The sequence below is a fragment of the Vanellus vanellus genome (genome assembly GCF_965231255.1).
Source record: "Vanellus vanellus genome assembly, chromosome: 14".
In the NCBI taxonomy this organism is placed as follows: Eukaryota; Metazoa; Chordata; class Aves; order Charadriiformes; family Charadriidae; genus Vanellus; species Vanellus vanellus.
Genome location: NC_138919.1, coordinates 9,674,208 through 9,962,565, shown reverse-complemented (window position 1 = coordinate 9,962,565; position 288,358 = coordinate 9,674,208). Strand labels below are relative to the sequence as shown.

General features: G+C 42.7%; 1 protein-coding gene across 1 annotated transcript; it reads right to left on the bottom strand.

The window, feature by feature from the left end:
- Positions 1-51,123: 51,123 nt before the first annotated feature.
- On the bottom strand, positions 51,124-258,149 carry XYLT1 (xylosyltransferase 1; the record flags this gene model as incomplete). The annotated part of the gene is made up of 12 exons (XM_082490446.1): positions 51,124-51,446; positions 59,827-60,160; positions 66,171-66,366; positions 69,843-70,105; positions 72,473-72,649; positions 74,753-74,969; positions 87,365-87,445; positions 113,969-114,171; positions 114,817-114,989; positions 149,122-149,653; positions 201,222-201,260; positions 257,922-258,149. The coding sequence occupies 12 exons, from the start codon at positions 258,147-258,149 to the stop codon at positions 51,124-51,126; spliced, it is 2,766 nt and encodes a 921-aa protein (XP_082346572.1).
- Between the last annotated feature and the right edge of the window lie 30,209 nt (positions 258,150-288,358).

Sequence of the window (288,358 nt, the reverse complement as noted above, 5' to 3'; positions counted from 1 at the left end):
AAAATGATATTCCCTGACCTGCTGTGGGTGCATGGCCATTGGAAGCGTGTGCCACAACAGACGTGCCAGGCCATGGCAGAATATCTAGTCTGCCTTTGTCTGCAGCGTCACCCGTTGGTGACCTTGAGTATGTGCTCCGTGCTTTGTGTCCTGAACTTGCTGGTAAGCGCGTTGATGGCTTTCTGAGCCCACATTGGTTGAAACCTGCTCTTGATTCATCACATGCTGATTAAATATAATGCAAAATTCTTCCAAGTTCATGACATCTTTTTTCCTGGAATCCTGCTTTTAGAAGTTTACTAGGAGCAGATTTCCTGGAAGTCGAACTGGTGCATGGAGGAGCAACTTCCAGTAGAGTTCTGCTATTGAATCTCTATGGCTGTGCTAAAGCTGACCCACTTACTGCTCACGGTAAGCGGGTATTGTGGGGTGCTACCGAGCCAACAGTGTATGTTGTCTTCTCTGTAGGTGAGGAGGTGTGTCTCCTCCTCACCAAATCACCCTTTTTTTTTTCCCCACTTCGACATGGTGTTTCCCTTGCTCCTACAGTTCCTCCCAGATTTTTTTTCCTACCACTCCCTATTTGGATTTTGTCCTTTATCTTTTGCTGCATCTTTCCAGATTTAGGCTGATTTGGGAGAAAGGAGAAGGGAAGGCATGTGTTTGGGGATTTTTCCATTATCTCAGACCATATCTCCTCAGTCTCTTCCTCCTTTTCCTATCACGTTATTTGTCACATGTATGTTTCTGATCTGTGCCCTGCCCTCCCATCACCAGTTTCCTCCCTTTCCATTTGTCCACTTCCCTCCATCCTTTTGCTGGAGGGTGGCATGGGAAAAATGCCACTGAGCTCAGAGCAGTCATCTTCTCCTCACCTTCCACTGATGTTGCAAAACAGGTGGCAAAAGCAGTCCAAGCAGGCACCCTTGAGAGAGACCTGGAGGCTGGAGAATAGAGAGGGTCAGAAACTGAGCTAATAATCCATCTCTAATTCCAGACTGGGTAATTCAGATACCCATCACACACACTAACTGATCATAAATGCAAGCTTCAAACAAGCCTAGATCTCGCCTCCTCAGTGTCCTAGTCTTCTATGAATGGTCATCTAAACAGTCACAGGCTTCATCAGCTTTGCTTCATTAGAAACTAATTAGAACTGTCACCCCAAGCTGAAAAAGATACCTTTGAAGTACGTTATTTCCTCAACTTTTCTTAATCAAGGCTTTCTTTCTATGACCCTCTTTATAAGCTGATTCCAGCCAGCACATGAACTAGAAATCCTGGAAGGCTGGGAGGAAAAAGTCCTCTTGCAGTAGTTCCAACTGGATAATAACCAAAAATCCATTGGAAATCTCACGATTTCCAGCACAATGTACTGGCCAAGAAGATCTGGAGAAGCTGCAAATAAGCATCCAGATGTCTGGATAAATCTCTGAACCGAAAAAAAATTTTGGAGGTTTGTTTATTCTTACACAGAGAATAAAACCTTATTATTTATCGATATTAATAAACTCCTTAAAGTGCATGGTGCCTACAGGGCAAAGCATTAGCTGTGTTGCTTTCATTGATAAGCTTATAGGCCTGTGGGCTTGTCTGGCCTGGACAACATTCAGGTAATTCGATTCAGGGATTTAGTGCAAAACTTATTGTTGGCGAGATAAACAACGACTATAAATGGAAAACGTGATTTTTAAAGTGGAGACATGAACCTGAGGCAGGGCTGTGTTGTGAGAGGTACGTGTGGCTTTCAGGGTGCGTAAGAGAAAGAGAGGTTGAGGCAGAGAGTAGAATTTAATGGGAAGAGAGAGGTGTAGGAAATGTAGAGGCGGGCTCTGGTTATTTATGGGGTCAGAGCCACATCCAGACTGAGCAGAAGACCACGAGACTGCGGTCAGCCCTGGTGTTGCCTGGTCCCTGCTGTTGCCTGGGCCAGCTCTGCAGCGCTCCATCGATTCATGTCGGCGTGCAGCTCAGCCCAGACCTGCCTGGTTTGTGTTCTGCATGCACGACTTTACTGTCCCAAATCAAATGTTTTAGTGAGTGCTATTTGAACAGGTTTTCAGAAAACCAAGCTGAAATTCTGAGCCCAAATCCCATTGCTGGTTTTAAGGGTCAAAACTTGCCGCCACTTTGGACGTTCAGCATGTATGTATTTATGTATGCATAAACTTCCACTCAGTTCCTTGCTGTATAATTTTTGCTTCTAATATTTGACAAATACTGTAATAGGAAGGCAAATTGTGAATGGCATCTTATTCTAGAGGGCAAACTGTGCAAAAGATAGAGATATGTGACGTGAGGTCATTCCCGCCAGTTCCCACGCTGGTAGGTAATGTCCTCCATGTGCAGCCAAGCACTGCCAGTGCCAGAAGCGGAGTGCAGGGACACCGGGGTCCTGTACCGCTGCTCCCCTTTCCCTCATGCAGTGCAGGGACACCAGGGTCCCATACTGCTGCTCCCCTTTCCCTCGTGCACCAGCGGTCAGGACGAATGGGTGGCCGCGTGGTTCCTGCTCTCCATGCTACCCTGAGACATGTTTGGATGGGGAGATGAACATTACGCGAGAAAGAGATCTAGGATTGGGTCCTTATTTATACATTTTAAAAATACTTGCTGTAAATTCACTGCAAAATATCTCAGATTCCTGAAGAGCAAGCTGTGTGATGTGGCCTTGCTATTTCAGATGTTTTTGTTGTTTGCTTTCTGCATCTTTATTAACAGCACTCTGTCAGGGCCGCTGCATTAAACATTGATCTACCTTGACAGCAGGAGCAGGGCATGCATATTGAAGGGCAGGTGTCAGCCCCTCGCCTACGGCATCCCTCTCTCCCAGATATTTAACTATTTCTTAGGCTCCCAAGAAAGATGTGGAAAGAGCCCACTGCCGCTGAGATGGCACAGAATTATGCTGCTAACCAAAGCGTGGCAGGGAGGAAAACTGCACTCCTGAATTTCACACGTGGAAACCTGCCAAACTAGGAGGCATCTGGAACCACCTCGTTACTCTCCTGTCGGGGTACTGTCTGCTTGTTCACATTTACTGGGTGGAAGCTACTTACCATTTCATAGCAATTCTCAGGGCTGCAGCCTACTGACCTGCGGGAAAATTACCCAAAAGGCATTTTATAGCACTTGAAGCTTCAGCTATGCCTAGTCATGGGCTCCCTGCCTCTCGTTTTGAAGGTGCTTCCTGCACCTGAAGGGGCTTCTCTCATGCAATTGCCATTTCATGATACAGTCTCAGTTTCTAAACTTTCTGGGATTCCCTTGAAATAGCCTCAAGGGGAGTGGTACATTCTGCAATTCCTGATGATTTCTTGGAAGCAATTTAGACACCAAATGTTCGTCTCGGTATGAAATGAGCAGTCAGAGGGGTGTGTCTGGCTTTAAGCTTGGTGGTGACTGATGGAGGGGTCTGAAATGTTTGGTAGCCCTTTGTGGATGTTTCAGAGGGAAAATACTAATGCCTATGTTTCTGTGAAGGGTGTGATGTGAGATACAGATAGGCAGGGTGTTTGTTTCTTTGGCTTTTTGTTTTTAATGTGAAAGGCGCTGAGAAACTTCACTGGCAGAACAAAAAAAATCTACAGCAACCTAAGAGAGCCATGTAACCCTTGCAACTACCTTTCTGAATGTTTTACTTCAAACTACTTGATGCAAAATTTGACCCTGCCTTCCTAAGTGGGGCAACCCATTCACAGCCCAGTTTTACTTGGATGCTCCCAAGTTTTTCAGCTCTTTAAGTTAAAAGCTACAAGCAACTAATCTCTCAGTAATTCTCTGTTCCTCCTGAGCAGAGGCATTGCTCCCTGGGCTATGTCTGTGGCTTACCTGCCAGGTTTCTCCTGAAGTTTGCCCTTGCCCGGGGTGTCTCACTGCTGTGAAAATTGCTGCCAAGCTGCTACATACGGAGGACGTGTTGTCTCCATGTTAGCAGTGATGGGAGCAGCCAGCCTGCTGGGCAGGCATCCCCCCCAACATACACCCTGCTCTGGTCCAGCTCTGCAGCCGAGGGGCCGTATCCCTGCCACATCACCCGTTCCCTCCCCGCTCCCTGGCTCCGCAGCCCCCATGGAGGCTCTGCCTCGCTGCCTGTAGCTTTTGGCTGGGTGAGCGAGGCCGGGGCTGTCTGCCTGGCAGCAGCGCTGGTTTTTGGGAGGAGCGGCTGCGGGGCTGCTGCAATTCGGCTGCCAGCTGGCACAGCGCAGGCAGGCGCCGAGCGGGGATGAAACGCGCTCAAGATGAAATGCCCCAGATAAAACATTCCCACAGCCCCGCTAGACCTTCGCGTTTCCCTGGCTTCGTAAGGCACCGAGACTCAAGCTATCTACTCACTGCCTGCTTGAGTTTGACTTGAATGTCCGATAACTTTTGTTTTCAGGTTTTAATTTTGGCAGAGATTTACTTGTTGATGTGTGTTTGGTTTTGGTTTTAATGTCGAATTCTCTGGCTAAGGATAAGTTTGGGGCTTAAATTACATAGACACACTAACATCAGCCTGTGCGGTAACTACAGCAGTTTGTGGGCTTTGTAAGGTTTGTTATAAAGCACCTCACCTCGTGGCACTGTCACGGCAGTGGACAGCCTGACACCCTGTGTGCAGCACGCTGCAGTGGGGGTGCATGTGTGCACTGCAGGGGGAGTGCGACTTGGCCCGTTTCAGTTCGGTCACAAACACCGTGTATTTTTCCCCCCTTTTCACCAAGGGCTTTTAATATAAGAGCTAAGACAGGCATTTGCAACTTTTTTTCCCGGGTCTGAACTCTTTCGTATTTCAACATGAAACTTTTAATCGCACAGTAACGCCTGGGTGTTTCCTGGTCCTCCAGGGACTGATGGTGTGTGTTTCTCCAAAAAGGATGTGCCTGTTGCAAGCAGTTGTTCTCTAAAGTCTGTTCAAGCTCTCCTTGGCTTGTTCTCCACAAAAAAAACCCTGACAGTTCTTAGGCTGCTTCTGTGATGAAAATGCTTGCTGTCGTGTTAATTAATGCATTGCCTTGTCAGTTCTTTGGAGTCTTCCATCCACCTGTCTCTACCCTTGTCTTTTCTCTCTCTTCTCTTTGGGTGGTGACCCTCTCCGGACAGACTGTCTCCATGGATCTGTGCGCGCACAGCCTCAGCCCCCATGGGTGCTCCTACAGAAACAAAACTTGTCAAAATATGAAAGCACCTCTGTCCCAGCGTGCCATCGCCTCGCTTTCAGTAGGTGCTGGGGCAGTGCAGACACATGCAGCTACCTCTACCCTCTTCCTCCTGTCCCTCATCCCAGTGAGCAAGTTAGCAGTTACCTGGCTGCTCAGTCTGATGCTGTGCCTATGCCAAGCCCAGAAGTCCCTGAATGTGTTGCGTGTGTGGATAATTTTATCCCTAATAGACTCTCCTGTCTAGTTGGGACCTATTTGTCCCTCCAAGAACAACTCGGGAAGGATCCCATGGAAGTTCTCACTACTGTGGGTATTCTTAGGGCTCCATCAGGAAAGGCATGGGAACCTTTCCAGGCTATTACATCAGCCTCATAAATGACTCACACTGGATGTCTGCAGTTTCTGTTACTGGTGAGGAGACAGCTCGGTTGGAGAGCTTCGGTCAGCCTCCTCTTTCCAGGTGGCGAAATGAAGGCTAAGCCAGCTCATGGTATAACTCCAGTGGGTTCAGTAGGTGTATCGGTGTCCCAGGAAATGTCTGTATGATGTAACTTGTCAACGTGGTGTTCAAAAAAAATAAGAAGCGGTCAGATATTTTTCTTCATCTTCTGTGACACACCACCCCCCACTGTCTATTTTTTTGTTCATCTGCTGAAATTTTAGTGTTTGTGCCAGTGAGACCACAGGGAAGTCTTTTTCAGCCTGTCCCATTGGTCATTCTGGAAAGTTGTGCCAATTTAATTCACTCATAACTTTATGATATCAGAAAATGAGGACTAGGGTTTATTTTCTTCTCTGTAGTCCTATGGTCTCTTCTTTTTCCAACATTTGTTGGTTTGTCCCTCCTGCAATTTTATTTTAGTGAGTTGTGCTCCTTCTGGGTGCGTTTCTTTCATGTTTTAGTTATACCTTTCTGGTATTTGTTTTCAGTTTTTGAGCAGCTGAGTTCCTGATTGGCAGGATATGAAATAACTCAGTAATACATAGTGAGTGATGTCAGTTGTTCTTAAAGGTGGCTACCTTCAGAAGGAAGATAACCTTTATGTGGAAATACAGGTGTCTACACATCCAGTCCAAATGGACAGAAATGACTGGATTAAGTGGAGCCAGTCCCTAGATGCATTACTGACACCAGTTCATGGGGAAAAAAAAGACAGAAAAAGGGAAAACGGGCTGTAGGCTGCCGTCCGGCTGCCTTCTGGGTGCTGCAGGCCCGCAAGCGGGGAGCTGGAGCCCCCAGGCCGATCTGTCGAGGATTATTCTCACATGTGGATGAGTCTCAGACTGGACACTATTGCACAACAGAGCTCAGCTGTGTCTCTGATGTTTGTATGTTTGTCATACTAATAGCACTGTGAAGTACTTAACAGCGGGGGGGGGGGGGGGGGAGGGAGGGGAACATAAAAATGGGAAAAATTGATTAGTTAAAATCATAGCAAAAACTTGGGTTTTGATGGAGCTTTGAAAATACCCGTGGAGTGATAACATGAAAAGGTGAGGAAGGGCAGTTTTGAAATGATCTGTGCCACGTGGGGAAAAGGCAAATTTAACCAGATTGAAAGGGGAAAGAGGGAGGAGGGAGTGCTGGGCTCGGTCCGTCTGTGGAAAGGGCTCAAGAGAGCCAGGAGGGGAAGTGTCTCTGTGAGAAAATGGAACAAAAGGTGGCTTTGAAATGAGGGAAGTTACAGGACTCATTTGAAAGAAAGGAGAGAAAGTGTCATGCATATTATTTTTTATTCTTTTCCAAATTATTTTACCTCATTTACTTTTCAAACACGAGGGTGAAACTCTAAAGTAGGCAGAAACTCTCACTAGATCTTCATTGCTTTCTGCTTCCAGCCTCCCTGGAAACCCCTCAAGTTCAGGCTCCCACAGTAATTCAGCACATCTGCTCCTGGCCCCAGAGCCCATCCCTGAACCTGGGGGAGGATTGGCCCCGGTCCGGGTGGCTGCAGGGACAATGTGCAAACATGAAACCAGCCAAATAAATGCCTTGGAGCATGCAGAAAGGCTGGGCTCTGGCTTGCATAGTAACAGGCTGAAGAAAGGTTTATGCCAATTACTATTATATTCAGATGGATAAATCTATCAGTTTGTGGCATTTCTGCTGACAGTGTTTCTGAAGGGTGCAGGCACCCTTTAACGGGTGATGGGCAGCTTTCAGTCCTCAGACTCCCAGTGGAAGAAGTGATTTAGGATTGTGGAAATTGGTAGAAATTCCTGTGCAGTGTTGTTAAAAAGGCATTGGTGTTAGGGCTATGGGTGTGTTTATAGAGTGTTTAGTCAAACTCTAAATACTGAGCTTTTGGGCTTGTAATCTCTCTTGCAGAATAGGAAGGCTTTTCATGAGAAATTCCCTGTGTCAGTCACTTTCAGCATGAAGACCAGATGCTTTCTTACAAACCTTTTAAGTGTTTGTTCAGCTCTGCAGAGAATACGGTACAATTTTTTACCTCCTCTACTTTTGTAACTGTGCCGTTTTTCCTTCACTGGGTAAGAGCAGCCGAGACATCTTAGTGAGCTCTGAGCAAGTCCTTGAAAGAGCTGCTGTGGGTTTGCACATCTTGAAGTTAGTGGGAATCCAAGGTGCCCATTGCACAGCAGGACTTACCAGTACTGTTATTGCATTAAACAAATGATATAGTTTGAGACACTCCCTACATCAGAGAGCTTAAAAATAACAAAGAGAGGGTGAAAAGACAAGAGAGTTACCTCAATTTTATGCATGAAAACGGAAAGAGAGGTTAAAGGACTTACTAGAGAGCGTACAGAGAGCCTGGACGAAGCGCTGAATTGAACTGGGGTTTTCTGATTCCCAAGGTGGTGCTTTTATTCTGCAACAAAGATATTTTGCTTCTATGGATTCGGGGGAAGCACTCATATTCTTAAAAAAAAAAAAGCCTCAGATTTCCAGTCAGCTCTGCACTCAAATGCTTCCTTGAACCTGGTAGTGTCAGTAACAGTTGGCTCCTGAGCAAATTTAAATAGTGATTCCTATTTCATAGCACCGTCAACAACTGCTGTGCATGTTTCAGTCACAGGCAACGATTGGTCAAAGGAGATAGCAACTCTAACTTGAATATTGAACTATGCTAACTTAAAACCAAAAACCACTAAAAAATGACTCATATACTGACCAGGAAACCTTCATGAGACCATTGTGACGTTCTCCAGTGGAGCACATTCCCAAAGCATGCACTACATGAGCTGCTTTACTGTGGGTACTTTTTTCCTCAGTGAGCGTTAAGTGCAGAAAGTGGCAATGGGAAGAAATTGTGGTTTGTAAGGTATCTTCTCAGGATGATCTGAAGACTCAAAAATATATATGATGTAATTAAAAATTATTTTGAAAACGATCATTTCCTTCCCTGGTTCCTGGATGATTTGGCACTGTTCTCTGCACCGTGCACCATCTGAGCCCACTATGGTTGCATGAGGTGACTCATCAGGGCACTGTACCCTCTTGGGGATAAAATAAGGATAGGGAAAGCATTTTGTTTTGCCTTTAGATCTTTGCTGTCTAATGTACCACATGACTCTGCACTTCCCATTCAATGCCAGTAGCCACATTTGTCTTGCTGGGCTCTGGGTGCTGGTGAAGCACCACCCTGGCTGGAACGGGCTCTCAGAGCATCTCTGGCCAGCCGTACGGGGTGTCTGGGAGCCGCGGGCGTCTTTCTGCAGACCCTTCCTCTGAATAACATGGTGTCAGAAAAAGGGAATAAGTTTGTATCACTTCATTGGACTTTTCAGTCTGTTGTGTCAGTGGCCATTTGCATTTTATGTTCCCGATTAAGTAAATCCCCAGCTGGTGCCACCCGATAGCCTCCCCCTGCTCTGATTTCGGGTGCTTGCAACACACAAGTTGATCCCAGCGCAAGATGGATTTGTTCGAAGAGGCATATTACCCTCCTTACACTGTAGCAAATGCCTGAGCGATGCTGTTTGCAGCGTGCAGGGAGATCATCTCGTTAAGCTCTTTAGCTGCTCAGCCTTCCACCTTCTGGCTCATAGAGCAGGATCTTTGGCTTCCCCTCCGTGGTACCCACCGAAGCAGCAGCTACGCCTCAGACATGAAGCTGACTTCTGTCAGGCAAGACGGCGACTGCTGTCCTGTGGCCCACGTCCCTGCATAATCCTCCCATGAAGCCGCTGGTGGTTACCTGCCCTGGTTACAAAAGCACTGCCCCTGGGTGGGAAACGTAACTCCTTTGTGTTGCCGTTATTTTAGACCACCAACGCAAGGCATCAGCCGCCTTGTGCTGCACTCTAAACAGATGTTAGAAAAATTAATCGAGGCATTAGCTTCTGCAGATGACTTCATCAAGCACAGTGGCGTTTTGCAGCTAGAATAATCTCCCTTTAGCACTTTTAGTTTTATCACTTTTGCAATTAGCAACACATTTATAGCACTAAAAGAGACTGATAAGAGCATTCAGGCTCGTTCCTGGTTACTGAGCAGCAGGGTTTCTCACTTTCACTTGAACAGGTTTGTGATCATTTGGGCTAAAGAAAAAATGATATTGACCTTTAAGAAATGGCCAGGGAATTGTTAGAGTGTATGGGATTTAGGAATCAAAATGCCTTCTAAGTTCTTTGGGATTTAGCATCTAACTCTCACATCCTTTCAAACCCCCCCATGTTAGATTTCAGTGAGAGCAAATTGATTTTTCCTAGAATGATAAAACAATGGAGGCTGAAAGGGACCTCTGGAGGCTGCTGTCTTCAACCCCCTGCTCAAGGCAGGTAATTTTAAGTGGCAAACTCTGCTCTTGGCATGGTGCTGCAGTTGGGGAGAGCTCAGGAGCCCTGAAAATGCTATAGGGAGATTTCAGTGAGGCCACTGGTCAGAAATAATTAACTGATACTAACTTTTGAATGGTCCTTCCCGGTCTGAGCTACTGAGCCCTTCTCCAGGGTCTTCTGCTATATAAAGGGGGGCTTGATATTTTCTGTTCTCACCAGAATGGTGTTGCAGTTTGCACTGGTGAAGCGTTCAGCTAATGCTGCAGGTTACCCTGTGAAGCTGCACTTGTACAACAGCACTTTGGAAAGCTTCTTCGGGGACAGAGTATTTTTCCCTTGACTCCCAGGATGGTTTAGAAAGGTGGTGTAAACACACTTTAAAACTGCTACTTCGAGCACTAATTCCAAATGAGAGATTGAGGTTTTTTTATGGTGTAATCTCTTTTATTATATTCCGTTGTTATTCCCTACTTTATTATTAGCTTGACTTTTCTTTCCAATTTCTATTTCTTTCCCAACCTTCCGTTGCAAAAGAAAAAAATTCCTCTTTAAAGCAGCTCCTTTCCCAGTTCCCGTGATTAACTATGATCTTTCTGTCCTTTCCTTGCTAGCCCCACAACCCCTCTCCCTCCCTTAAGGCTGCCATGCCACGTGCCTTGCGACACCCTGGCTGTGTCTGGGCTGGAGGTCGCCGCGGCTGTGCCGAGAGGTGTGCTCGCTCGTGGCATCCCCATCCCGCACTGGGTGAAGTATTCAGGTATGCCTCAAAGAGCATCTGCTACTTCAACACATGAAGGTACTTGTCGAGGACGGAGGCTGCGGTGCTTTGTGTTTGCAGGGAGCCTGGCTCTCAGTCCCCGGGTAATATGTCTGCGCATGGCCCACGGCTGATGGAGGAGCTCTGTGCACACAGTCATTCCCAGTGGAGACCTGTTTAGGTGATATTTATTCATTGCTCCTGGGATGTAGGGGGTGGAAGTAGGTGCTCTTTGACAGCCCAAGCATTAACTAGAAGGCAACCAAGGAATACTATTTTTTTCTTTTTTCAATTTAAAAGTGTGTGTTACTTACTAATGTAAGTGAAGAACAAAATGGAGCAAAGTCTGTGATGAAATATTTAAGTTCTTCACATCTTAGTTTTTCATCTCTGTACCTCCGAGGGCCAACACTCTGCGTCTGGCTTTGTAGTGCCAGATAGCAGCAGTATTTTGTCTCTGCTTGTAGTACCTCCTCAGCCTCCAGCTATGTGCTGCTGCCAGCTGAGGCTCCCGCGCAGGGGGAGCGAGTGCCCAGTGTTGAATCCCAGCACGCTCATAGCACAACCGCTTGTTACCAGAAGCCTGAATTAATCACCTTGGAAGATTTATTCGATTAGCAAGGAATGACAGTGACCCAGAGAATGAGCTCTGGCCGAGGGGCTGAAACAGAAGTTGGGCTTCTGCTTGTCCCTATGAGAATTTGAAAATGTTTTACACAGGAAAAAAAAAAAAACCTGCAACAAATGGCGTCACAGAAAGGTGGGAACTGCTTGGGGGCCGTGAAACATCAAGGTTAGATTTCCAAAGGCATCTATTTCTTCATTCTGGAAGGTCAACGGAGAGCATTTTACTGTTCCAGCTCTTTCAGTTGGTGAAAGAGAGGGTGAACAGGTACGTGTCCCTCTGGAAAGATGAGCTACAATGGATGCAGAGAACCTCTGCTACCTATAGCTCTGCTTCCCTGACCCTATTCTTTGGCAAAGCTGCCCAAAGACTGCAGAAGCCAGGTTTAATGAACATATTTGGACTCTTTTGCATAGAAGTATGGTAAGATGGGAGAAAGCAAATCATACCTTCCAGACTCTCTTTCTAGAAAATCACAGAAGCACTTCAGAATATGCCTTGAATAGTCCTGAACCTGAGATTTTTCTTCTGGCGTCTAAGAGACCTTTTCATTGATGAAGGTGTCTTGTCTCTACATGTGTGCATAACTGCAAGCAACGGAGGAAGGTTTTGCATTCGCAGCCAGCAGAGATGACGTGCCACACAGTACAAATGGGATGCTGACACAATTCTCTGATATGGTTGTGAAAATTCAAAGCAAAAAAGCTTTCCTTTCCTGCCTTCTCTCATGTCGGTGGCTGCAGTGCAGGCACGTACTGTTTCTGAACTGGGGAGAGCCCCTTCCAGCCCACTGGGCGCTGCCCACTGGAAGGTCATCCTGCAGCTGCTCTTCGGGCCATCTTTTGCGTCTGGCCCTGAGGATGCCAGCAGAGCTCCCGGGCATCTGTCAGGCACAGAGTTTTCTGCACTTCATCTGGAGAAACAAACTGCACAACCTGAACGGAGAAAATCCATTTGCTGGGATTCATATAGTATCAGAAAATATGAGAATCTGAGAATTACAGACAGGAGCAAAGAACAGAGATGTTAAGTTCCCAGTCCGGGTCTTTTTCTGTGCTACTACACTAGGAAGAAAACCTACTGTGACAAATGGACAGCTGAAATAAGAAATGTCATTACAGCAGGCCTTTCTTACAAAAACATGTCTGGGCAGGTAAAACAAAGACAGGTGGCTCCCTTATCTTACATTAAAAATGGTCCAACTTTCACCTTCAAGGTACAGTATTTCATGGCTTGTAATTTGTAGTAGATCTATGATTTCTCAAATCATCTAGCTTTTTTCCTTCTCTATAAACATGAATTTAAAAGTAGAGAGTAATACTACCTAGGGCTAATTCATTCCTGGAGATTCTTTATCAGGAGCTGCAGTCTTCATTATCTGGATTTTCTATTATTTGCTGGAAGGTGTGCATTTCTCATAGAAACTATCACATGAAAATGTGAATAACACATAATAGAAAACTGGGGAGGAAAAAAAAAGTCTCTGACCTTCCCTTCAAATAGAGTTTTGTAGCTGAAAAAAAACAAGCCCTGGTCACAGCTTCAGGTCTGCTCAACTGCTTCTGTAATACTGTCATAGATTTTGAGCTTGGTTTTTTTTTCTTGCTCCAATGCTTTATTTTCTGTCACCACAAGCAGATCCTTGAGTGACATTTTGGGGGTGTCCAGAGTGGCTGTGTTACTTAGTGGTCCGAGCTTTGAGGTGCTCATCCCCAGTTCCACTCTCGCACAGCGGCGGCCTCACCTGCCTGGAGTCTGACAACATGTGATGAACTAAGCTCTGCTGAGGCACTAGGAAATATGAGCAATGATGCTTCCGTGCTGCAACTCACCCGATCACCAACAGCAAACACAGGATCGTAAGCGGTGCCATGGCTCTTCTGGTGGACTGCCAGGGACGCTTAGTGTCCGGGCTGTCTGGCAGCCACAGCCAGTTGTGAAATGCCTTCCGACTGCGCGTAAGAGTTTCACCGCCCCTCGGCTCCACCAGCGGGGGTGAGATTTGAGAGAATCACACCTTGCATGGATAATGTGGGCAGCATCCTGCCTACAATGCCAAAGTCGGGCAGAGAGCAAGGCATTGGCAGTCTATGTGGCTGATGTTGGTCAAGGGACAGGGTGTCAGGAGGCAAGGCATCAATGTGTCTGTTGAAATAATATAAAAGTGTGCTGTAAATAACACCTTTCATGCTCAAGCACTTTACATCGTACACTGTTAAATACTGGCAGGAAAGGGGCCCTGTACACCAATGGCAGAGCAGAGCGTGCTGAGCGATGCTTGACAAGAAAACATCTTTCATCATCAGTGTGTGATCATGAAAGCATAGCCCAGCATAAGGGAGTGGGATTTTTGGACAACTCTGTGAATTTGTGCAGGTGAAATTACAGTATATCAGCTCACACAGGCACCTCAGGTACTTTGATGATGTGTCAGATCGTGCCCGTGGTCACATTGTGGTGGATGGATGGGAAAGAAGGAGATAGGCATAGGGTTATGTGAGTTCTGAGGGTTTCTAATTGCAAATATTGTTAGTATTCTTATTGCATTAATACAGATATGAATATAATATTGATATAACATAAAATATATGAAGTTGTTATATTAATATTGAGCTGGCAACAGAGAACTGTAAGTACAGATTAGCACCTCCTCATCCTGCTATGTTATGCAAGCCCATCGGTAAATTATTATCTCATTCATGTAATAATATAATGAATAATATCTCATACACTTAGCTAATTATACCCAGCTCAGGTATGTCTAAATTAGCTACTGTTATGCAGAGCAACCAGGTCTGAAGAGAACCAAATATCTGACTTAAATCTGATTTAGTCCTGTCTTTGTGTCTGCAGTGTGGCACAGCTGCAGCTTCGGTGTTGCGCCTGGAAGGGAGCGGTGTTTCCGCTATTCCCATAGGGAGCTGTGGGACTTAATGGATGTTTGTAGGGTATTTGGGAGCCACAAAGGCTTGGTGCTGAGGTGAGCATGGTAAGCTATGCAGAGCTCATAGACAGTTAAAGAAAATGGAAGAAAATGAATCGAAAACTCCAACCTGACCCAAAAAGCCAATATCTTCCAAACTTTACATGCCTCTTGGGCAGTTCCACTGAAAACATTGACTGCAAATGCTGCTGTGCTTTGTTTTAATCCTCAAGGCAAAAGTAAGGTCACTGCTGCAAAAAAGTGGGAGCATTTTCATTTTAAAACAAGCCTACGGCTTATTGAATTTTGCTCTAATTAGGAGGTCGGGCTTTTGTCTCTGTTCTCCTCTCCCCTGCATGCTGCGAGGCCAGTTTGTTTTCCTTGGCCTTGAAGTGGGGGAAAAGCTTTTGTGGGAGATTTTTAAACTTCACGGGTCTTTTACTTCTGGCTTATGTTCGATAGTTGTGCATAGTTCACTGAGGGCAGACTGTGAAATGTTGCTGTGCGGTTTAGGAGCCCCTGAGAAGATGTGTCCTGCTTCCCTTTGTGCTCCACTCCGGACCATGGCCCCTCGTACCGCCAGCGTTACTGAATAGCACGAGAATACTGATGACTCCCGGAGAAGGGTCTCCGGGTCCCTCTGATAATGCTGTCATGTTTCGAAAGCGGTTGCTGAAGCTTTGCGATTCAGGACGTTGTTTGGGTGAATTTTTGCTTTGAATGCTCAAGGTATAAAAACGATATGTTGTTAAACATGGATTGAAGGCCAAAGGAAAGTGACTTTACAGATTTCTGCAGGTTGTGGAATAACTAGCTGCCGCAGGGAAGCACTCCTCTGTTGTGGTAAGAGAGTCACCGCTCTGGCGTGGGCACTGGGTTGCACCGGTGCATCAGAAGCACACTTATGAAGAATTGTGCTTGCACCACCCCAGGTCTCAGGCTGGAGTGAATCAAATAGTTACGGGACACAGTGCTGCATTTGTGGGTGTTTTGGGGCATTTATTCTTGGGATTTGAGTTTGCGTGTGGGCAGGTGCCATCGGACAAGCAGGGCAGGATCAGGGCTCACTGCAGCCGGGGTGGAGGGCTCACGGGTGATGAGTGCACGTGTTTGCTGGTACCTGTGTGTGATGACTTCTTGCATACATGGAGATTGATTGTACACTCTATGAATCACACCAATTGATAAGCCATGTGACTATAACATCCAACCAAGCATCTAGGGAGGTGTCCAGGCTATTCACTTCTCTCTCAACCAAGAAGGAACTTTAAAAAGTAGGAAGAGGCTCCTTTTTGGCTATCACAGTGTCATCATGTTCTCTAGGTTTTTAATTTCCTCTACCCCCTGCCTCATTAACACTAGATAAGGCTGCTAGGAAGATAAAAATCAGCTTACAACTTTGTGGACGATTGATTGGAAGAAAAAACTAGAGTGCTGATCATAGCTGGCTCAAGCCTGCATAAGACCTCTTAAAAAATATTTACTAGATACTCAATAAAGTGTGCCAGAATAGCCTGTTAAAACGGCGGAGGCAAGAGCCTCGGGGGAGATTTCCCGGCTCCGCGCTGTGCCAGCCCAGCTGCGGCTGTCGGTAGCATTAGGAGTAAACACAGCTCCGATCGACATCCAGTTCCTTTCTCTCTGCAGCACATTTAAGTATGATATTTATAGGCATCAGTCATCTCTGATCTCCTTTGATCCATTCTTTCCAATTGAAGAAGCTGTGCTTTGAAAGAAAACACCATCTTCATCTTTTCAGTGGCAGAATTAGAGAGAAACGCCAAGACACCAACTTTCAAAATGCTTCTGATGCCTTTAATGTTTAATTTAACTTCTAAAAAATATGAGGGCCTGATTCAGAAGCAGACATGGGCAAGGAAAGCAGATCTGCAAGAAATGCAGATCTTGTTCCACCTCAGTTTATGGACAACACATCTCTGTATTACCGGGCTCTGAGGTTATCACAGATACTCCCATCTAGAACATTAAGTCATTGTTGGAGCCCATCTAATGTAAATACGTTTGTACCAAGCATGCTCACCCTCCCACATGCATATTCATGACATGCCAGCTCCTGACAAAGATAATGCTCTGTGTAGCGAGCACCGTTATTAGCTCTGACTGACAAATGGATTTCTAATCTAATGTATGTATGTCACACATGGATCACAAGAGCTTTGAAGTCAAATGCGTTCTTGGGAGCTGAGCTACTTTTGTTATAGTGTAGCATTAAAGTGGAGAGGTACAAAGTCCCCTGCTGTTGGGTGGCACTCAGCGGTTGATAAATAGGAGGCGAGGGCGCCTTGTTGTCACTGGAAATGCTGCTGGCGTCTGGAGTAGAAAGCTGCGCTACAAGCAGCCACGGCTCGGGCAGGGAGGTGGGTGCCTCTGCTCGGCTCCCCTAGGCAAGGTGTCGCGGGCAGCAAGGGAGCATGGTGCCAGGTCCGAGAGCCACCGTCAGAGAAGAAAATAGCATGCCCTCCTCTGAAATACTTTGTCTAAAGCATGTGAGACAAATGATGAACAAATGATGCTTATCATGCCAAGGCACAGTAATAGAGATTATTTGTCCAAACAGTGAATTCACACCTATTCTGTACACCTATAAGCCCGCACCACATGTAACTCCTTTCCCTGTTTTCAAAGGGGAACGTGGACTAGAAGGCTAAGGCGTTCATAAAGGATGTATGCTGGGAGCAAGCCAGGACATGCTCGCGGTGTGGCTCGGAGGCAGCCGGACCATTCAGCTGACACTGGATGAACAAAATCTCCTCATCTTATGAAACCTTTTCCCTGTTGCAGATCTGGCATGACATTTTGGGATCAATACTGAGACTGAACAAGGCATAACACAACTGATGTTGCTTGCATTGTGTTCACAATAAACCATCAACAGATGGTTGGTGCTTCTATCCTTACCTCTGTGTAATTCCTTAATCCTGCTCAAGTAGTCACTAATAAGCATCACAGGTAGCATGGAGACTGAAGTACATACATCATCTCTTCATATCAATAGTGCAGCATGAAAAGCCTTAATGAAATCATTGTTCTATTGATACAATCAAACCACGGTATGTAGTCACTGCCTGCAACGTTTTACCAGTTCAGAGCAATCAGTTTAGTGGTAATCTCGTGCAGCATAAGAGCATGCTCATGTTCTGAGTTGAAGCAGAAGTGATGATAAAACCAACATCTCTCTCTCTCTCTCTCTCAATAGCACCCACAAACCTGGCAATAATAACCTGGTGCATTTTTTTTTTCAAGGTTGCAGTATCCTCTGCAGCCCAGTTTCTTCATCCAAATGAAACTCTACTGTGTGAAATCCATTGGAAAGCTCATGTTGGCCAGCCCTGAATTCACATAATTGTTATGCCTTGTTAATTCGGTGTGTTTATTCAAATTGACCGGTGTGTTCCTAAAATAGGTAATTTAGCATTTAAAAAAAAAAAATCTGATTGCTTCGTGGTGCTTTGAATGGCTCTGAGTGAAAACTGCTCTGTTGCTCTTTTGTCTTTCTCATTTGAATGCAATGGATATCTTACAAATGAACAGAGCTGGAAAGGTGTTTAATTTATGAACCAAGACGTACTTCTAAATAATGTCTAATTAAGTTCATTCATGACCTGGCACATGATGCCTAGCTTAGTCTGAGCATTGCAAACAATTAGTAAACATTTTAATTGTAATAATTGCCACTGGCAGCAATTATTTTCAGGAAGGCGGCTAATTTCAGTCAGCAGAGGCAATCTGAAACGTGAGGAACACCCATCCTGTCTTCTTAAAATGCCAAGAAAAGCAGCTGCAAGCCAGGGTGACAAATATTTGGCTTCCCTTTGTAGGAGCGATGGTGAGGTTTGGAGAAGCTGATGACAGGCACTTGAAACCACCTCATTCACCAGCAACCTCAAAGGCAGATCTAGAGGGAGCGATGAGACGTGCTGCTAGGCTGGAGGCTGCAGGACAGGCTGCTTTCGGAAGACGTGGAGGTAAGACACTGATAGGGTGGTGTATGCCCAAAATCGTCCACATTATTGCTGTGGCTGAGATGCAATAGCTGCTCACGTTGGCTCTGGAGGCTCCCGGCTTCATGACGTGGTTCGTTAGCCGGGCTGAGAGCCAGCACCCTGCCATGCTGCTGGCGATGCTCTGCCAAACTCGGAGGGAGCTGCAGTTGTTTACGCTGGTGCAAACCGCCTCCATGTCTAATTTCTGAAAGATGGAATAAAATGGACCCCTGCCCAAAAATTCAGAATTGAGTATAGGATTGTTGTCAAATGCTGTAATTAGACACAGAGCTGTAGACGAGGAGTAAAATACCCCATAATTTCTTTGTTAAATTAGCTTTTTCACCCACGGCCTGCGATGCTCACCGGGAAGACGTCACTTGTCATTTTTTTCCTCGTGCACTCAGTGTGGTTCCATCTTACAGGCACTTTAGCACTGAATTAATTACTACGTTAATGGATGTCTATAGTCCATTAGTAAATTAAGACCTGATGCTAATTCTCTTGGGGGGAAGGAGAGGGGAGTCTATTTAGTACCAAATCATTCAGTTTGTTGCCAATGGACTCTAAATGTTCAAAGGCAGGAAGAGGAGTACATCAAAGATGCTTTAATTTGAAAAGCATAAGGGAAGCTGATCCCAAGGCCTGTCCATGTTACAGACCGTACAGCAGCAGATAAATTAGCTTTGAATTTATTATCAGCCACCTCACCAGGGAGTGGGTAGGATGAACCTGTACCACCAGGCATTTTCCTCCAATAGTGCCTGACAATGCAAGTGTTTAACTTATTCTTCCTGGTGCTTGGGAGGATACAGGTAGCCTGAAATTTTGTGGGGATAAATGGGTGAGACTGCTCCTGCCCACTTGCCAAATCTGACAGGCTTGGTCACCCTTGAACTCCAAAACAAATTCTGGAGAACGCAGCGACACAAGGGCAAGGAAAATAAGGGCACGGGTAACCCCATGTTTATAATTGGCACAGGTCTGCTTTGGACCTTGCCTAGAGGTCCTTTTCTGGTGCCTGAATCCTGAATTTGTCTGTATGTGTCACAAGTGTCGCTGGTGTAGGTAGTGCTGTCGCTTCAGCGCAGTCTGAGATCACCACATCGCAGCTGGCTGCGGTGAATGAGGGTCGTGGCGTGCCCAGCTTTGCTGCTGCTGCCGGCCGTGCCGGAAGCCCCCGCACACTGCCTGCCGCCGTGGTCCCACCACCCGCATCGGCGCCTTGCCCTGCCTGGGTAACGTGTAATGTGTAGTCTCAACCAGAGTTGCATTGCTCCGTGTTATGGAGATATAAATAACAGCTGTGTGTTCAAACCCGATAAGGCTTGACTCCTGCCTGAGCATTACTGCATTTTCTGCGCTATAAATACAAGCCACATGTATGCAATTTGCCTTTAAGAGTACACAAAAATGAGATTCGCTCCGAAAGGGATGCAGTCACTGACCAAAAACCATTCATGTGGGTTTTTCCTCTCTGCCGGCAAAAATATAACAGTTAATTAGGCTGGAAAACCCAAAGGAAAGTAAATTCAGACGGCCAATCGTGGAGTGGCATGGAAAATATCTCCATGACAACAGAAATTTACAGCACTTCAGTTTTAATATATCAAAGGATAAGGGTAATTTTACAGCCACTATGCAAGAGATACCCCTTTCACTTTCTCTTGATAGTCCTTAGATTAAATGGAAGCCATGTTAATGTGGTCCCAGATGTGAAAGTGAAAACGGGATTATGAAACCTAAAAGTTCTGAATGCAAATACACCAGCAAGGTGAAAACTTGCTCTGCTGTGTAGGGCAAACATTTGGGGCTTTTTTGGTGAGATACTGCTGTATATCATAGTGATTTCTTCACACATTTTAGTATTATGTACATATTTACTAAGGTAGGGCTCAGCACAGTGCAAGTAGCATAGGAACGTACCAGTTCCCATCCTGAGCAGCACAGGCCACATCTTGGGGAGATTATCCCCAATTATCATCTTCTAATGTTACTGTTTCATACCTTGTAATTAATTCCACGGTGAAAAAGAAAAAATGGGAAAAAAAGAGCTTAGAGATCATGGATATATATCCTAAAGTCTGACCTACATTCCATGCTCACAATGAACAGGAGTATTATGCTTCTGTTTTAAATCTTGCATTCCATGGAAGTTGTAAATGTATCCACAAGCATGAATGTCTCTCGTAGAAAAAGTCTTATAGTATTTAGTAGGGGATGAAACAATCAGGCATTCATAGATATTTCATTCGTGATTTCACTAAAATTAATCTATTTGTATTTTAAGTTAAAAATCGAACTTAAGTATGATAGTATTGGCTGTTGGCAATATTTACTTTTTTTAAAATCCTAACAGGATCACTTTTGATTAGATTCAGTAGGATGCTCCTGTACATAAAAGAGCGTCTCGCTACTCTGCCCACAAAGAGCTCATCTCCTCTCATTTTCTCATTTTCACACATTCAAACATGTTTTGTGTGGCTACTTCCAACCAGCCATGCCTTGAACTTGTCCTCTTGGGCAGCGCTGGCTGTGAGTTTGCAGGGAGAAATATGTTGTCTATAAATATATATGAAAATGGCAGGGTGAGGAGTCACCGCAGCTTTCTTGTTTGTTTTCGGTAATACAATACGGAAAGTACTAATAGGATTAGCCTTTTGTGATGAGTGATAACAATATATTAAAAACAAATGTTAATAGGCAGCATGAAATCGTTAACAAAGTAGAAAATTGCTAATAAAATTCAATGGGCCTAAATTTAACTTTGATAATGCATCTAGCTTTGAGAGCCCTTTTCAACAAAGCGAGCAGTGGGATGGTGAAAGAGAAGGATTTTTGGCACAGAGCCCAAGGCTGCCACTCTTTTGAATTCTTACACTGTTTTTCCTGCTGGAAAGTGACCTCCAGCACCTGGAAAGTGAAAACTGCCATGCTTTCAAATAATCCAAACAGGGCTGGACGCTGCCTGAATGTATTACCTGCGTGGAAACCAATGCGTGCAGGTACCTACCCAACCCTCCCCAAGACACGGCGCTCTCCAGTGACGCAGTGCGAACGAGAATGGGTGGAAAACTTGGCTTTTGGGCACATTTTGTTCCCTTCTGCATATCGCTCTGGACAGCCCTAAAATTATCCAGGCTCCCAATGAGTCTGCAGAGCTGGGAGGGGAGCACAGCAACCTGGGTGAGCTGGGGGTGCGGGGACCGGAGTCAGAGCAAGATGGGAGTTGGGGAGTGCAGAGAGAGCTGATACTTGCCTCACAACGCCCTGGGTTCTAGCTCTGTAAGCGCATCTTGGCTGACTTTGTCCTCCTGCCATGATATAACTGTTTCAATCTTAAGAAAAACCTTGGAAATTCCTTTACTAAAAAAATAAATAAGTTCAAAACAAGCCCACAACCAAAATGTGTTGTGTGGGAAGGAAGCTGAGAGCATGGGCAGAAAGACCAGACCGTGTATGGAGGGAAAACTGGTAAAAGCAGACAAAGGAATTTAAAATGCCCAACAAATAAATTAATTGGATAAACAGTAGGGCCAAAAGGTAAACCAGAATAGAGGCCTGTGTCCTGTAATAACTCTTTCAAAACTACTCAGATTAAAGGAGAAAGTAGAGATCAAACGAGCTAATTTAAGCAGATGCCAGGCTCAAAGGATAACGTGAACCTTAATTACTTACTTTTACTCGTCCTTCTCTTCCTAACTAAGTGAATTTCCCAGCCAGTATTTTTGAGTTTTGCCAGACAGGAACCCGACTGCACATTTCAACCAAGGGATTTGGCAAGGTCCTCCTCCTCATCACATTCTTCTATCCATTTTTCCTTAGATTTAATTATTTTCCAGCCTGGCCTTCTAGCTGCTCCCATACTGAAAATCACTTTTAAAAATATTTATGAACAACTCAGGGAGGGGCTCGGATGCCATAAGCCCCTTCGTCGCTGTCAGTCAAGGTGATTTCCTTTTCCATCCAACCAGCTCAATGCTCCTTGACCCTTTACATCCCCTTGGCCGTAGACAAAGGTCCTGCCACTGGTCCTGTCCTACGCAATTTCAGCAAGCCTTTAGGAGCACTTAACATTTTCCCACTCACATTTGAGCTTTGATGTACTTCCTCGACATGGGTCGCTTTTTGAACTTCGGAGTCATTGCGGAGGGGTTTGGTCCCCCTGGCCCAAAGGCTCTGGGTTAGATTTTCTGCCTTCCAGCATGTGTTTTAAGGAAGCCAAGGAAAAGCTTGTTAACCTGTCAGAAAAGCTCAGATGGCTTGAAAAGCTTTCTCCCAAATGTAAGAAATGTAGAAGTTTTATTTTTCTTAAGCTCCCATAAGTGATAAAAACCAAATGTCAGGTTTACGTTTGGTGGCCAAAATTCCTGCAACTGCAAATACAATTTGTAGTTTCTGGGGGGATGGGGAGGTGAGGAACAAGAAAGTGGAGGGCCTGAGATGTTGCAAAACGTGGGAGCTGATCTACGCTTTCAGGTGTCTCCATAGGTGTCTGCTGGGCTGGTGGAGCAATGCTTGCTCTGGAGAAGGCGGCTGCGGGGCTGCTGGGGGGAGTTCCTCCAGGTCTGCTCTGCGGGGAGACGCCAGTGGGGATGCAGAGGAGTCTGAAATACCAGGAAAAGGTTTTGCCAAACTGCTCAAGCACTCTGTTGTGCTGCTGTAATTCATGTCCTTTACAGTGCTATTTATGGGAAAAAATACCCCCTAGTGTGAGGCATGAGGAGCTGTGCCCCAGATGAGGCTTTAATTGGATTTCTATTGCCATCCAGGTGATTTTGCATGTCAGAGCAGACACTCTGGGGTGCCTCTTGTCAGCTGTCCCTCCAATCTAGGCTGAAATGCCCTAATAACCATGACGGGAGAGCCATAACCACGAAGGGATGGATTTACGGGACAAGATTTTCAGCAACACAGATCTCGGGCACACGTCTCATGCTCTTTGTGCCTTTGAGTAGCACCATCAAAAAAAAAAAGAAAGAGCAGATAAAAATCTTGCAGCCATTTTGAAGCTTTTAAGCTTTTCATATCCTATGTCATTAAAACTGCATGACTGAAGAAAAGTTGCAGTGGCAGCCTGCTCTGATGCCACTTTGTCCACCAGCACGAGCCCGCTCCAACAGCAGCTGGGGTTTGGGGTAGGCACCGCACAATCAGTGTGACCAGCGTGGAGGGCTGGCACTGGCCATCCCCTGCCAGCAACCGCCTTTCCCCACGGATGAGTGGATCCCTTGCGAGGACTTGTCTTCTGCAGAGTGAAAGACTGCAGCTCTTGGAGGGCTTCCTCTGGGCAAAGACCCAACCTGTTAAATCACCCCCCTTTTTCTCTTCTCAGTTTAGGGGAATGAATAGAAACCACCATGTTGTTGAGTCACTCCTTCCCCATCACTGTGGGAATCAAGAAATGTGTCTGGTCCTACTTCCAACCTTCCTGGGAAATAAGCAGAGGACAAAATGCAAGGATTCTACCCCAGGAATAACCAGCTGCCTCTGCCGGAGACCTACAGCAATTTTTACTGCATTAGTGCATCCTGTTGTCAGAGAATTATAAACTACTTTTCCTGCACTGTGAGTTTGATATTGGCAACTGTGGGGCCGCCCACCAAGAGCATGTGCCGTGGTGGTTCGGTTCTTCTGAGGAATGTCCATTGCCCACATCACACTCTCGTTTGAGTTTATTTCTATTTCATAAGAATTTTCAAGATGTTAGAGTCACTGCGTCTCCATGGGAATAAATGGGAAACACATGTCAAATGTGGTACAACAGAAAATTATCTTTTTTTAATAGGTTTGTATTATAAATGAGAAATCAGTCCATTGATAAGATATAATGACTTGGGACCACAGAAAAGATTCAAGGAAAGGCAATGTTTTCCTTTTCTGTCACAAGTGACTCTCAGCTAAGAGAAATAACACTCTTTCTAGAATAGCAACTATAGCAACAGTAGGATTTGACTGGGTAGAGGTCAGAGAGTACAGGCTGTTTTTCACTGCAGATTTTAACATGCCATCCTCACAATTGGCTATTATTTGTGGTGTTAGGAGCCCTTTCCTGTGATTATATTTCATCTGGTGCTACAGCAGTGCTGAATAATTAAAGCTGTCAGCAAAAAAACCGAAGTATCTATATACCTTTGAGGACAACTTCAAAATAATTTGATGTCCCAGTTATCTCAAGAAAATTAGTAACAAAAGAAGCTATCCACAGGGCAGAGAAAAACATGCTTTGAGGGCATCTGTGCATCTTTTCCACTGCACATTGCACAGAAAATTGTTACCACGGGCAGTTGCATGAAATTCCCTGGTAACTGCAGGTGTGTGATTTCTACAGGTGTGTTGAGGGTAAAAATCAAACACCCACCGTCAGGGTAGGAGAGTGCAAAGCCAGGGCTTGAAGATCAGGCAAAGGGGCGTTCCTGTACTCAGCCTTATTTGCTCATTACCCCGTGTCTGCTTTTAGGAGTAAAAAGCTGCGTGACAAGTTTTCATCTTCGTGTCCCAAGTCACGTCCTGACCTGCTGTGCTGTTTTCTGGGCATTGTCAAATGTTCAGAGTCGCCTGTGTCCCACCAGGACGCAGGCGGCCAGAGGAAAGGCTGAATTTTGTCCCTCTGTTCTTGCTCACTGAGCATAGCTTCACGTCTGCACTCCAACCTGCTTTTCTGTTATGCTCTGACTCCAACCACCATACTATTTTGGGGGGGGTGGGGGACGGGGCAGTACTGAGAATATACAGCTTGCTTTGCAGCCACAATAAAGATTAAAGTGCATTGGAGCAGGCTGCTCCAGACATGAAATTCAGGAGCAATAAACTAAAAGCAGCCGCCCTCTCCCTGGGGGTGGATGGTCTTTCTGGGTGTGTTTAACGGCAGGGGTCTTCATATGTCCTGGCCTGCGTGTTTGCTCTGAACGTGTTTCCCGTCGGCGTCGGGCTGTGTTGCGAATCAGACGGATCCCACTGCCATTCATGGCTTTCTTTTGCAGGGAGGGATTCACATGCAGCTATCGAGGACCTATTGTAACAGAACCAAGCTAGAAAACATGTCTCCTGTGAAATTCCTTGCTGACATTAACACGACTCTGTTACTCCAAGGACACGAAGTCTCAGCGCACAGGTCAGTACAACAGGCACCAGTTGCTCATATTGTAGGAATTCAGCAGAACTGTGTGAAAAATGTGCAGTGAACTTGCTAAATACAGGAAAATGCAGTGGCAGTGCTCTTTGTGTAACGTTCTGGGGCCAGCAGGGTTTCACAGGGCCATCAGGACTAGCTCAGCTTTGCGATATCCTCCGATAGAAATGTTACGTTGCTCCCTTTTTTTGTTACATCTTTCTTTTTAGGTCCTCTACATTGTAAAGGAAACACATGTCTTGTGTGGTTCTGTACAATAACACCACTATAGCTCATGCTATAAAGATAAACCCTTATCTTCCCTGGGTTGTTTGCATTAAGCTCCACAAATCCTGAAGCCATTAAACACACACGGACCTGGGCCTTGGTGGAACTATTCACATATTCAGTTAAGCAAGTTTGTACGAAGGCGTTTAGCTGGTCAAAGACATCAGAAACCTAGATAATATCTGTTTGCAATTATGTGTACTAATTGGGCACGTAGCTCAGCAGGAAAGCTGCCATTTGCATACACAAGTGCTGGATGGATGTTAGTCACCTGTGTGTGCCTGCAAAGCCCAGTGCTTCAGGCACGGGTTTGCTAAAAGCCATCCCTCGCACGGCCGTCGGTGCAGCCCGGCACTCGGGAAGGGCAAAACGATTCCGTCTGTAAAGCCAATGGAAAGAGTCAACTTATTTCCCCAGAGTGAGGGCTGCTTTAGGTTGCCCTTCTGCTGGTTGTATCTGTGTTGAGTTTGGGAAGTTATCGCGTGCCCAGAGGTTGGGGGTGGCTTTATTTACAAGCCTGTTGATGCTTGTGCACCACGTGGAACAGTTTAATATTTGGGTTTTTTGTGAAGCTTGAGTGTCTGCTTTTAATAAGATCGCCTGCAAACATTCAGATTTGCTCTTGCATAGGGTAATAAACCTCTCGCATGCCTTTTAGGGGTCCCATTCCTTCAAGGCAGATGTATTACAAGCTGCTTTGCTCTCTGTTTTGGCCTAGGGTTTTATTCCACTCTCTCTCTATACATGTATATATATTCCATACTATATACATAGTGTAGAATAAAGTATGTATGTATACAGGTATGTATTTGGAGTCTGGAGATAAAGAAATACATCTATATATAAATATATGGAGTGAACTTCTTAGTGGGGGGATTCAGCTGTAGAAGAGAAACTGTTGTTCTTAGGGTCAGTATGTCGTGCAGAGGCGGCAGCGGAGCAGTGCACCGGGACTTGCCTGAGTCTCCGGGCTCCCGATGGCACACAGCACTGGGATGAAACCCAGTGCGATTTGCTGCTTTTGCTGGGAGAAGTTCACGGGGCTGCAGAAGCTGCGCCATGGGGTTGCAACTTGAATCCCAGGTCCTGTTCCCAGCTCTGCCTTGCATTTGTGAATGTTTAGCTAGCGACTTCTGCCATTTTCTTCTCTCCTGCCATCCTTTAAGGTTATTGTGCTTATTTAGCTTATCAAGCCCTTACAGCAAAGTCCACCTCCTTCTGTACAGATGTAAAGTACATTGTACTTTAATGTTTGGTGCATTTATATTACGCCTGCCTGGTACATTGCAGCTGCTGTGAATTCAGTATTGGTTGACTTTGTATCGATCGCGATCATTAAGAGTTCCCTCCCATGCTGGTACTTGCAGATCATTTGGGTCAGCACTGGCATCTGACTTGGACATGTCCTCAGTGCAGCTGCAAAGCACGTGACAAGATCAATCGCTGCCTCCAGAAGGGAAATGGAAATGCTGCTCCTCCCTTCTGCCCTTCCTTTCTTTGGGGACTTTCCCCCATCTTGGAGATCGATACAACCTGCTAATCCATACACTGCTAAGAACTAACTAATTGAACTAACTTCAATTCTTGAAAAAGGACATAATTTACTTCTTTTCCTTTGCTTTGATCCCTTGTTCGGTGCAACTTATCTTACCCTGTCTTGGCATTTAGCTGTTTGTGGGGTTGCTGTATGATTGTGGTTATTAAAGTTGTATCCACATTGCATTGCTGCTTTGTGCTGCATAGAATCATAGAATGGTTTAGGTTGGAAAGGACCTTGAAGATCATCGAGTTCCAACCCCCCTGCCATAGGCCGGGACACCTCCCACTAAACACACTGTGGGAAATTGTGTTACGTTATGTGCATCGAGGGATATATTTCCATCTACATTTACATCTAGATCCTGATAGGATCCTGGTAGGATCTAGATCAGACTGATCTTTCAGTTTAACGGTTAAATGGAGAAGCATAAGATATTTCTGTGAGTTAACCTGGGGTTGAAAGAAAAAAATGGGAAAATAAACAGCTAACAGTTCCCATTTGGGATCAAACAAGACTGTTTTTTTGTCAGATTGAAATTAAAATGGTGTTTGGGTTGGGTAGGGTTTGGTATTATTTTTTGGTCTTTCATCCTTCCTTAAAACAGACATTAAACTAGATTCCAAAGGACTTTACCTCAAAACCCAGTAGCAAGGTTAAAAGCCACGGTATTGCCCATTTTATCTGAAGAAAGAAAACGTTCCCGAAGTGTTCTCAAGGCTGAAAAGCAGAGATGTGCTGGAGCTGAAAAACACTAATCACAAATACCACGTAAACACATGAACATTAACCCAGATTCCTGGTCAGCGGGGCCGGCGAGCCCTTCGTCCGTCCCTCAGCCCTACACACGGCTCACGCTCGGCATTTGGCAAAGGCAAGTCTCGGAGCAACTGCGAGTGATCCTGGAGAGAAGTCAGTCCTTGCCATGGGGAAAGCAGATGCATTTGCTTCATGATAATAGTTTACAGGAAGAAAGTCTTATTTTCCCCCAAAAGTACAGCTTGGAAAAGCCACAGCTCTTTGTGGCTTCCCACGATGTATGAGAAAGGCAGGTCTGGTCGCTGAAGAGCGTGTAGTTAAGTAGTACTTGAGCAAACCAAGACACGGAAGTTGTTGGGTTTTTTGGACTGTTTTCAAACAACGAGCCTTTAAATGTTGGTTAACTCCTTATAAAGTGGTGCTGAGCCAAGTCCTGTTCCTCTGGACGGGAAAGCCTCATGATTCACTGAGGAATGTAAATTGTCAGTATTTCTTTATATATTTCTTCCATCACTTTTATTCAAAAATGAAAGAATTAGTATAAACTGGGCTCATTTTTTGCTCCACCCTCCAAACAAAAATACTTTATTTCTCAGCCCCTGAGACCGTACAGGTGTTAAATAGTGGAAAAGACAGATTTATGCTATCTAAAGGAGTCCTGGGGTGTACATGGAGCAGGGCTGAGCCCTTGGACAGAGCAGGGCTCCAAGGGGAGCATCTATTCTCCATCTCCTGTATTCCCCCACCCCAGCAGGCACCCAACCCTGAGGCTACTGGGGGAAGAAATGTAGAAAATGTCATTCTTCTTTGGGGAATTTCATTTTGACTATGCCCTTAAATGGAAAGGTTTTGAATCAAAGCTATTTCCACAGAGAACCAAAGCGTTCAGGGTGTTTGTTTATCGCCTTGTCACTAATAAAAACAAATTGCCTTTTAAAAATAGTCCTTGTGCCTTATGCAAACAGGCAGGGAATGATGCAGCAGGCGGGGAATGAGACTGGAAAATGAGTGATCTTGAAATTATTTCTCCATCTGCCACGAGGTTTGGTGAAGCTCTCAGGTCTCTGCTTTGCTGCGTGAAGCCCTGGAGATACAGTACCTTCCTACCAGGAGATATTTGCTGCTGCTCATGATGTACCACCCCTGTGGCCATCACACTTCAGGGCTTGAAGCCCTCTGTGTCCCCAACCTTGCTCATCGAGTGCTCGCTGACATGAGTTGCAGACAGTGTGTGATCAGGAATGAGTTACCCCTTTCTTCTCTTGAGGCACTGCAGTACTAATACCTCTCTTCTCAACCTCATGCCGGGCACAAACATCTCTCTCTCACCCATCTTGCTGCCCAGTAGGAACCTACCACAGAGGAATGGATTTTCCTCCCTTGTCATTTAGTGGCTGCAGCCAGCAATCAGGCTGGGAACTGACGGTGCTTTTATGCAAACATTTTTAGAGCCAAAACCTCAAATAGGACCTGGGATAGCATGATGGCGATCTCCTGAGGAGCTGATCAATTGAATATAAGAATTCCTTGGAAAACCAGTCATTTATTTCTCATAAGATGTTATTTTCATGCCAGTGTCTCCTGTTGGACTCAACACAATGTACATATCTTGGGGGGTGAGGGGGATGCGGGTGGAGATTCCTCCTGGTCCAAAGGAAGGAGCTGCAGGAGTGTGGCTGCTCTTTCCCGTGCTAGCTGCACCCTGCTGACAACAGTCGTCGTGTCTCCAGTGGGAGAGAAACCCAAAACCGCTCCATGTGCTGGGGCAACCTAATTGGATATTCAATATTTGTGTAACAAGCTGCAACCAGGAGAAGTAGAAAGGCTGTTATAACACTCTGAGCAAATGAGAATGGATGGACTCCCGGCACATTGCAAGCTGCAGGTCAACCAGCGACTGGCAGCGAGGAGGGCTGGTGTGGGCATCTGTTGGGTTTACACCTGTGAGTCCTCATATTAAAAGTCTTGATAAAGCCCCTGGTGTGTTAGCAGAGGAATGAGGCTCAAAGTGCAAGAACAGGAGAAAGGATGGGGCAAACCTGGAGAAACAGAATTGCCTAAACCCGCACATCATCTTTCAGCTTCTTCATACGTAACGTTAGTTTTCTAATGTTTCATTTATGCACAGCTAAATGAATGCAGGTGCCTTTGGGGACAGTGGTGAAGATGCAATACTGTAGTACATGGAGTACCTGAGGGAAGCACTACACGGGCTTGCATTTGAAAATGTTTTTAAGCTGTACATTTAGCGGCATGTAAATGCAACACGAAAATCATTAGGAATCAAACAGCAGTGGGAAGCTTTGGACATGACCTACAGTTGGCCTGGGATGGCAGAACCCTTCATCTTTATCCATTGATCTGTATCTTGAAATTTAGATCAAAATTAAAGAGAGCTGACTCTAAAAAAAGCACACACCTCTCTAAGTGGTTAACCATGCATTTCAGTGTGCAGTGCTGAACGCCTGTTTCTTAAACCTGTAGCCCCAGTGGGAATACTTCTTACCACAGGAGATAATGCCACTGACTGACATCAGTAAAGCTCTGCACATGCACAAGTGTCTGCAAGTTCGGTGCCCATAATCCAGCCAAGATTATAATTCTCCAGGGTGGGCCATTAATAATAGATGAAAGCTCAGATAATGAAAACAGCTTTTACAGTAGAGAGCATTTTGTTACCTCCCAAGAAACAGTAAGATGCGACATGTTACACTTCATTTTTTCTGGCCACTGGTCTTCCTTCAGCTGGGTACTTTATAAGAGGCAAGGTATGAATCCAAGAGCCTGACTGTACTCAGCAGAGTATGCTCTCATAAGAGAGCAGAGATTTCCCCCCTCTGATTAGGGGAAAAAAGTCAGGGAATGACTGCACCACTTTCCACCTAACTCACCGCAATTGTTTATGATGCTCTAGAGAAGGGGAGGTGGAGGACTGTGTGAGAAGGGGAGATGAGGATGCCGGGGTGTATGAGACAGGGAGATGGTAGCCTTCATGGTGCTGTTTGGCCACTCCATGGGTCAAACAGTGGATGTTTGAGCCCTTCTGCAAAAGGAACTGTCGGGAGGCTGCCCCACAATGGAGAGCCCATGTGAAACAGCTCCCCCACCAAATAGCCACCTTCAGAAGGCAGAGAGAGATTTGCTGATGGTTTTTCTAACATGACACAAGTATCACCCAAAGGACTGTCACTGCTTCAGAGACACCAGTGCAGAGGTGTGCACCGTATCTTCTCACCATCTTCAGGACCGCGCTTTCTGGGCCAGCAGCAGCTCTGAGCCCAAGCACCCTTGCCTACAGCTGTGTGCTGCCTTCTACCTCAGTGCTGAGCCACTAATGAGGGCTTTGACATTCCTTTTTCTATTTAGATGTTGCCTAATTTATTATTCAAATTGGAAGAGGGCGAGATAAGACAAAAACCACTTTCCAAAAGGTCTGCATCACCTTATGCTGGGCATTAAACCCACCTTACTTTGGAACAGGATACCTGGACGGTAGCACATTGAAATACTGTCACCAAATGCCGATGCAGTCACCAAGTCCCATTTTTTTCCAGAGTGCAGTAATTAAACACAGCAGAACATGTACTCTGGCATGGTAAACTGGTGCAAGGTTGTAATGTCTAGCAATTAAGCCTTTTTTTTTTTTTTTCTTCAAAAGCAGGTCTCGGTGCACCCCCTTCCCCTTCCCCTTCCCCTTCCCCTTCCCCTTCCCCTTCCCCTTCCCCTTCCCCTTCCCCTTCCCCTTCCCCTTCCCCTTCCCCTTCCCCTTCCCCTTCCCGTATGTGTACACGCATGTGTGTCCCCAGCACCCTCCAGCTCTGTCCCTCACTCCTGGTGCCCCACTGCGGCAGGCTGCAGGCAGGCAAGCCCCAAGGCAACGCGTGGGGCACATATTTAACACTTTGCAGTTATTGATTGGCCACTCAGGGCCTTACAAATAATGCAGTCTGAATAATAATAGACAGTGAGTGCAGATGCAGTTACTGCATCAAAGGCAAAAGAGCCTTCCCCGGAAACTTGTGTGCGTGGACAGGCGCGCTGCTGTGTGGGCAGACATATTTCACCACCCTTGCCATGCAGTGATGGATGGGTGACAAAACACCTCCAAAAAGATGGAACAGGAAAGTTAGAGCGCAAAAGAGCTTTACGTGAGATTTCCTTTAACATGAAGCAAAACCAAAACAAAGCTGTAATTTTTTGCGCCACCTCGCTACGGGCTCAGGGGTGGGGTGAGTCCGCATAAAAGTGAGCTGGGAGTATCTGATTTGGTTAAGCACATCGAAGCGTGAGTGAGGTCTGTGCCAGGCATTGCTTGCCACGAGGAAGCCACGTGAAGGGCTCACAGGGGTTTGCACAGGTGGTGAGACGGCCCCGAGCCTTGGCCATGCCGGCTGCAGCAGCCCGAGGCTCGGCGGGGCTGCACTCGCTGCCCGGTGCCCAACGCGGAAGGATGCTTTAAGGCACAAAGGCCTCAGCGGACCAAGGGGGATTTCTGTGGGGCTCAGCCCTGCGGTCAGCAGACCAGCCCCGGGCTCCGGCTTTAGGAGCGCAGCTTGGGGTCCCCACCTAGCAAAGGGACACGGGCACCCTTCAGAAATATTTCTCAGCATTGCTCTCCTGGCGCTGCAGCTGATTTCCCTCTTATGTTTGGAGATGACAGCGCTGTCATTCAGCTGTGCTTTTTTATGCTACTTAAAAAATCATATAGTAAGCAAAACTCCCAAGCTCTGATGAAACCTGTCTCAGGAGGGAGTTTTCTCGTCAGAGTATTGACTGGTGTTTTGCTAAAAGGCATGTGTTAAAACCCAGGACTTCAGGTAATTCCAGCCCCAGCTTTGCTGAAATGCAGAAGAAAATGGGATTTCTTAGTATTACACATTGCTGAAATATTCTATGGGGCTGAGGCAAGAGAAAGGGATTGTCCCAATACCTTCAGAAATGTCACACAGGGAATTTTATGCCATTCAAAGTCATTCAGCTAACAGCACCTGCATGAGAGGGGGTCTAAACCCTCACTCACCACAGGCAGAGCCCATCCACCCTACATCACCTTCTCCCACTGAGGCCCCAGAGAAAAAAAATCACGAATTAGAGAAAACCAAACCAAAACAAAAATCCCCCAGACATAGAGACTGCTCTGCTTTTAGCATGCACTTGAGCTGGTTTTATTTGTAATTGTGTCTCATATTTCCCCCACCCCTCCTTATTTTTAAACATTCTAGAAAAGACCTTCAAGGCTTGCTCTGGAGCCCTGTGTTTGCCCCATGCTGACGGTTGTCCCTTGCATGGGAGGGATCTTCTCCATGGCACTGCGATTCTTCCAGCATGTCAAAAAATGCCTTTAAACATACCCGCAATGTAGCTCATCTGAATTAGTCCTGCTGCTAATTGTGGGAGGAAAACCACTTGCAAAGCAGGGGATGAATCACTTGCAAATTAATATTAAGCTCGTTTGGAAATGGAACCAAAAGAAGAACTGAGTCAAGACAGAGTCTCCTCTGCTTGGGAGACAGAGCTGCTTTTGAGTGGCAGCAGAAATCCCCCTGTCGCTCCCAGTGCGGGCTGCAGGTGTGTTTAGCACACACAGTATCTGCATGTCTACACACAGCCCTGGGGCTGGATAATCACATGTGGATTATCATGTCTTGCAATGGCCATCACTGTACGGACTGTCTTAGCAACAAATTGCAGGGGTGAGCTGAGACAAAGTGCTCCAAATCTTCCTCTCCACTTCCCAGAGGCCATGCTCCCCACCTCCCCTCGCAGGAGGAATAAATCTTGCCCCTCTTTCCCTTGGCTGAGACAGCACCAGGCTGATCCAGACTGTTCGTGTATCCCCATCCAGACCCAGCGAGACCAAGGTGGGATCCCGTATGCTCCAAGGTGCGTGGGACGGCCACGCTGCCGTCACCCTGCCAGGCTTTCTGCAGAGCACAGGGGCTGCCCGGTGGGTTTTTGCCATAATTGGTGGGTTTCTGTGGGGAAGTGGTTGAGTCACCATCCCTGGAGGTATTTAAAAGACATGTAGACATGGCGCTTAGGGACGTGGTTTAGTGATGGACTTGGCAGTGTTGGGTTAATGGCTGGACTCGATCTTAAAGGTCTTCTCCAACCTAAACGATTCTATGATTCTATAATGCTCAGGTTTCTGTGGAGCCACACTAGAAAATGTGGATGAACTTGTCAGAAGACAAAAACTATACTGCAGTGTAACATGGACACGGAAAAGGGCCAGCTTTTCTTTTCACATCAATTTAGGGGTTATTTCGCTATATTTTAAATAGATTGTATTTTTTTGTTGTTGATTCAGCACAGTCCATCAAAAATCCTAAATCATTTGAGTGAGAAAAGGAAGCAATTGAGCCAAAATGTTAGGCAAATACAGAAAGAAAACCATCCTGCTTGTGTGAGAACAACAGTATTTGGGGTTAATGACACTTTTTATCCAGATTGGAGTGGAGAAAAGGAACTTCTTAAGAATTCTTAAAAATATTGCTGTAACATGAACTGTAGTACTTAGCCAGCTCTTGTTTTGAAGTTTTTATTCACCGTGACTAATTCAGACTTTCAGGTGTGGTCATTGCCGCATACGTGGCATTGCCAGGGCTCTCTGGGCACCAGTGCTTGGAGCCTGGGAAGGAAACACTCCCGATTCCCACCAGCAGTGCCAGCCTTGCTTCAGAGCCTGAAAATGAAAATCATTAATGCCGAGCTTCTAAAATGCATTTCGCATATGTGCACAAGGATGCTCGCGTACTGAAATTAAATCACAGACACAGAATCAAATCGCTGCCTCGCTATTTCTCATCTTGCCCTATTTTTTTATAATTAATCAGCCCGAAGATACGAAGCAGCCAAGTGTTGTGACAGTGCAGAGGTGATTTGTGAAGGGCTGGTGGGCTGCAAAGCTCCCGGCAGCGGGACCAGCTCCCGGCTCAGCTCTGCAGCCGCCCCTGTTTTAAGGGTAAATATGTTGTTAAGTGTGTCCAACCAACCATCACTTCTCATTTTCCATGCCCAGGGAGCAAGGTGAGGCAGGCAGCACTTCAAACGCAGGTGGTTTACTGGTTCCCCCCTTCTCCCCCCCCAAAAAACGTGTCTAGGTTGAAGTGAGCACGTCCTGTTGCCCCTTTTCCGGCACAGGCAGCCTCTCGATCTGCTGTTAATAAGGATGAAAAAGGGGGTGTGTGGGGGATTCTGGGTTCAATTATGGCAGTGCCACTTTCGAATTCCTTCAGTTCTGTGTGACGCACATCAGGCACAAGCTGAGCCGCACCAGGCGGAGAGCTGGGCTAAAAATAAACGCGGAGTGTCGCTGCTGTGTTAGTCTCCTGTTGATATTTCTTGGTTTGTTTTATAACATCTTCAAGGCCAGTGAAATGGGGGGGGGGGGGGAGCATTTTTGCTTTTGAGGCTGGGTCAAGAGCCAGCTGGTACAAATCAGTGTCATTTCACTGAATGGCTACACAGCATTGTGTTCGCTTTGGTACTGGCTCATGCACACACTAAGGCATGCTAAATAAATAGTATACGGCTTGTGCTAGTTCTTAATGTATTCTTATATTGATACCGGTTTAATTTATGTTAATTGAACGAATGAACACATTAACATTAACTCAGCACTTACCGACCCATGTAAAAGAAAGGGACCACGGTGCAAGTCAGACTCAGCAGGTAGCTGAGCACTGGCACACTGAAAAAGAGACCGGGGGAACGGGGAGGCTGTAGTCTGGTGGACCTCAGGTTAAGGACTTGTTGGCTCTATGGAGAGAAGGACTAAATCAGAGAAACGAGCTTCTGAACAGAGAATTTTGGAAAGAAAGTGAATGCTTTTAAATACATTCAGACGTTGCATTAATCGTCTGGGAAGTGTAAGGCCTCCGCAGTACTGCTCCCCGTACTGCAGGTCCCAGTTAGGCTTTCCCCAGCCCATTACCTTGGTTCAGTATATAAGTCACAACCACTGTGATGGCTGTGCTGGATAACACAGCCTGGGAGCAGGGCTTGCAAAGCCCCTTACCCGTTCTGCGCTCTGCACGACCCGAGCACGCCAGCCCCGAGCGCCACCGAGCCAGTGCTGCGCCTGTCCCCTCCGCCTGCCGGGGACCATCGGCCTTTTTCCTTACGTTACTCTTCATCTGTGCACGACGGCAGCGCCAGCGCTGCGCCCAGCTCACCTCCCTGCATGGGCAAGGGCACGGCCGCATCTCTCCTCCATGACAGGCACAGTGCTGTCCTCTGCGCTGTCCCTCCCTGGGGACACCCACCTGCCCCGGAGCCCCCTGGCTTGGCAGGCCCTGCTGTGGCCGGGCTGCTGGAAATTAGCTCACAGAACTTTTTCTTTTTTTCTGGAGGCAAAAAGTCGTGTCATCCTCTGAGGGCCAGGGCTGGTGCCGTTGTTTGCTAATGAATGCAAACCATCAGTGAGCAGTAATGGAAAGTCAGGGATGACGTGGCAGGCAGTGGCTTCCTTTCAATGCACAAAAAAAAGCGCTTTTAAATTTAAATTTAGTGAGGAATTAAAAGCACATATAGGCAGACTCTATTAGAAAGTGAAATATTTGATCTTGGCTATTAATCTCTTATAAGAATACTTTCATTTCCTTGCCATATGTATCCAGTGATAGACTTTCATAAATGAGATCTCATTAAAATGTACTTTATGTTTCTAGTCAAATCTCTTTTATTATTATGCAAGTCCTAGTTAGGAAAAAAAAACAATTACAGAAGCAGACTAAGAGGAGTAAATTATTTTAACTCATTTATACAAGTGAAATACTGCTCCTACTTGAAGGCTGTGCATTGTGCAATACTAAAATCCCTTGGGAAGAGGTTGCCCCATCGCAGCCACGCTCCCAGCTCTAGGATAGCCGATAGGCAGTGGGAATACAAATAGAGCCTAAAAGTGGCTCATGTACATGGGGCTGCAATGTCTCAAGTCTTGACACCACACAGACACACAGGGACCGAACACAACCTATCTATGCCACTTCTGTTAATGTTTATTGACCTTTTCAGAGCTGTCTGGGAGGCTCTAAACTGTCTCTTACAGTGGCTGGGTGAGGTGTGTAAACCCAAGGGACTACTTGGCCCCCAACAGACTGACTCAGTGTCTGGGCTATGAAGTTAAAAAAAAAGCCCAGACCACAAAAAAACTCCAACAACCCTTATCTGCAAAAAGAACCCAAACCAAATCAAAACAACAGCAAAAAGACAGATTTATTTGAAACAAGTTTCTTCCACAGCCGTCAGCTGTGCAAGTTCAGCCTACGGACTGCCCCGAGACCAGCAGTGCATTGCTCTTCTTCTCCCACCTGCTGTGGCCATCAAAGATAAAAAGAACAGACTGGTAGACTTAGGGCAGCCCCAAACCAGCCCAGAGCCCTGTGAAGGGCTGCGGTGGCTGCGCAGGTGGTTTTGAGGCAATAAGCTCAATCAGAGGCCCTTGAAAACATGCTTCCACCTTTACAGAGCATTGTCCGGTGCTGGCGAGTGGTGCAAGGATGTCAGCCCCGTCCTCATCCCCAAGAGGACCAGGATGCCAGTGGTGGGATGTGGGCATCCAGTGGTGGTACATAGTCTTGGATGGAAGAGAGCATATGGCCCTTGTTTTAGTCTAAGCTGGCCTGGCTTCGAGCAGGGCATTGGCTCAGATGACATCCCCAGAGTCCTGCTGATCAGAATTATTCTGCAATTCTGATTTTACGTATAGAATCATAGAATTGTCTAGGTTAGAAGGGACACTGAAGGTCATCAAGTCCAACCATCAACCTAACACTGCCAAAACCACCACTAAATCATGCCCCTAAGCACCACGTCTACCTGTCTTTTAAATACCTCCAGGGATGGTGACTCCACCACTTCCCTGGGCAGCCTGTTCCAATGCTTAACAACCCTTTCTGTGGAGAACTTTTTCCTAATATCCAACCTAAACCTCCCCTGGTGTAACTTGAGACCATTTCCTCTTGTCCTATGGCTTGTTACTAGCAAAAAGAGGTTGATCCCCACCTCCCTACAACCTCCTTTCAGGTAGTAGTAGGGAGCAATAAGGTCTCCCCTGAGCCTCCTTTTCTCCACTCTAAACAACCCCAGTTCCCTCAGCCGCTCCTCATAAGACACCAGCTTCCACCTGGGCACACTGCTGGCTCATGTTCAGCTTGTCTGTCAGCCAACACCCCCAGGTCTTTCTCCTCCAGGCAGCTTTCCAGCCACTCTTCCCCAAGCCTGTAGCGCTGCGTGGGGTTGTTATGACCCCATGCAGGACCCGGCATGTGGCCTTGTTGAACCTCATACCATTGGCCTCAGCCCATCGATCCAACCTGTTCAGATCTCTCTGTAGAGCCATCCTACCCTCAAGCAGATCAATGTTCCTGCATAACTTGGTGTCATCTGCAAACTTACTGAGGGAGAATGCAATCCCCTCATCCAGGTCATTGATAAAGATATTAAAGAGAACCAGCCCCAGTACGGAGCCTTGGGGAACACCACTTGTGACCGGCCGCCAACTGCATTTAGCTCCATTCACACCCCTGGGCACGGCCATCCAGCCAGTTTTTTTTACCTAGCGAAGAGTACACCCATCCAAGCCATGAGCAGACAGTTTCTCCAGGAGAATGCTGTGGGAAACTGTGTTGAAGGCTTTGCTGGAGGTCCAAGTAAACAACATTCACAGATTTTCCCTCATCCACTAAGCCGGTCGCCTTGTCATAGAAGGAGATCAGGTTTGTGAAGCAGGACCTGCCTTTCATGAACCCATGCTGACTGGGCCTGATCACCTGGTTGTCCTGCATGCACCACGTAATGACACTCAGGATGATCTATTCCATAACCTTCCCAGACACCAAGGTCAGACTGACAGGCCTGTAGTTCCCTGGATCCGCCTTCTGTCCCCTCTTGTGGACAGGCATCACATTTGCTAACTTCCAGTCCATTGGGATCTCCCTGGTTAGCCAGGACTGCTGATAAATGCTGGAAAGTGGCTTGGTGAGCACTTCTGCCAGCTCCCTCAGCCCCCTCAGGTGGATCCCATCTGGCCCCCGTAGACTTCCGTATGTCTAGGTGCTGGAGCAGGTCACTCACTATTTCCCTGTGGATCATGGAGGCTTCATTCTGTTACCCATCCCGGTCTGCTAGCACAGGGGGCTGGATCCTCAGGGAGCAACTGGTCTTCCTGTTAAAGACTGAGGCAAAGAAGGCATTAAGTACCTCAACCTTTTCCTCATCGTTTGTCACTATGTTTCTGCCCTATCTACTAGAGGACAGAGATTATCCTTAGTTCTCCTTTTATTGTTAATGTATTTATAGAAACTTTTTTGTTGCCTTTAACAGCAGTAGGCAGGTTAAGTTCTCATTAGGCTTTGGCCCTTGTAATTTTCGCCCTGCATAGCCTCACTACATCTTTGCAGTTCTCATGCGTGTCCTGCCCTTTCTTCCAAAGGCCATACGTTTTCCTTTTTTCCCTGAGTTGCGACCCTAGCTCTCTGTTCAGCCAGGGCGGTCTTTTTCCCCAGTGGCTCATTTTTCAGCACATGGGGACGGCCTGCTCCTGTGCCTTTAAGACTTCCTTCTTGAAAAACGTTCAGCCTTCTTGGACTCCTTTGCTCTTCAGGACTGCCTCCCAAGGGACTTTATCAACCAGGCTGCTGAAAAGACCAAAGTCCACCCTCCAGAAGTCCAAGGTAGCAGTTTTGCTGACCCCCTCCCCCTTGCTTCATCAAGAATTGAAAACTCTGCCATTTCATGCTCACTATGCCCAAGACCGCCTCCAACCATCACATCCCCCACAAGTCCTTCTCTGTTTACAAAGAACAGATCCAGGAGGGCACCTTCCCTAGTTGGCTCCCTCAGCAGCTGTGTCAGGAAGTTATCCTCAACAGACTCTAGGAACATCCTAGACTTTATCCTCTCTGCTGTATTGTATTCCCAGCAGATGATAGCTGGTAAGTTGAGGTCCCCCATGAGGACAAGGGCTTATGATCTTGAGACTTCCAGCTGTTTATAGAATGGTTTGTCTGCAACTTCATCCTGGTTGGGTGGTCTATAACAGATGGACGCCCACCATGATATGTGCCTTGTTGGCCCTCCCCCTAATTCTTACCCATAGACACTCAACCCTATTTTCACCATCATTTAGTTCTAGACATTCATAGCACTCCCTGACATACAGGGCCACCCCACCGCCTCGCCTTGCTTGCCTGTCCTTCCTGAAGAGCTTATAGCCATTCAGTGTAGCACTCCAGTTGTGCGAGTCATCCCACCACATATTTCTGTGATGGCGACTACATGGTAGTTTTCCTGCTGCACAATGGCTTCCCACAGGTGTGCTCACTGCTGACACCTGATACTGGGATACATGCACACACATACGCAGACAAACATATGGTTTTAACATATATGTGTATTTTTATATATATTACATTTGGCCTGTGTCTTCCTGAAGTGAAATGTGTCTTTTATAAGTGGTCTATAAGTAATATGTGAGCTGTTGCTACTGGAATGCTGTACTGCAGGGGCATGGGGGTTTTATGAGGTTTCCGTTTTGCTCGCGAGGCTGCGAGGCTCCGCTCCTCCGCTGCTGCCCCGTGCCCTGCCAGCCGCTGCCGTGCCCGAGATGATGGACATCTGCAGGGGCTGCATCGGGCTGCGGCTGCCGCGACGCAGCTCACTGGGCGGCTGATGGCTTTGGAGAGCTTCATGGTGCGTTCTGGTGGAGGTATTAATTCAGCTGCCCTTTGAGGTGAGGGGAACACTGGCAGGCTGAAAGCAGCACAAAGGAACGTGACAGATGTTTCATGGCAAGAAGGAAAATCTGGTTTACATCTTATAACTTACATTGGCAGATTAGGCACAAATGTCTGTTTTACACCTTAAATTTCTGGGCACCCAAACCTACCACCATTCCCTCCTCAGGAGAGGAAATTTTTTCTTTTAAATTTCATTTTATTTTTTAAAAAAATTCAGGTCCATGTCACATTCCTGCCGCCTTTCAGACATCTTTTCATTTCCCTTCAAGCAGACTGACAGAAGACCCAGCAGGGGCCACAGCGTCTGCTCTTTCACACTGCTGCAGCAGACAGCTTCGCTGCCAGATTAACAAAAGCTGTGGATCCAAACGCTTCCCCAGGACGGGGTAGTTACTGATGCACAGCAAACATGTACATTTACATCATGCTTTCTCTGAAGCTGGAGAGAAGAGTCCAATTTGGCCTTTTCTAGAAGAAGGTCACAACTGGAGGCTGGATCAGGCTTAAATCTGCAAAGTGCAGCATAATTCTGAATCCCGTCAATACTATTAATGAATTAACCTGAAACTCCGTGCCCATGAAGTTAGGACCCTAGTGTGCAACTACTTCGATAGTGCGATGTCCAGAACAACCCTGTGTTTGGCGATTGACGCCAGGCCCCTCGGTGTCTGAACCTGGTCCCCACAGTGTGCCCAACTCCAGGTTCAGCCCTTCCTCAGCTGAGTGGGATTAGCAGTCGGTGTCTCAGCTGTGCCCACTTTTGCAACCCTGCAAGCCAGGGCTTCCAGCCAAAGGCAGTCAGGTGAACGAATAAACCACGCTGAAGTGCTGATTTGGCACCAGAATAGCCAAGATCGTCTTTCATAGAAGAATGAAAAATTGCCATCCGTGTCTGGTTTTTAACAATAGTAGAACCTCATGAATCTCCCACTTTTTAAGCGTTAATAGACAGCAAGGATTTACAGCTGTTTGCATTTGTGAAGCCTCAGATTACTAACATCTTCTGATTTTTAGAAAATAGGCTTCAGATTCTTTTGTAATGGATGAAGAAACGTCAAATATCCGGGCACTGAAACGAAATCCCTATTGTCAAGGCAATTAAATACCTCGTTCCTGTTGCACTCGGTTCATTGTGCCTTCCTATTGGCAAACTGCTCTGCAGTAAGTTTTGTGTCATTACTATGAATTAACCATCTTCTACACTCTATAAATATTAATTATGATGAAGACAGATTAGGCATGGCAGATGCAAAAATGTGATGACGCTGTCTCAAGTAGACAGAGATACATGGTCTTTCAAGCCAGTGTGATGCTGTAGACAGCTCAGACAGACCTTTGCGTGATGCAGTGGGATTTTTGTGCGTAGCATCAAAGAGCGTGCAGATTCTAGCTGAAGTCCACAAAAAAAATTACAAAACACTTGAGCACCTGGTAGCTCAATGCTTTCTTTTTTTTCTCCTGGTCTTTAAAGTAGCAGCCAATGACACATTTGGAGATAATTAAAACAAAGGTTGAGCCTTTTTTTAATATGCTATGAGTATTAGCAGCTGGATGAGGAATAAGCCAGCAAAAAAGCAGCATACTTCTTATACCATCTATAAATAAAACCAGGCTTCAAAACTGAGAGCAGTCTTTTTTTTTTTTTTTTTTTTTTTTTTTTTTTCCCCCTCCACAGAAAATCTTTTCTTTGTGCCAGGACTAGAATATTAGCACTGTGTTCCCTCCTCTGTTTAAACAGACCTCATTGCATCTAAGTGCCAAAAAAGTGGAATTCCTGAACAGCAGGTGAAAAGAAAACACAAGATCAAAAGCAGTTCTGGCTGCCAAGAGAACCTGCAGCACTACTTGGGGGTGCATGAAAAAGTCACGCAGACTCCTGGTGGTGTCAAAGACTTTTGGAAGGTCATCAAGGAGCTTTTTTTCAAGCGTCCCGCATCAAAAAGCAGCACTAGGAGACAAACCTGCAATACATCATGAGGATGGTGCTAAAGATACCAATCACCCACTTATAGGAGAATTTAACTGTTTTTCCCCATCACGTCTATGGAAGCAGCTCTAAGAAATCAGCACAAAGTGGAGCCTGTGGGTAAGAAAATAAATTTAAGCGCTCATACTGGGTGAACATTAGGCAATGGCTGGTTTGGGTCCATAAACGACCGGGGGAACTATGGAAGAAATGTGTCTTTCTGAGCTCATCCTTTCAGTAAAGGCAAAGGACCCATACTTTGCTGTCCTTGTAACCAGCCAGACCTAACATTAATCCTATTTCTGCACCCAGATGCTTATTCGTAAGCCCGTGACTAAGTCCTGTCTCTTTGGGATGATGTATACTTTGGGGATGCGTGGAAGAAACTGCTCCAACACTCCTCATAGTTAATGGCCTTCAGAAAAGAGACCTAAGTCAAGCTCCTTGTTAATCCCTTCTGCCTCCCCTGCCTACCATTCCTTGGCATCTTTAGAAAAGGCAGGGAGAATCTGGCCCAAAAGCAGTCATCTGAGTTTGAAAACTAGGAGAACTTGGCCCAGAAAGCTTGGATGTGTCTCTGGATCCTATGGAGCAGGCAGTGCTGGGAGCCCTGAGGAGTTCAACCCATCTCCCAACACTGCCGCTGGCGGCGGCACCCCCCGTCAGGCTGCAATTAGCACTGCGTGCCTGCAAGTGATTGTCTTGACCAACAAAAATTGATTTCCGATGGGCGTCCCTGAACGTTTCCCCCGTAATTGCTATGGCTGGGAAACAGAGCCTGAGAAAGGACTGGCCGGGCTGTGTATTGGCATCAGCACCGTGGGGACAGATCGGTAGTGTGTGGTCCCATTTGTCCTCCTAAATATCACCAAGCAGCAAAGTTTTTTAAATAAAGACTTATATCAGCGGGGTTGAAAAAAATACAAGTTGCACATCTATTCCTAAAGACAGCCTTTTTTTTTTTTATTTTAAAATTCTGCATCTGAAAACAATATATGACAGAAAGCATTTATGTACATCTGCAGTGTTTTTGGTATAATACAGTATTTAATACATCCATTTTGTTTTCTGCAAAAAAATTTGCTTTGTCGGACAAAAGAAACCAAACTCCCATTGACAAAGAATACAGCTAAGGCACATTGTTTTCTGCTAAATGAAAGACAAAAGGGTGCAAAACCGGGTAGTGCAATAATTGCTGAAAATCACATTCTACTACAAGAAAAGCATTCTGACTTTGAACTTTGATTACCAGTCAATTTAAGACATTTCAATATCTCATAAAATACTCCTTTAAATAAATAGCAAAATATCTACATCTTTCAGTGTGTTCCATTTGAATTTCCAATTTTTTTTTAACTTTGCTGTATATACATGTTTTTTTTTCTTATTCAATAGCTTACAAAATATTTCTGTACAGTTTTATGCATATTATGATCTATAACAAAATAGTTATTTCTTAAAACTATATTACCACCAGTCTTTGAAAATGACAAGAATAGGAATAACTTATTAATGGACTATGTTAGGCAATACAAAAATCCAATCAACTCATAACAAAACCAAAATGACAAAGTCAGAAAAACCATTTCATGAACTCGAATTCTTTTTGTTTAACAATTCTTGTTTTGTATGTAAACCCTTTTCTGTTGCCTTTGGGTTGTATCTGCATCTGAATACCAAACCAGGCGAGGATTTGGGATTCCTAAAAGCACTGCAGCCTGCCGGGAATATCGGTGCTCCTGAAACACAAGAGTTCTCCATGGAGAAAGGTATTAAAGAAACCCAACAGATAGAAGCCTTAGCAGAAGTCCTCCATTTCTACTGACTTTGACAACCTTTGGATGAAGCTCCAAAATCCAGATTTTTGGAAATGCATTTATGACTTGATGATACTGCCAGACTCCTCTGTCTTCTAAGTGTACTGTTAGATTCCCAACCATCACTCAAAATCTGGCCCCAAGTGGTGAAGTTCTTCAGATTTTACGACCATACCATTAAGAGGATTTATCTTCTCCCAGCTGCCAGTACAAATCTGAAAGGAACGCTACTGTGTCGTGTCAAAATGAGTGAAATTACTCCAGAATTTGTCTTGTGCATCTGAGAGCAGTCTGTCCTGTTACAGTCTGAAGATAAACTAAAAGTTGTTAAGTTTTTACTTTGAAGGTAATTAAATCAACCTTCCTTATCTACAGTGAGTTGCAAAAGACAGAGCTCATAATTTCCTAAGGTTTATATGAACATCTGAGCCTTCCTTTTACCCAAAGGGAAGGTCATTTTCTTCCCTTAAAGACTGCATTTGTAAGCAATTTCTATTGTATTTGTGAAGTGTAAGCTGACAGCAACACAACTGAGCTGTAATAGAAATCTCAAGGTGCCTTTTATTCCTTCCACAACAAACAGAAAAAGTGAGCAAGACACAGACAACACCTAACTTCCTAACACAGTTTAAGGCCACATTTAGAAAGGATGAAAGTAAGGCTTTCTTTAAGGGGCAACACACTGGATGCCACAATGGGAACAGACACCGGGCGGTCCAAAGCTGATAGGACTCACCCAAGGAAAAATCTGAAGCAACATCCTAATTCTGGCCAGGAGGTCTGTGCCTTCTTTTGGATGCAAGCAGGAAAATAAAATGAAATGCCATAGACATCCTCCTCCAGAATATTCCCAGCAAACTGAAGGTGCTCCCCTAGCAAAGGATTGCTGGCGTCTTAGTCGAGGGTGTTAATTACAACAGAACCAAAGACAAGTCAAGTCATTACAATATACAAATGCAGCGCAATGAACCGCGCCTAGAATTGTCACTCTGTTATCAGAGGCACCTGTACAGTATCTTGCTGTTTATTTGGCAAGGTTACAAGTAATACTTCTAGGTTTTAACGAAGAAGAAAGAGAATTTGCATAGATTGTACATTCAGTTCAAGGAGATTTCTGGTACCTTTTTTGTTGTTATCAGGTAAACGTGTTTGCAGACACAGTGAGGTAGCAGCTGTGATAGCACCCATGAGCAAAAGAAGGTAACCAAGGCAGAAGCAAAGAGCAGAGAGTGATCTACACACGACTGTTAGTATAAAGGAACAAAATCAACATGGTACCTGCAGTATCATGAGGGTTAATCGCTGCCAACACCACACTTAACTGGAGTGTAATGCTACCGTGGTCCTGGGTAACATGGGCTGTAAGATTTTGTTGCCTCAATTTTAAATGCTCTCAGCCTGATTCTTCTTTCCCTTACTGTGATGGTGGTGGTGAAGGTTTTCAAAGGCTGGGCTCTTCTATTCTACACCTTTGAAGAGTGTTACAAATCAGAGCGTTTGCTCGCTTTTGGAAAAGTCTGCAGGAAAAAAGGTATTTCCCTACAAATTCTTCCTTGCTACCCTTAACCCTAATTCACATTTCTTTGGCTCCTCTGTGCCTGGTTGCAGCAGTGCCTACCCTCAGCAAGGGCTCTGCAGCAGGTGTTCCTGCTCTCTGCAACTCCTGCTGGGCCCCTCAAAGCGGAGTGTCCTGTCCCCTCCAACACCACATCGCTCCTACCCTCTCTGTAGGCATCAGCCCTGGAGCTGTCTTGGCAGAAGCCTGAGGGTTTGGTCTGGAAAGACTATTTACATGATGCTTTCAATTGTCCATTAATTTGAGTTTGATGTAATGTCCTATGAATCCTTAAGACTCCGTTGGAGGCCTTGAATGGTTGAAATAAAAGCACATGTGGATCATTATCTTTTCACAACCAGCCTGAAGCAAGGGACAGTGGGAAATGCCACTAGCAACTTTCGACCACATCAGTCTTACCCTGTTGCTGAAATAACCAAACCTACCTATATTAAATACCCATGCCTAAAAATCAGGAAAAGAAAATTGCTATCATTTTTACCGACTCCTTCACATGTGTTAGCACTGAGCTGACTCAAGGCTGCTCTGCAAAGCAAACTTTCCTGATCTGCAGCGAGAGTTTTTGAAGAAGCCTAAGGGATTTGGCTCACGCAAGTACAAAACTTCCTGCTCAACGGAAAGCGGTGGAGTCGGCCAAGGTTTCATGTGGCCAACTCCTGAAGCTTTGGGATCTGGGAAGACAACAAGGAGGGTGTGATAGCCAGCGGCAAGCTGGCAGCTCTCTGACAGCTGTGATGAAAGAGAACTAGAGCAATCAACAGAAAGTTGGTCCTCATTGCCTGACCACAATAAAAAATCTGGATCTTGTTTGTTTTTTTTCTTATCTGGGAAATCAAAACTGAGATCTCATGGTATCAGTGTTTCTCAGCCTTGCCGTGCAGAAGGCACCCAGTTTGTTCGAAGTTTTGTTGCAGCACAATTGTGTCAAACTTTTGCAAAGTTTCAGAATCTTCTTTACCCTTCATCTCTCCCTTTGGCCAGGTTTAGAATATCCCAGTTCTGATCCACTGGCTTCACTACTCTGTTCCCTATAATCGTGGCTAAGAGTGATGGAGACTTCATTAGTATGGCAATTAGTGCTGTAGGAGACGGACAGAACGTGAATACACATTAGTTGGTCCTTTTGAAGGTGCTGCAGGATCACTGTTAATATGCCGTTAAACAACTGTACATACATTGCGCACTGAAGGCAATACCTAGGAAAGTCAGTTGGTAACAGACGAATGCACATTCCTGTATCTCTAGGCTTAGCAATAACGACAGCTTAACAACAGAGATACAGACGGACCTCCCTGTGTAACACTTGCTATCATGAAGGAATTGTTAAAATTCTCTGCTTGCTGAGAGCACAAAAAATGAAGGCATAATTTCAATTCTAAAACCCCTTGAATATCAGAAAATGAAAATACAAATATTACTACTCAATGTCCAAATGCCATCAAAGAAAGAATCGGACAAATCTGAAAATAAACTGCCATTTGAGCTATTTCTATTAGCCTCATATAAACAGGTTTGCATAATGCTAAGACTGACTTTGGACATCATTCATTAAATCACGTATGTAGATGTTCTGCATTTTGCCACATTCCCTTTCTGTGTAATACTGATCCATCACAGAAGTGTTACATGGCTATTGCACAGAACGGGCAGGGAATTTAAACGAGCAAAGCACTACACGCAGGGCAAATGTATGCACATGGAAATACACCCCTCTCTCACAGAAACGGGTTTTGATCAAAACTGGCTTTCAGTTGGAGTCCCATTCAACAAGGACTAGCCAGTGTGATTGGAAAATAACACTTGCACATTCAAATGAAGATCCATAACTTGCTTGTCCCTGCTCTGAATTCTCCTTTTCACCAAATGTAAGATCTGTGAAGTTATTCTCTTTTAACAATATAGAAGATTCATCACAGGCTCCATGTGCCTGCCATTTCAGAACCAGAAAAGCCAGTAAGCGGGACGTTGGTCTTAGCAGCGCTAGCACAGCGTCAGCTTGGAGCAAGCTCTGACCCCGGATGCAGAGCCTTGCTTTCCATGGTTTTTCTTCACAACTACAGCACTTTGTAACTCAGACACAGCGTCCCACATGTAACCTATATATCTGTGTCTGCATATTAATAGCTATAGCAGAGGTTGTCATTTAGGTCCAAAACTTGACACTGCCCCCAGAAGGTTTTCCAAACATGGCAGCTCATCTTTTGATGACTTGAGACACAGACAGTATTTACTCGTACCATACTGTCACACCTTTTATTTATGCTGGACTTGACTCTGAAGTCCTTACTCAGCGCGAGAACTCTGGAAGTTTTGCCTGAGAGAGGACTGCAGGATCAGTTTTGCATCCTATGTTTTAACAGCAGCACTGGGATCGCCAGCTTGCTACAAAACTTCGTGTAGACGCTTTCTGTCTTTCAGAAAATAAACTAGCATAAATTTTGTTTTGAGATATTACAAACCTAGCATATAATGTAAATAGATATATCAGCAAATATTTGTTTTCTTTCCCTTTTTTGTACTAAAACAAAATAATTTGCACCTTATATTTTAAATGATAAAAATGGCAGATTTTCTTTTAACCACAAAAGATGGGACTGTCGCCACCTTCTGCTTGGTCTAGTTAATAATGAAAACTTACCAACAAAGCACTTAAAAACATTCCCGCTTAAGAATTAAAAAAGTATTAAATTTAAAAACCAAGTTATCTGCATGTGTGTGTGTGGGTGCACCCTTACACATATGCTTCTGTGCAAGACAGACTGAAGATTTTGTGAGTACCCCAGCAGTGTTATTGAGAACAATACTGACTAGGATTGCTAATGAATTTTATTGTGTGCCCTAAATATGACACTCTTCATTTAATCTGCAGGGCTTGAACCGCGCAGTTGCCATTGCATCAGTGTGACTAAAGCCCCGGGTTTCACAGTGAGGGTTGGAGGTCCCCAGAAAATTTGAACTTCATGAAGGAATGTTAGATTAAAAACAAGCACTATTAAAAAAACCCTACTGAATAAGTAATAACACTGTGTTTCTATTATATAAACCTGTTGGCAACCCTGGTTTTAAACACGCTTGCCTCTAGAGGCGGTTGAAAAGCTGGAACGTTATCGTGACTGAAATACTTCAACCAGCTCGCATTGCTACAAGCTTTCCTACAACTACGGCTCTCGTGGCTGTCAAAATCAAGACAGAAAAAGAAAGGGAGGCATGAGGGGAGGAAGGCCTTTTCTTAATAAAGGCAGCTTCAGTTAGTAAGATAACATAATCTTCAAGCTGCAAAAGCAGCACCTACTAATTAGTCATTGACTAAAACATAAATAATAAATACCTTCTATGCATCCATTTTTGTGCCAGATAAACATTTCAACGCTCTGCCTTAATGCCAGCACAGCTGACACCGCAATTTCAAGTCCAAAGCAAACTGCAAGTAGCTTTAAACCAATACTACAGAGAGAGATACTACCAGCCACTGGGATCTGTGTGTTACGATCATCTTGCAACTGTTGTTTAAAAGGGAATTCAACCTTTCTGTGAGATGTGATTACGGAATGATTTAAGGGTCTATTTCCCTCCTGACGTGGATGCTTAACTCTCATCAGCAGAAAGTCAGCCATACACACAGAAGAGTAAACAGATACCTTACGCTATTACATCAACAGGATTTTTTTCCTAATTAACCCAATAGCTTTTAATAGCCATTTTGGGTTGTGTTGTTAACATGAGATTACCACAGCAACAACAACAAAGTGCATGTTTTATGCTAATGTAAAATGCATTAGTTGGAGATGACTTTGCATATAAAATCTATATTTTAAAAAGTTCTTGGAATGTAAATTAATTTTTTCTCACTGTAGAAAACGCAGCTTAAAATGATGCAAAAGATGCCTATGTAAAACAGAATGCAGCCTGCGAGAAATTCTGAAGATGGGGAAGGGTAGAGTTTGTGACAGAATAAAGTAAAAGCACTGAGAAACATGGCACTGCTCTCCTTCACGTTCAGCTCGTCGCTTTGGTCAGGAACCCACGTCCTGCACAGCCTTCCAGATGCCCTGCACAAGCCTAGAAGGACCCTTCTTCATGAGACTCGGCATAGCTGAGATCAAGGGAGGGAATTAGTGTTCAGGCTTACTAGCCGCTACTCACATTAGGTGAGAAATGTGTTGTTGCAGATTTAGGTCCCAGTTCTACCACTTTACTGGTTCTGTGCAACTCCACTGCCTGAGAAAACACTCAGCTCGGCTCATGAGCAAAATCAGCCAAGGGTGTCAGCAGACAAATTACAACCCACCCCCAGCATACACACTGGCTGTACTGGAAGTCTGCGAAAATGTTTAGGTGCTGCTGGGTTAGAAAAAAGCCCTACAGGGTTGAAAGGGCTGAAATCCAAAATGCTTTTTTGTTCTTTAATACTCTTAGTACCCAGACCCTGAACCTGACTGCATGAGACACAAAAGACTAATATAGCAAAACACTGGTTCCATTTAGAGTTTATAATGAAATTAGTCCAAGAAATCTCTGAAAAGTTTCTGCTTTTGCTCATTTTCTCTAACTAGGATAACAACAGACATTAGCTGAGTCCAGAATTAGTTTGTGTTATTAAAAAAAATAAAAAGAGTGAGGGTGTACCATAATTATTTCCCGTTCTGTGAGGTAATGTGGCCATACAGGCTCCAGCCTGCAGTAACCAACCTCCCCAGGAAGCGTAAGTAAAGGGAATTTTGCTGTGATTTATTCATGGTAGCAAAATAATGAAAGCCTATGAAACAGCAGAGGTACAGACAAATTTATTTTTAAAAATCACTTGTAGCAGCTGCTTCTTCACTGCCCTCTCCATGGCCTGCCACTACTGTTTCAAAACCTACCGAGGGTGTGCGGTACGGCCGGGACAAGCGGGTCAGCAGAGGCTGTGGGACGACCACAGCTGCTCCCGACAGAGCTGATGGAGAGGGCAGTGCCAAAGGCCTTGTCAGAGCTTTTTTTTTTTTTTTTAATAAATGAATTATACTGCAATATGTAACAAAAAAGTATAATGTTCTCTTAGGTTTCCGAAACCTGGTGCGAGATTCACATATGAGCAAGGTTAAATTCCCTTTTAAAAACCTATGCCAGAAGAGAGCGTACCAGATGCTACCTCAAGCGACCGTCGGGTTTGACGGGGCCCAGCTCGGATTTGGGGTCCGGACTCAGGGAGCTCCAGGCCGTCTGAGCACAGCCCTGCATGACCGGGCAGGCAGTGGGGCCAGCGCTGCAGATGTCCACAGCTGACCAGACACTGCCGACCAGAGAGTCCACCCAGGCTTCCAGTTGGGCGCCCACGAGCCCCGCGTTCCTCTTGGCCTGGTCCACGCGGGCAGCACTGATGGGGATATTCAGGACGGGGTTCAAGCCCTGGAAGCTCTGCTCCATGTACGCGTTCTTTGGCGGCCCGCTGTGATACTTCATGGCTTCCTCTGGAAATGCAGAAATAAACCCAAACGTTAGTACATTTAAAAAACAACCTCAACCTTCAGGATCTAAGGGTACAGCAGACAAAAAGGCAAAAGTCCACTTCCCCAGCACTGAGGACACACTGCATCCTGAGGACGACTGGCTCTGCTCAGCTCTTCAGCCCCTCGTGCTCTCCACTATGAGCTCCACTCACCATGATGCCAACCCTGCAAGCGCTGTGAGCAGAGCGAAGCACCGAGGCTGAAAGCAGTGTCGTCCTTATTATCATCACATACAACTGGTGTCCCCAGAGCTGTAGGACACCCAGGCACAACAGAGCTGTTTGGCACAGCACAGCAAAAAGGCAGGCCCAGACTCACGGGCATCCCAGCTACGAGCTCCTGTCTGTACCTGCAGCCTGATCAACGTGCAGCTCCTTCTCAGGAATAGCCCATTTTGCATTGAGGAGAAGCTAATTTTGCCTCTTTCACCACAGAAGCAGCCTGGGAGATGAGCCCGTGCAGCTGAAGTTCCCCTGTGGGCACCCAGGGAAGGCTGTGCTTTGAGATTGGGAAATGGTTCAAGGGCACTGGGTGTGAGAAGGCTGCAACCCTCGTCAGACCATTAAGCGCTATCATTGATTTGTCTAGGAGGAAAAGCCAAGATCTCAGCCGGTGGTTTTTTTTTTCTAAACTGATGAACCTTGCCCTGCTGTGGAAAAGTCACAACATTTGTTAGCTCAATCTGCCTCCAAAAACCGTGTGGTGCCATTCCTGGCACTGGAAGGAAAACACCACGGCCTTGGACAGACCGGATCCGTAATGAAACGTGTGTAGCCCCAGCATCATTCCTGGAAGTGCTCCAGTCTTGCTGGGAAAGTATTCTCTAATGACAATTATATTTCAAGCTCTTGTGCGAAATAATGGATCACAACCATTTCCTAATGACACTTTTCTATGCATTGTGGTTGGTTTTCTTACAGTAACTCTTCTACCTCAGCAAAATGCAGTACATCGCCCCAAATGTGTAATATTGCAGTGAAAATCATTGTCAGGCTGTGATAATGCCTTCAAAGCCCTTGAATGGGACACTGAGGGTCAGACCACCCTCGTCTAAGGCTTCTTAAGGTCTGAGAGCAGACCAAGGTGCTGCTCATACAACCAGAATGGGACCTTCCAAAATGTTCACTGCGTGCCTCTTGGGAGTAAATTTTCAACCATTTCTTTCTGCTCTCAGCTGACTTCCCTCGCATCCTCGCTCCGGCAGCACAGAGGAGCTGTTCAGCTCTGCCAACATACACACTGTCTAGAACACAAAATGGACCCATTCAGGGCGCTCCAGGCTAGGAAAGCCACCACGCTCAGATAGCGTTTAGAGGCCAGGAATTACATATTCACGGCTACAATTCCTTCCACATGTCCTTGCTGCTTGCACTGCGGCCTGACACTGAGCCCTTTCTTCCATGCAGAGGACAGTATCTCGGGTGCTGGCAATAAATCAGTACATTTATTTAGAGGGAAAAGGGACATTTAGTTTGCAGAGTCTTTAATGCCAAATACCGTGCAAGTCCATTACTTCAAATACCCAATTAAATTGGTTCGGCACATCCCCATCACCTTTATACATCACTTAACTGTTCCTGCGTTCATCTGAACTCCTCTTTTTATTTTAAATGGTAGATATCCACAATAACCTCTAGTCAAAATGAGTTTATTCCACGCACATGTGTCAGAAGTGTGCTCTGCCAGAGCACTGCAGTTTAAGAAACAGAACAAGTACACATGATTAAATTTCCTCCTTTGGAAGCAATTAAATATGGAAGACTGTTTGTCAACATATTAATTAAATAGGAACATTCTAAGTAAAAATCCCCAAACAAATAAGAGTTGGCATTACTAGCAGGATCATCTGATTGAAACAGGCAATTCAGAGAGCTTCTTAAATTAAAGCCTGTTGTGCGTGTGTTTAGTGCATGGAACAAGAGAGACCTTTTTTCAGACAAATAACAGGATGAAACGGAACTTGCTCTTCTCTCTGGCTCAGCCCCACACTTGTCCCAGGCTGCAGGACTTGGTGGATTATCAGGACTGGAAGACATAAAACCCACAGAAACTGTAGGACCCAGTGCTGGCGACGCAGCAGGAGATCATCTTTTTCTCTCAGTCTGTGTTTAAGATCAGAGGGCTGCTTTTGCTAAAATAAGGGTGATAACCTCAGCACATTCAACAAATTTAAATTTCTCTACTCTGCTATTGCTGTGACGGTGTCGGATACACTGTGTTTCTCACACCAACACACCGCCGTTTCCGTCTGCACCACCAAGTGACCGCTGTGCTCTGCTCCAGAGCTGGCTGCGCTGCGAGGGGGTGCTGGCAAGCTACAAGTGTTCAATGGGACTGAAGATACACTTTTTTGAAAAGCAGCATACAAATTTTATCAGCAGATAGGAAAAGACAAGATTGCTGAGGACAGTAGTGACAACAAAACAGTATGCTTTTCAGTGCGTTAAGGGCTACAGCTGCACACAGCCAACGTGCTTCTCTGATGTGGGACACCTGATGAAACCCTGACACAGTACCGGTAGGGGATTGATGGCCCCACAGCAGAACGACACCCCAAGTTAGGTGTCTGCATGACAAGAAAGAGCCGGGTAACAGCCGTCTGAGTGCAGAGAGCTATGTGTACTGATCGATAGGAAATGCTAACGGCTCAACCCAGAACCCTCTCCCGGAGCCTCCACGTCTTTGTTGAAACCTTCACGGCAGAAAGTAAGGAGGATGCTGCTCATCCAAGGTATGGGAGATGTGGGCTATTCCTCTTTGCATTAAAGTGGAAAAAAAAAAAAGGAGACATAATCATGACTCTGTAACTTACTGGGGTTGGACAGGAGAGGGACAGTGTGGATCCCAAGCCCTGAAATACTATATAAAAGGAGGCTGGAGCTACTGGGCACGCTTTTAAAGCACTGACACTTCAGTCCTTGCTCATGAAAAAAATAACGAAGAAAGTAAGGGTTGCCGCTATGAGAGGTGTGTTTAGATATTTACATCTGTACAGTTAGAGCAACCAATTCAAAATTAGCTGAATTGCAGACATTAAGCTAGATTTTTTTTGCCAGCAAACACATCCAAATAGCCCTTTGACTTCAGGAGGACACGTATGAATGCAAAATATTGACTCTAAATTATAGTTTTTTTAAAAAAATGAGTTATTTTTGTCCCCCATTTTTGTTTGCTCTTCGCTCTGGGAGAGCACTTCATTTCTCAACAGACTTCTCTCAGCAGAATTTCTTTGAACTAAATACACAGCCTATAGTCAGCCGCACAGGTTGGGATTTCAGCATTTTTGTGTGGGTTTGTTCTTCATTTTGCAGAAAAAGCAAATGAGTTTAGACAGAGAGTGGGCTAAGGAATGAAAAACGTGGTTACCTCGGTACCCATTAAGGCGCTAGACCTGTGTTTTTTTTAAAGCAACAGAATGTACAGCTTTATTTCTTTACTTGAATTGTGTTGAAACCCTCTGGCAAAGAGGTAATTTTTTATTGACATTTTGTTTGTTTTCTCTTGCAGCAAACAAGACAGTGTTGCATTTGCTCATTGTGAAGCTAATCGACTCCTTGTCAACTGGATCTGAACTAAATTTCAAAGCAAATCCCTGTCTTCAGGGTTTTTCTTGGAATGACGATTCCAGGGCACGTCTACTTTTCTGCAGCCATGCGCTTGCCTGCTGCTATTACTGCATTTATCAAGAACATGTCATGCTACCTCTGGTTAATTTAAAAAAAAACCAAAACACAGCAGTTCTGACACAAGTTGCCACCTACTTTATAATCCCTATAGATGCAATTAGAATTGATTGAGCCACTGCAAACAACCAGTGGCAAAACAAAGGTTTCCCAGTATATACTTAATTAAGATGATCTATAAATATGGATTAGGTTAAAAGGCCTTTGAGATGCATGCGTGCATCGCAGTATGTCTGCTAATGCCGCCAAGCCTTTGAAAGAGGCGGCTGCGGTTAGAGGGTGCAGGGACCAGGAGCTGGCGTTTAAGGCTCCCTGTCCCGTTGCGGAGCAGCAAAGATCAGAAGCCCCTGTCTGGAGCATGCGATCAACCCAGGTACCGAACACGAAAGGTCTCTCTAAAGGCAAAGGAAGAGGATGATCTTCTTCACTGCCCTCCTTGTTTGAAGGAAGATGGGTTTTATTTATTCATTTACTTATTTTCAATCCCGTGTTTGATATCAGCTTGAGGTTTGGGGCTTTTTCTGCCCCAGAAGTGAATCTGCCCACTGGCTCACAGTAACCTATATAACTGTAACCTTTTTAATGAAACAGGTACTATACGTTAAATGCATGATAACTCATTATTGTCACTCCAGCTGGGAGACTGCTGGGGAAAATTTGCCATGAATATAAACTCAAATTTAAAAATGAAATTGCTTTGGCTTATTCTGTGCCCCTCTCAGCGCCCCTGGGAGACACGTGTGATCACACTTGGCATGACTGCTTCACGCGGACTTCGCAGAGCACAGAAGTGTGGGAAAGTGGGATGATGGGGATGCAGAGCCAACCTCGACCGACTTCGCTGTTTTCCTAGGAATTGAAATCTACTTGGTAACTTGGATTATAGTCTGCCAATTGCTGGCTAAATGCTCTGAATTATACCTGTTGTTCGGCTCTGTGCCTCTCCAGTCCCTGTGCAGGGGACCTGGACATTTGGTCTCAAGTCTCCGAACTGCACTTACATGCAGGCTGCATGTCTGCCTAAAGCAGACAGCAAGAAACCCTCACTCCTGTCTATGATCACTGCTAGTGATCTTCTACTGATCTTTCTGTTTTGTCTCCTCCACATGTTACATTGCTTCTCTGTCTTGGCATAATTTAATCCTGGGGTGTCCTGCTGGTCCTTGGCAGCCCTCCCGCATCCATACACTAAGCACGGAGTACTTGGCTTTAACACGCTCAGCCATATGGTGAGAAACTCAAAATCACCATTTAGAAGAAGTATAAAAGAGAATCTGGCTGTGCGGGACGTAGGGGGAAGGAGACACTGGTAGAGCAATTGAATGTGGTTTCTCCAAATGATTTATCTCAAAAATTCACTTAATTTTCATTTTCTTTTCTTTTTTTCCTTCTCCAACCAGGCAAACACTTGAAAGCACCCCCGAGTCAGAGGATTTGCTGAAGGCAGAGCTGATCAGTGACACAACTCACACTAGAGAAAATAGACACAGATTTGGATGAGTGGAGGGGGAAGAGAAGCAAGAAAGGATAAATAACATCAGATCCTAGACTTTCTACTGAAATAGCTTTGGGAGCCTCGTTTACAGTGGAAACACCCCAAACCTTCCAGCATACTCAGTAACTCCATGTAAGAATTGATCTCTTCAACTCTTATAGATCCAGGTTTTGAAAAGGTCAATGAACCAGTGTTTTTAAAACAATATACATTCTGTAAGTTATGCACATCTGGACACAGTATCAAAGAAAACACCTGCTCTTGATTTCCCTTTATTGTTTTACTTGCATGCACAGACTCTAGGCCAAAATTAATAAACAAATGGGAATAGAAAATGAATAAACTAGCTGCGTATGCTGTTTTTATAAACTGCTAAATAAAAATCTTTGCTGGTAGCTGTCCCATTAATAATTTTTTTATTTTGAATTCTAATCATGATTTTTCAGAGTCATGATACAGGAACAAACACATTTCGCTTTGATTATTCAAAAGTGGAGCACGTGGCTCCCTTCATGATGCTGGGAAAACGAAAGCAACTTTGCCTTGTGCTCTGTGCTGAAGTGATGTGTAGATAAGTAATGATTTAGGAAATACAGTGATTGTTGTCATGTTCATGCTCTCAAGATACAAGATTTTAGCAGCTGCTGTGCCAGATTTGTGCAAACGCTTTTTAGAATGACACAGACAAATTACACACAAGACCACAGACAGATTTTTATGTATCTAACTACGTGGACTCCAGTTTCTACATCTGGAGTATATGAGACAGAGGGGGCCAAATCATTATCAAGCAAATGACATGCAAAGTAGTATGAAATATATCAGTCACTCAAAAAGCTTCTGCAGTTGCAAATGACTTTCCAGAGCAATCTTTCTGACAAAAGCTATAGCTTCCCCCCTGCCTTCTTTTTTTTTTTTTTTGGGGTGGGGGGTGGGGGGAGAGAGCTGGGGGTGACGGAGGATGGTTGGAAGAACTAAATTTTAAGAAATCCCTAATAAAACATATTCCCCTCTTCTGCCGACAACTCCTGGCTAAGTCTGATGTACGTTTTATTTTCAGTGTTAAGACAAGACAATAATACTATTCCTTCATTTTAGAAGATTTTTTGGCAGCTTTTGCATTGTTTACAACAGTAACAGAAATGGTTCTTTTAGAAGTACTAATTCTTCTGTCGTACTCTCACAATGCCTTTATTTGGCAGAGAAAAATATATTTAAATAATAAAGTGGTGACAAACTGACAGAAGCTGGAAATCAAAGCTAAACGACAATTGCCTGCACAGAGCACAATAGTGTCACTGAGACAGAAAGCCTTAAAAAACCCAAACAACAGGAATTTGCATTGTAAATACGATTCTAACTACAGCGGAGTGTCACTATCTGCCCCTGTAATTAATTTTTTTCTTTACCTTCATGCCTCAGACATCTGGAGATCATACATCACATCATCAGTAGCAAATCACTCCTGAGGCTTTTTTTCCTAGATAATATTGTTCCCAAGCTTTATATTTCATTCCTATAGTAGATTCTAGTTACCATACGAATGAACGGGGCTCTTTAACAAAAAATACAAGCCAGATCTTCTCCCAGTGTATCAATGGGCAACACGGAGTAACTCTGTAATTTCAGTGGAATTACTCCAGATTCAGAGTTTGGACCATTTGCACCAGAGATTTGCCTTTATACCATAAAGTGTGGGCTCATGGCTGAAGTCTTTGAGACGCGCTTAACTGTCCACAGGGCTCTCACTTTACAGGGAAAAGCAGCAAGGTTGCTAGCTACATGCCACATTTTCCATCCAATTTATGCCTTAACTGTTAAATTAGCAAAGAACATGGAATTCATTAATTTCCAGGAGATGAGTCAGTAACAGCTGCGTTTAGAAGTAGGTTGCCTCAAACTTTAAAAATGTATTCCTTCTACACATGACGTTTCTTCACAATCTATCATTGCCTATTAGCTAATAACACCAGCAGCTGGTTGGTGGCTTAGTTTCTGCTTAAGAAACGATGCCACCAAATGTTAGAAGAAGAAATCAGTAAGTTAGCTCTTCTGCTGAGAAATGTGTAGAATCAAGCTCCTGTTGAGCAAGATAAGGGCTGCATTAGCTCTCAGCAGTCGTCTGGTGGTGTTTGCATTACAGAAGCAGCATGTTATGCTGGAAGGTAAATGCCCGACTTAGTTTATTTGCTGCCTTGTCAGGAAGAAGAACTTCTGAAAACTTAATAGGATCATTCATGTATCTAGCAACTTTAAGATGTCTAAAGTTATGAATATTAATATTGGGCAGATGGAAGCACTTGAGCACATTAAGAAGAATGGTAAAGATATTCATAGCAACAAAGTTGTTTTGATCTTACGGAATAGGAAAACAGGTGTGGCTACAAAACGTTCTCTCTTCTCCTAGCGCAGTGTCCTCAGCACTGGCTGAAGACCCGAGCACTCGAACAATGCCTGCGCCAGTGCAAACTGCTGCTGGGAACCTGTAGACACTGGCAGCCCAAGAATGACCTCTGTATTTGGATAGCTCAGGGCTGCTGTGGTTTATTTCTAAAAAATGTCAGTGTGGGTCTGATAGTGTACTTACCGGGATCGCCGTATCCACATCCATTTCTGTAGCATAACCGCTTGGCATGTACTGAGAAGGTTTTGGCAGTTATCAGACAAGAGTGAATGCCTGGACCTGACAACATGTCAGGTGAGCTCTGGCCTAGGGTAATTCTGTCTAATTCAGCATTTTGTGTATTAATGCTTTTATCGTTAAACACACAGACTTTGTCAAGATAACAGTTTAAACATCTCTAAGCCTTTATGAGCAAACGTGAATGAAAAGCAGCAGAGAAAGGTCCATTTTTCTTTCTATTTCTACATGATGGCTTTTACAATAGCTGTTAGATTATTGAGAGTCTGAAGTTCTCGGGATTCTGAACTGTGCATACTTTAAAGCTATAAATAGCCTTTTCTTCAAAGTGGCTGTGTTTTACGGACTGGATACAGACACTTCCGCTTGTCTTAGTGGAACAATTTCTTCTGATTTAGAATCTATAAAATTCCTTTCTTTCCTCCATTTCCAATGCAGCGCTACTTCATTTTTACCAGCAGCATTTACAGTGAATACAGACATGATAACTGTATTATTCCCGTACCAAATAATAAAACTTACCTTGTTTGATAGGTTGCCGATTAGAGAAGGTGAGAGGAGTAACAAGGAATTTGGTTTCAGCTACCTGTACCCAGTGATGCAGAATTTTTATCGTCCAGACACCGGGTCGCAGGGGCAAATTCAAAGGTGGTTTGTAGTGAGTAAATTCGGCACTGGATTCAATAAGGATATCATACGTTGCTGCAATTACATTAACAGGATCCACCCAAATGACAGTGACGGTGACATTGGGGCCTTTTCCCCATTTCTGCATGCCGACTGGCTCATCTGTTGGCCCAAGGAGTCCTCCAAAATTCCGGAAAATCCTCTCTTTGGCGTCCCATTCGGTGCCAATCTGAAATTGAAGACCACATTGCTGCTAGCATCATCTCTGTCAGCATCTAACGTCAAATAAGGGCTCTTAAGACACTCAAATCATATTTCTCTAATGACACGAATTATGCATACATATAAAGGCTGAATGGCAACATGACCTAAGATCATAGTGTGTACAGAAGCTGTGAGACAGCCTTGAATGCAAGGCTTGGTTTTTTTGGTCCAGTTTTCTACTGCTGATCAATATAAGGGTTTTCTTTATATTAAGAGTGACATAACAGGCTATAGCAGCTCTGCTTTTCCTCCACATGGAAGCAGTCAATAAAGGACCAAGCCTAGTGACTGAACACAGGCTATGCATCGAAAAAAATCTGACCCATCATCTCCCGGGTCATGAAAATGTATTATACATTTGAGAGACTGACCCTGCAGTAGAGACCTACCCAGTTACTGCTAAGACCGAGGAAGAGGCTTTTGCTGACTTTAGGACAAATCCAATCAGGTCCTTCACTACAAACTACCCATGAGATGCTGTCTCCTTGCACTGCCTTCCTGCCTGATGTGGGAAGTTATTTCTGGTAAACTCTCTTCTTACTGTCATAATAGTGACATTGTTTTTTATTTATTCGCTAACTAACAGTAAAGTAGCTGATTCACAATCTAGTGTAAATATTTAATGGACCTTTCCTTTTCCTAGTGGCTTTCATATTTCAGTGCTCTCTATATGAATTTTAATGGTTCGCCCATAACCCACAGGATGATACAAACTTACAAGCTGTTGCCATTAACACCGGTACACTGCTGAAAATAAGCATCTCTGAACAGGTAGCATGAAAATGTAGTAACTGGCCTTCTTAGGCCAACTGAAACACTCTTTACTATTCCCCCACTAAACCTAGTATGTGCTTATGAGGCTGACCATTAATGAACCACTTCCACCAATTCTCAAGAAGGCAACGTGGTGGACTGCAGTACTGAAGGCTGCATATTTGCTTTTGGAGGAAGAGCCCACCTCTCTTGTCCCATGAAGTCCTGTTCCCATGATCTCAAATGGAAAGTGATCAATACCAAACACAAAAAGATTTGAGGGACCCCATTTGAAGTGAAGAACAGGAGAACCCCTTGGCTTCTTTTCGCAAGCAGACATCTGATGTCAATCCTTGGGAAGACATACAGATGTTTTGGCCAGCCTGGTACTGAAATCCCTTCAGGTCCTTCAGGTCTTCTTTGGCCTTAATCTCCAAACCGACAGTGTAGATGACCTAAGAGTTGATTTGTTCCCTATACAGAAATCATGGGATTCTTTCAAGCGGTCTCCGGAGGCCATGCACACACTGACAGGATCCCGTCTTTCAGAATATGTGGATATTAAGATTTCCCCGACAGAGAACTGTCCTTGTCCCTAATCTTCACCTCACATGGGCATGGTCAGAACCCGCTTTCCTGAAAGCATAACAAATACTTGTAGCTCATTTGCTTCAGAAATTTTTTTTCTAGATTTCATCTCATTTGATAAGAATAAGTGGTTCCAATATAATGCCAAAATCCCCACAAATCTGTAAAACATAACAATTACCTGATGCCTACTACCACTGATAGCAGTACTGGAAACTGTCCAATCCCCAGTCCCTTCTAAATAAATCACTGTGGTTGGCAGACAAATTACAGGACGACTGCAAGCAAGAAGCTACAAGGCCAGTAGAATAAAACCCTACCATCCTAAATCCATCTGTCATCATATGAATTCCTCCTACCGGACTATGACACTGCAGAATATGAGACAAAATGAGCTTTCCACTACTCCGCAATCAACACAGCAGAATCGCTGGTATTTCAGAGGTATTTCACCTAGCACACCAGCTAATCAAACCAGACAGCGTAGCCCAGATATCAGACCCGAGCATCGACTGCCTCGAGAAGCTGTCAGTGTGAGCTCTCCTGACAAGACCGACTGAATATGTATGGAAATAAGCTGAGAAAGAAAATTTCCTGACCAGATCTTATTATCTACTCCACCAACCTTCACCGAGTGCGGCCATGTCACACCTACCAGAGCTCAAGGGACTTGGAAATAATAAAGCCACAACATGTGAAGCAAATTTACACCCTCCTGGGCAAAGAAAAGCCTATAACGAAGCTCTTTCCACCACATTCGTTATTTCTTACTGAAGAACTCCTTACTTCAGAAAGAACTCCTTACTTAAGAAAGCTTACTTCATCCTCAATAGTTAAACATTCATCCCCAACATCCAACTATTTCTCCCTCTCTAATCTCTCATCTCTGGGAAAAGAGATCAGAAGGTTACAATCCCCGTGCTCCAACCTCCAGGTGACACTGCTCTACACCAGCCTGCCCAAAACATGTTGAGAAGTGTTCACAGGCGCAGTTTATTAGAGTGGTGTGTAGAAGACCACAGGTTGCTTTTGGGGAAAAATTATAACAAAGTTGTTGGCTGGGTGTTAAGCTTCGTGCAGGCACGTTATTCGGTTCCCTAATGTAAACCAAAAGTTACAGCCAAAGGGCAGGAGAACAGGACAAAGAGACAATTCTCATGCTGGTGGCTTCCCATGAGAGCTTCTCACACCTCCACTGTTGGGTGTGCAGGTATAGGAAAACAACAGCACAAGAAGAAAACAGTGCCGCAGAGCAGGCCCTCGGGCGCCCTGCAACACCCCACGTGGCCCCGCGCCGGGGCTCGGCCCGCGACAGGGCTCTGCCACTGCGTGGGGCTGCGCTCCACCAGCACCTTCGGGGAGGGAGACCAGGGAGCTGCACACGTCTGTTTACAGGATCGGCCCTTTATTCCCAGTTCCCAGCTGGGGGACACACCGTCCCATGCTGCACAGCAGCACCAGTACAAGCTGGTTTTAGAAGCGCAGTATTTTAAAGGGGATTTTACTTAAAGCACCAGTTAGAGATGTATACCTCTTCCCTTGAACTCTACACAGCTGAGCTCCCAGTACTGAGATGTACGATTTTTACATGCCAAGAGACAGTACACTCCTATAATATTTTTCATAACCTCATAAAACATTGTAAGTAGGCTTTCATTTTCAAATGGAATACACAAAGTATGGGATGGAATCAAGCAGTAATGAATATCTGATAAATTATGAAGGGATGTGGCACAGAAACTGACATTTTCCACATCATTATTTTAATCACCATTATTTTGGGCTTCGAGAGCAGGCACTGCGCACAGGGTACATTTTGAAAGCTGGAACTCTCTCATTGGCTTAAAACTCCTGTTTCTATCTCTGTTCAGTCCCAAGAAAAAATTTTCCCAAGATAAATTATGCCTTGATTATGGGTTTGTGTCTCATTGCTCACCACAAACAGGACCATTAGGTTCACACAATGCACACTAATTGCCTGCCACCTAGTTTATTTTATTCTCTGTGATGAATCACAAGTCTTAACAAGACCAGAAATGAACTTAGCGTTCGAGTGATATACGCTGAGCTGAGACTTTTACTACTGTACAGCAAATCAATCTTCTGCCCTCCATGTAAGAGTCGTCATGAACCCAGGCTGGCGGGATACATACTGCGTGCACTGTGCACAAGCCAATTTTAGGAGGTGTGGGAGTTTCATGCCTGGAAATCGTCTCGCTTGGATTTTCTCTGAGTTTATTTTATTTTACTCAGCCCAAGACTGAGCGCAGGAGCCGTGTGCCATTGAAACGTTACCATTAACCCCACTGGCTGTTAGGCAGCCCAGCTGGCGGATTTTTTCCACTTATCTTTACATGGTGTATGGGGAAATCTGCTACTCGGGAAGCGAAGTCTGAGAAGCAAAGCGAAGGAGCAGAAGGCAGGAAGGGCTGACTGGAGAGATCCTATTGTCTCCGCTGCAATTTCAGTTGTGCATAAGGGTCACAAATACACCCGGGAGCGCATTCAATGTTTGTGCTCTTCCTGCTGGTCCCATTGGTGTGAGCTGGGAGAGGGAAGAAAGCTCCCAGCTAAAAAGGCACCATTCAGTTTTAAATTTCTGCCCGATCACAGGGTGAAAGTTGTTGACAAACTAGCAGTTATATGTCCCAATAAGCACAAATCTTAAGTTTCTTTTCTGGTGCTTAACCCGCGAACATTGATGCCCTCATCTCAGCTGAACTGCTAAGTTTGTTTTACACTTGCCGGACTTTGACAAAGAAGGGGCGTTTTAATAAGCGGTAGCAGATCAGAGGCTTTTCAGCCACACTGAAGCTGAAGAGGTTAATGCTGGATTTGTGCCAGGGTAACTGAGAGAATAATTTGGCTCAGAGGCAGAGATGCCGGCAGGCCAAGGGGAGGAAGAAAGTAAAATAAACAATTAAGAAATGATTAAATGATTTACTTTGCACCTCTTGGTCTTTTAAAGTATGAATCATCTATGAAAGGAGAGGACAATTAAAGAGTTGAGGCAAGAAAAAATAATGAAAACAAGTAAGCAGCCACCAAAACTCCTTTTGCACATTTCAAAATAGAGGAAAATGTTTCCTTAGCCTGAAAAAAAAGCTCACCAGTGATTAAATCCTTCCCATGCTTTGCACTCACACGGCTTCCCTGCAGCAGCAGTTCCTACAGGGCTGCTTACAGACCAGCCGTGGTCTATGAGGCCGTGAAGAGCGGCTCATTAGTCCCGCGGGATCCGGGGATCCTCCCTGCAGGGTGACACACTCCACAGAGCTGTAGGCACAGTGCAGCAGAGAGGCCACCAACACGCCACCGCTTCCCCAGTCAGGGGAGGCTGACACTGGGCACTGCTGCTCCAGGACATCTGTCCATCAGGCTCACAGTTGCTGCAGGGCTGGTTTTGGGGAAAAAAGGTTTGGTTCCAATGCACTGGGGCCGGGGGGGACCTGGCAAGTGGCTAGTGAGTAAATTCCGGTCCCAGGTTTGTTTCCTCCCTTCAACTGAGATGAAGTCGGATGCATTTTTTCTAAAGACTGTTATTTGAGTTTTAAAAGACTAAGATCAACGTACTTCTTTTCATCATACAATTAGAAAAAACTCTTCCTGCTGCCAGCCCAGTTGCTTTCAAATGAAGGACCCAGAGCAGGCATCAGGCTGAAAGCGAGATTAGGAATACCAAATAAACAGCAGAAATACTCCTACAAATCACAAGAATTAAAGCTTGTATGACCATTTATCACTGCACGAAATGGCAAGCCTACCATCAGACACATTGATAAATGAAACATACTTTCCATCCATCTCTTTAATGGCACATTAGTGTCATGGATTTGCCATGCACACCAAAACACTGAATCCTACCTAGGCATTTCTTAATTGCCCAAGAAGATGGTAATTTATGAACTTGGCCATAATGACTAGAACACATTTGTTCAATCAATTTTATACCTTAATTGAAAATTGAGGCTTAACAAGAAAAATCATGAAATTAACTGCTCAGACAGTTATATCTTTAAAACAGAACACAGATGTCGGGTTCTATTAGTGGTCAACTCTCCTGATACATTTTAGGGTACATTTTTTACACTCTATGTCAGACCCCGAGACAAATTCCTAGAAGTAACAGAATTTGTGGGAAATCTCAGCCACTGCTGTGATAATTTTCTCTTTTGTGTTACAACATCAATATTCTGCTCACATGTGGCATGTGTGTTTGACTATCACTAACTTTATGAGGTTTTTTTCAGTGTAGTTTTGAGAGGAATGCTTACCACATCCCCTGTCACATCTGGAGCTGCAGAAATGTGGCATTTTTCCCAGGTATCTCTCACAGCACTCGCAAAAATCACAAAACTTTTAAGTTACTGCACCCCTTTTACAACAGTAAATGCCTTCAGTTTGTCCTTAAAACAAGAGGGAATGAAGACACTCAGAATAACGTAAGAAGTGAGGGCTTACCACAGATCTAAACTGGCAACGGTATCTCCTTTAATAAAGAGGATTTACATTACATTGGAGAGCCACTCTCACCTAAAACTTACATGGAAATAAAATTTCCAAGGGCTGCTGAATTAGTATGCAATCTCTCCAGAGGCTCGTGACATTGTGCATGGGTGGCTACGAATACTTACCTCTGAGAACTGCAGCCTTCCAAAATCGCTTGGTGGACTTGCGATTTTAAAGACTTTCTTCGGCATCACCCAGGTTTCCAAAGTTTCCAGTTTACTGACAGCCAGATTGGTTGCGTGGTGTCTGATTAGGAAGCCTTGGAAACGGTCAGCAAGGAAGTAAAGATGCACAGAAACTGGATGGCCCATGGGGTAGTATCTGTAAAACAGCACATGCACACGCTCATCAGTTACACAAGAGAGACATGAAATCTCCATTTACTTGGAGCTAATAGCTTAGGAAGCACTCATTTCAACTAGAAAATTCACCACTGTACATTAAGAGATTTCAAATGTGTTCATGACTCATTATCAAATATTCTTAGGCTGTTCCGATTACCCTGAAACATAAAAAATGTTACTAAGAATATATGCTCATTTAGAACACATTCACAGCTCTAAGCTCTTTAGGAGATACCTCCGTGTGCCAGAAAACTCCCCTCCCTTACTACCTCTTCTGGGTACGAAGTGCCACCCAGAGCTAAACATTGTTAGGCTGCAGCTCTGTTTGCTGATGTTCAAGAAATGTGCCTGTCGCTCCAAATCAGGTGGCCTTCTTTTTTCTGCCTTCAGCAGGGGTAGCCCCTACAGAGGGCTGGCAGTGGCAGTGCCTCCCTCGCCTGCGGCGGGGCAGCAGCGGGGCAGCAGAGGGTGCTGCGAGGCCGGGCACGGGCGAGCCGATGCCCCGATCCATTCCCCGCATATAAATCTGATCCCCGACCGATTCTCCAAGGTCAGTGCTCTGTAGGGTCGCACTGCGGCGAAGGACACCAGGATCCAGTCCCCATTTCAGGTCTCCTTTATTTTAGCAAATAAACTTCACATTCCTTAAAGACTTGAGGTTGCTTTTGCCATGGATTTTTTACTCATCATTAAAAATAAACTGAAAAAAGGTAAAACAAACAGGAAAAACCTCTCATTGGCAGATTTAGAAGCCTTCAGTTACAGTTTGGATTTTAGAGACATTGTAGTCATGGTTTCAAATAATTAAAATTTATGGTCAATTGTCTGCTGTAGTCTCAGAAACATCTGCAATGATGTGTGTGTGCACATATGGATGCATAAATAATTAAAAACATGTTGTTCATAGCTCTGAAGTCAAGTATTTTGCTACTTCACAGCACTGACGTTAACTGTGATACAAGTGTGTTCTCAACACATTTAAAACCAACCGGTATCACACCTTCCCAGTCAAGTCAGCTAAGTCTGAGTCCTCATGCTAGTTATTACATCTCAAGACATACGCGCTATGAGGAGCTAACCAAGAAGGACTTTCCATTACATGAAACCAGCAACACCCAGAAGGAAGTCTCTCGAGCTTGAGAAATAAATGTAACAAGACAGGGTACAAACAGGGCCAGCGCTGATGGACTGAGAGAAAACGCAGCAAAGCTACACAGCCAACACCAGCAACAATCTGACTCCTGTTCTGAGCACTAAGGCCTCCTGTTTTATATGTGTGCAGCAGCAAATATTTACAATATCCTTGAAATAGTCTGAGTAAATTGTCTCTTGGCGGCAGTGAGTAAAAATGCCTAGAGAAGGAGAGAAATAAATTAAACCTCAATCACACATTAATGTTGCTTCCACTGAGGACGCTGATATGCAATCTAATTTGGAGCCAGAGCAGTCTGCAGGGGGCACAGCGCTCGAGGCTGCGAGCTAGCCCTCCCTAGGAAAGTGTGCAAGGCAGCCTCTCTTACAGAAGTCTCCCGGGCCGCTGCGGGTGGCAGCACGGGATTGACTCCAAACGTGATGTGAAGCGGTAGAGGCTCTCCTCGCAGCGCCTGCAGCAGTGTGAAATGAGCTGGGGTGGTGACTGCAATATCAGCTAACCGCATGCTGCTGTTAGCCCCAACAGCAAAGGCAATACTGTCGAGGTGCTCGGCCCAAATATATCCCCGTCATTACTGTGTTAGAGACGTGCCAAATCACCAGAGGGAAAGAGGAAGTGTATATATGCATACACCTCGAAAGACAACATAGCATCAAGAGAGAAGAGAATGTGAATCAAACCTGAGGATTATCCCCCTTTCTGTGATTTAAACTGGACGCTGACTCATGGTGTTTTGAGGGGGCTCGGGTAGGTATGAAAACGAAGCCTCCACTCCACATCACTGTTTGCAGTTCCTCCCTGCACTGTTCCGTGAGGCTCCAGCCTACAGCGAAGGAGCCGTGCTCTGTCCTGGAGACAGCTGCAATCAGCGGCGGATGACACGGCTTCCCTATCTATAATCTGAGCAAGCTTGAAAAGCACCTTGAGTTCTGGTGCAATGGAAAGCTCCCCAGAAATGAAACTGATTATTGATATAAATCATCATCAGAACACTGGCAAAAGGAATAAGCACAAAAGTAATTGTCAAATTACTTCAGTACTGTTACACATAGCTCCCGTCCTCCTCCTGGCTTCACTCTGCAGGACCAATGACTTCTTTAGGTTTGCCTTTATTTTATATAAGGTAGACATGCTACTAGTGATTATTTCTATCTAATTGTTATTGATCTTTTATTGCTTTGCACCAGTAACCTTTATTGGCAAATCTGTAATAGGAATCTGGATCACTTACTGCCATATCTTTCTAAATGGGACATTGCTCAGCACTTCCGTGACTAAGCGGGAAGGTCAAGGCGCATTCGGTTCCCCCCTGAGAACACAAGAGGGGCAAAGTCCATCTGTCAAAGCACAAGGAGCGTCTGCAGTATTTGCTGACTTAGGCTGTATGTGTTTTCTATTAGGATAAAAAAAGGCAGGGACCAGAAAAATGTATTCTGAAGAAGGAATTAAGAGACTGTAAAGTAAGACTTTAAAAGATGAACCTTCTCCGCTTTGGATGTAAACAGTTTCAGATGTGTTTGCAGGCAGCAAACATCTACCGAGAAGAGAGCGTTTTCTGTGCCAGTCTAACTCCAGGAGTTCTTTCCTCAAATGCCTTTTAGACGGAATTCTTCTTTGCTAGGCTTATTGGTGAAAAAGGAATCTAGAATATAGCGGGGTTTCTCTTTAGCGAATAAGGACCTTTACTTGCTATACATATATGTGTATATATTTACACACACATACTTTTTATTTATTAGATCCCACCAGTTGCAACACTTTCGGCACAGACAGCTGTACCAGGCAGGCAAACCGAGCTCAAGCAAGTAGCTCTCCGTACTCCAGGTATGCACCCAGGGGAACAAACAAGCAAGGGCCATTAACCTGCCTGTGTTCAGATTAATTCTGAAATCCTGTCCTCTGCTTTTGGTAAGCATAATAGAGGTGAACATGACCTCTACTGGAATCACACGGAGGGTTTAAGAGCTGCGGGTATTATACACTTGCTGAAATTAATCAAGAAAACACAGCAACGGGGGTAGCACTGCCCAACTGGATCCTGTCAGTCTTCATCAGGCTGGAGAGGAGCTCCTTAAAAGTTCAGCAAACAGGTCACATAATGTCAACCCTGGATAACCAATGCTTTATTATGGGCATAAATACTCCTGGAAATAAGTGCTGTACACTTGCAGCAGCCCGGCCCTGTTTGTGACGGTATGCTCCAGCCAGCACAGCCAAGTAGATGAACCTCTGCCGGCGCTCGGCAGCCCAGTCTGTGTCCCCCGAAACACCCAGAAAAAGAAAGGCAGACTCAGACTAACCGGCAGCTGTTGTCTCCAGCAGCATGGAATGAAGTCTCAGCTCTCCGCAGACCCAAGCGGGAGAACGCATGGTACATAGTGAGGGCGACGTCGCTGAGGGTATGCACGCCGTCAGGCTCATCGTACACGTTCTCCCAGTATGACCGGAGTCCTGGTGTGCCAGAGGGGTAGTTGCCATACAAGTAGTAGTCCAACTGGCCAATTATCTCTTGATTCACTACAGCTTCAAATTTGCGGGCGAAGAAAGTTGGCCTGGCGGTCTGCTGTGGTGATACGAAAGGAAAAGACAGTGGAGTGAGTTCCCATTTTCAGCCACGACACTGTCCTAAGCAATGGGTTGGAGTTGAGGACACGAACTGGTTCTCCCCATGGGCAAAAGTGGCTTAAAGGTAACCTTTGTGACCATTTATCATCAAGACTGTGTGACGGATGGGCTCAACTCCTTAACCTTTATCTCCTTGAGACATAAATTGTTGACAAAGTCTGGGACTAAGTCTGGATCCAGCCACACTTAGACTCTTCTCTGAGCAGGAGTTCAGAAAGCAAGGGGGTCCGTTCTGAACCCTGTCACTCAGTGGGAGGGCCTCCCTTACCCCTTGCGTCCCTGGTCTCTCTGTGAATCATTCTAACTCGAGTGCAACTCAATTTACCTTCGTATGTTCTTTCATGCAGTAATTAATAGAGTGAACCTCGCCATCGAACTTTGTTAAGTTGCACTTTTACAACGTCATATTAAAACCACTTTGCTAACATCTTTGACAGTGGTTCTTTAGTGCTCTAAATCGCCCATCCATGACAGAGTGTTGTTAAGATTCAGGTAAAAACTACGTAATTACTCAACAAAAATGCAGGTGTGCCAATCCTTTCATACCAACAGGCACCCCCGCTGCCTTGCTCTGGAAGGCTCCATGTGCCGGAGGGGTGGGGGATGCTCTCTGGACCCCTGTGTTAGCCTGGAGACGGCGCAGCACTGGCACGTGTTAGTAGCGGTTGGGCAGGGAGCAGCGTCCTGAGGCACAGGGGCTCAGAAGAGGCTGAGCGGCATTTTGCATGTACGGATTTGCTGCTACAAGGTAGTAAGGGGACTCTGTGAGAGGTGCCATCTGTGGCTGAGGTTTCTCAGCTTCTGACTGGTACCGTACAGACTTTTTTCTCCGCCCTTGACACAGTCTTGGGTATATTACCCATTTATATGCTACTCAACTACCACTAGCTTTTAAAAAGCCTTTATTTTGCCTTGCTCATATTTAAGCATGGGTTCTGAGGTGCCAAGAAGTTCAAAAGTGCCCCAGACGGTTACAAAATTCTTTTGAGGATGCTCAGTTTTGCTCTGAGACAGTGCATGCTGTGGGCTCTCTGATCTCCTCCTCTGCAGCTTGCTTCGTGCCTCCATGGGAACCACGAGCAAGCCTTCTGGTGCCGTGTGTTCATCCGAGGGGCTCTCTCATCAGGTAAGTGTCAGAAGTTGCCTGTACATCTATTGTAATTTTGAACTTTCCTCTGCAGCTCAGTTTACCCGGTTGTTTTCCAAAATGTCATTATGGGTTGTTTTCCCAGCCTGGAGCAGGTCAGCCTCTGCAGACTGGCAGGAGATTTTTAAGATTTGCCATTTATTTTGTGCTGGATACTTTCCTGGGATTGGTGTTTGGGGCAGCAGAGCCTCTCTTAGATAATGTTCGCTCTTTTTGTGAGTGTCTGTGTCACTGACTTCGACCGCGCCTGGTAGGCAGCACATTACAATAAAGAAAAGATCTCTGTTTTGGAGCAGTCATCATTTTTGTGCTGTAGGGTAACACATTCCCCATCCTACACAAAGTCTGAACAAACACGCTTTATTCAGGGAACCCCGAGGAGCTGCAGGGATGGAATTGCAAATCTGGTGACCTTGAAACAAGCGGTTGTTCATTCTTAATAGCAGATACACAGGCCAGATACAGTCTTGAGACCGAGTGCACCCTTGAGCACAAGGATTTGCTCTCATTTTGCCTTGAGGAAACTGTATCACAAAGGAACCGATTAAGCTCTTTAAGGCAGTCCTGCTAAGCCTGGGTGATTGAAACCTCATGACTCTGGCCCCCAAAACCACGAGATAAACTTAAATATAAGAACGTTGATGAATGTAATCACAAAACCTGATTTGCCTTGTGCTATGTTAGCCTGTAGCAGGCACCTCAGTCAACTTCTAAACTTTTTCAAAGATGAAAAACACCACGTACCAATGAAAGCCAGGAGTTTCACGAAATCATGGAAGCACCTGAGCTGGAACTTTGGAAAAAACCCTTTGCAATAAATTCACAAGAGTTACCAAATAATATTGGTACAGTGAGAGATGTGTGCAGCTTTCCTCCTTTCTAGCACAGCTAATCTACCAATGCCTAGTCCAAGGAGCTGCTTTGTGACCTTGACACACAGAAGTACGTCTCAAGGGCCAAAACACAGGAGGAGGAACCTTTTATTCTCCTGAAATTAAGAGTGGAGCTTCCTCACGCCTCTTTCTCCACCTTGTTTTGTGGGGTAAAAGCTTCCCTTCCCACTCCTTGCTGCAGCCATGCAGCCAGGTGGCTCTCCACACTCCAGCAGAGGGGGAAGAGCTTCTTCGTGGGTATCAGAGAAGAGACCACTTTAGTTACCTGGAATCGGTGGAAATCTGCTGGTTTGAAGTCATTAGGTGAACAGCCACACCAGTCAACAATGTGCTTGTACTGACACTTGCAACCAAGTTTACGGTTCCAGTTTGTGATGCGCAAGTTGTTGTCCACCATGGAGTCACAGTACGGGCTATTTTCCAGAACAGTGTGAAAGAAGGACTGCAAGAAAGACAGAGCGGATCAGTACCTTCAGCTCCTCAGACTTCAATTTTCTCCTTCACTACAGCCCATGGGCCTGAACCTAACGCAAGTGACTTATTTTCTTTTGAAATGAGAGAATTAACAAGCTCTATTATTCTGCCGTACATGAAAAGCACTCTACAAGTATGCATTCCATGAAGCACGAAAAAATCACAACAGGCTATAGACTCATCCAAACTGTAATAACATGTATACAGTTGAGGCCTTGCTACAATAGCCTGGCACAGAATAATTGCACTTCTGCAATGACCAGCTTTGGGCACCGGGAGTCCAAAGAACCCCAGGAAAGGCACCAGTCCGGCAATTATTTTATTTTTATTTCAGCTGTAAGAGCAATTCTAAGAAATTCGCACTATTTCTCTTCTATAAGTTACTCTCTGGTAAGGACTATTTTCCTGAGCAATGTGTTAATGATAGATCTCAAGTTGCTTCCTAAGCCAATTCTCAAACCTTCACCATCACCCCAGTTACTATGAAAAAAATACAGCATCAGACAGCTTTTCCGTGGGTGTCTGTCTCCAGCACTCTGAAACGCATTGCTAGTTGAACGGCCTTGCTCTGAAATATACAGTTCACCCCAGGCACAAGAAGGACATTTTGCCTCCTGCAATTACGTCTGAAATCATAAGTCTTTATTTGCTGACTCAAGGCAGCAAGGAATTCCTATTGGGCTATCCTAATTATATCATCATAATATCAGCTATTACATAAATCATGTGTAATGGGGACTGATATAGCAGGTTAACAGGTCAGTGAAGGCAGGGTGATTTTAAGAAACCAGCTATGTATCTTGCAAAGAAAACCTTGTAGAAAGAAGCTGTGGAATATGATCAAATTTAGCCCTGTAAGAGACAATTTTTGGTGCAGTGACTTCTCTTTAAAATCAGCAATAGTAAGACCTATAAATAACCAGCATAACATTAGCATGGCTGGCCCCCAAATAATCCCCCTACCCTTTTTAATGTTAAATGACAGCCCAGTGAATATTGATTTTATGCTTGAACTATTTGGTTAAACCCATAAAGGCATCCATCCTCATTCAAGCGAGAGGAAAAAAAAAAACCTACCCAATTACCCATTGCCCTGTGTCCTTTTATAATGATACAGAAATTTCTCCTAGATAATGGATGAAAAGGTTATCAGAGTTGAGAGAAAAGGTGATTTTTAACAGAAATGGGATTAAAGAAGATTATTCAACATGTGTGTGGAATAATAAACCCCTATCAAAAGATGACAATTGCTGCACTCCACCACAAGCTAATAAGCCTAGATTTGCAAGATCGGTCTCACCTATCCCTCAAAATGGTCAGGGGCCACTAGCAAGGAAGGAAGTTATCGTTCTAAACAGCCATCGGGTTGTCCTCGGGACGGCTGCGTGCTACATACCCTGTGAGCAGAGCCTGACGAGTCCGGGGAGCGATGTACCTGCCGGGGTAGGTGTAGTGCAGCCTGGCAACCCACCAGGCTCTGTGCTCTACCTGTAGATAACGCACATCTCCCTGACACACTGCCGCATGCTAGACGAAAACCCATCCTGGTGTGCACTCCCCTTCTGCATCACTTGTAGCCAGAGCGATTCCTGAATGATCTAAATGATTTGTGACTATGCCTTCTAGCTGAGTTTTGAACGGAACAATAAACCTTTGTTTGCAAGGTTATTATTTTTAAAGAAAAGGGCTAGATAACAGCAAGGAAAGCTACTTATGAAGACAATTCGCCATCTTTAATGGTCTTCAAAGGCTTTGCAGAGGAACAATTTGCAAGCAAAGGGCAGTTGGATCTTAGGTTGTTCAGTAATAGATTAATAGGCTTAAAAGTATAAAACAAAGCCACTCCTTGCGAAAAAGTCCCACAAACAAACAATGCAACTAAACAACTGCAAAAGTAGTTCTAACACTAAAGGACTTACTTGTCATGCGAGTAAAATTCTCATTATCCACTGTGGGATGATCCAAAGCCCACCCAAATCAGACAAAAGCCCCTCTGACTTCGGTGGTCTTTGGGACAAGTATCAATGTTGCAGTTTTGAACACAGAGAGGGATTGCTTTGAATTCACATACCTCAGCAGGAAGCAAGGTGTAAGAGTAAAATCTCTTCATCTTTGTTACCAGATCATCATTAGAAAAAGTGACATACTCCACAAACTTCCTGTTCAGGAGAAACCAGTCCGACCCTCCATCGACTGCGATTCCTTCTGGGATCCTCCGGTCCCCCAGGCGCCACATGTGGGTGTCGCATTCCAGGAAAAGCCGATCCAGTCCTTGTTTTCTGATAAATCTGAAGGAATACAAAAGCAGACATCAAAAGTCAATTTGTATTTTGTTATCATCACTAGCTCTATAAATAAAGAAGCTACTTTCTCAAACAAAAAAGGATAAAAAGGTCACTCGTTTATATTTCTATTCTACTCATAAATAATGTAGAGGGGTTTAATAAATGATTAATCAGCTATACCTTCAGTTACAGGGGCAAAGATCAACAGATTGCTTTTAAACATCATTTACACCTTCTGCTGTCCTAAGACAGAACTGTGCAAGTTACAGATCTGTATGGCATGAAAACTCCTAATGTTCATTAACTCCTGACAAACCACTGCAGAACATGAACGGGAACTAAACACAAGCTGTGTGATAGGCTTCTGTCTCTAAACAAACACACAGGTTTTGAAAAACAGCAAACAGTACAGAAAGGTAAAATGACCAATTTTCTCCTATGTTATTATTCCACATATTTTTCTGTTGGGGTCTAGTTAATTAGGAAGAAATACAATTGCATTGCTCTAAGCTGTAGAATGAGCATGTTTGCTCCATTTTCAAGTCTTCGGGGAACAATGTTTTGTTATTGCTGAACCATGAATAAGAGGAGCAACTGCAGAACTGTAAAGTTTTGGAAATGAATTATTTGAGACCAATATAAGAAGGGAAAAAAGAGTCGGAAAATCAATCCATGTTTGAAAACACTTTGGACTGGATGCCCACACATGTTTTGAGACCGTCTGATCCAGGTTTCTACTTGTTACTCTGCTTTCAGAATTATTTCCCAGACAGGGAAGCAGGGCAGCCATAAATTAGCATATGCCTTCTCAAGGGGGGCTGACTGCTGTTAGTAATGGTGCGTTGCTGTGTTGAATACATCCCACATGTTCTGAGCAATAATAAATGCTGGTTAACCAGACCATTCCAGTAACTAACATCCACAAGACCACATATTTCACTGGCTGCAAGAACTGCAGGCTAACAAGAGCTGTGGCACCTACAGTGGAGAGGACACCTTAGACCTGTGTTTCCTTCCTGAACAACAAAGAGCTACACCAGGATTCTTAGAAATGCTTTAGGATTAGGACATCAAGAAGACAATTTAGTGGTCTTCAAACACACGCAACCGAAGGAAGGGAAACAGAAATAAAAATAAAGGAACATCACCAAAGCTTTCTGGACTCCTGCATCTGGGAATGTGAGTGTTAACCCCATAGACTAACTCCCTGGTTAAAGTTTTGTTCTATACCAATCACAGAACTGAAACACAATTATGAAATGGTGCATAGTAATTTTCAAAAGGACCGTAAATGACTTCAGGGTCTATGTCCTACTGATAGCTATGTCTCTTCTCACGGTATGAGAAAAGCATCTCCTCTGTTAACATAACAGTGCAGAAAATGTGTAGATGAGAGTGGAGAAATTTTTCTTTCCATGAACAAGTTTCTAATTTCATGTTCCATTATGAAGGATAATAGAAAAGTCTTGCAATTTTAATGCAGTGCTCTGGAATGTAATCTTCAAATTCAATATTTATGCCGTTATCTCCAAATCAAATATTAATGTGCCTGAAAGTTTGGTCATTTATTTATTTCCCTCAAAACTAAATGCTCATTTGAGTTAATTATTTTAAGAAAAGAATAGAATTTTATCGACCTTATTTAAATAGGAACGAAAAGTTCTTTTCCATGAAATCATTTCTTTGAACTGCTATCTCTACCAATTTATCACCCTTTATTCTCATTTTCAAATAGAAGTTTCTTTGACTGCAATAGAAACCCCCAAACCAAAAAAAACACCTGACCACTTCAAAAACCCTTCTACTTCCAAACTCCCTCAGCCTATATTGCATGATAAGGCTTACAGTTAATTAATACCAGAAAGCTCAGTTACGCAGCTTCAGCTTTCTTGTCTGAAACTGGCAACAGAAGAGTATGACCACACTCAAGATGAGAAGGTCCCAGCAAATCTAGGCTCACAGCTTCACGTTTTCCAAAATAGCTGACAGGCTCCTTTTGTGTACATGTACACAGTTCTATGACTTTTTTGAGCTAATGGCTTGGACAAGCAAATCTTGGCCTATGGAGCGAAATAAGACAATTCTTGGGAGCATGAGTGTTTTCACAACAAACAGTTCTAAAAGCCTACACAACGAGGTTATCAGAAGAAAACTCAATGTACTTTCCAACCATTCATCCTCCAGCGAGGCAGCGTAGCCCAACTGAAGAGCAGCAACGCCTTTGGAGACCTGCAAAGAGGTGACCCTTTCACTAACGCTTCTTGAAAACTTCCTAGAAACATCATATCAGGTTTTAAAAACCAGTAACAACTGAACAGGAAGCAGGCATTTCTCAGAAGGCTCACCCTTCCTGGGCCTGCCTCACACAGTCATTACACCTAAACAGAGAATAATAAATTCTCCTGCATAGCAGATAATTTCCTTTTATCTATGAAGCAATGAAGCAACATACAAAGGGCTTTGAAGACACAGGTCTCCATTGGACAATTGCTTGCTATCCGTTTATGTTCCTTGGGAGCCAAGGGGACCAAGTATATTTTAGATCTGCTGGAAGCTCCCTGATCCTGCCTGAGGCGCCATTGGGTCGCCCTAGCAAGCTGAGGCTGTACCGCTGCCACACAGAGAGCTCAACTGCAACCAAAGTGGAAAAGGTGGATGAAGCTTTATTTTTCCCTCCAGACTCTCTTCTAGAATGACTGATGCTCTCAGCTACTCCAGTAATAGCGATTTTCGCACTCAGGGAGGCAAGAACCTACTCTAAGCGTATTGAATATTGCCTGAGGGAAAGGGAAAGGTGCTATTTGTATGCCATGTAGGCCTTTTCAAGAAATCAAAAACCCTCAAACACTACAAACAGTTCATAAAGATTCTTGATTAGCCATCCAACAATGCTTGCAGCAGTCACCTCGGAAAAAAAAGATAATAAGATGGAGGACAAAAGCATGACCCTACTGATTTGTTTCTACTCTAATGTTGTATTTCAGTAGTTTCTGGTTATGCTCAATGTAATACTAAACCAGTGCATTTTACGAAGGCATGCCAAGCTTCAGAGAGCAACAAAGGGCAAAAAGTGGTCATTTTTTCCCTCAAGTCTTTCTCTCTTGGGCTTTACAGGACACCCAGCAGATAACTCCCAAATTAAAAGATAAAAAAATGGATTAGTAATAGCATTTCATTAATTTTAGACTATGTGGAAAAGGTCAGGTATTTCATGGCACCCTGAACTACAGGTAAGACCAGCACACCTCTGACAACTGCAAATATACTTGCCAGGACAATGACATACAAACGCAGTAAGGTATATGGTTAGCCAAATACAATTGAGATTGACACAGACGACGACACTTGACCTTTCTCCTGACCCAAGACAAACAACAGGAGGAAAATAAAGATGACAAGAAAAGAGCGTCAACCAGGAGAAAGTAAAATTTAAATAAGACTAGGGTTAAGAAAAAGCATGCCATTTTACCGTATTTCCTAGAACACTCCACCTATGACAATCAATTTTAACTCTTCCTAAAGAGTCTCCGATTTTGAGGAGCCTGGATTACACTTGCAAGTAAGCAGCAGGCATAGCATAATATGAATGTGTCTTGCCAGCTGAGCTTGGCAATCAGGCACCTACACGCGTGAAAGGTGCCGTTTGCGCTCTGACTACGCATGGATGCAGCCTCGGGGTGTTTGCGGTTCGGATGGCTATTTTTATGTTTTGTTAAAAAAAACTACTGCCTGCAGCACATGGTGTGTCACACTGAGCATAGATACTTAACTGCCCAGACAGCTCATGATTGCAACCCAGCTTAGGGAACTCCTCTGACTTCACAGTGTGTTTAAATATTTATAAATGCATTTCAGATGAGACTCTAAGACTGTATAACACACAGAGCATTTGTAAGATGTTTAGCAGACACTCCTACAACACATATATAAACACCTTGCTCAGCTCTTCTTACAATATGTTTTAACTGCTAATAAATACTGTTGCACAGTTACTTAATATCAGCAAAAATATCACAATCAAATATCACCCTTTTGGATAGTTCTCTCCAAGTGACAGTGCACACCACAGCAACTCGGAGAGACCCCCGCTCCTGGATGCTCACACTTTTGCAGTGTGTAAGACAGAGTTCACTGTTACAAAGTCTATGAATGAATAAAACTTTCTTAAGCATCAGAGGCTATCAGATTGCTGAAGGTTTCTTATCAGTAACTTCATCACTAAAAGGTTTTTGTCTAGAAAGAATAGGTGAAAAGGTTTCCTCCCAAATGTTTCCCGTTTCTGGCCTCTTGCCTCCTATGACATTTCACCCTTAACAAGGTGTGCCTACCTGGACCTCATTGTCATTTCTCACTACACAAGAATAAGAACTATGAATAAAAGTTAACGATACATCCGCGAAACAATTCATCACAAGTCGAAAGTCAATGTCAAAGAAAGGATCTGCAGAGCCTGGAGCTCCACTAGCACCACAGCCAGGTTCTCCTTAAGGTATGTGGACAAACTCTGCATATTGCTTTGACTCTGCTCCTCTTTTATCTCTCTTTAGACAAAAAATTGAAGAAGTCAGCCAATTTTGGTGGGAAAAGTCAAGTAAATATTTCTATGGATAAGAAATATGAGAGGCTCTTGCCAGCAGTGTTTGCACAGCCACCTTGGAAACACTTACCCGAGTCAATCAGTCAGGAAGCATAAAACAAAAACTGGCAATTTAGGTGACCAAGTAGAAAGCACAGAACAGTCATTTGACAATCCTGAGAGTAACAGTTACAACAAGTAATTTGTGTGCAATCTCTAGGCTACGATATATCTCCATAAACCAATCGCTGAATAATTCTTTGCAATAAGCACGCTCATAGAACCCCAGCCTGCACACAGCAGTTTCATTCCCTGCCCGCTGCAGGCCAGAAACCCTGGTCTCCATTGAGCTTGCAATGAATTTCCAGTTGACCGCGACACAACCCTGACTTCACTCCATTTCCATCAGTAAATCTATTCTATGAAGGGCTACACAGTATTTTAAAAATCTCGAATAATTAACAATTGGCTATTTAAGCACAATATCAGATTGTGTACCAGATAAACATCGCTTTTTCTAAAGACATGATCTTGCAGTACGTTTCCCAAGACCTCTTTTTGTTGTGCCGAAAGCCTCCAGGGCTAACCCCCCACTCCCAAAATGGAGTTGGGAAGCTTGAAAAGGGGAACAATGTCAAAAAGAAATAGCACCTACTTAGCCTGTCAAGCCGAGGAAGATTTCCTCCTGGTATGACAGGCAGCACGCAGAATGCGTAGAACACACAATTCCTGCTGTTTCAAAAGGCTATGAAAAAACTGTCAGTATAGACAAAATCGATGGAAGAAAAGAGAGGAAGAAATAAAAACTAACCTGTTTTCCAATGTGTTTAAACTGTGGCATCCTGAATGTAAATGTTATGAGGTCAAAAGCAGAATTCTTATCTTTAATTGCCTTACTCTGAGGAAAATATTATAAACACGATACTATCCTAATAATCCCCTAAGCTTTAATGCCAAGGCACAAACAAACATCAACAATATCATAAAGAATTCCTCTCTTGACCGGATTTGCTATAGCAAGATTGGGTTTATTTCACATGGAAGCCAAACCCGTAAGCAAGCACACAAATTGAAATGCTTTTAGTAGCTCTGTACATTGTGCTAAATGCTCGGACATTAACAAGAAACACAGGGAAATCTTACTTTTAAAATACCATAGTGTTTGTCATTCATCTCTCTGTGTGCCCTACAAGAGAGGCGGGCACCAGACCTGGTGGAGCAGCAGAGCGTGGCGGGCATGTGCATGGAGGGGCGGCCAACCCCACACCATGGGATCACCAGCTGCCCCTCGGCGAGGACAGCACGGGCTCTGACCTTGGGAGGACCAGGATTGAACTCAGAGCAGAGAACACAGGCGAGCCGGCCAGGAAAAATAAGCCAGCAGAGAAATGCAGTTAGTGACATTTGTTCCTGCAATTTCTGTGGGTCTGTAGGAGTTGGGCTGCATGTCATCGTGAGACCAAGCAGCTCTACTGGAAGGATTTTCTGACAGTCCACATTACCACAATTGTTTCCAATGTATGTTTAAACACTTTTATGCTCAGTGTGCAAGTAAATCTGGGGCAGACAACTGGTCTGCTGCCACAAATGTTGACCAATATAAAGTTTAGATCATATACAGCGTAGTAAAAATTGTACGGTATTTTGACTGGCTCTTTCAAGTTACAAGTCTACCTTGAAATATTATGTTAAACGCGGCCCTTCTCAATCAATGGCATCTTTATGGGAACCAAACGTCCACAGCACTTAGAGTATTCCACACAAGATGCTGTTGAAAGCTGATGAAGACGCACATTTTATCTGGCCATTACTCCATCTCTATATGGACATAATTAGATTTTTCAAGCTTTACAATAGATGCCCCACGCTCTACATAATTTCTTTCTGCTTCTTTCATATGTAATTTTCTCAGTATATCCATTTAATGCTTTAGTCATATCACATCTTTACATTGCATTTAGAGGAAATTCCTCATGATTCTTTCTTCTCGTCCACCTTTTCCTAAGTGTTAAATTCCACTAGTTTGGAAAAATCTTACTTTCTGTCTTCTGGAAATCTTTCTTTCAGAGGAAGTCTTAAAAAGCCTTCTCAATATTGTAATGATGCAGGTCAGGGAGCAAACTCTTCCAATGTCCCCAAAATAAAAAACAAAAAACAAAAAGCAAAACACTAAAATTGTTTTTAGTGTAGGAAACTTACAGAGTCTATTTTTTGCATTAATGACTCTATCAGGAATTGCCTTGTTTTGACAAAAGTTCCATACAGTCCCTTGTGAGTACAAGGCTCGAGAGGGACTTCCAAAGACTTTCCTGTGGGTTTCTTTCCACCACCCTTCACTTACAATATCTTTTAAGAAACATGGGAACAGCTTCTATGAGGACAGAAGTGTCCTCATGATCAGGGAGGCCATAACTCAAGTGGTTTTGTTCCTTTTTATATAAAGTAAGCAAAGCAGGGATGCAGCATGAATTCATCACAGACAGACTCAGTGATACAAAGGCTGACATTTTGCCATCTGTTTGTCTCCAAAAAATGTCTTCCCTAGAAGATTTCTTGTCCCCTCACCTCCTCTTCTTCCCAACACCCATGTGATTGAGCAGTCTCTAACCTGGGAACGCTGCTGAGCCTGAGCAACCGAGTCTGAAGCCATCTCACCTACATGCTACTGCCACCAGAGCAGCTACTGCACATGTTACCGCTTCCCCCATGGCCAGCAGATCACAGCTGGTGCAGCGCCCACAGACAATGCAAAGGGACATGCAGTGCAGAGGACACCTGGGTGTCCACCACGATAGCATCTCACTGGGTATTTCTACTGTGCTTAAATCTTGGTATCTGCATACTAGACGATTAAAGAAAGAAAAGGAAATGGGGATTCAAACTTTCCAAGTGACTGAGGGCAAGCGTGAGTCACTTCGATACAGATTCTCAAGCTACTAAATCAGGCTATTGACCTGTTGGTAAAACAGGGCCAACAGTATCTGTCCAACTTAAAGGGATGTTTCCTGCCATAATTATTTTATAGTATGTCGCAGGACCTTGGATGAAAGGACACAAATGTTACTATTCATACCACAGAAAATGAAACGTGCAGCTCAGTGTTCTTAGACGGCAATCAGATTTCCGATTACTTTACCAGTATTTCAATTTTCACCTCCTTCCTAATTCCTGCCCCACCCCATAAATTATGGCTACTTCAAACCTTCTCACTTACTGCACCTTCCTGAACTGGTGGATGATGTTGCTTGTATACCCTACCAAGACCAAAACCCATCCCGTTTTGTCTCATATGGCCGTTCTTACTGCATCTTCCTATCGTCTTCAACCTACTTTTGTCTTCCTTTGCAATGACAACCTAGCGTTGTTTTCCAAAAGCGAGCAGAAATAAAAGCCCTACAAGGAGAAAAATTGTCAAGCAGAAGAAGTAAAGGCTTTATGGCTCCCCTAACACTTCATACAAAGCAACAAGGAACGTTTGAAAGTTAGCTGTAACATCTAAAATTTTTAAGTGCAGCCTATTTGCATAGAAGATGCATGTTGCTATTTTGGTTGCTACAGTTCACATCCAACTGTTGGGCTGAACTACTTACAAGAAGAAAATAGATCTTCCTAGTCCGTGTGCTTGAGAATACTGAAGTGTTTAAAAAAAACAAAAAACAAAAAACCCCCCAAAATAATTATGGGTGAGGGAAATTTGAGCCAAATAAACCACCAAATATTTCACATGAGTAACAGGGATAGTATATTTTTTTTTCCCTATTATTTGGGTACTTACTGGGCAATTCATCAATGCAACAATACGCAACAGCATTTCCTGTGTGATCCATTTTCTAACTGATCACCAAACTACCATCAACCCAGTGTACAGAACACTAAAGAACAGCATGTGCCACAGTGGCAAAAAGGCACGTCTGAAAAGGTGACAAAACAGATACGCATCAGCAGAACTGGGCTGAAAGAGGTGGAGATTTTGGCAACGTGCTCAAGCCCTTTGGGAGTTAAAGTCCCTCCAGCCTCTGAGAACTGGGATGGGCTTCCGATGCTCCTTACTAAAAGCCATTCAGCAATACCTCTAAAAGTATCCAGAACCCAGCAGCCAGAAAGGGGACAACACAACTGTGAAGAACAGCATTAATGAGAGGGAAAAAACAGCACAAGAAAAGAACCCAGATACATAACAAGATTTTAATGACCTTTTCTTTAGCTGTCTGTACTCTGCCTATGAGCTCCGGATTCCTCTAAGATGTAACAGCATCCAGCCTTCACAGCGTATTTACACAAATGACTGCTGTGGCAAGGTTTCTATAAAAAAAAACTCACTTTTTTCCTGCCTGTCATTGTAGATGTCACATTTGACTGTCTTTATATTTTATAATACAGCAGCCAGGTGCTGCTCCTGCCAAAAAAACAAATCTTCCGGGTGTTCCAAATTGTAATAGCTTCTACAACTACTGGGCTATTCTTTTCCTTTTAACAGTCTAAGACACTGAAAAGAAGATAAAATGTATGTGTTGCCCACTAAGTACTATGTAATGACTCCAGCCACTGTATGCAGCTTCATTTCAGATAGCCAGCTCTCTAAGGAAATAATGCTTCTCCAGCTGAGTTAAGGATCCATTTTCACATCCATCCCCTTTTCTGAAGCCACTAAAGGAAAATCAGAGCGATGCACTTTTTAATGACTTTGGCATAACTAAAAGAAAACTTCACTCTATAAAAGGAAGCCTGGTTTCTCTCCTTATTTGGCAGTAAAACATGTACTGATTGTGAACATGGCTTGAATACAAAATACATTGTAATTGAGCTGTATAAGCATTTCAGTTTTAAGATGGCACTTCTAATTTTTCTCCCTCCTTTGTATGATCCAAAGATTACAATGACTTAAAATTCAGAGCTTCCAGTTGTTTACAAAGCATACTTAGACAGTTGAAAAGCTTATTGTTTAGGAGCCATTATTCATCCACAAATTAAAATAAAAACAAGCAGCAAGGGTTATACATTGCTGTCAGTGATATTTAAATGCTGAGCTCCTGTATTATTAGTTCACTTATTTTGAGAAAAACACCTTGGAACACCAAAATTATTATTGTACATGGGGCGGCAGTCAGTCTAGTCCAGTGTCCTCTCCCTTATCATGGCTTCAACTGGCCATTTTAAATAAAAAGTCCTGTTCCAGTCTGTTTTGAGATAGGATGTCCCAAGTGAGTTTTCTCCTATTGCCCAATAACTTGGAGACTGGCCTGTGTCCTAAATCCTTTCCAAAAGCTGTCCTTTTTTTCTTGTCTTTTTTTCAAAATTTCTGTTGCCAAAGCTTGAGTCTATTGCTTGTCTTCTAGACCTTACTAAGCTCTTGGCCATACCATTCCCCCCACAGGATATTTCTTTTCCACAGGGCTGTGACAAGGCAAAGTAAATGGCAAAATTTAAAAAGTAACTGGAAAAATTAATAGAAAAAAATAATCATCCCGTACTCTTAAATGAGCAAATCACCAAGTTTGGCCGTGGAAATTCCCCAAGCAAAGGTCACAGGAAGCTGAAAGAATCCCGTAAGGAAGCACCACTACCCACCTCTTCTCTGCTCCTCTGGGGACACGGGCTGTGGGCAGCTGGACGCGGGGTGACAGCCTAGATGGGCCTTTGGTCTCCTCTCACTGCCCGTGCTTACACAAGCTGTTACAGCCCAGAGGATTTAATCGTTCTAACTACAGGGATAAACCTCACCGGCCACCGACCACAGCTTACACACCCTGGGCATAAAATGAAAGTCAATTGGAAACTGTGTGTCAAATGGGCAGACGGCACATTTACCAGTTTAGACAAGACTGATTTACCAGAACACTAAAGCTGAAAGGTCAGGCTAGAGATCTTCACGTTAGATACAATTTCTCTCTCAACAGGTGGATGTAGAGCTGCAAATTCACCCGCAATACAAACAGAGGGCTAACTGCTTTTTGATCAGCTTTTGACAGCAATGGAACAAATTTTTACCAAATGCCAATATTACTCAGAGGCTTCCGCAGCTGCTGGCTTGAGTCCTGTCTCTACAGTTATCTGGGCTATGCAGGAGGAGGGGAGCCACTGTATCTCCGTGATAGAAACTCTGGGCAGCTGCCAAGGGGCGATGTGAAAGGATCCATTCATCCAGCGGTCAGCAGCGGGAATGCTTACGGGACTCAGGGACTACAGAGCCACGGCAGACAGGGGCAGCAAATCTGCACTCGTGCCCCCCGTTATGTTCCCTGATGCACAGAGAATTTGTGGTAGAAATCCGGGAGAAAAAATAAAACATGGCAACATGTTGTAATAGGCTAAAAGGTATTTAATTGTTTATACAGTCAAAGGCAACCATTGAACTAATAAATGGGTTGTTATTCCTGTGAGGTGAGGACAAGTGGCACATTAGCTCATTTTATTATTAAATTAATACCAGATTACTGTGTTTAATTGATCTAAATTGTTCTAACCCAGCTGAGGTTGGCATGTTTGAATCAGCTTGATGCAGGCACGTCATAATTCATTTGTTATTTTCCTTAGCCAGCTCAGGGAATTTGAGAAGAATCAGGCGCACCAGAGGAGCAAAAAGGCATAAGAGACTGACTACGTTTCCCTGGCCATTTCTTTTCGCTTTTCTACTTTAACTCTGCTGTCGATCACTATTGCCAGCTAGAGCTCAGCCTGCCAATCACTCTGACACTCTGCATTTCCCAAACCAGACACTCTCCTGTGAAAACTGTTGACTCGGATTTAAATATTATTCCTCACAGTATTACTTTTTACTACCTGCTATAGAAATTCTGCATCCAAAAGATGAATGCTCGTGAGGACTTCATTGAAACAGGAACAAGACAGAATTGATAAATCTAGTGACAAGAGCAGCCAAGAAGCGAGAGACACCTATGCGTTATTCTATCCACCCACTGCGTTGAACACGTGACTCGATGTGTCACGTTCTCTGTGTATGCTATCTGAACCCAGCCTTACAGTACGCTTGACATTTTACGGAATAAACAGATGACCTGGTGACCCAGGCAGAATAAAATAATATTTTTAGGTGCAAAGCCACTGGGATTCAGCATATGGAGTTGCTGGAACTGTTGCAAGACTGCTGTTATCGTACAAAACTAGCAATGAAAAGGAAAAGCAAAACTATCAGCAAAGCGGAACAGAGGACCACTGCAATCAGATGGGAAAGATCTTCCACCTGCAGAGGTTGTTCAAATCTTTGGAAACAGTGCTTGGTCACTGCTGTTCCCTCAAACCACAAAGCTGTCAGTATTACTGATGCGTTGTGGGAAACAGCATATTCTCTTTTTCCTGAGACCTACACAGAGTGGATGAAGAGGGACACTGTTCCATGGACTGTAGCAGATCACGATTACCCTCCAGCCACCATCCTCACCCTCGCTAGTGTAGGCAGTCTGGTAGAGGTTCCCACTCCTTGTAGCGGTGCTCTGCTTGCGCAAGGCTTTGCTGCAGACCCCAGCTGGCACAGGTCTTGGTCACCAGCATGGCTGGGACCAGCCGAGGCAGGGAAGTGCGGTTGTGCAGGACAATTACAGCTTGCTCCCGAAACACTGATCTGTGCCAAGCCCCAAGGAGGAAGCAAGCATCAGTCTGCTTAATGTCTCCCTCTCTACAAAAGCATCTTTGCAAACCAGCTCTGGGGAGGAGCCATTCTGGACCCATGAACAACTGTTTCCTCCTCATTCGCTTCTCTTTCCTGCACTAGGGATTTCTTCACTCAGATAACACTGGAAAACCATCACCGTGCAAAAATTTCCAGTGCCATGGTTAAATTAAGCTGAGGAAAGGGACAGCTTACCTTGCATTGTCCCTCCCATGTGATTTCAAGAAGTTCATATCACGATATCTGGACAGGAATGCTACTAGCTGGTCATTTGTCCTGCAAGAGAAAGAACAAAAGATGCACAAATTACACTGTGAAAACTACTATGTTTAGAGTAATTTATATACTTATTGTTCTCATTTGGGGACCATCCAGAGACTCCCTGAAGGAGGCAGTTGCTGAAAAGCTTCCATCCTGCTGGTAAACTTCACTGCCTCCCTCTGCTCAGGAGAGCGGCACAGCTTTATTACATAACAAATTTCCTACCAACTCTTGGCAGATGTTTTAAGCGTTGTAACAGAGTATGTATTAAGTAATACTGCTCAGCACATTTTAAGTATGAAAATCCAGCTGAGGGATGACTGCATTAATAGTCCCATTTTACGTGCTTTGCTAGATCTTTCCTAGGAAATTTGGTTAAGTATCTTTTGGCATTTTATTTGTTTCATCCTTGTAATAGAAAAGAGGCCAACGTTGGAATGCATAAAGCAAGAGAATTTGGATGTCAAAATCCCAATATAATTAACAGGAACAAAGGAATTTAGAAGGCTAATTCCAATTAGTATGACTGGCAATCTGACACCAGTATTTTCAAAATTTCAGCTGACACATCCAAGAATGTATTTACGCTGGACAGCTTTTGTGGTCTATTATTTCTTTAACAATGGAGCAAAAATGCTCTCTATTTATCTAGGTCAGCATATTTAGGAAAACTGAATAAATCATATTAAAAAGACCTTCATCTCCCGAGTTGCATTCAAAACCACAATGTTATAGATACACCATTTAAGCAATGGTCTATAACAGAGTGGATGGCAGTAAAACTAAAGATAGACCAGTTGTCAATAGTACTGTATCTTGAAAACATTTCATTACTATAACCCACAGAAAACCAAGTTAAACTGGAGTCCTGTACAAAATGCGTTTAACTTCTGGGGTCAGGCTGCAACAACTTGGAAATGTTATCAGCCTAGTAAACTGTCTTTGTATCTCATAAACCCAAGTTCTTCTGTCATCACGGGTAGCATTTAATTATTGAACTGATGAATAAAGAACAAGTTAACCACTGATTTTATCTGGACCAAATCAAGTACCTGCCTATCAGCCAGCCTGAACTCAGGCTGTAGGAGCCTGAGACCCTCCTATGCTCACTCATGTGAGTTAATACCTCCCAGGGTCAGACTCTGCATCTCAATTTAGCAACCTCCGAAAACTGCTTTCTGTATAGTAAGCTGTGCAGATTTTCACATTTGCTGCTCCAGTGATTCTCCATCTTACTGGGATGAATAGGCATTTAGTGAATTTACTTAGCGATGCTTCCACATGAAATGGTTTCAATGGTTGACATCTTCGGGTGAGTTTCTAGGCAAAAACTGGCACGCAAAGATGATCTTCAGAAATATAACCAAGTTTGGAAGTGCTTGAGCTTTAATTTCCTTACAGGATAAAAATCAAATCAACTAAAGTAACAATCCACGCCGCTCTATAAAACATCATCATTTCTAGATTGCTCACCAACCTATATTTTGCTATTCAGCAGTGCTTTACCAAGCGTACGTGGACTGGGAGCTGCCATACAAACTTTCCAATGCTTCTCATTTTTTAGATAATACTTATAAATGCCCACTTGACTTTTTAGCTCTCAAAATCATTAATAATTGAAATTTTTCCACTTCTTGAAAATATTGGCGGCACTTTGGTCCTACTTTTAATTTTTGCCTTTTTTTTTTTTTAAAAAGAGAACTTATACAGACTTTTACTCTCTGTCAGTTAAGTATGCTTCTTTTCATGTGTTGAAAACATGGAAATAAAACATCACATTTCCATTTGGCAAAACTTTCTAGTTATTTGACATTTAGATTTATGCGGTCAACCAATTCTGTGCTCAGCATGGGAGCACACTGAATTTCCATTAAGCTTTCATTCAAACTGCTTCTTCTGGCCCCAATATCATGAGGATGCTGCACATCACCTCCGAATTATTCCACCACATGACATTAAAAAGAAAATCAAAGGTATTGAACATGCCATAGATGCTAATGCAGTTGCTAAAATCTTCCTCACCTTTCAAAAAACTTTGCCTTCAGGGGTATATTTCCTAAATGCCTCTGGCACAGATTGCTACCACGCTTCTTTAGGTACAGCAGCAGCAGAGTCTCTACACCATCGCAGTGCCCCTGGCACAGCTATTTACAATGCCTCTGGCACTCCTTCTGAGAAATGCTAAAGTCACGAGCCTATTTTTTCTCTAAGTAAGGCAACGGAGAGCTGAGAATTTCAGCTGAAGACATCACTGGGAGCAATATCAACTCCACACTGCCAAATTAAATTCTGCTATAGCTCCACAAATTTCAGGGATAATTCACTGAGCATAAATCTGGCACAAAATCTTTTACTAATCATCACGGTATAACAGAAAGTAACAAGTGCAACATGTTTCTAGTATTTCCTTCCTAAGAAGGAAAGAAAAAGTCACGGGGATAGGGAAAGTAGTTCACGCTACTGATTAAAACACACTAATATACGTATTAAATTCCTATCAGTTCCCCTAGTGCGTAACACAGCACGAATACAGATTGTGAAAAAAGCCTTTCCACTGTTGGTGCGTGAGGCTGGAGCTGATGGACGCATCCACACAGCTCCCGCTTTTATTTCCTTTTGTTACTAAACTAACTCGGAGGGCGAGGCACCAGGGAGAAGGATTAGCCAGCCGGTTACCTGTGCCATTAGCAGGGAGGGAGGATGACGTGAGAGTAGAGAGGCTCAGAGAAAATGTGGACTTTTCAGGTGTGCAGCATGCAGAGAGAAATAGGAAACTAATCTTCCAGTGAACTCAGTGTGGAGAAACCTTGTGCATGTGGGAGGGCTCCCATGAGAAGACGACTAATGGGCAAACAAAGCATTTTCGACTTCATTGATGTAATTTGGTGTTAGGCAAGGGCAGGTCTGCCAGCTGTGACGGAGGGGTCCTTCTTCACCAGAACTTTACCGAGGTGACCCCAATAGGGTCCTGCTGCTCCCCTCCCGCAGCAAGGGCAGATGGAGGTAGCAGGGGCAGCGCACCATGCCTGCCTGCTGAGGTGCCACACAGCACAAACTCAGCCAAGCCTCCCCGTGGGGTCGGGCTCCAAGGACGGCGGCACTCGGCCGGGCTGGTGGGGGGGCTCCACAGGCTGCAAAAGCAGATCTGGGGCTGCCAGTGACTCAACCCTCAGCACTGCTTAACCTGGGGACATGCCTGAGCCCCTGGGCTGTGGCTCAGCCTGGGGTTAGGGTCGAGATTACAGTTAGAGGTCTAAGGAAAAGAAAGGGGAGTCCTATAGCAAGAAGGGAACTCGGAAGACATTGCCAAAGCAAAGCAAGCTTTGCTACTACAGTTTTCTCATGAGCAGCCCCTGGTCTGGGACTGAGGTGTCCCAGGGCACGAGCGGGCTGACCAGGCACTCAGTAAGCACATATACATGCTGAGAATTGCAATAATTTCAGAATATGGCTTATACACTGGGGACTGAAATGTAAAACTGGAAAGAGAACCACTGAGTTTGTGTTTGCATTGTCTGAACGTGCTGGCAGGTCTGCCCAGGAAGCGGTACGAGTGCATCCCTGCGTACAACCACAGCGGAACACTGCCGAGAACAAAAGGCAGTGCTGGGCTTGCTGGTTTCAAGCAAACCCTCCAAGTCCTGGTGACTAATCCAAGCAAAGAGCAGAGATCCTCTTCGTTTGCAGCTGTGAAAATAGATTAAGAAAGTCTTTGGAGAATCTGAGAAAAGGAAAACAAGCGATTGTTACTTTTGGAAGATAGTGAAGGCTAATATGAATGTCCTTGATTCAGCAAGGTACTTTAACGCATGGGCAACCTGAAGGATGTCAGGAACAGCAGCCGCTTCAATGGGGCTATTCATATGTCAAAACTTATACAATCGCAAGTTAGATCAAAAGCTCAGAAACTTTTGGCAGCACACAGGTACGGAAACGAGATACTTTGATTCTGTGTAGGAATCAGATAAAGGAAAGAGCAATTGCTCTATTGGATTCTGGGGTTGGACTTGGCCATTCTGGTACTGTATGGGCTACCCCCTGCATGGCGAGAGCCCCGTGTCCCTCTCCAGAGGGGTATTCCAGACACTCTGGTGTTGGTCTGCCTGTCCCAGCGTAGACCCTGGGGCTTCCCCCCGACAGCCTGGCCTGGGAGCCGGGTGGTTGCCCAGGCACGCAGCAGACAGCGGCTCTGCAGGCAGACGAGACCCTGCTGATTAAAATGGGAGCAGTGACAGCAAGGAAAACTTCCTGGGGACCACAGATTGCTGCAACCTAAAAAGCCACTGACTTAACTGAAACCCAGCCCAAACTTCAGAGCCCACCCACAATGATGCTGCGGCTGAGGCAGCGCTGCCAAAAATCTCTTTTGGTTTCTTTTCTGCTTCAGCAGGCGAGGTCGTGGGTAGGAAGGTTCAGCTTGCCATCCGCTTCAAGTGAACTCAACAGTGAGGTCCTCCAAAAATGTCCTCATTTGAGGTAAATCCCCGGCCTGGGTTTATAAACTATTTCATTTGTCAAGGACCAGACTGGGCAATCTTGTTTCAGACTTCGTGAAAAGTGCTAAGGGCTGCAGTGCATCTGTGTGCAAAGTGCGGATCATCTCTCTGGCTCCTAGTCACTTAGTTTCTGATCTATCAGAAAGGTAAGGCTAAATAAATGCTTTTAGATGTTATGCCTATATACAGTGTTTCTGCTTGGAAAGCAGCTTTCGTACTGGAGAATTCTTTTGTTACTGGCTCAAGGTTTGAGACAAAATCTAATGAAATCTACGGAAATCTCTGCTACGGTCTCACTGGGCTCTCTATAGGCAACTTCATTCTCTCCAGCCCTGCTTCATCAGCAGGGCCCGGGAAGGGCTTTTACTGCACTGGCTCTTGCCAGGTCGTTCTCAGCACTTCATTCACCAGTAACACCCCACATTGTCCCAACTTATGAATCTACCCTGAATTACATGCACAAGCACGTGCTAGGGACAGCTGCTAAGCTGAACCCAGACTAAATTCCATTTTTAAGCATTACTTTCTGGCATTATTTTATTTTCTTCTCCTTTCCTGTATGCCTGCTCTTACATGCAAGCATCAGCACTGAAAATTGGATTCTGCTACCCCTTCCAGGCAGCTGTAACTCACTTTAATCACAAATGTGGTTACTTGTAAATTACAATGTTGGAATATGAAAAGGTAGACCAAGATAATTAAAATGTGGCTTTAAAATTGTTTAAAACAGACCTGCTCGGTCCTGGTTCCACACTTCTCCAGAAGTGAAGGGCAAAGCCTGCTGAAAGCAACAGAATCTCGGCCTCGTAGCAGTTTCTCTCCCCAAGCACTAATCTGATTTGAATGTGATTTTGGCCTTTAGTGCTTTTGTCCCTGTTGTAATCTTAATGTGTGGAAGAGTTTTTTTCTTATGCATTTTCTAATCTGACAGGTAAAAAAAATATTAACGCCTTTTTTATTGCTACATGCATGGGACAAAAGGATCTTTTCATTACCCTGCCAACTAAAACACTCCCAGCAAAATAAATGTAAGTGTGCCTAGGCTGTGATAATTCACAGTACTGGTCACAATAAGTAATTGCTATGTTAACCATGTGATATTACTGAGGCGACAGTAGAATTGGAGCTTCTACAAGCTGCCCAACTTTTCCCCAGCAAACCATCCCACCACAGTTAGGTAACTGCGTAATAGTGAGCTGCAGCGACCAGCAATCACCAAACCCGGGAGTCCTTGCAACTGGGCACACGCCGGCACCTACGGCGCTGCTGACAACGCTTCTGCCGCCACAACTCTGAGATTTTTTTTCATATATTTACCATATTTTGCAGTGATAAAGGCTGTATTTGGTGTTTCCTAGAAGAACAATACTAAAGTGCTGAACTGAACGAGCTGCACTGCAGTGACCGTGAGGATGCCGTGCCGTGACACAGCTGGGGTCTGAGGGGCAGCTCCTGCATTCAGGCAGCGGGTCTCGCCAGACACCGGCAAGCACAGCTCCACGCTGGGCCATGCGCCTGCTGTCGGTGCAAGTCAAACAGCCTAGGTTAGCACAGAGCAACATACCCACTTGCGAGGAGACGGCACACTGAAAACGGGTAAAGGTATTAGTCACGATCAATTCGGCATTCTCTCAAGGCAAGCCTGCTAACCGCTGCACGAGACCCTATAGCTGCAACAAAGAGGGCCGAGAGCGCAGGAAGGGGGTTAGCCCTTGCCGTGGTGATGAGTGCAGCGTCAGCAAACATAGCGGTGGTTCTGCCGCGGTGCGGGGTGCTGGAGAGGTAGGAAAGTATCACGAAAGCAGCTGAACAGACAAAAACCCAGAAAAGCAAACATAAAGCGGAAAGCGTTTGGGAGAGTAGGGCAAGGAGGCTAATGTGGTTTGAAGCAGCAAAGAAGAGCCTCTGAAGCAAGGATGATGAAGGCAAATATACAGTCAGAAGAGGTAAGTCAACTGTTACAAGTTCTCTCAGCGCCCAAAGCTTTCCACCCATACCCGCCTGACGCCTCTCCAGTTTCCTTACCCAGGATCACTGTGACTGTGCGAAGGCACAGCCCTACAGAGCCCAGATGTACAGCGACCCTGGCAGCTCTTTGCCAAGAAACTCTTTCTAGAAGGTCCCGAGAGAAGAAAAAGACTTCAGAGAAGAAAACCGGAACTATGGGGCAAACTCATCTAACTCAAGAGTTAAGCACGATATTACTCCATGGTTAAACATGCAGATGTGTACACAAGAGCCTGGGAGTGGAAGAGCCGAGTGCCTTCCATTTTACTACTTTCTTTTCAATAAATTCTAATAATTACAGTTAAGCTCATTGATTTCAATAAATCACAGAATCACAGAATTGTCTAGGTTGGAAGGGATCTTTAAGATCATCGAGTCCAACTGTTAACCTAACACTGCCAAAACCACCACTAAACCAAGTCCTGAAGCACCACATCTACCCATCTTTTAAATAACTCCAGGGATGAGGATTTGCGCGTGTGTAAACACACACAATCTCCGGGAAAGCATGCATGTTAGCAATCAAGACAAAGACTGTCCCTTCTCTAACTGCTCAGAACCTCTACTTAGATTTATCCTGCCTGCCATCTATTTTTTTAAACTTCAAAAGAACGTAGGCCTTCAGTAAACTCTATCTTGTATCTAACAACTCCATGCTGACAACTCAGATGTCCTATGGTACCTTCATACAAATGTCCCTCATGCAAGATTCCAAACATCCCACATTGCTATCAAACCACTTGCTCTAAGCCTATTGTTTTTTAAACCTAATTTTAAGTTTCTGTTGGCAAGTTCTGGTTTGTTTCCTCAAACGAGTTTTTAAACATTAATTCCATTTGTCCATCCTAGAAACACTGCAAATCCAAATTTAGCATTTACTTTGCAACTCTATGATGAGCAAACACTACTTTGAGAAAATCTGGAGTGAAATGCAATCCTTGGGAGAAATTCTAAGCGTCAATATTTTATGTCATCTTAACAATATTCACAATCTCTTAAATCTCCAACTCCATGCAACTCATAGAACTCAAAGTTCTGCACTTGTAACAAACTAGATCTTTGCATCCTTTCTTTGCTAAACACTATACAAAACAATGCTGTAACTTCAGAATTAGCCTTCATTAAATGCATCTTCTAAGCAGTGGGCTCCAAGTCTTTTTCTGCCCCAAGACAGCCCTCTAACCAGAGAAGTTTACTTCTGCCCAACTCTCCCATGTGAAAAAACACCAGAATCCGTAGCATGAGAGTTACCATGGTGACTCTTGATGTCACCTCTAAACTATTTTAGGGCTGTGGAGTTTAGGGTTTTGTTGTCTTTTTGTTTGGGTTTTTTTTTTTTTTTTTTTTTTTTTTTTATGATTAATTTAATCTTAACACGTTATTGTAAAGTATTGGGACATGCCGTTGCTGCCAAGACTCCTGTGGCAGAAGGAGAGTTCCTTCTTCGACAGCTCCTAGCCTGGGGCTATTCCACCCTTGCTGCTCTCCCCTCTTAGATGTTCAGACCCACCGGCTCACCAGCTCCTGCAGCTGCCAGTAGCCCTGCATCACCGCGAGGCGCAGAGGAGGTGGGGAGGAAGGAGAGCAATCCAGGAGATTTCTTCTTCCGGAAGAATTGTTGCAAATTCCCACCCACACCTGTATAGTGTCCAATGCACTCCGAAAGCTTCGCTCCTGTGCCTGCTGGGGACACGGCAGCACTTGGCAGCGAAGCTGGGTGGGATCTTGCTACTCCAGTAAGGGAGCCTGATCCGTACTGGCCCTTCCACCACGCCAGCAGCACACATGTGGGTGCATGTGCAAGGCGTGCACGGGTAACCTAACCAAAGGATACGACGGCGGAATGATTCAGCAGAAAAAAGCAAAAACCTACGAGACCTATTCCTGAAGGAAATGCTTGTAGCACGATGATCAACCGTGCAAATGCAGCACAACAATACAGGAAAACCCCTCTTGTTGCAGGGCTCAGCTTTCATGCCCTGGACTCGCAGCCTGACCCTCTCACCGATGCTCCAACTCCTCCTCTCTCCCCGAAGGCAATTCAGCGCAAGGGGAGGCTGAGGGGAGCCAGATGCTGGCCCTAGCAAGAAAAAAAAAGACTGCCATCTAAAAATGCAAAGAAAGGGGAAGGCTATATTTAGCTCTCGCTGTCTATCACAGAACAAATATTACCATGGCAGGCGTTTCTCAATGCCGATTCCCATAACAGCAGTCATTCGTAAAACGTGCCATAAAAATGAGAACGACAGACACGATTTCAGAGGCCAACTACATGTGGAAGGCTCTAGGTGACTGTTAACACCTCTGCTTTTACAGCAGTGTTGTCTTAACTGGTTTGTTTTGTCTTTCAAGTCAGGTTTAACAGAGGAACAAGATAATGCAAGAAAACTATTGCCTTAGCAGCTCAGCTCGCTCGAGCACTTGAGAGATTAGAGTTCTGCTCCAGCAACAGCGCTGCCATCTGGGCTAGGAAGTCGCACCCGTGTATTTCAAAGCATTAGCTTTCTGCATTTTGATGCTCCAGGCACTGATCAGTCATCACACGGGATGCAGCTCCGCTCCGCGCAGCTCTGCCAGCGTTGTATGACTCTCAAGACATTTTATTAGCAATACAATCGTCTTTGCTGTACTTTCAATTACTGCTTCCCATTCAACCATTGTCTGTTTCCTATGGAAAAGAAAAGAACTAACATAGTCACAAAAGAGTGAAAGTCTTCTTTAAATGTCACACTGCTGAATAAAACTCTTCCTAGTGAGAGTACATAAACGCTTGGGTACAAAGGAGATCTACTGAGAGAAAAAGAATATACTCCATCGTCTGCTTCCCGAGCCACTCCACAACCTATTTTCTATAAATTCAAGGCTTCAGATGGCATTCATAAAATAAATAAATAAGCCCACTGCTGACAAGCAGCAGCACATGCTTAAACGAAAATCCTAAAGAGACCATATAACAGAATTCCACCAAGGATTAATGAACAAATGTGATTAAAACTATCTACAGCTCTGGACTGCTGCCAAAACGCTGCCAGCACTATTTGATATGTAAATGCTTAAAACATTTGCTATGTGCACAGCCGTTGATGCAAAGCCTCTATAGAGAGTTTCTTCATCTAATTAGAGATATTGGTTTAGCAAACTTTGGAGTTTATGAAAACCCTCAACGTCTCATTATTCTTTTAAAATAGAATATTCATTTGTTTGGAATGTTTTCCAGCTATATCCCATGAAACCCTGAAATGCCTTTGGCTAATGAAAAACTCCAGCCCTGTATCAGCTAATAAACCATACAGCTTTTATGATAATAAAATACTCACCACATGCACTCATTAAAACTTTTTAACTTCTGCTTTTGACTTTTTTTAGCTATTTGCTAGGCATAAAGTAATCCACTCAATTTCCAATTATTTTATAGTGCAATTTCAACACAAGCATTTAAATTATCCAGGATCTTATCAAACACGCTATACTATAGCGCAATCACTGTCTCTCTGATCTGGCAGAGCACTTAACAGCATGTGCTTAACTGCAGCACACTTGTAGTTCTTCTGAAATGATGAGACTTTCACACTATATTCTCATATATTACTTCATGGGTAACGGTCTACGTGTGCATGTGTTAGGAAGCAGCATGTGCAATGACTACACACAGGATTAAGAGCTGAGAGCTGGCCTTTAACTAATCTTAGATCTCGTAAGTACACTTATTAAGGAGACTTCCAGGGAGGTCAATCCAGTCGTACCTCAGTTTGGCCATCGCTACCACAGATATATCACACAACTCACCCATGCTTTGAGATTTAACTCACTGATGTTTACAAAACATTAAAAGAAAATTCCCTCGGTCCCAGGAGAACCTCTGAACCGATCTTTGGAACTCATTTGTCTGTGACAATGACGTTTTCTGAGCATCGCTACTGCTGTGATAAAAAGTAAAGAAATAAGAAAAACACTATCCTATAAGTACCATGTCATATACAGCTCTTTTTTCCTCCAATTTTAAAGCAATCTATGTATTTTACAGTAAAATTATGAAATGCATTATTTAAAGTAGCTTTCCTTTCATAAATTTAATTTTATGCAAACGTCAAGCCTAGGTTATAGGTATGCTTATCAACAATGAATGCACTGAAGAAAACACTTGAATAACAAAAGCTTCCGAAGCTCCTTCCAAATGTGCAACTGCACAGAACCCGGTACACGTGAAAATAATCAAAGAAAATCAGCTACACGCAGGATGATTTATTCCCTAAATAACTTGGGGTTGATGCATTCAACTCATAGGCATTTTGCTAGAAAGGAAGGAAAAGTTTCATCCTGATTTGTTAAACAATTTCCTATTTATTTTTCTATTTAAGTTTATGAATGATCAGCACATCACCGGTAGTGTATTTTTTTATCTTGCTAGCCCAGAGCTTGAGTGCCTGACAGATGGCCTTTGCTAACGGGGCCTATAATTGTGTATTTCCAACAAATATTTTTAAGTAAAGGGAGAGATGTGTGTCTAACTTAGATAAGGGCTAGAAACCATGTTAAAGGTATATATTGCATTAAAGCAAAATTCCTTTCCCACTACATTCACAAGAGATGTCAGTTTAGTTGAACTGCATGTATGGAAGAAAACTCATTTTCATCAGTGTTGGCAAAATCTGTTTATCAAACCTTGCTGGCATTCCCATTGTTCGTATTTGGAAATTAAAATAATGCAGATTGGTGAAGAGAAAATACAGAAATGTGGTGTTTAGACACTTCATAGATTTTGTACCCAAGCGTTTTGGATAGCCTAATCCAAAATGTTTAGCGTTTTCGGATAAGTAACACAGTTTTGATGCTTACTCAACGTGATCTCAGTTTCAAACATGAGTGGGCTCTCCTAAACTAAGGTGCCAACCTTGAGTAAGCAGATTTCCTTTTGGCATCGGTGCACTTCACATTCACAGGCAGAAGTTTCTGATCGCGGGCATAAAGAAAAAGAGAAATCGTTGTGAAAGCCATTTAACAGAGAGAGCTGCTGCGTTTGCCTGCTCCCCACTTCAGTCTCTGTCTGCCTGGAGTACAAGCAATTTGCCTAGCTATATTTTAGTCTGTTTATCTTGGCTCTAGCACATTTGTAGTTTGTTTCCAGCCTTTTTTGGCTTTTGATCCCACCAACACAAACCTGCAAATTGAAAAAATAGCCTAACATACAACCTTCTGTTTTAATTTTTTTTTCTCTGGTAGAGTCAACGGTTAAATATTATCACCCCTGCTGTGGCTAACAGGCATGTAAGGGATAAATCATATATGTTCTGGGTCTCTCTCGCCTTTGCAGACACAGGATGCGACATCCTCCAGCAGTAGAGTGGAAGGTGTCTGACTCTGGTCCGAGGGGGGGCCCACGGAGGGGCTCCCAGCTGCCGCTCCGGAGCCAGGCCAGGATCCTCGGCAGTAGCGCTACAGCTCAGCTCAACTCCGCTCTCCCCTGAGCAGCATAATCAATTACTCGTTCTTGTCCATGTTTACTCTCCATGCCACATGGCAGACTTTCAGAAGACAAGCCAACAACAGTCGTTGCTCTGGTTCAAAATGAATTCTTCCCAAATTAATGACACAAAGGGAGAAGCAGCATCAGTGCAAGCAGGGGCAGGTGAGCTTGCACGTATCAAGAAGAACTTCATGGGAAACTTATCACGCACAGTCAGATGGGTTCAGACAAAGTACAAGGAGGCCAATGTTCCTAGTCACTTTAGCTGACCTTCTGCTAACAGCTGCCATTAACACTTTAGTCAGCAACTTTCCAAGGTAGCTGTGGTTAGGATAAATGGAAAGAATTGTGATTTTCATGATAAAACTGCACCAGTTAGGTGGACGACATCACTGAGTTCAAGTCTGAATGTTTTTAACCTTTTTCTATTAAGACTGTATGAAGTGATTGAATGCAGAGTGTGAAGCTAATGAACACATGCTATTCTCAGAAAATTCAGTGGGGAAAGGCTATATTAATATTATGCTGTCAAAGGTATATCATATTTTACATTGCTACCTATAAGGAAGTTGAGCGTTGACGTAAATGATCATTTTGATAGACAGTGAGCAGGAAGGAGCAGTGTGCCTGAAGAGGTCAGCTACACAGCTTTAAGCCACGCTGCTATTTACGTTGAGATGCATGTTTAAAGAGGATTCATGCCCAGAATGTCTAAATTTAATGATGTTATTTACTTAATTTTAACCCTGCCAGGAAAAAAAAAAAACATCTTGGGTTTTATTTTCTCTCTTTTCAGTGTATTCTTATTTAACCACTTCTATGACAGTAAGGGTTTTCTCCCACTAGAAAAAATAACTTGTAGAATAACAGAAATATTAGTAAACGTACATTCTGCTCATTCTTCTACCAGGTGCATGTTGGAAGAAAGCAGTATACAAATTAAGTATTATTTTGTTCCTTAAAATACTAATATTCTTAATGTCCTCAATGGTGAGGCAAGTTCCCTCCTGAAATTCCTTTAATCAATGAATCTTTTTTTCAGCTGATAAAGCCCTATGCAAAAGACTGCATTTCATTCTGTTGTCATATCTGCAATGCTCCAAAACCAGAGCAGTGTACTCAGTTTACGCCAGCGTAAGCCAGACCATAAACCTGGCTCTGTGTTCTTGGAATGGGCTATGGGAAATCATAACAAAAGTTTTGCGGTGTTTCCCAGTTTAGAGGCTAGACTGATTAGGCTGTGAAGGTATGCTATTAGCATATGTGGATAGTATGTTAACAGACTAAAATTAGCAGTCTTCCTATCATTCTGAGAACTGCGCTGTTTTTCCTTGCTTACGTGTTTCACAGGAGGAAATTCTCCATAGAAAAAGTTCCTGAGCAACCATTTTTTTCCATAAGACCTATTCACTAATGTGTCAGCGTGGCAAAAAATGTAATTGCTGCCAGATACTACATGACTTCTAACAGCTGCTGAAATGTATTTGCCAAGATAACTTACTTTTCACAAAGTTGCCTTCACCTGATATTACAATAACAAGCCATTCAATTACTAATCAACTGCATGAATGCAGAGACCAATACAGAAAGCTAACACGTTTAACAAGCCAACACACGAACTCCTGATGGACCAAAACACAGGCCCATCCTCCTGTCAGTGCTAAGATATCGTTTGTAAGGATGCAGCACTCCAAAGAGTTAAGACAGACAGGACTATCCTATCTCCCAAAAAGAACTGAGGCCACTTAATATATTTGCTGAAAAGTATCTAAAAAAAAAATAGCAGTAGTGAAATACTTGCCTAACCAGCTGCTAATACCCAGGGATACTTAAATATTAAAACCAAACATGATAGATTTTTAGGTTTATCAGAGCACTGGGATTTTATTTAGCACAGAATGATGCTCCCTGCTTCGTGTTTTTTCAGCGTTTATCTGCCATTGCATATTCATGTAGAACCTCATCTGCCTACACGATACATCCCATTTTGATGAAAACAATAATCACTGATTAAATAAGCAAGTGGAGTGAGCTGCAGAAATGATCAACAAGTCCATTACTCAAATTAGTGAGACCGCTTAAAAGAAAAAATCTAGATATTGGGCTGAGGATCTTTTTGTTTGTTTATACCGTGGATATTTTACATGGCATATTTTATATTCAGCAATTTTTTTCACCATCTCCAAAATTAAATTACTGAGAGTTTTGTCTAAAAGAGAAGAAATTAAAATTAAATATGAGCACAGGTTTAAAGCAACCGTTTACTTAATCTAATTTATACATTCCCACATCCATCTGAAATTTTATTTGTACAAGTCAATAAGAAAAATGATTTGTTCATTAGGTTCAGTAATTATAATAAAAAATGCTCAGTTTCGTCCAAGAAAGTAGGAAGAAAGACCTTGAGAATGTTTCATGTGAAATAAATTCAGTCACAAGCAGTACCGACACCGCTGCCTTCTCTACCCTGCTCATCATTGCAGAGCTTTGCCTGCAGATTGCGGCATCTGTCAGTCTGGGGAGGCAATCCTGCCATCCGGCCAGAGCGGAGACCCTCCGGCATCTGTGAGCAACTGCAGCTGCATGCACGGCAGTGCCCTCCTGAGACATCTCACCTTGGGGTTAGGATCCTCCTCGTCACATGCAGAAGGATAATGTGAGGGTGACACACGTACAGGTATCAGGCTAAGGCAGGCTGTGCGCCAGGGAGGGATCTACCCAGCAGACCCATCTCAGATGTAAAGTCCATCATTATGGGCTGTGTGTTCCTCAATGAGCTGTGCCAGCCTTGCAACTTAAGACTCATGAGAAATCTTTGCTTTTCTGGATACAGTAGTTAAGGTGCCACTTTTCCATCTTAAATGTTAAATTCTGGTCATTTGTCAGTTTCTGAAACGTAACTTGCTCTTGCTCTGACTGTGTGCTCCCCACAGGCTGTGATGCACCCCGTCGCCCGACCCTCACCCAATTTGTCATATCAGGATGTGAGAGCCATTCAATCGTATCTTCCCCATGTGGATTTCAAATCAGCACATGCCTAGCAACACAAAGAGCGGTTCACTGCAGGACTCAAGTGAAAACATTCCTCCCTGCCCACTTGGCTTGCTGCTGAAGCCATCTCACCACACACACCACAGCCCCTCTTCGCAGGGCCACCTCCCGGCTCCGTGCAGGGGAAAGCATGGCAGGCATGCTCCCAAACACTAAGGTCCAGCGTCGTCTTCAAGGCTCACCAGGCACACTCCCTGCTGTCACGCAACACTTCATGTCAATAAAGAAATGGAAAGCGCTCGTGCTAAGCTTGCGGGCAGCGGGAAACCTGAGACCACTGTCTCACTGCTGGAAAAGGGAGCAGGAAAGGTCTTTCTGAGCGGCCAGAATGTAGAGCTTAGTCGCTCATTATTGGTATTGGGTCTTGCCATCTTCCCACTGAATTTGCAGCATAAATCTAGACAAAAAGTGGCCAACAGTCTCACATTGGCTCTGAGAGCAGATGGTCCTTCTGGTGCAGCAGGAAAGAGGTATCTGGGTAAAGAAGCTTTTTTTTTTTTTTCATCCCACAATTTATGAGTAAGAAGCAAGAGGAAATACACACTCGTCCAATGATAAGCTTCAGTCTCCTAACTGGAGAGAAATGAGCTGTGGGACCCCACTAGCAGAGGGGCCATGCGGCGCGCTCTGCGCCAGGGATGCAGCTGAGAGCCCTTCCTCCTCCTGGCGAGACTCTGCCGATGAGGCCCTTTCACAAACCTCATTTAAAAGCAAAGTGAATTAGAGTAAACCAAGCCCTTCCTGAAGCTCCTCACGGGCCTGCCACTCCCTTTGATCCCTGAGCTGCAGAATCAACCTGTCGGAGCACATCAATTCAAAGGACCAGAAGGCAAAACGGGGAAAACAGGGTCAGCTAATGGGATTTAACATTAATTCTGCACCAAGCCTGAAAACATGGAAGAACAGGGCCTGGGGGGTGAAAGGGATAATGAACTGAGAGTTGATGGAAGGAAACTTAATTGGTTTTAACAACAGAAGGTCACATTTTGTTACCTTTATTTGGGTTGAGCAATAATCTCATTTTGACAATCTGTGCCATCTGATGGCCTGCCTACTCTTCGTTGGGATTGTTTTGGGGTAAATCAGTGAAAAATGCAGCAGTGGGATGAGGGGCACAGACATGTGGCAGAGAGGAGGTCTGAGCGAGAAAACTACAAAGGGAATGTATAGATCCATTAATTGATGAGGTGCTGATGAGGAGACAACTGGGAGGGTGGGAGGCTGGTGTTCTCACTCCCTGCTGTGCTGAACAGAGCTGTAACCAACACAGACTTATGCAATCTTGAGAACAGAAGAGAATCAGTGGTTTACTTCAACTCAAGAAGACTATAAAAAAGGCACGTGAATTTAAGTTAGGTAGTCTGTCACCAGCTGATCTCCTGACCCTGCCAAGCCCTAGTGCCTAGCAGACAGGAGGTGACCTGGAGCAACATTCTGGCTGCTTCTCCCCTCCTGGGTTGCAATGGTTCACAAACCTGGAGGTCCTCCAGGCACTTTGTGATGGTACCCAGCTCTGGTATCTCTTGACATACCACGTGTACCAATTTCACATAGAGAAGAAAGATCAGCATGTTTCAGCCTTCAGCTATAGTTCTGTAGCTGCCACCAGCAACATCACTTGAGCCCTGCCAGAAGAGTTTCAGTGCCTACACGATCCCCCCCATACGAAGGTTTAGCAATGACAATGAACCTCATAGAGCTTGCACAGCCATGGTTCCTGCAAGCCCTTGCCATGGAAACCATCTGGAAGCTACCTTGCACCTGACTTGCACAGCGCATCCCATCTGCAGAATAAAATACTCTGAGTCAGTGCTAAAACATCCTCCAAGACTGACCCAATTATTTAAAGCCATAATGTGACACAAGTAACCCATTCGGACTTATAGACCTTTCAGTGCTCAGCTGCCCCAAGAATGCATTGTTGCAAGATTACTTGCTAGAAATTACTTTGGGGCAGCAAACTTTTAAACAGAGATCTACTCTGTATTTGGAAAAGACTTGGCCCCAAACCAGTTCCTAATGTGGCAACGAGTGCAATTATCCTGATGAAAGGTTAGGGATGCTTGTGCCTACAGCTGGCTCATCAAGTAATGCTGAACGACGGATACAATTAAACGGCATGTGGCAGAGTGGAACGTGTGGTACAGTGAACCATCTATGGCCTCGTCCTCTCTGATCAACCTGGAGCTACAGAATCACAGTCACAAACATAACGGTATTCAGCACCACTGTTTATGTATATAAAGATTCAGAAGCATTGTATAAATGCATTGCGACTAATAGTGCTGTGCAGGATGAGCAGAAATGAAGTATTCAGTTGTAATAAGGTGCAACTGTAAAAGCCAACTAGCTACTAATTCCACCTAGGATTGCACAGCAAAATGTAGGTCTTGAATTTCTGCACCACCGGGTCGAAGCTTCCACAATATGTCAAGATCCAAAGTTTTGACTAGTTGGCACTAGTCAGGACTATCAAAAAAAAAAAAAAAAAAAAAGGCTTGGGAGAAAGGGCCACATTCTGCAGTGCATCCCAAAGGATGAAGCACGTCCAGAGGTGCCCTACTTCTGATCTACCCAAGCTCTGCAGCACTGAACATATACACAGGTATTGCTCTTGATCTACAGAGATGTGAGAACTAAGCCAGGCCTCCTCTGCAGCATTCACAGACTGCTGAAGTGGGGTCTGGTCCCTGCAGAAGAGAAGGAAGATGAAGGAGCCTCTTAAGCAACTCCCATGTAAGGGAGCGCACTGGATGATCTCAGCCTCGTGCTTCCCACCTCTGCCCTGTAACCACCCTCCTCCACCCCACAGCTCCTGGAGCCTGTGGGCTGGAGCATCAGCATGTGGCGTGGTCTTAGGGACCTCACTGAGCGACAGCAGCATGCAGACAGACGCTGGATGCCTCTGTACAAGTTAATACAGTATTTCCCATCAGCGCTCTCCATACATCCCAGGCAGTGAGGCAGCTGGTGGCCAGCTGGCTCTTACCTCGCACCACCGTTCTGGCGGAAAAGGAGTTTCCGCTGGATCAGAGTAAAGGGAAGAGGCAGTTGGGACTGTACACTCACACCGCCCTTGCTCTATAACCACAGTGGGTTACTATTGCATTTCATTTACACAGAAGTGCTTTTGTAAAAATATCTGTTGTTCCAAAGCAGCTTTAATTCTGTTGCAAAGTATTTCATTCAAATCAGCCCTTCAGCTCATTCACATGCAGTAATCATGAACAAAAAAAGTCAAACTGCATAACTTAATATCAAGATAAGAACAGAATTTACGTATAAATTGGTTGAAAAACCTTTAACATCAAATACTACTCAACTCTTACATTTTTAGTCCTCTTTTGGCGGAAAAGAGTTCATCCATTCACCTATTCCTCTCCTTTCTATTTCAATATCACCACTAAAAGACTGAATCAGAACATTTTTGCTCACCCTTTAATGGCCTTTTGGTTTGCAACTATTTAAGAGTGACTTGGGAAAGGTATAATAGCACATGTTGTTGTTTCATCTTTACTTTGAATTGCCACCAGATATTATTTTGCAGCTGTTTTATTGTAAGTTGCATCCTGAAATCTAAACAAAAAAGTGTCTTAATGGCAATTTCAACAGATTTTTAATTTCCTGAGAGAATTCAGCGAGGCCACGAAGGGAGAGCGTGGTTAAAATGCAATGCTATAATAGGAATGTTTCCCTCTTTCAAGCAGTTTTAGCTTGGAATTCGATAATGATTTTAATGAACTTTCTAAAAAAAAAAAAAAGACAAAACAAACCCAAAATCCATCTGAAGAGAGATTAAAGAGTTTCTGCTCGTAAAACCCAGGTAAACATCACAAGGACCTATTCTTCTCTCTGCACTTTCTGTTACCTACCACACAATTAAATCCACAGAGTAAAAGACACCTGAAGCAAAGCTGCAGAAAAGTGCACAGAAAGCCGAACCTGGGATTTCCCATAATGACCAACATCCCGCTACACTCTCAAACCCCACTGGAGCTTCTTGCCCAGGAATGCAACGAGCAGGTGAGTACCATGGGAAGGGCTTCCCAGTATGAGACCACTAGTGGGGAATTTTGCTAACCACAGATTTAAAATACAAGAGCCATTCTGCACAAAGGACCTCACCCCCCCCCTTTTTTTTTTTTTTTACTTAGTTACCCCAGACTATTTGCCTACAAAGACAAGTTGTAAGTGAAAAACAGGTTTCACCAATAGCCCTGGAGCTGTGAAGGAGAAATAGCCGAGCTGGTGAGATCACTCATACTGCTCAATGCCTTCCTCAGCCCCAACACATCAGTTACCCTTACAGAAATACTATTCTAGATATCTAGATTCTAGCATCCTGAAGACAAAAGACATAACTCTGTTGCCTTGGAACCAATGGTGCACATTATCAAAACATTGCTGTTATTGTTTATAGATCAGGCTGAACGGCATCCAGTGAAGAATCACATTTAATTCTCTTTTAGGAGACAGACTTTATTCTCAGTCATAAGTAAGTAAAAAAATATTGCATCCAGAAAGCAAATGGCAAACAGATAAAACCCCTCTGGCTCTTTGCTGGAGAACCTCCCTGTGAGCAGCTCCAGAGCCAAGACAAGAGAAGAGGATACCAGCCAGGCAGCCCAGCAAGCGCTCAGATGCTGCGCTGCCCATCAAACTGTAACTTTGGCATCTGGGGCTTTCATCTGCCAGGCAGCCCTCCGAGTGGTCTCAGACGCTGCCTCAGATGCTTCAGTTCACATAGGAAGAGATGAAGGGCTGAATGTTTAGCGCTGTAATCAACAAGATAACATGCTGCCAAGTACAAGGGTACTTTCAGTAATACCGCTATTCTAAACTTGTGCTTTATTGATGCATCTTTGATCTGCATTCACTGTAGAGATGCCTGGACAGCCAAACCAGTCTCTAATTTGGGGTGCGTTTATTTCTGTTGCCAGACCGAAGGTGCTATGGAGAACATTTCAGACGTACTAAATATCCAGAAAAGTTACTAAGAGCTGCAGATTTCACAATTCTCCAAAAGCAAAAGCTGCTTTATAGCCTTAAACCCAGGAGGGGAGGTGGAGGAAGAGTAACCTCAGCTGCTGCAGCTGCACAGAGAAAGGGTGGGTCTCCCATCACTAACATTTGCCAGGTCAAATAAAATATTATGTTAACACCAGATGTAAATAAAATTTTTAAGCCACAATAATTTCAACATTTCACCCCACCCATTTGTGACCAAGTGCAAAACCATGGCTTCACCAACCACTGATAATTTAACAGTAAAACAGAGAAGTGGGACAGCAAAACCAAAAAGATAACCTTCAAAATATATATAAATCTCAAGCAAATGTGCTGGGCAAAGTGAGGAAAGAGGAGAAAAGGTTATTTGAGGGCCTTAAGAAAGAAGCACATCTGAAATTCTCACAGAATGCAGATTCAAGAAAAACACTGATAAAGTTCCTTTTTGGACAGGAAAAAAAGATTCCCTGTGAAGCATTAAGAGTGGATTGACGTCTGGCTTGCCAGATAAAGATATTCTGAGCAAACAAAACCGCATACAATGTCAGCTACAATACTGAGATAAAAACCTCAGGTGCCGGCATCTTAACAGATGCGCTGCAAAAGCTACCTGCGCTGTACTCCCATCTAGATGTACCGATATGATTTACCAGTGCTTCAGTTCAGGATAACGTTCAAAGGCGCACTTTAAAGAATGCTGCATTATTTGCCTAGTGCCTGGTACATTAGTCTAGTGGCATTTCAGAGCAGCATTGCTACAGGTGGCTCCATATGGGGCGGAAGGTCACATTCAGGCCTGGAAAGTCAGTACCCTTTACACAGGCTTTCACATCCAGCACCAGTTTACATATTGCCAGGAAGGAAAGATCTGTAAGAGACAGCTCGGAAGTCTGAATCTCAATAAGACATAGAATTGTTAAATTAAGTCAAGTCAAATTGACAAGAAGTCAGACAGAGAGAGCGTAGAATGGCCTTTTGAGCCAATGGTTTTGGTGATCCTATTTGCCATTACACAGCTTCCACCAGCCCTGCTGGTTTTGGGATTTCTCAGTTCGGAACCATCAAGAGGGCACAACTGGATTTAAGACATTCCTCACAAAGCTAGAGAGTGTATGGGAAAGCTAAGTTATTGCTTTCAGTTCTAAGAAGAGCTTTTCCTGCATTCCCAATATTGCGTTTCAAGCCGGCACATTGCAAAAGCTGAGAACTTTTGCAAAAGCAGATGGACAGTGTAAGTTTGGTTTACTCACTCCATGCAGACTCTATTCTTTCACTCTTTTCTCCCAGTCACCTGCATCAAAGGTTCTGTCATTTGGTCAACTGCCCAAGTGAAATCTGGGCAGGTCATGGTAAATTTGAGAGCGCAAAAATCATCCCTGATGTACTTTATATAGAGTGGTAGTCACCCATGTTTTGCAGGGGATGAATCTGGGCCAGTGGCTGAAACAAGGGAATTGCTGTTCTCCCAGGTAGTTCTGGTACCTGAAAAATAACTGGAGAAAGTGCTGAAGCATTTTTCCGAAAGGTTGAACTTCTTTCTAAAACCTGTTGGTACCAGAATGAAAACCAGAAGACCTATTCCATCCACCCCCACCTTTTCACTCTTGGCAAACACTTCACTGCGCAGGGACCTCGTTCAGAAGTCATCACTTTGGTTTTGCATTAACCAATACTTCATCTGGCTGCTCGCATATTAAATAATTAATTTTCCTCATAGCCATTTTGTCTTCAGTTGATATCCAACGGCAGCAGCCCCGCTATAGCCCCAGTGCAGGACCTGGCCAGGTCAGTTATTAGAGACGATAGCTGTGAAGATGACAGATGAGTGAAAGGACAGCTTTATCACCACCAGGCTGTCTACCACATTCAGATTTGGGGGGAATTCAAATAAGCCTGTTGAATTTGAGTGGTTGTCTTTGCTAACAACTCTTTAGGAGAGTCAGGAGTGCGGGTCTGCTGGAGGAGATGCAGGACACAGTCAGACTGCCTGTCTGCTGCTAGCTGATAGGGCTGGAAACATCAACCTGAGAAAAAGGTTTACCTACTTCAAAGGGCATCCCTCAAGTTTCTAAAGGAGCATTTAGATCTTCAGATGAATACTGCTGTTTAGCATTAACAACGTTACCTTGACCATTAGAGGACAACACAATGAAACAAGAGCAGGTCAGTCAATAGTTCTTTGCTAGCTCGTTTTTCTTAATTTGAGTGTGATTCTGACTGACAAAGATGATCTCAATAAATTACACCAAACTGGCACCTGTTTAAAGGACCAGGCCCAGTCAGATCATCCCATTTACTCCCTGGGGTCTGTAGCCACTCTTCCCCAGGTGCTATTATGATACACACTTCATTCACGTTCCAGACCAAAACCTCTACTGAATGTGTCTCATTTGACCAAGTCTTCACAACACAGGCTTTTATAGAAAATACGGCTATGCAACCTTTATCCCTAAAGAGTGCCAAACAGCAAAACTCAAGTGGTTTCACTGGGTTTCTTTTAAGTTCCTTTGTTATACCTGATTGCTCATAATTGAAAATGTAGTCGTATCTGCATTCCTGGCTCCATCAATAGGCCACTCTATTTTCTTACTATTCTGAAGCACTCCCCAAGCTTCTGCTAATAATTTTCCTTGACCTTTATTAAAGACCAAGCATTAGCTGGCAATTAGATTTGGTGATCCCTTTGGTGATTGAGGCTCAGTGATTTACTGTAAATTATAAATAGTTCAAATGTTTCATTATGCTTATTCTTTATACAAGCTTTGTGGCCAGGTAAGCACTGACATGACATTCACTGTTAAATGATCTCATTAAACTTCTTAATTTAAGTGGTGCAACACTTCACCTGCTACATTATCCAAGGACTCCTGCAACGCACATTAAACATTCAGCATCAATAGATGCTCTACCGTAGTTCACCTTGTTGGGAGTGAAATTTCAGTCCCTGAACATAAGGTTGACTACCTGATGCTGTTTGTCAGAGACAATAAATAATGCAAAGAGATACCCATGTAAAGTAAGAGGTTAAAGGCATTGTCGTGGTTTAGGCATTCCCACAGAGTTTTGAAAGAGGCTTTCAAAAGAAAAGACTTTAAATCACGAAAACTGCCACTAAAATTTAAAAAGTTAAGGAAAAGGAAGGAAGGTGCTGGTTTCTTTCACTTCTTTTTTATGAATGCCATGACTGTGAGAGAAGATTTCTTGAGAACCCTGAAGGCATGTGAGCTTTTCTTATTCACAACCCCAGAGCAATAGGAGGGGCAGTCACACAACCTCCCACCTCAGAGTGGCTTGTAGGGGTCTGTCTTTAGCCATTTCATCCCTCATTTTCCTGCTGAGAACGTTTAACGGAGCTGAATGGAGTCAAGGTTGGGTAATGCACTACATCGTTTCACTTAGGCCAACAAATAGCATACTGCCTCGTGACTAAAGGGAAACACAGTATTTTTGTTGGAGGCGCCTTTATGTCCAGACTCTGCCAGCAATTTCTACTGCAGTGACAACTAGAAGCACATGGATTAGAACCTCTTTTGTGCTAGGTGCTGGACCTATAGACTCCACAAACTAAACGTTAAGGCATGAGGAAGAATAATAGGGGTATCTGAATTTTCCTGGCTTGCATATGCTTTATTATACACATTTTTAATTGTTTCCCTCCCAAAACAAATGGTTCTAATATTTTTTCCCCTGCCTTTATATAGTATGATCTTGACATCTGCTTGACATCTCTTGACATCTGCTTCTGGATGTCTCTTCTCAAGGATGAAGGGCTCCTCATAATTGTAATGTAGCCTGTGAACATACCAGACTGCTCCACGGACAGATTTAGGCTTCATCATATAGTATTAACCCCACATACTGAACGTATTTTTCTGACTTACAAGGCTGGATCAGCTTTTATTATCAGAAGAGAAGTAGTAAAGGTTTCGGTGTTACAGATGGAATGGCAGATGGGAAGTGAAAGCTTAATGTGAAGCAGCTCTGGATAAAAACTATTAATCCACAAAATTCATATGTTTTTATGCAGGGAAACCTAGCAAAAAACAGTACAATATGACTAAACAGTGAGAGAAGTGTAAGCTGCCCCATGCCCATTATCTGACAAATCATGGCATGAAGTCTGAAAGGAGGCAAAAAAATCCTCAAACACCCTATTTACTATTTCCTGGAAAAACAATCAGCTTTCTATGGGTTACGCAGTGAGGTAATGCCTTCCTAAAGATTATAAAGAATATTAATTTATAGCATCACCACTATGAAAATTAAATGGACTCATATATATATTTGATGAGATAACATTTTCCAGGGTTTACAGCTGTAATACTCCATATTCAAAAAAATTTAACAGTACCTATAAGTCACTGTCTTTAAAGTTGCAGCACTGAAAAAGGCTTTTTACTTTTTGTTGAAGTGCATGGCGTGGAGAGGAAGCACGTTTCCATCAGCTCTGGTAACAGAATACTTTGACAGAACGGGAAGCGAGCACGTCAGACGCCTGCCCGGCTGCCGAGAGCCCACCAAGCGGCTCTGAGAGCGGCTGCAATGGAGAAGCACGACCTTCAAGAATTTCCCCCATGAAGAAATGAGCACCTGGAATTTTTCCAGCTGAATGGCACTTGTCAGAGTTTGAATGATTGCAAGATACCATGGCATTATCAGAAAGAATCCATTAACACCAAACTGACTACAAGCTACTCAACAAATCCTGTGATTGTTTATGGCCTTGCCTATCTGATCGCATTTGGCCTTGTGGTTTAACTTGTTCCACAGGGCACTAAGAGCAGTTGAGCCTGCCGCAGGTCACGGCCTCAGCATTACACGGTGTTTAGGGTGGACTCAACAGCACAGAAGGATAACTGGGTACATCTGATGGAACTAGTCTATAATTATACTAGACCTTCAGCAATTATTCTCCTACAATTTATCTTTCTTGATTCAAAGTGCCACCACCTACATCTTCCTTTATGGTCTTGAATTAGTCTACTTTTTCTCACCAGTGAAGCATTCCTCACTGGGAAAGTGAATGATAGGGAATAACAAGATAGCTTTTCCTAAACTCTAGAGGTACACAGAGAACTACATTCTCTCCCTTACAAGCAAGGATAATATGTCAAAATTGTTAGGTCTCATCTGTTGGACATCACACGGGTTTAAATCGGATACAACATGAAATACCATGATTTCTTAATTCAAATCCCCATGGTCCAGTATCAGCACAACCTCTGTGATTCTTCTGCTCTTCCCTAACTTTTCTCCACCAAATGCGTTGCATTTCACTGACAGTGCTTAGAAATGGGCACCAGCAATAAAGCCTTTTGTCAGTTCTCACAAAATCCTTCCTAAGGCATATGCTCATGGTTTTTTTCGTTTTTCACTTCAGTGGGGATTTCTGTCTGAGTAGCAGCTTCAGGAAGAGACCCATACATTGAGAGAGATCTTGTGGAAACCTAATCAGCAAAAGGCAGTGAAAGCGTCTAATATATTTCTTTTCTATGAGTATTAAAGCATGTTATGTCATCACTCATCAGAAAATTGCCCAAAAAAGTTACTTCCCCTTTCATCAATTCATTTCAAAATACAGGGAAACAGAAGTCACAAGGAGGATTTCCTCTTTCCCTCTTTTTGATAATTCTTATAGTCTAAACCAAACAGTTTAAGAACACTTGGTTTGGGGTGGGGTGGGTCTTTTTTTGGGTGTTTTTTTTTTGTTGTTGTTGGGTTTGGGGTTTTTGGTGTGGTGTTTTTTTTTTTTTTTTATGGACTATCTACTTTTGCACAATGTAGTAAACCTTACAGAATGCAGCTGTGGGGCCTGGGTTATGTAAATCCAGAAACAATATCATTTCACTTAAAACCACGAGCCTTGTCATGTGGTGGTGCGTGAAGTTTCTTGCCTGATGCCATCTGAATAAAGATATTCAGGCAATGGTTGGTGCTGAAAATATAATTGACTCCTAGCAACTTGTCACTTCTACTATCATTATCCTCCGCAGAAAAAGTACTAAAAAAAGTAAGAGGAGAACATTACACCTTCACTGAATCTATATTCATACCTTCAACACTTTCTGAGACATCAAATCAAAGTGTTGATAAGAGTCCTGGGAGGGAGGAATTTCTCTATGCCTGGGGTTCATTTGCTGAGCTCCAGTAGTTCCTGCTACTTTACTCATCCGCTCTTGCAGATGCCCCTTGCTGGAAATAACGACTAAATAGAGCAGCCCCTGCTTCCTCAGTAAAAGTGAAGAACCAGTGCTGCTAGCCTGCTCACAGCCACAGTCCCTCCTAGGTAAGCGGCAGACCCATGTGGTACAGTAAGGTGATTTTCTCCTTGGCTAAAGTGTGGCTGTCAGACACCAGCCTCAGCAAGAGGAATCTTCTGCTGTAAGACAAAAGAAACTGCCCCTCTGACCTCTGCTTCTTGCAGCACAGCATGGACATGTCATGTCATTACATCCTTCGATACGTATTTCCTTTAGGAACAAAACATGTACATTCTTAAAATACTCATTGTACCTGATTGGATAGTCAGCAGCACTGAGGTTAATGAAGAAATCCCATGGCCAGTCGTTCATCTCCATTAAGTCCCTCATGGTCTGCAGGTAGGTGGACAGAAGACTTGCTCCTCCCCAGATAGTTGCCATTCTCCAAGAAGTGACTCTCACATTTGGGTACTGGCTGGCAAACTGGAGCACTTGCCGGTGCAAGTAATTGGATCGCTTTACAGGAGAAAAAAGTAATACATTCAAGTTACTCTGTCCAAAATTGTCCCTCCCTGTATTCACTAACCACCAACTCTACTTCTTGACTCACTGAGCGTTGCCAGTGCGCTCACTTACTATGGTGCACGATCTTCTTTTGCTAAACACTAATTTGGAAATGTACAGAGAGCCCTGTTTAATTCTTCTTATTACAACTACAGTAATCACTGATCAGTGTAACTAGCTCTTATTTATCATTTGTCATCAGTAGATCCCGAAGGGCTTTCGTAAAGGAGGCAACTGTTATTACCTCCTTTTGACGGTGTAAGTAAAGTAACTTGCCCAAGGCACTTCAGGTCAGCTCTCCATCCAGTGGGCCACCACTGTCAATCTGCATCAACTTATCAATTACTGTTAACTAAATGTACAACAGACAGACATGGATAGATACTCATAGACATATAAGGAGAAATGAAGGCTGTTACATAGAGAAGATAACAAGAAATTTAAAAAAAAAAAGAGGCTCCAAACATATAACAGATGGAGAGACAAAAAGTGACATGCACTCTATGCAGCAGAGGTAAAGAGAAGATGAAGAAGATGACAGAGATGGGTAGACTGACAGATGGTGAGACAGGCAATTTATAACCAGTGATATATTACCTTGTCAACATGAATGTAATAAAAATGGTCTTTATGGTAAATAGCCTTAAACATGCGTTGGAGCTGCCGAGAAGCTCTGCCATGAACAACCAAGACAAATGCGATCCTGACTGGGTTGGCTGGCATGTATTCTACGGAGTCCTCATCCCACTGTACATTGTTGTTGGCTTTTCCTGTTCAAAAACAAAACACAGGACATCTCTGAGTGTATCCACAGGGCAGGGATGCAGAGAGCAGTACACATTTCACCTCAGCCCTTTCTTCAAAAGCGGTTTCTAAGGAGAAGTGAGAAGTCTCAAGGGGTGCCAGCCTGCGTGCCATCAAGATTGTACCCCTCTCCTCTGTCACCATACATGTCATCACCCCATGGGCAGCAGCCATGACAGCCTTCCCCACACAGCCCTGCCTGCGTGCCTCAACGTGGACAAGGCTGCAGGAACATGGATGAGTACGTGAATCTTATAATAGAATATCAGGTTGGAACGGACCTCAGGGATGATCTGGTCTGACCTTTCTTGGCAAAGGCATGGTCTTGACAAGATGGCCCAGCACCCCGTCCAGCTGAATCTTACAAGTGTCCAGTGTTGGGGAACCCACCAATTCCATGGGGAGATTATTCCAATGGCAGAGTTTTCTCATTGCGAAAAATTTTCTTCTTGTGTCCAATCGGAATGTCCCCAGGAGTACCAGGAGTGAGCAGGGAGGGCTGGGGCAGGTACCTCAGGCAGCTCTGCTGCACTGGGGTGGGAGTGTTTTATAAGGCTGGCGTGATTTTGGGGGGGGAAAGATGCTTTCCTGGTGGAGTTGGAGAAATGTTTATGAGTTGGACCAAGCTCTACCTGGGTACACACACTTGCATCTTCAAAGGAATCACCTCAAAGTTTCTAAGCACTGTTCAAAGTCTTCAAAAAATGCCAAGGCCAGCTTCCCCCCTGCTCCCTCAGAAATGAAACCGCCTGTTTATCAAAAGATGCTCGTTCCTGCGATCAGCACAGCTCTGCTGAGGAGCTGCTGAAACTCTGCTACTTAACAGCTGCTGAAGATTATCTCAACTGACAGCATTTATTTGTAACAGCGGATGTATCGTGGAACATTTAAATGGCAACCTGCATATCTTCACTTTTTCATGTAGGAGAGAGGTTCTTGCAATCCTATTTAAAATGTATGTTCATTTTTATATTAACAGCGGAATTTCTAATCTCCATTTACTAAGGCAAACACCACAGCGTAAGGTTAAGACAGGTTGTACTGATTGACTGAAGAGCTGGAGGGACATTTTTACTCAGGAATTTAAAGCGCTTTGTTTTTGATTTGTGCAACAGCTCTTCAACTCAAAAACCTGAACACAATGTAAGAAAAATACAATTTTATCCAAAAACTGACATTCATTCTTCAGTTAAACAACCTCGAGTGCTCCAACCTTGCAAGGACCTTTCTCAACAAAAGCGATTTAGGAAGAACCTGAAATTTTGAATATAAGCAGGACAAGGAAGGAAAGTGCCTCAAAGCTCAACCCCCCACTCCTGCACCAATTTTCCTCTTGCATATTTTAACTTTTTTCTTTTTGAAATGAAAGGCAATATCATTGTCTCAAAAGTTACTTAGTCCCTTCCCCCCCTCCATCTGTCCGTCCCGTCCACCCTCACCCCCCAAAGGTACAACTTTTCAAAGTTCTGAGTTGTTACTTTGGTTTATTTCCTCTAAAAGGCAAATCCATTGCACAACCTCGAAAAGTCTGAACTTCTGATTATATGTATTTAATTATTGGAAATGGCCATGCATGAGCTGAACCAGCTGAAAGCAGCAGCTGCAATCATGTGAGAATGTTAACACACCTGCCTTCAACCATACGCAACACTTGGACCAAATAGAATACTTCAAACTCAATGCACTCCTACGTTCTCAATAAATCACCAGCTCAGTAAAACTCCCCAGTGAGGCTAACAACCACAGGTGGGACAGGACTTCAACCTCCTTTGTTTGAAAGTGGTGTCTCCCCTCCTCTCCTACAAAAACAACAGAACTGGGTCGCAAACTCTTTTATAAGAACTACTAATCACTTTTTCTTTTCTCACTATCAGAAAAGCTGGATTTTTCCTACTGTCCCAACAAGAGCCTGGTGAACCAATTAAGTATCCAAGTGAGTTAGAGATAAATTGATGCCATTTAGCAGATGCCAGGTGTCCAGGGCAGATATTCATACTATTAGAGTTTAAACTTTCTTTTAGACAACCACGAGAGAGAGATCCTGCTGCAATGGGAACAGTAGATCCTGGCTCTCCCATCCAGGCAGATCCACGCCTCCCATAACCTTCCCTTCAAGTTTTTCCTCCTCAGCAGTGCTTCCCTAGCACACTTGCTTTAAGTCAATCTGTTCTTTCCATCCTGGAGCTCCAGGAGTACTCAGTCTCTGCAATAAGTCTCTTTGCTGGACCATATAAGCGGCTAAAAGGCATCTATGTGTCTATCCAGGAATATACGCAGATATTGCGCACTAAAGAGCATACAGAGTCCCAGAGGCTCACTGTCCCATGTAGAAGACCCTTACCTCTCCGCAGCCCCTCAAGGAACATCTATCTGCTCATAAATTAGTGCAACTTTAACGACCCCACTTGTATCAAGAATATCCATCAGGAAATTTTTAGCCCCACGAATCACTCAACTTTAAATGGGACACCAACAACTTAAATGGTATTTCTTTAAAAAAGCCTCCACCATTCAGTAAGACTCCGCTGAACAGCATTAAAAGATTAGAAAAAAAGCTTAAATTTAGTTTCTTCTATCATTTTCAGTTTGTTTATTATGGCCATTTGCCTATGCGCAGTTCTACTGTTTCTCCCACAGAGCTGATGATCTTCCCAACGCGTGTGCTTCGGCCTTCTGCACAGCGACAGGGACATAAAGGGACTGTGAAAGAAAGAAAATGTGCTTGCAAGGAGAACTGACAGGGGAATGAAGGGCAATTGCAGTTGCTAAAACAACCCATTTTTCTTTTAAACTGCTTTGATTTCAAGCCGATGATGTCCCATCAACGGACTCAAATATTTTTAGTGGTTTTCATTACATTTTTGGATACCGCTCTTCTGAAATTAGTGGCTTTCTGCAATGATATGTAGAAGGTGAGGGGAATTTAAAATAGCCATATTGTGGGTCTTTTATTTTGAACTAACTTGCTTTCAATACCCACACTATCATTTATCTAGCGATTACTGAGAACAAAATCCTCCTGAATTTTCATCTGAAATGCCACCTCGCTTCATTGTGTTTCTCTAATAAATTCCTGTAGTGACTTACTTTCCTCTCTACTGTTTTCCTACTCTAACCTCTTTTCCCACACGCTCCTTCCTTCCTTCTCTTTTAGGTTTAGGTTTTTATAGTCCCATTTTCCACCTGCATATTATTACGGCTTCTTTAATCTAATTCTATTCTTGGCTGCCTGGAATTTGACGAAGGTAAGAATGATGTATTTTTTCCATCTGTCAGAATATCTGCTACTTCTGCTCTATACTGTTACTTCCTGCATTTTAGCCCATGGCTGATTAGCACCCTCTACTTTGCAGACTACTCCACTGATAAAGAACTAGCCTGGTTTGCAAATAAAATGAAATCGGCAGGAAGCCTTCAACTGAGTACCTCCTTACTGAAAAATACAGTAGGACTTCAGAGCTGCATAAGCCATGTCCAGATCTTAATAGCTCTAACCACTGCATTTCTATGACACTTGTGCATACCAAAGTTTTGCACATCATTTGCATGTCCCCTTTTGGGTGTTAGGACAGAAGACGCACCAGATGATTTCACTTAACATCGTACCATTCAGCAGTGATAAAAATCTAAAAGGATTTTAAGGTAGTACTCCTACATTGCCATTTGCCACACGCACTAAAGCTCACTCAGGGTGCCAATTTGAGTGGCCTCCACCCTTGTCCACTTCAGTCCAACAAAAAGCAGTTGCCAAGATCACCTTTCTCTCTCTGGTCCCAAACAGCCCTTGAAAATATTTTGACCTCTGTTCACTTTTCTCCTTCTCGCTCACCAGGTACAGATGAGTCATGGGCAGCTCCTTCCTCTGCGGCACTCCCTACGCGCAGCCTTCACTAACACTTGCTACCGCTCCACATGTCAGCGTCTGCCTTTTCAAGAAAAATGAGTCAAGCCAAGACAGGAGAACTCTTTTTTTCCCCTGCCTCAGTTGCTTGGGGCTGTCTCAGTGGGACTGGAGCTGCACCTCAGGGAGTTCCTCTGAGCGTGGCATTGCCTGTAAAGTGAACATTCCTACACGTTTAGGGAACTCCCTTTTTCTAGGATGACTTACACAGACCAGTGTATTATAAAGTATAATAAAAAGCCCACAACGTTAATACAAGGTAAAACAAAACCCATGAATATTATGTTACAGGTACATCTTGGGAGCACAGCTCTAACCTCAGAAATAGCTTTGCACGTATGAGTGAGTGGGGAGAGAGAATGGAGTGTCCTCGTTATAGCCATCTGGCACAGGTGAAACAGTACCTCTGGCCTGGAAGCAGCAGCACTTGTCTTAAACTTCCTCAAAGTTTGCCGTTTCGTTACGCAACGGAAATGGTGGATAGAAGAGTGACTTCTCATGCTGCCTTGCTTTAGAGAAACTGCCACGTGGAACCTCAACAGAAGTGGCCGTGCTCACCCAGCTCCTAACAAACATTCTCTAGCCCTCATATCAAAGTGTATTTATTTTGCTATCCTAGACTGAAAACAAAAATGTGGCATATTGCTCTGCGACAAAACGCCTTTCACAAACTTACTGAGAAAAGCCAAAGTTACCTTTTTGGCTTCCTGCTCGAAGTGTGACAGGACTGACATCAACGTGTGTTAGCAGGAAAACCTGTACCTATTTCTGCAGGTATCAGGAGAATCTCAGCTCTAGTGCAATTTCAACTTGCAATTTCTAGAGCCCAGAGAAATCAATATTCATAATTAAGAGTTTAATCTTCGACTATTGCGGTATTACTAAATGCCAGAATAATAAACATAGTGCAATCATTCTCATGTTTGTTGTGGTGCCACGTTATGCTCAATCATCCACCAATATAACTCACAGCCAACCTGCTAATCTTTTACTTCTATTGCTAATTAATGAGATCATCAGACTTCTCTAGCAGCATGAAGCAATCTTTTAATAAATTTTGTATGCCATATTACTTTTTGTAAATCAATCCACTAACTTCTATTCTCAGCTTGGTATTGTCCTGGCTGTTCAACGGGATACCTCTGCACAAAGATACCTGGATGCTGCCGACTTCATCGGAACACAGCTGCGTGTGTGTACTCTGCCTTGATAGCTTGAATCAATGGATAGAGGACATCAAAAGAGTTATTGCTGTGTAGTTCAGCACACTATTTACTGCTATTACATCCATAAATGCAATCAGAAGCCCTGTCATTACAGCGGGAGTACTAGCCATAATCACTCCAAAGAGGCAGAGCTCTGCAGTCCCTACTTACAGTCCCTACAGGAGCAGCCCCGTTCCCTTCAGTGGGACCATTTCTGCAACAGCCAGCTGAGTGGCAGTTGCCGAACTCAGATTTCCACTATAAACTCCTTCTTTTCAATTACTCACAACTCAGGACAGCAGGTTGAAAATTTCCAGGCTTGGCTTTCATCTGGAAATGTTTTCCTTTTTGGTTAGAGCAAAACCAGTTTTGCCTTGTTCAAATGGTGACAAGATTAAAAAAAAAATAAAATAATAGATTCCTTCATTTAGAAAGCCCAATTTTTGTAACAGACCTAGTAACAGAAGTAATTGGAGTTATATCATAACAACAAAAAACTTCACTGAGCAATTTACCAGTCAGCCATCAGGACCTTATGAGAAGTCTTTGTCTGAGAGTTGATAACAGCAACATTTACCTGGACTTATTCAGAGCTCTTGCTGGACTTAAGGCCCAATGATCCATTACAGCAAGTGCCTCATTGCCATCAGACTCAAGGGGGGATGTTCTCTCTTCCCACAGTACCTTCGATGAAGACACCTTGCAGAGGCAAGGTAACTCCTGAAGCACAGCATGTGTTAATCATACTTAGATGAAAAAGCAATTTTTCCTGTACCAGAACCTAGAAACTATCTTTAGCAACATTGATCCCAACTTTGGGATGCCAATTTTCTCCTCCACTCTAGGAAAATATTCATTTGTTTCCACGGTGGCCCTTCAGTGAAAGGAAAGATTTTAGGTGAGCACTGATTTTTATTTTTATTTTTTAATTATATTACTAGTTATATGTAAAATGCCCACTGGTCTATTCAGAGTGTAGAAGACCTCTCTGGCAAATAAGAGTACTCACCAAAATGTGGCCTGGGCAGCACGTGCAATTTTGGTGAACGTGTGGAACAGTAGTGAACGTGTGGAACATTGGTGAACATTAGGAAAGAATTTTTCACAGAAAGAGTGCTCGGGCATTGGAATGGACTGCCCAGGGAGGTGGTTGGGTCACCATCCCTGGATGTGTTTAAGAGACGTTTAGATGTGGTGTTGGGGGATATGGTGTAGGGGAGAACTTTGTAGAGTAGGGTATATGGTTGGACTCGATGATCCCAAGGGTCTCTTCCAACCTAGACAACTCTATGATTCAATGATTCTATGTATGCTAACAAAGAACCAGCCACCCAGAGCTCCATGTATGACAGACACGTCCTGCTCGCTGCCAGGCCATCGCCTGCTCTCCTGTGCCTCTAAAAAGCCACATGAGCATCTCAGAGAATCGGTACCCTTGCGTGCCAGCTGAACTGAGCACATCCACTGCCCAGGTCAAACAGGGGCTGGGTTTCACCTCTAGCAAAGCCAACCAAGTTCCTGATGATGATAATTAACATGACTGGTCATACGTGTGGCTTCTTTTAGAGGGTTCTAACTTGCTCAGCAAAGTAGGAGAGAGGAGAGGTGAAATCAGCTGAGAAGACCTTCTGGGCAACTGTCCCCAGGGCACAGGGATTTGAGAGGGATGCTTATGGTTTACAGAATGAAATGTTGCTGGTTATGTTCCGTAGGTTTCCTTAAAATTGCTGTTACCCATACTTTTTATCTGTGAGTTAGCATTGAGCACTTTGGATAAAATTTCAGAAATCATGCTGCTATTGAAAAGTGGATATTCAATTTTTTTTTCAGTAATGTTTTATCTCAACAACCCTATTCTAGTATTTTTCACTCTCGGACTCTACCATGAATTACAGAAGCAATTTATGATCCTCTGTAAGTTCATATGATCAAGTAACCCATAAGCAAAAATCCATGCAAGGTAGGCAGGAAGCAGCGAGACATAATTTACAAGCACTCAATGACTAGTCCATTTAACATTAGAGACAGACTTCAGTAATGTTCTTTCCACGCTGAGCAGAAGCCCTGGCTTGGAACAAAGGGGCTGCTGATGTGGGCTTTTTGAATCTGCTTTAATCATTTCAGAGAGTGACAGTATAAACTTAGGGCAGTCAGAGGAGAAGAGCCACTGCTTTACAGCTGGACAATTCCCTTCAGGAGATCACTGGAAGTTTCTCTACAGTGATTTTGTGAACTGATAAGCAGCTCTGCAGCCCTGCAGAATTTTGCATAAAAAAGGAAACTCACTGTCATTACAGATTTGGGTTGAGTTCTGCTGCAACACCTGTGCTGGAGAGATTTCTACCTTGCCTATGAACAGAAAAATAAAGTGCATGAAAAAAGGAAGGTAGGGAGTGATTGGACACATGTACAACGGTTTCATATTCACCTGCTGAATCATAAGATGATGAATTGTTTCTATCTTTTCCCAAGGAAGGGAAAGAAAAAAAAATAATTCTGTTTTGGATTTGAAAGAAAACATTTCCATCCCAGCTTTGTCATCCTTCTGTTACAGCTATTCAACATTCGTGCTGCATGCATCACTCCCCAGACTCACTCAAGAACCCATTGGGGCAGGTATCATCCATTAAGCAAATCCGGAAAGACACCCTGTACCAGAAAACTTTGTGGATGGTTTTCGCATGATCTGAAGGATTCATTGTAAATGAAGAAATATAAGAACCTTGAGAACAAAGATAGAAATATTTTGTATCACAAAATTCTTGAAAGCAGTTGGGATAACACAGGACTGTTTAAAATCAATCTCAGTACAGAACTTCAGGTTGTGTGTATGCATGTACACGTGTGTTGCAACAGCACATTTATATCCACTGAATTTCAAACAAAACCAGGGGGCATTTGGTTTGAAGCAGTCTGCCATATTTCAAACAAAGACTTTGTTCTGTTTTGCAGTCAGTCTCGAGTAGTTACTGAAACCATTTTTATGATTTGCAAATGACCGACTAATTATCAGATACAGCTATACTGCACTTGCAACACACACTAAACATAATTTACTACGATACTTATCTAGGCAGGCCAATAATCTCAGTAACAAGCTTGCTTTTCTGACTATTCTAATTATGAAAACGGTAGCATTCCTGAGAGAGAAATCTCAATTATTTGTAGCTTTGCTAGAGTGTATTAGCCAAGTATTTTCTCCCTTTTCCCACTGACTCTCATGAATAAATAAATAACACTCAAAAGCAACAGTAAATGAATTAATGTTGAATTAGAATGAAATTCCTAATAATAATATTTATCATATCAATTAACAGCCAATTAGTTCATCATGATCAGTATTATTAGGGTGAATACAAAATGCCTTCTAAGTGAGCATTAGGTTATTTTTATTATATTCAATGATATTATTGGACTTTAGAGAGATAATATAAAGCAAATCCAACAACAGACACAAATATTTCTTGCAAAGACTGTGCACTTCTTTTGCACCTTATAGCTTAGTTTGACCTAACATTTGGGAGGTAACGCTCTTAAAAACCACAAAAAAAGAGGAAGACCACTACTTACAGGTACTTGTACCATTTCAGCCCTAAGAAAATGCTCCAATAAAAGAGAGCTTTTTCCAGCTTTGCTCTCAACACTAACCAGCAGCCCATTCGGAGTGGGATCCCCAGCTCAGAGTCAAAACTTGTGGAGACCAACCATCTAATCACAGAAACCAGGAGTAATGCCTGAACGCACCAGTTCTGTGACAACACGTTCAAGGCAAAAGAAAAAAAGCAGTCCTGCCTTTTACGGTTTACACATAAGGTGTGAAGGTTTTCTTAATGGGTGGAACCGCCCTCCTCGTCCCAGCAAGCTCACTGCAGAGCGAGACACTTCATTCGAGTCTTGTGGCCCAAGAGCTGACTCCCACCCAGCAGAGCGACTGCTGTCAGGGAAACCTTGTGCTCATTAGGAGGGGAGAGATGACAGAAAGAAAAAAAAGGAGTGAAAGGGTTGAGATGGGGCACGTGTTTAGATATCTTACCCACCACCGATTGTTGCTACGGATGCTCCTTTCAACAGTCCAAAACCGATGAGAACAGGAATTTGTCAGACGAGATAAGTCATCCCACCACTCCCAAGAAAACTGATGACACAAACCCAAACTGAAGCATTTATAAAACCTCATCCACTATTTGCGTTTTCTGGGCACAGCTACACTAACAGTACCGTGGCTTCTACAAAAACACCACTGCAGCACCGGGAGGTATCCCCCCGTTCCTCTGCCCAGCTTGTTTAGCTGCTGCATGCTACAGGCCACTGGCCACCAGCAAGTGCCCCTGGAGAGCCCCCACCAGTCCTGCTGGCGATCGAGCTGCCTGCAGTGCCCTGCCCCCCGATTGGGGACAGTGGCGAGATTCACACCGCCCAAGTGCAGCAATAAAATTTAGGTGCCTGATCTAACACATCAGCCTCTTCAAACAGTCTGTGGAGACAGAAGGACTTTCCAGAGGCTGTTCAAGCAATCGCAATAGCAGCAGAATTGGCCACAGTGGCAACAAGGCTCCTTTACAAGGCTCCTTTCTGCTGATAGAATCAGGTTTCTCCCAGGCAACAGTGGTGGACCACATGTACATCAGTCTCTTCCTGGTACAGTACAGATGTTTCCTGGGGACCTGGGTGATGGCAGCCCAGGGGAAGCCCAGAGGTGCTCCCAGGTCCTGCGGTTTGCCCTAAGGGCACCTAGATTAGACAATCAGCTACTGATTTAGGTGGCCTGAATGACACATCAGAGGATGCCAGCCCTCTCGCTACAGACAGATTACACCCCAACTTGGACACCGATGACAGGCTCACCACCATTCCTGCTAAAACCAACAATGGGCTTCAGAGTCAGCTTTTCTCTACACTTAAGTACTTGGCTCCCTTCCCTGCTGGAGAAGCCTTTAGAACTCTTGTGCAGGACGAGAAGAAAACACAGAAAATGCCCTTATTTCAGTCCAGACTTTCTCTTCTGCTTCAAACCTTCAGCAAGTTTAAGCCTCCAAGGAACAGAAACTTGAAAGCCAACCAGTTACTATGGAGCAACCAAGCTATGCACTAAACAAGAAAGTAACAATATCAACATAACAAATCCCAAGCATAACAACAGAGTTCTATCAAGGCTCATGCCTCAAATCCACATTTGAAACAGCCTTTGTTGATTCCAGAGCCTGTTTCTGTGTTTTGCAGTGTGTTTGGAGACTGGCACATCCGTAACCTTTACTGCATCTCTTCCTGTCATGCTCACAGCACATATAATCAATACGGAGTGAAAACATAAGCAATTACATAGTTAAGTCTCTACCTCACATAACCACCCAGGAGATATTTGTGTACTGCTGAGACTATGAAAAAATTAATAGGTAGATAAAAGCACGTTTGTTACCTGCCTGATCAATGTCTTCCCATTCTGTTTAACTGTGCTGTCATCTTTCAAGACCTATGTAAAGTATCTTTTCCCCAGATATTCTTAAGAAATGAGCAGTTAATCATTATAATCAGTTGGTGTAAGGCCAGGACCAAGTTCAAGTTAATTTATACGAGGATCTGGTCTGCTAACTTGAAATTAATCCTTCCTTTGAGATTCCCATTACATCTGTCTCCTATTTTTTGACTGCAGAATTGGAAGGACAGAGTCTGCCTTTATTCTGTGCCCAAGATGATTATGAACATAATGTTGGAAACAGACCAAAAAAGTCAAGACTTTCACAGGTATTTTACATAGCTAGTTTGAAAAGGTCTAGTTAGGTACCGAGAATAAAGACTGACATTAGCAAGAGCAGAAATAAACCCGCAAACATTTGCCTTGCGTCCGTGTGTTGCAAAATGTAAAAATTTAGCCTTATGTTCTAGCTGACACTAGTTGCACTGCAAGTGAAATTAACAGGGATTTCACAACAGAGGCAAAAGAGAGAGAACAGATAAATAGCACATGTCTGAGCAGATTCGCTCCAAAGCTGTCAGGCTTTGCTTCCTCTGCATCCCTTCGAGTTAAGCTTTACGGATTTCAAAAGCTGCAGGGCCGGGACACAGCTGAGCGCTTTCAGGAATCCCACGCTGTGGCAAGACGAGATGCATGAGACACCAGATTCATGTATGTGTACGTACCATAAACAAATATATGCCTTGTATGTGTATACACACACTGGCAGGTTAGTTAAAAAAATTGGAATTGAAATATTTAAACTAAAACGCCACACCTAGCCCACTACCTTCCCACAGAAACAAATGCAGTTTCTGCATTCAGAGCATATGTTTTTCCCCGTGTGTGCTGACACATAACTATTTGTCAGATATCCCTTATGTCAAAAGATACTGGTAAGCAATGGTTTTCCCAAACGACCCGAAGCAAATCTCCTCCCAAGCAAGAGAGCTGCAGAAGCGTGTCCATTCCGTTTCTGCGTGCTTTCCCCTGTAGCACCTGGGATTCCTTCTTATCTCTGGTCAGCAAAACCAGCACAGTCCGGGGACGTTAGCTCCAGTGTTGGCAGATTCACATTCAGCTCTGCAGATCACAAGGCTCAGCTCAGCTGGCACTCCCAGCAAGACCAGAACATTTCCAGCCTCCCTGCTTCAAGCTCCCCACCTTGTCACCCACTGCTCAAAGGCTCCTGAGGTGGCAAAGTACTTTTGATGAGCAGAAGCGGGAACCCATTAGACAGGAATTAGAGCCCTAAATACTTTTCAAAGATCCATGCCTTCCCTTAATATTGGCGTGCATCCATGCAATCATGTCTCTCTATTACGTGCATCAAATGAGCTAATTCTGTGTAATTTAAATTCCTAGAGAACATAATCTCACCTTGTCTACCTCATGCTCTCTACATGAAGTACTTCTCATTTGTCCATCTGAACAGTACGTGAATTATTTTATCATTGATCAGTTCTTGTACTTCAATAAAGCTTGCTACCATGTGTACTACTTAAAGGATGAGCCTGAACAATTTTACCGAACACAGAAGAAAAAGAGGACCAATCTTCTCCTAGTATATTACTTGTCAGATAGAGGAATACAACATAATTATATCGTAACATTTCCAACAGCAAATACATTCTAATATAAGCAATTAAAACTGGTTCCTTTGGCAGACTTCAAAAGATTACTCATATGGGATGCTAAATTACAATAACATTGGAATAATAAATAACACTGCACCACTTTAGCTAGATTTTAACACACATGGACAGGTCAAAACACAGGAGAAATAGATGGATGTTAATTCTTGCACGGGCCACCCCTGTACTGCAGAATTGTTCATTAACATGGAAAACATTCCGGAAGTAAATATGTGCATTTTTGGAAAAATCAAGCACCAGTGACAATAAGTACTGTGGATCTAATTAAAAGGGAGAATTTTGGTCTGTGCACTGAGTATTACAACCTACGCTGCTCTTCCTGGAGATGGGAAAGGTAGGGCTGGGCTCTCTCCTTCTTGGCTGGAATGCTTTCCAGAAGCTGTTTCTGATCAAGAGGGATTAGTAAAGATGGTTTAAGAAGAAAGTCATCGAGCATTAATCCTCTAAACATTTCATAGCCAACATATCTTTAATGCAATCCCTCTAATCCAATTAGGGTGCCTTGAAAATCATATCTTGAATTCCATGCTTCATTGTGATCAGTTCCGTGTGAGTGAAACATCCATTTACAAGACAGCTGCTAAATGCCTTCTCCGCTTTCCAGCCCGCGCTCTGCTGCGCCTCAGCCCAACCCCTGCCCTCGAACAGGCTGACTCCAGCCCTGCCGCCTGCCTTAGCAGCCAACACGTCTGCCCCAACACACTCCTCACGGTCAGCACTCCCAGCAATTTCAAAAGCAAGCTCGCCACGCAGAAGAGAGATTTTAGCTATTAAAATCTCTTTCACTCATAAACATCTATAATTAAATATGCGCAAGAAGCTGAAAACATGGTTTTAACTCCCCCTTTCACACCTGAATATGTTACTTAGTAGTGATTTTTCTAAGAGTAAGTGGACGACAGCCTTAGCAGGTGGATATGGATGCTGGCCTTTTAACATTCATCCATTTGAACCAACAGGGAAAACAATTCCTAATATGATGTTTTTGCAAGCAAGGAACAAATTACTACTTGTTAACTGAGCCTGAGTTTTTAAATGTTCTCGTGAAAATTATTTAGATTGGTTTTCACAAGGATGTATACTCACACTTATATTTATGGGCAAGGAATAAACAGTGTGATCTTGCTGCTAAAATAAAGTACTTTCTTTCTATTACTCCATCATGGTATAAAAAGATCCCATTAACATACCACTAGAGGAAAAAAAAGGAAAATCAAATTGCTGGCAACAGAAAATGTTCAACAAAAGCAAAATAAAGTGATTTTTCTGTATTTCACTAGATATTTCAGTTTCGTTGTTAAAAAATCCCAATGTGCAGAAAATGTCATTTGATTGACTAAATAAGTTACTGGCTGCTGTTAAAAGCATCTGGGGAGAATCTGTATGTGAAATACATTCTTGCAATAATACCATAATTTATAAGATAGAGTTATAAATTTCTCCTCAGATTTTAACAAGGCTATGATGCCCTTGGACGTCAAGGAGCTGCTTAAACAGTAACTTGTAGTAAAGTCCACTCTATGCTGCAAAAGATCCGTGCAATGTTTAAAATAAAAAAATTTAACGCTGACCTTTTACATGCAAAAATATTAATGGATATTATTGCTAAAGTTATTTAGCTCTGCTCCTCAGAGTCTGTCTTCTCATTCTGCAACTCTCCGCTTCATGCTAGCGGTGCGAGGCAGTAAATTTGGCACCAGGCACCTGCCATTGACAGCCGTTGGGACCAATCCCGCCCTTCCAACACTGCCACCCATCCGCTGGCAAGGTTTTAGCAGGACCTTGGCTTCAGGGAGGCTCTACTTGTGTGTAGCTTATCCCACACGACTGAATTTGGGGAGTCTGGCAGAAGCGAGCATGATGTATTAGCGTGGATCTCTAGGAATAACTTAACGGTGCAGCATACTATGAGACAGGGCACATGTCCAAGTAGTTATGCATTTTAATTAGGTAAAGCAAGTGCTAGAAAATGCTTTGAAGCTCTAGATGTAATTCAGTAGCGTTGGCTTCCAATATAATTGTGGGGTTTTTTCTTTCTGCCACCTGCTCACTCATACACAAGCTATTTGACCACTCCTATTACAAGGGGAGGCTTAAAAAAGGGGGTGGGGTGGGGGAAGCTTGCATTCACGCGTAGTTCAATTCCTCCTCCTCTAAAAAGATGGAGCCCCAAACTAAACAAATTCATTCACAACTTGGCTTTTATGGTACAGTAGGACATAAAAATCATCAACTGGCAGCAAAACTGCTAAGCAAAACTAATTTAGGAGATGAAAAAGTGTGAAACACAAGAAACACCTCACAGATTGTAAAATGACATGTTTATTTAAAAAAAGAGACCAGGGAAAATAAGAAATATTGGCAGAGCATAGCAGTAACAACTGAAAGACTCCCTGGCTGTCACTTGGTTAAAGCTTGCCATGAACTGCAGACTCCCGGACTGAGGAGCGAGTGCTCCACAGCCCCTGGACACCCAGCACCTGAGTGACAGCAACTAAATCTGCACATAGGGTAGGTGAAGCCAGTCCTTCTCATGATTAATACTTTGAGCATCTTTAAGAAGAGGAGGATGAGGAGGTAGAGGAGGGAAGAGAGACAGGGAAAAAGCCCCAATAGGTTTGTTGCAAAAATAGTTGTGTACTTTACTATTTGCAAGGGTAGGATCAGAACGGATGGGAATGCTAGCACCCCGAGCACAGAAAGGTACAACCGCAGCACTGGAAAATCAGGAGAATTGTAGCTAAGGATAGATACTACTTTTTAAGGCAAGGAGTTAGTAATGAGTAGTAGCAACATAACTCTCTCCAGTTCATCTGCTGAATTCATTTCAGTCCATCTCCTGCCATGCAGCAGGAGTCACTCATCTGAAATCAATGGAAAACCAACAGTGTAAAATTAGTATCAAAAGAGAATTAGCATGTCTGAACCAAATTCTGCTCAGTTTGCTCATGTTCCAGCTCTGAACAATTCTTGATCTATATAAATGCAGATTAACTTTGAGCTGCCTTAACAATCCTCCATTCTAGCTAAAAGAATCAAACACAACTGAGCTGCAATTTCCTTCGAATATAATTTATTTTCCAATATCTTTATTTTGACATTCATATCGGTTCCCAAGGCAGTATTGCTAGAAGGCGAACTGTTTATCTTTACACACACCACTTTCTGTCTCCCTTTCGTCTGTGAGACTGACAGGGCAGAACCCATCACCTGGCCCCCACCAAAACTGAGCCATTTTTGAGGATCCTTCTCCTTCTGCCTCAGTGACACCTCCCTCCCGAAAACTGCTCCCTACCAATCTGAGTGTCTGGCTCCTGCCACACTCACTGGAAGTGCTGGAAGACTGTAGATCTGACTAATACCGTCAAAAATGCAGGCCAAAGTAGCCTGTTGAAGATCATTAGAAGAGTTTTCAGTAATATATAACTTATTTTTTCCCCAGGCAAAGTCTATATTCCTTAGCAGATTCTGCCCACGCATCCTTTTACAACTCAGCTGGTTTTGCTGTAATCTCGCTTTAAAACATGAAGTCGAATTGTCTTCACATCTAATCAGTTTTGAGTATTTATTTCTAGAGTCAGGAAAAAGTCTTTCTTCCACATTATAGAACATCTTGAGTTGGGAAGGACCCATAAGGATCATCAAGTCCAACCCACTGCTCCCCATAGGACTACCTAAAACTAAACCATACGACTAGGAGCATCGTTCAGACGCCAACGTGCCTTTACTTCAAAACATCCAGTGCCAGCACGCTTGTCTGTAAACCAAACTGCAGTGTGCAGATTGTGCTGCCTACTCAGGGACTGCGCAAAGTAACTTCTTTAGTGAAAGCACTGCATCTAATTCTAAAGGTTAAAAAGAAAGCATTACATTTCCTATCAAAGACAGGTTACTATTTAACTATTCTAGTTTATTCATGTCAAACAATCCCTTCCCTTTTTATGTTTATATTCAATTTAATGGTACCACTTATCATCAACTGAAGGAAGTTCTGAACATTACCACCCAAGTTCAATGTTAAAAGAAGGAACCCAGAGAAAACGTACCTCTAAGGCAGTAGTTCAGGAAATTTCCTCTGAAGGAAGTCTTTTAGAATACTTCAGAATATTATTTTAGAACAGGTCAAGTAAAAAGAAAAAGCAATTTGCTTACCACCCTGACTTTCCTGTCACAGGAAGCACCATCTTTTCCTTAATGTAAAAACACTTTTAATTTCTGGAATGACTCTTTTATGTAAACTAATTCGATGCCTTAAGATGCCAAATGCTTACTGTCCAACAGGACAACTTTCACAGAACTGAAGACAACATCTGAAATAAAACGCCTGTTTGCTGGCCACCCTTCTATTTGAACAAATTCACTCTCCAAATCCAAAAGTCACCTAGTACCGAAAGGGTTAATATTACATTAAATGAAGAAGTATTTGAAAATAAGTTACACCTGACACTATAATTACATTGCCCTAGTGTATAATCCCAAAAGAGCACAGAGACCTTTTGCCAAGGGTGATTTGAGAGTTAATATGAAACCCAACATGTGCTCATTTTAATTACACGTGTGCCTGCTGAGAACATATGATAGAGTCCAAAAAGCTAATTCATTGTCAGCATGACAGCAGGAATTAATATTAAATCTTGCACACCAAGTAAGTTTTCCAGATTACCAATTGCCACACAAAAATAGGACACATCACAAATGTGGTAATCAGCATGAAAGTAAAATGCAAACAGAATATTGCTAAATAGATCTCAACGCTGAGCCAGCAGTGGGTATAGGAAATCTCCAAATAGTTCATCCTCTCTCTTCAAAAGCAGCAGCATTCACTTGGTCTAATTCTAACCCCACTTAGCCCAGGTTTGCATGGACTTTCACAGTGTTGATCCCACCAGCACTATAACAACGTGGTGCTGCTGTTGTCTATAAACCTCATTAGTTAGTTAAAGTACACACTTCAATTGCTAATCGTATTTAGCAATATATAACAACAGTTCAATGCAAATTTTGGTTTTTCTTTTTATACTTAAGTCTTAAATTTTCTGCATTTCAGAGTTTCTGAGTATTTTTGTGTTCTCTTTCTATGAGTCCTTGACAGGTTTCTGTCGCTGAAATCACGTTAAGAGTCAGTTTATGCCTCTCATCAGCATGCTAACATGCGTTTTGATTTACTTTTAATTATGGACATATTAATTCATCAGTCAGTATTTTCTAAAGAAAGTGCCTGGAATATGAAGAAGAGAACCCAGAGTCAATGCAGACCAAGGAGCTAACCCTGAGAAAATGAGACAAACACAATTTTGAAGGCAGCAGAGACCCAGCCGATACTTCTAACTGCATCTTTACCTGCCTTTTTGCTGCTTTACTGATGCATTATTAATTAATAACTACTGAGCCTTCCCAACAGAGCATTTTAAATAACAGTTGAATTTCTTTATGGATGATTATGAATCATAAAAGTATGTCTGCGTGTTCAAAGCAATAAACAAGCCCAGGTAGGGAGCCTGAACTGCTGGGGAAACTGCTCTTTGAAGCTTGAAGTTTTAGGGATGCTAAATACCTGCTTTGTAGTATTATGCAATTTCCAGTCTAGCTTAATCCAATTAATCTGAAGAAATGTAGGATTTTCAGTGTTTTGCCTCAGCATAGGCAAATGCTGGTCAAAAGGAAGATGCTGGCGTTCTGGAAGAGCTGCAGCGTCAGTGAGGTTCACTGCTTTATCCAAACGAAGCTACGGCAATTTAGGCCAGCTAACAATTATCATTTTCAGTTCTGAACTAAGATAGTGAAAAGAAAATGGTCAAATCACAATTATTTCTACTCAAGACCGATGCTGATGATGACATATGTTTCATCAGCTTTGAAATGTATCATTCAGGGACGATGCAAGGTTTTCATGTTCTGCTTGAATTCTGGACAAACTCATGAAGGTTTGAAGGCAGCTTTGTGCTACTGCAGCTCGATAGTTTTAGATAAATTGTAATGCTTGAAGATGAAAACTCATTTGGAGATCTTATTCATCCATACGATAAGAAAATTCCAGCATTAGAGTTCAACAATATCGCCACCTTTAAGGTGGAAAGGAACTTGTACTTCCCATCCACTCTTCCCTAGGCGTAGTCATCATCTGAATGAGGATTTTATCTTTTTTGCCGATTGCCTGTACTTAATATTCCTTTCTAGTGTTTAAACTGGTACGTAGACAGCAAAAGAGCAGCTTCAGCTATGCTTACCGATCCTATTATCTGTCTTTTAGATAAATAATCCAAGCCCTTGCCATATAACGCTTGGCAGACAAGAAAACAACAAGTTACCTACTCTGTTTTCTGGACAATGCAATACAAAATTATTAATCTGTATTTAGGCAAACTCTAGGCAAGAGAACATATGTAAGAGGACACGCAGGGCAGAGCATAAGTGCACCAAGGCTTCACAGTACATGGGCTGTTTAGATGGCCCTTTGCACGGGATCAGTCTTTATCCACTCGCGCCAAGGGACAAACCCAAACGCCATCCTGTGGTTTTGTTTCTAGCTCTTCTAAGGCCACATGTTTCTATTCCACTGATCCACCATATGTCCCTTCTATACCCCGAGCACAAAGCAGTCACAGGTAGGCTTAGTCATCCGGAGTGGATGCTTGAGACGCCTTGGCAGATAAAGGAACTGTGGCCCTTCTCTTCTCTTGGCCTCCAGCAATGAGCTGTCTGAAGACCTCTGGAAGGCTTTGTGTGTGCCCTGAGGATGGCCAGCATGGGAATGTCAACTCACCATATTTTGCTCAGTCCTGGCGAAAGTTTTTACTCATCTTTCTAAGCAAACGGAATTTGCTCTCAATTCCCTGGACTACTACTACTACTGTACTTTTTCTTTCTAATATTTCTTTCTGTCTCCTAATCTTAATTCTTCCAGTTTATGGCTCAGTCCTCCTACAGGGATTTATAGCAAATAGAAAGAATAATATCTTTCCTACTTTCAGATATTAAGATGGATCATTATTCCTCCTGATATATTAGAAGATATTTATCAGTTTGAGTTATAAGGCCTTTCTGAGTGAAGATTTTAACATCGATTTAATGCCAACTTAAAGACTCCTAAAAGTGTAGGAGATTGCATTAGATAAATAATTTAACAATAAAAGGTATATCAAGGCAGACATTATTGCAACCTTCCACCAATCAATCACCATTTTCCATGTTTATTCAATTTTCACCTCAAGGCTCTGTACATCAAATTGCCTAGACGTATACTATACAACTGAAATAACTTCATCATTGAGTAAAATTGCATAGCCATTAAAATTCTCTAATATCAAGATAGCTGACATTATGTTAGATATTGGCTTCAGTTCCGCAGGGTAATAAATTCTGACCTAAATCAAATCTTTCATGGATAGCTGATTCATAATGAAAAATTACTGTTTTGTCACTTTACCTAAGGAAATTTACTGTGGAAACTAATACAGCACCGGGCAGTCTTTGAAATATCTGGTAATTAAAACCACGTTTCCCTTCCTGGCCACCCTGAAACAAAAGGAAGGGATTTCTTTTGGTGCAAAAATATCAGACATGCTAATAGCTGCCAGATTAAGAGAGAAAGTTACTATCGAGCTGTCATGGTTTCAGCTGAGATAGAGTTGACTTTCATACTAGCAGCTGTTTTAGTGCTATGTTTTGGATTTGGGACGGGAACAGTGTTGAAGGCGCACTAATGTTCTTGGTTGTTGCTGAGCAATCAAGGCCTTTTCTGCTCCTCACATTGCCCCGCCAGCGAGTAGGCTGAGGCTGCACAAAATTTGGGAGGGGACACAGCCGGGACAGCTGGCCCCAACTGACCAAGGGGATATTCCATACCACGGGACATCATGCTCCATATATAAAGCTGGGAAAGAAGAAGGAAGGGGAGGACGTTCGGAGACAGCATTTGTCTTCCCAAGTAACCATTACGCGTGATGGAGCCCTGCTTTCCTGGGGATGGCTGCACACCTGCCTGCCGATGGGAAGCAGCGAATGAATTCCTTGTTTTGCTTTGCTCGCATGCGCGGCTTTTCCTCTACCTATTAAAATGTCTTTATCTTAACCCACGAGGTTTTTTTTCTTTCCTCACTTTTACTCTTCTGATTCTCTCCCCCATGCCAACTGGGGGCAGTTAGCAAGCGGCTGCGTGGTCCCAGTTGCCAGATGGGGTTAAACCATGACACGTGCATTTCCTAAGTCTCTAATGCAGAAGCAATCAATTGATACACTGCGCAACTGACCCCTCTTACAGCAGCCATCAACCAGCAGCAATCACACTCAAGTTCCTGTACCAGGTTGAAGCTCCTAAGTGAGACAGATAAAAATGGAGGGGAAGCCACAGAAAAATTTTCCTCCAATTTCAAATTTATGCATCACTGTGGTACGTGGCTGGAGAACAGTCGCCAGCGACGTGTTAATAAATTCGCTGAAGGTACAGTAAGTCAGAGTGGACCTACAGCTGGACTGCTCTCTTGCCTGCCCTCATCCCCCCAGCAAAACGCCAGAGTTTTTCAGGGATAGAACTATAGATTTTAGCGCTTAAATTAAGTGACTTCAGAGAAACTCAGTTACATTTTTCCTCCTTAAAGATACTTTTGTTCAGCAAACTCACAATAAGTTTTTATTATTTTGTAACAGAATTATTTCCAAGTCTCTTGATAAACAAGATTTAAAATTCACTTAAATACCAAACTAAGAAAAATACCACCACACACCATTTTTCCTCTGCATGTATTTGCAATGGAGTTAAGTATCTGTTACCCCTGGTCTGTACGTGGCATGAGCTGTCTGAGGTGTCCCAACAAGGCTGTGACACATGAAGGAATGAAACCCAAGCTTCCATAGTACTAGTCTAGGGCTTGTTTTTTAGTTAGTGCTTATATGGTTGCTTTATGATATGGTGTAACGGAGCATATTCTTACTGTCACTCTTTAGTTGGGAGCTCTCTAATGACTTCTCTGAGTAATCACAAGCCCAGATGATAATATAATAAATAGACTTTGAAAAAATATTCTTTCATCATAGGGACCACAAGAGAATACTTTTTTTTCCTTCTAAATGAGACTTCTGCTCAGATGGATTCCAGTGTAACTCTGAGCCATTTCAAGCTTGCACTGGGACTCCCTAATGTTTCTTTCCTAAATTTTGCAGTCTGCAGCAATAGAAACCAAACATCACGAAGAACACAAAGATGATCCCGTCTGCATGTTTGGCAAATTATGCCCACAAATGGCCATAACTGATCGAGAGAAATGAAAACGCGTGAACTTGTGTGTTAACTGCAGCCTTTTCAATTGTAAATGATGAGCTGAATCTAATGGGATTTCTCAATAAGAAGATCCAGAAGTGGACCATTTTGAATAGATTTCCTATTTGCTGACTAGGTGAAGAATGCCAGAGATGTCTGAAGCTTCCTCATATTATTCCTCGGGAGCCTGATGGAAGAGATCTTCCCATTTGCTTTTCAGGAATCTGCCAGTAGAACATTTGCAGAATCAAACTGCCATAAAACTGTTCTTATTCCCAAAATACCGGATGTATGTGCTTTGCTTTGGACCATAGACTTCCATTGACTGGTAAGACAAAAACCCCCAGCCCTGAAAACCTCTTTTCTCTTCTGCACCTTTGCTTGCTCCTGTAGGAACAAAACCGTCTTATTTTTCCTTGATGATCTTAAAATTATGGAGATAGAAGTGCATAGAAATATTTTAGGGTGCACTGATAAAGGTTACTAAATAAAGTTACTGAAATAAGACATCATTTAAGTGAGGTCATCAAAGCTAGCACAATGTACATCAGTTAAACCTCTAACCCACTTTGCTGTTAATAGTCCATGGGAAGCTTGGGTTCACCTTCACCTCCTGGCAGAAAATGGTAGAATTATTTACAAAAACACATCAGCTCCACGTAGCCTCCCTCTGCTGTGGGTTGGCAAAGCCAGTGTGTGTTATGTAGAAGTCTTATTCACAATTAATCTCTTCCACACCCCTCATTAGCCATTTGCTTACTCTGGCAAGGTGGGTAACGGAACTAGGCTGGGTTCTCTTGTCCAGCTTTCTCTTCTGTAAGGGAGTATTTTTCTTACAATGTTTTTGAGTAAGAGACCAAAGAACATGACTCTCAGACTCTCAGAGAATGACTTCGGGATAGATCCTCAACCTGTTCAGAAACTTCCGGACATATTAGTGAATTTTTTCCAGAGCACCTACACCTTGGTGCCATGCAAAAGAGAAAGTACAAGCGGGTAAAATCTAGATTGCAGTCAATTCCTTTTTTAAAATTCCCTTTTCCTCCCTACTATTCAGTAAATTGCCCAGAATGAATCACAGCCCACAAATAGATGGAGAACATGAAAATGTATGGTACTGTTTAGTCATGCTACTGTCAAGCTCAACAATATTATGCAGCACAGTAACACACTGCATACACGAAGCTTTCAGTCTAAAAGCATCATGGTTTAAAATACTCCACTGCGCTGTGATATCTATTGACTGGATGGAAACCTTCATTTCCAATTAAAACCACAGGTGAGTAAGCAGCGAGACTGCTTAAGCTGCTATTTACAGCTGGTCACAAACAAAAGTGCATTCTCACCAGCAAAGTGTTTCTCTTAGGACTTTTAATGAGTTCTACAAATGAATCAAGATTTCCAGACAACACTTCACCATTAGTTTGGGCAAGAAAGTCTGCACAAAAGAGAAGCAATCACCTTGCAACAGAGAGAACCATACAAGCAATTACATTCAAGTTGCATGGAAGGCTGCCTTGAACTTCAGTTGAGTAGTGAGGTTTCCAGTGAGATTTGCAGAAAAAGATCCTTTCGACAGACAGCTTTTTTTTGTGGTGCTCCCTGACAAGACCTTCAAGTGTTGCAGACTATCATGCCTCAAGGACAACTGGTAATTAAAGTAAGCAAATGCAAGCCGGAGGAATTAGCAAGAAAGTGGGAGATGAGCTGCTTCAAGCTGATCCACACAAAGAGGACGTGACACCTTTATGGTATCATAAAGAATTCACGTTCAAACTCACAAAGCTGGTCCCCGAACCATCAGCATGACAGAGGTCAGAAGGGTGTCTTCCTATAAGAATCTTAATTTGCCATGGTAGTGATTCCTCAGGGAATAACACAAGGTATGGCGGTGTCTAAATAAAAGCTTTTGATTCATGAGGACACAGGCTTTTCTTTCTAAACTCCTGGCATAACTCAAAGGCAGTATCCATACTAGTGTTAAGAAAAATGTGTGAAGTTGAAGTTTTCACTGAATTTCACTGCCTGTGAAGAACAACATGGTCCCTCCAAAACACAGCCAGGGCATATGTGCAGTAATGATGAATAGGAAACTTGAACCCAACTCTGAACCAAGCCTTTATATGCTTACCGACAAGCTTAATACATACCACCCACTGACAGCCTAAACGCACCCACTCTCCTCAGTCTAGATAAAGCACATCGTTAGGAGCTAGAAGGGCCTTTCTTCAAAACTTTTAATGACCAGAGAAGTTGTGGCAGCATAAGAGAAAGTGGTGCGGCAGGGCAATGCAGCCACTGGAGTACAGCCAATGCTCTCCTGGCAGCGCTGCCCATAGAAGACTATGTTTTATCATGAGAACAGCAATTTGGAGAAATTCTGTTTTAAAAGACAACAAGCAATTCAGTGCTGCAGAACAAACCCTACAAATTTCCCAATTTGAAAGCATGTACAATCACTATTCAAATTATTTTCAATAAACCGCAGAATTTGAGTTAATAATGATTTTCCTGCAGTATAATTCTGGGTTTTGGCTTAAATCTCCCACCATTCTTACAGTGACATCCACAGGAAGATAACAGATGGGTAAGCACCGAACACAAGAGACGGTAGTGATGATTCAGCTACAGCAAGCTCTAGGAGAAAGGACTGAAAAATTCTTAGGCCTTCCTGGAGGCTGATGAGAAAACCAGAGAAGGAAAAGAATGGATTTTTGCCGTGAACCTTTCAGCAGGGACAGGACTTTAAAACAAATATCCTATTTTATAGTAAAACTGTAAATAGAATACTTCAGAGTTTAATGTGCACTTAACTAAGCCCGATGGTGACAGCAGTAGGGACTGGGAGTTGGGAGTACTCTGTTCTCCCTTACAAAGACGCCAATCGGGAGTAACTTCTTTGACAGAACTAGATGACAAATCAGTGACATATCATGGATATTAAAACAGTGCGAGTGGGGAATCAGGGCTATTCACTTCTAACATGCTCTCAAACTATCAAAGACGAGCATTTATTTGGAAGACTAAATATACATTGAGCAATTTCAAAATCTTTTCCAAGGTTGCTCAGCTACAGATTCTTGTCATTCACTTTTCTATCGAAGTCATGATTACCCAAGGAGAAAAAAGACTGATGTTTTAAAACTGCCTACTGCCTAAGAAATATTTGCAACAGAAACAACTAAATTATGGTTTGGAGTCTTAAAATGGCATTAATGTCCTGTAAGATTGGCTTCATGCCTAGACTGTTGGCATTTTAATTCAGAGTAGATCCCTTAAACAACTCTTCCTCATTTCCAAGGCAAGACATTACAAAACTGCCACTGGTCTCATAAAGCCCAGCGACTCCTGAAATACATCAAATAAACGTACCCTTTCAAAAACCTAACTGAAAAGGGGTGTATTCCTATATACTTAATTCTGTAACAAAACTGTAAATAGCTAAGCCATCCATTTCAAGAAGCCACAAAAGAGGAAAATTCTTTGCCCCAGCTCAGGAGGAGGAAATTAAATGTCAAGACTTTTCCCCCCAGTCATTTTAAAAGTAATGCAGTTAGCGCTACTGACTTCAAACCAAACTGTGGCGACCTCGAGCTGCAAATAGCGTGGGATTTCTGGGACACGATACTTCCCCATTCTCAAAATAATAGTTCATCAGCTGTAGATTCTTGTGAAAACAGAGTATTTCTTCGGTAAGTAATGATAATTAAAGAAGTGCAATGGTTAGAAAGGCAGAGCTGAATTTCTAGCGAGTCAGCCCCAGCAATCTCCTTGTGTCCTTGGTGACATTTTAGGCAAATCTGAACGTTGCTGTTGCCTGCTTATAATTAGTACATAACAATGACATTCTTAACACAGTTTTATTATGGTTGCAAAGTTAAATTAGGAAAGAATAGAACATTGAGGCTGCCTGTGCAACCTTAGCTCAAGCTCAGTGCAGCACTACTGTGCATTGACATCGCACAGCTGCTTGCTTAGCATTGAATAATAGTAAGATAACTAGATGTCATGTTTCCTCTTAAAGGTCTGTCTGCTAAAATCACTGTAATGAGTCCACTCCAGAGGTCCAACACCTATTTAAATATGAAAAAAACCCATGAATGCCAGGATGGCTCAAGTTTTCCTACTACAGGGGGAGGTTGGGTTTGTTGGGTTTATTTGTTTGATTGGTTGGCTTTGTTTTCTTTTTTTTTTTCCTTGATCCCCCTCCCAGCTCATACCTTTGTACCAATACTTTTCTCTAGCCATAGTTGTATTCGACTCTCTCCCCTAACACTCTGTCCACACATTTCAGGATCACTGGGAAGCATTAGCAATCGCTTAAGTACTTCTCTTTCATCTCTGTACATACACAGTAATCTTTATCAAAATATTCACTGAGCTTCTGCTACCCCCACGCTCTCTTCCCAGGAGGTTTGAAGCGAGGACATACTTAGCCATTATCCTCTCCCACGCTTGCCCACGCTCCTCCTTTAATGCTCCATAAAACAGTATCATTTCCCAAAATAGAGGCTTGGTGAGAACTAGGGCTGCTGACCATAAATTTTCCAGCCCTTCTGCCCTCCATTCCTTGTGTCATGCATTGCTTTCGGCACTTCCTTAAGATGCCATTTGTCAAGATGCTTTCCTGCAAGTCTGCTGCCCTGGCCTGTCAGGGACCAACTCTGCAGCCAGATCCACAGGTGACCAGACAGACCTAACGTGGAAAAACGTGACCAGACAGTAGCATCATGTGGAAAAAACTGAGGAACATCAGTCTGATTTCATTCTCCCACTTCTAAACTTGCAGATGATCTAGACAGGAATTGTCTGTACGTAAATGAAAGGATTAATTGGCACAGACACCCAACACAGTTTTCCCCTCACTGAATTTATTCTAAAACCAAAGCTGAAACTACCCCAGACAGCACTGACAGAGCCAGCCTGTGCTCATAACGGCCTTATTTTTGGGAGAAGAATCCCTCAGCTCTGCAACGCCCCAAGCTCATCCCTGAGAAACCCCAGTCTCCTGTCGTCTACACTGCAGCTGTCCCCAGAGGTGCAGGGAGGTGGCAAAACAACGTCACCCTGTTTTGGGATGCCACAAGGACATCTCTAGCAATTCCAGCTCCTGTACATGGTGTACGCAGATCTTCCTTCTGCAGAGAAACTTATCCATGTTTCTGACCCACTGGCCAGATCCCGTTTCTGAGGATAATTCATTCATTTGGCCCTCTTCCCAGGGAACAACTCAGCTGTGAGCAGGGGGAAGCGTTTTGGCAGCTCGTACATCAAGGCTGCTCATCACTCCCTTCAGTTGACCAGAGTGCACTGGTCACCCCACAGCAACGCAGGTGGCCCTAGGGTGGGACGCCTGCTGGCACAGCCAGTCTGGTGACAGGGGCTTACGTGCCCGTTGGGTCCTAGCATTTACGTGCATTTTCATCACATAAATGATGCACTCCAGTCCTCATCCGTACAATGAGGTAGGGTCCATCCTCAGCCAAAACAATGAAGTATCTTTTCATTACTTACATCCTAGTTTTAACTATCCAAACTTGCCCACGTGGCCATAATAAGAGTTAATCTGAGAATCACTGGCAACATAAGTTTTTCCCCCCGAGATCTCATTTTTCTCCTTATAGTGCCACAGCTTCACTGACTTTATTAGAGTTGGTTCTGCTTTACACATGTAAGGGGAGGGGAGAGACACACTACTTATTTCATAAACTCATTTTGCCTAAAATGCAAATACTGAATCTTGAAACAGCCCTTTATAATGAAAGAAGCGCTGGAAACATGGTTTCCCGAACAGAACACAATCTCTGTAGACGGTGTAATTACATCTTAGTGTTCTGCAGAATACCAGCGTATGGCTTAAATGCTATTAATTGTAAGCAGTTTTGTTCCACAGGATGCTGTTCGCTGATAACTACTCAATTAGGGTTATTTTGCAATTAGTCTACTCACAGTAAATTTATTGCAACCGGAGTCATCTGTGGTGCAGCAAATTAAAACGCTGTCTGGGCTGCACGTGCAGTGGCTCTTACATGCTCCTTAAACCGTGTATAGCTCACCACAGTAATTTTGTCACACTAACAGTTTAGACATACAGAAAAGCAGCAGCAGCCAATGTTATTGGGAATCCTGAAACCAGGAGAAAAAGAGAAATTTGGGGTTCAATAATCAAACCCAGCGAGTCCAAAAAATGCACTGCCAAAATTGTGAAAGCTAAACAAAGCCATATGCTTATATGACACTCTACACATACGCAGGCATATTGGGCAGATGAAATTCTGTATTTGCCTAGTTACAGCTCTCATTCTTTTAAAACTATATAGAGGATGCTCTCATTTCCATGCCTTGAAGAATTGCTCTGCTCCACCCCATAAGTATTTGGCATCTTAGCGGCTTATCCTCTCCCTTCCTGCAAATCATACCTCTTTCCGTTGAGTGTTTGAAGTTATCACAAAAAAAACATTATAGACATGCAGATTGCTATTACCTGTGCATATTATTCAGTAAACAGAGCTCCAGAGCCCTTTTCTCTCTGTTTGAAAACCAAAAGAAAGCTGTGTTTTCTAAAATGAAATGGAAAATTTTCTTCTCAGCAGCCTGTAAGAAACTGAAAGCTCTTGCTTCAATGTGCCAGAGCAGCATTATCAATAAGCAACCAGGGAGAAAGCGGTCTAATCCGCAAAGAACTCTTTCAGTGCTCATGAATGATGTGAAATGAGGGTAGCTTGATTATTTTTCTACTTTATTTATGAGTTGGGTTTACCCCACAGGGATGAAGGTAGCAGAAAACCTGTTTGATTTATAAACTAAGAAAGGACAACAGAAGAGCCAAAGGGAAATAAATCAGGCTCACTTGTGGCTCTCTGCTTTCCTAGGGACTTTTCTTTTGCCAGAACTACATCTTAGAAAACACCCCTCAAAAAATCCTGTTACATACTTTTGGTCTATCTAGGGCCATAGATCTGGGTCAAGCATAAACCCAGTTGGGTAATTAACGATAAGGATTAGGCCAGAGTCTCCCCTGGGGAGAAGCTGGCCCAGAGGAGGACTGATGCAGATATCACTTGACGCCACGCCTGCGATGACTCACGGACCCAGTGCCAAGGACTAAGGAGCAACTGTGCTACATATCCAGCAACCTTGCAAGGCAAGGGATTCAGACCTACAAGCTACCATGATCCATGCGAGTGAAAAATAGAGAATTCGGGGACTGAATCCAGCCACTGGGTCAGAAGTTGGTGGTCTTTTTTATTGCAGAAGGAAGGCTGCAAGTAGAAGTCACAACTTTAATATGCATGTTGAAATGTGGAGTTGTGGAATTGTAATTGCATTGCTGCCCAATAATCTGGGCAGCAATCTCAGCAGTCAGGGCCACAGTGGCCATTCTAAACTGTACTCCTGCCCACGGCAATAAGAGATTCTGCTGCAGGAAACGTGGCACAGATCAGGTCACTTGTGCTATGTCAAAGAGGAGTTCATCTAGGTACAGAGTGAAGCTTATTTTAGAGCCAAGAATTCACATTGAAACTTCTGCTCTTCCCAGTACCTCTGCACAAGAGGAGGGCCATGTATAATGATGGACAAGAAGGGAGGCAGCTGGTCCAGATCCACCAACAGCTTTGGTGGGCAGTAGCTGGCACACCAGGGGAATCAGTGTCTCTATTCCGGCCTGTATAGGACCAGGCTGGAGATGGCCCCAGCAAGGGGGCCACTACATTGTTCACAGGTTGCTGACCTCCATATCATGTCTCCTGAGAAGAAATGAACTCTCCAAAAGGATGTCTCCCTGTACCCTCTCCCCAACCTGAACAGCACTGGATTTGCCCTTTCCTTATATAACCTTGTGCTGAAGCTGCTTTTCCCCTCTTACTTTCATCAACTGCATTGCCTCTCAAAACACACTTCTGCAAACTCCCAAACATTCCCTTCTGAGGGAAGGATGGCTTGCAAGCTGACTGTTGTCCTGATCTCAGCCATGACTTTGGATAAGGCTGAACCTAAAGCCTTTGACACCAATCCCCTGTTCCATAGAATTTACGCCCTGCTTTCAGGACCCGCTTCTTGGGAAATGCCAGCAAGTCAGGTAACTCTGCAAGTCAGGTAACTGGTAAAGTTGCCATGTCCCATTTTGCTGCTTCAGCAGTGTTGTCTCTGCAATGTCCTTAGAGGAACGGCAGCCCATATCCTCTTGTTCTCATGGAAATAACACCTGCATTTCAAACGGGTAGTAAACATGACGCTCTTGGTTTTAACAATCCTTTCTTTTATACACTAAAGATAGTTATATTCAACTTCCTTTGCCTGTTGCCTTTGGAAACAATGAAGTATTTAAAAGAAAAGAGAAACAGCTTGTAAGATCCTGTTCCCATTGATAACCACTCAAGCGAATGTATCGCTTAACATTTATGACAATCCAGCTGGATGGAGTCATGTCCATGATTGATAGCTACACTTAGCAACTTTGTGGTTTTGATCAGCTGAGACAGGATCCAAGGGGATTAAATGCTGGATGACATCTCAATGGAAACCATAGCACTGGGAACACGTTTATATGTTGGGATAATGGACGAATGTGCTACTTGAATGCATACGTATTTATACTTCACACTCTGCTGAAAACAGACAGGAAATCTTTTTTCAAACCAAAGTGAAAGCAATAGCACTCCCATGCTGAAGACAGACTCGGTCTCCAGAGGTCCGACATTTGCTGACAAAAAGCGCATAGCTTTTTTGATGCATGAAGTGGCAAGATCTCTATCCAGATCACCCCCCGTGAGCAATCCTAACTATGAGGTGTCTTATGTCCCCAAAAGCTGATGTCTCCAGTGCTTCACAAACATCTCCTAACCAAGTTCAACTCCTTTAAAGGACCTCTGGAATTGATGAAGACACCTTTGATGAGGGATGGAGCCAGTCTGTGAGTGAACAGCAGCAGTACTTATGTTCTGCAGTGGGGAGGAGAGATCTGAGACCACAACATGCTTAAATTCAGGCCATGTATCTTTAACAGGGCTGTAAAATTTAGGGGACTTACCAAGTTATATGTATTATAAGGCCTTCTGGTAGGCACTGGACATCTTCAGTTTTGGGGTTCCTACATGTCTGTCTTGATAGTCCTGTATTCAGACATTTGAGAAGTGACTTCAAAGTCTGATCTCCTCTGTAGGTCTGATGTTCCAACCTGCTTGTGCATTGGCGCCTCCTGCATAAGCAACTCGTGACCCATTCAACATGCTGCTGTGTTATCACTTCCCCACAGTGAAGCTCCCATATCTGCTCTAGAGCAACCCTGTATGTATGTCCTGGTTTGAGGTAAAACAGAACCAATTTTGTTCACTAACTTTGTTTCTTAGCTGGGCCTCTTCTAACTACTGAAATTAACTGCATATTGTGCAGACAGTGTTCACTCTCTGAGTGATAAGACCAATGTTTACAGCTGATGCCCCGGCACGGGATGCAGAGAGGCTCCTGCTTGTACTTATTGCTATAACCCCCACGGCCAACCCACTTTGTTATTTGCCCCGGTGGAGGGTCAGAAGCGGAAAAGCATAGTGGGGTCCCACCTGCGGGGAGGAGCGGACAGGACAGGTGACCCCAAACTGACCAACAGGGTATTCCATCCCATCTGCCTCAGGCTCAGTATAAAAGCTGAGGGATCAAAGGGTCAGCGCTCTTCCTTCAATGGCCGACGTCTAAGGAGGGCTCTGTTCGTCTGCCTGTGATCCCGATCCTGAATGCAGATCTGGAATCCAGTTCCTGTCCGTCACTGAGTCCAGCCTGGGACTGCCCCAGTGCCAGCCGGTGACGTGATTGTCATCTTGGGAGGCTGACACAGTTTTGTATATTTTTCATTTTTTTTTTTATTTTATTATTAATATTTCATTAAAGTAGTTTAGTTCCTTCTAAACTCATAAGTCTCTTTTTCCTCCTCTGCCTCTCTCTTTGAAGAGGGGTAGAGGGGAGCATCTGTCCGTCCCATCTGGGGACCTGAGGTAGTGGATTTTGGCCTAAACCACAACAATGTAACACAGGATGTCCAGATTTTCTGCCAAGGAAACCTGGCTGTTGAAGTGGTTAACTTCAGCTGTCAGCATGGGCAGGAAGAAACAACCTTGAGGTAAAGAAAAGTCAACCTTTTCCAATAGGATCCATCTGGCTAAGCTAAGACATCCTTCAATTACTCTTTTTAAACAAGCATCACTGCCACAATAAAAATCTAAATGAAATTCTAGCACTGCAAACCTAAAAACTGTAGTCACAGTCTTTTTACACTTAATTTTTTAATGTGTTTTATATCCATACTTTATGAGTTGTTACTAAATCTATGTGTATTTTACAATAAAACCATATCTGGACAACTTCTCCATTTCTCTAGTTATCTTTGTAGGTCCCAGATTTCCTGGACATTTTACTACGCCTCATTACAAAGGAAGCATTTATACCAATGTGCAATGTACATACATGCTGGAAGGCTTCAAGTGTAAAAGGTGACACTGTTCTTGGTTCTAAGACCATGGTATTATCCTGACTGCAGGGCATATGAGAAATTCTGTATTTAAAAAAGAAGCAATAAATATTTCTTGAGAACCCTGTTTTTAAGTATGGCAGTTGTTAAAAACTTCCGGAAAGTCACTCTGCATCCCTGGGAGACAGATTACCAGGCAGGGGATGGAATCATAGGTGTGTGCAAAATTGTACACCGTTGCGGTGTGCTCCCCCACTAAGGACGTCTTCCAGCTCTCTCTAGGATACGACTTGTGTATTTGTATATGTGATGCATTTACCCTACACAAGGTGTGTAGCATTGATGACATTACTAAGATACGTTCTTGATCCCAAAAAGCGTAGGACAGTGTCTACAAGGTGCTGACCTGCATCAGCTTTCTCAAAGACCAGTGCTGACTCTCCTGTCATTAGAGAAGAAGAGGGAAGGATACCAAGGAGATGCTTATGACAGTGGATTCCACAGTGGTACCCTGGGAACCTCAGGGGCACCCTGGGCTACTCACTGATTCCTGTCACTGGTGTCTGGTTTTGCTCAACTCTCTTACCTCTCTACTGTCTTTTATCTTCCCTTCAACTTGTGCTGCCTTTGCTGCCCCTCTCCCTGCTTCTAAACACCAAATCTTCTGCCTGCTCCATTAATTCTTTATCTCCAATGTTTGCCCACCCAGCTTAACGATTTTGAGTATTACTATAAGATGAGAAAGGGAGGAAAAAAAAAAAAACAAACAGCAAAAGAGACATGGTAAAAAACAAAACAAACGAAAAAAAAACCCAGTCAGGTGCACTGGAGTGGGAAATGGGGTGCTCACACCTGGTGATATGCATCATCTAAATTAAAAGTCTAAGCTTCCCATTACAGAGAGAAGCTCTTGTTTGGAAACATCCTCTTGGGCACCTTCTTTTTTCCCCGCTGTCTCTACAGAGAGTTTAGCCTACTAATTTAGGCAATAGCAACACGGATCTTCCTCCCTCTCACACTGAAACCACCCAATGGCAACCACTGCTTTGCGATGGTGCAAGCCGTGGGGGTTAGAGGATGTAATCGAGTACTCCTAATGAAAGAAACTAAACATCCCCTAATCCCCATGGCTCACCATGTTTACTGTACAATCTCAAAGCAAGACCTATTCTCTTGTCTGTAAATGTCCCTCTGCACTTTCAGCTCGGACAAAGACACCAGCATATCCTTACATGCATGGGCTGAAGTGTCAATTACAGATGGGGACTTAGGACTGCTGTAAAAACAAGTGCTGCTGCGGATAATGCTGTTCCCTTGATCAATACGTACTTTGATCAACTGATCAACGCTTTAAAAAAAAAAAAAAAAAGAGGAAAAAAAGGAATTTTACTGTATGGGAAGCTTACAGCTAAATGAATGGTGGCATGTGAAACATTCTTCTTGAAAAGTAGAAAAAGGTCAGCTCACACATGCAAACCAACAGCAAGCTGAGACATCTGACTGCATGAAGAACCCAAAAGCAACAAATCAAAGCTTGGCTTCGGCTAGCAAAGGTAACTGACACGATGACAGTGATTTTGGAAATTACTTTTGCTGACTGAAGAACATTAAAAAAAGAAGTGAGACACAAAATTGGATTTTTTACCCATACTTCTGGATTTCTTTCTAATCATACCTCTGATAATTATCTGGGTTATCAAAATGCTTAGCAGTCCTGGTTATTAGCTAGCACTCCACTGTGCCAGAAAAATGGTCATATGGCCATAACAGCAATGCCAGCATAAGGCAACAAAATGCACCGTGGCTGTTCCCTGATGCCTCAAAAGCACACAAGTCCTGTACAGAATAGCAAGACTTCGACTATGCTTCTCTGCGTCTGTAGATTAAGAACTAAAAGAAACAGGAGTAGCAGCTAAATACCTAGATCGCATGGTGTAATAAAAATCTGGTGGAAGTGAAAAGAAATTGTATAGGACTCTACCAAGGATCTTGTAACATCCATATAACTCCCTGTTTAAAACATCCTCAAACCCTCCCTCATCTTCACAGACTAAGTGCATTATACATTCCTGCAATAAAGCCATTTTTTGTCATCAGAAGGCCATTTCAATTGTATAGAATCCTTCTCCCGAGATACCGTGTTCTCCTTCACCATCTACCAACTTACCCTCCAGCGTACAGAAACGCGTCACCTTCTCCGGCATCAGCTTTCCATGCTTGTGCTGACAATACACCTCTGCGATCTCCTGCCGACACTGCTTAGTTTTAGACCGGGACATAGCTGAGATTGCCTCTTTGCCCGTTACCTCACACTTTGGTGGTTGGTCGTATCTCAGTTCAGGGGAGCTGTTTCCATTTTTTTTTAAATGATGCTGTCTGGGAGACCTGTGAATGTCCTTCAAATTGTTGTTGCTGCTGCTGCTGCTGTTTTTTCCGGGGTGATCACCGAATTGCACCACCTCATTGGAGTTCTTCCCCAGCAGCAAGTTCTCCTTCATCTTCTCCTCTTCCAGTTTCTTTCTCAAGTGCTCCTTTTGCTTGCTAAGGGGTTTTTTCACCAGCTCAGACTGGTGTTTTTGCCTCTGAGTCCTGGGAGCAAAGTTACTGTTATCAATATTTTCAAAGTCCTTGGGGACTGAATTTTCATTATTGCTGTCTGTTCGCATTTTCTCTTTCGGTCGGTGGGAAAAATAGCCATCCTATAAATGGGGAGAAAAATTATACTCGTCTTACTAAAAATAGTCACAGCCCATGCATTACAAGCATTTCTTACATGAAAACATACATAAATTACAATCCAACATACGGAAAAAAAATCCCCATGTCAGGGTTCATAACAAAGACGGAGCTGAGAGGCCTCTGAGCTGCCCAAGTCAGAGCAGACAACCACTGCCTGCACCCCCTTCATCGCCGAGCCAGAGTCCAACCCCCATCTCAGACACAGCAGGTTTGTGAGCAATTATTAACCAGAGACTTCACCCCAACACCATGAAAAATCAATGGCAAAACCGACGCAGGTTTCAATGGAGCAAGAGCAGGTCCGTCAACGCTTTCCTTCACTCCTTGTGTTAATGACCGCAGGAGCTCCCAGGAGCTGCCCCATTCCTCTGCAGAAGGCACCACATGACTTTATAGCCCAAACTTGCTTTCAGTGAAGTAACTTTGCTGCAAACCAAACCCTTCCTAATTTTGGTTGGTGGTTTTTGGGGGTTTTTTTTGTTTGTTTGTTTGGGTTTTTTTGAGTTTCTACATAATAAAACTTTGGAAAAGTGTTTCCTACAGGGTGCATTGCAGCCTTGCTGCAGGTGGGAAGCTGTGGCAGCAACAAGCCCTGTGCATGAGGGTGAGCAGCTGCAGGTACTCAGGCTCCCCAGGAGGGTCAGAGCCAGGCTTAGATGTTGGCTCTTAACTGTCACGTTCCTCTTCTCCACACCAGGCATGCTTTGATAGATACACAGACTGCAACATTTAAAATATATCATATAAAGGAAAAGGAATAGACCATGTAAAATATGTGTCTGATGCAGAATAATGCTTTGCTTCACCATTTCACCCGCACCTCCACCTGTTACCACAGGAACTTGTCCTAGCCCATCAACAGCAGAGCAAGTTTACAACACCAAAGAGAAAGGAAGATTATCCCATGAATCCTAGAGACAACCGAGAACATGGCAGTCTGCTCTAGAAAACATGCAACAGACTAGAACAAAACCGAGAGGCACTTATATGTGTATATTACTATCAAATGGGAACCTGTCTGATAGTCAGGAGTGGGTGAGGTTGAGCTACCTTTGCTCCAAGAACAGAAACTAGCCCTCAGGCTTGTGGGGCACACAATTTTTAGGCTCATGGAACAGGAAATATCTCCATTTATTAAAGTGATCATCAGCAGATGAAATCAAGGGGGAACTGTTATTAAAACATCCCAACACAGGGGTATAAATATTGATAGACTTTTAGAGTCCGTCCTGTTTTCTTTCCACTTGTGAAAGACCTAAACAAAAATCAGAGGCTGGTAAATGACAGCATCTACTAATGATGACTGATAGGAGCCATCCTTAGCGGCTATGAACCACATTTTGTATTCAAAACATTTTACCAGCATTAGCTAATTGCTTCTCACACCTCTTCTGCAAGGAACTATTTAACAGTCAGGCTTTGCAGAGGAAGGAAAGGGAGATAATGACTTATCCAAGGCCATGCAGGGAGTCAGTATCACTTTGACCTCGGCAGCTCAACAATAAGAAATGTTTGAATAGTTTATTCATTAGAAGATGTGGTTCTGTGAGTGACTGAAGTGACTCTCTCTTCATGAATATGTCCAGCTCGCAAGTAGCTTCAGCTGTCAGACAGGGAGGAATGCAGAGAAGTTAAAACAAAAAAAAAACACCACAAAAAACTAACCAAAAAATGCACAAGCCAAAAATGCAAACATTTTTCAGATGAAATATTTCTAGTTTGGAGAGAACACATTTTTTTTAAAAAATACTATCTTTCTGATTTTTAAGGGCATACATGAAATCAAATTCTTTTTTTGTCTTATTTTTTAAGGAGAAAAAAAATAGCAATTTTATAGAATCATAGAATCATTTAGGTTGAAAAAGCACCCTTAAGATAATCAAGTCCGACCATTAACCCAGCACTGCCAAGTCCACCACTAAACCACGTCCCTAAGCTCCACATCTACACATCTCTTAAATACCTCCAGGGATGGCGACTCAAGCCCAGGCAGACTGTTCCAATGCTTGACAACTCTTTCAGTGAATAAGTTTTCCCTAGTATCCAATCTAAACCTCCCCTGGCCACCACTGGAGGCCATTTCCTCTTGTCCTGTCGCTTGTTATTTGCGAGAAGAGACTGACCCCCACCTCGCTACAACCTCCTTTCAGGTAGTTGTTGAGAGTAATTAGGTCTCCCATAAGCCTCCTTTCTCCAGGCTGAACAACCCCAGTTCCCTTAGCCACTCCTCATAAGACTTGCGCTCTAGACCCTTCACCAGCTTCATTCTTCTTCTTTGGACACCAAAGAGAAAATAAAACAAAAATAGTCTCAAGACAGCCCTCAATTCCCATGAATGACCAAACTAAAAAAGCCCCCACAATAATTTTCAGAGCCCCGCTCCCTTCACTTAGCCTATTTCTCCAATGTATCTTCAAAGACAAAGATGGCTCCAAACCCAGCAGGAAACTGCAAATAGAGCGAGACAAAGGTAAAGCTTATTAACATCATACCCAAAACACCTCCACTGAGGTGCCACTCCGCTGAGACTTCAGATGTTTGATAAGTGTTATGTTCCCTTTGTCATTCAGCCAACTCCAAAACCTCAGGTTAGTTATGCCACTTGTATATTTCGACTTGCTTTATTTTAATGCGCCTGGATCTTGTATTTGTATATGTGAAACAGCTCAGAAACTTTAACTGTTCTGCTGTCACAGTTCCTCTAAAGCGGTGCCGGAATTCACCTTTTGTCCTCATCAAATAATTAAATGCAAGATGCCCTACACTCCTGTACATATACATATATGTATATATGGCTCTGTGTGTGTATATATACAGCTATGTGCCTAATTTAAATTACACTGACCACAAAGAATCAGAACACACACGCTGCAGTTACCCTTTAACACACATTTACTGTTCCCTTTTTGAGAGCAGGACATTGTACCAGCCCTTCAACGTAGGCAGGAACCCACAGAGCTCTCTGGAGTTGCAGGTATCCGGACGTATAAATGAGAATAACTTAATGATACACAAAAGGGTTGAGGTAGATCTGCGTGGATGGTGCAGTCCGTAGCCACAGCGGGTCGCCCAGGGCTGTCTCTCATCTTTCAAGTGTTTTGTCCCCCAGTTATACAAAACTTAAATACAAGAGGCATCCAAGATGCTATTAATTCTATTAATATAAATGTTATATCCCAAGCACAGCCTGAGCTGTTCTTTACAAGTAGTCCTTAAATTTCAACAGGTTAAGTATGTGAAATATGAAGGAAACTATTATAGACCAAACGTGAACTTTATTTGCTGGGCTTCAACAGCAACATTGCACAGAGAGCTAGAGGGACACCACTCCACAGTAATGCAAAGCATCCCTATCATTAGTTTTCATCGTTAATACAATTTAAAGTACTTTTTATTGGTAACCGGAGCATTCCACCACACTGCAACTTCGGGCCAAAATATCTAGCTGCAATGATGGGAAGAAAAATAAATCTGTCTTCTTCCTTCAACTCTTTCCAAGGTCTGTAAAGGCGATGCCGCAATAGGATATTTCTGTGTATCTTGGCAACATTCCCTCTCACAGTCTGACTTTTGCTAAATGATTTTTGTATTTAAGCTAAAAAAATCAATAAATTAAATCCTAATCTGTACAGTAAATGACATGTTGATAAAGGGGAAAGGAAGGGAGAGATGTTCACTGTTGCTTTTTCATGGTAATTCTTATCACCCACAAAACGAGACATTGGCCTGAACCAGAGTGACAGACACCCCCCCCCCCGACACGTCCCGAGGAGCGCACAGCCCTGTCCCAAGCTCTGCCCTCCTCCTCCACCCAAACCTCTCTAGAGCTTCACAAAGCCTCAAAGGTTGAGGTTTGGGCCCGTTCCTGTTTCAAACAGGATCTGACATGATACGCATGTGATATTTCAGTCGGGATCTTTGCTCTCTCTATTACCACCCCTGCGCCCATGAGCGGCCGGTCGAGCGGCGCAGCTCCCCCCGGACTGGCGGGGGCTGAAGCTGCGGGTGTTTAAGTGGAACGTTCCCACCCGGCTGATGTACTGCGCTCGAAGAGAGCGGCAGAAAGCAGTGATGAAACCTCAGGAGAAAAAAGCAAAGTAAACAGCAGATTTACTGGTGTAAGGTTCACCTCTTTAAACTGTTTTCCTCCTTCAAGGGCTTTGCCCCCCTCTGGGAAATGCTTTTCCAACTCTACATGCTGGAATTTGAAAAGACAAATGAATTTTAAATGCTTCAAAGGCAGACACAAAACTAAGCTCGGCTGTAACTCTTCCCTGCCCGCAGGGACAGCAAACACCACAAAACTTCCCCGCCATGGAGGACACGTGGTGTCTGCAGAGACATCTCTTTGGGAGGAGCAAGGACTAAAAATAAAGCACAGTCTGCAGAACAACTGCACCAACCAAGAGCTATAGATATACATTGAAAAATAAAGATAATACCACAGCTGGACAGTCAAATTTCAGCCTCGCACGATCCCACACCTGTTGATGCAAGTGTTAAATGCCACTAAACCAGAAACCTCCATCCACCTTTCACCTGCATTTCTTTCTCACAATAACTTTCACCAAAGCTGAGCATGATTTTTACAGCATAATGATTTCAAGATAGGATCCATACGTGACAGCAGAACGTACACATGTTTGCAGTGCAGGGGAAATGAAGCTCAGTACTCTGAGCTTAAAAGAGCAGCAGCTGCTGACAATAAATTGTGTTCATTCGTGAAGTTCAGGGGTACAAACAAAAGCAGCACATCTGATTTTTCAGCTGGCTCCAGGAAGATGGGTTTTACTTGCTCTGCGATATTTAATTTTTACGGTGCTGGATTAATTGCAGACTTTATTTGCCATGGATGTCTAAGACATTCAAGTCAGGACAAAGTCATCCTGGAGAAAGATGATCTTGAAACCAGGCGCTCCTGGTTCTGACAGTACCATGGGGAGGACATCAGCAGGTTCGCTGTTTCAAACATCATCTTTTTCAACATTTGTCTTGCTATTCGTTAGTAGCACCTTCTTGTCTCTCTCTGTACTTGCAAACCACATTAAATACACAGAAAAAATGGAAGGTTATACCAGGACCAAACTAGAAGCACAGAGCCTATTAGCACTGCCTGTACGTATCCACAAAGATGAAAGCAGTATTTTCAAGCCAACAGCTGATGCTGATATTTTTTGTTGTTGTATAGACTGAATCTCATCCACAGAGCTCAGAAAAAAGTTATTATAGAAAGCACCGTTTTGGTCTTTGCAATAGAGTAAGTCACCTTTAAACAGACATAGATCAGAAGAGGCTCTATCCAAAGCCAGCTCATTTGGGAGGCTATTCTATAGCAATTACCCAATATTACAGGTCTCATATACAACACATGCCACCCAAGGGCATGTATTTCAACTGTACTTCCACTACATTCCTGGCAAAAGACTCCCTTTCTGTGTTATCCTACCCGTGCTTCTCCGGCAGTCCCAGAGTGACACAGCCTCCCTTTGGGGACTGATAGTGCAAATGGCGCACCCTTACACCAGGGTCGCGTCTGTAGCTCAGTAATGACCCACTCCTGCTCCCGATGCCAATGAAAGCCACTCCACTCTCACACAGAAGCGCAGGATCGGATCAAAAAATCAGTGGTTTTTCCTACATTTTAAAACCAAACTGTTTACAGCCTTTATAAAGAAACCTTTGGAGACTTTTCATCACTGTGTAGCACCGCATTTCAAAGCTCAGTTGTGACACTGTGGATATCTATCACAGAACACAGGCCTGAGAGAAGGACTTCTAGAAACAGAATTTTTTGTTTCTAACTTTATCTGATCCTCAGAAGATACATGGAGAGGTTAACTGCCAAGTACCCAATGGTGAGAGCCCTGTCAGGGAGAGTTTTAATGACTGTGGGGCCTCTTCTACATGTGTGCATTGCTGCAATTCAGCAATAACAAGCAAATACTCCCAAACTGGGAAAGAACAGTCTGTACTCAGGAGTGTCCATGACATCACTGTCAATTACATACTGATTGCCATTGATGCTAAAAATAATAATATAACATTAATGCAAAAATAACATTTTAAGCTCAGAGCAATTGCACGTAATGAGAGTGTTTGAATGCTGCTCCTTGTTGAACACATGGATTTTAATTCTCCAAACTCCACTTTTAGTGTGTTTTATTAAAATCTGTCACCAAAAATAAATGCTCTTTGGTATATTAGCCACTATGGTGACAGAGGGTCTCGGGCTCAGGTACTGTGAGCCTGATTAAATTCGAAGTTCCCCCTATCTCAGGAGAGAAAGCCCTGGTTCCCGCAGAGATGGGGGCCGAGCTTTTGCAATTTACTGAGACGACCATGGAATAAATTGATGCCGTCACCTACTACAGACCCAACAGCAGCTGCCGCTCGCTGTAGCTAGCACAAATACAGAGAGTTTGGAAAAACTTTACAGCCATCTGTAATAACGACTGGATTTTAATGACAGCCTGTTAACACTCTTAAAGGCTTTTGCAAGTACAACACACACCTGCTCAGCCAGATCCCCGGTAGCCTACATACCTGCAGACCGCCTCTCCACATTTTTCACTTGCAGCTGTCATATATATTTGCCTGTAAGTTCAGTATGTTCATGCATAAAAGTGCATTTGGGTTTGCCCAGTTTAGAAAATCTAGGCACAAATTCTCACATAATCTTTCAGGTAGAGTTCTGTATCCTGCACGCTGAAGACGAGAAGTGAAAGACTATGGCTGCAATATTGACCAAGGGGAAACTCCAATAAACCAGCACGTTCGCTGTGGGGTGTCCCACTGTAATACACTCTAAAGCTGTAGAGTGCACAGTTTCAGACCAACCGTGCCACCACCAACAGCCAGGATTAGGCGGTATGAGTGTTCATTTTTGCAATATGCAAAAGGCAACACCAGATCAATTTCAAATTGCTTTCAGAGAAATAACCTAATGTGCATATAAATCAGGAGAGACACAAACCACAGCAGCCTGATGCGCACCAGCTCTGCACACAGCATGCGTGGCTGAGGAATCCAACTCAGACACCAAAGCCAAGGGGAAGAGCCCGTACCATGCAGGCAGCCACCGCTCCGGCATCACCCACTACACAGCCGTGGGAATACAGCGCTGCTAGACAGCTCCTTTTCTAGAGGCTTTGTGAGGCAAGTTAAAGAAAACCCTAATCAGTTCACAAAGGCACACAATAAGAGCTTGCATTTATCTGCGAAAGGTGTTCATTGCATCATGCAGAGCATTTCCTCCCAACAATAAGAAAGTGCTCCGTTCTCCGGAAAAGTTATTCATTGTATGATTTCTGTATCAAGGAAGTGCTATAAATACTACACAGATGGATGGACCATGTGCAATCAAGCCCTGAATGGCAAATGTTCACAGTTTCAGTTTATCTGACACAACTGATTTTCTCCCCAGCATGGAGGGATTTGCTGTCTTTTTGTACTGAGAACATATTTTCATGTTCTTTCACTAGCAAAGCTTGGTACCTTAAAGACACAGCAAACCAAACCAGAACTATGCGCATGCACACACTAAGCAACAACAAACACACAGACCTTCCTCTAAATACAAAGTACTGGATGTGCTGGCCTTGAGGACCAGGTATAAATCAATCCCTGTACTATAAAACTAGATTTTTTCCTCCTGTCACATAATAAAATACATAACAATTATTGATGACATGTGGAAATATGTAATCACTGGGCAGTCATGCAGGATCACGTATGCCTGAGACAAAACGAGGGCCTAGAGCTGGTGCAGACACTTGCCGCTCTGATGGGGTGAGCTGTGCCGCTGCAGGCTCCAAACCAGCTCACAGCCCCAAGAGGTGGTGAACAGCTTCAAAATCTGCATCACAAGTCAAAGCCTCAAAAAGACCTGGTAGTTTTTACAGGACCATCTATTTTACCTGTCCTGAGACCAGCAAGAATTTAAACAGTACTACAAGAAGATAATGGAAACGAATTTCTGTTCAATATTAATTACAGCTCTGTGACATATTCTTTTGTAATGCTTGTTAATTATTCAATAATAATACCTTCCAATTGTCAGAAAATGGCATCTCTACAAGTACGGGCTGCTCCTTTTTTTTTTTTTCCTGCTCTAACCTTTGCGCGTTTGAGGGCTTTCTTAGTTGAAATCAAAACCTGCCCAGCAGTACTACAAACATTACACTGGTCTTCAGAACAAGAGCAGAAATTATAAATACTCCTCATGCTCCAGTGGGCTCAAAAATCCAATTTCATCCCCATTTGAAACAGCTGGGCACCCGTCTCCCTTGGCACACAGCCAAAGAAACTTCTTCAGACCACCCGTTCCACAGGCAGCTGCAGGCTGCCAAACCAAGGAGCATGGCAACTTCAGCCCCACAGCTGATTCCCAAGGCTGTCGCAGGAAGCAGCTTCGCTCCATTCTCCTTTTCTGCAGGAGTCCAAGCAAAAACCACCTTTCTCCATTGCTCCATCACTGTAAAGTAAAACTACAGGGCATTTGCCTGGAATTATCCAAATGCTCACTATTCTGCTAGATGCATACAGAAGGGTGGTCACCATCAGAATGATAATAAACGATAATATATTTAAAAAAAAAAAAAAAAAAAGAAGAGCAAAGAATTACTAAGCAAAGCAGGAGAATGGATTAGAAACTCTCCCTTCCCACTGTCAGACCAAACGAGCCCATTCCCCGGGATGACTGAGCACACGGGGCTGACAGACTGCTGGCTCTGCAGGAGCTTTGGACACCTCACCTGTGTGTTGCAGCCCACCATGGTCCAGAGGCTAAGCATCACAGCAGGTACCATCTCCTGTGTTCAATGGCACAGATTTCAACATCCTTCAGACACTCATTTCAATGGCTCAGAAGGCCGCTTGGTCAAGGAAGGTGTTTTCCCAGTTAGGGTAGGACCCTGCCAATACAAAATCAGCTCCGGATACAGCACTCACCCTATTGTTGCTTGTCTTACTATGCCCACATCTTTCAAACTACAAAACAGCCATCACTCTGCTTCAAGTCCTTGAGCAGCGGCAGGGACACATACATCCTGCTGTGCCAACCAAAACAAAAGAAATTGTGAACTTTAGTTGATGGTTGATGTGCCACAAGACCCTTGGAAAACTAGTACTTTTGGCAGATGGACAAAAGCACGGCCAAAGAGAGCAGATGGAGAAGAGACAGCAGATGTTAATGTAGTTAGATTTTTCCATAAGTTTTTCAGTTTCACTCTAATAAGTACATTGTACTTCAATTGTCAGTAGCTGAAGACTTGTGAGAAATACCTTGTGAGAAATATATTAAGTTACTTTATGCCTGACATTAAAGAGAGATACAAAAGGTGAAAAAAAAAAAATTATTAACTTTGAACTTGCAAGCTGGTAAAGACAAAAGATGTCATTGTTTCAAATACAGTCCCTTCTGTCATGTAAAAAGATTATGAGAAAGAGCGATCATTTGGGTTAAAAGGTGGATTCTGGTAAGTGAAAAAGCATGAGTCCTTCAGGATTCAGCGCTAACAAATACTTACAGGCACTGCTAGCCCAAAAACTATTGTTACACTTGCATTTCAAGGCTGCAGAATAACAGATGGACCACCAGAAAGCACACAGACACTGGGGATCCCACACTGGAACATCTGCATTGGTAAGTGTCTGTTTGGAGGATTATTTTTCCCTTCCTTTCCAAAAATGGTACCATTAAAAAAAAAAAAAAAACCCAACCAAAATTAACATCAACTTCAGCAGTGTGTTCCAAAACACTAGAAACAACATCGTAAAAATACCATTAATAGAAGTTGCTTTTTTTTTTTTTTCTTTTTGCATACATAACATTTATACATTAAGGAAAGATGTTCTGGTTTGAACTCAAATGAAAACAGCTTCAAAACTTTGGCTGCTTTCCTCCAAACAGGTTTTCTATTTCTTGCTAACATGTGACTTCCAGAGTGATTTAGATTTGGGAGTAAAACAATATTGCACCCCTCAAGAGCCCAAACAGATTTTCACATTTGTTCCAGCTTAGCACAGTAACTGTACGAACAGCTATACTGTGTTAACGGTAATTTCAAATGTTCATCTGGTTATTAAAAAGTTTGGAATACTGCTAGAGGGAGCTGTGAAGGCACGTATCCACAGTATTTCAAAAACTGACATCTTTGTTTTCTGCTAATTTAAACTCAGGAAAATTTGTACTTACACAGGAGGACTGGAAAACAACACAGACTAATCCAATTTGTTCAATCTGTAACAGAACTTGATTTATAACCAGTAACTGCCCCCACTTTACGCATATTGTTCCTTTCAATGATGTTTTAAGCTCATTAACAGACTCCAGACTAATGCACGCAGCCCCTTCTCTTGGCAAAGGTCCCTCCCAGTCAAATTCACCAGGAGTAACATCAACACTCAACTGAATTTGGGCAGGCTTTTTTGCCTGCATATACATACATATGCTCACACACACATATTTTAACGGTCTCCTCCTCTGCTTTGCAGTGCAGTTAGCTCTGCTTCAGTGCGGGCAAGGGAACCCACCCTTGCATGACAGGACACATTGCTCCATTCCCAGGGGAACAAACCCTCAAAAGAGACCGTTCACTTTGAGCAACTGTCCGGGAACGTTTACCAGCATTATTAAGCCTCCTGGATTCATTTCAGCTTAACCACATCTTTAAACAGAATTCACCACAAAACTAGGAAGGAGATGAAGGAGGACTGGCCCGACAGTGCAAAACACAGGAAGCGCAGGAAAACCCTGGAGGTGTATTTTCCTACAACTTCTTCCCAAGAGAAGGTGGATCTTATAATCTTTCCAACTAAAAGCTCAGACACGAAGGAGCTTACAAAGAAGTCAGCACTTTCTCAAGGGAAAGGTAATTTAGGTGACTTTTTATATTAATGGCTATTGCTTTGTGGTCCTTGAACAGGACCCTCAAACAGCATTTGAAGAGACATGCAGTTTTGTAGAGGAGCAGCAGATACTAATGCCCCACAGCTTTCTAACAGGCGTAGGGCTAGTCGTGCTATTCTCACTCCTTCCTGAGAGGGCTTCACCCAGGGGATGGCACGGCACAGCGTCTGCACGGGGCTGGGCCTTGGGCTTGCACGACGTTCTCATGGTTTCAGCTGGGACGGAGTTGACTTTCTTGCTAGCAGCTGGTGCGAGGATATGTTTTGGATTTGGGATGGGAATAGTGTTGATGGTGCACTGATGTTTTTGGTTGTTGCTGAGCAGTCAAGGCCTTTTCTGCTCCTCACATCGCCCCGCCAGCGAGTAGGCTGAGGCTGCACAAAAATGTGGGAGGCGACACAGCCGGGACAGCTGACCCCGACTGACCAAAGGGATATTCCATACCATGGGACATCATGCTCAGCGTATAAACCTGGGAGAAGGAGGAGGAAGAGGGAACATTCGGAGTGACGGTGTTTGTCTTCCCAAGTAACCGTTACGCGTGACGGAGCCCTGCTTTCCTTGGGATGGCTGCACACCTGCCCACTAATGTGAAGCAGTGAACGAATTTCTTGTTTTGCTTTGCTTGTGTAGCGGGACTCTCGCTCTACCTGTTAAACTGCCTTTATCTCAACCCATGAGGATTTTTTCTCACTTTTACTCCTTCCATCCCAACAGGGGGGAGTGAGCAAGCAGCTGCATGGTCCTAGTTGCTGGATGGGGTTAAGCCACGACAGACATCTTCTGGGGCGTAGGACAGGAGTTCTGCAGGTAAGGTCAATAGTGATATATCTACATACCTGTTTTTCCTGATGGCTATTCTAATATCAAAATAGAAATATAATGTTCTGTGTTTTTAATTATCACTCAATTAAATTTAATTATTTGGTGATAATTAAATTTGTCATAATTTGGCAAAGGTGGCCCAGAGAGATCATATATAAACAAATAACACAAAGTAAGTATAGGAGTAAAGCTCAATCATTTCAATGTTCAGAATATGGACATGATAACCACACTGAATACCCATTACCAGCCAACCTGTTCATTTTTTTTTTTTCCCTACCCCCCCTTCTCAGTGACCCACCCCATAAAAAAAAAAAAACACCACAGCTAATCCGAACCAAATTCCTCTGCTTCCATCTCTATTTCTTTCATCCAAAATTCAGCTAATATACATTTATATATTTCAAAGCAGTAGTAAACACTTGAAATTGCTTCCTGGTGACTTGTTATTAACTAGATTCCAACTAAATTCATCTGGAGGCCCATTCCAACTCCAATCTAAACAATCTCAAGCAACCTAGGGTGAATTGCTGAGACACACAATAGGATCTCTGGCAGCTATAGAAATTAAACATAATTAAAATATGGATGGTAGAAACCAAAGACACCCTCACATACAAACGAAAACATCCTCGTAAAATACGGTCAGTTTAGCACAAATGTATTCAGCCTTAATTAGGTAGAAAATCTATTTAGATGAATACAATGCAAAGAATAATAATGAACTTCAGGATTACATTTTGTTACTTGAAGGGAAAAAACAACACAAATAAATGGGAAGTAATTGGAGCTTATTTAATAGTCTCAGACTATCAGCTTGAACAACTATAATCATTAAAGACCCTGCAGTGATCTTCTACTGATAAATGTTGTTAAATCAGAATTACAATAGGACGAGCATGAAGAGCAAAGCCTATTAATATGAGCAGCGCTAAAAGAAACAGGTTCATTCACATCTTTTTTTCACCTGCCCAGCACCACTAGTCGTCTTTGAACCAAGCACGCAGGAATGAAAGGCCTCCATGCTTCCTCTCATTTCGGGTGAAACCGAAATATGCGTGCTTACTGCAGGGTGACTGCAGATGAGCAATGGCTGTCCAGTGCAGGACGCATGGCAACACGAAGTCTGGTCTCATGGGGCCCAAACATATTATCCTGTATCTACTAGTCAAAATGAGCCAAATAGACCCTTCCATGCAAGCGTAGAGCACTGCTCCTGGACCCTAAGGACTGGTAGGGATGGGTGGACCTTTGCAATGCTTACTTGTAGTACAGACCCAGGGAAGCTGGCACCACTTCTTGCTGGTGGAAAGACAAACTACTTCTACCATTTCATTTCTACCCATAAAGGCCATGAACCAACTCTTCTCTCCCCTGCCTGTTCCCCTGAACAGAGAGAGATGGCAGAGGGGAAAGACTGCCTCTTTTATTTTTGTTTCTCCAAGAACTGCCGCAAGGTCACTGTCCTCACAAGTTGTTCCAGAGCTGCTCCACAGCTTTCTGTGCAACTCTGTCTCGGCCGTCCCTGCTGTGCTGGTAAAGCAGTGACCAGGTACAGGCAGGCGCATTTCCCAGAGCAGCCCTGCACTGGGCAACAGGGAAGTTCTCTCTCCCGTCAAAACCACATATGGTTTGCATTCAATACCCAAATTTTCTGCCCATATAAACCGGCGTGATTCCTATAGGTTCATGGATATGTGCCAGCCAGTGCTAGGAAATGGTTTAAAAAGTTACCTTTCTCTATAAATTGAAAACTTAGGCCAGTATGTTAATCCCCAAAGGTGTCCTGTCCTCCTGGTCACGGGGCAGACTTCCAGACCCATGACAAAGCAACTCAGGAAAAGAGGTTTTGAGATATTGATTTGTGTCTTCACAGAAGTTTCTTCTGCAAGATCGGTAAGTTACGTTAATAAAATCCTTCCTCTGGCCTTTTAAATGTTTATATTATTATGGTCTCTGCCACTTGCCCTCCTTAGCTCCCCTGTCAGCTGTGCAACTTTCCTGAACTCAGCCCCGGACCTGGCCTCCACAAGGGCTGCTCGTGTGGTACTGCATTCTCTTTTTTTTGCAAATACATTCGTTAAGAGCTATACAAATGACCAGTTTTAACAGCATGATGAAACATAAGAGAGATTTAAGGTTAAAAGATGAAGCAGAATACAGATTTCTGACACAAAACCAAGATGCACTTTCAGTTCAGAAACTTGTCATTTTATTGGCTCCAGTAAAGAAGAATATATGCATTAATAGAAGCCATCAAAAAGTTTTCCAGGAAACTCTCCTCCACCCTTACTTGAATGGATATTCATTTTGCAGACCAAAACCTTTTTCTGTACCGCATTAAGCGTGCTGACCACATTTGAGCCAAACACCAGATTGTATAGTGCCCTTTCTTTAGCCACATAACAGCTTTTCACTCATGCTGTAAACACAGTGCTGTCAAAACAGTGATTTGTAATTACACTGCATTTAACAATAGTCATATTTCCATAAATCCCCACTTACAATTCTGTCAGAAACAAGGAATCGCTCCACAGTCAATGACCATATACACATCCTCAACTGACAGGACTAGATAAACAGCACAGCATAATGCCAACTTCTCTAGTCACTATTCATGAACTATCCCATGCAGAAAACTCAAATCACAATATACTCCATTGTTTTAACTAGCATCACTATGTTAGCGCAACACAAAAATAGTTCTTTCTAAGGGCAACCACAGGCCTTGCAACTATGCCAAAGGTTTATTTACAATCAGCAGTTTTTCATGTGATCTAAAATAAACTTTACCCCAGGGACCTTAAGGAAGTACACCAGCTTCGTCTGAAAGCACGGGGAAATTCAAGTCTTATTATGCTTTTACATTCTTGGTGGACACACAGTTCAATAACTTCTTGCATGCAGCACATTTGCAATGTCTTCCTTTGCAACATGGCTATTCACGCTTTGCTGACAGCGACCCGATGTCTTTGCAGGGACAGGCTCAAGTACACAATGCTGTACAATGGCAGAACACACCAGCGTAAGCAATACCCTCCCCTTCAGGCCGGGGCTCTGAACGCTCTTCAGTCACTCTTTTGGAGCCTTCCCTAACTCTTGAGCTAGTTTTAGAGTTTATACTCTATAATATTCTTTAATTTCTAATATTATAACACGTGTTCACTCAGTTATATTAATATGTACTTACATATATCTGCCATTCTAACTCCCCACCTGTGGCATTTACCATTCCTAAATATTCAATGAACTAAAGTTATAGTTTGGATGCCTGCCATGAAACCCTGCCCCATACGGGCTGTGAACAACTTGCATCCCTCAGCACTTTTCCCCAAATATCCCTTCTTATTCTCCCAGTGATCCACCTGCCACTGAGGAAACCATAAATAAGCGCTAATAAAATATTTGATCAAAATAGCAGCTTCAGGCCGTATTACAAAGTCATCTGCTTGCCCAATCATCAGCAGAGGAGTGCGTGCATGTGTTAGCAGCTCCGCACAACATGATCTCTCAGACCTAATCCATGACCAATATGTGAAAAACCACCCAATTAACTTCAGCAGCACAAACCTGAGCAACCCCTAACTTGCATACCTAAAGGTTCAATGGACCAGCCTCTTCTACAGTAGTCAGAATTTCTTTTGTGTAAAAAATAACTAAATAAAAAATTACTGCAATGCAGAGAAATGGTAGTCAAGACATTCTTATTTCTGCTTTCCTCATATCTCCCTATTCTAAAGCAGTAAAATAATGTAAATTGAGACTGAAAACTCTAAATTTGCATCTGCAAATAGATATTGTGTGAATTTTATCAGATTTACCTGAGATTTTGATAAGTCATCTTCTACAGCATAAGCACTGGTCCAAAATAAGCTGTGTAGGAATATAATGCTACCAATAGACAACAGTGGCATTATTTCCACTGAACTGGAATTAAATGGGTAGTGGAACTTGCAGGATGAAGTTACTGCCTTTGGCTTTCTAACTGCTCTTTGGTCATCTGGATTATTTTCTTGTGTTTGCAGCACTCAATTCCCAACAAGCATTGTGGTATGGTGAAAGGCAAAGACACCTTTCAATCAGTACTCCATTTACCGTGACAAGCTGTTAGTGACTCCACATGTTCAGCGGTGCTTTCTCTCATGGGGCCGATAGGAAATTCATTCACAGCTTCCCCTCTGTTTTTATATCTCAAGTCTGGTGTGCAGGACAGGATTTGGTCTTTTATACACTGGAGAGTTCTCTTTAACAAGCATATATAATAGTCTACAGCAACCTTGGTGTACATACTACTGTAATACACTTTTTAGAAAGAAACTTTGTTTTGAGAATTTTCTGATTGCTGGAACACAGTTTCATTTGCAGAGACAGTACAATGATAGAGCATCCATCATGCTATGTATATATATATATATATATATATATATCTTCCAAAACATGTATTTTCCATTAGCATTTTTACTACACCAACCAAGCCAAATATCAAGCAAAGTGACACCTGGCAAGTATAATGCTATATATTTACCAACATAATAATAATGCTTCAGCAGAGTAATATTTTCAAAGGTTTGAAATGAAGAAAATCTCCCTCTCAGATCTTATCTAGGATGCATAAACTGCAAAGATGAGAGCGCTGCCAGAAATCAGCTTAAGGGAACTATTGGTATTACAGATTTGAAGCTAACAATTGCTAATCCATGTTTTGTAAGGATGGATACATCAACAGCTCTACAAGAAGCAATGCCAATGAGACACACACACACCGCGTACCTTTTGTGATGGGTGCAGATAAAGTACTGTCAGTTTGCAGGCTTTTGCCATTTGGTTTGTGATTTCCACAAACCCAAGGGAAAAAAAAAAAAAAAAAAAGATTTATTATCCTCCTTACTCTGATTACCTACAGCCTGTCAGTGACATAATGCTGCTATGAGAGAAGCAAGTCCAGCAAGTTTCCAGACTTCGGGTCCTTGTTGACATCTGTCAGGCAGAGATCACTTCCCATGGAAGCAGCCTGTAAAACCCACAGACGCCCCGACACTTTCCTGGAAAAGCCCCTTGTGGTGACAGGTTGTACATAATTCCCTTTTTGAACTCTGGAGAGTTTAAGGAGAACAAGCATGGGAAAGATGTTGAAACGCTGGGTTTCACCAGCTCCCCCACTCTGACTTCCCCCGCTTCCCTCCCCACCGCCCCCATGCCGGGCAAGCCCCGCTGCACAAGAAGGATGGCACAGAAATGTTTACTCAGGACTGTGCTGGCTGGAATACCAATGCAGCCCAGCAATGAGCTTAACAGCAAACAGGAAGGAGGGGAAAAAAAAAAAAAAGCAAAACCCCTCTGCCACGAAAGAAACAAATAGCCGGAGATGAGCTTTCCCAGCAGGTACCAAATTGCAATTCGGAGCGTGGCAGTATCAGAGATCAGCACTTGCGATACAGGAGGCTCCTCCAGGAGAACAAGCTCTAGGTTCCCATCACTTATAAAGGCAGGACCACCGATTATTGTCAGCAGATTTGAAATTGTTGCCCTTTATTATTCTTTATTAGCATCAAATTATGTTAGCCAAGCAGATTTGAAGAAATCTGATGCAAGCAGAAGCCTGCTGTAAATACTGATGTGAAAAGATGCATTTTGCATGCGATGAAAGCCAAGAATGAGCTGTCGTCTTCACTTAGTTTAATTCATGTTTTGTCCTTTGTAACAGCAAAAACATTTAGCAAGAAGAAACAACGTTTGGCTCTGCCTATGGCCCAGCTTATGCCCAAATAAATTTTACATTCCTCTGAAAGTAAAGACTTTGAATGACTGTTGAAATGTACATGCGCTATTATTGGCTCCTAGAGATGCTCAAGGAAATTCAAAAAGAGCAGATACAGGAATCTATCAGGCAACATTTTCTCTTTGCGTTGAAATCACTAAGATAATGAATGCATTGGAAAAAGGAACAAGATTATTATCATCCTTAACTCTTTGGCCCAATGCATGAGCTGGGCCGCTTCCAGTAAACAAGTGGTTTGTGATAATTTTATAGAAGTGATTAAAATAAGTAAAGAGTCACTTGAATTCTTTTTTTCCTTCTCTGTTTGTGAATAAATATGTGCTAGTTTGCCAAAAGTCCCTGTTGACTCAGAATATTACAGCAAGACAGTAGTGGCTGAAAAAAACCCCTATTCATCTTATCTGCCATCAATTGTCCATGGAGAGAGGGAACGACAATTACAACATTACACAACAGCTATAAATATAAATTCCTCTGCCTGTACAGTCAACAAGACTGTTCCCACCTGTAAGTGTATTAATTCAGTGCTAGTTTTACAGATCAAGGTGAAATTCTGGCAGTACCCACGCAGAAGTAAACACAAAGGCGAAAGTCAGCCTTCCACTGCTGGCAAGCCACGTCATCCCCATGCAGGTCCAGCATGTTAGAGCCTGGTCCTGCTCAGAAAATACATAGTCTTCATCAGTGGGTCAGTGCCCAAACTTAGAACGAATGTAGACCACGAGCTACAATCCACAGCCGTCAAAGCTCCAACAGCCAGCATCACCAGCGGCTGTGTGCGCACAGTGCCCAGGCAGCGGATACAGCCCGATACTGCCTGTCTCTCACCTGGACAAACCACGCTCCTGCAGGCGATCCAGCAATACCAGTCAGCCCTTGGTCTCTTGAAAGATGCCAACCACAGACTTTTTTAAAATCATAAACAGCAATTGCTGTGGTTAAATAGTAGGGTTTTTCTTGCAATGCTAATTATTCTATGTAATGCCCACATTTTAATGCAATCTTCTATAAGGAACCAATACTTTTTTTACAACGTATTTCCAGATATTTTAAAAGATGTTTCGTGAACTGGCTGGTATAGAAATTTCTGAAGCTCCAAACACATCTACCAAATGGAAATCGCCTCCAAGTATGTCCAAAATAACAGACATCTTAGCAAGGAACCACTAACAAAAGACGATGAGATTGTGTAAGAAATTTACCAAAAGTGAGCTTTCTCTTTCCCTTCTTCCTTATGCCACTGCTTTTGTTACACAAAAATATTGTTACCACAAGCTGTGCACCAGCTTCTCTACAGGTACATTCATGCAAGCTGTGTGGAGAACACTGCATGTCGTGGGGACTGGGCAAAATGGCAGAATTCAAAGAAGCCAATAAAACAGTAGGAGATATATCTGTGCTGTGGTTCATCTCCTCACTACCTCTCCATTTAGTGTCTCAATGAAGCTTTATAGGATTCAGTTTACTTAAGGAGGAGGCACCTAAGCACTTCCCAAGCCCATTTGATCCACCAGAAGAGCGTAGATCCCTCATGGGCCCACCATCACAGGAACAAGGCTGTATGAACAGGGCAGTGGTTGAAATGAGGTAGTCGTAACAAACGCAGAAAACTATATTTACTTCCACTGCTCTTCTAGGCATCTGGGGAAGCAGAGCGGGGAGAACGGTGAAACGAAGACTATTCAGCACCAGACAAAAACCACGCATGTAGTTTGATTAAAATTGAGTCCGAGCAATGAAATGGCATACCCAACGCATATAGGAGTAAAACCACAGCACACAGCTCAACAAGCAGGGAAAGGGCAGAGCCAAGCATGCCAACTGCAAGGCAACTATCTGACATGCAAAAAATTAATCACCAAGTATTTGCAGGAAATTGTTTAACACCAGTCCTCTTGACAGTCAGTCTGACGTTCATTGAGTGCAAAAGAAGTCTTGAAGAAACATTTAATTACTCATGGAATGTTTTAATTGCTATTACAAAGCAGTAGTTTTTAATTACAGATCATATTAATACAAATATGATCTGATCAAGATCATTAGGATTTACTGTAATGATCTTGTTCACCAACACAGTGTCTTTGTTTTTAAAGTAAAATGTCATTAAAAAGCCATGGGAACTTCATCATTAATGTGTGGGTAGTGTAATCTTAATTTCCTCCTGCAGATATTGAGCTGAGACCAATCATGCAAGATTTTCCAGTATGTAAAACAACTGTCACTTTTCATTATAAAGAATATGAAGCAAGAGGAACACTGAAATAGCAAGGCTGAAACAACAATTTTCCAGATTTAGAAAATCCCATGCCACACTTTGTCTAGAACTTTTTTCAAGGGCTAAATTTTCCCAGGAATTCTGAAAACAAGGTGCAATGTCCCTGTGTTCAGAGTTCAATTCTGGGTCAGCAAGTAAGTCAACAATGAAGTATTCAATCTACCTCTCATGCAGATGATGGTACAGTGTCAAGTGTCTGGCAGATTCTCTTTATTTATTTATTTAAGAAAAACTGACTGAAGATCAGTGCGATTGCCAGAAGCTAAAGATTTTAGTTCTTGATAATACAGAAAAGGTCAAGCAGATTTAATGGGAAAACGTATAAAAGCAAGAGTAATGCATGACTCAGAAAAGGGAGTTACATGGGAAAAAAAGCCACTTCAATAATAAATTATGTCAAGCAAGTGTAGGCTCTGACATCAGCACATATGGATGTGAAGGCAGACAGCTTTCAGAAATGTTAAATGAAGGGCTCAGGCCTCCGATTGCCTGAGCATTTTACAAAATCAGGCAAGAAGGAAGGAAAATATAAAGCAAACAGCTTTCTAAACCACAATACATGTAAATATACGTGTAACAAAAAATACATACATTCATCAGAATCTACATGGTATAAACAATGAGAAAGAATGAGGAGTTCCATAAATATTAAGATTATTCTCTGGAAAAGGCAGTCAGTTTAAAGAAGCAAACACTGGTTTAAGTCTACTTAACACTTATTTAGCCCTCAGTCTCCTTCAGATTATAATTTCTGACCCAGTCTTGAACCTTGCTGTTGGGCATCCTTCCTATCAGATGCCATCTATGGCCGATATAATGCCCTTTGTGTTTGTCTTTTAATCTTGTCACTTCTCTGAGCTTTCTGCTTTGGCATTCAATAGTTCACCTTTTGTCTGATTGCTGCCCTTGCTCGGGTTCCAACCTTTGCAGCTCTGCAGACCTGTCAGACAAGGAACAAAAGACTCTTTTCTAAATAGATAAGGGAACATAAAAATAGCCACGGGTCAGGTTCCGCTCGCAGTTACGACAGCGGACAGAGTCTGTGAAGTGCTGTCAAGATGAGTCAGGCTTCCTCATCCGCTGGCTCTCTGGTGAAAGCAGATGAAATCTCCAAAAGCGTTTGAGCCTTAAAGCTATAACACAGCTTCAGGTGAGGACCAGAACACCAAAGCAAAGGACAACTGCACTAGTTCCCCACTCCATCCGCCCCTACACTATATCCACGAAGCTGCCGCTTGCACTGGTGGACTGGCTGAGTTGCATCAACATGAAGGCCTCGGTGCCAGCATGGCTGAGGAGCTCATCAGGACTTAACACCCCTGCCCTGCAAGACTGACTGAACAAAACCACCAGTATTTTTCAGTTCTTTGTCAGTAATGACAAATGTCAAAGTTTCTAGGTTTCTCCCTAATAACACTTGAACGCAAAAATCTCACCTCTTCTTTCTTAGAGTGACCCAACAAAATGGCATCAACACTTTGCTTTCTTCTTCTCTTACTATTCTTTCCGGAGTTCTAGATAAAATAGCATTTTCACAATGAGTTTAGTAGTTTAGATCTAAAGTTTTACTAGTCAAATCACTTGTGATTTGACTATACATGAAAACGTGGATTTGACATTTCAGCAGTTAACTCCCTAGGACACTGTTGTATTTCCATCGTCGTCAAAGTGCTGGAGTACACTTCAATATTGCACAACGCAAAGCTGAAATGAGGATGGGAGTCCTGGCTTTGCCGAGGGCTCCTGGGGCTTTCCAAATACATGGGCCACGTGCTGCAGTGCACCTCAGAGACACCCACTGAAAAAACACAGCCTCCATCCATCAGGCTACGGGCCATACAAAATGAATTTGCAGGTTGGGCTGGTCCATAGGACACAGACTCCCCCCAGTTGACACGAAGAACAGATGTAAGCGGTATGGCAGCCACAACCATCATGGCCATGACATTGGTATGAAGGTAGTGGGGCTAAATCAAATGGAAGTCACTGGAAGGCTAATAGTCTCCTAAAGCAAAGTTAATCAGCAAGTCTTATATGTCATGGTGCTGCAAAGCCAGCTAACTCCAGCAACAAAGGATTTGCCAGATCTAGCCGGCATTTATTACCCCCACAGCAGAAGGATATGGCAGTTTGCAATGTTCAAAGAAATATGTATTTTTTTCCTATTACAGGGAAAATGCTTTAAGGTTACGCTCCTTGCACAGTAACACTATCTCAATGTTTATGTAGATCATCTTTAATAAAGTTGTATTAATCAATCTCCCTCCTACATATCTGATGGTGGTCTTGGAAAGACAAGAAAGAGGCATTAAAAAAATGCACGCAGACTGCATATATTATTTAACCTAAATATTTTCATATGTGTAAAATGAAGAGTTAACCAAAGTCAGGATAAAACTACTCCAATCCAAAAAGCTTTCTATCCTTCTAAAATCTGGTTTATGTTATCACAGAAAACAAATAAAAATGTATTCCTTTTTCCTTTCCCAGACATTTCAATCAAACTTTTGACTCTCTGCAAGCCTCTGCCTGTTCTGCTGGTAATGACCTTCAGCCAGGAGACTGGACATGGAAGAGCACAAAGCGTTTTCACAACTTTCTGCCTTTCTTTAATTCTCCATCTCCAACACCACAATTCCAGTCTCTCTTGAATTATCACTCCCTCAAATGGGTTCATGTTGACACCGGAGACCTTCCTCCTACTTTTCAAGTACCATTACAGTCCTTATGAAGATGCACAGAAAACGGAAATATTTATAAAACTGTGAAACTGAAGTATGCTACATAAGCTGAAGACCAAAGTAAAAACAGCAGATGCCATTATTATGCACACTTAGTATATATTTACATTTTACGTATAATTTAGATACTACACATTTCCTGATACTTTTTTTTCCCCAATATCAACAGACTTATGTACCAAATAGCTTTTTAAACAAAGCTTGAGAAAAACCTGTTTGTCTTCACTGTAACCTCATAAATTTGCAACCTCGCTTATGAAGAATCCAATTTACAACAAAATAAGCAAAGGAGTGGGTGGAAGGAAAAAACCTTTCTTGACAGGCATCCTCTTTGCTGATCCAGTTAAAAGAAGCTGGATTTTCAAACAAGTAGTTAAAACGTACAAAAAATATTCTCTGTTTTGCAATGGCAACAGATAAAGCTGCTGATGTGGCACTTTCCCAGTATCTGAACATGATATCCAAGAATTACAAGGTTTATGATTGGAAGCTTTTCAGGCCCCAATGAAATTTTAGGTGCTAAGGCACAGAGAGGCAATTCCTGCTGCTTATTCAGAAAAGGTTAGGGAACAAAGGAAAAAATCATCACGTTTGCTTCCTCTCATACGTTCACACAGTTCATGGTGACTCATGCCTGCTGACGAAGCCTGGGCTCCCAAGGAAGCCTAAGGCTTTCTGGTGTCATTTATTTAATTTCGAAGTGAGGATAGCTGTAATTATCATGCAGCTGACACTCATCCCACTAAAACTAATATGGGCATAAAACAGCAAATAAAACAACTACATTAGAGCTAGATGACAGCTGGTTACGGGACCAGCTCTGTGCAGCCTGCAGAGACCAGCAGCAGCTCTGGGAGGCTACCAGTTCATGCTGGTTTTCCAGCGGCTCGCTTCCAGTCAGAAGGCACTTCCTTCAGGCAGCAGTGAACTGCGCTGGACACAGACACAAGTCAATCCAGAATGAGGCCTGAGGCATATGAATTTTGTAGCACAGCACTACGTAAGTGGAACAATGATGAAGTAGTAGATACCTAACTAAATAGGGCTGACCTACCGTATTGTGAGAATTCACAAATCCATGATAAGAGACAGGTGAGAGTTGTCCAGACCCGTAAGAGAAACAGAATGCATTTTCCATGGGAAAGTTTTCATCTAAAGCAAAACAGGAGGCAGCAAATTCAATTTACAGATTCAGCAAATTCAAAAGGAGAAAACAAGGATGATTTATCTCTGAATTCTTGCTGCAGTCTGTGGCCAGCTTTCACTAAAATGCAGTAAGTGCCTAATGCGTATACAGAATCTTTCATCCCAAACACTCCACAACACACATCTCCACTGAAATATTGGAAATTATTAGCCTAAGCAATAAAAAATTACCACCAAAAAATAAAACAAAATGTCTTCCTGAACTGGTTTGGAAAGCTGTGGGCAGAAGACTTCCCAATTAAGACATCCCATATAAATATCAAGACAACATTCTCTTTCTAGAAAATCTAAACAAAATCTCATTTGGGCTTCTAGTTCATTTTACATAAGGGAGGCTTCACAACCAACTCACAAAGTTCATATAAAGAGAAATGAGAATGTGCACCGACATTAAATTTAGATAAGTCATGAGGTCTTTCTGACAGAATTCTGGCAGCTGACAGTTTGTGTTTCACTAATTTTATAGGTCAAATAATAGACACTGTGATGCCAGACATTTGAGTACACGATCATTAAGCAATGCTTTAGCAAATCCACAAGAGCTTAGAAGCTACCCATATGGTCCACAGCTGATTTTAGCCACCAGTAAAGCAAATGTATGTTGCCATAATAAGAGATACAACTGCTGTACTCAGATAACACCATTAATTTAGAAACTACTGAGCAGAAGCCAGCAGGCCCTACTATCCTGATTGTTCACCTGCAGCAAGGAATGATCTGTCAAGTGAAACACACTGGTTACTCAGTGACATACAAACCAGGACCAAGCACCTTTTCAGTAGCTCATGGCCATCACTGAATTATTGCGGTCCATACTGTTGCTCAATGTGATGTGAAGAAATGGAAAACCACACATGCACATAAAGAAGTGACAGAAGGTAGAAACATAAGAGGAAAGAAAAGGAAAGCAGTGAGATCACGTGCTTCTCTGTATGTCAGGGCCTCAAGAAAACAATTTCAGATGAGTCTGAAGTTGACTATAGCTAATTGACATCAAATAAATGATAACTGGCAACCTATATTGGAAGTTGTTTAATTACCTAGCTGCCAACATTGCCTGGTCCCAAAGAGCACTGGAGATCAGAAAGCTGTGACTGTCACAGCACATGCAGAAAAGTTATGCAGACAACACATGTGATACAAACACTCACTGTTCAGCTTAGCAACTGTGAAGAGGGTGTCTATCGATATCCCATAACGTCTATGCGTTACTGCCACCGGGCAGTCCAGCCGCTGACATGGACTGCATGCTCTGTGCATACCTGAGCTAAACCTGGTAATTGCTACCGATGCTCATTCTCAACTGCTACTTGCTTCACAGTCACTCCATCATTAGCTCAAGCAACCTGCACGCTAAATTTCCTCACTGCCTTTTGTGGTTTATCAAGCCAGCAAGCACTGGCAGCTACAGCAGCCACCTGCCCAAACCTGCTGGCCACCTCCTCAGTCATGGCAGGAGCCCACCCATGTGCCTCCCAGCAAAACTGCCTGCACATTTCAGTAGTTTTACCTCTCTGGAGTACACCAGAAAACATGCAGTGTGGTATTTCTCACACATAAAGCACAGGGAACTCACATTATTCCCCTCACATGGTTAAGACGGGTTAAATAGAAAACAGTATCAAAATGAGGCATTTTCCAGGACTTACTTACACACCCGATCAAGAGCTTCACCTGATGATTTCCTAGTAGCTATTACAACCACCATGTGGACAGGAACACAACCTCTCCATTCCTATTTCCAACCTTGTCTGGTTGTCCTACAAGCTCTTAGGGGCAGGAACTGCCTCCCACACGGTGCTCTTCCCTGCCATGCAGGACAGCTCTGAGCAGAGGCTTCTGAGCACATGCCAGATCATTGCTGACAAGTGGACCCTGACTCCAGAAATTTTCTTTTTTGAAGATGTATCTCTTCGTAGTTGATCTTAAGTTTCCCACAGAAATTCCCATAGGCTTTCAGAGCCTCATATTGAATGACCTGGCTTTACAAGCCGATGAAACTCCTGGCATGGACTAGCATAGGAAAATGCAGCCATTTGCCATACTGGTGAACGTAACTGCATGGCAATACACAGCGCGATTGAGTCAGTTGGGAAATTCTTTTTCTTTGTTTAGATTTTCTTTTGGAAAGGATGGGAATGTAAATCCTTCAAAATGTGTAGTCTGCTATGCAAGAAGAGTAACACAAATTGAGAAGTAACTGATAAGCTGTGAAATGGTATGTATGCATGGCTCTGAATTCCTGTTGCCATTTGAAGGAGCATAAGGGCTCACTTAGAGGTAATGAATGACAGTTTTTTGTTTTGTAGGTCCTGTTTTTTTAACAAATCAGCTATTACAAGAATACTTTTTAACTGCACACAGGGACTTTTTCCATGTGAAGAAGTTTCCTAATATAAGAAAAGAATTAATCAAATCGGGGACCCAGGTAGGTCTCTATACATACTGAAGTTTTAAACAGTCTATGAGATACGTACCTCCTAAACCAACCTTATTTAGTCACATAAATATATACAGAAAGGATGATGGTCAAATCAAGGCTATGAAGTTACCCGCAAAACCGGGTAGGAGACAGATGTATCACAGCACTACAAATTATCCCTTCAGTAGGAGGAATGTGGGAAAACCTGGAGGAGAAAGGATTGCTCATGTACTATTTCTCCTGCTTAATACATTTGACTAATCAAAATTATACTCATGTGCTACTGTTACTCTTCATAGCTGCTACAGAGCAATAGCCAAAAAGCCAGCTGTTTCTGCAGTGCCAGGAGGAGCCCAGGAGCCCGACACTGTCCTGGTGTCAGCACTGGCACATTTCCACGGGCTCTGCCCATGTTCTACCTCCTCAGCAAGTCCGTAGCTTATACACAAGCTATAAAGACTAAACTCTTATATGATTTCTCAGCATCTAATTTAATGGCTTTTTCAAACAATAAGAGAAATGAGAAACAGATTTAATGTTTTCAAAAAGCTCGCTATGATTAGCAGGAAGACATCAATAAAATTCTAATTAAAAAATTTGAAAAAATAATCTTTTCTTCCAGCCTTACTGTATGCAAAATAGAGATGACCAGGAAAATTAAGATCACATTTTTTCCCTTAAAATCCGGCATTTTCTCTATTTGTCTTTAACCCTTACTAAAAGGCCAGAAAAGACACTATGAAGTGATATATCCATTTATACCCCTAGTTAAAGACCTTAAGTTTTATACTGAGGCCACGCAGGCAATAAAATATGAACGTAATGCTGTATCCTCCAATTAACCAGTCTGCAATTTACCTCACTCCTTCTTTCTCATTTGTTTTAAAATACTCTTTGTATTTGCTACTTTGAGCAGAGACAGACCTGAATTGGCCTGTCGCCTGAGACAGGGGCAGAACTGTAACCACCGTGACGTGACTGCAAAGGAGGCAAGAGGGCGATCGGGATTTTATGATTTTAAGATCTGCTATGTCATTAGGTGGCTGAAGTACAAACATGGAACAGATCAATGCAAATATTTTCAGAGTTAAAAGAAACATCTCCTAGTACTAGCGGCAACCCAGAGACTAAAAAGGTGTCCTTTGGTACAGTATGCGTTTCGATTGAACTAAAAAATTATGTTCATGACTTTTTTTTTTTTTGAGTGCAGAAAAGCAATTATTCTACAGATCTACCTTAGAGATTTTACTCAGAGTCCTGCATTTGCTGAAAGAATAGTGTGACCGTCACACAGCTGTTGAAAGAGTGCCCTGTCTGCAGCTGCGGCCCCATGGCAGTGGCTGCCCGGTGCAATCGTTATCCTCCACGCGCAGCCTTGCAAAGTGATCCCTGAGCAAGCCCTGGGTGTCTCGGGACGGTCTCTAGACAAAAAGGGCCTGTGCGGGAGCACAGAGGTGCTTTCAGCACCCGGCCACAGCTCATGGAGGGCTGAGCCCGGCTGCAGCCGCAGGAAGCGCCCGGCTGTGCCGCCCTGGCTCAGCCCAGCACCTCTGCACAGACGGCGCGTTGTTGAGAGGGGAACAAGTCCCAAATACCATGCCAGCTCGAGGAGCCAGCGCAGGTCTCGGAACCACCGGTTTTGTTACCATCCAGTTACTGCAGAAAAACAATCTTGCTGTGATGCCTTTCAGGGTAATTCTCAATTTAATTCTCTAAAAAGCAGCTTGTTAGCTGCTTCCCATAGAAGCCTTCAGCATCCCTTGATTGCTCCTGCAACAAGTCAGAAATTCACTCAACAGTTGCATTTAAAAAAAAATACAAAAAGTACAGAAAAAGAAGAAAAAAAACTCAAGCAAAGCCTCCCCTGTCAAGGCAGATCTTCAGCTGGTAAATCAGAGAAGCTTTACTGCTCGGTAAAGAATTGAGTTTGAACCAGAAAAAAGCTGGGATGGAGTCAATTGATTTCCATTTATTTCATTGAATTGTTTTATAGGCAGGGATGGTGACAGAAAGAGAAGTCAGTCAGTCAGTCAGGTCCTGCTGAGTGGCCTTCACGTGGCAATGGCACTACACGGGAGCCTCCGGGACCTTAGTCACTTTAGATTACGTGCTTGCTCTCAAAGGCGATGGCTTTTTCTCAGTCATACACCAAACTTTTTGGGGTACTTTATGAAACAGAGCACCATAGAGCACTTTGCCAACAAGAACCCCACAGATATTCCTACAATTTAAGGCCAAATTGTATTTATTTCAGAAGACATTTCAGAGCTGCAGGAGCTCTCTGTACTGGAAGGGGTGGGGTGCACCCTGGCTTGAAAAAGACCTGGCTCTGGGGCTGATGAAATCATCTCTTCCACACCCTCAGCTCATGGCAGCCCACAACTAAACAACAAGCAAAGTGATGCCCGTTTAAACAGAAAACAGAGTATTACCTTTTTAACCAGCTCCACAGAAAGTCCCACAGCGAGATGTGCATGTGTGAGATTCAAAATAAATGTACTCTGATTCTAATGCAGTTTTATCTCTAAAGAGAAATTCTGGTGGTTGATATAGTCAGTACAGCCTGAACTTAATAGTCTAATAGCAGCAGCTCTCTGGAGTCCCTAAGGATTACTGGAGACAAATTATAATGAGCACATCAGCGGCATAATTGCACCGCAACTGAAGAAGCAAAGAACAAAGTTTCATGTTCTTCGTTGCTAACTAAAAATCTTAAAATAACAGTTGCAAAAAGTTTAGGCAGCCAATTACTGCATATCGCTTGTTTCTAGATGCAAGATTAGGCAATGAGAGTTTCCTCGTGCAGCTGCCAAGGCTGCTAGAGCCGCTGCAAGGATCATACCTCCTCCCCTTGTCCCAAGAACGGATCGGCCGCTGCCGAAAGCAGCAGGCGGACCTCTGCAGTATTTACACAATCAGTGCTCGCATGGTAATTAGTTACTTAAATTCATGTTCAGAAACACATTTTCTTTAATACTGTCCACAAGACAGGATTGTGCAAGTGCAATGACATTGAAGGTGATTTTACACCAAATAAAGTAGGTTTTATATTCCTGCTGTTTAGATGCACTGCTGGTGAGCCAGAGAGATTAGAATTACTTAACTTTAGCTATATATACCAAAAAACCATAAACAGTATCAGTCCACCCCCTCCAAGGTATTTCCAAGGTGTCTCTCGGGGGGGACAGACAAATGCCGAAGAGCACTTACTGGCAGAAGGGATGTGTGGCAGCATTTGCCTCCCACTGCCCAAAATCTGCGCAATTCCCTCAAAACCCCTTGAGCACGAGCCATTCCTGCCAACAAACGTGCCTGCTGGCCTCTTCCTTTTTGTTTCTTTTAGGTAACTTTGGCTTCAGTTTCTAGCAGCATTCTACAGAATATGAATGTACAGAACCAATGTACATTTGTAACAATGAGAGCATTTATGCTTACCATGTAATGTATCTATATCTGATATGTTAAGTATTTATAAAAGCTAATGATCCCTCAACTGCACGATGGTACTCTGTCGCTCTCTATTCATTCTGATCAGAGATTTCAAGGGTTTGTTTATGAAAGACATTCTGTCAAGTGTGCCAAACTGCAAGGACGATAGTTAAACACCTTTCCTCTTTAGAAGGAATAAAAGTAGTTTCCATCAAGAGAAAGTGTTTTGGCTTACCTCTGAGGCAAAAGGATTAATGTAAAAATCTGATGCTGCAGCATTTCGTGCACCTTCAAATTCTCTGCTTATTTTCAGCCCATCCCAGTGCTGTGAGTGGTACTGAGCTTACTAACTGCCCCAACCTTTTTTGTTGTTTTTAAGACATTTCCTGAAATATGAAGTTAAGGAAATGCTGCAACCATTTCAACTTACACCAAAATCAGCAATTTTTGGCAGTGGAGGAAGGCATCATAATAATTAACACAGGTCCCTTCAGCTTTTGTGCAGAGAACTTCATATATTCAGCATATAGTTTGGTAAGTCTGTGTTTTCTCTTATGGGAATTCAAAATGGTATGAACATACTGTGTCAGAAGCAGTAAAATAAAACAAGTTAGTTCCATTTACTGTGATTACAGAGCTGGGAGGAAGACATCCTGACTCCACAATGCCCACCAGTCACTGGTTCCTAAACACTGGCAGAAATCGCATCCAGAAACCCAGCTGCTGCAGCAGGTCACACATTTACTGCCATCTCAGAATTCACTTATTCTGAAACCCTCTGGTTTTAACTGTGGAAGCACTAAAACCAGCCCAGCGTATTTACACTAATTTAAAGAAATCTTCATGGGGTTACACCTGAGCATAAATATAAATGGTCAGCTAATTAATGCCTAGTTCAGCCTTCTCCTGTGACCGATGGAAAGCAGTAACTGCTTCTTACAGAGAAACCAGACTTAATTCTCCAGCATTTTCCATCTTATATTGATTTAGCTCTTCTGATTTCCACACCTTAACCAGCCTATGTTGTTTAGTATCTCCTCACAGTGTCCCTTCCCTGCCTACACTGTACAAGACCTAGCAGCGTTCTGCTCGTTAGCAGGCTTCTTAAGCTCTACATGAAACACAACAGCAGAAGCCTGTTGGTAGCTGGATTGCATTAGCAGTGAAGTTCAACTGGATAGATGGGCTGCTTGGCGGAGAAATGGTCCTCTGTACAGCAGCATTGGTTGCACATTGGAGCTTATCACCTTCAGGCTGAAAACCAGCCAGTACCATAAAAGTCAAGCATAGGTTTTTCCTCAGCAGGCTGAGGTTTTGCACCGCCATGAAAATAAAATACAAGAAACCCTGGATGATAAATAGTATGGGAAGACTGTGTCACCACCATGCAGTATTTAGCATTTAGTCCTTCCCAGGTACAGACCTACTTCCAACTGATCAATTTTGATATTGTTACTGCAAAGCAAATAGTGAAAATGGCAGTAAATTGGATCTATCAAGTGCTGCTTTTGATAGAGAAATGTGGTCACACCTGTTTTTAAGGTCACTGGGGATTAATGGTTATTTCCTCTTTCTATTTTTAATAGTCTCTCTAAACTGGAAGACTATAGATAAACCAATAAAAAAAAAAAGGCATCTTTCTTCTCTCCTTCCATATATATACTATAGGCAGAAAGAATAAGAGAGTAGTATAAAGCCAAACCTAATTGATCAGTGTTTTGGTATGGGCAGTTTCAGATTTCAGTAATATCCAGCTTCACAACATTAAGCACTTGCACAGTGACTTCAACAACACAAAAGATTTGTTTTAGTGCACAGGTAGCTTTTGTCTTTCACACAATGTATCTTCAAATGAAATAATCTAATATATACATTTAGATTTTAGTTGAGTTTACTTCTCATTGGACAAGTACACAAGCCTGATTTTTTAGAGTTTAGCTGAAGTGGATTTCTGCTGAAACTTGGATCAACATTCAAACGAGGCATCAGACACTGGCTCGGAGGTATTAATCTGACCCTTATAAAAATTAGGGAGAACTCTTTAGATAACTAAAAGCATTGAACAAAAAAAAATGCACAATTTCTTTCATTTTCATTGACAAGAAAATGATCATTTTTTACATTTGTAAGCTAGAGTAATCTTGATACAGCCATAACCTCACTTCTATTCTTTCATTAGCTCATCCATAATTACACTTGCTTTTCTGGAAGTTTAGTTGGATTGTTTTGTTAGGTTTGTGGGTTTTTGGGGTCGTTTGTTTGTTTGGTTTTCGTTGGGTGGGTGTTTTGTTTTCTGGGTTGTTGGGGTTTTTTTTGTTTTGGTGGTTTTTTTTTTGTTTTTGTTTTTTTTTTTTTTTTTTGTCCAAAGCACTGGGTTTAGACTCAGGTAATCTGTTTTTTATGCAACAAAACCTGATTTTTCTAATCTCCTAATGAGGGTAAGATCACCTTATTTTATACAGCTTAAGCACAAATGAACTCTTCAAGCCCCTGAGCTTTCCCAGGTGTATGCCCAGACGAAGCATTTCCCAGGTCTGTGCCAGACCTGAACTCCAAGAAACGAAAGCTCAACTTATGCTGCCAATTCTGCTGGAGACACCTGAGCATAGTGGTACTGACAGATGTCAAAGGACATAAGAAGTTGCATGAATTACTTTACAAAAACATAGCACTAGCCAAAATATTCACATTTGCACAGTCCGTGACCACAGTCATTACTACAGCAATTATGCTTCTCTAGAAGTGCTCATCTTACAAACGCTCACTTTAAACCACATGACCTACCTTAAGTCTGCATTTTCCAAGAGTACTATTCCTACTTTTCCCACATGCAATGATACTTAAAGCCAAATTTACAAAGGTATTTAGGGTCTTAAAGACAATAACTGGTACCTTAGCAGGTACCATCAAAGCAGGGATGGGAGTTGTTCTTCTATTTCATGAAGTAGTTTACCTGTGTCTAAATATCATAATCTGTTCTAAAACAGATCTAACACATGTGCTTATGCAGAAATGTTCCTTGCAAAGCAGAATTCCCCGCTATAAACGTACCACTGCAGAGCATCTTTGAGCCTCAGAATAAAACTCAGATAAATGCATAATAAAATCTCATCTCTGTGGAATACTCTGCAATTGTTCATATTTGAGAATGCACCTGCTTTGCATGGTGGTAACAATGACCCTCTCCTCTAAAAACTGGACTGGCACCAACCTTAGTGACAGTAAAGATTATTCTGAAGCTTTTATTAGGGCTTCACGCAGGATGGAGTCTGCAAGATCCCCAAAGGCTTCTCTGCAACTGAGGTTGTTATTCTGGTGTTTTCTCCCCAAAATGGGCAATAACGCTGTCCCAGAAGTATGGTTATAAACCAACTTTACAAAGCAATCTGCACTTCATGGTAGCTGCTCTTTATCATTTTCCAATCAACACTAGTTGGTTTCTAATTGATTTTATATTATGTCCCTTACCAGAAGTAAGAATATTGTGTTTACTAGGGCAGCACAAAGAGGGCAGGCCTATTCTTACTGCTGTATTTAATGCTGCTGCTAATCATGGAGATTAGACTGAAACAATTACAACAGCTAATTAAAGAACAATGCGGTTTTTGGCATCTTTTCTCAGAGAGCACTACTGGGAATTCTTAACTCAGTCAAAGCAGGGATAATTAAAAATCGAGCTCTAGTTTCCCCTACACTGGCAGCTGGATCACGCTGATTAAACTGCAAATAAAACACATGAAACCAACACTTTGTAGTGTATCCAATTTCACTTAAAAGGGACTTTAAAACTGAATCATAAACAGAGAAACAGCACACAGCAAATTATTTAGCTGAAGCTGGATATACAGTCTTCACTGCAGTTGCTTCACAGCTTACTATCTTTGGCACAGAGTGTGGGACAGTAGTTACTGGAGAGCTTGATGAACCACTCAAATCATTAACGTCCCTTCCAAAGGCATCCTTGTTCAAAATGTCATGGAAACACTAGAAGCAACTGAGCTCAGATTTAAACACTGGCATAAAAATTTGGAAGTCCCTTGTGGAAAACACAGAACTGCACCCAATGACACCTCAGGTCATTACTAACGAGTAAGAGAGGGCTCAAACCCCTTTCAGCCAGACTCTGGAAGGCTGAAAGTTGGCACAAATAGCAGCTATTTTATGACAGCTAGAAGTTCAAGACAAGTTTCGAGCTGCCCGGTTAGGGCAAAAATGTAAGTAGAATCAAGCCTTGTCCGAGATCATCTGGTATTCTGTCTGCTATAAGGCACCAATTACAGAAGAGCAATCAGTGCATCCCTTTCTCATGCTCAGACAATGGCATCACCTATGGTAAAAGCGCAGTTGTCCAGACACACAGCTTTACTTTATAATGATGATAAAAATAATAATGTTTACTCTTGACTAGCATTTGCCTATATACTTCTGAGTGACACAAGAACAGCAAGAAAACAAAAAAACCTCAAGAATAAGACATGAAGGGTGATGCAGAAATAACAAATTACTTGCCTTGAGTTTGTTTTGGTGTTTAGAAAGCTGTCTGAAGATTACTGCGCTCTCTGGGCAAGTACTTAATGCTTTGTTAAATAACAAGGGCATGCTGTTAAAATTTTGAAAACAATGCCAAGAAATTTTGTATTTATGTAGCTTTGTGGAGAAACATCAGTGTGAACTCATTTTCACAGATCCCACTAACTGGGCATACCTCATACAAAGTTGATATTGGTACAACACAGCTACACCAAGACCGAATCAGAAAGAGCACCACATTCATTCTGAAGCAAAACTATTTTTACCATTATATATTAAGTAAATATATCTAATAAATAACAACAAATAATAATAAAAAGCAGGGAGATGGCACTCAGCACCAGCAATACTTATGTTAAAGGAAAGTGCATAAACAACAGAGTGTTGTTGCCAGATGATCCAGAGGAAGGTATATAACGATGAGGCCTTTCCAAGTTTTTGGAAAACACTTAAAAGTTTGGGCTAAGGGAAGAAAATCTGCTAGGAAAAAATGATTAGAGAGACCAAAGAAAGGGGAAATACACACGTCTTCTACCTACATATGGTCTTACAGATTACACAGCAGTCCTGCTTTAGACACGTGTCAAGGGAACAGTTTCAAAGGCTGACTCAGAGTTAATTAGAAGAAAAGTAAAATTATAATAGAGGTCCTTGTGGAAAAAGCCAGTTAGCACAGTCGTACCTGGGAGGAAATGCTCAGATGCTCAAGAAACAACCAGCCTGGTTTGTCACATAAGTGTTACAAACATTGTGTTGGCTTTTGTTATGAAAATACCACCACAGTGACAGGTGGGGAGCATCTCCCAAGAACACTCCTTTACCCTCTGCCACCAGGGGACAAGCCCAGGACAGCGCAGCTATACGGCCTGCCAGTACAGCTCTCTATTGTTCAAGTGTCAATTCTTTTTACAGAGGTAGACAGGTACGCACGTGAACAATCACCTCAGCTTAGTATATGGATTTGGTGAAGTTTTCAAGGCTCGCAGAGTATTTTTAGACTCTGAACTCTGGAGATCTTGGAGGCTTGACTGAGGGTTCACCGTCTATTTCACCCGGAGTCATTCTGAACTGTCACCTTTTATTCTCTTCATTGTCAGAGCTCGAATCGTTCTTTGCATTTAGCTCCATTTCTTTAACTGCATTTACGTAGGACAAACTTCAAAAATTATTTTAGCACCCTGCACCACCTAGAAATCAACAGCAGCAATCAGTAAAAGCAGCAGACGTGGCCCATACAAAGGGCTGCAAGGAGAAATGGCTGTCAAATAACGGTAACAAGAGAAGAGAACCAAAAAGCCTAATAAACAAACTTTGCGACCTGGCTAGTGACTCATGGTGTGATCTCGAAGAAGATATTGCAAGTGTTTTGTGACTGTTTCTCCTCCACCTGATCAAATGGTGATTGATAATGACTGTGATGATTCTTTTTTGTCCACTTTCTTGCTTAGATGCACACACGCTTTATTACACGGACATTAAGATATTCTTTATTTTAAGCTGTTTGTTGTTTCCTGTTACTTTTGCTAGTCCCTGGTAACACACAACAGAAGTTCAAGCTAAAGAAGCCCCTTTCATATTTTGCTCTGAAATTACAAGTAAGCAGCTTTCATGTTTGCTCTGAAATGACAAGTTTGTTCTCAATCACTGAGATAATATCTCATGCTTAAATGAAATTTTGGCAAAAAAAAGCAAAGCACTTCACAGCTATTCTTCTACATGTAGTACCATTATGTCTTTATATACCTCTGTAAAATTAGCTATGCAAATTTTCCTAAAAATAATGATGCTAGTGTAATTGTTCTTTCCAGGCTATGTTCCAAAACCAATTTTAAACTTGGAAAAACTATGAAAGTCGGATAGCTGGAAAAAATACTTCTGTTTTTACTTAATAATAAATGCTTGAAAAGATCACAACATTTTATAAGGTCATATATAACACCAGTTATGGCACTACAGTAATTCAGCTCCAGCAAAGAATATAAATCCTTGTAACGTACACAGTTAAAATGTGGTTTAATTCTTATTATGCTTTGGCTTTGACTCAAGGTTCCTGCTGAGTGTTATAATGTTCAGATGATGCATATTCCCTGAGACTCTTTAATTAAACCTGTAATGTAAGGCTTTGCCTCTGGCTATTGGTCACACTACCCAGCACTTGCATTTATAGAGATCCCACCTACCACTTCTGTTCTACTGCCCAGCCTCTGAGCCAGAGCTCTGACCCTCAGTGAAATATGCGCTATTGATATTTCTCAGGCTGAGGCAGACTGGTCCTTTTGGCAGAGTTCCATCTGTGCTATTGCATGGTTAAGGTCTACGGCAAAAACATGACAACTAGGAGACTAAGAAAAAATTCTTGCTCTAACCTTTCCTTTTTTCCCTAAAGAATTTCTGGGGGGTACATGGATGCTTAAGACCAGGAGTTTGCAGCACACATGGTTCTTCTCTCCGTCAACAGGACACATTTCCACTACGCTCCAAAGGCTGGTAAAAAAACCCAAGACCTCTCTGAAATTTGTATTACCTGGTGACTGCCATTATTGACACAGCTTCCTGCTCCGCAGCAGGGAAAATGCCTGAACCTCTAGGACTTCTCTGGTGCATGTGTGCGTAACACAGCACTGTCTTTAAGGAGTATCTTCTGCTCATGTTTTCTGAAAATATCAAAAGATCTGGTTTTGTTTTGAAGTGAAGTGAAAAACCACTTCAAATCTCTAAAACTTGTAACTGCTAAGAAAAGCTTTTACTCCTCAGCTCTACAGGTCTCTCATTCAAAGGCGATGAGAGCTGGATGCCTTTAAGCACCCTTCAGCATTTTTAGGAATTTCACTGTACATCTTCGCGCAGCATTTGCACTCCTGTGATTGTGACCGGCGTAATGGATGCTCCTCTGCTGAATGCTGAAGCAGGCATTTTAAATGTAGTTGTTCTCATGTGTTGACTTAAAAGTGCATGCATCTTTGAAATTCACTCCCTTTCAGCATAAATGCCAATAAATAATTAAAAAGCCTATTAAGACAACAAAAGCCAATTCACTGAAATTATAAGCAAATGTTTTTGCATCGAGGGCCAGACTCAGGGAAACACTTAAACAACATCTTCAATTCAAAGCATGTGAGTGTGCACATTGATGCAACTGCCTAACTTGCAAGTTGTCTTGTGTTTTACTGAGTAAGGGCTATTAGCCGGTTGTGTAAATTATCTTGCCTTGTGGAAGCATAAAGTTATTCAAGATTTCAAAATATCCAGCAAAAACAAGTTTCATAACTAGAAAGACAAGCTACATGTCTGATTTCAGCCTAATCCTGTAATTTTGAATCTGAATAGAAAAATACTATATTTTCCAAGCAAATAGTACTAAAAGAATTTAGCCCGCACTGTATTGTTTCAGATATCATACTTAGTTATTCAGATACATACAGTATCACAAAGACAGACAATAATGGAAACAAGGACATCAAGAAAGTCCAGCCAGCACGTTTACCTATAGGGAACAAAATACACTGCCACAGAGGGAAGTCACATTAGGCAAAAGAAATCTCAGTTTGAAAAACATTCCAATAATGGAAAGCATCAAACTAAAAGTTAAAACCTAATTAAGAACATGAAACCTAGAAGAAAAAAGCGTATGTTGTCAGAGCCACAACAGTTACATTCGGAGATGATGAGGGAGGGCAGGAAGGACTGAAGAGGGACACAGACACTTAAAGGAAATAAACATTATTTTGGGAAAAGAATATCTCTGCCAGCCAGCAAAGCTCCATCTTGGCCAAGTGGGAAGCCCTGTTGACCCTCTACAGCTTGAATTTCCCAGGGTGACCTTCCACAGCTTGATAATGCTGTATTTTCATGACTGGCTAAGAACTTCGTGGGGGGGGGGGAGGGGTTGATGATCCCAATAAAAAATGAAAACCGCCAGCTGGGACACCCCAGGTCCTTGACTGACTCTCTGCAATGCCTGCTCTCCCACTGGGGAGCCTCAGACTCACACTCCCTCATGTGGAACAACTTCCGCACAGCAAATGGATGACATTTTCTGATTGATCCCAATATTTGGTGTTGGAGTTTGTGGTTGAAACCAGCAACACAGCTGGGAATGAGGGAGCACACAGGCTCAGCTGGCTGTTTCAGGAGCATCTTCAAAGAAATCATGCTTTTAAAAATACACAACCTAATCCTGGAGTTGAACAGATTAGCTCAAGATGTAGGACTGTCTACTGTAGAAAGGCACTCAAGCTAAAACAGAGCAAGAATTCACCTTGGACCAGCAATTCTTGATTAACTTCCTCTGCTGGCAGGCTTAGTGTAAACCAGGCGCTATGCCAAAGCCTCGCAATTCACTCTGGAGTAAACGTAATTTGAAATAACGTGCTCGTATTTAAACGGCATGGCCTTCAGAGTGAATTTTCAGGTAATGGTCAAAAGTGGCATTAGACCTGTGGATCAGTCATGATACTGGCACTTTGTGTAAAAATAAAACAAATCAGGTCTTTACTATCTTCTTTCACTGCATGGTAAAGGAACAGCTTCCAAACCAGTGTGTGTATCGTGGTGTATGATATACAGGAAAAAACTGTTGCTTCTAAGATGGAACCAGAATTTACAAAAAAAAAAATTATCAATGGTAGTACAACAGAAAACAGTGGGAATTTATATTAAAATATTTTTATATATAGTACATATCCAGACACAATCTAAAAATGCCTGTAACATGAAAGCGGTCTGCACACCCCTGGATTCGTAGGCACCACACAGGCTCCACTAACTCCACAGAAGTTACTCAGCATTCTGCTGTCACTTGAAGTGAAAGAAGGGTGTAGCGAGGTGGGGGTCAACCTCTTCTCCCAAGTAAAAAGCTATAGAACAAGAGGAAATGGCCTCAAGTTACACCAGGGGAGGTTAAGACTGGATATGGGGAAAAGTTTCTTCACCGAAAGGGTTGTCAAACATTGGAACAGACTGCCCAGGGAAGTGGTGGAATTGCCATCCCTGGAGGTATTTAAAAGACAGGTAGACGTGGTGCTCAGGGACATGGTTTAGTGGTAGTTTTGGCAGTGTCAGCTTGACGGTTGGACTTGATGATCTTAAAGGCCCCTTCCAACCTAGACAATTCTATGACATGACCTGGACTTCTACCTTCTGGTGTCACAAGAAACAGCTACACACCGGAAACCTCTGCTTTTCCATGCAGATGGAAAGCAGAGCCGCTTAGTCAAATACATAGGCTACTCACACACATCTCCTGTAGAAGAGCTCCTCATGGTCACTACTGCAAAGTATGACCCTGACCAAGAGCTTCATTTGAGTTTTAGTTTCTCTGAAACTTTTGTACTTTCCAAGCCCACTGATTTGCCTCAGGTGAGCTGGAATCACACAGGAACTCGCAGCCCTCCTGCAGGAAGCCCAGAGAAGCTCTGCCCAGCAAACATCCACCCACCGAAAACCTGCAGACCTCCCCAGATGCAACCAGAGCAGCTCCTCCTGCGTGGCACAACCCTCAATCTATCAGGTACCTTTTAAATAAGCCACACCATGCTGAACTAAATAATTTCCTTATGAACAGCCAAGTTATACACGTGTTAAATCTTCTACACAAATGACCAAATCACTGACAGTAACAGCACTTGCACATCGACAGCACTTTCTGGCCCAGGCTCCCAAACTGCCATACGACCCAGAGAGTAAAACACCACCAGCCACACCTTATGCTTGGCAGAAAGGGACACCCGCACAGGGTGACACAAGAAATCTGGAGCAGAGACGTCAGTGTGTTTTAACCACATCAAAATTTTAAAAATAAGATAAAAAACATCAACAAGTTTATGTCTTTGTGTCAATTTTGAAAAGCTGGGCTGTAAAGAATACAAAGCTATTTGACTGGAAAAAAAAAGAAAGTATGAATGAGAAAAAATTATGTCAGTCATCAGTTTGATGTCTAAAATAAAAAGGCAATGACCCCCTTTATGCCACATTTCTGTGTTTTCACAGGCAAAGGAATAGGCAGCAGGCCTTGAGAAAGGTTACCACGAGCCTGATCTGGCACTTACTGATAAAGCTTCATTGATTTGTTATTTAAATTGTCTTTCACTTTTTTACCTTTTTTTTTTTTTTAAACTATTAGTCAAGACTAACTTTTTGACCTTTGTAAGGCACTTTGCCCAGCTACCAAGCACCATGATAAAAGTGCCAACGAAAGTTCAAAGCTGAGCTGCCAGAAAGGCGCTCTGGAAGCAGCGATCAAACAGCGCATGTTTCCTGCCTACTAAGAAACCAAACACCGGTGAAGGCCACAACCAAATTAGCATCTAGATAACTTGCAAATAATGAACTTAGTGCCTGCGAAAGGACACTAAGTGCTTGCTCTTCTAGTATCGTGATTTTATTATCAGAGATTATTAAAAATATTGTTTTCTGTATGTGAACTCGAACGAGGGGACAGACATATTATAAGCAATTACAAACATTAGGTAACATTTGCTACATAGGATAAAGTACAAGTAAATGCCGAAAGACACAGGAACAAAGACATAGCAATAAAAATTCTTTCTGGTTCCTGTGAATTCATGGAATAATACACATAATAAGTTATATTACACATAAACAGCAAGAAGAAAACTATTTCAGGGCTACAAGCGTTTTAAAGCTGACTCTCCAAGCAGAGCCAGGAGCTTATCAAACCTGCTTGTAGCACAACCCTGCTTGGAAGTTCCTCTTCAAGCTTGGCTTTGCTGTAACACATACAAATTATTAGCCCATTACAAATGTCAGCTCCTAGCACTTGCTACGTAACAGAAGCCAGAACCACAGGTTCCCCTACCACTATTTTAATCTTGATTTTAATCTTAAAACTGCAGGTTTTTTCTCCAGTTTACCAGCACATACAAAATAGAGAAACAGTCCTGCAACAAGGACGAAATGACCCTTCCTGCAAGGGACAGCACAGCCCACGCTCTCCAAAGTCCCACCGCCCCGCCTGGGCGGCACAGGGCAGCGTGGCCAGGGCGCCCCGGGATGCCGGCACAGAGGGCTTGAACCCTCCCAGCCTAAGGAGAGGGTCCCTCTGGGGCTCCCACCTCTTGGGCAAGTGCTCCCCATGGAGGTAAATCCCACCCCTTTGACAGAAAGGAGCAAGCCTTAGCAGCGTGTTGTCTTTGGTTTTGTTTTTCTCTGAGAACGGATGTAAGCAACGCTTTGGGGTGATGGGCTGCGAATGCCAAACAGCCAGAGAGGGCACATTACGGCTCTGCCCGAGGGCTGCAGTGGTGCGAGATTCAGAAAACTCACATTCTCGGTATTTTCACTGCATGACAGATTTTGCTAATCCTGTTCTGAGGCTGTCAGCTCTCTACACGCACACAATGCACACAGCTTAGGCAATAACACAGGGTCTGGCTTTAGCTTTGAAAGGCAAGCCTCAAATTCAGATGCTCTGCTGATTACTGGACACAGACTCCAAATGCTCACACTCCTCAGATAACCTTATCTAATGTATAGCTTGCTGTGGCTGGACGCAGTCGAAACATACCTGATAGAGTGCAGGGCTGCCTATGTGACTGGACGCAACGCTTCATGGACCCGGCCACCCCTGTTGTCATGGCTGGGACGCCACAAAGAAGTGCTGAAGGGGAGGGAGAGCAGCTGGTGCGTGTGGGACATGCTGTTTCTACAGCCAAAATGCCCCATTTGGCCTGGGCCAGTGCAAGATTTTCAGTCACGGAAATGACATTGAACCACCAAGACAGACATAGAGGTGCTGGAGCATGTCCAGAGAAGGGCAAAGCTGGCGAGGGGTTTGAAGAACAAGTCTTATGAGGAGCAGCTGAAGGAACAGGGGTTGTTCAGCCTGGAGAAAAGGAGGCTCAGGGGAGACCTTATCACTCTCTACAACTACCTGAAGAGAGGCTGTAGAGAGGTGGGGGTTGACCTCATCTCACTAGTAATAAGCAATAGGTCAAGAGACAACGGCCTCAAGTTACACCAGGGGAGATTTTGATCGGATATTAGGAAAAATTTCTTCACTGAAAGGGTTGTCAAACATTGGAACAGGCTGCCCAGGGAAGTGGTGGAGTCACCATCCCTGGAGGTATTTAAAACACATGTAGACGTTGTGCCTAGGGACATGGTTCAGTGGTGGTTTTGGCAGCATTAGGTTAATGGTTGGACTAGATCTTAAAGGTCCCTTTCAGCCTAGACAATTCTATGATTCACACTGTTCCCAGTGGTATTAACAAGGGTCCAGACCTGCAAGTCAAGTCACAATTTTGGTGTCTTTTTCCTGAAGAACAAATATAGGGAACATTTCAACTAATCAAAGATTATTAGCTTACTTCCTAATTCACCACAAAAAAGTGTTTTCAGACAAATTCCATCACTAGCACCCGTGGGAGTAACAACCAACCAATTGTCACTCTCTAGTCCAGTGCCTCAGCATCATCATCAACTGCAACAATAAACATTTTGGTAAGTCGAGACAATAAAACATTTGCATCTTTTTTCTTTTAAATCTTGCTTTGGCTTCAGGACTGCGATCTATCCAGTTGCAGTGATTTTCCTAAACAGAACACAAAACACAGGAGTATGTAAGACAGATGTTAGCTCCATATCTCTATTGGGTTTACCAGCTACTAATACACTTTTATTGGCAGCCTATGGCCCAGTTAATTCCTCTTCTAGCGATACCAGTGAACTCTGACAATAAGGCAAAACTACAGGGACTGCAAAGCTACATCAACAAGTCTGTAAAACAAGGTACTCGCAGGAGAAGGAAGGTTAATGTGAAAAAGCACACATGCAATCTGTGCAGCAGCCCAGGCATGAGAGCAAAAGAACCTTCCGCAGAATTTGTCAAACTTCTGTAAATCGATAGCAACAGTTTTGGACATAGGTTCTCCTTGTACTGTGGTCTCCAGTAGTTAGAGGACTAGGTAGTTACAAAACCAGAAAAATTCTTGGGGTGTTACATGAAAGTGGATGTAGCCACTTCAAAGTTGCCCTGGCTACAAAATTATTGTAACCAGATCTGGAAAACGCTGCATGCAACACACAGCGGTACATGTCTATATTTATCCAATTATTATCTGATTGTTTTTGAGAAATTATTTGTGCATTTTTATTTTCTGTGCTATGCTTCACCACCCAAAAAATAGAATTATTACTTTAAACCACTTTCCTACAGAAGAGCTATTTATAACATTGAGGTCTAATCCCAGTGTAACCAGAGGAAGAGAAAATTGCAGTGGGAAGGGAACAAAAAAAAAAAAACAAAAAAAAAAACCAAAACCAACCCAGCATCACAAAAGCTTTTTCAGTTGCATTTACCTGTAGCTGTTACAGAAAGTGAAATAAACCAGAAACAGACCTCACATTGCAGTAGCATTTCAAACCGCTCGGAAAGTGAAAGGCGTCCCAGATGTCTCCCAAGAAATGCTGCACAGAGAACACCACACAAGCAGTAACATCAGACACCGGTCACCTGCATGTAGGTGCTGCACAACCTTCCACAACTACGCACCAGCTGCACTGGTAACTTGACCTGCATTTTACTCACTGCTCACATTAATACAGTAAGTCACCTCCTCAGCCAGGATAATCCGACACTGCTCCACTTCAGTCAGGAGAGGCACAGTGAATTACTCACCAGAGGATCCAGTCCACTGTATGCAAAAGGGCTCCAAATATGCTTTAAACTACTGCAACAGAACAGCTGGTTTTATGTAAGAAATGAAGACATGATATACAGTGGGACTTCAAGGAAAAGCCTCCCTGCAGTCAGCTGCATTTCAGTGGGTGCTTGTAATTAAGCTCTCAAATGTTAGCCTAGGAGGTGTTAAACGGGGATCTACTTAACATTTAACTGGCAAATAATGTGTAAATTCCTCCTATCTTGTTGTTCTGACACTAAGGGATGCGCAGGAGAAAGGAAACAGCCATAAAACTCTTTACAGCTGCTCACTGCAATACCGCACCTGCCACAAATACATACTGTATTTGCAATCTGTGAGATATGAAGTACTTTTTTATTTCTAGATATATTTATCAGAACAACATCTAGATGTATCTCACTTAAAGAATGGCAACAGATACCCAAGGATTCAATTAGTTTCAAAATATTTTGGTTTGTTGGCACAATTCTCTATTTGCTATCAGAACAGTTCTGTATTACAGCTTTATTTAAGCAATCAGCCAGAGCTCATACTATCAAATACTAATCTTTTATACTTTAGCCCAGTTAACATTATTCTGGAATAATCAAGAATTTTCCTGTTCTGTAATGTCACTTGAAGTGCAGAGCATGACAACATACAATAGCTTTACTGTACAGCAGAGACAGGGTCATAACGAACCGTTTGGTTCTGATGGTAATTGATTATAATTAATGTAATTTATGTATCTTCCCTTCTGCCAATTTGCCCTATACAATAAAAACTGGGAAGGCCAGAACTAAATTTTACAATTCTCTTTCCATCAGAGGCTAAATACTTAACAAACATTAGCTATTGCTGGTAAGCATTTTGAACACTGTGCAAATTAAAAGCGTACTGGCAAATCAGCTTCTGCTGGGAAATATCACAATTCTCATATCTTTTTAAGATCTTAGCTTGGGAGCATAAGGCTTTGGTAGGTGTACGGCTGAAAATATTAATAATTATAGATAACTGCATAAGAGCACCTCATGCTCCCGAAGCTGCATCGTGCATGAATGGACTTAGGGACAATTAGAAACTTCCCTGTTTCAAGAAAGCACAAGAATATTTTCTCAAATGAGTATTAAAAGGGACAGACAACCCACTGGACAGATACTTCTGGGAACAAAAAAAACCCAACTCACAGCTGACATCCAGAGAATGTGAGCTATAGTTCAGGCTCAATTAAATGAAAGCAAGGATGCTTAGCAAGCTCTGGATGCAGAGTTCAGAGATGAGTTCAAAATACCATCCTGTCCATCACAGACCTTCCCTTCTGCATGTGCCGGGTCTGGGAAATTTGCCCAATCTGTACCTCTCGAAGAGGAAATTTCATTCTCAGTGCTGTCCATGGGACAGATTTTATAAAGTCCAAGTGGACTGAAAACATGCTGAAAATATCAAATGTCCTCCTCTTTTTTTTTTTTTTTTAAGGAGTTTCATGTAAAATTCAAGTTTCACAGCATTGGTAGGAAGGAATCCAAGCGACACGTGGTGTGTACCCTCTTCATGCAGCAGACACTTGTGAAGGAGTCCATTGGCCTTCAATGCCCAACTTCTTACAGTTTGGTCACAGAAATAATGCAGAAAACAGGGGCTGGAGATGAGAGTTCAAAGCCATATGCTCTTCCTTTCTTTCTCTCTCTCTCAAACATGGCTGAATTGCCAACAATGACTGTGTGCGTAACAGAAGTTAAAACTTCCCAAAACGCTGCATGAGACTATACCTAGGTATCTTTAGTGCAAATCATATCCAATTAATGCTGCAGAGTATTTCCCACCTATATCCAAAAAGGACCCACTCAGCACATACATTTGAAAGATGCATTCTCCTAAAAAGACCTAAATTCTCTTTCTTGGGTGACTTAACAATGGAGACATTTCTAGTTGTTGTGTTTCTGGGCTTGTCTTTGCCAAAATCAGTGTATCTGATTATTAGTCAATAAAAGCTCAGCAATTTGACTGCATTGGATGTTTCTATGGGGACTACATTACAAAGATTTCAGAGGTAAGCTTGTATTTTCATGTTTCTCAGCTGGAAGGAAAACATGCTGTTTCCTCTTCACTTTAATTGAGGATTTTCCCTTCTGCTGTCAAAGTGAGCACAGTCACCAAAAGAAATTATGGCATTTTCCTCAGTGGTCATCTATCCCATAAGCATTTCGGCTCTTTACTCACTTCAGCACCTTATGAAATGGCACGTGCCCCTCCTTGCCCCCAGAACTAATGAGTTAGAAGAAAAATATTTATCTGCATTTTGAAAAGCAAGTACCCTGGAAGTTTACTTTATCTTCACAAAATGATTTTATGAAAGACTCCGTATTTATGGTGTTACCAATCACAATTGCTTTGTCACAAAAACTGCAAGACACACTTTTTCCACAGGCTCCAAGATTCCTGAATTCATGTTTTTTTCATTAATATTGACTAAAACTTGAGAAATCCCTAAGTTTCTAACCTGTGCAGTAACCATAAGATTCAGAAATAAACCCAAACACACCCAAAACCAGAGCCGCGAAAGATTCAGAGTACTATTTTTAGTCATATGCTTTTAAAAATAGTTTCCCCAATTATTAAATGATTCTTTTTCCATTTGATACTCTAACAATTAACTCAGGGAGTATTTCTGTTCTTGTTTTTAGTAGTTTTTAGTACCTTTAAGCTTGCGATTTTTACCTACTCTTACTGGGAAATGCTGATGACGTGGCACTTGGGTGAAATCAGCTGTGCAGCCTCCAGTGAAGCAGATGCTGACCAAGTCCATGCACAAAGAGCAAAATGCTCACTTATCCACAATCATCTCCGTTTTAAGATGTGTGATTAGGCAACTTGTATGGCTGCTGCTGCTGCCATACTTGTGCTCTGGATCCAAGCAGGCCTGACAGCACCCCATCGTTCCCGGAAAAAACATGAGTAAAAGGTGCTTGAGCTTTCCAGGCAGCAGCGTGCCTCCAGAGGGCAGACCACAGACCTGGGTCCCTCTTGGCACTCACAGCTGAGGGTAACAGTTTTAAATTTCTGGGTTGAATAGAGTAAATAATTAAAGGTCAAACAACTGAGCACACAATTATTTAGAGAGTCCTATAGGCAATGAAATTATTTGACTCATACCCAACAACAAAGGCATCTCGCCAGGCGCTTGCAAAAAACACACCAAGAGTACGTTTTTGCTGTTCAAAGCGGCCACTTAATTGTAAAGTGCAACACCCACAACAGACTGGCATGCCACAAACCTTCAGTTCTGAGTCTTTTACCGAATTAAGCCAGAAATCAATTTCAGAGAAAGGGATTACAGGATAATAAATACCTTTTAATATGACAATTTTTGTTCCTTACACAATGCTCTCCAGGGTTGGACATTTTTGTTCTAAAAACAGCTAGCTCTTAAAAAGAATTAAATTAAATGGTAGAGAGAACAATAACAACCAGTCTTTACCCCTCGTCTCTTTAGAGGCACTGTTGTTAAAACACAAATTTTGTCTGGGAGCGATCGGCATCTGAGCTGTTCTCAGAGACAAGAGGCTGACATGGGTAAGAGGTACTGAGCCGCTACACTGTGGGCAAGGTACACCCTAATTACGGAAGGGTATGAAAAAGCAGTCTGGTTTTGCTATATTATCACAAGCACACTGCTGCCCATACTCAAGCATCACTATTTACTTCACTAATATGGGAGACCACTTGTGTTCCATGGGAAGAGGCCTTCAAAGCATCTTTCATGCTGGCTCTTTGCCAACATAATCCCCTCTGGACTGGCATCCCCCCTTAGCTAAGGTAACTTTCCAGCTGAAATCCTCCTGGTGTGGCATATGTGGTACACACAATTCTCGTGTTTGGATTCTGAGTGCGCGCGTTATTTCAGCAATCTCCAAGTTTCATGCTTCAGTGGCACCTGGGAACTGCACCCATCACTTAAAGGGAGGCTGCAAGCCACCAGCTACTCTCCCACAAGCAGCTACCTCAGCGAGAGCATCTTCTGGAAACTGCACAGCAAAAATCAGTTCATATTTTGACTTCTAACAACAAAGGAAAAAAATGGCATTCTATATTCTGGGAAGAAGAATTCTAATTTTTATTATCATTATCGTCGTAAGCTTAGAAGAGATGCTGCTGACCTCCAAGCGGTGGAAAACCAACCGCTTACCACACAGACAAGGGTGGCACATCTGCCTGCCACAGGCTCAGCCCGGCACCCCTCAGACAGCGGCTCTCAAGGCAAGTACTGCAGCGCACTCATGCTAGGAATAACATTGGCAAAATGAAAACACGTGGGAATGCTTACCTCCCACAGGTGAAGGCAGATAAGGACTGCAATTGCTGCACCGATTACTCAGTCCCATCACCTGCTACACAGAGCCCTGTTCCCTCCGCCAGCTGCAATACTCCATGGTCCTATATCAGTAAGCCTTAAAAGGCTCCCTAGCATCCCATCACACAACTTTTAACAGTCACAAAGCTACAGCTTTGGAGGGAGACCGATAATGCTCTCTCTAACCCAAAGATGATAACAAACTCCATTGCTCCAAGGGAATGAAAAACTGGGCCAAAATTTATCTCAGAGCTAACTGCTGCAGAAGCCATTGGTATTTCTGTGAAACGAATGATGGGAAGTGTGAAATGCAAACAGCCACAATCTCATTGATGGAGATAACTTCTGAAATCATGAGAAAAGTAGTCACAGAGTCACAGCTGTTTCAGATGTAATATACAACCATCTCAGCTGCTGAAAACAGCTTTCATTCTCTTAGTTTCTTCATTTCTTCTCTCCAAATTACGCTCAGTTTCTCTTTGCATGATAGTGCAGACAAACAAGCCTGAACCTTCAAAAAAAATCCTGACAAAGTGACACTTATCAAACACTTCAAGGATGCTCAGGGGTATCTATTTTTGGCATTAGCACACAGTGAGATTTAGAGATAGGAAATGGGAGGTTTGTTTTCAAAATATTTTTTCCAATACAGTAGACCAAGTTTCTGGGTTTCACCCTAGATGAGTATCATTTTGCAACACAGTGAAAATAAATTTGCCACATCCTACTCTCCCAAATACAGCTGATTAAAGAGCTGTTAATCTGCTGCACCAAATTTATACATTACATGATTCATGCTTGTAACACACCATTTAACATGAAAAAGACTAAAGAATAGTTGTTTGTGACAACAGGGAGAACAGGAACTGCCTGACTGCATCATCTTTTGACACACTATCCCAGCACAGGTAGGTATGAACAAATCAGACCAATCCCCAATGTATTGCTATTGATTAACACGAGTAGTGTGATTTGGCAGGTCCAATTTGAACAAAGTATTTTAATATGCCTCTAAAAGCAAGAGGAACATGAAGGAATTGTGCAAAAATTATTTTGTTTGCAGAAACTGTCTTTTCTTTGGAAAAATATCATCATCTTAGCTCTTAAGTTCACTTACACACAACCCAAAATACATCTTTACAGAGGAATTCAAAGAGATCTGCTGAAGCTGAGCTGTTTGGAAGAGTATCCATTCTCTATTTAGAAGATCACTTGCAGCCATACCTGTAAAATTTTCAACAGCTGTACAGCTGAATGGAAGAGGAGGGAAAGGAGGGGAAATTATATGAAAAACACAGAAGGTCTCCAGAATACGGTCCCCTTTCAACACAAAGCATGGGTTTGAAATGTCAACATTCAAAACACCAACCAAACCAGAGCCAAGACAGGAAACCAGAGGGCAGTGGAGAGAAACTCTTGAACGAGCTGATTCATCCAATCGTGCAGAAAACCACCGAAACGGAGAAGCTGCTCACCAGTCTACTCAACATGTCTGAAATGAATGCAGTGCTACTCTGCTCCCATTTGTCCCCAGAAAAAAAGGAAGAGAACAAAGCATGCAACTTCAGCAAATTTAGGGATTCTTTACTAACCATATTAGTTAACATCCTGTTCAAGATCGCAAAACATTAAAGCTACTGATGCTATTTCTCTCGCAGTGCTTTTACACAGCAAAGATAAAAGAGACACTTGCAGCTAAGACTGTGGCCCAGTCTTGAATTGCTCACTTCTTAGTCCAGATATAAATCAACAACTTCCGCTGCTAAGCGAATGCTTTTGACCACTTCACCTAAACAGAATTATACCCCTGGGAACCCAAGCAAACGATCTGACCTTCAGCTGTAATACCCAGATTTACTTCCACCTCTCAGAGAGACAGTCCCTTCTCTCCCCACCCCAGGACATCTGCCTGGTCTCAGCTCCTACATTTGAGCAGCCCCCAGCAGTCTAGAACACTGTGGGACATGTGTTGCCAAGAAGTAGTTAGTTTTGGCTCTCCTCATCTATTTCAAGGTCAGAAGTAAGCAGCTTTCTACAGAAAATGGATTCAGAAGCAGACGTGGCTTTTAGTAACACTGAAAGAAATAACAACACGCATAAGCATACACTTAATTTCTACCTTAATTATTCATTAAACAATGCATTTACGCCCTCCCTGACCCCAGAAATATTAAAGACCCCTTGAAAGCACAGCAATTTTTGGAGTTACCTGGCACTCTTGCTGACAGTCTTAGCAAAGAGGTAACAGGTCAGAAGACTGATGACATGCAGGTCAGGGAAGATGCAGACTGGCAGGGCAGGACAAGGAAGTGATATGCTGGGGCTGACGACATCACCTCAGGCAGTAATGTGCTGCAGCTGGCAGCTGCGCCAGCTGGAGCTGATGATCTCCCTTTCACCTCCTTCTCCTCCAAGTGTGCAATTCTCTTGCTCATACTCATATGTGCATTCTCCCCTAGTACCTTCACTGACACAGACTGATGCTCTTACTTTATTACTGTGTTGAAATGGTGTAAGTCTTCATTATTACTGTGTATTTCTAGTTCTACATCATGCACGGATTAGTACTTTATTATTTACTCCGTGTTTCGATACACTTTATAACGCGACTGTGTACAACAGTCTTTGTGTGATCCTTCCTTGACAGTTTCGACTCACAAAGGCTTGGCTCCAAAGCCAGGTCCATAAAAAAAGATGTAGTAGGCTTGTTGAAACAAATAACAAAACAGTCAAAAGCCCTCCCCAGAGAAAGGCCAGCAGAAGACAAAGGTAGAAATATTTATGCAATCACTAAGGGACATTGGAAATGTGTGTTCTGAATAAACACACATCTTCAGTATGCAAGTACCATTGCCTTTGCTGTCTCCCAAAGATCACCGAGAATGGAAATCAATGATGCCGCCTTGTTAGAAAACACAAATCAAAGCATCAGTGACTTTGTAAAATCCCTTCTGTCACTTTGACCTTCTGGTGCCAGGCATCTCCACGGATTCATTACCATTCATTGTAATGTCTAAAGAGGAAATCTGCAGCGCAACAGTATTTTAGAGTAACACACTAGCAGTGGGGATCATAACAAAAGCTAGGAAGCTGAGTATACAAAATGAAATGAGAATCCCGTGAATGGATGCTTGCACTGCCTTGAGGACTGTATCCTCTCTTCTAACAACTACAAGTCACTTCTGCTGTTGTCCAACCACACGCCAGGTCTCTACCTCACCGTCCGCACCTACTGTGTCCTGTAAAGAGTCTGGTTCTCTTGTTGCCCAGTCAGTCACGTTGGGAGCTACTGCTGTTACAATTGCACCTTCTCCAGGACCACCAGTTAAATATCATAAGTACGGTGGGCAACAGCAGATGAACCCTCTCTATCAGAGAGTCTCTTGTAAGAAAGAAGTGGGGGAGGGGGGTGGTACTAACCTGAGTCTCCAGGCTGGTGTAGGGACTAGGAGGTTCAATCTACAAAAAGAGCAGACAGAAACAGCCATTACTCTGGAATAGCGGAAAAGAAGTTGTCTTGAGCCATTACTGCTACGGAGTAGCAATGTTAGGAACAAACACACCTACTCAAAGATTTATTCTTTTTTTTTAAAAGAGCTCCTCCTTTTCCAGATGTCCTACCATCACACAGGAATTACACGATCTCAATAATATTTGCATGAGTGAAGGAAGTTGCAGTAACTGGAGTATACCAGAAACAGATTAGCTACAAAATAACTCAAGGCCACACACAGACCCTTGCATCTTTGATTTACTCCTTTGTTACATTTCTTTCTTAGATGACAATTGGTAATCCTGGTGCTCCTGTAATTTCAAAGTGTTAGAATCTTTTCAGAAAGTTGATTAGTACTTGATGATGATGATAGGGTTGGCCATGTCCTTGGCAAAACTTTTGCTCGCTACAGCTGCAGTGACACCATGGTTGCTTTGTTTTCCATTAAAATTTCATCCCGATTAATGTTTCTCTCTAGCTCTGCACATTATAGGTGCAAGTGCACTATGCATTTTCTTCATAATGGCATATTCCTTGGTGTCAAAATCTGAACTCTTAAACTTGGCTTGGCCAGAGGATTCAAACCTCATTAAAGAGCTTCTAAACACAAAAGCACAAAATTTGTCTATTTAGCTAGTTAATTAAGAGGTTAGAAGGAGATAACATCCCTACAGGAGACTTCATCAATAGTGTTCTGGGATTAGTACTCAAGCAAAATCTTTAAAGGAACATCTTTTAAAGTATAAGGGACATTTAAAACCTCAGTCCTGCTGGTCCAGGTATTACCCTGCAAGGTCTCGCTTTCTACAACATCCTGTTTAATTGGAAAGCCTAACAGAGTGGAACCAGGTCAATGATGCTTTCTCTTTAATCCATCACATCTATCCAAATTAGACAGCTTTAGTTTAGTAGAGTAAATTCTTGTCTGTCAGATTATCAGGCTCCTGAGACTAATTTTGAGTTTTGATATCCCCAGACACTCAGGTCGTTGTGACTCTCACTTTGGCTAAACCACAGAACAGAATGAAGAAAAAAATCTGGCTTTCCTCCAAGAAACTATATATTCCTTTGACTTTTAATTATGCCTATAAAGCAGCTTTTGGTTTAATATTCATTGTAAATACACTAATGAAGAAATAAGCTATTAACACAGGAAAAAAGTCAAGGAGGAAAGGCCTTGAAACCCTCGATACATCTGTCCTCCACTCAGTAAATCACGGGCCAGGCAGCACGCTGTGCCCAGCTGAAAAAGTCCATGATCACCTCTGTCATACTGTTAACTTAAATGTAATCTTTCATCAATGTGTTCTAACACCAGAGTACCGTTATTATACACATGTAGTAGATATTATCAACTGGCCAAATGATATCAAGACTGGAAGGAGACTGAGAAACCTCAGTGAAATCCAAGTATCATGTCATCAGCTAATCGGGGGGGGGGGGGGGGGGGGCGGGGAGCGGGAATCATCTGAAGGTGAGAGAAGAGGGGAGAGGAATCTTGTCATTGGATGGCTTTACATTTCTAAAGATAAATCATGTCAGCACTCACAGCTCCTCTCTTACAGATTTAGCAGGGATAAACTCATCCATTTTGCAGCTGGACTCTAAGTGATGCTAGTTTGGTCACAACATTGGCCTACATTGTCCCACTCACATTTATATCATAGCAGGAAGATCACAATACTGGCAGGTGTGTGTGGCAGATAGAATACAAAACTTGTTTAAATAGAAAGAGCAAAATACTACTGTAACAAAGAATGGCCCAGCTGCACTGACTCCCCTTTGGGAGATCATCTGGATTTTCTCAGTCACTGCCAATTTGATTGCAGACAAAAGCTTTTTCAGCATGTACTGTTCACTTCCAAATGACATTATTTCTATAACAGGAAACAGCTACTGTATGTATAAAACATCCTGGAAAGACCAGGGGATTCCTGTAATAGATAAGGCTTCAGACTATTTAAAAGCCAGTCAAATGAAGTCCAATACTTGCTGAAGAGAACAGATTTTCTTTGGAAACTATTAATTTCAAAAGCTTTCTTGACTATAGAAAATTGTAAATAAAAACCAGGTTTTGAACACCGTTATTTCACCATATGGAACATGGTACATCAGCATGGGACAATTAAACTGTGATGCTACATTTTTTCCTGTTTATTTTCCTCCTCATCATTTTGGCTATGGCTGTGTTAACCTATACTGTAGCCATTGTGCAGGGAACCTGTACTGTAGTATTGTGGGGGGTACCTGTTTCTCCCCATCATTAGGAACATACATCATTCATCCACATGACATGATGTTTGCTTTGGAATTATCTGAGAAAAAAAATGAAGCTTGACTTTTATGGGCAAAAGCGGGAACAAAGCAGGTAAATTTCTCCTTCTCCATCTCACACTTTGCACCAGCACAATTGCTAGAGATGGTGCAGGTTTTGGGGGTGGGGTTCTCCCTTTCTCCCAACAGTGGTTCACATGGTGTGACATCGCTGCCTCTCAGCATCCACTGACTGCGAAACAAAAGATGAAGAGACTTTGCCGGTTTGTTTCTGGATGCCACCTCTGCCTTGCACAGAGGCCACTTCTTTTACTCAGCACCCAGCTGCCCACTCTACTTTTCAGCTTCACCCACACAGTTACAGGTCCCGCACTCATTACACCTCTCAGAGCTGACCTGAAGGTCCCCAAAACACAACCACAGAGAATGCATCCCAATTCTCTTTAAGCCAGGCAATAAGGAAGCTGAGGAGGGTGGAGGAGGGAGGACATAAACAGTCAAATTCAGTTTTCAACTGCAAAAAATAGTTTTAAAATTCGAGCTCAATGTCAGAAACTTAAAGATTTTCACTCTTACTGTAGGAAGAAGGCATGTCCTTTAAGTTATATGCATATCACTAGTGCCAATAAGTATGTCACATTTGGGTAAATTCCACTGTTCTCCAGCTCCTGTGAGCAGCCTGACGCACAGTCACGTATGGTAATGTGCATGGAATAGCCCGCGTGTGAGGGATGAGGGTATGCACTATTTTTTTTTTTTTTAAGTTACAACCTCTGTACTTTGTCCAACCTGCCTGCTCTCATTGATTATTAGCTGCTAATGAAAGGTCCGAGTCAAAGAGCAAAGCTATCACTCATTCACATCTATGCACAGAAACACTAAGGAACAAACAGCAGAACAACCAGCACCATTCTGAGCAAAGTTTCACTTGGTCTGTATATGTTCCAGTTAAACTCTACCAGGTTTCAGCAGCCTGGCACACTACCACAAGAGTTGTAAAAAGTAAACTCCAGGGACATTAGCAATCATCCCATCCGAAATTTCAGACTGCCATTTTTCAAGTGCTATGAATCATTAGTCTCCAGCGCTTGTGATCAAATGAAATGTTTAGTGGAATTGGAGTGTAAACACAGTATGACATTGCTATATAAATGGCATGACACATTTACCACATTTAACGATTGATCAGGATAAGACTGTTTACTATTGGAAGTACTGAGTACAGCAGCTCTGGTCCGAGGTTTGGTCACCGGATTTTTCATAAAGGGTTGTCTCACTCAATTACAGGAAAGAGACAGCAGTTTTAATAGACATTGCAACTTTCCCAAAACAAAACTAAAGGATCGGAAGACTCAGAGGAACTGAGGTACAGATGAATTAAATGACTATTCCAAAGTCACAGAGGAAATATGAGAGAAATCCCTAAGTCAGTGTCTAGGACCCTGACCACAAGACATGTCTCTCTCCCATGCCACAAAAAATGTTTTTCTAGCACCATTTCAAGACACATCAGGTTTGAACATGGTAACAATCTACGCCTCACTCTGATCACACACATTTTTGGTGGTGGTGCAAGACTAACTGCTTAGACCCAGCAAAATGCTGTTGGCTGCACTGGACCCAATCCTGCAGACATGCCTTGTGCTCGCTGCCCCTTCCATCACTTCTGGACTACATGGTTTACGTTCCTGTGCAGCTCTGTTCAGCTTTGATGAGCATGGCAGGCAACTGAAAAGCCTTTTTTTTTTTTTAACTTGACGGGCTGATTTTCACTCAGTTTCTCATCACTTCTCTCCATCCCCAAAGACAGCATGGATCTGCATGTGGCCTGGCACAGGGTGGTGGCTCCCCAGCAGCAGTGCCAGTGGCCCTCGCCCCAGAACCACAGCACTCACACTGCAGCAGTTTTTGCACCCACGTTTTGTCCAGCCAGGCCCTGACCCGCACAGGGGAACCAAACCAGCTTGAATGGTTCTTTCTACATTTTATTTATTTGTTCTGTGTCATTTTACAGCTGAATCAGTGCCTTCACCCAGCTCATGATGCAAGCAAGGAGAGCTGTGCTGGCACAGCAAGGGGGTGGCCAGCAAAGCCAGGACGGGGAAGACGTGAAGGAAGAGCCAGCAGTTGGGGACAGGGTAGGGAGGCAAGTAACAGTAACAAATTCCAGCGTCACCACCAAATACTTTTTCCCATGAAACCACAGTTTTGGACAAAGACACAAAACATTCACCTAAAAAGCGACATTTCACACGTCCTCCCCAACAGCTCTGTTGCCTGCAAGGCAGGACCACATAACAGCAGCTCCCTGTGCGGGCAGTGCTGTTTTTACAAATTGCAGTTGAGAGCTAGAGCTATCCCAGGGCACAGTGGCTTCGTCTCTTCTGCTGACTCATTTTATCACCCAGGGGTTTGTTAGCCTGCCAGCCTGTGGTTCCTATCCTACGCTAAAATTTGGCTCAAAACCTTTGTATATTCACAGAAACAAAAAAACAAAACACAACAACAGCATGGGAAGGAACATCCTGGGCTGTCCTTTCCCCACGTTTCTACCCCTCTCTCAATTAATGAGGGGGAACACAAATCGGGTAACCTCCCACGCTTCGCAAGGACAGCAGCAGCATGGGAGCAGCACCCTGGGCACCAACGCACAGTTTCCCTGCAGGCAGAGAGGGTGCAGCATGTCCCTGCTACAAACCCCAGCACCTTATTACAGGAAGTGTTGAGTAACCTTAACTGTAACCCTTATATCTAAGTCACATTAACGGCCACCTCTACACCACCAGCTGGCTCACAGACACACGCTGACTTACTTGGTGAAGAGGGACTTCCTGCAGCACCAGTACAGCCAGCCGGGGTGGGAGCCGCCAGCCGGGGTACAGACAATCCTCAAGTCACCCAGCTCATGTCCTTGTACTGCAGGGCAGAGGCATCATGGCAGCAACATGTCCAATGTGTTTAGGCAGTTTCTAAGGGGCAGGGCTTTGAGCAACAGGATGTCATTTAGATAGCAAGAAAATAACACCCAAAAACGCTCTTGCAGATCAGCTTTTTAATCACACCGACCACAATCATAAGCTGCACCAATGTCTGTGAGTGCTGACTTGAGGGGAAGGGTAAGGGGGAGCATTACCAGGGTGGTCTGCACAGTACTAGCCTGATTATTTTTTTTTTTTGTCTTAGCATCACTTCACAGGCTCCTTAAGAGTGTTTGTATAAAGAGGAAAAGATGGGAAGGACTCACTAGTACTAATGTACCCGATCCTCTGTGTAACTGCTTTGCAAAGGATCCTTTCAAGGAAATACACCAATTCAATAAAAATCTCAGCTTGTCATCCCAGGCCACAAATCATAATTTTATTATTTCTGCTGGACATCTTGACACGCATTCAGAAGGCTCTAGTACACAGGTGTAAATGCTATTTGACTTCTTTTTCCTCCTCCAAAAGGCAGCTAGAAGAAAGGATAAAGACTATAGAGAATGTTTCCTACTATGCATTAAGAACAATTAATCAATGACAGACTGCATCTTGAAATGCCAAGACTGGAAAATAGCACATTTGCACCATTTTTTTCCCCCACTAACATCCTTTGAATGAATAGTGGTTCTCAGGAAGAAATTACTGTTATCAATGTACCAACCTTTTCACCACTTACCACAGCTGCAACAGTCTGGGAACAAACATTTAGTGAAGCTCTAGGCAAGCTGTTGCAGAAGCCGAGCCCAAAGTGTGTGCAACTTCCCATTACACGAACTAACAGTGCAGCAAAGGGGGAGCCAACCTGTCTGCTCTGCAGGCCACATACCTGAATTTTCATATGACAAAGAGCTGCAGACACTTATCGTGCCCTTGTGGAAGAGATAGAAGGGGAGCAGAGAGGAGATAGAGCATGCAAGCAATGACAACAGCTTCCAAGGAGCAAAAATATTGAAGTACGCAGTTTATGAAGCAACCCCCAGGGATAACCAGCAGGGCCAGGCTGAGCCCCACTTGCTGGCTCCCTTCCTCCAGCAGCAGGGGCTCATGTCACCCAATAACCCAGTGACAGCACAGCCCCATTGCTGGTCATGCAGTGTCAGGGCAGGACGACAGCTGTTTCTCAACTGCCTGACAGCCACCACACGCTACGGCTGGTCCAGACCTGAGCTCAGCCCTGCTCTCAGTCCCATGCATGGCACTGACAGACACTGAAGCCCCAGGAGAAGGGAGAACTCCCACAGTGAAGCCAGCAGGAGGAAGATGCAGACACCATCCAGGGGCTTCTCTCTCAACTACTGCCAGTGACAAGACGGGGCCGTAAGGGAGGTCAAGCAACCCCAGCCAAATGTGCTTCGCGGTCCTGCAGCTCCTACAAGCTCAGACATGCACAGACTGCCCCAAACCACTGAGTTGCAATTAGTGCGCTCACTGCTAACAGCCTCACTGGTATGCAGCTTAACAAAACTGTTCTTCAGTAGCAACATCAGTCCACATGGCCTTTGCTAGACCTTAATTTTGACAAATGAAGTGTTTGTGTGGCCAAACTGGAGAACTGATCCTAACTAAAAACGAACCATTGGGGGAAAACATACTTAAGCAAGATCATTTCCTCATGTAGCTTGCTGAGAAACTGCAAAGAGCGGGAAGGCAGCTTAAGGCAGGCGGCCATGCACTACAATTTAAGACGCAGAATTTCATTATGGGCTCCATAAAAGTACTGTCTTGGTCAATACCCTTAAGTACACAATACAGGCACTTAATTCGGATTCTTACCCCACACACTCTGAGCTACTCTCACCATTCTAAGTTGTAGCATACCTAGGAGAGAGTCCCAGGAAGAAAAATTTTAGGAAGAAACAAGAATGAGAATATAAATACAGTGAAAATACCTGTAATCCTCTAGAAGAGGATATTGATCAAGTAAAACTGGGGCACAGGCAGGAAGAAACAAACTGTAGAAAAGACACCTACTAAAAAGGCAAAGCAGCACATGCAGCAAAAACATGGGGAAGATGAACTCTGCATAGATACCATTTGCAATACAAAACTTCAAGACAAACCAGCAGCATCTGAGATTGAGACCCTGAATTTTTACAGCTTTCTTCCGCACTCCATTTCCAAGTGCATTGAGGGTTCTGTCTGGATTACAGAGGGGTTAAGATAACCCAAGTTACAGAGAATAAAAATAGCACACCGGTGAGTAACTTTATCAACACACACTTGATTGTGGCAAAGACTTACCACCCTCTGTCACACTGGGACAACTCTTCCATGTGAAAGGGCATTTGGATATGAAGCCTGTGATAACAGCATTAGAAACGTGAAGAGGCTCGAGGTGCCAGGTCATTTCTACTCAGCCACAGGACAGCTGTAGGAAAGGACAGTACTTTCATGTTTTCTTAACTTGAAACAAGTCAGCAGGTCTTGAGACATAACAGACATCAGGTCACAGCTACTTAGTCCTTGACTAGTTTGATAGGTTTGGCGAAGATTACCCTCTCTGTGCTGAGGTACGTATCAACTGGTAGAACATAATGTCCTGGTCAAAAAACTGATGTGCCGGATGCCTCTGCACACCAACTCCGTATATTTCACCACCAAAAACAACTGCAGCCTCTAATAGCCAATGGCTTTGGTAAAAACTGCTCTAATCCTTGGTTAGTAAGATAAGTCAGCGTAGCTCCTTCAAAGCCAAAAAGCTGAGGGTCTGCCCTTGTCGCGCACAGCATACGTGTCTTCTGCCAAATGAACAATCACATGTTTATCCAGCAGTTGAAGGGCAGCTCAGTTAAATTCAAGACCTGCTGGTTCCCTGCTTTTCCACAAAGATAAAACTGTTTTCTTGTCTGCAGGAGCTTTACAGAAGACTACAGTCATTTACAGAACCTGAACTGCAGCGAGACCTACTACTCCTTAGCCTGCAATAATAGTCAGTGCCCAGAAATAGACCAGAACTCCCAAATGCCTCCATAAAAACCATTACCCAAAATAAACCCATACCATCTTACCGAACATTTAAGCCACAGACTGAATCCACTTGTATTAAATCCTGAAATTCCAGTTACAAATAAAGCTGGTACTATCCCTGTCTTTGGTGTCTTACCACCCAAAAAATATCTGCTGCTACCAGCCCAGCACAGACTCCTCAACTCAGTCGGGGCCAATGGCAGCAGTATGCTGATAGCACTAGGAAGACCCAATGTCTACAAAATATGCCTGGCGACAGAGGTGCTGCTGCCTAAGTACTGCTTGGACATTTTGAGTACATTAGCCACCCAGGCCAGACATGCTGTCTCACACTTACGAGCTGAAAGACAGTTAACGTTTTAACTTATTAACTCTGGGCAGGCTTATCTTTCAGCGTTGACACTTCAATACAGTATAGCTGCTCTGACACCACCTTTTCAAATCTGTGCTTAAGAATGATACATCTGACCAATTCAGAGCAAGGGTCAACCGTCCTGCTTTCTTGAATAATTTATTAAGAGCTGGCAGAAGCAGTGGCTTTGCTGCACTGTTCAGTTGTCCTAACAAACTGGGCAGTTGTTTCAGGCAGCAAACCAATTTCAGCATGAAATGCAAATCTGTAAAAAGAGAGGAATACTAATCTAACAGATGAATATAACCAGGTTGTTTAGAGATGGCAAAGCGCATTGGGTAATACTGAAAAATATGTTTCTGCCCCCATGCCCCATCCTGTCTCTGAAAGCCCCACAGCTCCTCACTGCTGTGAAATGCAGTTTCATACCTACTTCTCCAGCAGATGCTGCCATGGAAGCCTCCAAGGGGACACCCCAGGAGGTACAGCCTGGGAATGATTTTGGATAATTATATTCTGGCACATGGACGTGGGTTAATTGTACTTCTAGTGATGGAAAAGCAAAAGAAAAAAGAAAAAAAGAAACATGTTCTTATGCAACATTTTCACAACATTAATAGAGCTAGAGGAGTCTATAAATATAGAGTAACCAAGTATTATAAAAACCTACATTAAAAAAGCACATAGAGGGAGACACTAATTCAGTTCAGCGTATAAGCATAGCATTTAAGGGAAAAAAAAGAACTGTCCTGGCTAAAAACCATTCCAGTCATCGTCTCTTATAAGAACAATCCCAAACCGCTCTTCTTGAATATTACCTGAAAGGGGACACGGTGCAGAAAATCAGCAGGAAGGCCATGACCGAATTCAAAGAGCAGGCTCATTTAAAGTTTCCAGACAAATAAGTTAGCAGAACAAAATTAAAGCCTGCACTAAGGAGCATGTTCAAAACCTAAATGAACAGGCAAAGAGGACAGACTTCAGGCACGACAAGCTTCACAGCTGACTCAGGCACTCCTACAGTGTGAACAGAAGTCAGCCAGTCAGCAGAAGAGCTTCACGTTTCACTTGTAGCTATCACAGGTAATCAAGCGGGAAATCCGTATCAAAGCACTTGGAAAAGAAAGAGATATGGTGGTAGGCCACCTTAAGTGATGTCTGCATAACCCCAAAACCAACAAAACCAGAAGAAAGCAAGCACATTTTCACCAAGTTTTGCACTGCACAGAGAATAAGATACCCACGCAATCCCTGGTCTCAAAACAGAGTAAAGCGTGACTGTTCGGTGACCGCCACACTGTAGAGTCATTTAACTCTGTGAGCACTAGGTTCAGATCTTCACCATCTTGCACCCTTCTGCAATTGCTTGGGGGCCCTCCGGAGAGGGGTACAGCCTGGCACAGAGCCTGCGTCACACCCTGAGCGTTTCCATCCTGCTATTCTCATGCACGGGACCTTTGAAAAGAATAAGCTGAGGACAGCAAGTGGCTGGGAACGCAGCCCTAGATCTTCTAGGAGGGAAAGGGAAGAGGAAAAAAAAACAAGGGAAAGTGAGCTTCATTAAGAAAATCCAGCTAACACCTTGAGGGTAACAGAATGAGAAGCAGCCTGCATAACTTTATACAGAATAAAGCCTGCCAGACAAATTTAATTGTTTTATTTGTTCTTTGATAAAGTTACAGAGGGGATTAAAGGAACACAGCGGAGATCATATTTTGGGGGTTTTAGGACAGCATCTGATACTGTGTCAAGAAATCCTAAATGAAAAATTAATTCAAAAAGACTTGGGAAGGACCAGTGCACAGCACTGGAATTGAGAACTAGCTACAGGACTGTAAACAAATGATAATGATAAATGGCACTATATTGAATTGAGGGGAGGTCGTATTGAACAAATTCATTAGTGACCTGGAACACAGATTAAAAAGCATGCCAACAAAATTTGAAGATTGCAGTAAAGCCAGATTGTGTCTGATGGATGCAAGCCTGCCATAAAGTGAAGAGGACATGTTCAGCATCAGGATTCTGTCCCCAGATCCTTGGCAGCCAGATCAGATACACTCTGGCTACAGCCACTTGTCATCCATCCCCCTCACCCCTCTCACACAGACCCACACACTATTCAACTTCTCCCCCACCACTGACCACACTGTAAATAAACATAACTTTCTCTGTTTCCCAAGAGTCAAATGAGATGCACTGCAGAAATTCAGTCCTTGGCAGATGTCAGGTATGCAGGAGTCCACTGACAGGAGGAAGGGTGAGACCTCTCCTTCAGGCACAGCCAGAAAGCAAACAATCCCACCACTACAAAAACCACAATGCCCTAAATCCCACCAAGGTTTGTTTTCTCCATTTCCCTGATAGAACTTAAAAAATTATGCGTTTATGGAGTAACATCCCTGATAAATCAATTTAGGACCAGACACTTCCTCTGCATAAAATTACTACGTTCCAATCTTAAGGAGAACAGAGGGAAGGGGAAAAAAAAAAAAAACAACCAAAAAAAAAACCCCACCCAACACAACCAACCCACACAAACAAACAAACAAAAAAAAGCCAAATCACAACAGAAAAAAAACCAACTGGGTCTTCCTGGGAATTTCTTGAACACAGAATTTGGTAAAGCTGATCTTTAAAGGGTGAAAAAGATAAATAATTTAAGTGCAGCTGCTGATTTTCAGCCTTTGGAAGTACTATGGGTTTAGCACCAGTCTTTGAGTTTAATCAATATGCTACAGGAAAAGATAAAGAATATGCAGGTAGAACAGCAGTTTTGGCTCCATTCTGCAGTTTCCATGCCAGAACTAAAACATATTTTTCCCAAATAACAGAACCTATCCATCATTTTTATTATCAGTCTGGATGCAGATCCAAGTTTCATCACTTGGTAAGTTGGAAAAACTCTCATTAGCATTTGTGTGTGCAGGGAGCCTACAAGAACACCTCATTAACTCATTAAAGAGGATTCTCACAGAGATTAGCTTAGTCAATCCTTCATTTAGCTACCAATCCATTCATGTGATGCCATTAAGCCCCTCAAACAGCCAAGTACTTTGTAATACACTGTAAGAGTTTGGTTTTGTATCACTATACTAGTATACACCATACTGGTATACACTGCTACTGTATTTATGTTGCATCAGTCCAAAACAATCATTTATTTTCAACACACATGAAACACACCCACATGATCAACTGACCAGCTGAAGCCAACATGGTTGTAATAAAACGGGACACATGGTTTATTAATGCGCAATTCCAATGACTTAAAAGCATTCTCAAACAAGCCTTGGTCCACATCACGCATTTAAATGGTATGGCAAGAAATGGGCACAGGCAAAAGAATGGGTTGTGGTAATACCCAGTGCAAAGTGGCATCTCTGTTGCTTACTGTCTGAACGGGGAAGCAGTCAGCAAGGAACCTCTCACCCCCATCTGTAATTTCCAGGTTTTCCTTCTTTTCCTCTTTTTCCCCCCCCTTTCTTCTGCGCATCGCTGCTGTCAGACCACCTGCAATCTATTTTCTACAAGCCACCTCTTCATAACCAGCGCAACTGCCTCTGTCAGGACAGCCTCCCTCTCTCTTCTGGAACAGGCTTCCAGCACTGCTTTGGCTCACTACAGTTGTGACGATGGGAGAAAGGCAAAGTCTGCCACTTCAGCATATCAAGACAGGTATTCTGTGTTGGTAAACAGCAGTTGTCATCTAGACACGAGACGGCCCTACAGCAGCTCCATTCTGTACTGGCCTTCAGATGCCACGGTGATGACTGCTCATGTAAGAGCATGAATAGAGTCTCACAATTCCTGCCAAAGCATCTCCACTCACCGCACTGCAGTCAGTATTACTTCCACACATGTAGGTGTCAGAAAATTCAGCCCATCTAAATTCCTAACTTAAATACAGAAGCACGATTTTATTTTTAACCTGAGTAATTCAAATAACATTGAGTCCCACATGCTTAAATGAACCAGATTTTAAGACCTTGATTAGCTTGTATGCCCTTTCATGTACAGCCATAGTTCAGACCTTCAAAAACAACTTAATGCTCTTGTTAAAGAGGCTCCAAAACTCTTTATTGCAATTCATTTAGCACCATCCCACTAAGCCTGCAAACCGTTCAGCTCAGACCTAGCAACTGCTCTGTTACTAACTGCACAGAGAGTATGTCCATCCGATCCACTCTGAAAAACACAAAATAACCTCTGTTACTAGAAGATAAACATGGCAGCTTGCTGGACGTGCAGGAGAGGAGAACCCACTGCCCTCAGCTAAGCTGCTTGGTCCCGGGCAGTCGCCTGGAACTGAAGCTGTGCACAAAGTAGCTTTCCATATTTCAGGAAGTCAGACAAAAGATGCTGTTAGTGGCACTTGGGTCTGGAGGGGGGAAATCCTTGAATGTAAAGTTTCAAGTGACTGCACATTGATGAAGTGGAGTAAATAAAGAGTTGCCCAAAGTAAAGGATTTTGTGAAAGGGAACTCCACAGCTTGATATTATCACAAGCACCCTAGGAATCTGGAGAATGAGACAGGAGAAACTGTGGGGAGACTGAAGTTAAAAACTGCACACTGCATGGTTCATTTTCCTGGTAATTCCTTTTATTCATCGCTATAATCAACTTGACATGCAAAGCTGTTCCATATTTACTGACAGCTTTTCAGCTGACATCTAGTTCTCAAGGTATTTTTTTTTAAACTTAAATAGCTAATTATTCATCGCCTTAAACCAGGATATATAACAATGTCAGGAAATCATCTGTTCAAGTTATATCAAAAAGCCTTTTGGGATTAGTTCATCTCTTTTGTATGCTGCAGAAAACACTCACTTGTAAACAATTAAATCATCATTTGAAATCTGTCTACACTTTTAGCATCTCTGAATGCAGCCTGAAAAACCATATAAACAAGTACATTATTGTTGCATCCAGGATCCAGTGCTGAAAAGTCTTCCTCCTTAGTATCTTGTTTGGGGAAGGCTGAATTTATGGGCTAATACAGGCTCTCTGAAAATCCCGTAACAGCATATCTAAATAAATATAATAGCTGCTTAAGTAGATCAGAGCTACAATATTCTCAGGTTATGCTGAGAGCAGAAGACATGCCATGAGGGTATCAGTATATTTTGACACAGAGGCATATTACCACCATGTAACAGAGTCATGTCTGACACAAAAACAGGCATTTAATTTAGCCATAAGTGCTCAGCCTTTGGCCTGAAACCACAGTAATCAAATCTCATAGTACCCTGCTTGCAGATGCAAAGCTCTCGCATAACACGCGTTACAAGAGATAGCTGGACATTGCTGGAGCAGAAGCATATAAAACTGGCTTTAGATTTCTATTTGAAATCAAACCTGTTTCTCTTTGGTCTCCTACTGACTTGACTGCATTTTTAAGGGCTTTATCTTTGTGGAATAACACAAACACAACGTAAACCGAACAGCCCATCGGAAAAAGCTCCTTTACAAGTAGTCTGTCTCGGGCTGAGCCCTCTAGCAGCAAGTTACTGATCCTGTACAGCGCTCATTTGCACATACAATAACTGTGCAGCGTGCGGGCTAACAGCTTCCATAATCACTTCTGAAAGTGAACAGTGGTATTCCACTACCCACAGCATTTCTCAGTTTTGAAAATTTTCTTGTGCAAATATACAACGAAAACCTTGGGTGACCAGTAGAGTTATACATTCAAGAATTTGACTCTCTATTCTACTTCTTTGAATGAAAAAATCTGTACAGTATTGAGATGAAAGGCCAACTTTGCTGTTACCACTTCACTTCACTTTGTTTGATTTCACGGCTTCAGCAGCTTGATAAACGTTTTGGCTACCTCATCCTAATCACTGCAGCCATATCCTTTTTATGATACAATTTGCTGACCCAGTAAAGAAAAAAACAAACCAAAACAAATTCCACCTTCTTCCTTATGGAATGGAAGGCAAGTAGGTCCTTGTGAAACTACAACTTCCTTCCAGTTTTTGGAAAAAAACACATAGCATTCATAACAGCATACAGACGGAGGGGATGCAGACAGCACGTCATTGTTTCAAAGAGGAACTCCCTTACAGCCAACAAATCCGCTGAGATGGTATCACTGAACATTAAGGCACAGCGCCCTTACTCCTCTGGCACTCAGTATGCCTTCTGGCCACAAAAACAGGCCCTGTACACTTTCTGCCAGCAAGTCAGTGCTGGTATTTGGGACAGTGAATTACTATGGTGGAAATGAAAACTATGTCAGTACAGCAAGAATGACTTACACGAATTTCAAGAGTGTCTCCCCAGATCTTAAGTCCCCGTCTTAGCCGCACAGAAAAGCTCAGACTAGAAATAAAGGCAGTATGGATGAAGCCAGTTCATCCCAAACTCCTAGAGGGCAGGATTTCATAGACTGATACTCCACAAACTCCAGACCGAGCATTATTTTTAATGGCAGAAGAGGCTAACACACAAGCATGCCCTTCTTTCTGACACAAAACAGGTGAAAAGAAATAACTGACTGTGCTACCTGGCCTGCCATCACTCTGGACAAAACACAAAGAAAAAAAGCAAACTCTTACATATTATTTCCTGAAAGTGGGAAATCATCACGTAAGGCTATCAAAGAAGATTTCTGCTGACACTCATCTGTATTTGAGTACTTTCCACAGAACAAGCAAGAAAGTGCAAATTTCCCAGCGGGCTTCATGCTGTGTGTCTAGCATCTCTCCCTTTTCTGGGCTGAATTTCAGTGGCGTAGGGGTTATTCCTATAGTTTGATTTTTGGTTTTGAAAGGCTAGGAGCTACCAGAAAGTAAGGATTAAAAGGACTAGGTGAGTTATGATTACGACGAGTCCTGTCTCAGGAGCTGCTCTATACCTATTGCACAACAATTTATTCTCAGCTATCCTGCGAAATTTTCACTAAGTGGTGCACATAACTGTTTTGGGACGTTCACAGAGAAAAATGCTGGGTTTTTCTATTGTCCTGGGAACCAAGAATTGCCTTTAAAACACAACTAAAACTAATTGGGAGGAGTCTGAACACAAGCCTGACATCTGTCTGGCAGCCTGGATCGGGGGAAAGTAGTAAAACTGAGGAGTATGTAATTCAGTTTCTGACAAGATACATTAAAGTAAACCAACATGGAAGCTGTAAACTAATGGGATGTTGCAGGCAGGTTCTCACCCAAGCATAAGGAAAAGTTCCCTACTTGCTGGAACAAACCCAGCACTTTTGGAGTTTTCTCTTTTCTTGAAGATACCATCACTAATTTAAAGCATAAATAAACACTGTTGCTCTGTCAGAGGCAGGTAATTTACTGAACATTACATTGCTAATGGCAATATTACCCAAGAAGCAAGTATTTCAGAAAAAGAAATAAAAAAAAAAAAAAAAAAAAAATCAAAGGAAGGTGTTCCTCATTCTGTTCTGCAACTGACAGGTGACTACTAGACTGCAGATAGGAAATTCAATTTTATATAAGAGGAAACATACCTCGACTCATTCTCTTGGTAGCTTCTGTGAGCAACAGTTCCTTTAAGGAAAGGCAATGTATATCAAACACCTCTCAAACTGTAAATTACAAGATTCCTATATTTGAAAAATAATGCAGTTTTTCAACATTATCTCACACCTAGAGTAATTATATTTTTACAGAGATAACAAGAAAGTTTTTCCTGCTGAACTGTTTAAAATACAAAATTGCCACAGCAAAATCTGTCAATGAAGGGTGTTCAGCTCTAAGGCAATGGCTTTTTTTGTTTAGAAGAGACTACTAATGCTCCTTGGGGTTTGGTTTGGTTGGTTTGTTGTTGGGGTTTTTTTTTTTTTTTTTTTTTTTTTTTTAAGAAAACATTTAATGTTTTCTTACTATTTTGATTGAAAAGAAGCTGAAAATTTCAGGGGAAATAAACCGTAAGTCTACTTTAATATGAGCTCACACTGCTCACGCCAGATCAGCCAAGAATTTGACCGGCTGAGCTGGGTATGTTTTTAATATGGACAAAAAAGAACAAGTCAGTAGATCTGACTTTTGCTGGGGGGGGCGTTTGTAAAGAAAGGATCATCAGAATAGCAGTCATTGGCTTTTTTAAAAAAGATGTCTTCGAAAGCAACCAAACGCATACTCTGAATTCATTTGTTCTTCAATGACCAGGAGAAAAACTGTCTGGGGCACCTGAAATGGAGCTCATGCTATCTGAAGTCAGGGCTTTCTCAGTGAGCAACAAGTAGCATTGTACTAAGCTAAGCAAAAATGTAATTAATGCACAGACCCTTAGAGCTGTTTTAATGGACTGAAGGTTAAGAAACTCCATGACCTTCCTTAACGTGCGGTAAGCAGGATCTTTAAATAGTAATGCATGGGCTTTATCCTCAAGTTCAGCTAAAAAAGACAACTCATTTCCAAAAAAGGAAGCAAGGAAATGAGCCTCTGAGTTTTTGATTGCTAGCTGAGGAAAAGTAATGTATAAAACCCTAAAAAGAAGGAGTTACAATGTTAAAGTGAGATGACTCCCAGTACTGCAATTAAGAGCTAAAACCTGCAGACAGACCTCAGAATGACAGAAGCAGAGGCCAGGGTGGTCAGGCTCTTATTAATCCTGGCTACAGTTTTCTGGAAGTAATGGAAGATCTAGAGTTGGATTTAAGGATGGGACATGGAAACAGTGTGAGCATATACCTTTAAAGTCACTGAATTGCTCCCACTCCATAAACAAATACATATTGCAGTGGTTTACAAGGGGGATAAATCCTTTTCTTATGGCTTATTCAACCATAGCAGGCAGGTCATTTGCCAAAGAGGGAGATTTCAAAGTAAAGTACATATAAACTGTTGGACCTTGGAAATGGGGGCAAAAAAGTGCAAATTCATGTTGTGAGAGTCAAAATGAAAAAAAGAAATTGAAAACACTCCCACTCAATCATGGAAAATTCTCTGCTAGGATATGGAAGTATAGCCCTTTTCATTTGCAGGCTGGGATACATGTATGCTGAATCTACTAATGCAAAACATGATCTATAGAAGAGTCAAACCGAGTCATTGATACAACAAAAAAACATTTGAGTGGAGTGCTGGACACAACAGTCTCTAAACCCTGTACTATAGTTTTTAACAGATTTATTGTAAAATATTTTTGTCAAAGCTAGTATGAGCAGATGTAATTCTAGTCAGACAATAAAGTTGTTCCATTTTATATGCGGATTTAATCTGTGGTTCTCTCAGGTGCTGCTAGAAAACATAAAGCACCTCCATTCTCCAACTTCTATACTTTTTCTAAAACAGGACACTGAAGTTGTAAGATCTGCTAAATTAATGACCTCCATTAATCCTGGGTACAATTCCAGCAACTAACACCTGCCAGTATTTTGATCACGGGTTCCTATCTGAGCCGATAATGTAAGTTATTATAGAACTTGCAAAGTTTTACTTGTCAATTGCAGCACAGATCTGCACATAACTGCAGGATGAGAAAACATCACTGATGAGGAGAAAAAAATACCCTAAAGTAAGGTCTGAAACATGTAATTGATGAGTACATCACTGATAATTTACTGTAGACAGTAAATTATCCATGGCCCAGCAATGTGCCCTTGTCGCCAAAAAGGCCAATGGAATCCTGGGGTGCATAGGGAAGAGTGTGGCCAGTAGGTCGAGGGAGGTCATTCTCCCCCTCTACTCTGCACTGCTGAGGCCACAACTGGAATACTGTGTCCAGTTTTGGGCTCCCCAGTTCAAGAGGGACAGGGAACTGCTGGAGCGAGTCCAGCAAAGGGCAACTAAGATGATTAAGGGCTTGGAGCATCTCCCTTATGAGGAAAGGCTGAGAGAGCTGGGACTCTTTAGCCTGGAGAAGAGAAGGCTGAGGGGAGACCTTATTAAGGCATACAAGTATCTAAGGGGTGGGTTGAAGGAGGATGGAGCCAGGCTCTTTTCAATGGTTCCAAGTGACAGGACGAGGGGCAATGGGCACAAGTTAGAACACAGGAAGTTCCGTGCAAATACACGGAAAAACTTCTTTACGGTGAGGGTGACAGAGCACTGGCAGAGGCTGCCCAGGGAGGGGGTGGAGTCCCCTTCCCTGGAGATTTTCAAGACCCGCCTGGATGCAGTCCTGAGTAATGTGCTCTGGGCAATCCTGCTTTGGCAGGGGAGTTGGACTAGATGATCTCTAGAGGTCCCTTCCAAGTCTGAAAATTCTGTGATTCTGTGAAATGTGCTTCAGCAAGACCATGGGGAGAAAGGCACTGCAGAAGAAAGGAAGCATTATTCTTCCTGAACACTCAAATGCATACATTCAAACGCTGATGTGCTGCAGTGCTACTCCCAGTAAGCCCAAAACGCATCAGGAAGTTCCAATCCTTTCCTCCATCTATATCCACAGGTATGGTAGTCTCCATTTCAGAGCATTACTCTGTAGTTACTGAGCATTCAAGGTGTCCACACCCCTTCTACCTGGAGAGACACTGTGCTGCCTTTCCAACCAATGCTCTCACAAAACTTCTGATGGACTGGATTATATTCCTTCCTATTCTGCATCACAACAGCTTTGAAAACCTTTCTCTGAATTCACCAGAACAGGTCCTTTGTGCCTTCAAAAACTCTGTTAAGGCAGTAAGGAAGCCATGAGCTTGACTTCTGATGAAAAAATAAAAATGCAATTTTAACAGAAACCTCTGCATGCAATAACGTGAACTGTTCACCTACTCAGGAGCCAAAAAAGGGTATTTTGTAAAATGCTTAACACTTTATAAATACCTTTAACTACTCAGCAACTTTGCTTTTAGCATTAACTTCTCCAAAATCCACTTTCTTAGGCACGGAATGTAGGAGCAATTAGGATGCTCTTTCACATGTACATCCTGGGATGAAAACAATGCCATATAAATCAGACTTTTACTGCACAAGGAGATTATTATATCACTTTACAGCAATCTATTACAAACTAATTCCTTCCAATTTAAAGCCAAGTATGCCAGCTGATCGCGTCTAAGAAAAAAAAAAGTATCAGGCAGTGAATAAACTCTAATGGCAATTCTGCTCACTGCTGCACAGGTTTTGAAGGCAAAGCAAATGCTCTCCTCCTGCACAATCAGTCCTTGTTAATGGCAAGGCAGAGATCGCTCAGAATGCAAACACTCGCTGTGCCGGCATCCTATAACATTTGGCACCAGAGCTCTAACTTTGTTATTTCCCTGAGGAGCAACAATTTTCTTTGTGCAACAGCAAGGCAGTGTGTCTTTCCAAACCCGCCTCACAGCCAAGTTTTACACTTTGGTGAAAGAAGGCCATTGAGCGTGCCTGCCAACGCGCAGACCGCGCTCAGGCAGCGTCCCAGGGAAGCGGGGGCAGAGAGAGAGGGCTCCTTGTCAAACTGCACTCACCTGCAAGAGCCCAGAGTGACACGTTAGCGCTTGGGATTATTAAAAAGTGTGTTGGCCAAATTAAATGAATAATGATTATGAGGTTGTAAATAAAGTAGTTATGAAAGTTACAGGGCCTCGCTCTTCTTTTTCTTAGACAAAAAATTTCTTCACTGAACCCCACACAGTAACGCCTGTTGAGCAAAGAAAGCCGGGACTGACTCTTGAAATCAGCAGTTACAGAGATCCAATCTTCAGCTGCTCAAAATGCAGCTGAGACAGAGCTACACCCGAGACAACAGCTGAAGATCTGCCGTGTCTCACTATTTTTTTTGTTTGTTTGTTTGTTTTACACACCACTTTGTCTGTAGTTCTTGCAAAATACTAGCTAAACTTTTCTCCTTTGGCTATGCTTCATGAAAAAAAATGAGGTATTTGCTTTTCAGTTCTTAAGAGGCCACGAACACTTTTAGTGTAACCATAAGATGCTGCATACTTGGTATTTTCCAAGTACTTTCTAATGGACACACAGAGATAAACAGCCAAGCCCGTTCAAGTTCACAATATGAAATAGACACATATACAACATATACCAGACCTAAAATTTTGCACATGGGTATATTTAAATATTTCTGAGCTGACATCAGAAACTGCTACAATTTCATCCAGATAACAGATTGATAGGAGCAAATACGTTTGACAGATTGATAGGAGCAAATACGTTTGACAGATTTGTTTATTTGGGTTGACTTTTTGATTCTGCTGATCATTTACATAACTGACCTCCTCCATTGCCCACAAATAGAATGGTTATACCTCAAAGTATCTTGCCTAGGCACCAAGCTAAGTTGAAAGTTTATAAATGTAAAGATTTAAGTGCAAGTTTCAAGACCTCCTGTAATAAATACTGTTTGCAGAAAGAAAGTTCAGCAGCAATAAACCAACTGTAAATCTCTCTTCATGCTGCCAACCAAACAAAGTTCCATCACCTGGAGAACACTATGCACGCTGGAGGACTCCACTTCCAAGACTGGTGAGGAAAAAAAGATTTTTCTGGGGAAAAAAAGTTGAAGCGGGTAACAATTTTTTGCTGCTTCTGTCCCCACAGCACAGGAACCTGCCTCATTCTCAGTGTTGGTCTCTCCTGTAGCCACGTACCCTGACATTTAATTTATATTCTTACATGCAGCCACAAAGTAAGAATGTACTTCCAGCATATGATTGCAGATGAGACCAGAAACAGGACTGTCATGCGAAAAAAACAAACCAATCAACCTCGCAGCAGCTGAAAGCTCAGGACAAGTTTTGTAACAAAAACAAGTTGCAAAGAGCAATGCAGGGCAACTAGAAACATATCCAGCTGCTCCTGAGCAGTGCAGTGAGATGGACACGAGTGAAAGCAATCTGTGTTGATGCAGGAGGCACACAGTGCAGTGGTGCACAGGAGAGGCACTTGGCACTGCTCCACTGCTCAGCTCCCAAAGGGACCAAAGGCAAACCCAGTCTAGTCAGCAGACCAAGAGTTACCCCGTCCTGCTTGGTCTTGTGCTTAAAGCATTTAATCAGATGCAAAAGAGTACCACATAGGAGCAGCCTCATGCTCACAAGCCCTGCTCCTCATGGAGGACTTCTACCACCCCGGTATCTGTTGGAAGGACGACACAGCAGGGCATAAGCAATCCAGAAGGTTCCTAGAATGTGTCAATGGTAACTTCTTTCTTCAAGTGAAAGAGAAGCAAATGAGGAGAGGTGCTATGCTGGACCTTGTTCTCACCAACAAGGAGAGCTGGTGGGAAATGTGAAGCTCAAGGGCAGCCTTGGCTGCAGTGACCACAAAATGGTGGAGTTCAACATCCTTCGGTCAGCGAGGAGGACACACAGCAAGCTCACCACCGTGAACTTCAGGAGAGCAGACTTTGGCGTCTTCAGGGATCTGCTTGGTAGAGTACCATGGGATAAAGTCCTGGGGGAAGAGCAGCCCAGGAAAGCTGGTTACTATTCAAGGATCATCTCCTTCAAGCTCAGGAGCGATAAATCGCAACAAAGAGGAAGTCGGGCAAAAACGTCAGGAGGCCTGCATGGATAAACAAGGACAAACTCAAACAGAGAAAGGAAGCTGACAGAGGGTGGAAGCAAGGACAGGGTAGCCTGGCAGGAATACAGAGAAATTGTTCAAGCAGCCAGGGATCACATTAGGACAGCTAAAGCCCAGATAGAGTTAAATCTGGCCAGGTATGTCAAGGGTAACAAGAAAAGCTTCAACAGGTACATCAGTGATAGAAGAAAGACTAGGGAAAATGTGGGCCAGCTCCAGAAGGACACAGGAGACCTGGTTACAAAGGATATGGAGAAGGCTAAGGTACTCAATGACTTTTTTGCCTCAGTCTTCACTGGCAAGTGCTCTAGCCACACCAGCCAAGTCACAGAAGGCAAAGGCAGGGACTGGGAGAAAGAAAGAACCGCCCACTGTAGAAGACGACCAGGTTAGAGACCATCTGAGGAACGGGAAGGTACAAAAACCCATGGGACCTGATGAGATACATCTGCAGGTCCTGAGGGAACTGGCAGAGGAAGCTGCTAAGCCACTATCCATCGTATTTGAGAAGTTGTGGCAGTCGGGTGCAATTCCCACTGACTGGAAAAGGGCAAACATATCCCCTGTTTTTAAAAAGGAAGACCTGTAGAAATACAGGTCAGCCAGTCTCACCTCTGTGCCTAGAAAGATCATGAAGCAGATCCTCCTGGAAACTCTGCTGAAGCATATGGAAAATAAGGAGGTGATTGGTGACAGCCAACGTGGCTTCACTAAAGGCAAATCGTGCCTGACAAGTTTGGTGGCCTTCTGCGATGGGATCACAGCATTGGTGGATAAGGGAAGAGCAAGCTCCACTTGTGCAAAGCATTTGACGCTGTCCCGCAGAACATCATGCGTGGTCTCTAAAGTGGAGAGACATGGATTTGACAGATGGACCATTCAGTGGATAAGGAATTGGCTGGATAGTCACACTGAAAGAGTTGCAGTCAACGGCTCCACGTCCAAGTGGAGACCAGTGACAAGTGGCGTTCCACAGGGGTTGGTAGTGGGATCAGTGTTGTTTAACATCTTTGTTGGTGACATGGACAGTGGGATTGAGAGCACCCTCAGAAAGCTTGTTGATGACACCAAGCTGCGTGGTGTGGTTGACAAGCTGCAGGGAAGGGATGACATCCAGAGGGACCTGGACAGGCTTGAAAAGTGGGCCCATGCAAAACTCATGAAGTTCAACAAGGCTAAGTGCAAGGTCCTGCAAGTGGGTCAAAGCAATCCCAAGCACAAATACAGCCTGGGTGGAGAATGGATTGAGAGCAGCCCTGAGGAGAAGGAATTGGAGGTGTTGGCTGATGAGAAGTTTAACATGATCCAGCAACATGGACTCACAGCCCAGAAAGCCAACCACATCCTGGGCTGCATCAAAAGAATTGTGACCAGCAGGTCGAGGGAGGTGATTTCCCCCTCTACCCTGCTCTTGTGAGACTTGTGGAACTTGGATAATGAGGTAAAGTCTCTGTGCTCAAAGAATAATTAAGACTGGCCTTGCTAGCTCCTGTTCAACCCAGGGGACTGGAGACTCGCCTTGCTGTAACGGTGTGCAGATAAGGATGGAGTCCTGTGTAGGCAGGACAGCCCAGCTTTTTATCAGCAAAGGCAAGATAACAGACACTGTGTCGTTCTTTGTTTCTTCGGAAGGCTACTACACCCGATGATGACCTTTGCCTCATTATCCACAAAACGCATATTAAATTTCACATCCCTGAATATGCTAATGAAGATTAGAGAGATCATGCTAAACGTATATCCCTATAGCACTTGTCTCTCCACCCAAATCATACTACACATCACCTAGGGGTGGAAACCTTGTAATTTTGGGGATAAAAGGAGAAAATTACTGTTAGAAGTGGGAGAGAAGAATCTCAATACCTGATGGACCACGTGACAGGCTGCATTCTCTTCCTCTACACCAGGCAGCTATGCCTTTCTGGGTAAGTGCTGCACCTTTCACCCTCTGGTGAATGTTAGCCCCCCCGGGTTGTTGTATTATTATTATTTTTGCTAGCAATATTAACCTTAATTAGTAGCGCTGTTGTAGTCAATGAATTTATCAACGGCAATCTTGAATCCGTTCTGTTGCTCTGAATAAAATAACTAATTTTTATTTTTGTGCATCTGACTCAGTGGAAGTCCTTTGCTGAGGCTCTGATAGATAAGTCATTGAAAGCCCTGGGACTCTGACAGCCAAATATCGAAACTACATTCCTTTTAACGTGACAAGACCACAACCAGAGACCTGCGTCCAGCTTCGGGGCCCCCAACATAAGAAGGCCATGGACCTGTTGGAGCGGGTCCAGAGGAGGGCCATGAAGACGATCAGAGGACTGGAGCACCACTCCTATGAAGACAGGCTGAGAGAGTTGGGGTTGATCAGCCTGGAAGAAAGAAGACTCCAGGGAGACCTTATAGCAGCCTTCCAGTACTTAAGGGGGCCTGCAGGAAAGATGGGAGAGGGACTCTATCAGGGCGTGTAGCGATGGGACAAGGGGTAACTGTTTTAAACTGAAAAGGGGTAGACTTAGATTAGACATTCGGAGGACATTATTACTGTCAGGGTGGTTTAACACTGGAACAGGTTACCCAGAGAAGTTGTGGATGCCCCATCCCTGGAGGCGTTCAAGGCCAGGTTGGATGGGACTTTGAACAACCTGATCTAGTGGAAGGTGTCCCTGCTCATGGCAGGGAGGTTGGAGCTAGATGATCTTTAAGGTGCCTTCCAACCCAAGCCATTATAGGAAAAGAGAAAATAGTGATATTAGGCATGCAACATAATTTACAAGTCTTTTTAATTGTTGGGTGTGAATATCGGAAAAAGTAGAAGTCTGAGACATGCCACCGTGGAGTATTCTGAAAGTAAAAACTAGTAAAAAGGATCTCCACCTAAAAAGAAGCAGAGCCCGCCTACACTAAGATATAACACAAAAGTTCTTCAGTCTGCTTCATGGAAAAAAAAAAGAGCTAAGTTGATTACTCATAGGCTATCAATTAATATGTTCTTATTCATATCCTACTAACAACAGCCAACAGCTGGAAGCCAGCGGTACAACTTGTCACAGATGAATCGGCATACCACAGCCATCTTAACCATGAAGCTGGCTCAAGTTCAGACAGATGCTCCTTAGAAACTTTTATACATTGCTGTTAATTGTGGCCAAGAATAACTTGGATTGCGTAGCTCACAAAATTATACCAATTGTCTGCCTACATATCAGTAAATAACAAGGATAAGCAATTGTATTAATAACTTAAGCCAACCTACACAGCATGCTTAGCAGGAGGGGACTTGTTTGGGATTTTTGCAGGGTGTATGTAAATATTTCTGGCTGAGATACCCTTTTATGTCAGGGAGGCAACACAACACTGTCCACAGAGCTTAATTTATGCCCACTATGCAAATCACAGCCAGTTGTGATTTGAGTTAAATGAGAAATCCTTATTGCAATAACTGTATCACTTCAGGCATTAAAGTCGTAGTTCCACTTTCAGACTTAGTCTGCTTATTTTAAAAAAGAGGGGGGAGAGTTAAGACAATAGTGTTTAGGTGATTGACTTGAGAACATGAGGAATTGGGTTGCTCCTGTGAAACAAGTTTGTTCCTCTTTGCAGCAGTGCAGGAAAATAACAGAAGATTGGTGAGGAGGATTGTAAACACGCTCAAGTGACTCGCACCTGGGGTGCTGGACAAGACCCATGACACTAATTGTTTTTCAGCCTTGTGTGCTCACAAGTAGAACATCTACACTTTGATAACATAAGCCTGGGATGGACTCAGGGACACCTTATCTAGCATACATGAGATCATTGCCTTGTTGTTGAAGAAGATCAAAGCACAGCAGGAAACTGCCTGCTTGAACCCTTGAAAAGTGGGAGAGAACAGCAAGTCAGAGCTCACACACTCCTGCTAGCAAGGACTTTCTCCTGCTCTGCGGGGCCTGCATGCCCTGCTCGCGTCCCTCTGCCCGGGTCTTGCCTCAGAGATTTCCTGATTTGCAAGGTATTGAGATTAAATTTGTTCTTTGTCTTTCATCCATGGTTTTGTGGTTGTTCCTGCCTCCTGCCCAAGTCAGCTCACACAAGCAGTATCCAGCAGACTCTCCTGTGGGAGAGCTCAAGCAATGGGCTAGGGCTGCCTCACCCACTCCACCCAGGCTGGGACACAAGGCATGGCAACCCAGAAAATGAAAGATGACTCGGTTTTGGTTAAGATTAATAATGTATGCATACACAAAAGACCAGTTGCCAACAGTTTTCCAAGACTTGGCCACACCCTTGCATCACAATTTTAACAGCCAGCCAGCAGCTCCAACACATTTTTCAGTAACTAGGTGAATAACTGGGAGTTTTTCAAAACTGCTGAGTCTTCCTGCAATGGCTAAAGGCAACATTATCTGTGGATGTTGTGGAAAGATATGTCATCTTTGATGAAAAGAAAGCATGGATCCAGACAAATGAGAGCAGGTAGTCAAGAGAGTCTTGATTTCTTATTCTAGATCTGCCACCAATCCTTTCAAGGCCTCAGGCACACCTTTCTGCAGCAGTCTCCTCATCAGATGTGGCAACGTACTCAAGCACATTTACAAGGCATTACATTTGTACTGAGGTCAAAGAAAAGCAGGAGTCTTAATTTCACCACAGTGTTTACTGCAAGCTTTGAATGCAATGGAGCAAAGAAAAGTCTTACTGCTCTCTCAATCTCCAAAGTATTTGCTGCTGCTACTGCTGGTATTACACACTCTCTTGAAGGGAAAGGAAGGAAAAATAAAAGGGAAAAAAATAAAATCCTGATCTGTCATTTTACCAGATTTCCAACACTAATATGAAGTGGATTACTGTAACCTAATCCAATCTAAAACAATTTGATGGCAAAAAATAGAGGTATTTCAAACATACTACAGCCCAACCTCGGAAAAACATCACAGGACAAAGAAGAGGTACCTCCTTCACCTGAGGGCTCTCTTCCTTTCAAAGTTCAAAGGCTTACCACAAAAACAGGTGTGACGGCATTTCAAAAAAGGTTGCAACCCCATTTTCTTCTCAAGTTGCAATCTGTAGTCTGCAACAGAGCAACTGAAATAACGAAAATTACTTTTCTGATAATCCCTGCATTTATCATCTCCTTCAAAATCACGTAATATGGCTTTACCCTAAAGGGTTGACACCCAACGTAAATATAACTGCTCATTGACCTATTATGTCATAAACGTAGGGGTATAAAAGTTAGTAATAAAAAAATAATTTAATTCCTACCTATAGTTGGGTGGAAATTTCACAGTACTAATCAAAGTTGGTTTTCATACTCCCTACCTTAGTAAGCTGCATCCTATCAGAAAAGCATTGTGGAAATGAACCAAGTTATACCACTACTACCTGTCAAATGTTTAGCAGCCCCAGCTTTCTGTAATCAATATTCACCCCAGAGGTAAGTATGTGTGTCTCAAACATTTGTTTGAAAAACCACAAACACGCTTGCAGCTTCTGATGGCATTTCGTAATGTACATCCATTGAGCACTTCACAAGAGCCACAGAGTGGCTGGCCGACATTCGCTGTGGCCTTGCCACAGGGTGCACACACCACAGGGCACTACAATACTTACACCTATCCAAGACCTAAACCAAGTAAAATAGGTGTTGACCCCAGATCCCATGCATGACAGCATTTCCTAAGTAAATATGTAATATGAGAGATTTTTTTAATTTTTTTTTTTTTTTTTTTTTTAGTTTAAATGCCATTTTTGTAGCTTGGAGCAACAAAACTTCTTGCAGATAATGCTGGCAGGCTACTAAGGGTGAAAATGCATGCATGAAACTAGGAGATCCCAACATGGTGGAAGCGAGAAACAACTGGTGATCCCAATGTTAGCACTGAAGGACACACAGTTGAGATTTTCAAAAGGAGCCAACTTCACTCAAAACTAATGGTTTTCATGTATCTAAGTGTCAGACTCTTCAAAATTACAGGCATTACCCAACATTCAACTGAGACCTAACTAAAAAGTGCTAAATGCCCCCTGGAATGTGCCAGAGATCTTCAGTCTTTACTGAAGTTCTTGAAAACTATGGGTAGTTGGCACCCATAAGAATTGGGTTCCACATACGTACCCCCAAAACCCCAAAGCTTAGCTTGGGAGCAGTCTTCACTTTAAATGTCATAACTTTACTACCTAGCATCACATTTCAACAGAAAATCATCTGGAGGCAACAGACAAGAAAGAAAGGAAAAAAACCTCCACAATATTGTTTGCTTCTCACATTGGCTCATCCCTGGCAATAAAAACAGCAGAGATGCTCCTAATTGTGCCTGTGTAACCATTGACCTTTAAAAGAAAGTAGTCACTGAAAATTAAACAGACATTTCAGTCAGAAGACTCAAAATTCATGAAAAAAAAAAAAAAAAAGCGTTCTGTCAACAGAGGACATATATTGGCATGTTGTGATGACTTAACACCATAGGCCTCATCATCAGCAAATGCAAATTATTTTCAGCACTACACAAACTATGCAGACCATCTGAGCAATTATTTATGCAAAGCTGTGAGACTGCTGAACATACACCAAGGATGATCTGCTGAGTTGGCTTCAGCCATTACAGGAATTTAAAACAGACATCAACCATCAGCAAAACCCAACACACACGGCAACCCTGCTCATGTTTACAGGAGCAGGAGACAGATTTATACAGCACTCTGGCTGTATACAACACTGACTTCATTGCAACACACATCTATACAACAATAAAAAGCGTTCTTAAAATGATGTAGCCTAGTACAATGACATATGTTAAATATAGCCACAAGTGAGCTAGGACTAGAAATCCATGAATAACTGTATTGATTGCAGTAAAGAAAACCTGAACATATTTGGAGTGGAGACATTTCCTGATGAAACTCCTTCCACTTGGTAAAAACACAGGCATTGTCTTACACCTTTCCACACAGTGAAGTAATAAAACAAAACTCCAGATGCTACTGTTAGAGTTGAAGTATATATCTGCTCAACTATTGTTTGCAGACGTGGACAGAAAAAGGATCTTCCAGCACAAACCAAGCCTGATGCTTTGAAGTCAACTGTAATTGTTAATAGAAAACAGAAGTTGAAAAATTTAAATTTAATTCTATTAAAATTCTAGATAAAATTTCTTACATGTTTTCTATAAATTTCACTTTAAGGACATCAAAAATTCTATTCTGTTGATCTAATGCACACATTATTCACATATAGTTATTACTAGGTACCGTATAGTCAGACTATATTGTACCTAACAGGGTAGAATGAAAGATGACAACAACGGTAGGAGGGCGGCAATGCAGTAGTACCTCTTTGGGTCTTCAGTTATGTAAAATCTTGAGTTTTCACACATGCCAGGTGCACTATTCTCAGCAAAACAGCTTTTTCCAATGTCAACTGCTCTGTTAAAAATAAAATAAATCAATAGCCAGATCTTCTACACTGACTGTCTGTAATCTACCTGTGAAATTCCTTATAGAAGATGCTGACTGAGACATAGATTATGGCTGCTTTTGTCACCTCTGAAAACACAAGCAGTTACTATATGCAAGAATTACTGGTTTCAATAATTCACTCTATTTGCCAACAACCATTAGGAAACTTCCCCACAGACAACTTTGCCTCTCCAGAAGGCAGAAGCAAGGCTTTTGAGAATCACCTTTCCAGGGGTCTGTGACAGTAACTTGCCTAACGTGTTATGCCTTAACACTCCTAACGTTGTGTGCTGCTGCTGGTCCCAGTTTCCACCAGCAACAGAAGAACAAATGTGCCAGCACTCAGCAGCTCCACAGCCGTGTTGTTTTGTGGCCACCGTGCAGCACTAAAAGAAAACAGGAACTGGCTCAGCTGTGGCCGTGCCTCAGTGGTGGGTTGCTATGAGCACCCCGCAAAAGCCAGGCTCAGGCTCCTCACAGAAACCCTAAACAGGAAGCACTACAGCAGCCAGAGTACAGCACACACGCTGCTAGGATTTTGGGGGGGGGGAGAGGAAAAAAAAAAAAAAAAAAAAGCGGTTAGAGGATGAGGAACAGTGATAACATCCAGGCAGCAATTAGGAAAATAGAGGAAGGGGTAGAGATATGAGAAAACCACATAAGATAGGAAGTTTAAAAGTGGGAAGCTGAGAAAGTTTTTTCTACAGGAAGCACAGATGTGAGCTCACCTTCTTGAGCATCTCCCTGTTTTGCAGGGGCTGGTAGAGTGTAGCAAAGTACCAAACACTATCATCTCCATGACAAGAACTTCAGCAAAAATAAAATCTTACCCTTCCCAAAAGCTTAAGCTCTGCCCTGAAACGTAATCCTCTGCTGTTTGCTTTTCTGCTCGTCTCCTTCCATCAGTCATTTCAAGTATAGCTGTTTCCAACATAGTTTTTGTTAGATACCCCTGCTACTTTATGCAAAGGATTAGAATTTCAAAATCTGCAGTTGTATAACACCTCTAAAATTCCCTTTTAAGAAAGAGACCTACAAACACATAACAAACATTCAATAACTTATATTGCTGCTTTGTTTGTCACAAACTTCTTCAGGGAATCCTCTGCATAACATTTACAATCCCCTTGCACAAGACTTTCAGCCATGCATGAATTAGATTTGCAGCGAAAAACTGTATGAGAAAACCATTCTTTTCTCAACAGGCAGGTGAAACGGCAACGTTCCAGCGCAGAACAGCTCCCCTACACCCAATAATACTCCTGCTTTTGTCATTTGCTCACATTTAAGTGTTCATCTTTTTGTTACCTAAGTAGCAGCATGGAAGGCTCCTGTTACACCAACCCGTATAGTGTGAAATATAGATTTTAAGCAGATTAGCGATGCTGGAACTATTTCCAACCAACACAATAAGGAGCAAGAGTAAAACATCCTGATTTGGGGCTCTGCACCATCGCCTTCCATACAAGCCTGCTGCAACTGAGTAATTTATACCAACAAAATAAAAGCCCATAACAACTAATTATTCTAACACAGAAACTGCTTGCAATGTTCAGACTACATGTGCAGGAACATACAAATAAAAACTGCAGGTGTGCAGGACGCACAAACTGTCTACCTTGAATCAGACTAGCAAAACTTCTAAGATGCTCCATAAATACAAAGATACAGACAGGTACAGAGGCTAACCACATATTTATCAAAGCCCAGTTAATTTATTTTTTTCATCAGCTATGCCTAGACTATTTTGACAGAAAAAAGCAAATTTATTTATTTTTTAGATCTTCTGTTCTTTCCACTCCCACGCAAGCACAGCAGACGCTGTTTAATGCCCCTTTTTCCCTGCAGCACGTGCTCCGAGAATGCCACCCTGCCTCAGCGGCCGTCCCCACATAGCTGCTGCTGATTGATGTCACGTTAAACTGCCTCCTGACCCCGACTGAGCACGGTATTAGGCACTTGCTGCTGTAACTCACAAGTAGCAGCATTTGCAGCCCCACACCATCCAACAGCGGCTGGCAGTTGGGCTCATTTAGAGCCCATTAGCATGGTCTGTCCAAGGCAGGTCCACACGGATGGAATACTGATGGACCCTCCACTGCTCTTCTGCACCACTGGGCTTTGTAATGATACAATTTTGACAATGCTGTGGTTTTTTGAGACACTGAAAACAAGCCAACGTTTATTATTGTGATTTTACAAGATGACTGAAGCGTCACATTCTAAGCAGCACCTGGAAAAAAATGGCCAAATGCAGATCAAACCACTGCATCAGGAGTCCCCAGAGGAGGGGAACTGTGCACGTCTGTCCACAGAAATCCATCTGACATAATCTTGAAATAAAGCCTATCATAAGTTTCTCCCTGACAGAGTCTGCACCAGGCCTCTTGCTCTCCACAGAAAAAAGCAGGCATTCTTGTTTGAAAATGCTCTGTTCCTTTGCCTCCTGAAGACTTTGAAATCACCCACACGCTTAGTTATTCCATGCAGGCATGTGAACCTTTGCACTTGGGTGTTGAAGGAAAGATTTATCCTTGAAGCAAAAATCAATCACATTAACAGAACAACTTTCCCAACTCCAGCAGGTTCACTCCAAATTCTTTCTTTAACTTGGAATGAGTTAGATAAAGCATCTGCTTGGGGCTTTGTCTGTAGGAATCAAATGTTTATGTGGGATCCCTGAGAATTTTATGTAACAGCTTTTAACAGAAAAAATAATGTTCCCAACCAATTTTTCTTTGAATTAGTATTCAAAACCACATCATTTCTCAAGAGTTGGTATTGTAGCAACTGTTTCAGAGGTCCCAAACTAATTCTCTTCCAAATTAGGAAAATTTGGCAAATTGATCAAAACGTAGGAGATATTTAAAACGAAAGGATAAATGGCAATAAGAAGAGTTTGACAGGCTGATGAATAACCAGAAAGCTAAAGGAAGAACATCTTAGCAGAAAACGCTACAAAGAAGTAATTTATTTCTCACAGACTAGTAGGCCTCTATGAGATACAATTCAATTTTTAAAAGGTTTACCATGCCTGCAGTTCAAGGATTGGTTTAACTATTGTAGTTAGGCAATGAAATGCTGCACAGTTTCTAACATAACTCTACATTTCTGACAGCAGCAAATAGCAACATGTACCAGTCAATGTCTGTAAATCAATCTGCTGGGAGACAAGTAGTGCTAGATGAACCAAAATTCCTAGTAAACAGTATATTGTAGAATATAGCTATAAAGATGGATACAAACAGGATGACACAGAGCTCTGACGAGAATCTGACAGAAGAATGCAAAGGTAAAACACACAAAGCACAACTTCAGGAGACAACAATAATGTTGTCAGAGTCTTGCAGTCAAGTTAAAAAAAAAAAAAGTTTGAATAAAAAGAAAGCAATTTTCCTCTGATGATAGCTTCATAAAAGTCCTAGGACTGACTACATATGTTAAAATAGCAAAATAGTGGTCTGGAAGAGACATTTTGCTGGACAATTTAGATGCAAGGAGGACGAGGAGAAAAAAAAAAAATTAAACTTGTGGAAAGCTACAGCTAAGCATTTCTTTTTTAACACAATTCCGTTTCCTAAAGTTAAGCAGATATTTATGCACAAACTTGCCTTCAAATCAGAAACACATATACCCTCTTCTCTCAGTTTGTTTACTTTGCATTTTTTACAATAGGGACCAATGGTTACTTGTTACAAAAGTCCCTGAATGCCCCCACTGTGAGGAGGGCCTCTCTGTACTGAACATATAGTAAAATAACATTCCTGCTTCAAAGAAAACTTACAAGATCCATAGAGACAAAAGACTAAACACAGAAAGAAACAGACACGGAGGCCAGCAAAGGCCACAAAAAAAGGTCGGCGAGAGTGAAACTTATGAGTCCTGTCCCCCTGTATAGACCATTACCCCTGCTGAGTCAAGAGGTCTCCCAGAGTCGTCCGATCCTTTCTTCCACTCCCAGTAATAAAGTGTAACATCCTCTGAACTCAGGATGACTCACGGGACAATGAGAGAAGCTACTCTTGCACTGTGCAGAACAAAAGTCATGGGTGTGTATAGTCTTCCTCACAAAGCTCAAGTGTAAAGTTCACTTCTCTGCAGGAATCAAGCGCAAAGATCACTCTATATTTAATTTAACCAAAGTAAAGTTACTGCAGAGGTACTGGACAACCTCACTAGAGGGCCTGAACTGCAACTTGTAACATTAATTTGAAATTACTGCTAGAACTCAGAAATTCAAGGTTTAGTAAATTATCAATGCTTTAGTAATCAAAAAATAATTCAGGCTATGAACTAATTTGAAATTACAAAACTAGAGAGTTTTCACATAGTATTAATTTATTCACCTTTGCCTGCTTTATCATGAATAGTGATTGATTTAGTATATAGTCTTAGAGAATCACAGAATGGTAGGGGTTGGAATGGACCTCTGGAGATCATCTAGCCCAACCCCCTGCCAGAGCAGGGTCACTTACCGCAGGTTGCACATGACAGTGTCCAGGCGGGTTTTGAATGTCTCCAGAGTTGGAGATTCCACCACTTCTCTGGGCAGCCTGTGCCAGTGCTCTGCCACCCTCAAAAGAAAGAGGTTCCTCTTCATATTTAGATGGAACTTCCTATGTTCAAGTTTGTGCCCATTACCTCTTGTCCTATCACTAGGCACCACTAAAAAAAAGACTGGTTACCCTAAGATACACTTTAAATATGGCTTAAAACTTTATAGAAGACACTACCTACCAACAGTAAGCTGGCAGCAAGAACTATTAAAATAGTGAATAATGTGCACAGTGATAGTTTCTGAAAAACTGCCAAACAACAAAGAGAAACTAACAAGGTTAGCAACTCCCTTGCTATGTCGTCTTCTATTTCTCCAAGTTTACTACAGGACTTAATTTGAGGCATAAAATAACGTGCTTGTCTAACTGCAAGCACATTTTGCTTTCTAAGAGAAGGCTCGAGGCCCTTGTATGTTACATTCTGCTAACATATCTGCCCTTTCAATTTTTTCAAGCTAGAAAGATGCCAACGGTCAACTTGAAATACAGGCACATAAAAAATAAGAGTTACTTTGTGCATCAGTTCCTGTGTGGTTTTAACTGGCATCGCATCCCTACATCTGAGGTAGTACTTCTGATTAGTCATTACCTCAGCTGAGGTTATCAAGTTCTGCCATATACCATATATCCTCAACTGTAACACGTTCCAAATGCTCCTTACAAAGAGGATACTCAATCTCTTCTTCATGATGACATGCCCTGCCTGGTACTGAGAAGCAACTCATACGTACAGGGAAAACACTGCTTGAGATCTCTTAAAAGTAGAGGGAAAAGGCAAGCCAAAAAAGCAGGATGAGTTATTTCTTTGACAAAGAGGTTTTTAATACAGCTTTTTTAAAAAGTTATCATCTTGGTAATGCACAGAATTGCTGGTCTGTATTAGAAGAATCACTCTTTAGGAATAAGGGAACAACTCCACTTAAGATACCTCTGAAGCAGAGGTTAGAGAAGTAGCCCCAACAAGAAGGAATGAGACTGTGTTGCTGTTTGGCCTTCTGGAGTTCTGCTGTGCAAGAACACAAAGCATAAACTGAAAGCCAAACCTGTTTTCCTCTGCTCCTGAGCTTCTACAATTCCAGGTTTTAACCAGCAATTGGATCAGGACGGTGGCATGCTGGCAACCCACTGGTTCCAGATGTGGGCTGGGGAACACAGCTGGCCAGGGACAAGGACTCAAGGTCCAAGACCCAGAAAGAGAGGGAAAGGAGCAAGAGCCTCCCTTTGAGTCCCTACAGACAAATAAAAGTCAGAATATCCACAGTTTTTTCAGAAGCATTTGTGAATAAAACTACCAGACTCACTACAACAGACAGACTACATCCTTTCCACCCTGGATTTCCCCCAAAAACCCTCCCTCTCCATACATCTGCTGCCCACTCTGACTCCCAACAGCAGCAAGCCACTGCTTTGGATGAAGGAAACTGCTGGACACACAGCTACCCAGGTGGGGAGCAAGCCACGCAGCAGCGGGGTATCTATTTTTAATAGTAAAATGTCTAAAAGTACAGTTTCTCTGGAGTGAGCTCATGGACATGAGGATAGAGTGGTTGTTACAAGGACCAAGGTGCGTGCGCAGTCCCTCTCTCAGCAGTGCTACCAAACTTACTCCAGGTTTTAGACCTTTGGACCTCAGAGAAAACCCTCAGCATATGTTTTGCAGCAATAAAAATGGAAAATTTATTTTTAATATTTATGTATAATCTTTCAGGCAACACCTCATCATGGCAGGATGCTGCTCCTCAATTCCTGACAACTTACTTTCTCTAGCAGTGTCCTATCAATGGCTCCAGAATGGAATTCCTCATTTCTACATTGCAGACTCATAATTCTTCACCTCTTTATCATCTATTTTGCTGATAAGTTCTAGCAGATTAGCAAGACTTCATTATCCTTTGCAGAAACTGAACTGTTTATGCTTCAAACTCCTGATGACAAATACATAAACACTGGGGGGAAAAAAATACAAAAATTGGCAAGAGATGGGTAGGATCCCACTGACACCTTCAATAACCAAAGAGGCTGCAAATAAGAAACAAGATATCACACTTCTATGCTGTTAAGAAAGTCACCACATTATCAACATTTGTTTTAGATAAAGACAAGCTACTGTCCTTTCCAAATCTTCCTTTTATTGTGCTTTCTGTTCCAGCTATATAGAATTTGTGCCAAGGATGTACTTCATCATGTTGCAAACACGAAACAAAATTTACTTGGCAATTTTTGTTACAATCACCAAGAAGAAAAGCTACAAGAAAAAGAAAGTAGCAGGCAGACACCACTTCTCATCTAAAAGAGTAAGAAAATTTAAGTATGTTCCTTTAAAAAAAACCTGAAGCCTTTGCACAGCTTTAACTGAAATCAAATGTGACAAGAGCTCTTGGATGGCTGCAAAAGACTAATAGCCACAATTTTGTTAAGAATCAAAAAGCTAGTTTGTCACAGCAGCATAACTCTGCGCACAACCTGTACTCTCCAAATACCTGAGCCATGTATGAATACAAATTTCACCTTGTCATCTGTTGAAGTTCTTTTTCCTCAAGATTCACTCTCCACAGATGTAGTGTCCTTGCCTTCCTCTATGCAACAAAACACAATATTCACTGGGAGTCTAAAGCTGCTTCATGTAGCATAAAAATCCTGCATCAATCTTTTTATATAGTAACTGGGATGGGCTACTGCGTTTTGGAAAGAGCATTAACCTTTTGATCTCTGACTTTCACACTGCAAGAAATCTCCTCCCCCAGGTTTTGAACAGGTAATGGGCAATATGTGCATCTGAACACATATGTATGTATTTATATGCATATAGATACATATGCATATTCGAGTAAGGCTGGCTGGTTTGTCGATAAATGGGGCATGGGGAAAAACATTGTAGATGGATTTGTTTACACCGTATTTGGGACAAGTGCATCTCATAAGCAGGGAGAAAAATCCATAAATGCTTTGCATTGGCAAAAGAACCCTAAACATTAGCTCAGAATGTCCATGCATCTGCCATCGTATAAATGTCACATCATGGCACATTGTCGTGGTTTGGCCTCAGCCAGCAACAAAGAACCACGCAGCCGCTCACTCGACTCCCACAGCCGTGGGAAAAATCGGCAGAAAAGGGCAAAACTCGTGGGTTGAAATATTATAATTTAACGAAACAAAGGGAAGAAGAAAGAAAAAACAATAACACCGATAAAGAAATACAAGAGCGCGATTATAGTACCGCCGCGCAGCGCACCGACCGGACCCGCACCACCGCAGCCCGCCCCCGAGTGGCGACTGCCTCCCTCTGCCCGGCTAGCGCCTCTTATAGCTGGGCATGGGTCACGTGGGACGGGATACTTGCCTCCCCTGCCGGCTCCTTGGGGAAATTAACCCCATCCTTGCCGGAACCAGGACACACATTGCTTTAGATAAGGGCAGAATCTGTAATGCCTCTTTGGCAATATGAATCAAAACTGAACTTGATTTTGAGTAAGAAATGTTAAAGGAAACATTGGCCTGAACTTAGAAAACAAATGTCAAGGTGGTGAAGTGCCCCAGGCGACTCTGAATGCAGTCAGTCACTACCAATTACTACTAAATATTTCAGATCTTACAGCTGTGCCAGGAGTTTATAACTCAGAGGACAAAAGCTGAAGCAAACATTTCAAGCCTTAAGGTGAAACCTTAATTCCTCCAAAGTAATTGGGAGTTTTTTCACTAGCTTCAGAGGAGTTCAGAATTCACACTGGACACTAAATATTAAAGGCCAGTGGAAATTCTCCTTTTAATTTAACTCTAAGTGATCTTGAAAAGGTAGAAATTAGAAATATCAAATAGCATGGTGTCTTTGAGCCTAGCTAATAGAAGCACTAGCACCAGGCAAAGCTCCCGCACAGGGATGTGGATGAATCACACACAGAAGTATCCAAGGACAGTACTTCACCTAAAGCCTCAACCCCACTACCTCTGTCTCCGCTTTGATCTTCCAACACACCATGTGCACAGACACATCCCACTAAAGCCAGCACGGCAGAAGCTGCAGAACATTACCCCGTGATACCTGCACTAACTTCTAGTTACCCTAGAGCCTCTAGTCTTCATTTAAGAGACTTCAACATCAGAAAATTCACCATCTTCCAAAGAAATTGCTTCCACGTTTAAGTGCTTTTACCATTAATAACATATGTTTGGAACTTATCCATTATACCATAGTACGTTATGCCACTCTTGTAGTGCACAAACCACAGTGCTCTTTGAGAAGATGGACACCCACCCAAAGCTGAAATCTATTTTACAACACTATTTATAAAGTATAAGAAACATGCTATACCCTGTTTCCATTGGCCCTTTTGACATTAACATATGAATAACTACCAGCCTTTTCCTATTGCTAGTATTGGAAAGCAATACAGAAAGATGCTTCTTACAAAAGAGCTGGTATCATAAAGAACATACACATGAAAGCAGCAATTTCCAGGGAAATGCAAAAAGAAAGTGCATGTTTTATCCTGCTTCTTCAGAGAGTTCACTTTGGACTTCTCACAGCCTCAGAAGCATGCTCATCCCTTTCTCAACTAGCCTTTGAATTGAGTAAAAGAATATGAATTCAGCCACTATTTCCTGAAGCATATTACTTAGGACCCCAAGACTTCAGTGATAGCCGCATCAATACATTTTCCTCCAGCCACCATTATTATCAAACCTAATTTTTCTATATGACTGAAAAAGATGTGCCCCCCATTATTCACATTTTCACTTCTGCTTACAGTGACTTCAGAGCAGACCTTCCAATGCACTTTCTACTTTAGGATAAAAATTCACCTTAGAGAGGAAAGCCATGACAAATACCTTTGCACTATTCGCTTTGCTTTTACCCCATAACTTGCCTTGATGAGAACCTTTGAATAAGTTTGGCAAAGGATTTGCACTGACTTTCTGCACAGAAATAAGCATCAGTGATGGTGCAAAAATGCCATTAATGAAAAATGGGATGCAAATGAGTCAGACATTACAAATCAGCCACAGTAAGCAAAGGCTGCATTACAGATACAGCTAGCAAAATAACCCCGTGTTAACGAAACATAAGCCATGAAGTGTCTCCCAATACTAGATTGTGTTGGTTCCTATCACATCTGACACCTTCAGCTGTGATCCAAAGAGAAAACTACAGTAACAGATTGGATGGAGATAGAAAAACGACTTTTTTTAACTTAGATTTTGAGTAAAAAACACACAGTTTATCTCATGGATAACATAACTTATTGTAAATATTAGTTTAAAATTACTCTTGAAGAACATACTTTAAAACTGCAACTTGTCTGAAGATAAAGCAAAGAACAATTAAAGGAAGTGTTTATTTATATAAAGAATAAAAGATAAAAAATTTGGAACAAGTCATATACTCAGGACTTGGGTCAATAGCCCAGAGTAACTAATCCTCACCTGCTTCCTTTGTGGTAGCTTTCAACCACAGTAAAAGCACCTATCAGCTGAACTTCCCCAGCTTTGGGAGCAGATCAAGCAAACTCACAGAACAGTACTCTACATGTGCAATCAAAGTGCCCAGGTGGGGACTTAATATCACATAAACTACCAAACTTTAAACTCACACCTTCACTTATTTTGCCATCACTTTCCCATGTTGATAAGTCCTTATTTATATTACTCAATATCTAGAAGGACTGTAGGTTCACATCAAACATGAAGCATTTGCCAAGGTCTCTGGCTGCACAAATAAAAGCTACATGCCAGAAACATGCTTTCAGAGGCAATATGCAAGGTACCAGCTACAAAGACACTCAGAGTATGCAAGTGTACAATGTGAATTTCTACAACCATTTGCTTTTGCCATTGATGAAAGTTGGTCTCTCTGCAAAAAGGGAACAAAACGGTGTTACTCCAATACTTAGAAAAAAGAAATGTGCTTTTTTCAGAAAAGGGAGGGAGGAACAGAAGTAGAGAAGCACATCAGTGAGAATTAAAAAATGAAAGGGAGAGCAGGAAAAAACTGATCTTTAGAAAGGAAAAAAGTGCCAGCAGAGAGGAACCACAGGTATGGATGTGAAATCAAGTTTCCACGATGCACTGAGGGAGAATCCAAACAGAAAGTTCATCTGCGTGCCAGCAATGAGTTGTCCTGCAGGTGAATCAGATATGTTGTGTAAGATGATGGGTGGCTAAAGTTCAAGCCTCCAGGATTTCTGATACAACTCCGGCAAAGTGCTGGACAGCCTCGTACAATCAGTCACGTATGTGGGCCCTGGGGAGCAGCCATGGCACAGCGCAGCAATTGAACACACAGCTGAATGTTTCCATGTGTTTCTGCCTTGGGCTAACAGAAACAGCAGCAACAGCAAGCTCAGCCTGATGTGGGAATAAAGGAGTAAGTTTTCAACTGGGGACAAGAGCACCAGAGTTTCCAGGAAGAGTCAGAAGTTGAAAGAGTAGTAACAGAAATCAGCAGCTCCAAGACAGTATTATCCCACACAGGCTGTTTCTGACAATTAATGAGCTAAGTGACTAAAGTTATCTTCCTTCCAATAGCAAGCGATATCTCTAAAAATCCCCGAAATACATAGTCTGAAATAATTATTAAAACATAAGTTCTCACACATAAGCCAAGCGAGCAGTCTTTCCTTTTTATAATTATTTTTTAAACACAATAGCAGATCTTGTAGTGACCAGCAGGGTGTAAGTGGTCAGATTTCTCAAGCTTGCCTTAAAGCCTTAACAGACCCCTGCTCTACTATACAAACCATGTCCTCATCTTTAGGTGAGCTGTGAAAGCTGTCTAAGATCAGGGTATCTTGGAAGCATCCTCTGCTCCCAGGGCACATCCAACACTGTGGCTCAGGTTCACTGAAGAATTGGGCATCATTTCTGGCTTCCCTTTCCCACCTACGTTGTCAAACTCTGTTCTGTAAACCTAAAGATCTTAATTTCACAACATATTGCCTAAACAAGGAAAATAATTGGAAAAAGAGTAGGCAGGGAGGCAGCCTGATCAGTGTAACAGCAAAGTGTTGCTTTATTACCAAATACAGACTGCAACTAATTCATAGTTACTCCTCTTTCATTTTGTGAGGAAATTTTCTTACGAAATTGTTAAAATTGGCATAACCAGAGTTTAGCCAGAATTAGAACACCTGTAAAGGGTTTCTGTACAGTGCTGATTTTGATTCTGTTTTCACTCAAGTACAAGCAAAATAGCTGCTTCCCAGAACTGCAGGCAAATGCGCATTCACAAGGTTCAGCCTCTTCCTCTAGGCATGAGGCACAACCTCAGCAGCACATCTCGGTGTCAAAACAGCTGTCTGGCTAATTTAAACACCTCTGGGTAATTCATTAAATGGTTAATAAACTGCTAACACAAAACATATTACTCAGCAAGCCTGTTCAACTTTGCAGGAAGTTTTCTTGAGTAAGGCTGAATTGTTTGGTCAACAGATTTCTGCACACAGAAGTTTAAGCTGCAGCTGAGTAATGCCTTTAGTGCTATAGTCTTATGAAATGTATCACCAGCGAGGAAACATCTGTGTTCATTTTGTTTATTCGGCTAGCTTTAGAGCATTAGGGATAATAGAAAAGCTTATTCTCAAGGAGTTAGTGCTCACAACTCAGCAGCTGGAATGGCCAAAGCTTTTTAGGTTTGGGTTCCCCCCCCTTCACACACACACACACACAAAAGGACTACTTAAGGAGATTGGTAATCCTACAAGAAAAATTAGGCTTGCAATACATTAGGTACATTCAGAAGATACTCATATTTATGTTGATATGTGCAAACCAGAGGACTTCATAAATATCACTGTTGAATCCTTAAAAATAGAATGTGCAAGAGTGAAGCGGCACAAGCGTCCACTAATGGCAAGCGAACGCCAGGCTGTGGGAAACATCGCCTTCCATTGACTACCTCCATGCTGAGCACAGGTTTTAGGCCACAGATGGGTGCAGCTCAAGGAAAAATTATCCTGATTACAGACATAGCAGAAAGAAGATAAAATGTGTTCCCTCCCACCAACTGCTCTGAAACAGAAACAGCTGCTGCAGGATGAGCCAGGCACAACCCCAGCCCACAGCACTAGTAACAAAATCTAACTGGCAAGTGGTTACCATCACTGTTCAGACCTGGCCTACCCATCCCACCGAACCAGAGTCTATCAGACAGCTGAAGCAGGAGGGTCTCTTCTCTTGTGGCAGTAAAGATGCTAGCAGAACCCACCTGGGGAGGTTAAGTGCTGGCAACCATTTTGTCAACATTCATTTTTATTTTTGGCTCAAACAAATTCAAGAGTCTGAAACCGAAACAAAGAGAAGAACTTCTCTGCTTCTGAGAGACCTGCATGGGGTTTTGGTGGACACATGCCTAACTCACAAAAGTTGTATAAAACAGATGGGTTTTGCACTGGTATTGGAATAAGAATTCGTCACAGCAAAATACACCTACGCAGTCTCCTTAGTCACGGTAATCGCCAACAGGTATTTTGGCAAAAAAAAAATCTTATGCTTTTCTTCAAATACACCTTCCCTTCTCTATTCCCCAGTGAATCATTTGCCAGGTTATGAATGCCCTTTAAACCCTCAAACTCCTTTGGTTGACTGGTCTGTCCAGCATAGTCGCCTTTCCCCACAATAAAAGTTAGAGAAGGATGTTTGGCAAATATCACCTCTCAGTGCAGCTTCAATACACGGGTTTGTAGTCTGCTAGGAAGTGGTAGACATAAACCATGTCAACTATCCAGTGACTTAGTCCTTCTGTTTGACTAACAGGAAGCAGAGACAGCCAGCCCCGTATTTTCCTCCTCCATGAGGCGGCCACACAAGCAGCATCCTGTAAAGCTGGGAGTTGAATCCACATCCAGTTGCTGCCACACAGCCTTAGACACAGCACCTTTCTTCTAGCCTCTGAGGTTTTGTTTTAATTTTCATCAAAGTTAGACTCATAGAACCATAGAATCATTTAGGCTGGAAAAGACTCTTAAGATCATCAAGTCCCACTGGTAAAAACACCATTAAACAACTGTTAAAAGCTGACACACAGTACAAGCCGATCAGAATACAACACAGTCCTTCAACATAAATGTTTGCTGTTTAACCTAATGCTGGCTGATCCCCAGGCAGACCACCACTACGTACAAGTAATTTGGATACCTCTTTAAATAGGGATCAATACAGTTAAATTAAATTCTAACACAGGTAATCCACTTGAATACAAAGCAGGCATTTTAAACCCATTCAAAAACCTGACCTGTTCCTTTCAAAGCTGGCCCAAAGAAGTCCACCAGTAAACACTTAGTGAAGCATATGACCTCTTAAAAGCTGGCTGAGAGAATCGGAGGAAAACCATAATGCCACATAGATGGATTTCAGACACCTTCCATCAACATAGTATTTCCACACATCAAGCATAATGCAAAACTCAGAGTGCAGTCCTCCTGCATGAGCATCTCAGTAATTTGGCATGGGATGAAATCATTAACACCACACAACTTGGAAAGAGACCCAACAAGGCCAGCTGAATATTAAGGGCCTTTAAAAAAAAAAAAAAATAATCATGAATTACAGGTTTTATCACTCCTAAAAATACTAAAAATGGGTAGTGATTGTCAAATAATTCCACCACTGCTAGCAGAAATATGCAGGAACTCAAGCTGTACCTGCCCAGCCCTGTCAATCTCTCCTGTCATGGGAAATCTCCATTCAGAACAGAGATCAGGAACGACAAGTTAAAAGAATGTTGTATATTATTTTGATTTTAAGTTACTACTTAACAGAAATAATCATAAGAGATTTATATCAGTTTTAAGTTTTAAAAAAACAATATTTCTAAAAACCACTTAAAAAGTGTTGCTATCAAATACTTTCTTTAAAAAAAAAATATCATGGAACACTTTAGGACAACAGAACAACCTTTATTTTAAGACTCTTTTCAGTTTAACAACTTAAATGAATATACAAAAGGTACATAAAAAACCCTAACACAATCATATTCATAAGATTATTCTTGCCTTATTTTACACCTGAGTCTGGACTGCAGCTCCTAGTGAAGACAGTCAGTGGCTCTGAAGGTTATTCTCGGTGTACTGTATTACTTGAGCTCTTGCACACCTATGTCTTCATCCTATAGCAAACTTGAGTACACTGAAAAAGGTGACATTTAGTTGGCAAAGGTGTCTCAGAATTAGTCCTTTATAAATAATCTCTCACATATCATGCTTACACAGGACAAACAAGTCTGAACTAACGCTAAATGTGACAATTTTCAAAACTGGCTACTAAAAGAGCACAAACTTGATAAAGTGTTGACTTGCCAAGTCCTAGGCTCATTTAAACTGGATACTGCAAACCAAATATTTCAAAGCAACAGTCAGGCTGGAAAATCCTGGCCAAATCACCTAAATGGGGAAACTCTTGCTTCTATTAATTGGCACAGAGATTCACAAATATTTGATCACTATGGAATATAGGCATGAATGCATGATTCTGTTCACATAAGAATTGCAAAATCTAGCCCTGAATACATTTTACCGTAGTAAACAGGGAGGGAGGGAAACCCAAAACCAATGACCAACTCTCTACTAAGGAGACAATTCAAACTCCTATAGCATCTCCACATCTCTACAAAACTACTATCCTAACCATAGCAACAGATTTAAACATTTGAGGACACATTTTGCTGTCTGCAGGCAGCATAAGACAGCCAAATGCTGCAGAAATGTTTATTTTAAGCAAACAGGAAACAGTATTTCAAACCGGACAACTACACGTTAGGAAAAAAAACGGCTTACTAATGACAGCAAGCAAGGAAAACAAAACCACACCAATTTATTCAAAGCGGAAACGGTGTTCCGTAACAGAGTTACTATTTACCAAGAGTCTAATAAAGACCTGAAGTACTTTCCTCTCCAATTACATTAATCCACCTCCTAAGCAACTGTGCTACCAACACAGTCCCAGTTGAGCTACTGAAGTCAACACCGTAACTCCCAGCAACTTCAAACTAGAGCTTGAACCAGCCTCTGCAACCACTGAGATAACCTCCAGAAATGGGAATGAGTTGTTCAAGAAGGAGGAAGAAGTTAGTACACATGACTATGTTAACACTAACAAGATACAAACATTTACTAACAAACAAAATAAATAGCACCTTGCTTATTGACTACCAAAGGCTTCAAAGCACTAAAGAGGTTTGTTTAGGTGGCAGACTTCAGATCTAAGCCTGGCTAGATCTGGTAACTAAACTGGAAGCACAACCCAGAAGTGGAATCCAGGACAGTATGAAATTCAAGGGCTTCCTTTCACTTATCCCTTCAAAGTGACACACACTCCACAAACAGAAAGCAACTAGAGTATAGTATAGGACTGTTGAACACTTGTTACAAAATTACGGTGACACTTCAAAAGCAACCAAATGCTCCATCAATTGTTGATATGTCCACACTGTCCAAATACAGAGTCCTTGAAGAATCATTTGACCTGTGAGACCCTTATTTTCCTCCGCAATTACATTCGTTCATGGGCCCTTGATATTAGAATTACTCCAAATTTACATCAGTGCAACTAGAAAGAGAAAATCCCCTGAAGGATTTAAACTACAGAATGAAATATCCTATGATAACATTCTGACAGCATGAGATCGTTGTTCAGTTTGACAGAGTGGTGATGGTACTAAAACGGACAAAAATGGAATCATCTTAAATAACTGTGTCAAACTTGTCTGAACTCTAGTAAAGCACTTTTTACTTATATGTTTGGCAGTATAAAGGCAAACAAACCCTATAACCTAGCTTTCACATAAAATACCTTTGGGTTGAATTTCACTGTGTGGAACATGTGTATAAACCCATGGATCCCACAGCAACTGCAGAACCAAAGTCCCAGGCTAGGTGAACCTACCCAAAATGCCAAATAAACCTTGTTCTTTCTCTCTGTCAACTACCTCTCAAAATGAGCACTCGTTATGAGATTCACTTCTGGAAAATTCCTGTGCTCTGAAAGCATAATAAATGCATTTAGATTTATCCAGTTTTTAAATTGGTTGTGCTCCCTGAGGTTCCATAGAGCCTTATAGCTGACCTCTAACTTTCTCTTCTTCCCTATACAGAAACTTTTCCTTCAATTTAAAACCTTAACTCTCCTTCTGCCCGTTTCATGAGGCATTTTGCTGAAGCCCTAAGCAAGGGGACCAAGCATCCCAAAATTCGCGCTCCAGACACCCACTGCAGCTTCACACGAGGGGGTCAGGCAACGGCCAGTGCTGTCTGCTTTTCTTAGATATCCAGGGATAAGAAAAATCAACTTTAAAAGAAACCAAACAGAAGAATACCATATTCTATAACTGAGGCTTGAGGGAGAGGAGGGGAAATCACTGTTTACATTATCTGGAAAATGAGCAGATTTGAGACCATCTTTTTCTAATAAATAGTCATTAATCACTTGCAGTCACTTAACACAGGAGGTCATGCAGTGGCAGCCTGGCTAGTGTAAATGTTTAACACTGAATTAGATGAGAAAGGCTCAGGAAAGTGTCATCGTAGCTACAGCACTACCTGCTAATGGAAACTTTCCTTTGGTTTCAATATTATCAGGGCCTGACCTGGGCTTTTGGGAACAAGATGACATAATCTTGCTATGAAGTCGCGGACACAGCAAATGTCACAGTGCTAACTACAGAAAGCCAGACAGCCATGAGCTTATTACACCATTTTATCACTGTACTGCTGTAAAATACTCTCTCCTACTTTGAGCACATCTCCGTTATTAGAAACACGAACACAGGGATGATGATCAGCCTGTAAGGCGGAAGGCGCGGGAATCTCCAGCTCCCTCCTACGGGGAGCTGTGCAGCACATGGGCACTGCCAGGTACTGGCACATGACACGCCAGAAATACAAACATCCTCATCTGTGTGCACAGAGCTAAAAGAGCAGGATTCAGATGGTTTTACGAGAATATTTCATAATCCTCCTCCTGCCGCCCCCTACTCAGTTAACAGCTCAGTCAGAGCCAACTACAGTTATAATTATCGCCATAATTATTATTTTAATAAGAACCAACAACTTATCAAAATATTACGCTGAAGACTTGCACGTCTTTTCTTGTAAGACTGCCAAAAAGCTAGTTCATTGCTGAGGTACCGCTCCATGTATGCTGCTAGCAGACAGCACCTCCAAGTTTCTATTTATGCAACCGAGTGACTAAACTCAATTCAAGTGAATGCCAAAATGTAAGCAATTTGAGGCAAAGTAGCTGTGCAAAGTATTATTATTCTCCCAGTGTATACACACTAACAGCTTTGTTTACTACATTTACTCCTCTCCCCCTTGTTTGCTTGGGTTTACATACTGTAGGCCAAGTTGCTGAACTTAGATGCCTTAAGGTAGCCGCCTGAACCCATATTTACATATTTAAACATCTGTGTCAGGAATCCGTAAAAAGTTTTAAGTGCATAAGCAAGCCTGTAGGCATCTAAGTCAATATAATTAGGTGCCTAGATTTATCTCTAGCTACCCAAATGTGGACCTCTGCAGGCAACAAGCTGCTATTTTTCATGAGAGTATTTTTTTCTACCAGGTAACATTAACTTGATAACAGATCATTTTTTCTTCATGTGCTTGTTCAAGATGACCCCAATACAGATCTCTTAACACTCCATTTCTACACAGAAGTCCAATTTAAATTTTCATAATCAGCAGACAGACATTTAGCTAGTCATGGCTCCAGGTACACTGCCGGACTGAGGAAAAAGTTCCTCTGTTAAAAAGGTAACTAATGACCATGGCAGCTGTGGAGTTCTTCACCAAGGGTGGCCAGTTGTCATCCCAGTAAGTTTACAGATAGAACATGTGACACAAGGACTCTACTTGCCTCTATGACATGTGGTTGCACGTTTCTGAAGAACCAAAAATTTGCCATGGAAAAGTCATTTTTCAGGTTTGTCTGTTCATCTCCCAAGTAAGGGGCAACAGGCTGGATATAATTTCAGGGAACTCGCTTCGCTTCAGTCAATACAGCCATGACCTCCATTGCTTTTTCTTTCAAAGAAGATGCTTTAACTGAACCGTGTGTCCTCCTGAATCAAAGAGTGCAATTATAAAGAACAAAGCTAACTACAAACAGGCTGAGTTTTAAGAACAAAACCAAAGACCTCTCAGAAATTCAGAGAGCATGAAATCCAAAACTCACCATTAAGAAAAACCAGTGAATAGCATCAACTACGAACAATACTCAGACTCCACCAACATAACTGAACCAAGAAGTACATCTGAAGGGCATGAAAAGGCTGCAGTATAAAGTAAAAATGAGTGCCCATGACTCATTCAACCAAATCCAAGTTAAACTAAAGTTTGCAGTGTCACTCAGCTTTGTAGATTTTTTTTTAAATAAGCATCCCACTTACTCTCTAATAATATAACAGAACAGCAATAGAGCAGTAGCTTGAAGACAAAATATATGTGGGAAGCATTCAAGATCTGACCTCAAAGTGAACCCACACTAGCGTGAAATGTTTTTTAGCTAACTTTTTTTACTAAACTGATATTCATTTATTGTGAAGTTTAATTTCATTACCACAAAAAAAAAAAAAGCAGCCAATTATAGACATGCTATAAATAGTTCATCCCTTGGAGGAATCCTCTCATCATCTCTAAAAATAAGAAGTCACATGATTTAAGTGTCCCGCATTGACCCTTTTGGTACTTCACATAAAAGGATGAACTCTCCAAGGTTACACCACATGTAAGTTTAGGCACCGTTACGTGTTGCTCAGTTTTTATATCCACACAATTAGAAAGCCTGGTCTCTTCACTTCTAGCTCATACCCAAACTCAGTAAAGCATTCAGTCCTGTGTCTGATGTACAGCTCCTCCATAGGAGGCACAGGTCCGTGAGGCACTGAGACCATTTCTACTTCCAAGTGAAACCTGGAAATCTCCTTTACCTGCTTGAAAACAGCTGGACAGCCAATTTATAATACTAGCCTCTTGCCGATTTCTTTCCTGATCCATCCACCCTAATCAGTCCTTCGACTCATCCTATCCTTAGGCTGTATGGTACCAATCACAGAGACATTCCGATTGGTGAGTTGAAATCACTGAAGAAGAGTTTGTGTAAGTCCTGTGCTGAACGGGTCCCTGGTGGTAATGCTGCAAAAGTTACACTCGTGACTCTTGTTAAGTGCTGGCAGCTATACTTGCTATTCAGCCTGTAAGCTCTTCAAGGCAGGGACCTTTCCTCACATGTGTCTGTAAAGCTTCTAGTGCCCAGATGGTGCCATACAAATGAATAATAATTATATTTCCATGTAGACCATTATTGTGCATAATGTAAATTACTTTCACTGATCCAAGAGGAAATCATTTTCTCATTTTGAAATGAAAAGAGAGAGTAAAAATAATGATTACTTCTTTGATGCTATTATTATAACAATAATTACATTTGTGGGTCCAGAATCCTCAGCTGGTCTGTACTGACTTTAATGGAGCTATGCCAACGCATGGCAGCTGACAAGCTGGTCCCAGCCTTTGCTGAAGATCTCAAACTATTTCACAAGGACTGATTACTTCAAACCCACACCACTTCCATGAAAGATTGTAAGTCGAAATTAAGCACACTTTGCAGACTGGGGAATAGAAACGCCAGACCTGGTGTGTGAAGGAATGGATTCCTACAAAGGCATGGCAGGTATCCGAGCAGCACTCCCTCTCACCGGCGCAGAGGAGCAGGCTTTTGCAGAGATTCAGATCTCAAATGAGCTGAATTGCCTTCTGGAGGCACTCATCTCTCTCCATTCATTAGAAGGCCTGAAACTGCCTGAATTTAGCACCCCAGTGTTTGTGAGATTCAGCCCAGGCTTGAGCGCTCAAAAGGGGACAGCTGTAATCACCAGCACCAAATGTGAAAGGGAAAAATAAAGTTGGAACCTGACTGGGCTCAGCTCCTCTGGAGGAAAAAAGCCAAAATGCAATTACCAGACCAAAGAGGAATAAGTCTGGACAGCCCATAACCAAAAACCCCCAAACTACATGTTGCTTTTAGCTACCTGGCTCTTAACATTTTGCTACAGATGTCAAAAGGTTACTGATGGGAGAAAACAGCCAGAACTCGACCTTCCCTGCTCCCACAGAGCATTCTCCCGATCAACGCATACATACTCTGAGACACAGCATCAAAGGCCTACCATTACGTAAAAAAAATGGAGAGGGACTGAGGCTCCCAAGTCTAAAAATCAGACTTGAACACCTGAAAGTGCTACTCCTCATAAACCGCACCAATACAGTTACACATGCCAGCACGCATGCACCCTGTGAGTATCCGTGCAGTGATGCTCCTGCATCTGCCCAAATCAGACAACCTATCAGCCTAAATCAGAAGAAATAATACAGGACATTGTATCCCATTTAAAGAGTCACTGGAAAAGCTCCAGTGAAGTGCCAGACCTAATTTTAACACTGTAAAGAAAAATCAGGAAGTATTTGATTAAAATTAATCCTTGAGGTTATATAATTTGACTGTTCCTACAAATTAAGTTGACTTCATGCTTTCATTGTACTCCTCTCCCTTCACCAAGCACTAATAAGATGCTGTATCACATATGGACTTTCAATACTGAAGGGAAAAAATATTTTGAAAAATATTTCTCAATACAGCCGAGACATGTGGTAGGTAATGAGGGCCTTTTACACCAAAAAGTACCCATTTTGCAATAGCTGACAAGTAAATGGGATTTGTATGTCTCCTGTACAACAGCTGGTCTTCTCTTGCTAAAAAATGAACACACTTCTATTTCAAAAGGAACATCTGCAAAATCCCAACATACATTAAAGAATAAAAAAAACACCACAACAAAAATACACCGGTGGCCTGAAAAAGACTTCTGATGGCATAACCAATTAACACAGATTCATTTCATATAATACCTTCCCACATCACCACAAAAAAGATGCTTAATGAGGTAACTGCTGCAGGAGTCCATCAATCTAATCTGGTTCTAATATTCTCCTTAAATAATGCATACATTAGTTCTCTGTTACTGAAGAGATTCGTTTGTTTTATTAACGTGTGCTTTGTTAAGTGCTAAGACTTTGTAAAAATCGTTATGCAGCTTCTAGCTGCAGATGTATTGTCTCCCCTCTTTCCCATTACAAAATGATTAGTTGTCTCCATTCTCCTTTTCAATTGTTATTAAAGCTGTACCACAGTGTGATTAAGCTCCTGTTAACAAGCAAAACTGTACTTAATGGTCAAGTCAGTACTATGGACCCATTCTCTAAGAAATATATCATTTTTGGCCACATAATAGCTCGATGTCATTAATTTTACTCCCAACCTAAGGTAATTTAACCAAGCTGCTTCACTGAGATCAGCAGGTGTACTAAAACGAGTGAGGACCCAGTTTCCAGAGCTTGATTCACACTGGACTGAAGCTTAACATGTAAACGATTAGCTTACATTAAGCTCCTTTGCACCTTTCAGGTCAGGAATTTTTTCTGAAGACCTTTTTTCCTCTCATTTCTTGTGTTCAGAGCTGAAATTACTAAGGCCACATGTCTACATCAACAAGCTACTTAGAGGGGAAGATGTTTAAATAGGTACCATCTGGTTGTGTCATAATATACTGAACCTATACATTCACCAATTTAAGCAAAAAGCATAAATTAGGGGTGAAATAATTCTTTTTTTTTTTTTTCCCTTGAAGTCTCTTTTTGTTTTCTGGAGCTTAACAAATTATTTTATGCTTAAGCACAACTTTGTAGACTGAACTCCCAGCAACTACAGTGAGTCTTCCAGCAGAAGCCCAGTTCCTTGCCCAAGACGGGAGCTCTGTCCTTTGATGCCCACCTTACTACCACCCAGTGCAAAGCCACACTTTAATGCAGGGGCTATACTGGAATCTGTGCACGGTGCAGAAACTCATTTGTTGAGTACCTCCCACATGGACAACGCCCTGATGCTCGGCAAAGGGTAGGTCCAGGCTGCGTGTTTGTTTCTGGCAAAACAGCACTGGGAATCCACCTGCAGAATCTAAACATCACAGGAGAAAATACTCTTCAAAAGAAAACTCTCTTGTTTCCAAACCTGAAAAAACCACCAAGCTTCCGCTTGACACACAAGATGAATTCTGCACTATTTTTACTTTGGGGAAGCGTTTGGAAAAAGCAGGGGGAAATATTTGATGGATGGACTTCAGAGAAAGTGGAGTAAAATTTCCTGGGTTTTCTTTCCTGTATGATTCCCCTAGTTTTCTCCAGCATAACAGAGTCGCTGCTACTTTGCATTGTTACAACAACTGATCACAGTTTTTCTAACTGTTTGCGTTGAGTAGAGTAGCAGCTGGATGCCTTCCCTAGTTTCAGTAACCAATAGGTATTACAGAGTTTAGGCACACATTTATAATAACTTCTGGCTTCTTGCATCTTTAACCTGGTGGAGCTCAGCATGCATCACATAAGTGAGCCAGGAGGAACAAGCAAGAAGAAACATAACCTACTCGAGTGCATTCAGCTGACCATCCTGCACAGGAGCGGTGGAACCAGCTTCACTCTCCACCTTCCCAGGAGAAGAAGAAATACCACATTTCCCACTACAGAAATTAAAATAAGGAGGAGAGGCACTAGTGATCCTCAGGACTGTCCTCCCTAGCTTAACTTTTGCTTGGAGTTAAAACAGATAATCCTCACTGTCTCCAAACACACAACACTTTCTTTTCATTTTACAGTTCTCAACATCTCGAGCTATCTATAGTTATGTTGGGTTCCTTTGACAGCCTCATGCTGAAAGAAACACACCACTTCTTTAAAATGAATACACAAAATTTCAGACTAAAGAAACGCTTTGATTCCACACCAGCAGGCAAGAGCTATATTTCACTTAGCTGACACAGTAACAATACACTGGCATTTTTGCTTTATGGTAAAACAGGCAGTAATGAAAACCCAACAGTGCCACGGGGCACAAAGGAGCATTACGTACCCACAGCCGTTGCCTTCAACGCCTAATGCCAAGGCAGAGGCCACAGCTGGGTAACGTGAGCACATCACTCCGACGCACAACTGCCTCTCAGTGCAACACTGGGCATGAGCTAAGACCACAGCAGATGCTTTGCTGTCACATCCCTCTAATCACCAGCAGCCCTGAAGCAGGGATTTGCATTCCTTCTTCTTCCCTTTGGGCTCCAAACACACAATAAGCCCCTTCCACCATCGCTAGCAGGCAGAATGCTTATGGTGTTTTCGCAAAAAAGCTGTTGCATACTTCCCAAAGATAAAGACCTTTACATAAAAATCAACCTATTCTCAGAAGGTTGCTTAATTCTTGCTTGCTTTCGATGCTTGAGTTCTGCTGAATGAATAAAGCTTGTGTAAAGGGTGCTGAACAGCTGCAGAAATCTTACACATTGCAAGCAGCCACTGAAGTCACCACTACCGATCTAATTCATACTCCTTTAAAGATATCTATAACCTGGTTTAATTAAACGTGGAACAACTGCAGGAAACTGGTTATGAGTAATGAAAGCTCCAGATGTAGCTGGCCAGGGGATCTAGCACAGTAGATGTTTTCAGTTGCAAAATAGCTCAATTCAAAATTGTTTTTTCCTGCCAAGTTGGCAATTCACATTCGATTATGCACAGGTACAGTGGCAACATTTTTTACTACGGTACGATGTAATTTCATTTTCCAAATGAAATTGCTTATTACACATATCTGACAGCATTTAATAAAAGTCTAAATATTTCTTAAACACCTGGTTCAAAGGACTGCATTTCTTTTCCCACAGACACAAATTATCAGATCCTCACACTACTTATGTCCGGTTCAGTAAAGTAAAATATGTACCACCATTTTAGTCTTGTGCATGGGTCAGAGGCAAAGAAAAAACAAGATAAATAAAAACACTGTAACTTCAGATAGCAAGTTTAGACACAGGTTTGAGAAGCGCTATCTTCTGCAAAATGTCCAAAATCTGGTTTGTAGAACATTATTTAGTATAAAGACTCTTGCACTTACCAGGGCATCCATGTGTTAAAGGCTCTCTTCCGAGTGAAAAAGGGCAATCGGGTACTACATCACAGACAAATATCTAGTAGCCTTTTGAGAAAATACTTCCCAAAGATGTATTAAACACACCACTCCATTAACAGACCAAAGACACATTACAATTAATATTCTTTTTTGGTTAAAATCCAGGACTGAGAAATCTTTGAAAAATCATTGCAGGGTCTCTCAGACACACTTAAACCAAAATCATCTGGATATAATGGGACTACTGTATTCGCACCAGCCACCTTCTCCAACTGTTGCAAAACAATCTGACATACACAAACTATGGGAAACTTGGATTGAGAAGGATAACAACATCGCTCGGGCATTACATAAGTTGTATTGTAATGTGGAAACAAAGCAATGTAAAAAAAACTTTCACACCAATTCTGTATCATGTCATTCCATTAAACAGAGATTTTCCTCATGAATTGATTCTGAAATGAAAACTGGGCCTGCCTCTGAGACAGGCAACATAGGTAGGGTTAGATAAATCAACATTTGCATGTCAGGAGTGCCTGGGAACTTCACCTACCAATTTAAGCAAGCAGTCAGGTTGTTAAGGCAGAAATCTGCACAAATCCAATTTCTGTATCGCTTTTCCACCAAGCACACATTTTAATCAATACACAGATGCTTAAGTGTGGGGTTTTGTATTCTGACAAACTAATTTTAAGGATGGCAGCTACTTCCCAGCGTGTAGGTTAAGCAAAGCCACAAGTACCATAAAGTCATCTTGAAGAACTATTGCCAAATCACCTCTTGACAAAGCACACTGTCGCTTGTTTTGAGCATTGTGGGGCTTTTTAATACCAATATCAGACATTGTGGGACAGCCCAGTGTGATCCATAGTAGTCATTTAGATAACGAGGGGAAAATAGGTACACTCAGCACGTGTTTTAAACATATTTTCTATTCGAAACCCCAGTGCTCCATCTTTAGGTCTTTGATTAAATCTGTATGCACAAAGGCATGATTCATTACTGCCAGCATCAAAATAATCATATTCTACGTCCATGTGTCACCAGCAGGGAAACTATTAGCTCTCGGCCCCAAACTCAGCATTTGTTCCAACGCATCAGGCACAAACAGGACGCTGTGCCAGGACATTTGTAGGACAACTGCTAACGGTACTTGTTCTGACACTGTCCCAGAGCCCACAGAAGAGGATTATTTCCTAGAAAGCCTGATGCGCAGGGCAGCAGGGCCGGAACCCTGGCCACAGCCTACCTCCTCCCAGCCCCCTGTCTGCCCGGGTACCAGCACCCCCCAACCTTAAATAACCCACGTTGGGGAGGCCAAGAAGTAAAAAAGCTAGAGAATAATTAAAGACAAAAGAATAAGAGACTACACAGATAGGACAAGAGGCAGAGGGCAAAGTACTGGAGGAAAAACAGTGGAGCCTGAATAGTTACATTTATGAAGCCAGCAAGTACCAAGATAAGATTACATGTAGAGACAAAAATTGAACTCAATAAGCAAGAATTGAACTCAATAAGCAAGAACAAGCAAGTTTTCACATCTAGAAAGCACAGCAGGATGTGCACGCCCGCCATAGGTACGTACTACCTTTCAGACAAGTTGTCCCAGATGTTAGTGACAGATGCTCGGGGCACAGTTCTCTGCAACCTTTCTGTGGCCAAAACACCCACAAGTCATTTATGTGGGTAAGTCATCTCCCAGTCCCAAGCTCTTGCTTTCTCTCTCACGATGTAAACAGAATACAGAAACAGACAAAAATATGCATGCATACTTTAAGAGGCAACACTTATTTAACATAAACCTACTGCTAAAATAATTAAATTAAAACCAAAGGAAGCTTCTCCAGAGCTGACGAATACTACATACCGGTGGTACGTACCAACACGTATTTCTGAGGTTTACACTAATTGACCAAGAATATTTTTAAATTTGCCTATTAGAAAATTCAGAAACGCAAATGGCAATAGGGCCAGCTTCCTAACTCCCTGCGGATCCAGGCCCGAGTCAGTTAAACGAAAACTACGGAGTTTGCAAAAGCAAATAAGAATAGGGTGAGAGGGCACAGTTTCAGTATCCTTGAGTTTTTAGCGGTTAATAAAATGATTGAATTAGATTTCATTGCCTGTCACCTACTGGGCTCGATAGAGCTGTGCAATAGAAGAATAGCGCCTGTGCGGTTTTCAGGTGGAAAAAATAAAGTAGCAGTACAATAAACCCTCAGGACCGTACCGGGCAGGCGGCTCTCCGCAAAGTTCGGGGATGCTGAAACGGCCGCTGCGGGGGCAGTCGGTGCCGAAGGAGCACCGGGGAGAGGACGCATCCCCTCTCGCGGCGCTGCAGCCGCGGCCCCCGGGGCTCCCGCCGCACGGCCCCCCGCCGCTGCCCGTGCCGGGGGCGCGGGGAGCCCACGCGGCGGGACCGGGTCCGGACCCGCATCGCGGCACCTGCGCGGCGGCAGCGGGAGGCGCCCACGCGGGGTGGGGGGACACGAGCCCCGGGCGACCGCGCCTCGCTCGCCCCAACTTCTCCGCGCCTCCCGGGCGGCACCCTCCGTAGAGCAGCGCCGTGAGGAAGGGGCGCAGCCGCTCCCCCTCCCGCCGCCGCCCCTCGCCCGCGCCTACCATCGCCTTGCCGTGCGGGGCGGCGGGTCCGCGGCGCTGCGGGTGCGCCCGTTGGTCTCCGCCGCGGTCTCGCTTCTCGCGGCCGGCACCGCCGCGCTGCTCCTCGCCGGCGTCGAGGGAGGTGAAATTCCAGACGAGGAGGGTCTGCAGGAGCAGCACGGTGAGCGCCGCCACCAGCGCCGAGCGGGAGTGCCGTGCCAGCCGCCGGGCGCACGGAGCGGCCACCATCTTCGCTGCTGCTGCTGCTGCTGCCGCGCTCCCGAGAGCCGCCGCATCCGCCGCGGCACGGAGTTTTCAGCCGGGCAGAGCCAGACGTCAGCAGGAGGAGGGCGGAGGTGGGGAAGGAAGGAGGGAGGAAGGGAGGGAAGGAAGGAGGGAGGGCGGAGGAGGTGTGCGCGGGGATGGGGGAAGCCGGCGGGGAGCCCTGGCGGCGCGGCAGCCCGCGGCCGGGCCAGCCCGGGGGCGAGGGGTGGGGTTGGTGGAGGAAGAGGAAGGAGGAGGAGCGGCAGCGGGGGCTGCTGCTAGTACTGCTACTGCTGCTGGTGGTGGTGGTGGTGGTGGTGGCGGGCGAGCCCCGGCCCTGCGTGAGGGGAAGGGGCAGGGCCGGGGCGTCTCCCGCTCATCACGACGGGCGGGAGAGGGGAGAGGGGCGGCCGGCGCCGGGGCGGGCGGCGACTGCCATCTTCTGAGGAAAAGCTGCCGCGCGCCGGCGGGCGGCAACCGGGCGTGAGGCGACGGGCGCGAGGCGGCAGGTGCCGCCTCGCGCCCGTCGCCTCACGCCCGGTTGCCGCCTTTTTCTGTTCAACCGGGAGACGAGTCCCCTGTGAAGGTGAATTGGCCCCTTTTACAATTATTATTTTATTTTTTTTAACTGACTTGGGGCCAATTCTCGCTGAACTGACCGGCGGCCGTTTCAGATGGGGCTATTTCACGTGCTGGTGGCGTTAAATATGGCCGCAAGACAAAAAAAAAAAAAAAAACAAAAAAAAAAAAAAAACCACCAAAAAAAAAAAAACAAACCAGCAGGGTGGCTCGCACGCCTTCATGAAAGAAAATTTTGGCAGTAAATCGACAGACTTCCACCGTTAATCAACAACTGCCGCGTACAGGCATTGATTTCTCTGCCACGTAGATATTGATACAACTTTACTTTTGAAAGGCCGTTACTGGCAGCTCCGCTCAAAGCGAACCTGAGTGCGACATTGGGTCTGTGGGGCCTTCAGTCCGCGTGGGCCCTGCCAAGGGCTGGGTGGTAGAGTGCAGCGTGGGTACACCTTTGAAGACACTATTTCCCCCCTCCCCCCATCTGACAAATAGTCGTCCCCAGGTACGATTCTGCCACAAATGCACACAAACCATTTCATGGGCAAAAAATGGTGCAAATCCTCCACATTTTTTTTGTTGTTGTTGTTGTTTTTTAAGCAAAGGGGTTGCTGACAGTGTCTGGCCTCAGTGGAGTGAGAGCGAGAGTGAGGTGCAACACTCCCACAGCCCTGCGAGGTTTGCAAGTACCTGGTGTAGGTGTGAGGTAACTGTAATTAAATGCCTAGTTTCTAAAAAAGTGTACGTAATGGATGGCTTCAGTTGCCTTTTTCTCCCATACTGGTATTGGCTTTCTAATCTGAAAGATCTCATTATCTGATGATAGTAGTGAAGTAGAAGTTTTTTAATCTGCCTGCACGGTGCCTCTTTTTGTAACCCTAATTCCACTTTACAAACCAAATCCAAAGGTGAAAAATAATATCTTCTGATAAGGACAGTTGCTTTTTCTAAATGACTGCCAAGTAGGATTTGCACAGACCAGCAGGATTTTGTTTGCATTGAAAGTGCTTTAGATTCTGATCTGAAGAATAATGAAACAAGTAGTAAGATTCAGAGGCATCCTTTATTAAGGGAATATTCCTCATGATCCAGTGAGACTACAAATAAAATTTCACAGGATCTATCTTTTGTTGCAGTGTTACAAAAGCAGATGAAGGATGCGGCAGGTTAGTGGTAAGAAGCATTGTGCAAGTATTTAGCTTTACAGAGGTGTGCATGATGGACAAATAGGCTTTCTAATATTAAAATGAATTTTTAGTAATAACCTCGTGATCTGATGGAAGAATCAGGTTTAGGAATAAATCTGTTGTTCCTATCACATGAATATCCCACAAGTCTCCTGTGGGAGACTGTATCCTCAGAAAAAACAAACAAGGTGGTGGTATTCTATACGTGATGGTTCTCGGGCTCTTTGGTCCTGTACTGTCCTCTGAGGCTGTTGGATACTCACTTCATAGCAACTCTACCCTGATGTAAAAATGACGACTCCTCATGTATAGAGTAGTGAGGTCTGAATCAGGCCCAAATATATACATGCAGTTTCAAACAGGGCTGCAGTCAGCATATCACTGACTTCAAGGTTAGTGATATTAGTTAGGAGAGGTTAAAATACATCATTAGTAACTTCCAGGAAAGTCAGCACAGAAAGGCTTCTTTCTGTGCGAAGCCTGAGCATCGTCTAGCTGACCTTCAGTTCATGCAATGGGACAGTGTCCATTTTTGCCATCTGTGGTGATGGCGAACTGCTCTTTATGGGCAGAGAGCCCATGATAACAAATTTTGACAGTGCCAGGCTTCCGTACCAGTTGCACATGCATCAGATTTGCTGGTCACACAGTACAGTGAAGTGAGCTGTTTGAATAAAAAAAAAAAAAAAACCAAAAAAGATTCAAAGTGTTCTTGAACATTCTAATAGGAGTCCAGACAGCTCAGGAAGGTGATGGAAAATTTTTATTCCAAATCATCAAATAATTGAGCTTTATAAATACACTCAAGAAAATCTGCTGACAAATACCAGATAAAAGTCTCTTTCACTTGGGATTAAGTGCTTTCCTTTTTAAAAGGAAGTTGTGGTCTTAGCATGTGGTTGCCCCATGCAGCCTTCCCTTGGGCTTTTAGAGGGCAGGAGGTGCTCAAGGAGCCAGAAAAAAAATCAGACTTTGAACAGGCCAAATCACTAACAGCTCTGAAGAGCCACAGACCTCAGGGCCTGATTCTGATCCTGTGTACTTCATCGTGAAATGGGAGACACATTCGAACAGATGCCCTAAAACAGCTAAAAGCAGCATTTAAGATAGGCAATGTTTTAGCACAAGGCAACACTGCTCTCTATAAAAGGAGCACAGCAGTAATTATGACCAACTTGTGATCCATGTTTCTTAAATTTTTTATGACCTATTGGAAAATTTCCTCCAGATTTTCAGGGGCAATTTTTATACTGGAAAATGTCTGTGGATTTTCCTAATCTCTGTATATAATTTCTGTGACTGATAAAGCAGTGAGGAACGACAGTGCATGCTCAGTCTCACGGGTGTCTTACTGAAAGCATGTCTGGAGAGAAGATTTGTATCCAAACCACAATAATTTATAGGCCATAAAGATCTGAGTCTTCAGTATAAAGTCATCCCTGCATATGGGTGGGAGCCTCGGGAGGAGACACTTCTGCACTGAGTGAAAAAGCGGAGTGGGGAGAGGAGCAGGCTTCCTCTCTGACAACATCCTCCTTTCCCTGTAATTATAGAAATTATGTAAAATCTGGAAAGGAGGGTACAGTATGTATGGCATTCATTTTTAAAACTGTGCTATGACCAATGATTGCTAACTGCTCAAAACATCCTTCTTCTGTTGCTAATGAAAAAAGCCAAATAGAGGTAAGATGCAGGATAATTTAATTAGTTATTTTCTTCCTGTGCTGATTCAAACTGGAAAGTAAAAGGCGTAAGGCTGAGCTGCTTGAGAATTTGAAGATTAAAAAATAATCACAAAACCCGAAAAACGTAACTGTACGAATTCTAAGAACAAACAGATCAGAAATTATATAACAGTTAAAATCATAAAGACGACTTTTTTTATTATCACATTCATTAATAATGACAGCTTGAGTGAGCTATGCTGCATCAGAAAATATTTAGTCTAGCTACATGGAGCACATTTGAGAGAGTTACCACTTTGAAAATTCCTGATATTGCCCATGTTGTGTGAGACTATTAGTATTCAGAATAAAGTATATAAGAGAAAAAACAGATTTGATTCTTAATAGACAAGTATTATCATGGTTGCACTTAACTGTCAAAGAGATGGTGTTTTAAGCAAGGATAACTAACATAATTCGGCTAATTGGCTCTAAAATCCTCAAAGATAATTGGCTTAAATATTTTTACCTCTGCATAGGTATGTAAATTCAGCCTGGGTGTGTTTGAGAGGAGGTGGGTATCAATCTTGGCTACTTAGAATGAGCTAAAAAAAGAACCACATTCTGTTCCAGTAAAAATTTTACTCTTTTACTACTTTGCTAGATTTACCTATCCTGTTACAAAAATACACTTCCTCCTCCTTACAGTGTACACATAGTCTAAAATTGAATCAAGTAACAAGACTTTGCACAAAGAAATAAGTTGAAAGCAATGTTAATAAGCAATATCCTTTTCTCTACTTTGAAGAGCTTATGGTCCATCTGGTGAACAAACACTACAAGCTTATCTGAACTCCAACTCACAGGCTGACTCATAGGCGGTTTAGAAGCACATTCTGTAATGAGTGAGATACTAAGTTATTTCAGAGTGAAGATTTGCATTTTTCTTAAAAACAGTCATGTCCCTATCACATCAAAATTTAGATTTCAGATATATGTTATCAGGGTGAAGGGGGAAAAGACATATCTGGAAATGAACTGATTTGTCTAAGGATAGGTATTCTCAGATGTGCTCAATCTTAAAAAAAAAATCTGTGAAGAATCCAGAACAATTAGCAAATTTGTGTACATTCCTATGATTTAAAAAAATCATAACACCTAAGGAATGCACCTTAGGAATAGAAAAGACTGAAAATGGGCCACAAGCATGAGCAGTGTTTAACAAGTAATCTGCAGTAGTGGTAGAGGTATCTTCCTGAGGTTTGGGCTTCTCCCCTGAAGTGGCGATTTTTTTTTTCTTCTATCACTAGCAGGAACAACATACCACCCCTAATCATTTTAGTGAAGCATTGTGCATTATGAAGGACTTATACCTTTTCCTCAGGAGGCTGGCAGTCTTACTGGTCTATGTGTCAAATCTGAAAGAGCAAAACAGGGTAGGGAGTTACTACCTGAGAGGCTAATAAAAATTTCACCATCTCAGACTCCAATTTAGTGTCTGCTCTCCAACAAGTTCCAAACTCATTGCTTTTTGTTTTTAAACAGTGGCATATTGCTATACTTTAAAGGTAGGGGAAATGTGTCTTGATTTTTTTGGAACCACAGCACCATCATTAACTTACTCTATGTTCTCCAATTCAGTCATTTTCTGGTTTTCATGTACATTCTTCACCAGTCAGGTATACCATTCCACGAATACTCACTATTCCATCTCTGCTTTTCATAAATAAACAAAACCCTAAGATCCCTTGCTATGTACTCATCTTACATCTAGCTACTCTCCAAGTGATTTGTAAAAGCCAGATTCGCTCTTAGCATGCATTGGCACAACTGAAGTCAATGGAGATGTGACCATTGTGCGCAAGAAATGCCTTTGGTTCTGGTGGTTTTGTAAAACTTGAGATTCCAGCAAGCCCTTCTTAATCTGCTCTTGCTCCATTTTGGCACTTAATAGTTTGCAAATGCAAACTCTGGCATCAGTGTATATGCAAAAGCCAAATTTTTAACACCAACATTTAATTCTGGTAACAGTATCTATAAACTAGCAACATAAATAATCCTTATTTTTCACTTCTGGGTCAGTAGAGTCAAAGACAATAACTGCAGGTACTTTCCTATGTTCAATTTATATAAAATACATAATACTTATATGGAATATATATTACTTCTTCCTTCTGAGAGATAAATTTAGTTCAGGACCTCGGCATATGCTCCACTTCAGGAAGTGAAGGAAAATGGAAGAATTATTCCGTTCACCATCACATTACAGCATTCTTTTTTCTTTAAAATCTCTGAGCATATATAACCTTTTACTACCAATGAGGTGAAATGTCATGTATATGTACTTTATATACAGCCCTCAGTGTTGTGACAGCTTTTTCTTTCAGCCAGTGGTCGAGGATAATCACGGAAGGATTACCCATCTGTTCATGCCATGTGGCATTCTGTCTTCGGTAAGGAGATATCGCAGTTCACAGCTTCCTGCAGTTCTTTTTTTCTGATGTTCTCTCATTAACTAAAAATTGTATTATTATCTTTCTGAGTTACTAAGTTGGAAAGTCTGGAAGACTCATGAAGGTGACCTACTTTGGATTATCTAAGTTAGAACCAGCCACTGACTGTTGCAAATAGCACTTTGTTTAGATGCAGAAGGAACTGGTTTCTTTGGCTTCAGCTTTCACTCTTGGTTTTTCTTTTTTCTGTCTTCCCACTTGGTGGGAAAAGGCAGGTGGTACCCAAAAAAGGAAAATCAAAGGGGAGGAGAAGAAAAAAAAGTATTTCTTCAGGAAAAATGACACCAGAGATTGTGTTTGCATGATTAGTCAGTTTTTCAAAACACCAACAGTGAAGGGTTTAGACTGCATTTATTACAAAGACATAATGGAAAAATGTATGTAGAGATGTTTTCTAGTAGTCACCAGCAACATTTTCCATGTGTCTAAACTTTTCTTTGAGACATCACTATCATTTGTTGCAGAAATAATAATTAGAAAGGAAACAAGCTTTTTAAAAGGAGATTCCAATACTCTCTCATTTTGCCTACCACTGAAAAAGACAGTATTTTAAAGACAAATAAGTTTCATTCTTAAGGTTCTGATACAATACAAGTTCATCTGCATGAAAGCTTGCTGTAAAAATACCTGATAAAATAGCATGGCATTCATCATAAACAGGGCCATTTTGTGGTAATTGATTTAATACAACTTTTATGTCAGGGAACGTTGTTTATGATATTATGTCAAACCCAGTATTGGCAGCTTCAACAGCTCACTTGCCTGCCACTGATGCACTCGTGTCCCTTGACCACACTGGGTAGTCCCACAGAAAACAGTGTGCTGGGTGGAGCTAGTACTATATGCCCATGTGTGACAGTGAAATTTTGCTGGACTTCTGCATAAATTTTCCAAACCTTGGGACCAATTTGCCTGGGCATGGCAGGAGGAAAGCGTGAATGTGCTGTTTCCCCCTGGGAGAGAGGAACAGAACAGGTAGCCTGCGTAGCCTGCTGCAGTTCTGGCAGCCAAGTTAGTAAAGAAGCATTTCAGCTTACCTCTGAAATTGGTCTGTCAACACCACAGGCTTATGAAGGGTGTTATAAACCAAAGACAATTATACAAATTTAAGGAAACAAGCTTGATAACTATCATTAATCTTGCTGCATTCAGATAGGCATTAACAAAAGTGGGTGCAAAAACCTGCTTGGCTATAATTCGCACACTGCAAGAAAAGGAAGTATTCAGACAAGATATTTGATGTGCCTTAAAAGAAATACAGTTTTTGGAGGAGTAAGGTAAGTCTATGTACAGCAAAGATGACTGTGTTGTACACTATACGATTTCTTCTTTTAATAGCTTTTGAATTCATAGAACTGGTAACACATTGTAAACACTTGTTGTTGAACATGAATCAGGGAAGATTTTGGTAAAGGTGATACTTCCTTTACAGTCTTTGAGAAGGACTCTCATTTTTAAGGGTTCTAGCACCAAACTTATCTATGCCCCAGATCTTCCATCACAATGAAAAGAACTCCATAAATAGGACCAAAAGATGGAAGATTCATTGAGAATCTAGCAAACATACTCCTCCAGAGAACAAGTTCCCATCTTTGCAAGACAAGAAGGCAGGTTCTTGAAGCCCTATTGCAACTGAGGAGCCAGAGGAAAATATTCCTGAGCTAGCTAAATAACAGCAGTTTTGCAGTAGGAGACGGCAAAAGTATCTTGAAATAATCTACATCTGTATGGTTTTGCCCTCATAAAGATTTCTGTTTTGATGAACTTAAGGACTGGGAGGAAAAAGAGCTCGTAAACCAATCTGTCCGCATCAGTAGCATCATACAAAACATACCAGCTGCCTGTGATTTCCAGAGCCGTGCTGCTGACCATGCCTAAGCAGTGCCTACTAAGTGGTGACCACTTGCACACACATGTAATCAGTGGTTTGTTTGCTGGTTTGCATGCCTGCAGCTGCACAAATTATGTACGTGTGGAGATAGCTGAGTTACACCACAGTACAGCACATACTGTTGTAACCACCTTTAAGGAAAAGGTGTGGTTTGGTGCCCATCATCATGGCTCCACCAGTTTTGAAAACTGATACTTATCTCATGCAAGAGCACTATAGACGTGGTGATTCTTCAGCACGGGACTGCTGGAGGTGGTGGCTTGCTTGCTCTCTGTGGTCTCACTGAGGGAAATTATACACGAGGTACTAAGTCCTGCTGCTTCTACTTCCTTCAGGTCTGCCTGGTAAGATGGAGATACTTATATGACTGCAGTTCTACCTTTTGGATAGCACAGGTTCTTGCCATGACAACTCAGCACTGAAATTACTGGTTCCTTCCACCCATTTTATTATTAAGTTGTGGGTATGCTGCATGTCTGACAACTTGTTTCCCTGGAGAACATTCAGCAGAAAGGCAAAGAGGTGTTTGCCACGAAGGATAACTGTTCTCGCAGTGACATGGTGTGCAGGAGACATCCACTTTTCATGTAAGAACTCAAATAGCACACTCCCCCCAAACCCACCATAGTTGTGTACTGCATGTGCTGTATTGCAGAATTACTCGAATATCTAAATGTTTACCTGTGCAAAATTCAGGCATGTGCACGTATAAGCATTTTGAATAGACAAATAGATGCCATGGGTAAACAACCTTACCTCACAGAATACAGATTAGGGGTTGGAACTTAAATTACAATAGTTTGCCCCAGCAGTGACATTAGTAAGTGTTACCTCTCTTATAAAGGCAGAGAAGATTTAGAAAAGAGACCAAGTATTATTCAGTGAAAGGGAAAATCATGGAATCACGGAAACTTCAGAGTTGGAATTGGAAGGGACCTCTAGAGATCATCTAGTCCAACTCCCCTGCCAAAGCAGGATCGCCCGGAGCACATTACTCAGGACTGCATCCAGGCGGGTCTTGAAAATCTCCAGGGAAGGGGACTCCACAACCTCCCTGGGCAGCCTCTGCCAGTGCTCTGTCACCCTCACCGTAAAGAAGTTTTCCTGTGTATTTGAACGGAACTTCCTATGTTCCAACTTGTGCCCATTGCCCCTCGTCCCATCACTGGGAACCACTGAAAAGAGCCTGGCTCCATCCTCCTTCAACCCACCCTTTAGATACTTGTATGCCACAATAAGGTCTCCCCTCAGCCTTCTCTTCTCCAGGCTAAAGAGTCCCAGCTCTCTCAGCCTTTCCTCATAAGGGAGATGCTTCAATCCTTCAATCATCTCAGTTTCCCTACGCTGGATGCGCTCCAGCAGTTCCCTGTCCCTCTTGAACTGGGGAGCCCAAAACTGGACACAGTATTCCAGTTGTGGCCTCACCAGTGCAGAGTAGAGGGGGAGAATGACCTCCCCTCGACCTACTGGCCACACTCTTCCCTATGCAGCCCAGGATTCCATTGGCCTTTTTGGCGACAAGGGCACATTGCTGGGCCATGGATAATTTAGTCTACCAGGACCCCCAGATCCTTCTCCTCAGAGCTACTTCCCAGAAGATCCGCCCCTAACCTATACTGGTGCCTAGCATTCTTCCTCCCCAGGTGCAGGACCTTGCACTTGCTTTTGTTGAACCTCATTAGGTTCTTCTCTGCCCAGCTCTCCAGCCTGTCCAGGTCACACCGGATGGCAGCACGGCCCTCTGGGGTGTCAGCCACCCCACCCAGTTTGGTATCATCAGTGAACTTGCTGAGGATACACTCTGTCCCCTCATCCAGGTCATTAATAAATATATTGAACAAAATTGGAATGAGCATTGACCCCTGGGGGACACCACTGGTTACAGGCCTCCAACTAGACTCTGTGCCGCTGATCACAACCCTCTGAGTTCTGTCCCGCAGCCAACTCTCAATCCACCTCACTGTCACCTCATCTAGCCCATACTTCCTCAGCTTCCTAATGAGGATGTTATGGGAGACAGTGTCAAAAGCCTTGCTAAAGTCAAGGTAGATGACATCTACGACTCTCCCCTCATCCAGCCAACCAGTTATAACATCATAGAAGGCTATCAGATTGGTCAAGCACGATCTACCCTTGGTAAATCCATGTTGACCACTTCCAATAACTTCCTGTTCTTCAACATGTTTGGAGATGGCATCCAGAATGAGTCGCTCCATTACCTTCCCAGGGACAGAAATGAGACTAACCGGTCTGTAGTTCCCTGGGTCCTCCTTCTTGCCTTTTTTGAAGATTGGAGTGATGTCGGCCTTCCTCCAGTCCTCAGGCACCTCTCCTGTTCCCCATTACCTTTCAAAGACGATGGAGAGTGGTCTAGCAATAACATCTGCCCGCTCTCTCAGCACTCGCAGGTGCATCCCATCAGAGCCCACGGACTTATGAATGTCCAAAATAAGTAAGTAGACCCTACAGTGATTACATTGTGCTTGTAAAACAATTCTAATATACTTCTGTTTTCTCTAAGTCTTTGACACTAAGTTACAGTATAAAATAAATTCTTCAGGAAGTTCATATAGCAAGTTATTTGTATATAACGTGCAAGCCACACTTAAGATCAAATAAAATACTAAGTTATGGTAAATTTTAATTCTGATTAATTCTGAACCCTGTAATAAATTTTGACAACATATAAATGATCCAATTGAATACAATCTACCTTCTTAGCAAAGCGCCTCTTACAATATATGGCTCTCTTTTGCCCTGGAATGGTTTCTAATATGTAGTTGCAATTTCATGTAATAGTGGGATGCACCTTTCTTGATGATCAGTGAAAACAAAGTTTTGCATTAGGTTTTTCTTTTCCTGAAGAACTATTACAATTAAATATTTCAGATCTCTTACAACCTAAATGAGCACCTGGAAATTCCTGTAAATTCAAAGAATTAGGTCTCAATCCAGAAAAGCACTTAATGACATGTATGATCCCATTGAATTTGGTGGCACATTCAAGGGCTTCAAATAAAGCATGTATTTATGAGCTTTGCTAAGTTGAGGCCTTACAGAATGATACTATGCAAATCAGGTTAAAAATAATCAGAAACTGAACTTGACTTGAAATTGAATGGAACCACTGATCAACAGTGGCTCTTTTTTTGATGTATTTGTAAAATAATTGTACAGGTTGTTTAAATTGTTCTTTTCCTACCTGCATATTCAGAAACATTTTTCAGGTTGCTGTTCACTCGTAGGTGTGAGGTGGTTTTTTCCTGAAAATTCATATGCAACATGTTATTGTCTCTGGATGAGCTTTGCCTGTGGCTGAACTAGGAAACAAGCTGCCCGGCTCAATGAAAGCTTATCCAATTTATCTGACGAGAGATGCATTTCTCCTCCATTGCAGACCTACAACAAAAAAAACTCAGAGGAGCACAATAGGGAGGGGGAGTCAGCATCCCCGTTTCCCCTTGCTTAGCAGTGGCCTGCTAAGCTTTCGCTTAGGAAGTAAGCTTCTACAATTCGATTGGCTAACAGTAAACATCTTCACGTTTCATAAGGGAGGTGTATTTGTATCCAATCCTGTGGTGACACCCAGTCTGAGAGCTAGTCTAGTCCATAATAAGATGATGCAGAGAGTACTCTGGAAATGTTCTGATTTGCTATGCAGGCATGTCCACAGCATAGTCATGGTCCCAAATCTGTTCTCCGGCACTGTTGCTGGTCCAGGAAGCAGGATACAGCCAACTCTTAACATGGATTTTATGCATGCATGTGCAAGCCTGTTTGTTTGAATATATAGCCCGACATTTAATTGGTAAAACTATTGCTAAAACATTGTTGCAAATACACTCCTAAAAAGAGTAGATTGCAGCTGGCTGGTAGCATAGGTTGATTGCATTTCATAGCCTTAATCTCTTCACCTCACTTTGCACACAACTTCCATCATCACAATTATCTGTTTACAATCTCAGAAGGAATGCCAAAGATGAAGCTGGCATCTGACCTCGTCTCCCTTTGGAAGGAGCCTCTTCAAGTCAGTCCTTCTAAGTCACTGGGTTAAGTGCAGAAGAAAAAAACCAGATTTTTCACTATTTTTAGTACATAACTTTTCTGTGACTAAACAAATAGATTTGTTTGACATGCTGTCAGTCTGATATCTGTTTTAAGCATTAAAACATAAGTAAAAAGCCACTTGTTAATGATCAGTTACTATTTATAAAAGATATTTAAGTGAATAGGGTAATTTGGTTGTTAGCCAGCAGAGAAACTCTAGGTTTCTTCTCAATCAGTTACATATAGGTAGATCTCACACTTCTGTTACCTCTTCAACCCTAGTCCTCCAGATTCACATAACTGTAGCTGACCTATACAGCACTGAAACTTCTCAGACGGCCACATTCTTGGCTGGAAACCGAATGCACAAATTTGGTAGCTCATTTTTCTAGATGAACTACACTGAAACAGATTCTTATCTCAGACTTGGATTTACCTGAGAACAGATGGAAAATGCAAATAGGATCTGTAACTTTTTTTTTAAGCCCCATGTTGTGAAGAAGGGGCATATTATGCATTTTGTGCACTAGTCTCTCCTTTGTGTTGCACATAATTGGCAGAGCTTTTCAGTGAAAAACTATCTGGCCAAATTCTCTTACAGCCTCATGCTTTACAAAAATCTGTCTTAGGTTAATCTATATTAGGAGTAACATTCAAGTTGACTCTGCGCTTATATGAAAAACGTGTTTAAAAAGCTCTATCAAATACAATCCTTTTTGCTTGACTTTGTTCCCTGCTGTTGTTGGTCTCTCATGGGATTTCTTGCAGAGTGGTTAAGCGATCTATACTGATTTTTCAAAAGCAAAGATAATAGGAGCTCTATTCATGGGTTAAACACTTATCTGCTTTAATACAAGATGTGTAGGAGCAGCCCCTAATGACATTCAAATCTTGTTATTGCTGTGCTTCAGAGTAGGATGTACTTGGTTTTGTGGCTGCAAGAAGCAATTGTCAGAGACGACTGTAAATCTTGAACTGCAAATAAATCCCACAGCATGTAGAAGCTCGATTCTGCTCTTACAGTAGTGTGTGTCTTTGGACTTCACTGCGCTTGCTCCTGACTTACACCAGTGAGAGAGATATTGCAATCAATGGCTTGTACCAAACCTACCATTGTGTCTGACTCTAAGGGCATCAGCTCTTAACTTCATATTGGTGTAAAACTCCTAACCCTTCCTTTGCAAAAGACTGCTGCCTATTTATAGCATCTTGGCTTGTGAGCATTCCCCTTAAACCAGTACTGTGGCAAGCTATGAGCCTTCAGTATTTCTGGGTTGCGTGTTCAACTCATGTCCTCCATGGCTTGCTAGCACCCCCTTTGCCTTCCTCCACTCTAAACTACCAAATTTGCTAATACTGCGGAGAAAAGCCAAGTTTTCTTCCAAAGAAATGCAGATCCTAGCTGGATACATATGAAAAATTTTCATTGCTCTCTGTGCATATGAAGCCTTATAAACCATCTTTGCTGCAAGGAAAAGTTGTAATAGACATAAATCCAGAGGCATATCACAACAGGCTTGGTTTTAGTCATTAATCCATCAAAGACATTAAGCACAAATATTAGAACCTTAAGCAAAACATACAGAAGGAGCTGCTTGAAAGCCAGGCTCATATTCATAACACAAAAGCTAGCTAGATTACCGGATTAAGAGGTCTATTGATATTAGTTCCGTTTGTTTCACACACAGAGTAAGAGATTAGAAAAAAAAATTAAGACTAGATGGAGAATCAGCAGTTGATTAAATAGTATTGTAAAGTTTATTGCTAATTAACGCTAAAGTATTTAAAAGTGCACAAGTGAATCTGGTGTCCAAATGCCTTTGAATTTCAATGGATGATGAATGCATGTAACTAATTTAAGTCTTTTTAAAGAGGATGATGTAAACTTTGCTGCATTAGCATGCTAACATGGGCTATGAAATGGAAACATAGGCACCTGTTGGCCAGACAGAGTAATTTTGGCATTTTAAATGGCAAAATTACCCATTGAATGACCATAGGCATTTTCTCCGTTTCATGTGGTACAGTACCGAGTGTTCTAGGTGTCAGAATAACCTTCAGAAAGGTTATGCCACCCAATCGACTGTAATCACTGCACTGCTTAAGCAGCCTCAAGTGCTACCTTATTTGATGATGACAAAATGAATCATTCTACCATATGAGCTCTGAAATGCAGAGGAAGCATTCCAAACACATAAGCATAAGATGCAGTGGATACTTGCAGATCAAGTATAGGTGAAATTCATAATACTGCATTTGCATCAAATTTGACATTTTTCTTTCACATTCCCTTTATTATCACTAGCTTGGATTACGATTTATTTACTTGGCCTGTGTGTCATTATAAACAAAATATTTCTCTAAAATTTAAACATGATGAAACTAGACATCATGTAGATTTTAAATTTGGTGTGAATCACAGTCACTACCATCAACTCAGGAACAGGTCCTTAATCCATTTTTGTTGTGCATAGTGTAATCAAAACAACAGTTTTAAGTGCTTCTTTCCATCTCTCTCCCAATTCCAATTTTCAAATTCAATGTGTTTGTTCAAATAGCAAAGTCACCTCCTTACAAACAATAGATGGGGATTCATTTGGAAACACTTACCATGCCTTTAAATAATCTGGTATATTTAGGTTTTATTTTTATTACTGCATGACTGAGATGAAATCACCAAGTTTATCATAGGCTAAGAGCACACAGAGGATAAGTTAATGTAATTCAGCTGAAGCACAGTAAGTTTCAAGATGCAAGGAAAAGTTATGCTGGACTAAACTCAGGTGTAAATTCCCATTACTATTTAAAAGACTGTAATTCCTGCAGGGATAATAGGGTCTTCTGTTTTAGTTTAAGGTATTAAGGGAAAGGTTAACACTAAACTGAGAAAGTCAGCATGGATAGAGAGCGTACGACTGATAAAACATTCATACGCAGACAAGTCCCCTCTGAAGATACAGCCAGGGGCACTAACTGCTGGCCTGGGGACCAGGCTGGACACACATCATCTCCCCATCCAGCTGTCTTAGTGGGAGGGATCATCAATACCAGCCACTTGTCACCACTCCCTGGTGGAAATTACTGAATACATTTACAGGAACACTCCTACAGTTCTTCAAGCAAATTTGTCTGAGAGAGCTCAGACTATCCATTTAAAAACTGTTTAAACTTGTCCAGTTGGCTCTGTCAGAAGCCTATTAGACAGCACTCTCACAAACTTTTCTCCTTCAGAGCGGTAGTAAAGAGCATTTGAGAATGGTGACCTTGTCCTCTGACACAGCTGGATTGGGAAGGAAGTGGAAAGGAGCGAAAAGAGCAACTCCTCCCCGGGTTTCTAAATAATTGTGCAAAAGGGCTAAAAAAAGCACTTAGTTTTATTATAGAGAAACGAAAATCAGTACCCTGAATGAGAAGGAACCCTTCTAGCTCTGCTGCTGTTTGTCTCTCATCACCATTTGGTTCCTCTTTTGGATTAATCTGTGAAATACCGTCAGCATAATAACTGAGACCTGACAAGTATCATGGGAACTATCAAAAACCTTTGGAGGAAAAAGCGCTGTACTCTTTATGAAGTCTCAGGAAATATACCCATTTACTATCGTGTTAGTCTTTTAGAGGAGTCTTTGAGGTTAGCCTTTCTTTACTGGTAAGACAAGATATTGTTTACACCACTGTAACTGCATGTCAGAATTACAATTTACTGTCAGATAACTGTAGCAGTGGTGCAAATTTAAACTGACATGCAATATCACAAAAGGGCCATAAATAATTAGAAAAGAGAATCACATAATATATTTGCACTTAGTACATATAAATACATACTGAAAACATTTCAAGTTGACAGAATAGCTTTGAACACCTCAAAATTTTTTCTTCTTTTTTATAGGTGAATAGTTCAGCTGATTGAATTTTGTGATACTGCTGAAGATAGGAGAAAGGTGAGAAGTCAAAAAAGAAAGGCAGTATGACTAAGGCAACACAAGGCAATAAGGACACACACAAATTATGAAACAATATGCTTAGGTGGGCGGCTCCAGCTATTGAAGGCATTTGTAGACAGTGATGAAAGCCAAGCCCTTAGGCAGGTGTAGACCCTACCAATGGCCCTGACCTATCTCTGTGGTCAAGAGACATACCCATTGCTTCATCAGAAAACGAGGTGGGAAAAAAGAAAACTTTCATTTGCTGAATAACATTAGATACTGGCAAGAAAATTAATAATTAAGGTAAGTCTCAAGACAAGTGTCTTGTTCACTGTTTACAGTTCCTCCAGTCTCTGAACAGAGTATTGTCTGTGCCAGCATTCCAAAGCGCTGTCTCTGAAGTCCAGTTAATCAGTGTTTTTCGCTCTCTTCCCCACCATCACCAGATCTGGGCAAAAGATTGGGTTTTAGTCCCTTCTGCTGCCACCAACAAAGAAGCCATAATAACTCAGTCCCTGCATCTGGGAAGTAATGTGCTAACAGCATATAAACCAAAGCAAATTACCTCCTGACTGAAGCAATGCGGCACCCAAGAGGGTAGAACAATAAGAACTTTATCCTTGGCCTGTTTCTGAGCTGATGGAGATTTATACCGCCTCTTGCTAAAAGCCAATTGGCAAACTCTTTATCTAAGTCCTTAACATAGTATGGAGTAACACTGGAGATGGTAAATTCTGTGATACAGCCTACCTGACTGCCTGTCCTGTGGTGCAAAAAGAAGAGATAAATGAAAATATATCTTATACATCTTGGACAAATTATTAGTAAATATGCTAATGGCCTTTAAATATACATAAGATTGCTGTAAAGAGAAAGGCAATAAATTGTTTTCTGAGTTCAAATTAAGACAGGACAAGAAAACTGCAACAAAAAAAAAAGATTTAGAAAGACATTAAGAAAACTTCCTAAGCACTGATAAGATCATCTGGGGAGATTGTGAAGTCTCCACAAAAACAGGTTAGACAAATAAGCTGTCAGGAATGGCTTAAGTGTTTCTGATTTTCCCTGAGGGCAAAACGAACTTTCAGGATCCCTTCCCACCCAATATTCTGCGATTCTACAGAATATGCTAGGGGGTGAATGAAAGGGACAGATGCCCTGCCAATTCCACATGGAAACAAATGAACTCAATGTTTCCTGTCTGCAGATTGTAGGATCCTAGAAAAATACCTTCACAGCCATACGGATTTATAATTTACTGAAAGTATCTAAAGAAACAATTGCAATAAGAAGGTCCAAATCATGGCATAAGAAACATTTGCAAATAGCATTATTTATCAGAAAGAGGAGACATGAATTCAGTGTTTCTGAAAGGCTGGCAGCACCCAACAAGCAAGCGCTGCATTTGCCACTCCAGCAGGGAATGGCAGTATGAAATACTGCAGTTCTAATGAGCTTCAGGCTAGGCCTTAGTACGCAACTCCTTTGAGTAGTTCATTTAGGAGACTAATTTAGCCATTAATTGACTGAGATCATTCCTTTAGCTGACAGTTGTTATTTTGCATGTAGATACCTGGCTGTTTCATGCACGTTGCATGCACTGCGACTGCTTCTGGACTGAGACTGCTAATTCCCTTCAGAATTCATGGTGATCACAACCATTAGAATGAACAGCTAAATACAGCTTTTGGCAGCCAAATTTCAGTTTCATTGCTGTCAGAACTTCAGTTATCATGGTTGGCTATAATTTTCAGGCTGGTAAAAATTGTCATGTTTGGAGTTTCTTTAGCATTTACTATAAATGCACGAGTTTGATTTGTGTAGAATGGAGTGACTCGCAGTGGCTCAGGGATTTGGCAAAGAGCTTCACATATTTCACCAAAATTCTGTTTGGCCTAGAGGGGCGTTACAATTCTAGATAAAGAATGTGCTTTTTTATACAGAAGTAATTTGTAATAGAATGTTCCAAAATAATTCTGTGTAAAAGATGAACTAAACCAAAAGCAAAATGATCTTTGCCTCTCCACCATGGGAATTAATTCAGAAAACATATGGAATTGGAAGAGCCAGATTTGACACACTTTGTAAAATATATTGTGGATGAAAAGAGGGGAAAGAAGCAATTCTGTTACTATTAATCTTAAGCAGGAGGCCTAGAGGTGAACCACTTAAGTTTCATTTCAGTAATCCTTTGAGCTGTCTAGGATCCTTACATAGTGTTAGGGAGCAGAAATATTTGTGTAAATCATCTAATAACAAATCAAATCACAGTAAAAGCTCTTTGATGAACAACAAAAAGGAGACTGCTGGAATCTGCTGCATTTAAGTAGGACAATTTGGATTATTTGGAGGCACCTGCACATTTGGAAGAGTCTGGGAAGAATCTGAAAGTGCCACATTTTCTAAAACAAAAGATAAAATTGTATGGTTTTAAGGTCATATAATTTTGACACATGGTTGCACCTATGGACTAAGCAAATACGTTATGTGTGAGGTCCTATTTTTTACATTACCAGCTGGGGGGTTGGTAAAAGCAAATGACGGAAGAAATCGATGCGAATGCATTGGCACCAGCTTGCAAGTCACCTCATCACAAAGAAAGAGAGATTTGGGACTATTCACCACCTTAATACAGGGAAGACTTCTGGTGTTAAGTAAGTCGGCTACATGTTATGTATTGGTAATGTTTTCAACTTAAGGTTGAGAAACTACAAGCTCTGAAGAAGCCAAGGAAGAAATATAATATTTGAGCATGTTTACTGTAAAATGAAGGGCTATTTTATCTCAATCAAATAAAACAACAAGTGTACTGCAAATCTGATATGGAAATAAATCCAATTTACTCTCATGTAATTGCTTATTTGATTCTCAAATATGACATGAAGTTAGAAAACAAATTGATATTCTGTCACTTCTATTTCAGTAAACTTAACTCAAACAAGTTGCCCTTTAGGTGCATCTTGGATGGAACAGTACTTGATCTTCATCCCGAGCAAATCAGTGTATTAAATTTGTTTGAAAAATTATTATCCAAACCATGACGCCTTTTCAGACAGTGTTTGAACTGCATACTAAAAAGACCAGATTTCCCCTGAGAGCCAGCACAAGCATAGAGAAGATGAAGTACTGTAGTATATCCTCCCTCTGCAAGAAAACGTGTCAGCAGTAAAGGTACAATATAAGCTGAGACAAATGCAGTAGACGCAGAAACTGCAGAAGTCTTGTGGGCATGGGCTGTATTCCTCCTTCTTCCTCCCTCCTTCCGGCCAAAAGAAAGACAGTTTTATATGATCTTGATGTGCCCCAAGCATTTAAAGCATAATAAGTTATATAGACACCATACTGTCTCAGCCGTTATCAGAATACTATATCCAGCACCAAAATCCACAGTGAGTGAAGTTAATAAATTGAAATGTGTTAAAAAAACAAAACCAAAGGAAAAATAAAAGGGGGGGAGGTAGGAGAGACACCCTTTCTGCTGAAAGTTTCTGGAGGCTGAAAATGTTTATTTGAATAAAAAGAGAAGAGCAATGTTCCTAATTCAGACAAAAAAAAATGAGACTGGGTTGCTTAGCATGGCAGACGAGCTCAGCAAGACGGACTGGCTGACACTGCAGCTGGGCAGCTTAAGGAAAGGTTGGCAGCAGTGATCGAAATAGCCTATAGAACTTCTCACTGAGGACCTTTAGGGAATAATCTTCATCATCTGTAGCTTTAAGGTCAAATGAAGGCAGGTTTAGGAAAAAAAAAAAATCCCCCTAAAAGGTCCAAGACATAATTAATTCATGTCTGTTCAAGCTGAGAGAAGATGACAAAAATTGTCCCTGTGATTTTTTTTTTAATTTATGAACATAGGAAAGAGGTTGTTCTAGACAGATTACCATTTTTAGTTATATGTTCTAGCTTAATTATGAAGAATTTCAGATTAGTTCATATGCTTAAAGTTACAACTATTAAAATTACAGAAACAAATATTAATAAAATGATGATGAGGTAGGACAAGTTAAAAAAGTGGCACTAAGTACCGATAGGTATGGATTGCCAGTTCATAAAAACTGAGAACATTAACTGGGAACTTCCAGAGTAATCCAATTCCACCTTTTCAAGAATTCTGTTCATGTATATTTATACTCTGTATACAATAACCATAACTACCTCTAAAACATTCAGTTTTGATGTAATACGCCCTTGTTTCCCCTGTTATTGTACTTTTGACCTTTAGATAATGAATAAAATTAGTTTTCTATGCTTGTCGAGTCATGTCTCTAGGAGGATCTGTGGGTAACATCCAGATGACCCTTCCTTCCATCTTTATTCATTCCTTGAATAACAAGCTGGATGCCATATTCTTCGCTGACAGGATCATTTCATTCAGATTTTGCTGTGATTCTACTTTTTCTGATTTACGTCCTGTATTCTTCTGGCACATATTTGCCGCTTGTCGTGGTTAGGCTCTAAATAAATCGAGCCTATTACATGCAGGGGCATAATGAGATACTTTGAGGCAAAATATTTGCAGACTAAAAGACTAACAGAAAGCACTAGAAGAAGCTTTAATTCAGTACTTATGTGTGTAGAGTAACACAAGACAGTTAAAAAAACTCTTTTTTTTTTTTTTTTTTTTTTCTTCCCCTGTGTTAGGTGTGATGCCAGGTCAGGAGACAGCACTCATACTGCTGTCATGACTCTCACTGCCAGTGTCAGCATGACTGTAGAGGAGCATAATACAAGAAGATGTGGCTGAAGACACAATGGATCCACCTGATCTAGTGATTGCTCAGCTTCCTACATATTTTCATGACAAACCTCCTTTTAGAGCTGCTAATAAGTCACTGTCATATTTGAGGCTGAAACTCCTCAGGCTTGTAAGCTCTAAATGAACAGAAAGCTGAAGTTCATACCAGAGATACGTCCAGGCTTCTAGCTGAAGACTAACATTGATCAGTCAAGGGTACAAAACATGGAGAGCAGAATGCTGTTACTACAGTGAGCACCGCGAAAATCAATGCATTTGAAATGGGAATCAATCTATTGAGGCTGGTAGATTGCGATGAGACCTTGTATTCTGGTTACAGTCCTATCTGCAGGAACTGGGGGCAATTTAGCGTGCTAACTGGGAGCGGGGGGAAAGAGCACTCAGCAACATGTTACAATAATGTCATCTAGAGGAAATGAAGCACGCACACGGAAGTCCACATTGTGAATAAGCTAAGCTCCTAGCCTTGAAATTGTTTATTTAGATTACTATGGGAATTTTTAATGTAAACTTTAGCAGTATTCTCAACTGAAAAGTATGTATTAAACAGAAAGTAATCTTTTAACTTTTACTTCCTCTTGTGGAACTTAATTTAAGAGAATCTAAGGATACTGTGAAGAAGGTAAAAGCAGCCATGATACTTGATGTATCTTGATGATGTGTTGTCTACACAGCACCCAGGGTATGGTACGATGGTACTAGTTTTGGTCCCAGAAACAACCTTGTCACACCAGTGCAGTGACTTATTCATGGCAGTCTCCAAGGCAAAAAAATGTCAGTGGGATGTGGCTATCACGCCCGCTTAGACTTCCAGAAAAAAAAACCAACAGTCTCCAGGGTTTTTCTCTGTCTGTCTCAGCTATCTTCCAGCATTCTCCACAGTCATTTCCAATGCAAGACCTTCCCTCCCAACCCCATTAGCTTTAGCTCCAACTAGTCAACCACGCGCGGCCAGGTCAATGGTAGCCTCTTTCATCTAACAAAATAAGCCTTGCTGCAATTGTAATGCCCTCTACTTGGGCCTCTCCAATATGCTTCTGTAGACCATTTGTGCCAGAAAGATTAACTGGAGGAATGTCTGTCTAAAGTAGATACTAATGGGACATAAAGGTGCCAAAAATGTCAGAGTGCTCTCAGACCTAGTTACAGCTCAAAATATTCATCACAACAGTCATGTCCCCTGTAATTCCCATGGGCTAATTAGAGAACTGGCAGCTGTGCTGCTGCCATCACAGCCTTCAGCATTGCAGTCCCTGTACTGACCCAACCCAGAGACTGAATCCAACAGCCCAGGGACAAATATGGGATCGACTACCCATAACTTTTTCTTAAACAGGAAACAGTGGATCTTATTTGATTGCATTTTTAATATTTCCTCTGTGTTCATGCATCACCAAAAGTGCCGATTTGTAAACCAAGTAATTCTTTAACCAAAAAAGAAGGTAGTACGAATCAGATGCATCTGAAATATGATATACTAAAAAAAAATAATTAAAAGAAATGCAATCCAGTTTTCTAGAATTTAGGACAGTTCTGCTGAGTTACACAGATACAAGTCATTCCACCGAAACCAGGAAGTTAGCACAGCTTTCCTCAGTATGACGAATAACATCTTATTTCATAAGATCTCACTAAAAATCAAAAGTATTAGAACCTGTGAAAGTAAGGTCTCTAAAACTGGGTGAACCTTTTTCAACAAATCTCCACTTCCAAAACATAATAATTTTCTCCGATCAGGAGTTTTCTACAAGCAAACCACATTTTCTTCTGAATTTATTCTTCACAATTACTTAACAAATGAATTATTGCAACTTGTTGCACTGCCAGAATTTGTGCTTTGCAATTGAGTATCCTAAGGGAGAACATCCCATGGGAGAGCCATGAAGCTCACAAAGAAGTTTCAAGACCTGTTTATGAGCACCTCCAGGGTGTAAGCAAACATCCATTTACATTTGCACATGCAGTTACAGCCCTTTTAATTAGGATCATGGATTTATCTGTATAAATAAGTGTAGGGTAGCATTATTTCCAAAAGAAATCAGTGACTTGAAGAACTCTCCCCCATTTCATCCCATTGTGGAGCTATAAGTGTTGATTGCTTTAATAATAACAAAAATGAAGAAAGAACAAATCCCAAAGAAGACTTAAGTGATTTGTACTGTGTAATGAAGTGTAAACCTGTGCAACTGAAACAAGGGTTTGGACCAGCTCTTCAGGCTGGAATAAACTGACACTGCTGTGTCACAGTCAAAGCGTTTGTGTTGGTCTAGAAGTCCTACCCAGGACCTGGCCATTAAAGGGCACTGGAGTTAAATCAGCTTTTGCCTCCAGCCCAAGCAATCTAGTTTCTGCCACTAGGATTTTGCAGAAGGTTGGGCAAAGAGGAGCCCAAGCAATCTAGTTTCTGCCACTAGGATTTTGCAGAAGGTTGGGCAAAGAGGGCAGAGGCATCATGGAGAGGTATGCAAGAGGGGTAAGCAGAGTGGGAGAGAGATTCAGAAGCTGGGGTGAATTTGGTTAAATGACCACATCTTTTCTTTTGTGTTTAACCAGAATTATTCAGTTTAGAACTCAACTGAGAAATCTTATGTTCATGTAACATGCAAACAGAAGAAACTCAACATCTTCAATGACACTATGTAGTTATGTTTGTTTACCAAGACTTTTTATTTTTTTTTTTAAACTGTGGAATAAATACCTGTCTTGATTTACATCTAATACAGAGTATTAAATTTTTACTTTTTCTTCTGTGCTCACTACAGTTCTTACATCCCCACTATTGTTATGTTAATGATATAGTGAAATAACATTGATTTTAAAGCTCTCATTTTCTGCCTGGCTCAAAAAAATACATGAAAAGCCTACAACCTGATTTCTCCCCCCAAACCAGATTATGGTTGGCCTGCCCTACAACACATGGACAAGGAACAGAGGTGAAGTCACAAAGCCAAGCATCAGGAACCCACTTGAAATGGGAGTGAAGGGACAACAAACAACCAACAAACCAATAAGAATGACTACAACAACAACCCATCTGAAGGAAGAAGTGCAATAAAAATTGTGTAAAATTATCCCTTGAGTAATGCTGGATGAAATCCAGACTAAAAATCACTGAACAGTGGAGCTGTTCCAATTTATGCCACAGTAACATCAAAATACTTCCTTCTCCTCTATAAACATCCTTTAATTCTTTCTGGAAAATGGAAGAGTACCACATGTGACAAGTGTTCTTAAGCAGCATGCTGAGCACCAAATGCAACCTATAACTCATAATTCATGCTCAATTAATCATAATTTATAAGGAAAGGCTCTGTTAATGCTGCTGCTAAATACCTAACCTATTTTGAGAGATGCAGCCAGAATTTTAGTTGTTGTGACTTGCTATTGTGAATGACAGACGACGTATACCTTGGCACCTGTCAAAGATGAAAGCCTTCCCTCAAAGAAGAGAAAAAGCAAAGCGATTCTCAGAATTGCAAAAGAGTAAGAAAAGCTCTGAGTGAGAGCAGAAATGAAAGTACATGGGGGTGGAGAACATAATCTTTTCTCGTGTAAATCCCACTGAAAACCAGTGGAAGGAACCCTACGTAATCCAGAGCCTTGGGTCATGCTAAGACTTAAACTTAATTTAGCAGATGAGCAATTTCCAAATGACACAACCGAAAGAGAGGTCTGGTACCTCCACATATTGTTCTGGAGTTACTTTTACATGACACCCAGATAGCAAATGCTCTTGATTTAGGGGAAGAAGCTTTACCTTCACCTGTTGGTATTTTTGATAGTCAGAAGGAGGAGTTAAAGACAGACTGGCGCGTTGCTCTACTGAATTAAGATTATGACAAAGAGAAAACTGAAGTTAGAAGTATTAAGCCCGCACGCACAGCTGATGGACCTGGAATGATCTTCTCTGCCCTGTGATGTGTTTATGGATATTAGAAAGCTGGGCTTTATAGTGCACAATTTCTCAGCCATATAAGCTGGCAAGAAGAGCAGTGACTTAATGAAACCTTGAAATCCTCTGGCCGAATTCGTGTCAGGCCTCTAGCACAGGTACGTGGAGATGTTTTAGAACTGCCCAGCACACATTCAAATAAATGTTTATGCTAGAAAACTTATATAAAAGCACCATAACGAGAGAGAAGAATTATATGCAGAACTCTCTCTGATGTGTTTCTACCAATAAAATTTGGCTTATTCACCCCTGCCAATTAAAACTTAGGGGCGATATAGAATATATTTTTCAAACTTCTTGCAATATCATTCCAAAAGCATCCTGCAGCCCTCAGTATTTCAGGGCTTCCCAGCCAGGAGGAGTTCAGCTAATTGTATTCCAACCTGTCAGCGCTAGAGTTTGGGGTGTTTTCTTTTTCCTCCACCTTCTCATTTTTAACAGCTATTTTCCATCGCAAACCAGTAAAACCCGCCACGGAAAGCTGAGCTCAGCATTAGTAGAGGGCCACTCGGAAAACTATTAAAAGAGGTAACGGGGCGCTTTTCTCTCTCGAATGCCAATTCCTGGCTGGTGTGAACACCACGAGAGGGTGAACGGAGGGAGCCCCGCAGCACGGCCGGCCACCGCGGGCGCAGGAATGGCTACCGAGAGGCAGCGCCGCCGCCTGCTATTTAACCACCTGCCGGCAAGCCCGCGGGAACGGGCTGGTCTGGAAACGCGAGGGAACTGCCCGCGCTCGGCGAAACCCGCGAGTGCGCCGGGCCGGAGGGGCGCCCCGGGCCGCGGGTGGGAGCGGCGGAGCCTCCGCCCCCGCGCGCCGCCAGGTGGCGCCGCAGCACCGGCTTCGGGGCGGCGCGGGGCCCCGGCCAGCGGGACGGGGCGGCACTGGGGGGCGGCACTGGGGGGCGGCCCGGGCGGCCCCGGCCCGCAGCCTGTCCGGGAGCGCAGCCCCAGCCCGCGCCGGCGCTTCAACCCCGGCCAGGCGCCGCCCGCTGGTATTCAGCCGGTTTGCTCCCAAACCTGCAGACCTGCACGGGCAAAGGAGCGAACGGAAGAGCCGAGGGGAAAAGCCCACCCAGACACCGGCACGTTTAAACCTTCAGAAAGCGCCTGTTGGTGTTGACTGCAGCCTGGCGAGCAGGCGCGGCTGTCCTGAGCCACTGAGCTCAGGATTTAATAAACTAATTTGGGAGGGGTGGGGAGAGAATAGGCCAAAACTCAAACAGATCCTTTTTCTCTCTCTCTTTTTTTTTTTTGTGTGTGTGTGTGTAATTTAAACCCACATTTCAGAACAGCAATTTAAATTTAGGAAAACTTTACAAGACTTCATATGTTTCTGCAGTCAGATCCCAGAATGTCCCAGTATTAAAATAAAATAAATAAATAAATAAATAAAACAAAAAACCCCAAAACCCACAAACAAACAAAAGCACTTTATAAAAAGAACATTTATGTTACTGTCCCTGTTTTACCAGCAGAAAAGCTTGGATACACAGCGGTAAAGTGATTTATCCAAATTAGCCCAGATGAAGACAGAAAAACCAAGACGTTCTGCATTCCTGTCCAGCGTGCTCCAGTGGGCCTTTGTAAATGGGAAAGGTGGAGAAACCCCCCAGGGGAACTCACCAGCTAGTTGCATTTTCTTTAACGCGCACAAGGCACAGCTGTAAGGGCCTAAGTGAGTCGGGCATCCGCTTTGTGAGCACAGCCCACCCCACCTCTCTTCACTCTTGCCAGTTTTTCTCCCCAAACATACAATTTTCTTTTCGTCTGCTCCCCTATGCCTTTTTAAAGGGGAAAATGAAACCCGCAAGTATTGCAGCATGCTTCTAATTTTCAATCTCAATATGTCAAAAAGCTTATTACCTGAGGTAGAAGGGCCATATTCAGACTTAATATCCACTCCCCTGCATCCCCCAGTATGTTGCACCCCTAACCGGGAGGAGGGAAAACTGAAGGTGTTTGAGCAACACAGAAGGGGTCCGACTCCTGCTCTGAGTCACGGTGGCCACAGCCTCCCCCTGTGGTGCTGGAGCTCGGTGCTCAGCAGCAGGTGAGGAGCAGGGCACCCCGCAGCAGGACAAGCCTCCGAGCTTGGCTTGGACAAGATAGGTAATGCTGATGCAGCTCCTGGCCCATGATGGTTTGGGTGGCCTGTGGGGCGAGTACCTTCACCCAGTACGTAGGCTTCCTATCCCATCACTGTTTTTATTTCAACTGAAGAAGCCAATTTACATTCAGATTTGGCCTTTGAAAGGACAGAAATAATTTCTTCTTCTACTGTTGTAATTTTAGTACATGCTGCAGCCCCAGTACTCAGAAGTCGCAGGTTAGCTGCTGCCCCAGTAAGCGGGATTCCCGTGCACCGACGCAGGACAGACGAGAGCACTCCCTGGGTGAGAGCAGACCTGACAACCCCAGAGTCAGACACGTGGCCTTGACTACAGTCACTGGGAATTTTTTCCTCTGTTCAACAATGAAAGTACTTGCAACAGCCTGATCCTGAAAATGCCCATGCATGAATAAGTTTACTCAAATTCACAGTCCCACAGAATCCAATTAAGCAACCCAAGAGCATAAAGTTATTCATGTATTCAAGGCTATGGACAGCTGGGTCCGACATTTATGTTGGTCTGGTGCCAGTTACAGTAACCACCCCTTTATCTGTATTTCATTTCTCAGCTATACAATTAAAAGCTAAATTCAAACCATCCTATTCCTAGTGGACCCTTAAGGATGAAACTTTTATAGGTCTTTAAATACATTATGTATCAGCTACTTGTGTCTGTTTTCTAGCAACTCTCCTATGGATTCTATGGGGAAAGCACAAAACAATGAATTATGTATTCAGGATTTTGTGCCGATCTCAGCGTGTAATTGTTACAGTGTTCGGAATAAAAGGAACATAGCTATTTGACAATTAATTACGCTCTAATTGCATTCACCTGGGAAAAACAGATAGCACTAAGAGGCAAACAGGGGTCAATAATATTAATATAGTTGATCACTAATCTTGCATATACAAGTACCAATTAGTCAAGCAGAGTTAAACAGTCAGTGATAATTTGCATGAGGAATGTAGAGATAAATTAAACATGCAGAAAGTAAAAGAAATGCAGCTACCAACTTAAACTGCAATAGTAATCTATTTTCCTTTTTTTCAGGTTACATTTAAGGGACTGTCATCAAGGGATGTCAGGTTACATTCAAGGCTTCTGCGTATCCTGGAAGTCGAGATCACCTCTGTGTTACTTTCCCTTTCGTGTAACAAAAGGTAAATGCTTGGTGCGTTGTGGTTCAAAATGGAATGTAAGCAGCAGACATCAATAGATTTAACTGCTGGGAAGAGGGACAGACCAAAGCACAGCGAGGATATTTATCGAATCTGGCTTTAAAGGTGGCAGTTGTGCCTACACCACTCTCTCTGTGCCAGTATCCCCATTCAAGCCCTGCACGTGACTGAACATCCAGATCTTTAAGTTCAGCTCTGACCACGCTGAGCAATAAACACACGCAGAGCTGGTTTATGGGATTAGAGCTTAAAGGAGAACAGATGGAGGCAGTGACAGTTCAGTTTGGTACTTCTTTTACGTATCGGTTAGTCAGCAGAGAAAGCAAGTGAGGCATAACGCTGTCAAGGAAGGGTACCTGTGCTGCTAGGAAGCCCCCCCGAGCTGTTTTTCAGGTGGTTCCCAGCATTGCGCACCCAGATACCAGGTGATGGAGTTGAGCAGCCACAAGGAAAGAGTGGTCCTCCTCAGTAATTTTCACGAAAGGCTGCTTTCTGCCCCATCCAAACAGTGATTCTCAGCAGCAATGACAATGCAGAGTGTTTTTTGCGGGGTTCACGGCAGGCTCACGGCTGCAGGTTAACCCCGGGAGGAACAGGAGCACTGATACCTGCCCACCAGCACAGCTGAACTGTGCACAATAGAAAGTGGCAAATTTCTGGTCTCACACTTCTGCAAAGAGCTTCTCCCCACGTTTTGGAGTCCAGCTGTGCCATATTAACATATGTAAGAGAGCTGGAAACCCAGGCCTATTCGCTTTTCTATAATGACAACCAGATGCTACAGTGTAACTTGGCCTAGAGAGGGATGGAAACTGGCTGTGCACTCGGGGAAGGCAGTTGGTCCACCCACATGGGGAGAGGAACTGCTGGTGAAACTTTATTACTTAGGGAGGGTGGGGCCCTGGGCTTTCATCTCACAGAGGGGAGAAAAAATAGATGGAAACAGCTTTAACCACCACTGATTCATAGGATATTGCACCAAACCACAAAAAGAGGTAAATTTTGGGCTGCTATTTTGAGAGCTCTTGTTAATCTTCAGTACAGCAGAGCTTTCCCCCAGCCATTAGCTCAGCAGTAACAACACAACTGAATAGAGCCTTTCATAGGTTTGATAGTACAGAGCTCACCCAGGACTCCTTGGATTGTGCCTACAGTATCTGGGAGTCACATGTGAACCCCAGCCAAGAACCACATAAAAATCAGCACTGTGCATAAACACTGCTGATCACATGGATTTAGCTTGGAGCAGTCAAGAAACAACAGCTTAACACTTACAATGAATCAGAGCATGAGATTTGTGACCCCTGATCTAACACTTTTCAAGGTGAAACGCTGAAGGCTCTATTTCAGTTGATATCAATTCCAAATGGCTGAGCGTTCCTTACAGAAGACAACAGCCACAGCACTTCCAGGGCTGCTGGATTCAGAGGAGCTCAGCTCTGTCCTTGGCCTGAGCCAGGCTGTCCCTTTCACCCACCCTCAATTCAGGTGTTCTCCTCAGTCATTGCCAGAGTAGGGGAAGAGAAAATTCACCATAAATAAGCCTTGCAGCATGCAAAGAGAGCATCATGCTCAGCCATTAATGGGTAAGTTCTTGCCCATTTATATTGCCACATAGTTATTACGGACTGATGCCTCCTCTCTTGAGACTTGAAGCCAGTTAAGCGTTACCATCTCTCCCTTTTCTAATACACAGTAGACATAACTACTGCTCACCCTGCTACATGGACTTCATACATGATCAAGTAGTTCTATACAATTTTGTTATTGTCTTGCTAACTACCGCTCTTATTCTTCAAAAGCACTTGCCTCTCAGATGGCAGGGTGGAACCCAAACTTCTTGGCTAGGTTGAAGAACTATTATATACTATTCATAGAATCATAGAATGGTTTAGGTTGGAAGGGACCTTAAAGACCATCTAGTTACAAGCCCCGTGCCCCATCCAACCTGGCCTTGAACACCCCCAGGAACGGGGCACCCACAGCTTCTCTGGGCAATTTGTTCCAGTGTCTCACCACCCTCACAGTAAAGAATTTCTTCATACTCTGAGGGTGGACTACACTTCAAAAATAACGCACTTCAAAGTGCATTATTTTTAAACGGATTTATGCTTGAAGATACCAACTGTAAAGTTACCTGTAACAAAGTTTCTAGACCTCATAAGGACTCTGGGACTCCTGCGTGGTTGTCAGATGAAAAAAGGATATGCAGGAAGTCTCAGTCATTTCACAAACAGCATTGAGGAACCCGGTCTATTCGATTACAGCCCATTTGTAAAAAGACAATGTCTCATTAAAGCCCCCATCTGAAGTCCACTGAATGAAGAGCAGGCTGTCCAGCCCGAGGCCGGGATCAGGCCCTGGCAAAGTATCTGAAACACAGCTGTTAG